This window comes from Echeneis naucrates, chromosome 20 (genome assembly GCF_900963305.1).
Source record: "Echeneis naucrates chromosome 20, fEcheNa1.1, whole genome shotgun sequence".
Classification (NCBI taxonomy): Eukaryota; Metazoa; Chordata; class Actinopteri; order Carangiformes; family Echeneidae; genus Echeneis; species Echeneis naucrates.
In genome coordinates, this window is record NC_042530.1 from 3,096,122 (window position 1) to 3,324,066 (window position 227,945).

Consider the following 227,945-nt stretch of genomic DNA (forward strand, 5'->3'; position numbering starts at 1 on the left):
AGTCATATTTGAATCGATCTGTCTGGTGGTGATTTGGATGGGATCCATTCAACCTCTGCAGCTTGTGTAGCACCAAATGCTGTATGAAAAAAAAAACACCCATGATTCAAAAGGCTCAAAATGCAAAGTAGAGAGGATGGAATGAGTCAGGATGGAAGCATGGCAGCAGGGAAGGAATAAAAGGACAGGAGTCATTATGAGAGGACAGACAAAGATGATGGCAGGTGAAAGGAGCAAAAGAAAGAAAATGTCAGAATGTCAGCAGGAGAGGGCGAAGAAACCAGGAACAGATGGCAGGAAAAGCAAATTTGGGGATTGATGGAGGAGGGATGTGTAAAGGAAAAAGCAGAAATCGAGTAAAAGTGGTAACGACTGAAGAAAAAAAAAAAAAAAAGCACAGACAGATGAAAGACGGGCAGGAAAAAGAAAGGGGACTGATGGGAGGACGGAATTAGTTTTTTTTTTTTTTTTTGAATCTACAAAAGCTAAAGTAGCTTTGATTTTGATTATCATGTGATGCTGCTATCAGGGAGCGGCACTCTGTGGCAGTGACCTTTCCTTCTTCTCTCAAATATTCACACTCTCTTTTTATCTGTTTCCACCTCCGTCTGTCTCCTGGGTCTTTTTTTTTTTTTTTTTTTTTTTTGGACTGGATGTCTGTCACTTTTGAGCTTGTGAGACATTTAATTCACTTTGATGGCTGACTTGTTCCGACAGCAGTGCGTCTTGTAGGTTTTTCAGGGGCTTGCATGTGTGTGTGTGATGATTAAGCGGCTAAATGAACTTTCAGGGCCGCCAGATAAACGCCCCGGAGGCCATGCTGTGTGGCGCTTTCAGTCTTCAGTTCCTCCCAGCCCATAACTACTGAAGCAGTGTGTTGAGGCGAGTTGAAGACTTCAAGCGCTGTGCAGATTCACGCCCTGGACTTTCCTGCATTAGACCTCAAATGGTTTGTAAAAGTAAAATATTGCATCATTGAATTGTTCGATCATTTAACTACTTTGTGACTATGTTCATGAGGGTGTGACAGAAATCAGGAAACATTAAATAACTACACATACTTAAGTGGAGTTAAAGAACTACTTCCATTTCATGCTACCTGATATTTCAGTTACTTTCCTTCAGTAAAATCTTCCAAATGAAATTTGCCCCTCTCTGACTGCAGCCTTTAGTTTATTTGAAGAATTTTCAAAAACGTCTTGGAAAAAAAAGACAAAAAAAACAAAAACAAAGAGCAAAGCATTTCAAGCACTTCTTCTTTTACTTGGCTTCATGAAGCTCAAATTTAAATGCGCTGAGTAAACATCCCACTTGTTTCTGCTGTTATCTCCCTTTTTTTTAATAAATCAGCCTCCCTTGTTTCTGAGGAAGTATTGACAAGAATGATTTTTCTGCACCTGAACCAGGGTTATTGCTCCCCTGACACCTCTGCTCCTCCTGTTCTTTATTGTTTGGGCTTTGTGGCTGAGACAAAGCCTGTATAATAACACACAGTCAGTGTGACATGAACACTTTGTCTTCAGTAAACAGAAGCAACGGTGTGCATTCACAGCCGCATTTGGAATATCTGTTACAGCAGCTATTATTACATCTTCCCTTTTCCAATATACCAATTTTTCTCCTTCAGCTGAGACAAAAAGCTTTTTTTTCCCCTTTTCTAAAGAATTCCTAAAGTTTGTGTGAGATTAAAAAATTTATTATGTATGCACATATTATTACACACAGGCACACGCAGGTGACGGTTTGTGCACTCCTGAAACTCAAAGATCCAATCTGTGCTTGATTTTATCTGTAATCCCTCATGACGCCAGCTCGCCATTTTTTCCTCCATCCCTCCATTTGTTTGTTTTTTGTTAACGTCAGACATCTTTCTCCTTCACACCTCCCAGCCCCTCGGCTTCCTTTGGGCTTTTGCTCTTAAACTAACATCTTTCAGCCCTCCCACAGATCATTACATTTGGATGTAAGACACCGGAAGAGAGCTACTTTTGAAAGCTGCACAATCTCCACGGGGTAACAAAATTAATTGGCTCCTATATGAAGAATTGTCAGTCTGCTGCTGAAATATCTTGGTCAAAAAAAAAACACCACACACTGCTCTCATTAGTCGGCTAATTGGCTGGTTGGCTCTGACTCACTGTGATGATGTAACAAGTCGTACGGAGGCGCCATGTTTCGTGCAGCGGCCCTGTTGGCTTTGCGGCGCCCTGGGGAAATGTAGTAGACTTTAAGTATACGTGTGGAACTGGAGAGTATACTAAGTACACTACGTTTATCCAGGGGAGCGGCTGAACTCCTGACCACAGAGGACCGAGACACCTGCACGGCTCAACTGGGTCCAAATGTGTATTTCTGTATTTGTCAAAATAAACTTTACCATCACAAGAACTGTATATGTAACATTTTCATACATTACAGCTACTGTTATTATAATATACATTTTTCAGGGGGGCCTCTGTCTTAGCTGACGGATGTTTGGAGTCATCATTCAGAACTCGAGGCTACATCTCCCACACAGATCTCTCGTTGGCTGTCTTAATGGAAGATACTCTTAAGTGAATCCAATTAATGATCATCATCTCTGTTCACTTGTTGTGACTCTCCTGGTTCGTTTTTGGTATTGTCAGTATTACTACAGTGCTAATAATTATAAATTCTGTGTGCAGTTCTACAGGTGTTTCAGGGCATTTGTCAGCTGCTCCACCCCCCAACGAGGATCTACCTTAAAGACATTTTCACGGCCAACCAAGACGCTCCGCACCGTCCGCCAGGAGAAGGACCTTCCCGTATCCGTTCTGGCCCCCTCCTCGGCCTTGCCCACGCCAAACTCCATCAATGCATCCTCACAGGGAGCCAATCACACACCTCCGTCGCTATCAAATCAAGGCCGCCCTGCTCCCCACCAGTCCCCCACTGCCAAACCTAAACTGATCCTGGTGGCTCACTACAGGGAATAAGAACAGAAGAGCCGAGACAACAGGAGCTGGGACACCAAGGCCTCCAATTAAAGAGGCAAATCCTCTTAATAGTAGAAAAAAAAAAGAGTGAGCACAAAGTGAGCCCAGTGGGAGTCTTAAATACAAGCTGGAACTTTTTTTAAATTTCAGAGCATGTTATCGTTGTTCTGAGCAGTCGGCCACATGGATACGCACAAAATGCCAGACTCATCCTGACTACCAGCACCACTGTATACAAAGCAGAAGGAAGATACGAAGACGAGCGGCGAAGAAAAGTGTAATGCTTCGTGCTAGCATGACAGATTCCTGCTTTCCGAATGCGATTTGTAACCACTTCCACTGTGTTCAAAGGGCACAAATGTTGAATTAAAGCTCAACTGACCTCTGCCCAAAGTTTTTTGGAAAAAAAAAATAAAATAAAAAAAGTGGCCACTTGGGATGCATCCGAATTCAGAAAGTCAACTCAGCCTTTCCTTCCTCGGTTCAGGGAAGGAAGAGTCTGTTTCTTCTATTTACTGCAGGGTGATTAATTCTGCTTTGTTTTCTGGAAAAGGGTCAGGGCTTCGGGGTCACAGCACTGCCCACCTAGAGCAGACATGAAGAAGCTGATTAAAAGCTGACCTCTGTTTTGAAAAATGGATCTGCAAAAAAAAAAAAAAGCTAGGAAGTAAGTGGTACTGACGTAAATTGGAAATTACTCATGCTGAGAGAGCTATGCTTGCAAAACAGTAAAATAGGACATGATGATTGAAGAAGAAAAGACATTTAATATAGTTTTTTTGGAAAGTTGTTGGATCGGACAAATAATCAAATGTGTGGATTTGGATTTGTAAATTCAACGTGCAGTGTGAAAGGGGAGGGGGATGTTTATCAGGACGGTATTAGCATTTTAGGACATTAGCACGATCGCACTTTACTGATTCAGATGGCCCCAGTAATTATAAAGATTATAGAAAATGGAAATCTACATAAATAGCGATTTGTGTGATTCCTTAAATCAGAGGAAACATTTTGGAGCAGCACGGGGATCTTTGGAGATTTCAACTACTCTCTCACTGATTTTTTTATTATAATGTTATTTATGAAATTTATTTATTTCGTAAACAGGATAATGTGATATTTTGTCAGCTCAAGTGTGTAGCTGCCTTTAGTAGGATTACTCTCTCTATAATTGGGTTGAAGAAAGCAGCAAGCATATTTTTTTTTTTCCCCCTGACCCCATTTCCATGCCTGAAAACGGCGGATTTGATACAGAGTGTTCAAGATTTCTTGAAAAAATAAATAAATAAATAAATAAATAATAATAATAAAAAATTGAAATTTAGAACTAAGAAGGATTTTGTTATGCCTTTATTTAATCTTTGCTGCATAGAGGACTTCTGTGATCAATGCTGGGACTATTATGAAGCCATTACGGGCAGATTGCAACATTTCATGAGAGATGTGTAAAAGAGAAAGTTGATTTAACGTTTCTGTAGCTGCTGTTTCCCTTCGTTTAGTGGAAAAGTGGTTTTGTGTTGTCTGTTTAATTTCCTTTGCTTAAGTAACATAAATGAAATTATGTCACCAACAGATTTTGACGCCTCAATATTTATTTATTTTTTATTTACTTTTGAGTCTTTACTCAGAAACTGGGGCTCTGTGTCACTTTCTATCACCATCGTTCCTCTCAGTCATATTCACAAGTGTGTATTAATCTATGAATTATTAACAGAGGCATTATTTACGGGGAGGGAGGCAGATTAACGTTTTAAATTACAGCCTTCTTCTCGGGGAGAGGCAAACAGCAATTGGAGCACTGGAGTAGAACATTACTGTCAGTCATAAATGAATAATGAACTCGTAGCTGCGAACACACACACACACACACACACACACACACAGTCAATAATACATGTCTCACTGCACATATGGGCAGCAGCTTTCAGTGAATAAACTTTAAGAGTTTGTGCTGAGTACTAATTGCTGTTATCATTTGGGTGTTCAAGTATTTGTAGGATTTGCAGCAGAATAAAGTATAAAAATGACTCCTGCTGCTTAACGTGCCCTCTCCATCCATCTCTATGCTCAGTGTGTTGCAAGCTTTTAAAATACAGATTGATTTCCTCTCAAATATTATTAAAGACCTGGTCGGGCACCAGCAGCCGGGTTCGTTGGGGCTGCTCCCAGTTCCTTAATTGGCTGGAACACACTGACAGTGATTTATTTGGTGTTCAGCATTTTTAATTAGCCATTTTACATTTTTACATTTTGTTCTCCACCTTGGTCAGTAATCAGAGGAATGAAGTGTGCAGACTACAGCTTACTCCACCAGTCCTGTGTGCATTTTATACAATTTCCCATCAGGACTGTGTTGATTTTCAGAAAAAGCTGAGCCGGGTTAAAATGCTTCTTTCATCAGAATCAACAAAACTGTGCCAACACTAAGAAATGACAGTGAAGCAGCCCTTTTAATTTGTCTTATCATATTAACAAATGATGATTATGACTCTCCTGAGGCTGTTTTATCTTATTCCTTCATGTCATAGAGCTCCATTTGTCCGACAGCTATTAAAACCATATCAGTGGGCCACAGTGTGATATGCTGCTTTTTCTCTGTTACAATAAGTTATTTTCACTAAATCTGATATGCAGACGGGACTTTGCCTTTCGCAAGAAGGAAGAAAAATAGTTTATTTCTGGGCAGCAGAAATAAACTATTTAAAAGGAAAAATTTAAATCCAAGTTTCAAAAACTTTGTCAGAAAATGGGTTCAGAAATACTTCCAGGTGGCAGACTCTGATGAAATAGGAGTTTATTGGTCACATGTGTGACTCTAAACCTTATATTAGCATCAGAAGTCACAATCTGGGTTTCTGTGTCATGGGGGGCGCCGGAGCCGACCCCAGCCAACACACACAGACAAACAGAGACGAACAACCACTCACACTCAGACCTACGGACGATTTACAGTCGCCAATTAATCTCAACCTTAACCTCTGGACGGTGGGGGGAAACCCACACAGACACAGAAAGGCTGTGGGGCAACAGTGCTAACCACGACGCCGCTGTGCTGCCATCTTAATGTGTCACTAAAGTTAATACTTCAGAATTGCAATTAAACCATCCATGTTGACACAGAGCAAAATCAGACCAACAACTCACACAAAGCTTCACAGCATGTATGTGTGTCTGTCCCCGGTTGTACTTTGCATGTTATCACTAAGGTGTTTTATCATCATTCCTCTTATCACTTGCATAGACTGTGCAAAGATTATGTAATCAAGCAGATTAAATAAGAATAATCAGTTCCAGACATGCGAAACCAACTGCAGTGCCCTTTATATCACACTGTATAATGAAATGTCACTATTGTGATGGAACGTCGGGATGCAGCATTCAAATTTTAATCAAAAGATAACTGAACAGTTACAAACTGGTGTAGCAGGCGTAGTGCTGCTCAGCTACAGCAAGTTATATGATGTTTTGAATTTCAGGTGTAGATTTGTAGCTCATCAGCTCGCAGTTTCCTCACTGAATTTGGGACCTAGCTTTCTTCACTGATGGCTTAAATCTCTTTCCATCTACGCAGACTTGTTTTGAACTCTGTGGACATCCCTGGTCCACATAAACACTCTGAAGATCTCCTTTCTAACATCCTCTTATTGAGAGCACTTTGCAAACGTCCAGATTACAGGAAAGCACCTCCATTATTAACATTAGCCTGACACGTCTCCCTGCCGACTTAGTTCGAAATTAGATTGATCACATCTCTGCTAAATTGTTACATGCATCCTCATTAGGAGCTCGATGAAAAGAGCAGAGAGATCCAACAGCCCCTTGGATGAGAAGCAAAACGTCTTCAAGGATATGGAACCAAGTCCAGTTTGGATAGCTACAGTATGGCTTCTTCAGACTTTCTCTCATTACGCTGATTGTATGCTAACATTTCAGACCTTGTGGCTTTGACAGGCTCACATGAAGGAAAGTCTAGAGTGTTTAGTTGGAAAGTCTAAAGTGTTTAGTTGAAAACTTATAACAGAGATAAGATCAGCTCATTACCACTTTTGACCCTGCTGACCTTCAATGGGACGCAACTGACTCGGGCAGAATAATCCCTCTTGATAAAGAAAAACTGTACATATACATCAATGGAGGCAATTGATTCATTTAAAGAAAGGGAGCGTTTGTTGTTAGTCTTATGAGCAGACCACCAGCACCTTCATTAACAAATAATTTGAACTAAATCAAATACATTTGGGTATTATTGAGTTACAGCCGTGAATAAAGAACTCTACATGATGTATCAAAGCCAAACACTCACACAGAAGTGCTTTTTAATTGAACAGTTTATGTTGGCAGGATAAAAAGAAAAAAAAAATTATTTAAAGTGCTTTAATTCGTGTAAAGGAGGCCGAGGAATGCTTCAGATCTCATGAATTTAGTTATGCCTTTATAACAATCCAAAGACAAACTATGGAATCAATAACAGATTTTACATGCATCCAAATAACGGGGAGAGAAAGGGAACTGTTGTTTAGAAGAGGGGGGAAGATAAAGATAAAGCCAGACAAACCAAAATCGATTGAACTGTTCACATAAATGCAGCTCATTTATCCAACGGGACCTCGAAACAAATTGCATTAATTCCAGCAGCCATTATCAGATAGTTTTTGACACCACGAGGAATGTGATCTGGTGATTTAAAGGGAGGCACAATAACTGCATAACTGCAACTCAGCACGGATATTAGTGTTTAAATATTCTTTTTGTTGCTCAAAATGCTGTTTTGATTTGTCGGAAAAATATTGGCTATCAAAGTCCAAGTGTTGATGACGACTGACTGCACTAATCAGATTCACGCTGCAGGTATGTGTTCATCATAACCACATCATAATTTAAAGTCAGAGGAAATTCATACATTTAATGTTTTATTTTAAGCCTGGGGCGAAATTTCAATGCTGGGCAAGTTTGTGTTCCCAAAGGCAGAGAATAACAAAAGACGGCATCTTCAACGTAAAACGTTTTAGTGAAAAACTAAATTAAAGAAAAATTAAATATGGGCTTTTTATTTGTATTTGTGAAGCTTTTTTAATTAACGCTTTGGGGGGAAAAATTTTTTTAAATGTGATTAGCCAGTTTTTGGGAAAACATTCAAACTATCAAAGTTGAATTGAGGGACGATGGAAAATTTTTAATTTGCAGTCAGAGCTGAGCTCCGTCTCCTTTGATATCATATCATTGTACCATTTGTGTATTTTTTCTATATCTCCCAGTTACAGTCGCAGTGTGGTTGTAACATACGGGCCTCTATGACTAATCCTCTGCAAGAACATCGTCCAACATATCCAATGTGGACCATCTCTAATGACGCAAATAGCAGCGTTTGACGGGAACAAGAAGCCTGATGCCGCTCTAAACAAACCCTTTTTCTCTCAAGTCAGTTGACTCAGTTCAAAAGCAAACCCACAACAACCGTGTCAATTCTCTAATATTCATGAATGTAAATTGCCATTTCATACATTTTCCTGACTATTGCTGGCGCCGGTCTTAGATCCGCAGTTATGTCTACATTAAATCCTCAGTTGTGCTGACAAATACAAATTCCATTTTCAGAAAGCTCAGCCGCATTCAGACAGAGGAAACTCTCAGGGCTCCAGGCTTTCAGATGATTTGATAATCTAACAGGCTCTACTTTTGAAACACAACGCCAACATCTGATAAGTTAAAGGCCACAGAATCAAAAGACGCCATGTCTCTTAAATAACATCAAATTCCCACTTTTATTCTTAAAGAGCATTCATCTGCTGCTGAGACCAATTTGATGGAAGCGCAATCTTATAATTACAAAGTTGTTGGACAACATAATGTGACTTTAATGGCACATACACATTAGAAGTTAAAAGGAAAAATTTTGTCTTTATTGGTCCTAAATTTATGACCCTGAACAGTCAGAAGAACAGCCCCTTAGTGAGGATGACTTATTTATATTATATATTAAGTCATTTGGTACTCTTTTTTTCATGCACATTAAACTTTTTGTGGTTTTCTTTCCTTCTCTGGAGTTCTGAAGTGTCAAAGGTCATCATGAGTAATAAGGATTCATCACAGCGAATGACTCATCAACACCTCCACACCCAAACACACACACACACACACACACACACACACACACACACACCAAGATCTACACTCGTTCATTGTCCTGCCATCCACTTCCATCCATCATCTCCCCACCTTTGTACTCTTCGCTCTATTCTTCAGCTGATTATAACAATCGAGACAGATGCTGCCGCTCATCTTCGCCTTCCAGAAACGCATTCGCCAATATTCTCTGAGGCATCAGCCTGAAAGCAGTCCTGGCTTCTCTCTTTCGTATTTGTGCCGACTCTCTATTATTGTTTTTTTATCCCTGTGTAAGAGAGCATACTGGTCTGGATTCAAAGAAATGAAGCGGTAACAAAAGCTGAATCCAGTAATGCGAAAAAATAAGAGGGACAATAAGGTATACAGTCCTGATGAACAGTGAACCTGTTTCCAGAAATGAAAAGCTGTAATTATTTATTAGCTTCCTGGAAACCTGCGTGGCCTCTTACAGCTCAGTGACTTATTTGTCTTTTTTTTTTTAACTCATTTTATGTAAAACAGGCTCAATAATGAGAAAATTGTTGATTTGATGCTCACCAGCCAGGAACACTGAACAAAACCAAGCAAGTCCGCCTCAGCTGGACTGTGATGGTTCCTGTGGGGAAAATTGTCAGGAAGCCATTTCTCCAATTTTCTCTCTTTTTTCTTTTTTTAAATCCTTCTCAAACTAGGATGTGGTTTTGAAGGTGTTCAGGTTGTTAAAGGATGCCGTCTAATTTCTCTTGTTGCTTGGACTGTGAACGGGGATGCTCTCAGCATGCTGGACTTTATGTGGAACAACTGCCAACTGTGACGGCTCAGCGCGTTTCCTAACATTTCCTGACCTGAAGGTGAAAATCAAAACAGCGGCTGGCTCAAATCTGTTTGACATATTCGGCAGTTGTGATAATCCAATTTTAGATTCACTGTCCGACAGATCAAATCAAATTTATATCATAATGGAGTTGCATCTAGGCATGGAAAATGAAAATAGGGCTTTTAGCAGAGGAAGTGGCTATGGAAATGATTAATAGTGTTTAATGATAACTAATAATAGGAACACGGAGCAGAAATGATTCATCACCTGGAAGATGATGGCAGGAAGAGAGAGAGGAGGGAGAAACGGAGACAATGGGAAGAAACAGTGAGTGAAATGTAACGATGTGATATACGTACATGGGCCCAATGCACCCCCCCCCAGCAGTCGAGGCCAAAACAGCATAACCCAAGAGTAATTAAATTTCAACTAACTGTTTAAATAGTCAAGCTGTGTGATTACTTCATCTGCAATTGAAGTGAGAGTCATTCTCATCTGTGTCAGACCTATTTCCAGACTTTTGTGGAGCAAGAAGATCTGAGAGACTCTGAGAGAGCCATAAAACGTTTTATAGAAAGTTCACCATTTCTATTTCACATTGCTCTATAATCTGTGCGCAATGAAAGGAGGCCAGAGCTCATGACGGATTGCCCTCCTATATCCAGGCTGATGCATAGCCGTGTTTTTGTCCTTCTGTTCCAGGTCACTGACATGCTGAAATGTAAATCCAAACATCTTCTCTGAGCGCAGCAGAAACTTTTCTTTCCAGTCCCCTCATGCACCAACCCAGCAGCAGCTACAAGCATCGGCTCATTCAGGAAATGAGTTGGGTCTGTTTTTTTATCACTCAGGACAAGCAATATTCAATAATTATCCTTCACTCACATCAGAATCTTTTGGGTCAAGCTCTGCAGAAAGCCTCAGATGAGCTGTCATTACCATTTAAACAGAAGGGCAACAGACTTGCTTGGCATCACTGTAGAGGGTGTACAAAATTCAGTTAAGCCTTTTCAGCTTTTTTTTCTTTAATTAGAAATGTGCCAGCAATTCAGTCGTCAGACAAAAACCACTCTCAGATAAAATTCATATTGACAAACGCATCTCCGATGGGGCTTGATCTAGTTCTGTGGTGCATCCCGCACAGTTTGAATTGAAGTAGTCACAATAAAAGCACCAGCACATCTGGAGAGCCGCAACCAGATCCCAGGTCGTCATAGACCACTTCAGAAGGGTATTTACAGATTTCAACATAAAGTGAAGCACAAGGCCAAACAAAGCAGACATCCGCTTGAATATACGAGGGCAATTTGTCATGCTCTGTATATTCAATCAAAACACGGCTGATTCAGTGAAACACACATCAGATAAACGAATGCTGAACAATGTCACCAACGTGTGAGACACAAAGGTGAACTTTAAAGCATCAGGAAATTGCATAAAGTCTCCTGTCTGGATCTGGAGACTCATTTCTTTACCCTGGATACTGTTTGGATCTTATGAATCACATCATGTCACGATTAAAACGAGCAATATTAAAAAAAAAAAATTAACTCCACACCTGTCAGTTTGAGCTCTGCCGCAGAAATAACCTGTAAATGTATCACACCTTTCACTTACAGTTTATACCCGTGTGAAGTGGAAACTGATTGTCTGCTCCCAAAAATACTTCTGATAACTAACAGCATTAATGAACGCAGATAATGAGTGCGAGGCGTCAAACCTGACCCGGGGAACACAGACTGGGATCATAATGTCGATGTTGCCGAGGATAAAATACTCCTTCAATAAAAGTCTAATGCTACAAGCATTTAAAAAAAAATGGTGTAATGATCCACAGTGTAAAAGTTTGTGAACCCCCCCGGCCCCATAAAAAAAAGCGTAAACATCCCAAAAAGCACAACAATATGATTATTTCTGTGCAAATATCAAACAGAGGGCTTCATAAAGAGCCAGCACTTAATGTAAAGATGCCCTGATTGTCATTCTCACATAAATGTTTAAATAAAGGTCTTGCCTCTCACGCCATCAAGGGTTAAATGAGAAGGCCCTCAGGAGAGAGGAGGAACCATCTGTTGCTGTTTTAAACAGCTGCTCTCCACTTCCCTGCTTCGTGAGCACGCAGACACACAAACGCCATCACACACTGACACACAGATGCACACAAACCTGAGGCATTGTGGCTCCAGATGGCACAGCTCCATGGTCAAACATGGAAAGTTTGGCAAATTCACACAGAAAGAGACACGCACAACGAATCCAGATCCAGGTTCAGATAAATTTTCCATCAGAATGGGAGCTGCAGCTTCTTGTTCATGACCCTTCAGGTTTTCCTTTTCAGAGCACTCTGACTCTTCTGTAATGAAGTGCAGACAAGGAGAAACAGAAAGGAAAGAGTTCTCTGATATCACCAAGTTTAATGGACAGATGCAACACAAACACACACTTTTGTATGTGAACGCACAAACACACCTGGCAGTGTTTTAAAAGGTGATTAATATTTAATCAGAGGGATGCGCCCCCTGAGAGTGGTAGGGTGATGAATGAGTGCTCACAGTGAAGGATAGCAAGATAAACACCAGAGCAATGCCGAGACGACGGCGGGGAGGTGGAGGCATCCATCACACCGAGGTTGCCATGACGACTTGTCGCCGGTTGTCGCCTGGCGACCGCTCCTCAATGCTTTGCCTCTGAGAGATGTGGCCCTCAAGCAACACAAGACGCAGGATCCAACTAATCACCAAGTTATACAACGACAAGAGGATGAAACAAAAGAGTGTGTGAGAGACATCTGGCCCTGGAAAAACTCTCAAACTCTTCTTTCTTGATTTGTTTTTTTGGGCCTCAGCAGCCAGATGAGTCATGTGTGTAAGTGTGTGTGCCTCACAGTGGGAAACAGACACAAAATTGCATTTACATAATAATGACTGAATGTGGATTGCATAATTGGTTCCAACATAGTAAATATCTTCAAAGTAATTAATCGTAATTTTCATGTAAATTTGGTATGAAATTATTTCATGAGGGCTTTTTGTCTGAGCGACCCCGTTTCATATTGATAAGGCCCTCTCTCCCGTTTTCTCTTCTTTCGTTCGAATAAGTAGAGTTTCTGTTTCCTCGGGGAACAAGTCAGAGGGACGTCAATGACTGCACTCGAAAGAGAAAAGATGTGATGGCTTCAGTAAGAAAAGGCCAAACTGCATAAAAAAAAAACAACTATTAAAGCATTACATTTGTGGAGAGAGACAAATTTAGGTTGAACAACCTTTAAGACTTCAAGACAACCTTTAAATCAGCCATCTGAGAAACAACGCCGTCACTTATTTCTGAAACCTCACAATAACAAGCTGTTGTCACTGTGGGAGGCCACATGAACAGGAAGGACACATTCAGTCCTTCTAAGTGTCACCATCATCTGCTTCAGCACAGACAACCAAGAGCAAGACATGTACAAGTTTAAAAAAAAAAACAACAACAACAAAAAAACACGTCTCATCACATATGGAGATCACAAATGACTTTGGACTAAGAGCAAAGCCGAGCAGCTGGAAAAGTTTCCAAGAGAAAGGCGACAAAAGTGAATAGAGAATATTGAATTATAGGGACAGAAGAAGTTTCCCACAAATCCCCTCGTGTTGATTTTGTGGATTCTTCTTCATTCTAATCCTGCAGATAGAGCCTGTGCAAATCTGCCTCTGGAAAAAAAAAAAAAAAGAATCGCTGACTCTGCGTCATCCTCTGACCTCCTCTACGCAGCGTACAGTGATGATGTGTCTCTCACAGAGAGTTATAGCGAAGCACCATCTACCCTAATACCTGGATTATTGTTGGAAAGTGTCTTTCTTTTGCCCGACATATGAATCTCTGTCAATATAGCTTTTTGTCAGCTCAAGTTCAATTATTATTATTATTTTTTTTTTTATCCAAACAAGAAAGTAGCTTGAATCAATTTCACAGCTGTGGATGTTTTTCACTGGTTTGCAGAAAATTACATTAGAGGTCTTTAACAAGATGTTATACTGAGAGTAAAAAACAACTAACAGTGTCAAGTCATGTTTTTAAAGCAGGATGTGGGGGATCTGAGTTTGGATGAAAAAGCTGGATGCCACTGACCTGGAGCTGGTGCTGACAGGGGAACCAGGCGAGGTCGGGATTTTCCAGAGGTCAGTAACGGTGAAGAGGTCTGAGAACAATCTGGCAAAGAGTGAGCGAGTGAGCAGGAAAGGCTGATGTACCGGCTGATTGGTGATCAGGACCAGCTGGGAGCAGCAGGTGGGGGGAGGAGTCCAGGTGAGGAGGGGGCGTGGCTGTGAGTTCAGGTGAGCAGAAACCAACGGGGACTGTGACACAGGTGAAAGGGCTCGACAACTGCAAAAAAAAAAAAAAAAAAAGAATATTAATCCCAATGAGTTCGATTTCAACTTGTTCATTGTTTGTTTGTTTGTTTATGTTACATCCTTTCATGCGTAACATTTAGCAGGCATAAGACTAATGTATCTGTGAGCCTCTTCACAGAATACGGAGGACTCTAATGTTGACAACACTAATGAAACTTTCTGCTTCATGTTTCAGCCCTTTGTCACCATTAACAGATAGAGATCATACAGTACAGAGCGTGTGTGTTTAAGTCAAATATATCTCTGTGACGCAGACAAGGGGAGAAGAAAGAGCAACAGCTCGGTACCGACTCGTTTCTCCTTCACATCATGTGGTTTTTATGACGAGTGGCGTAAGCAGTGTTTCCTTTCTGAGCTCAGTCTTTTCAGTGAAGACACCTGCTGTGTCTCTGTGCCTCATCATCAGCTATTTTTTACTTCCTTGCTTCTATTTTCCCTCCAAAGCTTCCTCTCTGTGTCATTCACCTGCTCTTGATCTTCTGCATTCGCTCCCTTATTTAGGACCGGGGAGCAGAGGTCAAGACCGCCCAAGCCTTCCTACCAGCTCTTATGACACATCACAACCTGTGAGTGTTATCAAGTGTCCATTGGAAAGACGGTCTGGTTCGTAAGTGCTGGCTCAAAATAAACCAACAAATCTTCTCTGCTGATATGTTTGTGAGTCATACAAATTGAACTCATGCTGTTTTAATGCTCATGGCCTTGTTGAGTGTCCAACTCTAGCTTTTGACTCTGTCTGCCTGCTGAGCTTTTATGTCACCAAGCTAACTGCGGGCTGTATAAACGAGAGCGGTACGGTAGTTTTTGAAAAGTTTCAGATTCAGGCTGTGCAGCTGGTGACTCGACTGCCTGCATTATTAACGGTCAAACAGATGTGCTCTCCTCTCCTTTCACTGTACCGGTCGCAGCGCACACTGCATGTATGGGATCATGTGCAACTGCAACTGTAGCTGATTCAGTGATAAATGACTTGGAAATAATTCATCTGCACACAAGCTGAGGACACAACCAGGCGCACAAGAATTACAGTCAATAGTACAACAGAGGAATCTGTTGTTAGTGTTCAACGAGCCATGTCAGTTTAGATTTGTAGTGACAGCATCGGGAGAGACTGACGTGCACATCGTCCTGCACATCAGCAACCACAAGGGGGAGGCCCAGCTGTGCGGTGTGTGTGTGTGTGTGTGTGTGTGTGAGGCAGAAGGAGCATCTCAATCCTAATTATATCTGAATCAGCAGTTTGCCTCCAGCTGCTGACAAAGTCATACGCCCTTCACTGTCTCACACTTCCCCCCCTTCCACACACACACAGATGAGACACATACCACAACCCACTTCCTCATTTCCTCGGACGGAGGTTGGAGTCTGATCACAGAGGTTAAGATGATCCTCTTCCCACAGCTCTGTCACTTAATCCAGAAACGTTTGTCAGATTCAGTCCTTTTTTTTCAGTCACATGATTATTTTTGCATGACATTTAAGTTTTCCCAAGGTGATCACAGGTGCCATTAATCTATTTCCCTCCATGATTTAATCCTATTGAATGGACACAAAATGTTGTGTTACCTCCAGTTTGGGTTCATGTAAACAAACAAAATACTGCCTCAGTTTTATTAGTATTTGTTTTGATATGTTTGAATGGGTAATGAAATATTGTTTAGTGAGGATTAATCTGTTGAATAAATGTGTTGAAGGATAATTTCTTGTGGGAAGTGGGGAGTCCTTAGTTTGTGGATTTTATGTGTATAGATATAAGAGGTGCCTACTTCTCAAACTCAGTCAGATTTTTTTTCATGGTGTACACAGTGTCACGTAATAGCAGAACAAGTCAATTCAGTTCAAAGACGTGGAAAGCCAGACACACAATACTTTCATTCAAACCCATTTTAAGTGTCGTTAACTTTCTTTGCAGAGGTTTAAAATTGCATATTAATTGCTTGTTGCTTGTTGGGAACATTTCCACAGTGTATGTGTGATATCTGCTGTTGGAAGGTTAATGAGCTTATCAGCTAATCTGATGAAAAGCAGACTTGTCGCCTGAAGCTCAAGGAAATGTGACTTTAAGATAATTTTTTTTGAACCAGTCAATCTGGCAGCTGCGGTGAGGACAGCACAAGGTCCGATCCAGAAGTCCTCAGTGAGGGAGAACAACAGTTCTTGGCTGCTTTCATTTTCCGTTGCAGATAAACATCAGGCAATGATATGCTGTCAGATCTTATCAGCAGACCAATTTTCATATAAGCACAATACCCTTTGGAGAGAAAATCAGAGAGTCATGAAAGAAACAAGACACACAGCTCTGTGAACGGACAGGAGACGAATCAATAACTTGAAATTGTCAGTGCTAATATATCAGAACGCGTCAGGGGTTTTCCTTTACATAACCAAAGGACAAATAAATCAGGCAAAGAGTTTAAAAATGCAATAATTATTATTATTATTATGGCACTGTGGGTGCACTCGTCTGAAGGAGGGGGGATCTCTACTATGACTCCAAAACCTTTGGGCTTCCCGGAACAATAACTAAAGCTGAAATCCTACAAAAATCTGTGTGTAATCAAAAATTCAACATTTGAATTAAAGAGTGTTATATTATTGTACAGCACTTCTTCCTAAAAAGTAAGAAAGAAGTAAGGTGAATATAAAAGCATACCTGTATGGAAAAAGTTGGACAGATCACACGATTTCACTGCTAGAGTAAAAGTGCAGAATAGTCAAAATATTACTCAAGTAAAAGTTCTTTTTTTTTTTTTTTATAGGAAATAGAGGAAAGGAAAGTAGCTTTATTGTCATTATACAACACACTGATGCAATTCTGCTCCAGTAATTTTTATAGCTCAAAAATACCTTCAGTTAAAGAGGCCCTACAAGAACTGGTCTCTGGAGGGGTCCGGTCTAGTCTCTGATCTCTGGAGGGGTCCGGTCTAGTCTCTGATCTCTGGAGGGGTCTGGTCTAGTCTCTGATCCCGTCTGCAAAATAATCAAGTAAATTTACTTTGTTACTGTCCACCCAGATTAAAACGGGGTTTTCAGTCACATCAGCTGCTAAATGTGGCCATCAAATGTGAAATCCTATTAAATGACAAGTTATCAGTAACATTAGCTGCTAAATGGGGCAGTGAAATGTGAATTCCTACTTAGTTTTCAGTAACATTACCTCTAGAGATAATTTATTGATATGCAGCTTTTAGAGTTATGTTAAATGATAATTAATTGAATATCACTGAAATCAGCTGTCCTTCTTTGTTTAGGTAATATTTTCAGGCCTTTTTCATTCTTTCTATCGTGGATTTATTCTTTCATTCAGTTTACGCCTACAGCTTCATTTTTCCACATCAACTCATACATTTTCTCATAGTTATCCAGCAGTAGAGTTAAATTTGGGTTATTTTTTTTACTCTTCATATCAAAGTTTGTGTTATTATGGAAGGTTTTTCCCCTCCAAAGAGAATATCTGTTAAGAAGAAACCAGAGTCTGACAGCTGTGAAGATTTGTATTTTTATAAGTGGCTAAAGGCAGAAATCTTTCCCTCTGGGCTCCCGGACAGAAGATGCTTTAAATGTGTTTGAAAGCTCTCCGATCAATAAAGTCCAACCTTTGCTTTCTCTGACGCTCGTCGCACTAAGTGTAGTTAGAGCTGGCTGAGAGAGCCCATCTGGCAAAAGATGCCAGAGGAATGCAGAATGGATGAAGCGGGTCAAAGAAAATCCTTTCAAGATCGAGATGTGGACTCATCAGAGGACTACGGACTAACCATTTCACTTTTAAAGTTTAATTAGGAGGAAGTCAAGGATAGAAAGTTAAATTTGTAGAGTCAGAATGTTATTCCTAATGCTCCTAACATCGTTTTTTGTTTTACAGGACAGGCGTATGAAAGAGGAGGCCATTTAGCAAAGAGGGTCGAATGAAAATATGCTGTCAGCTCAGGTCTTTTATCAGATTAGTCTGGCATCAAGTTGATGGATTGACTGATGGAAAAAATAAAGAAAAAAAAAACATTTTTACACCTCAAATTAGTTCTTTTCTGATTGTGAGTCTCATGTTGCATCAGTGTGCCATTATGGTCAAGACACTGTGAATGAAATGCAAAAAACAGCTTTTAAGGGCTTTTTATTAGAACATTCAAAGTGAAAAAAAAAAAACTTTACATGAATCATCAGTGAAAAAAAACAACAAATGTAAAAATGAGATGCATAGATACAGAAGCAAAGCTGATTGTTGAGAGGTCATAACACATTCGAGTGAGTTGTTGAGATTCGAGGTGGAAGCTGGGAAGCGACAGGCAAATCAGATCTGAAGCAGCTAGAGAGATGAAAACATTGTTGGAGCACCCTCAGATGTCTGAGCCTGCTCCAGCAGCTGGAAGCTATGTGTTGATGTTTGTCCATGCACTAGCTCGCTGGGTCCATAGATGTCTTATGTGTCCCATATCTGGTCCAGTTTGGTCTGGTTGTGCACTTCACGAGGCGGTCATGGGCTATGCTACAAGAGCACACGGGACTGTATTCATGTCCATCTGCATGCATGAGAGTGTCTGCTTGTTTATTTCTTGCGGTAGTCATCTGTGTAAGCTCTGTGATCATCCTGCTCGGGGAACTGGTCCCCGTAGCGCCTCAGTATGTCCTGCAGGCTGGGCATACCCTGTGAGAGCGGCTGGTAGGACATGTGAGGCTCCTCCTGCCCGCTCTGGTAGGGCTCTGTCTCGTACGGATCCTGCTCCTGCTGCTCTGGGTGATGGTCGCTGTCTGCAGCTCCCTGGCGGTTGTCCTCCTCGGTGTGCTCGGGCTGGGCCTCACCGTGGCTCTGCTCAGGCTCAAAGCGGCGCAGGCGGCAGTCCCTGTCGTACTCGGGGTCACAATGAGGGTTGGCAGGCTCTAAGACTCCTTTTCTCGTCCCGTCAGCATTCACGTGTGGCTCGTAGGCCTCGTGAGGGTACGGGATGCGACGATGGACTCCAGCACGAGGCTCAGTGGGCTTCACGGGGAAGCAGTCGCGGTCATAGCCAATGAAGCAGTCGTAGCCCTCCTTGGTCTTACCTGGGGGACCCAGGGGGTGGCGCTCCTCTTGGGCAGGCTCCTCAAAAGTGGGGTCTGAAAAAGGGTACTGCTGCCTGGCAGAAGGGGGGGCACGACGATGCATGGCGGCCATTGCCTCGTGGATCGCTGAGTAAGGGTCATTGGGGTTGGACTCGGGGGCAGCCTCCATACGTGGAGCACTAGGGTCGGCCTGAGCTTGAGCCATGTATCGACGGAGAAGAGCGTACGGGTCGCTGGCTGGTGGAGGAGCTGAAGCGCTGGCCTGGCGGAACATAGCGTAAGGATCATTAACTCTGTTAGCATGAGCATAAGCATCCCTAAACATGGCATAGGGATCGTTGTTCTCCTCGGCAGCAGGAGGGGCAGCACGGATGGCAGCAGCCTCATCCATCTCCTCGTTTTTGTACGCCTCTGGGGGACTGGAAAATCTGGTGGCTGTGAGTGGGTTGCAGCCTTCTTCATAAAGAGGGTTGCAGGATCCAGGGCCAGCCGGGGCAGGGGGGTTGGGGGCACGGGGCGCCTGGATGGACGGAGAAAACAATTTACATCATGATAAGATGGAAATAAAATAAGCAGACATTAAAAAAACAAGCAGAGATGAAAATCTGTAGGAATGGATTAAAAAACGGATCATGGTAAAAAAATAAAGCATACTATGAGGGAAGCAGCGTAGGCACATAAGGGGTCCTTGAGCGGGTCACAGTTTGGGTACTGCATGTACAGACCAGAGGGGGCTTTCTGCACCAGTTTGGGTTTGCAGTTAGGGTCTTTCTTGGGATCGCAGCCAAGGTGGGCGTAGGAAGGCAGAGGCCCAGCGGAGGGCGCGTGCCCATAGGCAGCTCTCAGGTGATACTGCAGACACTCGACGTCATCAGCAGAGCAGATGCGCAGCAGCTCTGACTTCTGCTCCTAAAGCAGCAGACATAGAAGCAGATATACTAACATGATTTCATAAAGGCTGGATGATATTATATGTTTTAGAGTAAAGCAACTAGATTTCGATCTCATGTCAGCTTATATTGATGGAGGCAGTCCTGATATTTTTTCGAGTAAAAGTTGGGTTTTGTTGGTTCTCACAGCCAAATGTATGAAATATTGTACCTAACAAATCACTTAGCTGAGTAAACTGCAGGAATGCACTGTGAGCAGTGCTGCCTGATAGTATACCTTGGAAAGGAAAGGCGTTGTGGATGGAGCGTAGTAGTAATACCCAGACTGTGGGTCCTTTGCTGGGGCAGCAGAGCGGACATACAGAGGTGCTGGAGCCTTGACTGGTGCCTGGACAGGGGTGGCAGCTGGCAGGACCAGGGGCAGGTAGGGGCTTTTGCCCTGGACCAAAGCAGCATACAGGCAGTAAGGGTCTTTGGTGGGGTCACAGGTCTTTACTGGTGCAGGCTTTGGGGGTTCAGGTTTTGGTTTGGGCCTGCTGGTGTACGAAGCCACACAGGTGGGATCATCAGAGTCAGCGCAGGACTTGTAGATCTCCCCGAGGTGGCGCAGGTAGGCTTTGTAGGAGCGACGTCCTTCTGCACGGTTCTTGTTCTGAAGGTAGGCCAAGTAGATGCGGTCCATCTCTGCCACCTGAGAGCGAACGAGAAGAGAGCTTCAGGCTCAGAACAAATTCTATTCAGCATCAAATAAACTAAAACAAATCTCTCAACTCTCGTCAAAACGGAGCCAACAAAATCGGCCTAAAGATACTAAGATGCTCAAAACTGGGTTTATTACTTATTTTTTATTACTTACTTCTGAGGGTGTTACTCACCGCCTCCTGGTTGCCATTGTCGGTGAAGAACTTGTACCAGCTCCAGAAGTCAGAGTGCTGTTTGTACCAGCTGATGTTCCTGCGGTTGCGGATCAGCCTCCTGTGAGACGCCGCAGCCGCCGCCTTCTCCTGGATGCTCTCTCCCGCTGCGGGCAGGAAAGGAAAGGGCAGGAGCTGCTGATCTTAAGGCTTGTTAAACTCACTTGGTGGCCAAATTCAAGGACATTCCAGTGACTTTTAAAGTCGATAACAAGATATTTCATTTCTTGGTCAAATGTGCAAATTGCTAATGTGTCCTGTAAGTATGATACAGTAAAAAAAAAAAAACAACAGATATTTACCATCTCCTTTGGCCTTTTGTCCAATTGGTCCAGCAGACAAGAAGGCTGTACATCAGAGAAAAGCATAAATAGATATCAATGACGTCTTTTGAAATTGCTTACTCTGCCTGATCTGACTTTAAATGTGTCTTTAATACATATGTGATAATATGACATTAAACCTCAAACACTTAGACAGGGCAGCGGTAATTGGCTCTGCCTGAAGCGCCGGCAACTGCAGCTCTTTTGTAGATTTTATAGGTGAGCCTGTAACATCAAACCCCATGCTGTGTTGCTGCGCGTGCACGTCGGTGTGGGCACCAACATGTGTACAGCACGTGCACTGTTTGACCTCCATGCAACTGAGCGAAGAGCGGATTCAGCTCTGCTCCAGGTTTGCTTTCATCTCCACAGGGAAAAGGTGTTAATGCCTTACAGAAGGAGAGGAAGAGGAGGAGAGGCTGGATGGGGAAGAGGTTGGGGGGGTGTTCAGATGACAGATTTAGAAGACAGAGCCACAGGAGATAATTCAGGGTTACGTGGCAAATGTCAGAAGTGGAAAAAGACATCAATCTTCTAATTAAAAAAAAGAGTTTTGATAATCTTTGCTGGAGGAGTTTGATCTGCAGCGCTGGGAGTTAAGTCAGACAGTAAGAGCAGCAAAGGTTTATTCTATAGAAACACAGGAAATAGAAACGAAGGTGACCCAAAGTGATGGAGCGATGAAGAGGCGGAGGAGGAGGAGGGTGGGCTAAATGATATGGCCTCAGTGTATCCGCTGTACTTCTTCTTTTTTTTTTACGAGCCTGTAAAAAGTGGCCAGCACATCTGGAAACAGCAGAGCTTTAAGAGGCCTGAAGATGAGGCGATGCTGACAGGTACTCATTTTTTACGAGGCCGGGAATGATGAAAGGCAAGCTCCCTTTATTAGAAAACTGCCCCCTCTCTCACTTTTTTTTAACCGTCAGACAGTACAATTATAAAAACCATTCGTGCAGAGAAGAATTTGCCTTGCCCCTTTTGTAAATATAGAGGAAAGTGGAAAACAGGTGTGGAGGAGCAACGGCCATATAGATGATATATGAAGACCACAGACTATGTTAGAGAGACAGATCATGACATGGAGGAGGAACAGAGTATTAAGAGATGAGCGAGTCGATGTACCGGTGAAGGGCAGAAAGCCGCAGCCTCAACAAACAAGACCTTGACATAAATATTGTGCTTAAAGTTAAGTAAAATGCACTTCTAAAGAGATTTAAAGACGCAGACTGACAATGAGACTTGAGAGCAAACAGAAACACTGCACTGTACTTTTTATTTCAGAGCTGCATCACAGATATTACAGTTATATTATACAAAATACATTTTTTTAACCTTCCAATTTGAAATAATTAAAACTACCTGTACCTTTACCAAAGCAGCCAACCATTTTATGTGCTTTTAATTTAGCTCTTAGTCCTTTCATTTCACTGCTGACATATGATGATATTTGGGATATGTGACCTTCACTGAGTACTCACCAGGCAGCAGCATCACAGCCAGCGCGGCGGTGATAAACACGCCGGAGAACGTGCTTCTCCTTCGTCCAGCCATGACTTCTCACGCCTCCTCCTCTCCTGCAAACACACAAATACTGTTCAAAATCACGTTGAAAGGTACCCCCAAGATTCCACTACGTACACTGATTATTGCTATAAAAACTACATTAAAAGGTCAATAAAACAGGGAGTAAAATTTCAGAAAAGGAGCTTCAAAAAACTCATCTGATTACATGAAAGAGTGGACGATGGAATCAAACCTGTTCCAAACCAGTCCCTGTTGGAAAAGTGATGAAAACGAGCTGAGCTGAGCTAGTTCTCAGCTGGAGAGCTGCTGAAGTGAGAGTGGAAGTGCACTTTAAATGCAGAAGCTCTAAACAAACACGCTGCCACACGCCTCCTGTCCTGTTTACCACTGTAAACCAGGACCAGGTGGTGGTGAGCAGCCAAACTTGACTTCAACCTGAACTTGGATCTCAGGGGTAAGCACCTAAATCTACCCAGTTAAACGCAGGAGCACAGAGCTTACTGTTTTGGTTTGGCGTCTTACCTGTGGTTGTCTTATCTGCAGATCCAGATGTGAACGCCTAACAAGTGAACACGCCAGATGGCTGCAGCCAGCCGGGTTCAAACACTAAGTGTGTGTGTTTGTATGTATGTGTGTGTGTGTGTGTGATTTGGAGATTCCTGGTGCACCCTCTCCCTGCGGCCCTTCTGACAGACTGCCCTGATGGAGGGACGCCGCACAGTTTTAAACCAAGTCCGTCATCACTGACTCACACAAACACACACACAACAAGTATTCATTAACACTTAGACAGGAAAAAGCACACAGGGATCACCTGAGGGGGGTCAAGGGCCACCTCACCAAGATGCCTGATTGGCTGCAACTTTCCGAGATTTTGGACCAATCACAGGCCCCGTAATTAAAGAGAGGAAACGAGAACGGGTGGGAGGGTTCGAAGGTGTCGAGATTGAGACGTGGAGAAATCATGTGAGACACATTGCCTGAAGTCATATTTGCTTGCTCTTTTTTTTTTTTTTTTTAATTCATCTAATAAATGTGGTTTTCAACTGGAGTCACATTTAAAGTCAGAAACCAGACTCTGGATCTGGTCTGAGGATGCCATCCAGACTGAGAAACAAGTCAAACAAAGACGGAAAGAAAACATGAGGAAGCAATGAGGGAGAGCTGAAGTGCCACATAGGCACTTCTCAGAGAGCTAAATGAGGGCCAAACCACGGCTTCTGTTTAAACCTGAACACTCGCTCGGGGACAGCTGGTCCACACATGAGGAATTTGATAATCTACACTTTCCTTCTCACTTTAACTGTGTTCCGACATGCCAGCCTTGTAAGATGCACTTCTACACATTGGCAGCGGGGTTTTAGTGCATCTCTGAAAAAATAAAATAAAAAAGCCATATATCTGTGATGCATGAAGCAACATCACTAAATCTGACAGGATGTTCCTGTAATTCAGTTAAGACCCTCAGTAGTCTTCTGAGGTTTATGTCCTGCCCATTTTATGAGGTGTTATTAGTTTAGGAAGAAATTGAGATCTTCACTAGAAAAAAATGTACGCAATCTGTGGACAAAATTAGGTTTTAAACATGATTTTATTGCAGTTTGGAGAAAGGGCACATTTCCTTTTATTTAGGGACTTTTGGAAATATCTGCCATCTTACCAGTTGCTGTAATGCCAGTATTTATTTAAGCATAACCATAAACCTTTTTCAACTCAGAAGACTGTGTAGTTTGTCCATTAGTTCTTAAAAGGATCTTTGAATCATTTGCACGTTTGTTTGGCTGTTTCCTCCTGATTGAAGGCGTTATGCTTAGTGGTACTATTTAAATTCAGAAATATTCCTTTAAATTCACTGACAGTGTTTAAACGGTTTTAACGTGTTATTGGGCACAACCAAAACTGTTGTTTACTGCATCTCATTTTGTGTCCATGCGGGACCTTTTTTCAATAGTATTAAGTGCCTGACCTGAGAAGAGCTGACCTCAGCCCCATCCAACACCTCTGGGATGAACAGGAACGCCGACTGTGAGCCAGGTTTTATCACCCAACACCAACACCTCACTTTACTAATGCTCTCGTAGCTGAACCGGTGCAAATCCCTGCAGCCAAGATCCCACATAAAGCCTGAAACCAAAAGGGACCATTTAGAGCAGCATGTCTACAGATCTTTTTCAACAGTTTACAACAAATGATTGGTGTAAATACACCACTGCACATTTTTTTATTCTGATTTCCTCTGTCTTATATCTTTTACACCTACAGCAGTTTTTTTATGCAACATCAGAAATGGTGAATTAAAAACTGCTAAACTCATCTGACAGTCAGAATAAGTTTTTAAAGACAAGTGAGGCATATAAGACGTGACTCTATTTAGACAGAGAAAATCAAATCGCTGCTTTTCCATTCTACCTTCATCTATTTATTACACCTGACTGAATCAAAACATTGACTTTTACTGCCAACAAACCTTTTTACTGGTCCTGCCTGCACCTGAATTTGCTATTTTTTTTTTTTTTTTTTTTAGCATTTCCACATTTTTTGCAGCCCCTTTCCTGTCCCATCGTGTCCAAAGGGAACATTTAGTGGTCATGTTAACACTGTATCTTGTATGTAATTACGTTTGCCAACAGGTGTTTCGCAGAGGCCGCAAACCTACAATCCAGCCGGGGGAGCAGATTGGAACACGACGACACCAAAACCATACTCATAATTTTCTCCACAGCTGGAATGTAAGAGATTCTCAGAATTCACAGACACCTGGTTCACCATGACAGCTAAAAAGGGCTTTATTTCAGTATGGTTGTGAGAGACATGGGGGTGAGGGGGGGCTGTACAAACAAAAGAAAAGTAGGCCCATTTTCACAATTTCATTATGTACACAATCACATTGGTGTTGTCGTCACTGCAGGTCGTCGTCATCGAAAAGATCCTCAAAGTCTGCAGATGGAAAGGAAACAATAAGAGCAGGGTTAGAATTAATCCAGCTGTTTCCCTAAACTCCTTCATTCTCAGCTAATTATGCTTTTATATCTTGACTTTTCGACTCCAGCTGGTGAGTTTGGACCGACTGCTCTCACAACTTATGCTGCGGGATGGGCACTTTTGCCCAGCTTTGAGTTCTGTGTCTGTTTGTGCTTTATAATAGGTCAAATGAGGAAATCCTACACCTCGATAAAAAAATGAAGTTTATAATGTTATCTCTACATCTGAGCAATATCTTTGAGTTTGGGGCAAAGCATCTACAACCAGTGAAATAACACATGCTGACATTTTCACTGTGCACAAGCATTTTATAAGCCAAAGGACTGAGCCATTCCTGGACAAAATAATGGACAGATTAATGAATCAAGACAACAGTGATTAGCTGTCTGGTTGTACAGTAGATTGATCACCATGTCGATGGGAACCAGTTTCCAGTTTTCCTTACTAACTACAGAAAAACAACAGCTACACATGATTTTATTAATGTTTTGATTTTATTACCCAGACAATAAAATCTGGCGATCTGTCTGGCCAGGACAGATCAACTTCCATTCATTTGCCTCATAACTGCAATATTGTTTGTGAGTTATATATTTGTGATGACCAGTTAAATAAACCACTGGACTCTAGACTCTTTCTCCATGCACATACTATTTTAAGCATTGTCACCCCTCTATCAAATAAAATGGCAAACTGACCTTTTGGAGCTGTCTGCTGAAAGTTTTGTGGACACATTCATAATGAATTAATTAATGTAAAATATGCTGAGATCTTCTTTGACGATTTTGCTGACAGATTTAAAGATGAGAAGTTGCTTACAGCCATTTCCATAGGCGACATAGCCATTATTCATGTATACCATTATCATAGAGTCATAAATTTCATCCAAGAGTGTTTAGCGACAGAAACTAGAATTTGAAATTGCTCTCATGTTTGTGGTTTCCGGGAACAGGACATGCCTACTTTTGTCCCATAAAGGGCAGACTGTAAGTCAAAGAGCCCTTGCCCTTTGGCTACTCATAATTCATTGCAAGTTTTATCACAGTACACAAGCTGGTCTCCCATATGGGAAAGAGAGTCTTGCTTAGTCCAAAAAAGTTTGCATGTTTAATACTGACAAAATGACCTTTAAACATTACATCATATTATCATATCCCTTTGTCTTGCCTTCAGGAGCCGCAATGAGAGTCAAATGCCTTTGAAAATCAAACAGTGAATCAAGACATGCAGGCGAAGCCTAATCCTGATTTCTCTTCTCTTTTATGAGACAGACCCCAAAAGGCAAAAACTGCCTCATCTGCATGGTTCTGGCTTGGATATAATTATAATTTTCTGGAAATCACTTTTGATATTGTTTGGGGCATCTGACATTGAGGGATTATAAAAATCCATGCTTGTCCATGGAAGTTGTAAATATGAATTTAAGCATTATGAAAAGAAAGGCCTCAAACATGAGGAATCTTCATCTTTTATATTAATGCTTTACAACTAATCTTTCCCAAAACGGGGAGTGTCTGTTTATGAGCAAAATCAGATGCTTTTTTATGGTAACATTTTCAGTGTGAAGACACAAAGACCATGAATTTTGTCTCCAATAACTGTGGAAAGTAAAAAATAAATATGGTTTCTGATGGACTGCTTTAGATATTCTTCCTATTCACTATCTTTCATTAGCAAAGATCTAAGAAAATATAGGTTTTTCAGCTTTACATAAGGTGTTGGTTCAATGACAGGTATCACTTAGTGTTGTTAAATTATTATTCATTTTCCTTTTACGATGCCTTATTAATGTGCTCTCTGTGGATGAAGTCTGTATACAGTCAGAGGCTGTTAAAGAAAAAGATCACTCTAAATGGAGTGTCTCTCTTTAGTAGAAGGAGGATCTAGTTTAACGTTCACGGCTCACTCGTGAGTTTTAGTTTTTCCAAACTTTTGCAAAAATCATAAGATTTGATCTGGACCAGGACATGCCACACATGTGAATTCACTGAAGTCAGTTTTAGAAGTGTTAACAGACCAAGTGATTTAAAGTTGTGTGGTGTGTTTTAAAGCAGCTGACTGGCAAGGTGTCCTGCTGAGTTTCAGTCTTACAGCAGCTATAAAACTGGCTTTACCAGCCTCCCCTTTTTCTCCTTTCATTCCCCTCTTTTTAACAATCAGCTCTTTTTTTTTTCTAGGTCATGTGCTGCTGAGCCAAAATTGTTTTGCCTGCAGCCAACGCTGCAAGACGGAAAACAGATTAGCTCTGTGTTTTTGTGTCTCCTCTCTGTGTGTGTTTACGTGTTCTTGCACATAAACCAGTGTTTACAGGGGAACGACCAAATTTTTGAGGGTTAATTTGAAAAGACAATGTGGTCAAAGCCAGAAACTCCATAGTGCGCTTACACTAAAGCTCCAGGTTCCATGCAGTTTTTTAGTGTTCTGGTTTGCCCCTACTACCTTTTAGTGAGCGTATATACATTTAAATGCTTAGTAGAAACCTTAGTAGTGGTATGACGATGCCGCTTTGAGCAATTTTTTTAATTTCCATCCATTTTCAAGATTCCACTTTACATTTTAACCCTCTGTTCAGTTTAAGTTTAAAAGAGCTTTCTTGGTGAAGATGACATAAATACATGTAAACGCAAACACTGCCATCTAAAATGCCAAGTGTTTAGTTGAAAGTGGACAAATGGAAGCAAACCATGATGCTTTAATTGGTTGTCTGCTGTTGAAAGTCGATTCTTGGGGACTTACTCAATCACTTCACATTCATTTAGTATATTACAACCATTAAAAGAGACAAAGGAGGATTTTCTTGCTACCGTTTTTGTGTCATGCTGTGTTGCTTTGATAATTTTCAGTTTCAGCTTCGAGGCAAATCGTCAAAATTACACTCATGAACTGGATCAAAGCAGATTACATAATGACTTATGTTTAAATAAAAGAGTAATGATTACCTCCTGCTGAACTCTCTGCTCTCTCTATACAAAGTCGTGCTGGTATAACAAAAGAACAAGTGTCTCAAGAACAAAAACAGAAAGAGCCATGCTGTGGAAAAGATGTCTCGGGATATCAGATATCAACTCACCATTAAAGAAATCAGAGTGAACAGCTTTTTCATTGGCTGCCAGGTCCATGAGCAGACCGCTGCTGCCTCCTGCCTGTGAAAACACAACAATACAACAAGCTGTATGACAGCAGCAAAGCACATTCACACTCTGCCTTAATAATGTTATCTGTAAACAGAGCTGCAATAATTGATCAAACAAAGAAAATCAAATGGCAACTACTTTGATAATCAATCAGCTGATTCAGCTAATGATGTGAGAGTTTGTGTTGCTTTTCTTTTATTAGAGTAAACTGAGTTTTTAATGGAAATCTTTGCCTTACTGGGAAATAGGTGGGAGGTTTATTCACGATTCTTTTACAACATTTTCTTATTGAATGATTTGATCAATTCATGTACAACAATAAATAATCACAGTATTTGTTATTTAAGAAAATCCAGACATGAAACAGTCCAGATAAGTGAAAGTTGACACGACAGCTCATCTGCATCCGGCACAAGAACCAACAATCACTTCTAACTATGAAAAGGGAAGATAAGAGGAAGTCTGAGCACTTCGAAATATTAAAATCTAAATTGTTTAAGCACCACCTGAAGTTGTCAGTCCATGTTTTATCTTTTATTAATCTATATTTCAGAGTAAAATAATGAAAAGCCGTGTTTTTAAGGGGGGAAGCAAATAACGAAGGCAACGTTTCGTTTATAAGGAAAAACAAACATTAAATAGCGTTCAACAAAAAACTAAACTAAATCTAAATGTCTATGTCTGCTTCAGGAGTCTACTTTGTTTGTTATTTTTGCTGCTTTTTTGTCATTTAACGGCTCATGATACTGAGTTTTGATGTTAGCGAGTTAGCTAGCATTAGCCGGCTCTTGAATGGAGGACTTGGTGAAAGCGGACTCACCTCGTCCAGATCCACGTAGGGACCGGCTCCTTCCGGGAACATCTCGTCCACTGCCGGTTTCATTTTATTTCTGAGATAATCCAGCAGCTAAATGTTTTGGGTTTTTTTTTTTTAAATATGTTTATATGTGTTTCGTAGCTTCGAGTTAGCCGCTAGCTGTGCTTCCTTCCCGGCCTGCGTAAACAAACACAAACGCGTGTCACATTAAAATGTGTCCGGCGGAAAACCAGCGCGTTGTAACGTTCCCGCTCTTATATCTTCTGCATGACAGCAATAATGTGGATTATTAGTCATATGTTTTGTTTAACTTCTTGTTTATTAGGTGCATCTGCTAATATTTTTTTCCCCCAGTGGAATGTTTCAGAGGCCTCATAGAGTCCAAGAAACTTTTTTTTTTTTAAGAAAAAGCTCATGAAAAGAAAAAGTTTTATATCTGAGACATGTTTATTCAAGGCCTGTTACAAAGATGTATATTCAGTCTACAGAAGATCTACTTTCTCTACCTGTGCATTCTACATGTAGCGCACACATACTGAAAAAAGGTGCTACCTAAATGATTCCTTTATTCTTTCTATTAGACTGTAATATCGCTTTCTTCATTGCTCCCTGCAGCGCTCTCAATGTTCGTGCCCCGCGTTGGTCTCATATCCCAGGGTGTCTCCGATGGGCTGGTGAGCAAAGAAAGCCCGGGCCATCTCATTGATGTGGTTGTAGGCGCCGATAGATTTGAAGTATTCAATGTAGTTCCAGAAGTCAGAGGTGGAGTAAGGCCAGTAGGGAACAGCTGGTGGTTCATCATATGGTACTGAAACACACACCAAGTGGAACAGAAAAGGACAGCAGAGAGGATGAAGAAGAAAACCACACTCAGACATAAGTGCACTCACTGTTATATAATCTTTCACATTTTCCACAATTTAATGAGGATGTGTTGAAATTAATTCAGACAGGTCCTGGATTCTCTGAAGCGGCTTAATCTTCAGGCTCAATTAGTGCAGTTGGCCTGTTGTACTTTCTTCAGAGTGTGTTTACACAACCTTTGGAGAATTGCTGTGAAGAAAGTGCAGAGACAGCTTTTCTTCTCAGCAATTCAAAGTATGCTGTGTTGTGAATGCACAGCACTGTTATCTTCTTCCTCTGTAAAAATGTATGTGAAACATTTTGTTTTCGTTGTGAATAAATCTCTGTATATAATGCATATTTATACACACTACCTCCTTCTGGGATGACTCTGGCATCTGTGATGAAGACAGAGAAAAAGCAAGTTAACATTCTCAAGCATTCCTCGGCCTTCCATTTACAAAGAGAGGATTCAGGTCCGGAAAAGTGAAAACTGAGCTTTTTCCCAGAGGACTGCAGGATACCTGCTCCCTCCTCAAATATTATTGCTGACCCTTTCCAGGGCATGCACACATTGCTGAAGCAGGAGGAATTCATCATCACACAGAGTCCTCTTTGTGCACCAAAAACTAATGCAGCACTGTCACATCTGGGAGAAACCTACATGATTCAGACCCATTTTGATAAACTTCTGTTTGCATATTAAATATACACATCAAACTTCATTTTGTCTTAAACCAAAGTTGTTTTTGTTGAATAAATAAACCCATCAAGACAATATTAAAAACTGCATCAAAATTAAAAGACTTTGAAAGGGTAAACTTACCTATGAAATGACAGGCAAAGAGGCAGAAGAAAATACTGAGCCAGACCAACAGCTTCATCTTGTCCTGTTGAGAGAGGAGAGAAAAAATGCCCCTCATGCTCTATTTTTTTGTCATGAATCTCTGGGAATATAATCGAATGCAGATGCATACTACCTGTGAACAGTCGGTGGAGCCGTGCAGAGAGGAGCTGCTGTTCATCGGCCGGTTCGTTGTGGTCTGGGTGGGGTTCAGCAGAGCCAGGGGAGCCTCCACACACACTCACACATACATGCAAACACAAACACAGTGTAGCCAAGCCTTCCCCCAATTATAGAGCAGGATATCCGATTCCCAGTGTAGTGACGGCCTCGTGTTGTTTTGTCTCAGGTGTTGCAGATTTGATGACATCTAGCTTTAATATAAAGACATCTTGACTGACAAATGTCAGACTGAAAACTGCTTTTTAATCATGAACATATTACAGTAATATGCTCTCTTTATCCAGCTCAGGTGAAACGGTCCCACAGAGGGAGGGATTTTCTGCAGAAATCCTCAAATTCAAATATATTCATATAATTAAATATATATTATAAATATTATATTCATTTATAGGTCTGATCCACTGTTCAATGCAAAAAGATAAATTGATATTACTATTTTATTAATGTAAAACTTTGCTGTGAAATGAAGCGCTGTGAATCAGGATCTGACGCTGAATCTTGTGACATGACTATAAGGAACTGAATAAATTCCTCATTACAGTTCCAGCACTTTGATGTGCAGCACTCACTGTAATGGAGTAAAGGCAAAAGGATAATATCTAGCTGGAGAAAAATGACTCGCTGCCTCGCTGTGTGTCTGTTGATCGGGAACTTTCTGTCTCCTGCCGTGGGAAGTGAGTGCCATGATTTGTCACAGTTTTTAATTATGTGAAATATAACCTTTTACACAGTGTTTGTAACTTTTTTGGAAGGGGTTGTGATGATGAGAAGAAAAGGAATATCATACTTATCGACATCAAATTACATGGAGCCCAAGAGATATTTTATTATCTGTGAAATTAACAATCTGTGACACCTTCAGTTTAAAATAAGTGCAGTAGTTTTAATGGGAGAAGGAGAAGTGATGATTTGTCTTTCTGTTTCACGTCCTTTTGTATGACCTTATCACATGATAATGCAACAAACTTCTTCAAAAAAAATGTCATATAAAAATAAAATTAACTGAGGGCTGTCAGCATTTTCACTCCCTCTCCTAAATTTGGGCCACTTGTTTTATCTGGATTGTTGTATCAAAAAGAATAGGAGGGATTATTGAAACAAACTTTCTGATAATTCTTCTGACTTCTGAGTACAGTTGTGTTCTTTGTACCTGATGTGTTTCAGACACTGAGGTCTCCTGTGTTTTCATGGAGAGCTGCATCTTACCCTGCAGCTTCCAGGGCAGCACTGATGCTGTCGTCCACTGGACTCTGGTTACACCTGGAGACGTGCTGATCCACTCCTACTACCACAACACAGACCAGCTCGCTCACCAGGACCAGCACTTTAAAGGCAGGACGTCAATGTTCAAGGACCAGATCTCCAGAGGAAACGCCTCACTGCAACTGGCAGAGGTGAAGATTCAGGACCAGGGCAGATACAAATGTTACACCAGCACCATCAGAGGAAACAAGGAGTCATATATCAAGCTGAAAATAAACGGTATCACAGATAAAGCAAATACAGAAATCCAATTGCATTTTTTGTGTATTTATAAAAAGCAAACATTTGATCAAATTAAAAACGATCTTTGTGGCAGCTCCAGTTGAACAAGTCAAACTTGAGCCGGTAGAAAACAAGATCACCTGCATCTCAGAGATGATCTACCCAGAACCTGAGCTCACCTGGTCCACCAGCCCTCCATCCAATATGAACTTTGATATGAAGACTGAAGTCCAGAGGACTGAAGAGCTGCTCTACAACATCAGTAGTTCTCTGATCCTGTCAGATCCTGATGTGAACTACACCTGCACCGTCAGCACTGGCAGCAGCAGGAAGAGAGCCAGCTGGTTCAAACCTAGTACGTGTTTTTAAAAAGACATACAGACAATTTAATCTTTGACCAAATTATCACACATTTTTATTAATTTGGAAACAGGTGTGCACAAAGAATTTTTAAACTTGTGTTTGTTTTTGTTTTTCAGTTTCTCTCGTTGGGTCATTCACTGAAACAACGATCCAGTGCTCTGATTCAAACACGAACATAACGGATCTGATCTGGAGATTTAACCACACTGAGATCATCCTGATCCAGACCAGACCTGATGTCCCCTGTACAGTCTCAGAGAGGTGGAAGCAGCAGGTGAAGGGTGTGTCAGAGTCAGGCAGCCTCCTGCTACAGAACTTATCTTCACATCATGAAGGAATATACAGCTGTGAACTGAGTGATGCTGGGGAGACTCTGATCAGCAACAACTTTCTGAGGATCAAAGAAAGTCCAGGTGAGGCAGCACTGATGAACTGTTCATATCTATAATGTCCATATGACCTGTGTGAGTCAAAACATCATCATGAGACCGCTCAACTGACTCTTTTTCTATTTTAGGGAAATTAACCGCTGGTGGAGGGTTCATAGTTTCCCTTCTTGCAGCAGGAGCAGCAGCTGTAGCAATAGCAGTAACAGCAGCAGTAGTATTTATTCAGGTACTGAGCAGTAAAAGGAAAAGAAAAGTGAAATAATATCCTGTGTTATATATTTTGTTGCTTGTTGTTCATATTGTTGGTGTTTCGGTTTTTGTTTTGATTCTCAGCACAGAAAGATAATTCAATTCAAAGATGAAAGAGAAAAGTAAGTAATCCTCCTGTCTAAGAGAAATTGAGAATGTTATAGTTTATTAACTTATACGTTCATATCAACCTTTGCCCTTTATGATGACTTGTTGTCAGAGCCAAAATCAAATCCAAGCGTAAATGTCAGACAAAACCATTAATTCTTTAATCACTTTGATCAGTCAGAGTTTATTTGGTTCTGCTGAGCTTTATATACTAATTAAAAATGTTATAATAATATTTTCATTTGCCTTTCATATATTTTGGATGCTTAATTCTATGTAATATAATTTGCAGGGGAAGGAATTAAGCCCATGTATGAAGAAATATCTCGAAGGGAATCACACATCACAGAGGCAGCCTGGATTATTGATGCATGCAATTCAGAATCTGTGAAGGATTCAGGATTTTCCGAACAAGAAGCATGAGCCAAATCCAACCAAACAGCCCAATCTAAAAAAAGAAGAAAAAGAAGAAGAGGACGAAAAAAAAAAACAAACCCAAACCCAAACTACCTCTGAACAAAAATTTATAATGGAAATCTGCCTGCCAGCCGAGAACACCAGGACTGGAAGCTCCCCCCTGCTGGGTTTCTTGCACTAACATGAAATGAATGATGAAGAACCGGACTAAGCACACTTCAACAGTACAATTGGAGGGAATTCCAATTTCAGTGATTTGTGCAAATACATTGAATTGAAAACATTCATGCCTGTCATTTTGTACAGCACATTGTTTGTGCACATTTGTTTTGTTCATTTTGTTCTCGCTTTTGATGAGCGAGAACAAAAGTGAGATGTCTCAATTTTTGTTTATTAGTAGAAAACAGGAAGCAACATGCACATTACTCAATGTGCATGATGTTGACTTTTCTTTTTATTTTAACTTCATCTGTTAGTACTGTGTTTTTGGTGTCCAGCAGAGAGTGCTGCAACTTCCTCATTAGGTCAGTAAACACAGATGTGTCAAAATTGTGTGAGTGCTGGGGTGAGGATCCAACAGCAGAAGCAAGCAGATTGAATGTTGTGGCAAATATTTTAATGAGAAAACTGAAAATTAAGAACTGAAATTAAACTGCAAACTACCAGGACAACAAGACGAAGGATCCAACAAGGACTGGACGGAAACAAAAACTGAACTTAACGAAACAACAAGTGGCAGGTACAAGAGGAGGGAGACACCGAGACACAGGTGAAACACGTGAGGGCAGGGAAGGCAATAAACAGGTGTGAACGTGATAGAAAGAGGGAAGAGACAAGGACTTCAAAATAAAACAGTAAGTGACAAATCAAAATCAAAATAGAAACTAACAATTGACTGACCCTGAAAAGATTTGACTGTTGTCTCTGCCAGTGGTTTCCTCCTCTGTCTTTTTAAAAACAAATATTTTTACAGTTAAATCTACATGTATTGTTAACTAAATACGTATCTTTTGTCTTTTTAATGAACCAACAGATGAATAATTCATAGTATACGTACAAAAATACACAAGAAAAAGTTTATGTGCGGCAGAGTAGCTGAGTCTAATTCACACTGTAACACTTCAGTTTATAATCGCTGCAGTAAGTCTTCACACCTTGTTGGCCCAAGAATAACGCAAAGTAATGATTTGGGGTCAAACCAGCAAATTTTGTGGTGTCAGCACTTTGTTTTTTTGCTTTTATTCATTCTGTTTAAACGATCAGGGTGTTTCCATGTTTTTTCTCTGAAAACACCAAAAACGGGTTTTCTGCTGTCAGTGTCTCTAATGAAAGACTAAAATAATAAATTTTTTGACAAAATATAATGAATCAAGCATGTGTTGTAAGACCTGAATAAAAATAACATCCACTAAACATCTTGTCTGGAGGAGGAAATGAACCTGCAGGAACACGAGTGGAGGCACGTTGAGAGCCAGCTCAAAGAAGAGCTTTGTCAAAAAGACGAGTGGTTGACAAAGAGCATCAGCAGGAGACGAGCTGGCTCAGAGGCCCACACTGACGTCCTGTTTCTGCTCACTGGAAAAGAGGGAGGACATGTGGATCGCTGGAGGCAGGTCTGCAGGAGCTGGACCAGAGAGAGAAAGGCTGGAAAGATTGATGTGGCCGACTGAAAAACCTCTAACCATGAAACTCTGGTTTCAGTGGGACTGTTTGCCTACTGAGTCCAGCCTCATGGGTTTTATTGACAGCCACTGAAGGTAACAGACGGACAGCAGCGTTTATTAAAAGCTGACTCATCAAAAGTGAATCCTCCCAAAACCGAAAGTGAAAAGATATCAGAAGATCAGGCCCTACTCTCAGGTCTCAGGTAATAATCAGATACCAAATAGACTGACAGACGTGATTGTACTTTTAACAGATGGACAGACATGATACTCCTCCTGTGCAGGTTTGTAGGTCTTTTAGAGACAGCAAACAGTTCATATTATTTTGATGTAACTTTGTGATGATGGATGTCAAAGACACATCCAAGTATGTAAAATATGTTGGGTGTGTCTTGGGTGTATGTTAAGTATGTAAAATATGTTTGTTTCCTTCAGTCTAATTACGTTACAGCAGCATAGTAAGTCCATGCCTTGTAGGCGTATTTAGTTTGTTGCTTTAAAGATTGTGTTCCACTTGTGTGTTGTTGCTCACATGGAGAGTTCAACTCCAGGATGGCTGAGATCAGATGTTTGTTTGTCCTGATTTTTCTATGCTCCTCTACCGGAGCAGGTGAGTGAGACATTCAGTTTTTCTGAACATAATTTACTATAAAAGGTTAACCATTCAGTATATTGAAGTTATTGTTTGTTATTGAATCAAAAAGACAACAAAACCAGGAATTATTGAGACAAACCAAATGTAACACCTAAAGGTCAGTTCATCAAATATTAGAGAAAATAGCAAGCAATGTTCAACTTTGGTGTTTTTAATGCATGAAATCTGAATCAGATAAATTAAATGAAGTAACTTTCTTTGACTGAATTGAGCAGAGTGAACTTTCATTCTTTGGAGCAGCTGTCTGAAACATCATTGACTGGTTTATCAACCATCACATAACACCTGTGACATATTGGCTATATAGGTGCATATCAATATGAAGACAAATGTGGAGACGTGTTTCTTTACATCATTTCTGGCATTCCCCAAAATTCATATTGCGTATTTGATGGAAAAATCATAATTTCTACTCCTGTAAAAAATAAAGCTGTGTTGGTTAGAACCACATTTGGCCAAAGAGGCTGCACAGATTTGTAGACCCACTGGTTATGATTTCTCAGATTGCTGATATGTAAATACTTTTCTGAGCTTTATGAGGGTTGACACGTTATTTTTTATATCTGCACAAAGGTATAAAATTAAGTTGTATTATGACGGACACATGACTTTGGAACACTGTAGTGAAACCTGAGCCACACTCTCATTACGTAGACACTTCTTATGATGATGAACCGGTATGACAAGTTGTAGATTAAAATGTTTGGTATTTGATTCCTGGTGATGATGCCTTCTTGTTCTGAAAACAAAACAAAGCATCAACTAATCACTTTTTACAGAATATTCTGGTTGTTGAACATTTAAAACAATAAAATTCAAGTAACAACAATTAATCTGGATTCAACTGCAGTTTGAACTGAATATTGACACTTTATCTTTACTTGATTAAAGGTAACTATTTTTCCGGTTGAGCCAGATACTCAACTTTTTGAAGATTTGGATCTTTCCCTTTCACTTTCTTTGTTGACCTTGAAAGATCATTATAGGTCAGAAAATTTATTTAAAAACATTTACATTACATGAAAATAAAATTAACTGAGGGCTGTCAGCATTTTCACTCCCTCTCCTAAATTTGGGCCACTTGTTCTATCTGGCGTGTTTTATCAAAAAGAATAGGAGGGATTATTGAAACAAACTTTCTGATAATTCTTCTGACTTCTGAGTACAGTTGTGTTCTTTGTACCTGATGTGTTTCAGACACTGAGGTCTCCTGTGTTTTCATGGAGAGCTGCATCTTACCCTGCAGCTTCCAGGGCGGCACTGATGTGGTCATCCACTGGATTCATGTTACAGCTGGGGATGTGCAAATCCACTCCTACTACTACAACACAGACCAGCTCGCTCACCAGGACCAGCACTTTAAAGGCAGGACGTCAATGTTCAAGGACCAGATCTCCAGAGGAAACGCCTCACTGCAACTGGCAGAGGTGAAGATTCAGGACCAGGGCAGATACAAATGTTACACCAGCACCATCAGAGGAAACAAGGAGTCATACATCAACCTGAAAATAAACGGTAAAACAAACAACCAATAAATATACCAACCATTAGGAAAAGCTAAATAAAGTAAATCCTTCCATCCTTTCATCATCATTTTGTATGAAACTTTTCATGTGATGTTGCAGTTGGTGATCTGGTTCAGTGGTTTAGTCCAACCTCAATAACAAATAGAAACTTCCATTGTTCCATTTACAGCTCCAGTTGAACGAGTCAAACTTGAGCCGGTAGAAAACAAGATCACCTGCAGCTCAGAGATGATCTACCCAGAACCTGAGCTCACCTGGTCCACCAGCCCTCCATCCAATATGAACTTTGATATGAAGCCTGAAGTCCAGAGGACTGAAGAGCTGCTCTACAACATCAGTAGTTCTCTGATCCTGTCAGATCCTGATGTGAACTACACCTGCACCGTCAGCACTGGCAGCAGCAGGAAGAGAGCCAGCTGGTTTAAACCTAGTATGTGTTTTTAAAAAGACATACAGACAATTTAATCTTTGACCAAATTATCACACATTTTCATTAATTTGGAAACAGGTGTCCATAAAGAATTTTTTAAATTGTGTTTGTTTTTTGTTTTTTTTTTATATGATTTCAGTTTCTCTCGTCGGGTCATTCGCTGAAACAGTGATCCAATGCTCTGATTCAAACACTAAAATAACGGATCTGATCTGGAGATTTAACCACACTGAGATCATCCTGATCCAGACCAGACCTGATGTCCCCTGTACAGTCTCAGAGAGGTGGAAGCAGCAGGTGAAGGGTGTATCAGAGTCAGCCAGCCTCCTGCTACAGAACTTATCTTCACATCATGAAGGAATATACAGCTGTGAACTGAGTGATGCTGGGGAGACTCTGATCAGCAACAACTTTCTGAGGATCAAAGAAAGTCCAGGTGAGGCAGCACTGATAAACTGTTCATATCTATAATGTCCGTATGACCTATGTGAGTCAAAACATCAGAAAACATCATCATGAGGCATCATGGGAAAGCTGGAGTAACTCATATGTTCTGTTTTTTAGAGACTTCAGAGAATAAGGGAGTAACTAAAGGTTTGGTGCTTGGAGCAGTTCTCGTTGCAGTCGCAGCAGTAATAGTTTTCCTGGTAAAACGCTGCAGAAGTCAGAATAATGGTAGCTAGAATAATGTTCTATTTACACCTTTTTAATGAATTTCTTGTTTGTTGTTTGTATTTATGGGGTTTTTTCTTCTTTTTTGACTAAAACATCAGACCAACAAGGAAACACCAACCAAATGTAAGTAAAACCTCTGTTCAGAAAAACCTTTTTAACTGTATGAGCTAATGTTACATGTAATCTAAATTTCCCACAACCATTTTACAGCATTTGTCTCAACTAGAAACGTGATTTTAATTAAAACATGAATTTTAGCCAACTCACATCAGTTTGACACTATTTTACAATAAATTATTATTCTGGATGCTTTAATGTATGTAACATGGTTTGATAAGTCAACATTGCTTTATGAAATGAGAATAAAATATGAAATAAAATGAAGTGATGATGATGATCACCATGATGGTTTATTTTTCTCTGAAGGAGTAGATTTTTGTTCTGAGGAATAATAAGTAAGCGATTGTACTGACTTTCACTGATATATTTCTGAAACAAATTTTATTTCATTTGTTTGCAGTTGTTGCGACCAGCTCCTTTGGGGAAACGGAAGTAACATAAAAACCCCATGGTAAGGGGTAAAATAAAAAGGCATTTATTAATAAAGGTATGCAGTTAACAAAAGAAGGTGTCCAACGGAGAACACAAAAGGGCCACAATCAAAACAGCACAAAATGAAAAGACGAAACCAACTAACAGCACCTAACAAAATGTCTACGAAGGTAATTCCTAGTTAACACACGAAACCCCGAAACGGGGATGAGGGGTTCGGGACAACAGCTAATGTTCACAACAAGTCAGAGTATGGGGAAACCCAGCTCAAAGGGCTGACAGTTCTTTTATAATCGGGGTGGACACAACAGGCGGGCCCAGCTGATCAGCTGTTAGCTACAGCTGGCGCAGCGAAGGTGCGAGGTGGGCGGAGCCGCTTCCGGGGAATCCCTGCTGACGTTGGTATCCCCCCACTTCTCGCAGGATCCGCCAGGTGATCTCAAAACAACCACCGAGAGAGAGAGAGAGAGAGAAATCCCCAATAATACGGCGACGGCCGGAACACCCCTCCCCTTAAGAAACAGCTCTGTTTTGTCGTATAAAAAAAACAAAAAAAACAAACTCAAATTCTCTCTGTCGCCCCCCATTATCATTATCTGACATTATCTGACCCCTTTTTATGCCTTATCTCCAAGTGATGATCCTGGATGATCAGTGCCCGCCGCACTTCTCTGCAGGAGTAGATTTCAGAGGAAGAATATGTAAAAGATTGTCCTGATTTTCTCTGATATATTCCTGAAACTGATTGTATTTCATTTGTTTGCAGGGAAATCAAACCTCTGAATACACCAGGATCAGGATAAATGTGATTTCAGTTTCTTCGTCAGCTACATGTTTTACTTTGCTCAGCTCATGGGTTCTCACTCTACCTTATTTTATAATGTTTAAATTAAGGTAAACGATGATGATGTTGAAGAAAAAATAAATCATAACCACATAACTCAGAGACTAAAGAGCAAAAACAGAAGCAGCTCTGGTTTTCCTGAAACAACATAAGTCAGTCACATGTTTTACAATCAAGCTGCATGTCAAACATCTGTTTTCATTGTGAGGTTGCCAGGTTTATTTTTTTTAGTTGTATTTAATATGTATTGGAGATTTTACAGGTTTTTTTGTGTTTTTTTTTTTTTGTTAAGGTAAAAAGTAAATAAATGTACTTTCTTTTTCTTTTTACTTTTTGTGGTCCGTTGTCCTGAAAGTTCATGATGTCAGGAAAAGAAGTAAACAGACATTTTTTTTTGTCACCGAAGTTTTAATTGTTTTTAGAGCTCAACATATTCTATCTCCAATGAGAGATTTTACATGAAAAGAATCTCATAAAACGTTATGAATGAAGGATTAAATTTGAAATGACCACTGTATCTGAATATTTTTGTCTCTTGTCTTTTCAATTTACACTTTACTGCGCAAACAAAATCATGATTGAACTACATGGGAACCAGAGACAACAGTGTTCCTTCAAACTATAGCATCCTTGATAGTGCTTACTTACGGGAAGTGCAGGTTATTTATTTTTATTATTTATTTGAGCTATTTTAGATATTTTAGTTCAGTGATTAAAAATAGTACAAGATTGTGTGTCTCACACTGTCAAGGGGTAAAATTGCTGGATGATGTTTTGTGTGTATCATAGAGGTTTGCATGTGAACATTTTTTTTTTAATATAAAATCCTGTGCAAGCTATTGCCTTAGTTTATATGGACATAATGCACTGGAGCTTTAAGCCTTTCAGTACCAATGATGTAGATTTGGTGATGAGGAAATTCTGCTTTTGACTCCTGTGCACAAAAATATAAAGCACTGAAATGGGCTGAGAATTAGGAAAATGTTCAGCAAAACATGGCAAGACCAAACCAACATGTTAACGATTTATAATTTTTTTATACAACAAAAATTTGTTTCGTTTCTGTTTTCTTTTTGGTTGTTTTTTATTGCGCCTTTTCGATTTGCGTCGCAGCTTTCTCGGCCACCGTAGTGTATGGATATACTACTTTTAACACTTTTAATAGGAAATAAATGTAAAAATGTACTTACATTGGCATTAAACTGTGTTGTTGTTGTAACTAAACTGATTATTAATAACTTGCTTATCCTTAGTTTCTTTATAAAGAGTTGAGTTACTTCAGTTACCCATCAAACTGAAGACTTTTATTTTGAAATACTAATTAGCCATGCATCGCAGGGTAAAATTTCCATGTTTGTTTTTTTAAAACAGACTTCCAAGGCTACAAAAGAAATGTCTGTGAGTATGTTTTTATCCCTCATTTAATTTAATGATGTATAAATAACCTTGAGTGAGTTTGAATGAGCTGCGTTTTATTTAGAAATCAGCTTTATCGACCGTTTGCTAGTAACGGTGTTAGCTTAGCATCATCCTGCGTTAGCCCAGCTCGTCAGCAGGAGACGAGCTGGCTCAGAGGCCCACACTGACGTCCTGTTTCTGCTCACTGGAAAAGAGGGAGGACATGTGGATCGCTGGAGGCAGGTCTGCAGGAGCTGGACCAGAGAGAGAAAGGCTGGAAAGATTGATGTGGCCGACTGAAAAACCTCTAACCATGAAACTCTGGTTTCAGTGGGACTGTTTGCCTACTGAGTCCAGCCTCATGGGTTTTATTGACAGCCACAGAAGGTAACAGACGGACAGCAGAGTTTATTAAAAGCTGACTCATCAAAAGTGAATCCTCCCAAAACCGAAAGTGAAAAGATATCAGAAGATCAGGCCCTACTCTCAGGTCTCAGGTAATAATCAGATACCAAATAGACTGACAGACATGATTGTACTTTTAACAGATGGACAGACATGATACTCCTCCTGTGCAGGTTTGTAGGTCTTTTAGAGACAGCAAACAGTTCATATTATTTTGATGTAACTTTGTGATGATGGATGTCAAAGACACATCCAAGTATGTAAAATATGTTGGGTGTGTCTTGGGTGTATGTTAAGTATGTAAAATATGTTTGTTTCCTTCAGTCTAATTACGTTACAGCAGCATAGTAAGTCCATGCCTTGTAGGCGTATTTAGTTTGTTGCTTTAAAGATTGTGTTCCACTTGTGTGTTGTTGCTCACATGGAGAGTTCAACTCCAGGATGGCTGAGATCAGATGTTTGTTTGTCCTGATTTTTCTATGCTCCTCTACCGGAGCAGGTGAGTGAGACATTCAGTTTATCTGAACATAATTTACTATAAAAGGTTAACCATTCAGTATATTGAAGTTATTGTTTGTTATTGAATCAAAAAGACAACAAAACCAGGAATTATTGAGACAAACCAAATGTAACACCTAAAGGTCAGTTCATCAAATATTAAAGAAAATAGCAAGCAATGTTCAACTTTGGTGTTTTTAATGCATGAAATCTGAATCAGATAAATTAAATGAAGTAACTTTCTTTGACTGAATTGAGCAGAGTGAACTTTCATTCTTTGGAACAGCTGTCTGAAACATCATTGACTGGTTTATCAACCATCCCATAACACCTGTGACATATCGGCTATATAGGTGCATATCAATATGAAGACAAATGTGGAGACGTGTTTCTTTACATAATTTCTGGCATTCCCCAAAATTCAGATTGCGTATTTGATGGAAAATCATAATTTCTACTCCTGTAAAAAATAAAGCTGTATTGGTTAGAACCACATTTGGCCAAAGAGGCTGCACAGATTTGTAGACCCACTGGTTATGATTTCTCAGATTGCTGATATGTAAATACTTTTCTGAGCTTTATGAGGGTTGACACATTATTTTTTATTTCTGCACAAAGGTATAAAATTAAGTTGTATTATGACGGACACATGACTTTGGAATGCTGTAGTGAAACCTGAGCCACACTCTCATTACGTAGACACTTCTTATGATGATGAACCGGTATGACAAGTTGTAGATTAAAATGTTTGGTATTTGATTCCTGGTGATGATGCCTTCTTGTTCTGAAAACAAAACAAAGCATCAACTAATCACTTTTTACAGAATATTCTGGTTGTTGAACATTTAAAACAATAAAATTCAAGCGTTTAACAACAATTAATCTGGATTCAACTGCAGTTTGAACTGAATATTGACACTTTATCTTTACTTGATTAAAGGTAACTATTTTTCGGGTTGAGCCAGATACTCAACTTTTTGAAGATTTGGATCTTTCCCTTTCACATCTTTGCTGACCTTGAAAGATCCCTATCGGTCTGAAAATTTATTTAAAAAAAAATGTACATTACATGAAAATAAAATTAACTGAGGGGTGTAAGCATTTTCACTCCCTCTCCCAAATTTGGGCCACTTGTTCTATCTGGTGTGTTGTATCAAAAAGAATAGGAGGGATTATTGAAACAAACTTTCTGATATTTCTTCTGACTTCTGAGTACAGTTGTGTTCTTTGTACCTGATGTGTTTCAGACACTGAGGTCTCCTGTGTTTTCATGGAGAGCTGCATCTTACCCTGCAGCTTCCAGGTCGGCACTGATGTGCTCATCCACTGGATTCATGTTACAGCTGAGGATGTGCAAACCCACTCCTACTACTACAACACAGACCAGCTCGCTCACCAGCACCAGCACTTTAAAGGCAGGACGTCAATGTTCAAGGACCAGATCTCCAGAGGAAACGCCTCACTGCAACTGGCAGAGGTGAAGATTCAGGACCAGGGCAGATACAAATGTTACACCAGCACCATCAGAGGAAACAAGGAGTCATATATCAAGCTGAAAATAAACGGTAAAACAAACAACTAGTGAACTAACTAAACTATGTACTAACTTCCTTTGGTTTAGTCCAACCTCAATAACAAATAGAAACTTCCATTGTTCCATTTACAGCTCCAGTTGAACGAGTCAAACTTGAGCCGGTAGAAAACAAGATCACCTGCAGCTCAGAGATGATCTACCCAGAACCTGAGCTCACCTGGTCCACCAGCCCTCCATCCAATATGACCGCTGATATGAAGACTGAAGTCCAGAGGACTGAAGAGCTGCTCTACAACATCAGTAGTTCTCTGATCCTGTCAGATCCTAATGTGAACTACACCTGCACCGTCAGCACTGGCAGCAGCAGGAAGAGAGCCAGCTGGTTTAAACCTAGTACGTGTTTTTAAAAGGACATACAGACAATTTAATCTTTGACCAAATTATCACACATTTTTATTAATTTGGAAACAGGTGTGCACAAAGAATTTTTAAACTTGTTTGTTTTTGTTTTTCAGTTTCTCTCGTTGGGTCATTCGCTGAAACAACGATCCAGTGCTCTGATTCAAACACTAACATAACGCATCTGATCTGGAGATTTAACCACACTGAGATGATCCTGATCCAGACCAGACCTGATGTCCCCTGTACAGTCTCAGAGAGGTGGAGGCAGCAGGTGAAGGGTGTGTCAGAGTCAGGCAGCCTCCTGCTACAGAACTTGTCTCCACATCATGAAGGAATATACAGCTGTGAACTGAGTGATGCTGGGGAGACTCTGATCAGCAACAACTTTCTGAGGATCAAAGAAAGTCCAGGTGAGGCAGCACTGATGAACTGTTCATATCTATAATGTCCATATGACCTGTGTGAGTCAAAACATCAGAAAACATCATCATGAGGCATCATGGGAAAGCTGGAGTAACTCATATGTTCTGTTTTTTAGAGACTTCAGAGAATAAGGGAGTAACTAAAGGTTTGGTGCTTGGAGCAGTTCTCGTTGCAGTCGCAGCAGTAATAGTTTTCCTGGTAAAACGCTGCAGAAGTCAGAATAATGGTAGGTAGAATAATGTTCTATTTACACCTTTTTAATGAATTTCTTGTTTGTTGTTTGTATTAATGGGGTTTTTTCTTCTTTTTTGACTAAAACATCAGACCAACAAGGAAACACCAACCAAATGCAAGTAAAACTTCTGTTCAGAAAAACCTTTTTAACTGTATGAACTAATGTTACATGTAATCTAAATTTCCCACAAACATTTTACAGCATTTGTCTCAACTAGAAACGTGATTTTAATTAAAACATGAATTTCAGCCAACTCACAACAGTTTGACACTATTTTACAATAAATTATTATTCTGGATGCTTTAATGTATGTAACATGGTTTGATAAGTCAACATTGCTTTATGAAATGAGAATAAAATATGAAATAAAATGAAGGGATGATGATCACCATGATGGTTTAGTTTTCTCTATAGGAGTTGATTTTTATTCTGAGGAAGAATAAGTAAGCGATTGTCCTGATTTTCTCTGATATATTTCTGAAACTGATTGTATTTCATTTGTTTGCAGGGAAATCAAACCTCTGAATACACCAGGATCAGGATAAATGTGATTTCAGTTTCTTCGTCAGCTACATATTTTACTTTGCTCAGCTCATGGGTTCTCACTCTACCTTATTTTATAATGTTTAAATTAAGGTAAACGATGATGATGTTGAAGAAAAATTTAATCATAACCACATAACTCAGAGACTAAAGAACAAAACCAGAAGCAGCTCTGGTTTTCCTGAAACAACATAAGTCAGTCACATGTTTTACAATCAAGCTGCATGTCAAACATCTGTTTTCTGCGTTGACTGAAGCGACATCACCAAAACTAAAGAAACCATCCGCTGAATGGACCTGGCAACACTTGCTGCAGCTCCAGATGTTGTGTAGAGGTGCTGGGATGGACTGTGTTTTGCTGTGAAATTATTTGGGGGTTTGGTTGGTTTTGTTTAGTTGTATTGACATGTATTGGAGATTTTGCTGGTTTTTTTGTGTTTTTGTTTATTATTTTTTTTGTTAAGGTAAAAAGTAAATAAATTTACTTTCTTTTTCTTTTTACTTTTTGTGGTCTGTTGTCCTGAAAGTTCATGATGTCAGGAAAAGAAGTAAACAGACATTTTTTTTTGTCACTGAAGTTTCAATTGTTTTTAGAGCTCAACATATTCTATCTCCAATGAGAGATTTTACATGAAAAGAATCTCATAAAACGTTATGAATGAAGGCTTAAATTAGAAATGATCACTGTATCTGAATATTTTTGTCTCTTGTCTTTTCAATTTACACTTTACTGCACAATCAAAATCATGACTGAACTACATGGGAACCAGAGACAACAGTGTTCCTTCAAACTATTGCATCCTTGATAGTGCTTACTTACGGGAAGTGCAGGTTATTTATTTTTATTATTTATTTGAGCTATTTTAGATATTTTAGTTCAGTGATTAAAAATAGTACAAGATTGTGTGTCTCACACTGTCAAGGAGTAAAATTGCTGGATGATATTTTGTGTGCATCATAGACGTTTGCATGTGATTTTTTTTTTTTTTTTTAATATAAAATCCTGTGCAAGCTATTGCCTTTGTTTATAGGGACATAATGCACTGGAGCTTTTAGCCTTTCAGTACCAATGATGTAGATTTGGTGATGAGGAAATGCTTTTGACTCCTGTTCACAAAAATACAAAGCACTGAAATGGGCTGAGAATTAGGAAATTGTTAAGCAAAACATGGAAAGACCAAACCAACATGTTAATGATTTCTAATTTTTTTTATACAACAAATATTAGATTCGTTTTTCTTTTCCTGTTTGTTTATTTTCTATTGCGCCTTTTCGATTTGCATGCAACCTTCTCGGCCACCGTAGTGTATGGATATACTACTTTTAACACTTTTAATAGGAAATAAATGCACATTTTACTTACATTGGCATTAAACTGTGTTGTTGTTGTATCTAAACTAATTATTACTAACTTGCTTATCCTTAGTTTCTTTATAAAGAGTTGAGTTACTTCAGTTACCCATCAAACTAAAGACTTTTATTTTGAAATACTAACTAGCCCTGCATCGCAGGGTAAAATTTCCGTGTTTGCTTGTTTTTTTTAAACAATTTTTCAAGGCTACAAAAGAAATGTCTGTGAGTGTGTTTTTATCCCTCATTTAATTCAATGATGTATAAATAACCTTGAGTGAGTTTGAATGAGCTGCGTTTTATTTAGAAATCAGCTTTATCGACCGTTTGCTAGTAACGGTGTTAGCTTAGCATCATCCTGCGTTAGCCCGGGATTTAACGGTCCCTTCATCAACTGAGCTCCACTCTGTTGTAATTATTTAGCCTGGAAAAGTTTGGAGACTGCTTTTGTTCCCTCAGTAATTTCAGTTTTGCTTTTAGTTTTCCAGCTGTCGGCTGAACTTGAGTTTGGTTTGTCGTTTATCTGCCTCGACACACAGTTAGCTGTGAACAACGTGATGATGATTTATGTGTATTGATGGAAACATGTCTTCATCTTCTCTTTGTGTCTTGGACTGTCCATTTTTTAGAAACTGGGATTTATTTGAACTCCACATTAGAGGGAATGAAATACTTTGAAGGAATGATGGTCCTGATCAGGTTGTTGGTTTGGTTTCAGTTTCCCTGAGATGGTTGTGGAGCTCCAGAAGAGCCCCACACCGGCCACCTTCCCCACCTTGTGTGACCCCCCCTGTGGTCACTGTGGAGCGCCATCAGCTCCCTCATCCAGGAGGCTCAGCAGAGGATGGACATCTGAAGTAATCCAAACTACAGCAGACCACAGTGTACTATTCATTCTGCTGAGATGGTGAGTGCTAAAGATTTCTGATCCCTCAGATTGGTGCGGTTCCCCCCTTCTCATCAACCAGAGACACCTCTGACCCCCCTCCCCACCACCACCAACACCTAGACTACATATTATATTGTACCTATATTTGTATTGTACTTAGGTGTATTTTTCTGTTATATTTTTACTTGTATTGTGGTTGTTGTTTTGTATTCATATTTTGGAAATACACTCAATACTTTCTTACCTTCTTGCTATGTTTAATATTTACTGTTGCAGCAAAACATATTCCTTCAGAGACAATGAAACAGATTCTGATTCTGATCAGTTTGTGTCTGTGATTATAGAAATGAAAGAATTCAATAAGGCCAAGAGGAGGTTCATGAATGCATTCACAATAGTGAACTTTATTCATGCAGCACACAAAAAAAAACATTACAGCAAAGTTTTTCAAAATGACATAAATACATCAATGAAACAAAACAAGAGACAACATAAGACTACGATATGCTTAGCTGAAATGTTGAAAAAGGAGAAACTGTTCTTGTGGCAAGTTGCATAATGCGTCTAATCACACAGTAGCAACTATCGTTCAGGTAATCGTGGCTGTGCCTGCCTTAGGTCGTCCCCAGGATTTACAGGGGGGATCTTACCCGTCATAGGCGAACCAGTCTTCCATACCTGCCTGACTTTCTGTCCCATCATGCACACTGTCTCTACAGTGTGCAAAAACACAAGTCAGTGTCTTCTCCGAACTCTGAAATAAGGTTTTGTGTTCTTGCGGCAAGTTGCATAATGCGTCTAATCACACAAAAGCAACTATCGGTCAGGTAATCGTGGCTGTGCCTGCCTTAGGTCGTCCCCAGGATTTACAGGGGGGATCTTACCCGTCATAGGCGAACCAGTCTTCCATACCTGCCTTGTTTTTTCTGTCACATCATGCACACTGTCTCTACAGTGTGCAAAAACACAAGTCTGTTACTTCTCCGAACTCTGAAATAAGGTTTTGTGTTCTTGCGGCAAGTCACACAATGTGTCTCATCACACAAAAGCAACTATCGGTCAGGTAATCGTGGCTGTGCCTGCCTTAGGTCGTCCCCAGGATTTACAGGGGGGATCTAACCCGTCATAGGCGAACCAGTCTTCCATACCTGCCTTGTTTTTTCTTTCACTTCATGCAAACTTTCTCCAAAGTGTGCAAAAACACAAGTGACAGTGTTTTCTCCGCTGCTCTGTGCCTGCTCACAGTCGCGGTTAGGTCAGGTAATCGTGGCTGTGCCTGCCTTAGGTCGTCCCCAGGATTTACAGGGGGGATCTTACCCGTCATAGGCGAACCAGTCTTCCATACCTGCCTGACTTTCTGTCACATCGTGCACACTGTCTCTACAGTGTGCAAAAACACAAGTCACAGTGTTTTCTCTGTGCTCGGAAATAAGGTTTTGTGTTCTTGCGACAAGTTGCATAGTGCGTCTAATCACACAATAGCAACTATCGATCAGGTAATCGTGGCTGTGCCTGCCTTAGGTCGTCCCCAGGATTTACAGGGGGGATCTAACCCGTCATAGGCGAACCAGTCTTCCATACCTGCCTTGTTTTTTCTGTCACATCATGCACACTGTCTCTACAGTGTGCAAAAACACAAGTCACAGTGTTTTCTCTGTGCTCGGAAATAAGGTTTTGTGTTCTTGCGGCAAGTTGCATAATGCGTCTAATCACACAATAGCAACTATCGGTCAGGTAATCGTGGCTGTGCCTGCCTTAGGTCGTCCCCAGGATTTACAGGGGGGATCTTACCCGTCATAGGCGAACCAGTCTTCCATACCTGCCTGACTTTCTTTCACTTCATGCAAACTTTCTCCAAAGTGTGCAAAAACACAAGTGACAGTGTTTTCTCCGCTGCTCTGTGCCTGCTCACAGTCGCGGTTAGGTCAGGTAATCGTGGCTGTGCCTGCCTTAGGTCGTCCCCAGGATTTACAGGGGGGATCTTACCCGTCATAGGCGAACCAGTCTTCCATACCTGCCTGACTTTCTGTCACATCGTGCACACTGTCTCTACAGTGTGCAAAAACACAAGTCACAGTGTTTTCTCTGTGCTCGGAAATAAGGTTTTGTGTTCTTGTGACAAGTTGCATAGTGCGTCTAATCACACAATAGCAACTATCGATCAGGTAATCGTGGCTGTGCCTGCCTTAGGTCGTCCCCAGGATTTACAGGGGGGATCTTACCCGTCATAGGCGAACCAGTCTTCCATACCTGCCTCATTTTTTCTGTCACATCATGCACGCTGTCTCTACAGTGTGCAAAAACACAAGTCTGTGTCTTCTCCGAACTCGGAAATAAGGTTTTGTGTTCTTGCGGCAAGTCGCACAATGTGTCTCATCACACAAAAGCAACTATCGGTCAGGTAATCGTGGCTGTGCCTGCCTTAGGTCGTCCCCAGGATTTACAGGGGGGATCTTACCCGTCATAGGCGAACCAGTCTTCCATACCTGCCTTGTTTTTTCTTTCACTTCATGCAAACTTTCTCCAAAGTGTGCAAAAACACAAGTGACAATGTTTTCTCCGCTGCTCTGTGCCTGCTCACAGTCGCGGTTAGGTCAGGTAATCGTGGCTGTGCCTGCCTTAGGTCGTCCCCAGGATTTACAGGGGGGATCTTACCCGTCATAGGCGAACCAGTCTTCCATACCTGCCTGACTTTCTGTCACATCATGCACACTGTCTCTACAGTGTGCAAAAACACAAGTCTGTGTCTTCTCCGAACTCTGAATTAAGGTTTTGTGTTCTTGCGGCAAGTCGCACAATGTGTCTCATCACACAAAAGCAACTATCGGTCAGGTAATCGTGGCTGTGCCTGCCTTAGGTCGTCCCCAGGATTTACAGGGGGGATCTTACCCGTCATAGGCGAACCAGTCTTCCATACCTGCCTGACTTTCTGTCACATCATGCACACTGTCTCTACAATGTGCAAAAACACAAGTCTGTGTCTTCTCCGAACTCTGAAATAAGGTTTTGTGTTCTTGCGGCAAGTCGCACAATGTGTCTCATCACACAAAAGCAACTATCGGTCAGGTAATCGTGGCTGTGCCTGCCTTAGGTCGTCCCCAGGATTTACAGGGGGGATCTAACCCGTCATAGGCGAACCAGTCTTCCATACCTGCCTGACTTTCTGTCACATCATGCACACTGTCTCTACAGTGTGCAAAAACACAAGTCACAGTGTTTTCTCTGTGCTCGGAAATAAGGTTTTGTGTTCTTGCGGCAAGTTGCATAAGGCGTCTAATCACACAATAGCAACTATCGGTCAGGTAATCGTGGCTGTGCCTGCCTTAGGTCGTCCCCAGGATTTACAGGGGGGATCTAACCCGTCATAGGCGAACCAGTCTTCCATACCTGCCTTGTTTTTTCTTTCACTTCATGCAAACTTTCTCCAAAGTGTGCAAAAACACAAGTGACAGTGTTTTCTCCGCTGCTCTGTGCCTGCTCACAGTCGCGGTTAGGTCAGGTAATCGTGGCTGTGCCTGCCTTAGGTCGTCCCCAGGATTTACAGGGGGGATCTTACCCGTCATAGGCGAACCAGTCTTCCATACCTGCCTGACTTTCTGTCACATCATGCACACTGTCTCTACAGTGTGCAAAAACACAAGTCTGTGTCTTCTCCGAACTCTGAAATAAGGTTTTGTGTTCTTGCGGCAAGTCGCACAATGTGTCTCATCACACAAAAGCAACTATCGGTCAGGTAATCGTGGCTGTGCCTGCCTTAGGTCGTCCCCAGGATTTACAGGGGGGATCTAACCCGTCATAGGCGAACCAGTCTTCCATACCTGCCTGACTTTCTGTCACATCATGCACACTGTCTCTACAGTGTGCAAAAACACAAGTCACAGTGTTTTCTCTGTGCTCGGAAATAAGGTTTTGTGTTCTTGTGACAAGTTGCATAGTGCGTCTAATCACACAATAGCAACTATCGATCAGGTAATCGTGGCTGTGCCTGCCTTAGGTCGTCCCCAGGATTTACAGGGGGGATCTTACCCGTCATAGGCGAACCAGTCTTCCATACCTGCCTCATTTTTTCTGTCACATCATGCACGCTGTCTCTACAGTGTGCAAAAACACAAGTCTGTGTCTTCTCCGAACTCGGAAATAAGGTTTGGTGTTCTTGCGGCAAGTCGCACAATGTGTCTCATCACACAAAAGCAACTATCGGTCAGGTAATCGTGGCTGTGCCTGCCTTAGGTCGTCCCCAGGATTTACAGGGGGGATCTTACCCGTCATAGGCGAACCAGTCTTCCATACCTGCCTTGTTTTTTCTTTCACTTCATGCAAACTTTCTCCAAAGTGTGCAAAAACACAAGTGACAATGTTTTCTCCGCTGCTCTGTGCCTGCTCACAGTCGCGGTTAGGTCAGGTAATCGTGGCTGTGCCTGCCTTAGGTCGTCCCCAGGATTTACAGGGGGGATCTTACCCGTCATAGGCGAACCAGTCTTCCATACCTGCCTGACTTTCTGTCACATCATGCACACTGTCTCTACAGTGTGCAAAAACACAAGTCACAGTGTTTTCTCTGTGCTCGGAAATAAGGTTTTGTGTTCTTGCGGCAAGTTGCATAATGAGTCTAATCACACAAAAGCAACTATCGGTCAGGTAATCGTGGCTGTGCCTGCCTTAGGTCGTCCCCAGGATTTACAGGGGGGATCTAACCCGTCATAGGCGAACCAGTCTTCCATACCTGCCTGACTTTCTGTCACATCATGCACACTGTCTCTACAGTGTGCAAAAACACAAGTCACAGTGTTTTCTCTGTGCTCGGAAATAAGGTTTTGTGTTCTTGCGGCAAGTTGCATAAGGCGTCTAATCACACAATAGCAACTATCGGTCAGGTAATCGTGGCTGTGCCTGCCTTAGGTCGTCCCCAGGATTTACAGGGGGGATCTAACCCGTCATAGGCGAACCAGTCTTCCATACCTGCCTTGTTTTTTCTTTCACTTCATGCAAACTTTCTCCAAAGTGTGCAAAAACACAAGTGACAGTGTTTTCTCCGCTGCTCTGTGCCTGCTCACAGTCGCGGTTAGGTCAGGTAATCGTGGCTGTGCCTGCCTTAGGTCGTCCCCAGGATTTACAGGGGGGATCTTACCCGTCATAGGCGAACCAGTCTTCCATACCTGCCTGACTTTCTGTCACATCATGCACACTGTCTCTACAGTGTGCAAAAACACAAGTCTGTGTCTTCTCCGAACTCTGAATTAAGGTTTTGTGTTCTTGCGGCAAGTCGCACAATGTGTCTCATCACACAAAAGCAACTATCGGTCAGGTAATCGTGGCTGTGCCTGCCTTAGGTCGTCCCCAGGATTTACAGGGGGGATCTAACCCGTCATAGGCGAACCAGTCTTCCATACCTGCCTGACTTTCTGTCACATCATGCACACTGTCTCTACAGTGTGCAAAAACACAAGTCACAGTGTTTTCTCTGTGCTCGGAAATAAGGTTTTGTGTTCTTGCGGCAAGTTGCATAAGGCGTCTAATCACACAATAGCAACTATCGGTCAGGTAATCGTGGCTGTGCCTGCCTTAGGTCGTCCCCAGGATTTACAGGGGGGATCTAACCCGTCATAGGCGAACCAGTCTTCCATACCTGCCTTGTTTTTTCTTTCACTTCATGCAAACTTTCTCCAAAGTGTGCAAAAACACAAGTGACAGTGTTTTCTCCGCTGCTCTGTGCCTGCTCACAGTCGCGGTTAGGTCAGGTAATCGTGGCTGTGCCTGCCTTAGGTCGTCCCCAGGATTTACAGGGGGGATCTTACCCGTCATAGGCGAACCAGTCTTCCATACCTGCCTGACTTTCTGTCACATCATGCACACTGTCTCTACAGTGTGCAAAAACACAAGTCTGTTACTTCTCCGAACTCGGAAATAAGGTTTGGTGTTCTTGCGGCAAGTCGCATAATGCGTCTAATCACACAAAAGCAACTATCGGTCAGGTAATCGTGGCTGTGCCTGCCTTAGGTCGTCCCCAGGATTTACAGGGGGGATCTTACCCGTCATAGGCGAACCAGTCTTCCATACCTGCCTGACTTTCTGTCACATCATGCACACTGTCTCTACAGTGTGCAAAAACACAAGTCTGTTACTTCTCCGAACTCGGAAATAAGGTTTGGTGTTCTTGCGGCAAGTCGCATAATGCGTCTAATCACACAAAAGCAACTATCGGTCAGGTAATCGTGGCTGTGCCTGCCTTAGGTCGTCCCCAGGATTTACAGGGGGGATCTTACCCGTCATAGGCGAACCAGTCTTCCATACCTGCCTTGTTTTTTCTTTCACTTCATGCACGCTGTCTCTACAATGTGCAAAAACACAAGTCACAGTGTTTTCTCTGTGCTCGGAAATAAGGTTTTGTGTTCTTGCGGCAAGTTGCATAATGCGTCTAATCACACAATAGCAACTATCGGTCAGGTAATCGTGGCTGTGCCTGCCTTAGGTCGTCCCCAGGATTTACAGGGGGGATCTTACCCGTCATAGGCGAACCAGTCTTCCATAACTAAAATCAGCAGTAACAGGTGATGAAGTTTGCAGAGGTTAGGAAGAATTTATCAAGTTTAAAAAAATCTATTTTCAGAGATTTAAATTTACTGTATTCATATTTAGTTAACAAAGTGTGATTTACATTTCTGACCCAGGAGAAAAATGACCATGGTGTTCCTGTGTTGCTGCTTACCTCTTAACTCTCCTTTCTTTCCCTCTCCATCACCAGCATCTGATCTTGTTTTATTACTCCTTTTATCCTCCACAGTCGAATCCTTTTAGACATCTTCAATATACACTTAAACTTCCTCATCATGACTTTTGAAACTAAAATGAAAGATGGGTTGTGAGTTTAATGAAGCTGCAGCAATAAATAAATAGAGAGGTTACAAGATTAAGTCTCGAAATTCGTTAGCATGTTAGCAATTCCTGTTTCCTCTCCTAGAAGTCTCTGAGTTTGTATATTTTTATACTTTGTATAATTTTGTGATCAACGTATGTATGTGTATGTTCTTACTTTTCAGGTTGATGAACCACTACACTTAGGACATGTTAAGGCTGGGACCACATTCCTCTCCTGGGCATCATACAGCCATAGGCAGGTCTGGATCGCTTGCAACAAAAATGGTAATGAAAAATAATGATGGTGATGATTATTGTTGTTGTTTTGATAAGAAATCCTGGATTAAAAACACACTTTTCAAGGAGAATAGAATTTCTCTCAACAACACACAGAAAAATAAAGTATAATGAATTTTATATATATGTATACTGAAATAAACAATAGGTGATCGTCATGTTTCATGTTATTTGTCAGAGAACCTGCATAATGAACAACTTAACTATCACATATTAGATGTCCAGTTAAAGTAAAATTAGCTCTTTTCAAAACAGCTTCATTTGGATGAAATATAACTTGAACAAGTGAAACTGAGTTTAAAGGTTTACACCCTCTTGATTACAGTATACCATCAAACATCATGTGCACCTACAGAGTTTTTCACAGTGTAAACAATGAAAAAATGTCTTTTATTTGACTGTAAAATAAGTTCTTCAATACTAGCTCAACATTAAACAGAAGTTATCAAGTAAAATGAACAAAGTTAGGACTCACGCAGCAGTGCGTCTTACCTCTCCAAAGGTTGGTGTGGGAAGAAGCGAAGAACTGAATCCTCCTGCAGGTTGGCTCTTCTTCCATTGTGATGTCACAAACAAAAGAACAGCAGGAGTTCTGGTTCTGGTGTTCTGCTCTCAACAGTTCTACAGCAGGAAACACACATTCCTGTGCACAGAGGTTGCAACACTGTCAGCTACTCCGTTCAGCTGATCCTCCCTGCTCTGACCTAATAAAGGTAATTTATATTTTTCATTAAATGCAAATGCAGTTTCTTTTCATCAGGTTTGATACTCTAGTTTTCATAATTAAACCTGTTGTCTGATTTTTCACTTTCCATGTTTGTTAGTTTTTTTGTTTTTTTTTTTGTTTAAAACACTATCGGAGCTCTGTTCACATACAGAGAGATGCCAAATAATGGATCAGGGCATATAATGAAGAAAATGATGTAAACTATTATATCCCATGTCGTAACAGAATAGAAGTATAAAACAGTATAAAATAATAAATTGTGAGAACAACACTGTTGTTTTCAGCTAAAATAATTTGAATGAATTATGATAAGTGAAAATGACAAACACGCCCCTTGTATGAATGAAAACCAGTTTAACCAGCCTTCAGGTGTAACTGTCAGACTAAGTTTATCTTTCAGTTTTGTTGTATCAGAACAACATTTAATACACATGGTGTTTAACAGGACAATGTCCAGCAGTTGGTCCACTGTGGTGTTGGTGATCGTGACCTTCCTGTGGATGTTAACTCTTTCCAGAGGAGGTGAGTGAGACATTCACTGTCACATCTAAAAATGATCTTGGACAAAGGACCTTGTCATTTGAACTGGTTGCCTTGTTCCGTGAAATGAAAATAACCGATAGGTTTCCTTTCTGAGATAAATATGATCTACTTTTAATGCTTCCGTGTTTGTTTCAAAGGGCAAATTAGCAAATATATGTCGTCTTTTATCAGTATATTTCCTACATGCATCTTGATGAGAAAGTTCAATAATAACAATGGCAGTGACAAGCTATTCATGATCATATTCCTCCAATTCACATAGATGTGTGAATGATTGTGAATGAATACATTGACATAGAAAGTTGGCAAGGCCTTCATGCTGGGTGATGTGGTCTATTTACTTTACTATTTCATCCAGATGAGCAAAAGTCTTTTTGTAGCTCAGACTTTTGCAGAGCTTCTTCATGAAATCATGATCATGAAAAGATAAAAAAAAAACTGTAATGTACAAATACCTACTCACAACTAAAGGAAATTACATGATCGTCTGATTCTTGATATAAAAGATTCAGCAGTAATACAAGCAAAATATTTGGTGAAAGGAGGAATTTAAATGCTAAATATGCATTCAGTTTGTGAAGTGAAAAATATGTCTCATTCTCTTTTTGTATTGTTTAAGTTTATCCTTATTTTCTAAACAAAACCCTGAAATGTTTCTGTTCTGTTGGATTTTATTTCCTCGTAATTCAGTTACTTCTCCTTTTTTTGGGGTGGTCTTGTTTCCTGTTTAATAAATTTATGTTGTTCCCCACTTTGACAGAAATGAACTGAACATATTCATTATGTCTTATGATGGATTCACCTGCTGTGTTATCTGAATTAAACTTGAATGTGTTTCATCACTGGATGTTTCAGACACTGAGGTCTCCTGTGTTTTCTTGGAGAGCTGCATCTTACCCTGCAGCTTCCAGGGCGGCACTGATGCTGTCGTCCACTGGATTCATGTTACAGCTGAGGATGTGCAAATCCACTCCTACTACCACAACACAGACCAGCTCGCTCACCAGGACCAGCACTTTAGAGGCAGGACGTCAATGTTCAAGGACCAGATCTCCAGAGGAAACGCCTCACTGCAACTGGCAGAGGTGAAGATTCAGGACCAGGGCAGATACAAATGTTACACCAGCACCAACAGAGGAAACAAGGAGTCATATATCAACCTGAAAATAAACGGTATCACAGATAAAGCAAATACAGAAATCCAATTGCATTTTTTGTGTATTTATAAAAAGCAAACATTTGATCAAATTAAAAACGATCTTTGTGGCAGCTCCAGTTGAACAAGTCAAACTTGAGCAGATAGAAAACAAGATCACCTGCAGCTCAGAGATGATCTACCCAGAACCTGAGCTCACCTGGTCCACCAGCCCTCCATCCAATATGAACTTTGATATGAAGCCTGAAGTCCAGAGGACTGAAGAGCTGCTCTACAACATCAGTAGTTCTCTGATCCTGTCAGATCCTGATGTGAACTACACCTGCACCGTCAGCACTGGCAGCAGCAGGAAGAAAGCCAGCTGGTTTAAACTAAGTATGTGTTTTTAAAGACATACAGGAAATTTAACCTTTGACCAAATTATCACACATTTTTATTAATTTGGAAACAGGTGTCCATAAAGAATTTTTGACTGTTTGCTTTTGTTTTATATTATTTCAGTTTCTCTCGTTGGGTCATTCACTGAAACAACGATCCAGTGCTCTGATTCAAACACTAACATAACGCATCTGATCTGGAGATTTAACCACACTGAGATCATCCTGATCCAGACCAGACCTGATGTCCCCTGTACAGTCTCAGAGAGGTGGAAGCAGCAGGTGAAGGGTGTGTCAGAGTCAGGCAGCCTCCTGCTACAGAACTTATCTTCACATCATGAAGGAATATACAGCTGTGAACTGAGTGATGCTGGGGAGACTCTGATCAGCAACAACTTTCTGAGGATCAAAGAAAGTCCAGGTGAGGCTGCACTGATGAACTGTTAGTCTATATGAACATGAACTGTGTGAGTCAAAACATCATCATGAGGTATCATGATCATGCCTCATTAATGCAAGTTCACCCGACTCTTTTCTTTCACCAAAATCAGCCATTAGCAGCAGGTTGTTTCGAGCCTCTGTCATAGCAGCAACAGCAGCATCAGTATTACTATTTGTCCTGGCACTATACTGGACAAATAAAAAAGGTAAATAATATTCACCACTTTTTAATTGAGTCCCTGTTTGTTTGTCTTAATTAAGTTTTTTGGAACATTTGTCAGGTCAACAAGAAAACAACAGAATGTCACTCAGTGCTGAAACACAAATGTAAGTGAATTGACTGTATCGGGAAAACACAAAATCCATGACCCACATCACAGTCGCTGAATATAAAACCAAATTAATCACAAATTCTTTTACGTGCTCTGCAGAAGTTTATCTTTATAATAATAAAGAATAAATAAGGGAACATATTTATTTTTACCTTTTATGTTTGTGATACTTATTGTTTTCTCTTTTGTTTTTTGCAGGAATACAGTCCCAAAGTCTACTGATGAAGCACCATCTCCTCAGAGCAATTAAATTATCATCTGTCTCCCATCTGTCGGAATAAATGAAGACTATCCTAGAGGAGTCCTGAGGTGGGACTGGGTGTGTGTTAATGATTTTAAATATGTTGACAAATGGGCAAATGGCCCTGTTTGAATTTAAGTAGACAGATCATATTGTTGGAGCTGGATGAAAACCTGACATGTCCACACGCTACTCTGAGTATTTGCCTTGGCTAAAATAACATTAAGGGGTTGGTCAATATGCCCATAACTGAACTCAAACCTTCAGAGGGATGATTAGGAGTGTTGCACAATAATGACTCTAAAGTTGAAGCCAGCATACAGTTTTGTTAGTTTTTTGTGTGTGTGTGTGTGTGTGTGTGGTTTTTTTGTTTTTGGTTTTTACACTAAATGTCACGATCTGATCTGTTCCGAGAGGCACACACGCTCAGCTAAAATTGAATTGAATTGATAGAATAGAATAGATTAGATTAGAATAGAATTGAATTCAATCATGATGTGACTTCAACACATGCATCTTTGCTAGTTTTGTTTTAAAATATGTATTTAAAACCACAACATTACTCTTTATTAATAAAGCGTGACTATAATGTGAAACTTTTACTGTCATGCCTTGCAATTATTTATTATTTTAGGTTTCTGACTTCAAAATAAAGTTGAGGTTGAAGCTGGCATGTTCAGGCTACATACAGATGCTTCATTTATTTTTACTCTTCTACAGTTTTTGTTGTCGTCTTTATCTTTCCTGCCATCTACCAGAATAAACCACATCTGAGACAGAAGGCTGAGCTAAGGAGGAGTGACAGATCGTCCGTTGGAGTCGCCCCATGATGGTGTGCAGGTAGAAGTTCAAATATTTTGAATCTTCAGCTTTTGCTTCACAGTATTAACCCAGAACGGCCATATACAGACAAACCCTCCACCTTTTACTCCATCACCTGTAAAACCAAGGGCCAGCCAGAATTCTTTCCTGCTCCGCCTCCACAGATCAGATAACCATAACCTCCACCGTCTACCTCTGCAGTTTCCTTACAGCATGTGATATGAGAACAGTATAGATAACAATCATGCAAATGTGTTTACTGTTACAACTACTTTGTTGAAAATTATCAAAATGATCCAGAATCATCCTTAAATGTGGAAACTATGAATGCAGAAACATTCACTTAAAACTTCTAATTTCTGTCGACAACAAATAGGAAATGACAAAATACATTTTTGTAGCTTTACTGGATGTATTTATTGTTCACCGGAAGCTGATCGTTCATACTCTGAATGGACAGAGGTGACATCCTGTGTACAGACAGGGAACTACAGCATTTCATTGGTTAAACAAAGTAAGGCATGTTGGTGACTGTAGCTGTGAAAATGAATTAATAACGGGTATAATAAAAACTATGAAATACCAACAACCATAATATAACAGTTCAAATTTTGCTTCCCCGTCTTTAAAAATCTGCAGTGCTTTCATGAAGCACATTTTGGATAAACTCTGCAGGTCAGGTGTTTTTTAGACATACCTGAAAGTAATAAAGGCAATTTTGGCTGAATACAAAACCAGTTGTATTAAGTATTAAGACATTTTAAATTTTCATCATTAGATTAAAAGTTTCCCCATAATTGTAGCCAAAGCATCATAAACATCTCATTAGACTGGACGAATTTGGTCTTTTCTTGCAGCAGGGACACAATGACATATTACACTGCACCCCCCCACATATGCTGTGGTAACTTGGCACATTCCTATCAGTTCCTAGTTGTCCTTGCAGCCCGTCTGATCTGTGGCCGTCATTCTGACCAGGTCAATGCCCTCACTGGTCAGCAGGTTTTTGGCGTAACGCACCGTCTCTGGAGGCAGAAACCGCGACCGGCCAAGGATCCAAGCGAACTCAATGTGGAACAGGCGCAGGACGTCAGTGCAGGAGTACACAACAGACAGACTGGTGTAGTTTGTGGTCAGAACCCAGTATGGGCTGTAAGGAGTAACTGGGAGCAAAGGTCAAAGGGAGAAAAAGGATGATTTACTGTTTACATTTCTAAAGCCAAGTCTAAATCAGGACAACTGAGTCATGAACAAAAAAAAACAAGGTTGTTGTAAACAGAAAACACAATTACAATGTTGTAATAAAACACAAGTATCATCTTCAGAGAACAGCATGTAGATTAAATTAAATTTAGTCCAAGTACTCAGTCCTGATAGAAAACTATAACTTTTTAATCTCCATTCACAGTGAGATTTGAACCTCATCATCTTGAGACGGGTCCCAGCGATGAAATTCTCAGCTTGGCCTAAAAGGAAAGACTGTCCTCAAATACTGACGCGAAGCTTTTACAGACAGACGAGCTGATTGTTATCACGAAACAGCCATCATTCATGAGGTATGTGAACCATTTAACCAGATAATGTCGGTGATGTATGGAAGGTCTGCAGCCTGCGATGCAGATGAGCGTCCTCAAAACTGTCTCTGTGTTCAGTTTTACAAGAAACTATTAAATAAGTCTCGGACCTAATTATTCAAGATTCTCTTCTTGTGACTCTTAATAATGATGTAACGGAAAATGGATGAAGTCAGACCAAAAAAAGATGACAAACCACAACAACAAACAGGATTAAGGTAAATTACTTACAATAAGAGAAGCTGACTCCAAGTTTGGCAGGTTCTCTCGGGTCCTGAACTACTGCTGTCCCTTCTACTTCCATTACTTTGTCTTTACTGAGACAAATGGAGAAAGAGACAGAGAGATTATTGAATTTTCACACACAAAAATGATAAAATAGTCAATAAAAAGTTTAATAACAATAAACATCTTTCATGCTGACTGCTGGGCCTTAAAGCATCGATGTAGTGCTGTTATAGTCAAAGTGTACCGCTGATCGATACTCACTAGAACTGAGAGTTGAGCACCCGGATGGTGCCGTCTGACCTCATGGCATAGTTCGCCTCGATGCACTTTCCTTTTTCAAAAGAAGCAGGGAGCTTCTCAATCTCATACCACCTGCCCAGGTACTGTTCCAGAGACAAGTTATCAGATCTGTGCACTCCATGGTGTGAAATAATGTGTTTAAATGTGTGTGTTACCTGTTGGACGTTAAAGTTGGGCTGCACGTTGGGTGTTGGACAGGGACCCCAGCGGTAGGTCTGAGCTGACACCAGAGGGAGCAGCAGAAGGAGAAGATACACAGGAGACATGATCCCTGCAGGAGGTTTGATCATAACACACAAACACAGACGCTGCAGCATAACAAGAGGACTCATATTGACATTATTGTGAGACCAATAAATTGTAATTCACTCAGCCAAGTGTCAGAAAAAATGTTGTACAACAGAAGGGATTGCTTGTAAAATTAAAATATAACTACAGTAAAAATGTTTAATCAGATGGATCGTATGAATCATCCATAACAAGAAGCTGGTGTATAAACAAATCAAGAAGATGAATGACAGTTTAAAATGTGCTGAGACCTTCATTATAGTGTTTGTAAAATAAAAGGGATTCAAGTAAACTGTTGAAGGGATGTTTTACAGAAGAAAGAATAACAATCTGGATGAACAACCTTTTTCCAAAATGGATCTCAAAATCATTTATTTTTAAAGGCTCCCATTTCACAATTTCTGGTGATAGTTAAATTATAATGTAAGTGAATATAGTTGCATTGTTATGAATTTGTTTTTCAGCCATCATATTTAATTAAATGTTGCAGTCATATCCAAAAACCATCATCAATCTGGTCTAAATTTAAAGCCATGCAGGGCGTGAAGCCGCAGCATTTGTACAGGAATTATTTACATTCTTGTTCCCAATAGACACTGTTATGGAAAGTCATCCCGTCTCGTTACAAAAAAGGGTGGTGGCAGACTGGTTCTTCTGCTTTAACACAAGGATTATATCTTTGTCTAGAACGTTCAGCATTTTCTTTATGTGGTTTCACAACAACACAAAGATTTAATAGATTCAAGTCTTTGATTTTCGAGTGCTAGTTATAGTTGAAATATTTCAATAAAACACTATTTCAGGAACGTAAAAGAAAAAAGTGCAAAACAAGACAAAAGTCTGGTATGATGCAGAAAACAAAGTGCTTGAGCAGAAAATCAGTTAAGACCATCACCATATCCCACATATAGCTGGACCGCAAAGTTATCCCAATTTTTCTACATTTTGCTGTTTAGTGAGAAGAGGAGTTTTCTTACCTCGGCTGTCGGTGCAGGTCTGACTGTCTGAAGAGCTCAACACTCAGGCTGTTTATCTGCAGCTGGACTGAACACACAGGGAGTGTGTTCACGTTGTGTCAGCAAGAGGCAGCTCATTAGGTAATTGTTATCATGTGCACACGCCCACACAGACAGTGTGTGAAGGGTTAGGTATTTCATCTGTGGAGGTCCTGCAGTATTAAAACTGGGTGACTCTTTGAGCATTTATTTACTTCTCTACCGTCATTATTAGAAATTAGTTACTGAATTTGTTTAGAATATTGAATACCTGCAGATGAATCAGGACAACAGCTGTATGTGCTTTTATGTTTTCTCACCATGTAATTAAGAATTATGAATGTTTTCTTTTTCCTGCGTCACAGTGGAGTTCCTGTTCTTAACACTAGGCAGCGCCAAAGTGAAACAGAACAGTTACACAAACTCACCAAAGCAGCTGTCTCCAGTGAAGCGCATCATGCTTTTGTAAGTAGATTTAACATATTTAAATTAATGCATGTTTTCTTAATTTAATCAATTTTCACAAACACTTCCAGCATAAGACATTAAAGGTTCCAGCTGTAGTTTTATTGAAAATAATTATGCAAGAGCTTCCACAAATTAATTTGTCGTACTGTCAGAAAAAATGATCCCAGACATGAGAGTCTAATAAAGATTATTTATTTCCAGTGTTTGTTGAGGGAGAGCATTGCACCAATGTTCAGCTGTACACAGGCGAGATGTTCAGGAAAACATTGTCTCATGCAGTTTCAAAGTTACGGTTGTTGTCTTTTGTCGTTTCTTTTTTCTCCCAGGTCGAAGCGCCCATGCAGTTTACTGCATTTAAAAAAAAAAACAAAAACAAACAAACAAATAACAGAGGGACGACATGAAGTGAAGCCATAACGAAACAAACACTGACATTAACTTGAATTGAGTTCAGCTAAACAAGAAAAAGAATTCTGTGGAATGCCTGTGAAATGATTCTCCCCTAAAAATGTTTCTTAAACTCTCGTCTTGACAACCGTTGGTAGAAACAGACAGCAAAACAAAAACAAACAAACAAACAAAACCAGGCACTTTTTCTTTGAGATAAAAACACATGTAAAAACTTACTTTTTGGACTATAACTTGACAGAGTTTGGAAATAAAAACTACTGTACCAAGCATTACATACTGTAGTAACAGCATTTCATTACTGTTTTTCAGTCTTTATTTGATAAAACTATAATAACCCTCCAGTCCCTCAAGCTATTATCTGGCTGTTGTGAATGCACTGTGAAAAATTGAACTTCCCCACAGCACCCAGCTCAGAAAGCAGCCCTCCTTTAAACCCACAAACTTCAAGTACGGGCAAAAAAACAAAACAAAAAATACATATTGTTTTGAAAATGACAATATTGTCACAAGCAACTAGTGTTAGTCCAAAAAAAAAAAAAAGGAGCGAGTGATACATTCTTCATACCGTTAATAACAGGAAGAACTGAACCATAATTCCTTCTTCATTCTTCAGTAAGAGTCAAGTTGACTGCTTTGTTTCATTAGTGCTGTTTAACAAACCTCAGTCCATTTCTGTCCTATAAACATCACATGTCAACAGCAAAGGTCACATTCTAACATTAGTAGGATTCAGTCTTGAAAGAGGAAGTCCGTGTTTTTGTTTTTGTTTGTTTTTTTTTCCATGTCTTTTCCAGTATGGCCAACAAGTCAGTGGAATTCAGCATTATTCCAGGAAGCCTATAGACAGTATGTACAGTAGATACATAAAGTATACTTTGTAGAAAAAATATTGTGCAGTAAACTTAGCTAAAATACCCAACATTCATACATTTCTGCATTCATTCTGTTTGTGTTTTTCCTCGCAGACACACAAGACAAGAGCACCCTTGCCGTTTCACAGATACTGGTAGAACCGTGAGCGGACGACTTGTGCTCCGGAGAGTTTGTGTGGGTGAGCGTCTGCCCCGAGAGAGGCTTTGTTCTTGCCCTGCAGCCCGCCGCCGTTAACGTGCTCCCCCGATCGCTGGAACGGCGCGCCTGGGGAAGCAGAAGCTGGAGGTCTCTCAGGAGCGACATCCTGAGCTTCTGCATGATCATCCTCAGGAACGGCCTTAGGAGCCACCTCGACGCCTGCCTCAGAGCCTCTGCAGCGCTCCCTGGCGATCCAGTCCCGGAAGGAGAAATCTTCTGAGGAGCATCTGGGCTTGAGGCGGTCCACAGCAGACAGATCAGCCGCCTGGTCCACCCCGCCCTGCTCCTTCCAGTCGTTGATGACCGCCAGCTCTGCAAAGTCTCTCTGCCCGCCCATGGTGTGCCTCCGCCGGATATTCTTCTTCTTACTACGTGCGTCTGGAGCTCGGTTCTTCTGGGTGAACATGTCGTCGGCGGATGTTCGTAACCTGAACTTTAGCCGCTCGGTGATCTTAAGGTGCCAGGCTGGTTCAGGACGCTCCGACTCGCTGCGTGAAGACGAGCTGAGGCTGCTTGTAGATCGGCCTTTCTTCATCACCTCCAGGACTCGAGATAAACGTGTGGAAGACTCCGCCCTGCCTTCGCTGCGCTCGCCGCTCCCAGCTGTGCCCTCCACTGATGATTCACTGTCTGTCTTCTGTCTCAGGGACCACCTTCTGGAGAGCGTGTCACACTCAATCATCCTGTGTGATGGAAAAAGGCGCCGTGCCTCCAGTTTTGGTGTGGTGCCCCCCTCCCTTGTTGCACCGCCGCCTCTTGCCTCAGTCTTTTCTTGACTCTGCCCTGGACAGGGTGTGGACTGGCTGTTGCCACCACCTGGGGCAAAAACCGGAAAGTCACTTTCACTGTCTGTCTCCATGGGTCGTCCCTCGCTGATGAGCTCGCTGCGTTCGTCGTCTGCCTCCTCCCCACCCTGAAGCTCTGGACTGAGTGCACTGGACTCCGCTCCGGTCAAGAACGTGATGGAAGAAGTGGTGGAGTAGTCTGACGTGATGGAGCTCACCTCTGCTCCGGCAGATGCACCTGCTCCCGGTGCAGCGCAGGCTCCTGCAGGCAGGTCGAGGGAGGCTCCTGCAGGCCACTTTTTTGGTCTTGACCGAGGCACAGATGCTCCGGAGCTCATGGTCCCGAGGTCTGAGGTGTTCTCATCCAGCTGAGACGGAGGATCGGACAGGGAGGACTTCCCTTGCGGAGCTGTTTGGTAGCTGATGTTTGGGGACGGTGAGGGGGAAGGGGATGAATGCCTCGGTGGAGTCTTCTCCTTCATGAATAAGGAGTTTCTGTGCTCTCTCTTGGTTTTAGGCGTCAGCTCCACACTCCTCCCGTTCTCCTTCCTCTCCTCTACCCGTACTTGTTGCTTTGCGTTGGGTTTTGCATTGGGGCTTGGACGAGCCTCGCTCTGCGCCTCAGCCTGGAGGTGGTGATTTGGCTTCTGGCCAAGGATTTCCTTTCTGGCGAACACAGCATCCAGGTCGTCATCCGAGCTGCTTGGCTGTGGCTTCTCCTTTGACTTCTTTCTTTTGCGGCTGGCTGCAGCAAAGATGGAGGAGACCAGTAGCTCTCTGTCCTTCCCGGAGCCCCAGGAACCCTTGAAATAAAAAAAAAGGGGAAGATGGAGCAGAAAGTAGCCAAAATGAGAATTTCTGCCGCTGGGAATCATGAGGGAGCATTACAAAGAAAACCAAAACCCTCCACCCCTGCCTGGAAACTTAAATCTGTACTCCACCTGCTCCCATGAAGCAACACAGACCAGAGAAGTGGACAGAGAGAGGAACATTAAAAGGCGTCATTAACAGGGAGCACATTACTGTTTCCATGCCGGCCTTAAAGCAGAAGCAGCAGCAGCAGCACAGGATGAACCGAAGCATCCCTGCACAGCGTCGCAATAAAGCTGAGGAGAAGCAGCCACTTGAACAGCAGGGCAATGATGAACGGCAGCTGCTCTTGCTAATGAGAAAATTTTAATTTTTTTTTTATTTTTATTTTTTTGGTCAAATCCCGATTTAATCCTGAGCCTCTCAGACAAACATTAAGTGTGAAGTGGCTCAGGAGTAAATTTAGACGGAAATGGAAGTGTGGCTCACTGGGAATGGATTTCTTTCAACCGAATCACAGAGAGCCTTTCTTCTTACTTAGCCCTGGTAATATCTAGTCATGCAGAAGACAAGTTTTAAAGCTTAAAATGGAGGTGAGTGTGAATGAATGAATGAAAGAGTGAAAAAATAAAGATCATCCATCTCCAGAAACAATGTCTTTCTGTTACTCTGCGTCATGTGTGGTTGGCCAATTTCATTTGAACTTGAACTGAGCATGTCCTGGCTCATTTCGCACCAGCTGGAACTATCTATGAAACTCGAGCTGCGACATGTTCAACCACCTGCATGATCCGACGCCAATGAACAAAAAAAATGTTCTGCTACTGACTGAAACCGGCTTTAATGGCTTTCTCTGTTACGTTTATCTGATGCCCATCTTGACTGGAGGTCAGACGGTCTTTCCTGCTCATCACCTACCTCCCTCCCTCCCTCCATCCTACACTAGCAGAGGCCAGAGAAGGCTTATCACCGGACACACACACTCACCTTTGATTTAGCTGAGTCACTAGTCGGTGAATCTGTAGGCAGAGAAGAGAAATGAGGGACATGTTAGATGGTTTCACAACACAGATGAACACATGAGGTGCGACAGGTAGAAATGATTCAGGGAGGGAAAAAAAAAAAAAAAAAAAAGAAGAGAGCCATGTTGATGAGATATGAAGCCTGAAAATGCACAACAGAGGAGACTGATGACGACAAGGGGGCACACACATGAGCAGACAACAGGCCATGCTGCACACAGGGACAGATGAGCTCTACGTTACACTCAGGTCCACGTGGCAGGTGACGTTCTTTCCCAACACACACCTGAACATCCAGTCCAGTCTTTCCTCACATTTCTGAGTGATACTGAGTGCAACTTTAGCAATGAACAGGTACACCGAGCAGTGGAGCAGATAATGTGCCATGCAACACAAAGATGTACAGACACAGAGCCTGTCGTAGCGCTGACTGATGAGAACATCTGAAACCACAGACAGATATCTTAACACTGGTGCTGCTCCCTGAGGATTTTTAAACATTAAATGTGGTATAAACCAGTGGTTCCTGATATTTCTGCCTTTAATATATATAATCTACCACATCTGGATGTCATCATTTCTCAGATCATCCAGTTAGTCAAAATTGGATGTTTTAAATTCAGTTTTTTGTGTAAATCCAAATGATAATTGTGATGAATACTCTGAGAGGTGAGACTGTAACTTTGTGTTGAAACCACCCTGACAATTGGGGCTGCACAAGTTAATCAAAACAGAAGTGAAATCCAAAGACGAAAAGAATATTGTTGGCACTGTAAATGTGTTGTACTCAACACAGTTCATATTCTCTTGACTTTCGGGAACTTTAGGGAAAGTCCCAACAAAAATAACCTGATCACCTTTAAATTGTTTTTCATTATGGAATTTTTTTTTTTTTTTTTTTTTTTTTTGGTTTCCTAAAGATCTAATAACCTGCCTGCTTCCTCCAGGTTGGAAACCACTGGTTTAAACAACAGCAGCTATAAGAAACTAAAACTGTGATTCAAATCAGGAACTGTCTGTCAAAGAATAAAGTAAACATGGTCAAATATTTGCCTGGATTTTCAACGCCAGCATACCAAATCCTAGATAGACAGCACAATCCTTCATTCTCATCTTTTTAGCCAAACTGAAGAAGCAATATGTGGTGGTGACATGAGTTGCCATGACAACAGTGATGACAGAGACAGCTATGGAAGAAACCGAAAAGAATTATAGAGAAGTGACAGGGGGGGGTCACAGAGGGGCTAGCTATATGAAAACAGTGGACACTACATGAGCGAGAGAGTGTCAAGGAAAACCTATAATCAGTCCTCACCTGCTCTGCAATCGTATCTGCTAAACTAAAATTTGTTCTTTGTTTGTGACATAGCCAAGCCCCCCTATACACCCCTCACAGTACACATGATGGCACAATACGCAGGTGCACACTGACTTGTGACGTAGAAACCATACCATGCTATCTCTCCTGATGGCAAGCTTGCAGGACAGTGAGGAGAGACAGCGGAGAGCCTTTCAGACAGTAGCACCGGCCCGTGTTAGGTATACTCTGATAGAAAACCCAAGACCGGACACTGTACCGTACCGTGTAGCCGCTTCGCCTCCCATTTCGTCACCGTTTTGAGTTTTTGTTTTCTTTTTTTTTTTTTTCCTTTCTTTACCGCTTTGTATTGTTTTTCTGTCTTTGGTATTTCTTGCACTTAGAGGAACTGCGGGTTCCTGCAGACTAGGCAGCTACACTGGGGACAACAATCCTCCTTCTTCCTACAGTTCCAGCTGTCCATCACGGACATTATAGAGTCCATCAGTGACATCACGGTGTGATAGACTCCTCCCACTTGGCCTGTGTCAAGATCAGTATGTGTGAATGCTGGGAAAGCCTTTAGGACACCCGACAGAGCCTCACTAGAGACAGAGGAATCAGAGGTCGCCTTTCACTGTAAAAACATCTATTTGATTTGATGTGGGAAAGAACATGCCATATTAGTGCAACAGCAGGCAAGATAAGGGAAGAGGGTGGGGGGGGGGGGGGCAGAGCCCAGTAGTGGAGTTTGAAAATAAAAAGGTATTCAGAAGGAAGAGGATGTCTAAGTCTAACAATTGTTTAAACAGGAACGAGGGTGGATATTTTAAAGCAAATGAAAAACATAACAATTTATTGCATCTTTTGATGGACGCAAATAAATTGTCCACTGGGCCCCGCTCAGGCATTTGGACTCATGGTTAGCCATAGACATTTCTATCTAGTGGCAACAGCCAAAGAAGCAGAGGGGGGAAAGCCCGGCCTAGGAAAGAAGCAACGTTATATCATCAACATCTGTCGCTAGTTTAAACACCACCGGTCTCACTCTGACCGCAGCGTACGAGCAGAGAAAGAGCAGAGAGAGAGAGATCAACCCACCACACGGCTGGTCTGCCAAAAGCAGCACGTTACCTGATACTTCACCCTGCGACGTAGCCGTGCGACCGATGTTGGTGAGGAGGTGGTCGATGTTGGGGACGGGCTGAGACTCCACCGCACTCTCCTCCTGGGACATCGTCTGCAGGGAGCGAAAGGACCAGACTGATCAGGACGAAGAGAACTCTGGAGCCGCGGTGCAACAGATGTTGAGTTTACTTTGTATGAATTATGAACTTTTGTTCATGGGGGGATCGTTTCAATGGATTGTTTGTCTATTTACCAATTCTCATGTCTAAACTTGCACTTCAAGAGATGAATTCAATATTCTCAGTTGAACTCAAGCAGAGTCAAACTTAAGACAAAGCAGGAGGGAAAGTATTTTAAGGCGGCGATGCCTGTACCCACCACTGGATCTCCATTTCCATCTTCAGTGAAAAACCAATCATACTATGAGAGAGAAAAAGTACGGTCGAGTAAGATATTGTTTATTTCAGGCTCGGGATCAGTGAGGAGAAAAGTCAATGCTCTGATTCTCACATTTTGAATGAGGGTCTCCACAATCTTGTACTGGTCCGGCATGTGTGTAACCATGTGCGTCATGTTGTCCTCGGTGGTGCGCACCAGAGTGGGGCCGAACACGATGGCCAGGTTCCTGGGCTCCATCTGAAACACAAAAACAAAGTTTAGTATAAATCTGTCAGCCAAAGTTGATGTTTAGGAAAAGAAATGACATAACACTGTTCACCTTATTCTTCTCTGAATTTTCAGCCACGGTTTTCAGATGAGCTGAGAGGAACTTCAGGGTTTCGTAATGATGATCTGGCAACTCATGAAGCTGAAAAAAAAAAAAAAAAGCTAAATGAAACAACAGTCCAAAAAAATGGAAGAGATTCCTGGTCAAAGCTACTCACCAGCCTCTTGAGTACTTTCAGTCTTTCCACTGGATCCTCTATTCGGTTGGCCTCGATGAAGTCTGTGTATCTGTCTGTTGGCAGAAAACACCATTTTTATTTCTCCAAAGCTGTTGTTATTTTGTCGTAGTTACAAATTCTGGACAGCAGGTGGCAGACCAAGCTTTTGAAACACAACTTACCATTTGTGAATAACGGCTCAGGAAGTTTGCGAAAGAACGACTTGAGTAAACTGCTGATCACATTGAGGTCTCTCCATTTCTATAAAACAGGAGGAGGAGGGAGGGACGCTGAATTAAAAATCAATAAAGCTCTTTGTTGGAGAGGAATAATTTGCCGCGTCCACCGTCAGAGAGCGGACTACTCAACTCCATTAAGCTGTTTTATCAGAACATATGCTTTGGCATTCAGTAAGCGCCCTGACTGATACACGGATACAGGTGCATATCTTTAAATACTGTTACCTCACTGCTCGAAATAGCGTATTGTGTGGAAAGACATATCGCTTACTCTTCCATTTATAAAAAAAAAAAAAAGCTTTCATACAGTTACATCTGTGGCAAAGACATTCAGGGTGGCCCTGACTCCAAGGAGAGTTTAATTAAAGCAGCAGCGGATCGATTAAGTGCTACTCACGTCGTCCTGGATATCGATGTCATTCATGCCCTTGTTATTGAGCTCCTCCTGCATGTTGGAGATGGCAGCGTTGTTTCCAGGGACTCTGTAGATGCCCGTGTACTCCAACCCCCTCTCCTCCACCAGCTTACAACAGACCTCCACAATCAGAGGCACAAACTTGAAACGCAAAGATAAAAAAAAAAAAAAAAAACCTTTAGGCTGTTGGACACAGTGTGTTATTATTGTTACCTCAATGTAGTGAAAGGAACAAGTCCATCCATCCATTAGTTCTTATTGTGTTTCTGTTGCAAATACAAATCAGCACAGACCTTGTTGGTCTGTGCAGGAGGGCAGTCGTCCAGTCTCACTCCAAACGTCACTCCAGGAGACGGTTTCTTCTCAAAAGGTTTCCTCATCAGGCCCGGGATGCCCTTCCTCCATGTCCCTTTATCCTTAGGAGGGCTGGTGTCATCTGCGGGAACAGTGCAAAAGTTTGATTTATTAGTAACGCTGAAGCAACACAAGATATCGCCTGCGGATGAATAAAGTATTTTGGCCTTTTGATTCGGATAAACGCTCACAGAAAGCCACAGAGGATGTTTTTCTTCTCCTACCTTTGTGCATGTTCTTCCTCTCCTGCTCAGGTTTGGGTGAGTGTGGACTTGTTGCTTTGGTCTCTCCTTTGCCTCCCAGCAGTGTCTGTCTGATGCTCAGCGACTGACGGGAAGGTTTGGGCGAGGGCTCGGTCTTGCTGCCTGTCGGACTGCGTGAGACGAGGACAACAAACGTTACCGGCGCTTTAACTGCACGGCGCCGTGCGGAGGTTCGTTGGGAGCGCGAGGACCTCCCTCCTCTTGGCCTTACCTCATCAAGGTGTTGTACTCCTTGATCTTCCTGCTGATGAGGTCATGGCTGGTGAAGGCTGCGTTCTAAAAAAAGAAAGAAGAGGAAGGAAGGAGGGAAAGGAGAGCAGAGCAGACAAAAGATGGTGGTTCAGGCATCAGGTGCAGCAGTCCCCTTCAGCCCTCTAACAGGCCTGCTGCTATCAGGTGACACAGGTAAGACTGTTGGAATGCCACAGTATGGACCGTGACATTAGACCCTCAAAAGAGGGAAAAGGCTGAGGTTTCTGATGGGGGGGGGCCTATTTTAGACACAGTGGAGTTAATATCCAGCCATGCATTTTTCAGTATATCCTTCGTGATGTAGCATTTGGGATGTGTGTGAACTTCCTGCAAACTAAGATCGACAATTAAAGTTTAATTTTATGCAAATTAAATATTAACATAATGACAATGACCCTGACTGCTATATAGGGCTGCTTGTTCTGCTCCATTTGTGGGCAGCCATTTAAATGAACAATGGATTATTGTGCAGTATTGTAGGCAATGTCCCAACATGTACAGCTCTGATACTCACCTAATTAACTGTAGAGCACATCATGCCAAAGGACAGAATAAAAACATTCCACATCACGCTGAACCACCTCATCCAACAGGTCTGGGCCACACTTTAATTGTGTTCGTAGGTACTTGGGCTCTTAAATTACTCGTTCATTTCACTGACATAGCTGTTGGTGCCGGTGGTTTTGGCACGAGGTTCCTTTCGTCATACCAATGTTTTGCACAGCAGTTTGAATGCACGAGTCCTACCTACCTCCTCATCCAGGTTGCTGTTCTCCTGTATGACTCTGATCCAGGCCAGCATGTCCTCGCGGTCCTCGGCCTGAAACAGGTACTCGCAGTCCGATGTGGTCAGCCGCAGCACGTTCTTGCGCTTGGTGTCGCTGTAGGAGATGTCAATCAGACAGGCCTTCAGGCTGATTGGCAGCGGCTCGTCAACCGCTTGGCAATTGGCATGAGCCTGTCCCTCTTTTTTGTCTTTATATAGGCACAGGTAGTTGCCTCTCAACACGGCGTACATCTGTTTCCAAGGACGAATACCCCCGCCAACACGCTGCAACGCAAAAATAAGGAGAATTCAACTTTTTTTTTCTCCCCACCTACGTCAAAAATGCTGCTATTGAAGGTGCAGTAACACAAAAGCAGTGCCTTAAGGACAAAGTGACACTTAATGCAATGAGGCCACAGCCAGCAGACAAAAAGTCAGACAGTAGATACAAGTAGATACAGTGAAACAAGGCCAGAGCAGTAACTGTTTATACACCATGTCACATGGACCTACAGGAGGATACTATGATTTCTGTGCCACGTTACGTCACATGAAGCCGACATTGAGAGTCCGTGCACACCTTGCCCTTGTCTGTGCTTAGCTGCTTGAAATGCAGCAAACCCTCCTTAGTGGCGTCACAGAAGACATCGGAAGAAGAATCCCTCCTGGATCCTGAATCTTCAGAAGATCTGTCCACTGCCTGTGAGGATCAATAATGTCAGGAAGCTTCCCAAAAACAAACAAACATCCTCTGCATCACTTATTTTCCAATTATTGAGCTTGATGTTGTTTTTATAGCCATCACAATTTTACAAACGTCTTATTTCAGTGAAGGTGGTTTTATCTTCTGGGTGTGAGCTAATGAGCTGATAACCCAGTCATGAAACAGGTGCACGCAGCTGATAAAAATGCAGACAGGACTCACCTTTCTAAGTCCTTTCAGACCAGGTATTAATGACCTCCTGAATGGAAGAGATAAAAAATGTTATTACATATCCATTGAGCAAAAAGAGATGAATAATTTAAAGTAATTTTTGGAGCAGTGTGGACCAACGTGAGAAATAAGGGTGCTCTTAACACCTGAACCTGTTTGGTTCAGTTCATTTGCAAAAATTCAAAGCAAACTCCGGGACAGGTCAGGAAGACAAACTGGCCACATAAATTCAAAAGATCAGTAAATAAAAAAATAATCAGTCTGCTGGTTTTGGGTAATCGAAGAAAAACTCATGAAGTATCAAAGTTATGCCAGATGTTTTTGGTAAAAGTGAGTGAAACACACTAACAATTCCGTTTATTATGTATTCCAAAATATGTGCCTTTATGGTTTTGTTTGGATGTTCGTACTGTATTATTCATTAGCAGTGGCCAGAATGAGGCTGGTGAAGCAGGATTAAAGGCACCAAAACTGTCCCGGACCAGGACAAACACAAAAATGTCTATTTATTTCCAGGATCCAGTCGATAAACAAAATTGCAAGCGACTGTAATTGTTTGTTGTTCAATTTCAACAAATAAATCCTTCAGTCTTTTGTGTGCTGACACTGCAGTGGGGAAAACTCACCCTCTGCTTTCTTCCCGGTAGTTATCCAGGCCTTCGTCGTATGACTTGGATCGCTCTGTTTTTGAACCCGAATCTGACTCGATAATTGTGAGACGGAGAGAATCTATTAAGAGAGGGTCAAACGATAATTTTTAAAGTGAGCTGAACTGTCAAATTCAGTGACTGTCACAGGCCTGTTCTGCCGCTCGGGCACTGAATTAATATGAAATATAAAAAAACACCTTGGTCATGAGACAGCTGTCGTCGAATGAGAGGGGATGGGGAGGGGGGGCTGGGCGGGATGGTGGTGATGATGGGAGCTCCAGCTATCACAGCACAGGCAGGAATGTGGGAGCTGTCCTGGTCAATACTGGGACTGGATGGTTCATCTAAGGACAGAAAAAAGGGGGAATTAAGGAACACGGCGTGGCAGCACTCAGCTAAACTCCTCCCAAAACTGCTACTGCCAATCATAACAGATTCTTCTAAACACACTGAAGAAACCAATTACAGTACTGATTGCTAAACATTTCCTATGTTGCAGCTGTTTCTGGATGAAAGGATGGAAACACACTATAAAATACGAGAAAGAGCGATTAGAGGTTTTTCCAACCAGTGAGCATCTTTATGGACATCTGTGATATGAAGCTGTGACAACATCAGACCTCCTTCAGAGCACCAAGCACATTTATCTCTGGGTGCTGACAGTTTAATTAGCTAGCTGACCAACTGTTAAAGGTGATACAATCATCCAGCAGCCTGAAATCAAGGACCAAGAAATAAATAAGTAATTTGACGTGCTGAATCTTACATTTTCACGTGCCATCTGGGGAGGAACACCATTCAAGCCTTCTTACCCATATACAGACTGAGTACAGAGTCAGATGTAAAATAGGAAATTCATTCTATGTTTAAGTTTTATTCATCGCCGTGACTTGAGCATAAATAAACATTTCACCAGACAGCTATAAAACGCTGTGATAAGGACTCATGGCTGAAGCAAACTGACACAGACAGTGACGCAGCCAACCTGAGCCACGACTTCCAGCTCAGATAACCTGCACTTTCCCTTTTCAATACACACATGTAAAGCAGTCAGCAGTGTGTCATAAAATCTGATATGCAATATCTACAGCATGGCAAGCCCTAAAAACAAATGAAGACACATGCACAATGAACAAACACTTAAACTGAATCATATCGGTGACTGAAGAGCCAAAGAGGTGCGACTGAAAAGTCATTTCACTTTGTTTGCCTGTTTAGATCCTAAAAGTTGAGAAATGATCTCGAAACACCAGAATGAAACTGTGTCTGTTCTTTCACTTTGTGGAAATCCCACAGCCTCTACTGCAAATATACCATCACGAGTCAAAAAGAACTGGAGCAAAACAGGTCTAAATGATTCAATTCTTCTAGATGCCAGAGCACTGATGCAAAGACTTTTGACTTCCAATGGCACAATTTAATGCGAAACATCTGATCTGGCTTGTTAGTTGTATACAGATCACCGCTGTGAAATCTCTCTCTCCCCACAAACCTCAAAGACATCTCCCATGGCACCACAGCCCTCATTTCTTCCAAGTGAGGCAGATGCCTATTTCATTTAATCACTTGTTTGTATACCTCTAATTCTGTTTCTGGGAAGACAGCGGCTGCAAGTGATGTCGGACACGTACCGTGTCAGTTTCAGATATCGAGATAAAGACGTAGTTTTCAACAGAGCAGTACAGAGCCGACGACCTTTAAAGGAATAGTTGCACATTTTCAGAAACATTTTTGCTTTGAAATGCAAAAAAGAAAAAACCAACGGCATTTTATTTTTCCAGTAAATGTGAAGTTGCAGTCAGTTGCTCTTTCTGTTCAAAATATCTTGTACTGTTACTGATGTGGGTTTTCATACCATAAACAAATATCATACTAATTAGTTATATTCAGAAGTGGATTTTTTTTAAGCTAAGCTAACAGACTCCAGGCTCCAGCTAATGAGAGGGGGCAATGACTTATCTCTAGACAATAACTATATTTCCCAAAATGACAAATTACAACCATTGCATGTGATTAGGGGAAGAAAAAATTATAAAAAAATAAAAAACAAAACATGCTTTGATGTTTTCCCAAAAAATGGTATCAAATGGTATTAAAAAAACAAAACGAGGAAGTGTGATGATGAAATCTAACCTACATCCAAATGCACCAAGCTGAGATGCATTTGTGGGAAATAGAATGAAACTGTGCAGGTTCTGGGAGACAAAGATAGAAGAGCGACTCCAATCGGCTGATTGTGACTCATCGCTGAAGACTGGAGATGCAAGGTTGAGTTCAAGCTTATTAGTTTCTGTCCGCCAGTAAGTTGGCGCAGATGTGAGATGAATCAGAAGAAGCCACTTCAAAGAAGACTGATGAACTTCATTTTAAACACCATAACAAATAAAGAGCAGCACTAAGCTCCACTGTGATCTATTTGCTTTTCAGTTTCTGAAACAAAACACAAAGAAACAGATTCCTAAACGTCATAAACAACAGGGGGCCTAAAGTGACGGCACAAACAGAAGTTTGGAGCTGTACAACGAAACCATACTGCTGTTATGTCACACTCCATTAGGATGATGGTCTTGAGTTTCTCTTGCTGTACTGGACTGAGTAAAAATATGGGGCGTTTCAGGGAGTGGTTGGAGTGTACATGTGACGGTGAGTGTGAGTGTGTGTGTGTGTGTGTGCTGCTCTGCACATAAGCTTTGAGTTAGTTTTAATACGTCATGGTCGCCTGCAGCACAGTGTCACACTGACACAATATCAATCTGAAGAACTCTGACCATCCAAACATCCAACTAAGGTGTTCTGCTGTTACTGAAACTTAAATATGCACTGTGTGTGTTTTTTGTTCAACACAACACAACTCCGGTCAAAGCAAATACTTCAAGGAAATTGATTTCCTTGAAGTATTTGCTTTCTTCTCATATTTACTTCTACAACTCAAGGAGACATACATACAATCCTGGACTGAAATACCAGTCAAGTGTGGGTTTTAAATGTGGCTCATACCAGCAGAGCTCTTTGACCTCAACAGCTGAGTCCCAACAGGATGATTCCACCTTAAATGTGGAAAATGACACTCTGGATGACATTTTAACTGCCTGCGATGTACTACAGACAGAGATACACACCCTCTCTTTTGCAACTGCAGTCTAGACTTTCCCTCATGTGAATGAGTTCTAACTACAATCCCTGATTGAAGTTCAGTCTATCCTCTGAAAAGTATTTCCCATTTGGAACGTACAGCAGATCGATCTCATTCACAGAAGGCAGGTGTTTCCATATATACATAACATTTTTATGTCATAATGGCTCAAGACTGATGGCGGTCTTAACAAAAGCAGCAGTAAGCGGGAATTCCCCTCATTAAAAGACTAAAATTAGGAGCATTTCCTGATTTAGATAAGGAAATGTCAAATAAATTCATAAACAAGATAAGGAATTGTTATAATAGTTGATTAACTTCTGCTCTTCGCTGGAGTATCAAGGTTCAAAGTGTCAGCTGTCTGAAAAATGATTACAGTTCTGGATTTCATATTGAAAATATTTAAACAATGAGTGAGTAATAATAAAATTTTTTCACTGCTGCTAACATCACGTGACATTTTACAGGTCTGCTGTTGCGAGGTCCAACTGAAGCTGGCTTTTAAAATTGCAGTCTTACCTATGAAAGGGATTGAATCCAGGGAGTCGTCCAGGTTATTGGAGCCAGACTTCAGCCGCGTGTCTCCCAGCCTCCTCAGGTGCATCTCCCTACAGCCGTCATTAGACATCCAGCACACGGCGCCATCTTCGGAGCCTGCCTTCACCAAGGGTGGTGACTTATGAGTCCCTCCTCCATGGTTGTCATTGACAGCTAGTACGTAGGACGGAGGACGAATGTGAGGGGGGCCGGAGTTTTTGTCCCTTCTTAGGACTACGACTGTTGCATCGGGTCCTTCTACACCCTCTGCAAGTCCGCCATTAGTCCGTGCAGGTATGCTGCCGAAGCTGGAGGTTTCTCTGACCTTTGGTTTTTGTGTCACAGCTCCATTTGTGGTGGCACTACCAGAGGTTGCGGGTACAACTCCGCTTTGTTGTTGTTTCTGCATGGGCAGTTTAGAAGATGGACCAGAGCAAGAGGAGGACCTGGCTGCCAACCCAGCCTCCAACCTGCTCTCCATTTTTAGACTGTCAGCCCTGCCCCTGAGCTGCAGGTGCAGAGGGGAGGGGTATCCCAGATGGTTCCCTATGGTGGCAGCTCTTTGGTCTGTGGTTTTATTGGAGGATAAGGCAGGCGAAGGGTCTGAGATGGCGTTTTTGACCGGCAGACGTGAAGGTCTCATTATGAGACCATCTGTCCTTGGTGGCAGTGCAGAATCTGTCGTACCTTTAGTAAACACAGGAGCAGCTAAAGGTGAGTTAGATAGTCCACTTCCTCGCGTGTCATCCTCCTGTCCAGCGAGACTCCTGTTTAGATGAGGTAAAGTCTTCAGGCCTGATGCCTGCCTGCCAGCCCTGTCTTCCTCTCGCCGGCACATCAGCAGCCTGTCCTCAAACTCCACCCTGTCAACCCCACTTGACTCCGCCGGCCGCTGGATCAGATAGTCACAAGACCGCGCCCGAGGTTTCGTAACTCCTGATGAGGTGGAGAAGGGGAGAGCATCCTGGGAAGCACTCCGAGGCCAGTTCCTAGTTGGTGTTTTCCTGTCCGTCCCACCTCCAAGCCTCTCTTGGGAGACGCTTCGTAATGGAGTTGTCACCGCAGTACCCTGGTTACTTGCATCCATCCCACGGTCATTGGATGTGCTCCTCTGTCTGACCTGGGAGCCCAGCATTCCTTTCTGACTGCTGTTTGGAGGTGGTGCTGTATGTTGCTGGGCGTAGGCAGAACTAGAATTGGCGGCCGCACGTAAACTATCCAAGCGCTCCTGGATGGTGCGACAGCCATAGGTGTGCAGCCTCTTGGCGTCAATATAGTCCTTGTAGGTGGTGTAGTTTCTCCAGTCAATGTTCTGGTGTGGGGAGGTGGTAGGCGCTGTGGGAGAGGGGGAGTAGTGGTTGGCACTGGGTGAGACGGCAGTAGAGAACGTGTCCGGTGAGGCGGCAGTGAGAGGTGCCCGTACAGATGGAGACAATTGGTCAGGATAAATCGCACCAGGTCGAGAACTTGAGGAAGGGGAGTAGACTGGGGCTTCTACAGGACGAGAAGAGGGGTACTGCAACTGTGCACCCCCAGGTACTGAGGGAATAAGGGGTCTGGGCCTCGCTGGGCTGGAATCTGCTATTGGACCATACCGGTTTTCCTCTGTCCTGTGGCTGGGGCCAGCCCGAGCCACCCGGGACCCCCTGTCAACTGGATCAGGAGTCATGGCTATTGTCCTCACATTGTCGTTACAGACACACACTACAGACTGAGGCTTTGAAGTCTGCTGTGGGGGAGGCGGAACAGGGATTTCCACTCGATAGCTCTTTTCAGCGGTCCCTCCTCGTCTTCCTGGTCCCTGAGCTGGCCCTCGGGGGGTCTCGCTGACCGCAACAGGCTCTGAAGACTGGGCCATGCCCGCCGCCTTAACTTCTATCCGAGGGTAGCATATCGGAGGAGGCTCGGGGATGTTCTGGGCATTTCCGCTGTATGCTTCATTTCCTTTGAGGTATGCATCCTGGGAATACGCCTGCAAGAGATTATAGGACATTTTGTCACTCTGGATGCTGAGAGGTTTGAGTGCTAATACAGATCACATTTAACCCCCAGGAGGACATCACACCCACCCAGGGATGGGCAGCTTCAGCCTTTCTTTAAAGGCTTACAGGAAATATACAGAACAGGGAGAGCTGCTTGTGGGGCAATCAGACTTATGCAATAAAAACAACTGCTGCACACTCAAATCCAAAAATAGCCACAAGTACAAAGACCATTCTATTTCTTTCTCGTACAGAAATGTCATCCCTTCTCTTTCCTTTTCAGAAACTATAACTCAACCAATTCTCCCCTATAAATTCTTCAGTGACAGCCATGTAAAGTACCTCAGCTCCACCACAGCAATGTGGTTCCTCACATTTTGGGAGAAGTGACAGAATGATAATCCAGGAGTCACTTACTGACAGGTCTTTGTTCAAAATGATGAGATTATCAGCAAAACAAACAGTGTCACTACATTCCCTCAGAGAAACAGACAGATATACAATTGGATTGTGCTGCTCTACATAATAAAACAACAGCATCCCAGCACTATTTATCCAAAGCAAACAACTGCTGATTTTAACAGCTGCTCTTTTTTTTCCTACACGAAGGTAAACAAATGTTACAATATGCCATTACACAAATTAACTCCTGTGAAAAGAAACAGATGTGGAGAAAAAGGGATAGCCAGAACAGCAAATAAGAAAAGAAAGAAGTCTGGGAAGTCAGAATGAAACCTTGAGCCAGGAGTTAGGATTAAGCTGGCAGGGTTTTACCCACCTTTGGTACTGAAGAGCGAACCCTGAGGCATGAGGAGAGGGTGAACAGGGGACGCCTCTGCCTGCTGCTGGCAGCTAAACCTACTTCTGTCAGCATGGCTCTACAACTCCTCTGTGACTATGGAAACTAAGGCACTTTTCTTGATTAAAATGTGGAGAGAAAAAAAATACTTTGACTGTTCCTGTAATAATCCTGCTCACTCGTCAGTGAAGTATCATCATGGAGTTCTTCAGAAAAAAGAAACATCATAATCCCTCATCCTTTCAGCACAACAGCTCTTGAGAAAATGAAAGGGAGAGAGTTATTGTACTGGACTTTAATCGATGGCACTCTACCTAAGGTGTCAAGTTACGACTGCACCAACAGCAGCAGCAGTAAGCCTGCAGCCTGGTGCCTCCCTCAGGATTTGCATAAACCATACAATGGAATTGAAGCCAATTTCCTGGACGAGGAAAGTACAGCGCAAACTGCTGACATATGATGTCAGGATATTTCTTTCTCAGTGCACACAACTTTCACTCAACCTGCCACTCAGATGTAGACAAAAAAAAAAAAAAAAACACATCCCCATCTACATACACAGCAAACACATTGTTAAGGATGGGTTTGCCACCTTCTATGTGCATAAGTGCAAACTCCCTGAGTGGTTTAAAAGTAATAAAAGCTGTCAATCATTTGAGAAGAAACACTTAAAGGAAAGTGATTAGTTAGTGCAGGCTCCCTTCTTACCAAAGCTGTGATATCCCTGGAAAACTGCAGTCCACAGGTTAGAGAAGGGCAAGCAGAGAGGAAAAAAGGGAATAAAGAGAAGTAAACAGGTGAGCAGAGAAAAACGAGATACAGGTAACTCCTCTGACTTCAGTCCAGGCTAAAAATACATCCCGCTGTGGGAACGCTGAGCAGCAAAGTAGAAGTGGACTTCATCTGCGTTTGATGTCCTTCACAGACCTGAATACCTTCTGAGTTCCTGTACATCCCCATTGCTCTCTCGACCCACAATGCTTTTTCCTCCGCCCACAACGCAACTGCTGTCAGGATTCAGTGGCAAATGTATTCTGCTGGCTTTCCCGCTCCCACCGGTGCTCAGCATTTCTTTCCTTTGGTCTGTCACTCTCACCTGCTCACGGCGGTCGCTCCCCACTCCCTCTCGCTCTTCACTTCCCTTTCTGTCAGCTCCTCTATCATATGTTCACTTTGAATTGGCCATAATCTCACGCTTGCCTGATCTAGCTCGCTCGCCCCTGTAAACAGTGTACTGAGAGCGGTCAGCTGACTGCAGCTGTGATCCCTCTGGTAGTGAGTGGGCCCAATGTTTCCCAAAACACAGAAAAACACATTCAAAAGCAGACATGGAAACATTGACATGTCTCCAATAACTTCACCAAACCAATATCAGTGGAATGAAATTAAAACTGGCACATCCAGCTCTAAATTTAACTTCTAACTCGTTTGTTCTTCAGTGGGTAGAAATGGGTAATTGCTTCTTTTAGAAAGCCCCAGCCTTGAGAGCGTGCAGTCGTCGCAAAATGCCAAAAGCAAGTTTTTGTGGCTTCTGCTAAGCTGCGGCCGAGCTAACAAGCTATGTGAGGAATTTAGCAACACAGTGGGATCTGATTCAGCTCTCTGCTCCAAGAGAGAAATTCCCAAACGGAGGTGAATAACGTGTGGCAACTGGTTTGACGTGGCCTGGCGCTTTTTTATCATCTGCTGGGCCATGGACCCTGACTGATGCTGTGGGCTGGCTGTTTGCACCAGTGAGCTCATCCCGGTGATGGGAAGCGGATCTGGCTCTAGGCTCCTGTTATTAGCTTTTTTTTTTTAACTGAACAGGGAAGTTAAACACAAAAAAACCCCTACACCCACATCCAACTGATGAGAGACAATCCGAAGCCCTTTACGAGGAACTGCAGCATCAGTCAGAGTTTAGAAACACTGACCCCGTCTTCTTATGGGAATAATTGTTGCAAAACTCGACTGACTCAGACCGGACATGTTATGGCATGGAGCAGTCCTGTGATCTAAACCACTGACCCACATTTCGGTGTTTTTCCTTATCTTAATAATGACATCGTTGCTTAATCAATCTTGTCAGGACAGTTCAATGAGGATAATACAAGTATTCAAACGTTCAACCAGAAGATCAAGATAGAGAATATTTTTTGGGGCAAACAGCCGCTGTAGAGTAGTGACTGTAGGCAGAAGGCTTTAGTTTCATTAATGAACAGAATTTAAAACCCATGCTTACTTTCTTTGAAATGTATTTTCCATTTATGATTTTAATGTCTGTAAAGCACTTTGAATTGTCTGGTGATGAATTGTGCTCCACAAATAAATTTGCCTTGCCTTACTAATTATATCCAGCGATATTTCTTTCTTCAGCAGCATCTGCCAGCAATCTTTAGAGGTTAAATCATTTCCATCAGCAGCTCACCACTGTTGCATTTACACATTACTCCGACAGTAAATAGTGCATTTATAGGCTATTACTCTCAGCTGTGGATCAATACGCATTTGGTGCTTTAGTAAGTATTCAAGCAGCCAGGCGGTGAATATCGGATCAACTAAAAATAAATGATCATAACAGACACATATCACCAAATGCAACAGCATGGCTCACTAATGTGTTTGTTGGTATTTGGACAATGACGGCGCTCAGTGGCACTCAATACATCAGGCTGTGTTCACATAATAGCTGTTAGTTGAATTAAATTAATTGTTTAGCTTGATGTTTCATGGGATTTATCACCAATCAGCCAAATATACCATATCACTGCAATTTTACCTCCTCCTTCGGCCATAAAGTGACATTTTTAGCCAGATTGTAAACAAGAGACGAGCGACAAAGGGCACAAAAATAAACATCAAAACTTTCTGTTTATGTATGTTTATAGATGATAAAGAGTAAAATGAATCCACACTTACCAGCTGCAAAATGTCCTCATCTTTTGGCATCACACAGAGTTCCAGGGAGGCATCGCTGATAGACATAAAGGTGTGGGAGGTGAGAGAGTGAAAGGGAGAGAAAATGGAAGATAAAGGGGGGCTGTTAAAATGCATGAAAGTCCATGATGCCTCAGAGAAGAAAGACTTCTCAGGAGGAAGTATTAAGTCAAATATGAACTTCAACACTTGCAGCATGTGATACATGCCAGTGATAATTTCTTAAATAAGAAACTCACTAAATACTACAGAAACATTTTGTTGTGTATTGGTAAGTAATTTGAATCAGGGCAAGATTTCGCTCTTATTCACTCCCACCATGTGTTATTATTACCCCAAATACCAAGAAAATATTTGTTTATCCCCTGGGAACAATTTGGAGAACTACTTTATCAGTTGAGTCTATTTTTAAGCAGTTTGTCAGATAAAAGCTATTTAAAAATGTTATGTTGGGTTAGGGTTAGCATATTCTTCACTATTTTAGACAATGATCAACTTGATATTGTCGGAATATCTGTCACAAGGTTGAGTTAGAGGGTGGAGAGGAAGTCACAGATGACATGCTGTAAATTTTTTATTTATGCACTTGTGTGTAAATGATGTGGGGCCCATTGCTGCTCGCCGGTTTTACCTGGGTGGTGATCCAGCCTTGCTTCAAATGAAGCATGAAATGAAGCAGAGATGGCGATCTTACCTGTTCTGGATCAAGGCTATGACTTGTGAGTAGGTCTTTCCAATGATGCTCTCTCCATTCACCTTCACAATACGATCCCCTGGACAGACATGGAGAATAAATTACAAGTCTGCCATTTACTGCAACAACAACATAACAGTCTCTGCGCTGCTGGATCTGTGAACTCAACAGTTTGGAACAATTATCTGGAGTCCAGTCAATGTGATTATTGACCAAGAAAACCACTCTGCAGTTCCCTTTTCCAGCACAAACACAAATCTATTTTGGATCAAAGCAGAATACCCATAAATGTTTATTTAAAGGGCCCCATGTTAGGATCCATTCAAGTTTTCTGAAGATGGCCATCTTACAAGACGAGAGGCAAGGTGAGCTGCGGGGAGAAACTGAATGATTGTGGGAAAATATCCCAGCCCCAATCCCAGGAGAGGATAAGAGAGGAGATAAGAGCATAAAGCTTGCAGGGTTTGTCTGGGCCTCTTGACATTTCCTGTAATACAGAGTGCTAACCTGCCAGTAATGCTTTAAGTATATTGTGCTGAGCTTAATCTGTCACTACCATTTCAGAGAAATTAAAAGGAGAGGTTTCATTTTCTTCCACTCGAGGAGAGTTTATTCATCTATTTTTATCCTTCAGAATTTGAAATTATTTGCAGACTAATAAGGAAAATATAGTGGGAGGTGGAGAAAAACAGAATCAAGGGAAGGTTGGAAAAACAGTGTGCATATTACACTTTGTTCAACCTCCCACGATGGAGCCATCTGTTATTTTGTAACCCATCTCTGTTTTCTTTGGCAGGTTACAAGGAAGTGGAATTACCTACAAAAGAAATGTGAAGAAAATCTTGGCATCAAGCAGCATTTCGAGGTCAGATGTGAGACAGTCGGAGTTAGTCATAAGATCTGCCAGTTCATCAGAGGAACCAAACTGATCTCCACGGGGACTGTGTGTGTGTTTGTTTTTTGTGTGTGTACCTGTACAGAGTCCAGCTCCGTGGGCGGGGCCTCCCTCCTTCACTTGCTTGACGAAAATGGTGTCCATTGGCTCCAGGCGGTTTCGCTGTCTCCCTGGTAACCAGAGAGAGAGAGAGAGAGAGAGAGAGAGAGAAAGAGCAGATGCACCGAGGCGACTGGTCACACAGCGAGGAAGAGGAGCATCGGCAGAGGCAGAACTAGGACACATCACACTGAAACCGAAAATGCAACCGCAACACATTTTCTTTACTTTTACTATTGCTTTACTTTGAACTTTTTCCTTCTGGGGTTTACCCATCATCATTTGAAAAGCACCCATACAATATGGTCATAAAATGCCTATGTTTGGATTTTGGGCAAAAGAAGAACGTGTCTGAACAACATTTCTGGTAATAAACTGTAATTCATGTGGCCGTCATTTGAACTTTGTTTTATTGTTATACTACTGCCCACATCTGAAAGTAACAGTTAATCATTAATCAATGAATTATTCAGATAATAAAAAAAGAAATAAAAATAAAAATGTGGGACTAAACATAGATAATTTTAGACAAAAGCATGAATCAAATTAATGAAGACAATGAAACACAGCTTAGTGTTGGTTTTTCTAAATAAAGCATACACAAATTTTCTTCTGTGGCATTGGCGGCCAGACCAATCAAAAACAAACTCATCCTCTGAAAATAGCAGCACCCCAAACACTGAGCATCTCTCGCTTCACTCATCCTTTGGATGACTGTGCTCTGCCGTCAGATGTGTCCTTCACAAGGGGACAGTGAGGAAGGTCGGACGATGCTGATAGAGCAACATGCAGACGGCTTTGGTGTCGTGTGACGCACAGACACAGCACGCCATGTTGTGTGAAGTGCAAGAGATAAGCTGGAGGAAATGTGGCTAATTACGTCTTTATCTTTGCTCTCTAATTTGATGCATAGTTATGTGCAAAACACACAGCAGTCGAGCAGCCGAGTATATGAGCCTGGTAAATTTGTTTTTGCCTCAATCCTCAATCGGATTTGGCCTCAGCTGCCTTTTAAAGGCAGACTTTGAAAAAATGCAACATCAGAGCAGCCCTCTGCGCTCTCCTGAGGGAAACGCCAGGCGTGTATGCTGTTTCCATGAATGCTCTGCTTCATCTACACACAGGAGCAGAGAAATTCCCGGTGCGTGCGGCCCCTGATCGACTGCACTCGAGCAGATGGGGGTTCAAAGTGGTCCTGAAGAACAACTTCAGAAGGTGAGGAGGGAAAAGTGTCTTTGAATTGTCTGTTTTTACATCAGTGTAGGAATCCCAATCTGTAATATCACAGTTTCCAGCCCCCCTTAGCTTCTCTGTAAGCATAAAACAACACCAACAGGGGTTAATAATGTTTAACACTTGGACCTTTTCAAACCACAAGAAGTAAAACAGGGAAAGTCATTCTTCAAACTAAAAGCCCTCCATAGTCAGTCTAAGCTGCGTTGAGTCCAAATTCATTTACGTACTACAGTATGAAGCCACTTGGCTGCAGACTTGCTGTTGTTGCAGGCTCATTTTACAGCCAGTAGACGGCAGTAGAGCACATAAAATGGCTGCGTGTGTTCACCTTCATGCTCGTGCTGCTCTAACTGGATGACCTGAGCGTTGATTGTTTGACAAAAACTGCAGGCAGCAGGATGAAAAAATGTGATGATGCAATTACCTGTAACATTTTTGACACAATGTCAGATGCGACTGAGCCATGCTGGAGGGTGCAGATGTCAACTAATACTCCCTGTGTGTGTGTGTGTGTGCGCTAGGCAGATTCCCAATCCAGAGCCAATCTCAATGAGCTCCGACTCTGCAGCACAAATTGGATTTTGGAAGTTTCCATGGCCTGCAGCTGGATGAACAGGATTAAATGCGGAAAACTAAAGCTTCGGACATTTTTAATGCTCCCGACTGTCTTATTGAAGCATCAACTACTCTGTGGATTAATGAAACACATCAGCCTATATTCAGCTGTTCCAAAACACAAGTTTCACGACCTCTGCTATTCTTGGGTGGTAGTTGGTACAATAAGGAAGAATAACACACGTGTATAAGCTTTTACACTTCACTGCACTGTTTCGCACAACAGTATGAGCTATTTTAAGCAGCTTTTCACCTTAAGCTTTTTTTTAGGTACTTACATGTATTTGTGTTCAAACTGGATAAAAATCTACACTGACCGGTACAGCTCACTGATAACAAAGCAGTTGATAAGAATTAGATTATAATAAGTATTTCTGGTGGTAAAAAAAAATGGCAAACAATTTTGAAACTGTCTAAACAGCAGCTGATACAACTTTGAAAATTGAACTGAATGTGAACTTAATCTGAGACGTTATTGAGACACATCCCGCCCACATTCTAATGATACATCACTGTTTCTTTTTGTTCAGCTCCTTCTGGTCCAGTCCAGCAGCGAACGGCCTTCTACTGGCATGGCTGAGTGTCAGCGCTGCTCTTTGGCCTCGACAAGCTCTGGTTTGGCTGCCGTCCCTGGCTGCACAGCTGGGCCTGGTTGTGTGGGCCGGCTCCCCGCTCCCCGCTCCCCCGTTGTTTTGGGTTAGATAATGTTATTCTACAGAGGGCTGGGCCCGCTGCCCGCTCTCTGCATTAACCCTGGTGTAATACCTCTTCATGCAACTCGCTGGTCCTGACCGGTTGTGCTGCTCGCACATTTACAAACACTGCACCCGCATACAAATGTCCTGGTACACAAAAACCCACACCAATGCAGATGCCTTGCTTGTTCCTCGCTCCGATACTGAGGAGGAGGTGTTCTTCTCCAACTTTCCCAACACTTCAAACACAGAGGAGCAGAGGAAGAAAAAGGAGGAGGACTGTGTGTGTTTAGATGGCTATCTATGTCAGGTCCCTTCCAGCAGAGAAATATGAAAATGTGAGGCACATGGTCCTGGCACACAGACATCCCCCCATCGTGTGGGAAGGTCAAAGCACAAGTACACTTCACATAAATCCATAAACTCCCAACTTCCTTCAAAAGAACTGCGTGTTTTATTGTCAAACTCTGGCCTGAAGAAACTGGACTGCTTAAAGACAGCAGATTAAGGCCATGAAAATAAATACTGTAATTCTGTCTTTGCTTCCTCTATTCCCATGAATTTTGTATACAGTTCACACACAAACTAGTCCAAACACAACTCCTCTTTGAAAGCTTAAACTCTGCTGAAACACCTGTGTAGCCAAATCCTGACCTCCTTGAAACACTTAAGAAACTCACATCCGTCCAAACTGTGTCAACAGACTTTGTCAGATGGCAAAAAGACTTTTAGGTGCCAGTCTGAGACCGACGGGTCTCATTTGACTGCACTCTGTAAACAGCCAGAGCTTTATGCCAGAAACTCAGCACACACTGGAGGAGGGTATGTCAACACGCCTTAAAGCCCCTGTCATCACTGTTAGTGTGAAGTTGGGAGTTTGTCCTTCCACATAAGTAAACAACTGAGTAAACTTTATTTATCCAGTAGATTTATAAACAGTAGTTACATATGGAAAAAAGGAGAAACAGCACTAACCCTAACGGACTGATGACTGATTTCTGATTCACAAAAACAGCTAAAGTACATTTACATGTCTGGTATGGTTCTTTAATATTTGGTGATAAAATCATCATGTCACCATGATGCACACTGAGCGTGACATTTAACATGTTAACACAAAACTCAAAGAGCAAATTCAATGGTATGAGTAATAACGTCACTGAGGAGAAAGGTAGTGTCACTAACGACTATAGTCAGATCCCAAATACAAAAAAATGAAGTAAATAAAAGAAGAGCATGTAAAAATGCTGCCAACATACATTAATGTCTCTAAATGGATGATGGGGGGGGTGCATTGTGACCCCCATGTCTGTTCAAACACAATCTGTGGTGCCAGATATGACAGGAAATTCCACCACATGATGGCAACTGACCAAACGGCATCTGCAGAGTGGAAACTGTGGTGACATTAACTTTTTTTTTTTTTTTATTGATTCGAAGCGACTTCACCCATAATTGATTATACCTGTGTCAAATTTCCTTCGACAACTGGCTGTTTGTCCAAGTATTGGTTACGTCTTTAAGTGGAAGGGTGTCCTCACCACTCACTGTCCACCTCATTTATATTAATAAGGGTTGGCTGTGTAATGCTATGAAATTATCATAATGGAGAATCTGATACAGTTTCAGCAAAGAAACTGAACATTACAGCCGTCATGAAGTGGGATTTACTGCCCGAAAAGTGTTGGCTAAGTGGACCTGATATGAGCAATCAAGTGGACATTCACATGCAGAGATAAATTCCTGGAGGGCATTTCAGAATAAGTCACTTCTCCGACTGTTACATTCCTATCCTGGGGGAGACATACCAGTGCAGTAGCCCGACACCGCTGCTACATCAGTCTGCTGTGCTGCTCTTCAACAACACGCAGATTCACACACAAGCATGAAGAGACAAACACACACACACACACACCTGGTGTTTTTTCCACCACAGACAGGAAGATGGTGGAGTACTTTCCATCACTTTTCTTTTTATTTTCCTTGAAATTCCAAATAGCAAAACCCACCCAGGGGAAAGAGGATATGTACTGACATTAGCCTGACCGCACTGCAAAAAAAAAAAAAAAAGATTCAATGTTTTGTTTTCTTTCTATAAAACAAGCCAAACTATCTATCTAACCACGGGAGTGAACAAGTGACGAACATCTGGACACAGACGTGGGGATTTTAGCCAGCGATGCTGCTTCTTGCTTCTAGAAATGTGTTTAAAGGAGCAAATTGGCTGTGATACACTTTCTGCAGAGAGCTGAGGGTGGTGTCAGTTAAATCTGAACAAAACCAATAAGACAGGAGTAAAAGTGTAAGGACTGGGTTACACTGTATGTTTATGTGCTCCAATGTCACTTTTAATCATAGCGCACTGATTGCAGCCATTGAAAAACTGAATTAAAAACAATACTGTATTGACATTTACTCGAGGAGCAGCAGATGAGTCCTCCCCATCGTTGGATTTTGGAGAGTTAGTAAATCCAGCAGCATTCCCAAAGACAGCATGATGGTTGATAAGCCTTTGATAAGCTCTTATAATCAACTCACAGGGTTTACACTGCACTACAGGAACAACAGTGTTTTCCATATGGATTGTCAACCGGTGCTGACGCTGACCTTTAGCTGGAGGGAAGCAGCTTTTTGACCTTTAGCACATGATGTAACTAATCACTGAGTGCATATTATGAAAAACCTCCTTTCTGTCTGTCTCTTTCAGGAAGTAAACCGGCCATCAGTCCTGCTGGGCTCGACACGGGCAGGAACGGTGCAGTAACACTGTAAGGGGAGCAAACGGCCATTTATTTGGACATCTGCCAATGAAAATTTATATGACTTGACTGTTGATGATCGGACTTCCAAATGTGTGGGTCTATATCATACTGAACAAACAAGCTGTCATATTTACAGTGACTCACTCAACCTAAAAACATCTGAGTGTAAACACTGGTCTCTACTCTGAACTCTGCATGCAGGCCGAATTAACAGAAAAACATTGTGACAAAAAAACTGCTGGATCTCAGGAGAGTAAGGGAAAAAAACAAAAAACTGGCACTTAAAGGACCAGTTCAACATTTTTTAGGAAGCCGGCTTATTCGCTCTCCTGTCGACTATCCATATTAAATAATACCTTAAGTCTGTACAAAGGCTGAAACTGTAGTTCTGACTGGGACCTGTAACAACCTGCAGGACGGCTATGTCAACCTTTTTCCAGCTCTGCGCTACGCAAAGCTCAACTAAAAAACACTCCTGTGGTATCAACATTTCATCTAACTTGAGGAAAGACAAAATTTCTGCTTGAAGAAGTCATTCTCCGCAGTGAGAAGGGAGACAGAGAAAGAGGAGAGTGGGAGAGAACGATACGAGCAAGGGCAGATTGAGGAGCACAGAGAGGGGGAAGAGAAGAGAAAGACAAAACTTTGGACACAGCTTTGTTAAAGAAGGTGGGGCATTAAAAAGCCCGCTGGAGAATACTGGGGAATTCTGTTTGCTTGTGCTGCACTACGTTCCCTCTGCAGACATTATGAGAGCGAACCAAAACCTGAACCAGGAAAAAAAACGGTGGGGGAAATAAAACTGGTGTCTGCGGAGCAAAGTGTTTCACGTTGAATGAAAAACAAATATTTGAACAGATGGTGAAATTTTTATGTTTATTCTCTCGCTGCGCCGAGGTACAGCGGCTTCACAAGCAAAGCACAAAATGCCTCATTTGGATTTTGCCCTTCCAACAACTTGCTAAAACACAGCTGAGCAGAAAGAGATACAGGAAAGGGAGAGACAGACAGAAGAGGAGGGGAAGTGAGATAGAGAGGAAGATTTGAGATAACAACCGTTTGGTATGTACACAACCACTGCGAAAGGAAATAAACACATCCATACTTAAACACACACACAAAAGTAAGCCAAATCTTTCCTGCCGTCCACTACGGACCTTCATACTGTATGTCAAGGTTTACATTTATTTATGTGTGTCTGTGTGTGGACATGCCTGTGTGTGTGTGTGTGTGTGCACGAGTGCGTTTTCTGTTGGCTTGAAGCGTTTCCAGCGCCAACACCCAGCTAGTCAACATGCGGTCAGCAGGCCCCCCTTCTCTCCAAACACCAACAGCCTCATCACACACTGGCCCGGAGTCAAGCAAATAAACGGCGCTGCAGCACGCCGGGGAGGCTGACCAGGCTGCAGCGAACATCACAGACCTGACTCAGGCAGAATGCAACTTTTTATAATCAACATTAAAATAACCAAACACATGGGATGGATTATCTGTCTGGGCTATGTTTGTTTTTGATGATGTGTTTTTGGGTGTTATGGGGCGTATCCCATATGCTGGTGATTGCGACCAGCAGTGTGCTTAGTTGTCACATAACAACAGCAACAATGTGTAGACATCAGTTTAAAAAAAAAAAAAAAGACACCAGAGCCAAATACCACTTATTTCAGAAGAGAAATCCTTAAAGAAGTTGGAAAAATGAAAATTCTAAGTCGACAGTTCAACTATAGCAACAAGCTGAGTCCTGTTCTGCTAGAAAGACTGCAAATTTTTCTCAATTCAGGGTTCAGGGCACACAACTTTCCAAGTATACATTTGAAGACAGCAGCTTTACAAGTCTGTCCCTCTTAAAAGGCTTCGAATGTGTCCATCTGTTTTCTGTGCAATGGGGAATCTGTCTTTGTGGCCAGAACTACCCAAAGATCGACTGTGTGATGTCGCCCCTGAATTGAGACACAGCTTGTTTAATGAAATCTTATCAGAAGCTCCAGAACAGATACTTATTGGATCTGGTTATTAGACTTATAATTACCTTAATCAAAGTTCTTCTGAATATAAATCCTTCAGAAGTCTGTCTTCAGTACGTTTAGTTCAGTTAAAGTGACTTAACTGAACAGCTGACCTACACCTAAATGACAAAACTGCTCCACTTCCTAAACCGCAGCAGCCCAGAATAATGGAAATCTACCACAGAGAGACAACTGAGCAGAACATGAAGTCGTCACGTTGAGGGTATGTTTTCTGGACCTGAAGCTGGATCTGAGTATCTATCTTCTTACTGTGGTTTGGTCTGTCAACACGATGCAGGCGCAAACACTTTGAATGGTTTGTTCTGCCTTCAGCATGGCGGGAAAACTAAAGTGCTTTCAATGCTACTACATTTCTAATCATGAACTAATGTAGCTGGGTACTGATTCTTGTTTTCTGCCTCTGTTTGCATTCCTGTCCTTCCTGACATCCATTACTGATGCCCTGTTACCTGTCAGCATCATCACCCCTGCTGAGAGGCAAAGGAGGATTTATGAGACTGGAAGCGGGCCAAGCCAGGCGACTTCCTGTGGCAACCATAAGACGGGTGGGGGGGGGGCTCTACAGGAGGCTCTGCCATGTCCTGCTCTTTGCAATGGATGGAGATTTAACTACATAAGCACACAAACACACACAATGTCACAGTAGTTGGCCGGGGGACTCCTTTCTGAAATCAAAGTTCATAAAATGCAACAATGCTTCGCTGTGTTTATTCCGTGAAGGATTTCCTCCCGCCACAGCAGCCCCCCATGTGTTTGTCAGTTGTTAAATGTTCTGAGGCCTGTGTTGAATGAAGTGGGTAGATGGTGAGGGGTTAAAATGGGACGGAAGGGAGGGGAGGGTGGCTGTGAGGAATGTGACACAGAGAGCCAAGAGAGATGATGAGTGACACTTAGAGGAATCTCTCAATTTCCTGTTCAGATGTGTTTAAGAGTCAGCTTTATCACAACAGGACTCCGTTCACTCTCCTTTAACCCTGAATTCTTCACTTTCACTGTCCACTCATGACATAACAACTCACTGAATCACACCTGGTGGGAGTCTGGATGCTTCACAGGCTAGACAAACAGCTCGTAGGGAGGGGGTCCCTCTCCCTTTTTTCCCTATTTATTTGAGACAAACCAAAAGTAAAAAAAACAATTGTGCTTTTCCCAGAAATGAACCGTGTTGTTTTCAACAGTCAGTTTAGTTTATTAAAAAAATCTATATGAAGTGAGTCAGAGGAAAGAATCCAACTGCGTTAAATCACTTAAAACAACAAAAGTGATTTTGTTTGAGATTGTTAGAGATTATTTTTATTGTGTTTGCAACGTGAGTGCCATTGCACATATGTTTTGGGTTCGTTTCTGCTACACTGACATAAAAACGTGTTAGAGGGCTGTTTGAAAGGGACTTCTAATGAAGTGCAGCAGAGCCATCCTCCTGCATTCACACTGTGCCGCAGACGTGAGCAGAGTACTGAAGGACTGGACTGACTAGCCGGATGCTCTGAGGAATGCCGAGGCCTTGCCAAGCTCACAGCTCAGCTCTGACTGCCGCGCTGAACAGCAACGACTAAAGACTCAAACAACAACGTGCAGCATGACACCACCCGTGTGACAGCTTCACCTGCAGCACACTGTGTACACTGGATTTAGGAGCACTTCCTGACCCAAAGCCGTCAGCGGGGGGGGGGGGGGGGGGGGTGAATTCCCCCGGTGCTGACGATGAGACGTTAGCGAAAGACACAAAACTCGAAATTCATTTATTGAGTTGAGGAGAGAGAGTGGATCAGATTATTGGTCTGTCTGTCCTGATTAGGAAAAGCTGGGACTGAACGTTTTTTGTGCTGTTCTCACTGCAGCACCTGAGGCCCCACCTCCCAATGCAGCAGTTTAAAATAAAAAGTGCAGGTTCACACACTCACCTCGGCTGCCATTCTCTTCATCCTGGAAGAAAAGAGAGACACGTTAGATTAACATGTAGATATGTTTATGATGGATTAATGTAAATACAATAAGCCATCATAGTTTGTCATTTATTTACTCATGCATCCATTAATGAGTTGATCAGCAGAATTGAGCTGGAGTCATTCAACAAGCAAAAGTGTCTTAATATTTACTGCTTCAAATGTTTCTGTTTGCACTGGAAATCGAAAATATTCAGGATTTCCACTGCTCTTCAGACAAAAAAAGGGAAGTTAAGATGTGACCTTGGAATAATTTCCCCTGCCACATTAGACTATTTGGTCTATGAAACCAAACCAAACCACCAAAGAAATAACTGAATAAGAGCTTAAGCAGTATTAAGAAACAAGAATCAACCTCAAGGGTTTCCAAATTCAAGCCTACAACTTAGTGCGGTCGAGTGAACACTTGTGACGGTGCAGAGCATCTGTGTCAGAAAATAAGCCACCTGATAGTTACGTTTGTGTGTTTGGATGTTTTTTCTTCATTTCCTCACCACATGAAATCTTAATTTCCCTCAGAGCTCCAGATAAAATCCAACCACTCCTGCTTTAATCCACCTCCCCTCAGTGACACACATGCTGTCCATGGATCCTTGAAGACTCCCTGCTCTCCCAAGGCTTTCTTTAAAACCACCAGAACCTCCTCGGTCCAACACCAATATCCTCAAATCATGATTAGTCAAGAGCTCTGATCCAAGATCCTTAAAGTAATTATAATGAAATGCAATGAATGTACAAGGATGAAGATTTATTTTTTTTTCTTTTCATCCTCCTGTCAGTTGGGGTTATGTAACGGGAGAACTGGTTAGGAGTTACAGTGAGTGTGTCCTGACGGATTGAAATTTAAAAGGTTCCAGTTTAAACATTTCCCAGAATCCCATCTTATGATAAGAAGACTAAAAGACAGCTGGCTGAGGGTCAGACAGCCTCTTTCATGCTAAACTCTTGTTTCTTGGCAGAATTTTTTTTAAGATACATTTACTGCCTTTATGTTATATTGTATGCATCTTTTATCAGCTCAGTGCAAATCCAAAACGTTTGAATTAGACAAAAGAAGCACTGAACAACTCTGTGAACCCAAAGAAGGCCACTGAGAGAGAGGCTAACTGTTGTGCCATAGTGTCTCCTTCAACATGCACCTCCACAGCCAAGAGCTATAAACTCAACATACTACACTAACTTCGAAGGAAATCCTTCTGTGCAAACAGAGGACGTTGTCAAAATACACTTCAGAGAAAAGTAAACCCAACTTATCCTGAATTATCACTTAAAAAAACTAATACGAGGCAGGCAGCGATAAGCTGACCTGAAACACCAGCGTGTTTTCCCATTAGAGGAGCCCTGTCGTATTTACCCAAAGCCCTTTAGTCTGTGTCAGCCTATGCCCATTAGGAGCCGGAAGTGCTGTCACGTCAGGATTAATACCAAAGGGCAGATTGGTTCTGATGTTATCCAGAGGACGGCTGGCAGAGTTCCCAGGTGGGATGATACAAGTCAGAAAAACCCCGCTGTACAAGCACCACTAACATTACAAAACACCGCAGTCTGGCCAGCGATGCCGAGACACATCTGAACGGCAATATGAAAATGGAAACGACCCAAGTGGTGTGTCTGAACAACGTCCACTTAAAACATTAGCTAATCCTTTAATTGTTCAGTCCAAAAATATACAAAAATAAAGCAAATTTCCTTCACAGAGTCTGAAAACTTAAAGTGACATCTTCGAGTCAAAAAAAAAAAACAAAACAACAACAACAAAACGTTACTTCCACTTTCCCATCAAATCAAAACAAACGGCACCATCAACAACTGAGAAGCAACAATCAGTGAGTTTTTATGATTCCTTATTAAAAAGAAAAAGGTGACTTTGACTGTTTCCAATCAAAACAGCTGCAGACTAATGTTCAGTGAGGGTTGTGTGTCATTGATGGAAACTATTCTCCCCAAGACCCACAAAGCTGCTCACGGCCCGAGAAAATGGCCTCAAAGGCACTTAACAAAAGAATAAAACCACAACAATGCATGAACGGATCTTCGTTATGACAAGTTAGCATATATTATGACAAGTATGAGATTACTATGTAGTATTGAACTTGGACGCAACTCTACTAACCCAATAGTGCTGGTGTTGTTTCGGGGCCGTGCTCAAACAGCAGCTGACAGTCATAATATCCGTTCGTGTCTCACACATCTGCTGTTTTCTAATCAACACAGACACTGAAAAGCTAAACGAACACCAGTTTCGTGATTATAATCTGGAACTGTGACCTGTAGTTATAACTTTCAGGCTTTTGACAGGGAGGCCAGAGTTAGCACAGAGGACAAGAAGCAGCAAGGTTTTTGGAGAGAAGCTTCGGTTCAGTCAAAAAATTCAAGCCCAGTACAAGTTCACCCCAGCTCTCTGCTGATCAGTTTCAGTTCAAAACAAGTCACTGCTATCTAAAACTACACATGAAATCAAATTCAATTTCCTAAAACAACTGAAAAACCTGCCAGTGATCTGAGATCAGTTCATCTGTTTCTAATGTAATGTCCCTTTGCGCTCAGACGTGTGACAGTGTTTGAATGGAGTCAGATCTGACTACTCACTGAGCTTACATCACTTGATTCAACATTAGTTTGTTTACCCTGAAAACACCAGCAAGTTTTGTTTTTTTTTTCTTCAACCCGTCAGAATCTTTTGGCTCTGAAGTACGTCAGATGCTGTGAAGGTCCCAGTGTGAGACAATGTGGTGTCACCTTCAGAGAGTTGTGGACGGCAGACTCAGGTGGGTAGACGATGAAGTGCCGCAGCGTGAAGCCGAAGCCCTGGGAGGTTCTGCGCAGGTGAAGCGTCTTCGGCCCCGGCCAGGAGAAAGGCTCCTCCTCTCCCCCCGGAGAGGCGGCGGCCGAAGCCTCGCTCTGATCACGCCCATCCTTCTGCTTGGCCTGAAAGGATGACGAGCACACGGGAAAATAAATAAATAAATAAATAAAAGTCAGTGTTAGTCCCCAGACATATTTGTGAAATACGTTCATTTGCTTTCTCGTGACGAAGAGAAACATTATTCTCTCCTTTTCTCCTCAAATCTTCATCACTGCCCCCTAAATATTTATTTTGGGATCCCTCGCATGGGAAACACTGCCGTAGATGAGACACTGAAATCAAATGTGGTTGTGAAAATAATGACACACTGATTGTAAAACTGCTAGTTCTCCGTGTTCACCGTGGAGAGCAAACTCACAGCCACATGAAAGAACAATCCCTCCTCTGACTTCACCCCTGGTAACTGTGGAAAGCAAAGTAATTCTGCTAAAACAAATCAAAGTGTGTTGTCACAGATGAAGCAGCCTGTGGTTGAGCACAGATCCAATTCATCATATTGATTTAAAAATACAAGAAATCCCCTGTTGGCGTCTCCTCACAGCTATCAGAGGAAGGTTGGCTGTTGAACTTTCTGCTGAACAACAAGGTGTCACTTTGTGGTTGAGGTTTGTGTTTTCGGGAGGCGACACAAGTGCTCATTGTGAAAGTATTAGTTACAGGTTGTTTCTGCATAAATAACCCATAAAACTATAATCAAAAAAAAAGGCTGCTTTTGCATGTGGGATGTGTTGTCTTGTCTGTCACTACAAATGTTACCACTAATTGATGCACACTTTCAGCACACCAGCCAAAAATATGTTGGCTCAGGCTCCACGAATGTTGGTGATCTCAGTATCACAACATGGTTAGTTCATCGTGGGATTATTCTGCTGATTAACTGCGTCATTTCCTGACTCTTAGCTGCCACAAAATCGTCTCAAATCCCAGCACATTGCATGAAGCTCCGCTTACAGTGTGCTGTTGTATGCGTTTATAAAACCTGTCAGCAAATTAAGAGGGAAAAAAAATACTCTGCACACCTGATATTCTTAGGAAACTGTTACACTGCAGCTGATGGAGGCCAAAAATATTGTCAAATTATTTGGTTCTTACATTTTGGTTAACATCAGTGATGCCAATATCTGTCAAAATAATCAGGATTGTTATTTAAGCCACTTTTATACCGCCCTCAGAGACACATATGGCTCCAGTTAATGCACATTCAGAGCTATTTTGGCACGTTTGCTTGAGGACAGCCGAATCTTCCCCATTCCTACATTCTTACTATGACTAATACACACAGCCCTTGAAAGCGGGCTGCTCTCGGCTTGCGTAACATTACGTTTGTGCCTACATAACACAACACATGGTCCACTTGAGCCACACAACTCAGATGTTAAATGTTATAGAAAAAAAAAAGGTGGGGATAAAGTGTTCACAACTGGAGAAAATACAGTGAGTCACAATGAGTCAACCCACAATTCCTGACCCCGATGTTACCAAAACTATGATACACACACACACACACAGCACAGGTGGTCACATTTAAGAGCTAAATGGGTTAAATACCACACAAAATTGTAGTTTGACAGTCAGACAGTCAGATTCCTCATAATATCTTTCAATTATAACCAAAGATGACATCCAAGGATTGGAATTTGGGCGCATCTTGCTTTTTTAAAAATTTTCCCATTTAAACTCAATATTTATGTTGAACTTAAACAAAAAAACAGGAGTCTGTGACTCTCAATCACCGCTGTATCACACCATCTCTGATCTTTCCTGCCGCTGTGAACTGTCAGAGCAGTGAGACTTCTGTCACATCCATCATCAAAATAACGACGGAGCTGAACCACTGCACCGCAGGGCGTGCATTAGCGGTTATTGCTAACACTACCACAGTGACTCCGGGCTACGCCAGCCTGCCAAGAGTTCCAGCCTCAGCCCAGATCGCTCCACAAGCTCTTTTCCTACCAAAATACATCTTCGGTATGGATCCAAAACAAAGACATTTTCCCAACGCCCCTCTGGCTCACTCCTTCCACACCTCTCCACTGCCTGCCTGCCTGCCTGCCTGCCTGGGAGCAGCAGATGTAGAGGCCTCCAGAGAGACGGATGGGTGTGGGCTTAATGGTTTGACTGGTGAAATCACCACCAATACCCCAGCGGTGTGGAGCTGGAAGTGAGCCACCGTCCATAATGTAACCGAGAGAGGAAAGAGGAGACAAGTGGAGAGGAGGGGGAAGGAGCACAGTCAAACTCTGCTGTTTGTTTTCTTTTCATGCTGAAAAATTAATATCTTATTATGCAATAGCTAAGCCATTTGGCTTAAATGCCCCATGGTGGTGGTGCATGTGTGTGAGCGAGAGAGAGAGAGAGAGAGAGAGAGAGAGAGAGAGAGAGGGGTTCCATCTCTTTCTTTCTATGTGTTCAACATGTTGAATTATACAGCAGGAGAAGCATCAGAAGGGAAACTTACAGCTGCTTTGGACTGCTGTAGGTCCCGACAACGGGGAAAAAAAGGGCAGAACTGTAAGTCTGACTTCAACAAGCTCACACAATTCCCTGATAAATACTCCTCAATTATGTATGCAATCTCTTCATTAAAACAGTCGCTGCTCAGGGTTTGATGTGTGTGCTGCCATATGGTGCCTTAGCCTGCAGGACGGTGCATTTGCATGTTTCTTTATGTACAGGAGTGAATCTGAATGCAATTACTTGTGGACTCAGCTTTTCTTAAGGCACGTCTTTTTTAATCTGTGAGTCACCCCGGATCGTCTGACATCATAGATCCAGCGCTTTCACTCCCTCTCATTCTTGCGTTTTCTTTCCAAACATCGCTCCCTGTCTGACCACATTAGTCATCTTCATTCAATGTGACATAGGAAAATGAGCCTTCAGTTCTCCACTTTCACCTTCACCGACCAATAAGTTGGTCCACACCACAGGGAGGGCAGTTTGCATCGTTATCATTTGAGTATCTCTGACAGCAAACAGCGTCACTTTGAGTCCACCGTAGAAACCCATTAAACTTAATGAAACCAAAAAACTACACAAAAACTACACTGCTTTTTTAGAGCAGGATGACGCACACGAAATTCCTTAGATGGCACAACAATATACAGCCACCCCACACCGCTCAAATCCTTCCATGTGAACCTATAAACCTCTGATAGCCCTTAAACTCATATTCTAAGTGAGTAAGGTTCTTCCTAAATGCACCAAAACTCATTATATGAAATCCAAAGGTTTCTGTTTCCCATAACATGACTGTCCTTACCCGAGATCGGACGCAGTTCTTCCTGGAGGCTTCTCGTAGCCGAGCCCAGGATATACTGCGGTTGGGACTCGTGAGACCCAGTTCAACTTCACCCCAGTAGGCTCTGGCCAAAAGCTGGAACCAAAGGCAGTACGGCTCCGACAGGCAGCCATCCACCCCAGCCAGCCGAGCCCAGGGACAACCTCCAGATGATGGGGAGGGAGAGAGGGAGCAGCACCCTTCGGCATTCACATCCACGTCCCGCAGGTCTGGGTGATCCTTCAGTGGAACCGCCTTACAGCCCGGAGGAAGCCCGTTCCTCTGGGCCAGCATGGCATAGCCAGGTCTGAGGATGGTAGGACCACAGCTTAGAACGGATGAAAACCAGATCCTCAAAAAAGCTCTGTGTCCTTTACTTCCACCTTTCCTCTGGTTAGCCTACTCCAAGTTCGTAGTTGCGTTCATTTTGCTACTCCTCTCTCTTCTGGACTCAGCTTGGAGAAACAGGGCTGGTCCTCACGACGTCCCACAGACACATGATGTTTCCACTCAGCCGAGAGAAGAACACAGTGGCTGAGTGCACTCCAGAGAGCCGAGGCCGACTGAATGACGCACCCACCCACTCACCACACAAACCTCTCTCTGAAGTATGCACACACACACACGCACACACACACCAGGCAGCCTGAAGTCAATTCTCTTCCTTTCCTGCCTCCTTCATCTCACTCGCTTGCTCTCTCCCCCACTACCTCACATCTTCCGCTGCCAGCCTTTAAAAGTTTTAGCTGTTGTGCTTTGGCCAACACACGTGCACAACTGACAGACTCACATGTCGAGTCTCATCATTAAATCATACGACACACACAACAGGTCGGAGGTGGGTTATGTAAAAAGAACATTCAGAAGGTCTTTATTAGTGGGAAACATGGGCTCTACAACATTCGTCTCGCCAGGAGACAGGAATGACTTGGATTGTTTTCACAGCTAGCAGAAGAAGTCAAGTGGGGCTAATACAGATAAGGAAGCATTTGGGTCCTGTGAAATCCAGAAGGCACAAAAATGCACAGCCAAAAGCCCCCAACAGCATATTTGGTGTTTAGTTATTGATCTCGCTATCTATAAAGACCATACAGATAACATTGGTTCATAAACAAAGCCCGGCATGTAGTTAAACTACTCCGCAGCCCCAGTTTTTAAGTTATGAGCTACCTTAATTATTTATTGCACAACGTAGCAGAGACATGCTGAGTGAAAATATTTTGCAATTCAGTTGATTTAATGTATGATTTTCAAGGAATACTTCAGGGTCCAATTTAAAAGAGATGTATGACTCTGATGTTGTGATACGATTTGTGCAGACGTATGTATCCCTTCAACGTTTAAAGATATTTCATCTATTATAAAGGTGATTTATTGTTTCATCATGAAGCTCATCTTAAAAAAAAAAAAAAAAACACAGGAACAATAGAAACGTTGCAATAATAAACTCCAAATGAGTGTTTGTATTTCTGCTGAAAAGGTGTGGTGTCGTAATCACAAACAAACAGCATCCACCTAAACCTTACAACCACTGATTGTCCCTTCACATTTCACCTTGTAGTATTACATAAGAGCGCAGCAATGTACGCAAGGGAATAAATCCTCAATCCTTCAAGCTAAACAAACACCCTACTGAGGCTTGGCAACCGCCGTTATTTAGGGAGCTGTTGGATGGTTGGGAGTCGGCTCTGATACCTTTTAGTCAAACTTTCTCCAGCAGAGAGTAGGGCCAAAACATCAATTTAATATTTAATCACATTTTCATCTTAGGGCTCTCAGGAGCATTTGAAGCGCTCCTATAGCAACATCAGGCCTGTTACTAAATGCTTAATTCCCCAACACATATCCAGGTTTAGTACATGTTGCATTTCAACACCTCCTTGTTTCTCCAGGGGCGAGTTTTTATTTAGACATATTGTCCCATTACTTTCAACAGCTAATGCACATCAGTCAGCAGTCGGCGTGGTTTGTAACATCGCTGTAGATGAGAGCTTCCTCCTAAATGGCTAAAACGTAAATGCCAGGCTAATTTTAATTCTGAGGAATATTTGCCGTCCGCGACTGCAGCGACCATGAAAACAACATCAGGAACCCGACGGTGGAATGTTCCCTCTCAGCATTTGGTTATGAGCATCTTGTTACCACATTCAGTCGGCTCGATATAGCATGTGGCATTCTGTACGGAAAAGACGGCAGAAATAGAAGCCGCCAAACACCAACCGCCAGTCGAGACACTTGACTTGTGGGAGTCTAACAAGAATAGCCATATATGAAAACAATACAGCCATTTTTCAAACCGCTGCAAGACTTCTTACCTCCACTAATGCACTTCAGACTGTTGTATGGTTTCAACCCACGTCATATATGTCTGTGCATTCCTGTAAATCTAAAACACATGATAAGGGAAAAAAAACCTTCAATGGAATTCCTGCTGGCTAAGAGACAGATTCGATGCCATGCAGACACAAAAACTAGACATGTCGCCCAGAAATATTATGCTGTTGCCGGGGCAACAAACCAGACCACAACAATGTCGTCCACCGGACTGTGGGCCGCTTTTGTGATTTCAAGGGTTGTGTCTGTGTTTATGTATAGATCAGAGTGTCTACGGGTGTTGTGAGGAATCTGCAAATAGAGTGGAGGTGATCTGAGGCTGAAAACTGGTGATCCATCTCACTTCTCCTGACTTCGTTTGAAGTGACTGAACACCAGAGTTGTCAATTTATCCTGCAGGACTTGCAGACAGACATGCTTGCTACGGCTTGATGTGCAAATACAGAGCAAAATTTGAAAGGGAGGATTTTTGTGTGTGTGTGTGTGTGTGTTTTGGGTTTGGCTGGGCAAAGTTTGTTTTACTAGTGAGGAAACTGGGTCACAGTTTATCATCTGAGCTGAGTTGATGCAGCTATTAGGACAATGCAGATAACCTTCTGCGAGTAAATGTAGTAAAGGTTCCGATTTACCAAACAGGGCTCTTGCTCAGTGTTTAAATGCTGAAATCGCTCCTCTTTCCTCCGGACATACACATATCATCATTTCTCTTCCTCTAACTACTGTGCAGGCTAAACAGCCACTTACAAGGTCTGTCCCTGCGCTGATAGCAGATGAAGTTGCACTGAAATTAAAGTTTGCTGGAGCAGCTCCAAGTAGTTTAAACACATGGCGATACAGAAGCATTTATCTGATCTGCCATTAAGTTAAAAACTGAATGATATGTGGGAGTGAGTGAGACTGATGTGATTAGATGAAACCTCTGAATAGATTGTTGGCTGCAGTGTTTCTTCAGCAAAAATCAGGCTTCGCTCTGCAGCTCTAATAGTGACTGCTTCCTCGGTAATCAAATAAGTAGAGCGGGTACATTTCTGACTTGACTCTGGGCTGCTTTGTTGTCACATCACAAAGTTACAGAAGTCCTGATGACTCATTTATGACTTTCTGTATATAGTATGTGTCCACTTGTCTGTGAACGGAGTCTCTCTCTTAAGTTGTTAAACAATACTGACAATCGGTCCACACAACTTTGCACAACTAAAATGTTCTGAATAGTTGTTGTTGTTGTTTTTTTTCCCTGTACCAGATATAAACACAGAAACAGGTGACGTGTTCACACATGCGATAAACTAGCTGCGGCTCTTTTAACACCAGCCAGGAAAATGCTTTGAAGAACTTTATTAGATTACACAGAGGTGTAAAGTTTGGACATTGCTGTCTGTGCAAGAGAAGCAGCAATAACAAATAATAACAGTGCAGTCCTGTTGATAAAATCAACTTAAGCGTGGCCACAGACACTTGTGAAATTCTAACAACGGGTGTGGAGGGTGTTGTAGGATTAAGGGTTGGGGCATTTGTCGCTCCCCCTTGTTGTAGCTCCGTCAGCACTCGCCCACTGCGCCCAGCATAGTGCAGTTCGGTCTTGTAGTCCCTCTGCTGATATTTCTCCAAATGGCCTTGTGGCTTCACACAACGTCACATGAAAAGCCAAAGACAACATCCAGACTGCGGCTGTGGTGAAATGAAGATAAACTGACAAGCTTTTTCATGAAATGGTGTGAGGGTTTTTTTAAGACCACTCATCAGTCTCTAAAACATAAACACATTTATGATGTGCTGAAACACCAAAAGACACAGGTCCAGTTTTCGGGATGTGGAAAAAAGCTAAACTGGTGAGGGGAAAAGTTGCTGTCCTGTCTTTTACTTTTAAAAGAGCGAGCAGCGGCTTTGTGCACCCACATTCACCACAGAAACATCTTCAAAATCCAAACACTTGCAACCATAATTGTGTTCTCCAAGTTGTGGAACTTCTTTCAGATGTTTACATTTATGGCACAACACACTGGAAACCAGGCTGTTTCATGATGCCATTTCATTTTAATCTACTCAAATCTTTCGAGTCGAGGATTTATTAGATGATTATCTGCAGCTCTGATTTGTGTGACAAAAGAAAAAAAAGAGCCCGTCGTTGGTAAGCAGCTGACGGGACCTCTGGATGGGGATTAAAGACACAAGCACCGAAGGGGCTCTGAAAACTACAATGAGTAATTTTGAAGTCTTCAATTGGTCCTTGTGTGCGACCAACTTCATGTATCTGCTGCTCTGTGTGTGTGTGGTACAGGGAGCCAGAAGAAAGGAGAAAGTCTTGCAGGGGGATTAGGCTCGATTCGGGGGTGGCTTTTCAGGACTCCTGGAGGGTGTAAGATCTAATCTGGATATGCTGCATCTGGGCTCCGCGAGGTATGGCTTACTGTAACAAAGGACTAGCTAATGAGGGCCAGGGAACAGACTGCTCCGACTATGTGCCCACACCACTGCACACCCATAAAGCCCTTCTTCATACAGCCCTCGGGGGGTACTGAGGGGTATGAACCCCACGATCTACTACCCCGAAGAGCCAGCACACTGCTAGAAGAGCTGATCAGGCAGATTTCTGGAGCAGACAGATTTAGTTTCAGGCTGATGACGCAACCGTAAGAGACAATAGTGGAGTCAGATCTTTCAATTAGGGACATAAAAGATCATTTTACTGTAGTCTCACCTGCCAGTTCACCAAGAGGAAGGAGAGAAGCTGTACACATACAAAGACTGACGTGAAAGTGAGAGAGGGAAGCTGTTCATTATAAACTGTTTTGTTTGTTTGTTTGTTTTTTTCTCAGAATCAGAAACAGGCAGTTTCGATTTTGGTTGGTTTTTAAAAGCAGATTTCACAAATCATAACCTCATAAGGTCTCACAGGGTTTGCTTTATAGATTCATCAGTTAGTTGTCTGACAGAAAATCATTAAAGGGCCATTTGATGTACCAAACAAATGTAGAGGTTTACAGATTTTCTCCATTTGTTTTCACTGTGATTTATAAAAACAGATATATCAGATTTGGTGTTAACATTGGCTGCCAGAAATGCCTCAATTCAAACTGTGTCCACTGGTCTATTATATATTATATATATATATATATATATATATATATATATATATATATATATATTCTATCAGGCTGATTGTCACTTTAATTATTTTATTATGCTTCTTAGTGCCAAAGTAGAACTAATGTTTTCCTTGCTAATAAAAGAATAGGTCATATTACAAAAAATGCCAAAGCTCACATCAAGTCCTGAAAGTTAAAATCCATTAACGATACAATAACAGTTTTTTTTTCATGCATGCTGAGATTGTAAGGAGGAAGTTGGCAGTTTTTCTTTTCATTTTTTAAAAGCGTCCAAATCAAATACAAGTAATGACGCAACAACTCCAAAGCTTCTCAGTTAAGCCCCCTGTGAGTCATGCCCACGACGTATTTATGAGCCAGTGAATAACTTCTATCCACTGGCAAAAACAACAAATCAAAATTCACAGTTTGCTATGGAGACCATCTGTGTAGCATAACAGCTTCAAATGTCCAGGAGAGAAAGAGAGAAAATAAAAATTCGGGGGATTTCCTCCAAGGCGAAGCTGAGGCTGAGACGGCAGCAAGCGTTGGACAATCTCCCAAAAAACTAACGAGGGAAAACAAAAGCCCTGGGCCCAGGAGAGGAGAAGGGGGGGGGGTCATGAGCATGGTGTATTAGAAAGCTCTGCGGTGAAGGAGCGCTGCGTGATCGGGACAATTGTCTCCAGAGGTCCCTAGACACTTTCAGACAAATGCCTCTGCCAATCAGGCATTCAGTAGCCTGCTCATTCACTCCTCAGCAGCTGCTCTCAGACAGCCAGAATAGGAGCAAATATGTTTCTGATGACAGCCCAGCCCCACCCCATCTCACACACCTCGAATCTGGGAAAAAAAAAAAAAAATAAAAAATAAAACACACAAACTGTCTGTCGATGTTTAATTATTGCATCTCTTCTCCTCCTCCCTCAGGGAGAGGTGAGGCGAGGGAACAGCCTCAGACCATCAGGGAGCGCTAATAAAGACGCAGCTCCACTCCTGTCGGACTGACAGGGACGTGTGATAAACAGTCTGAGGTAAATCTGTCGGTACCTCGCCTGGCTTTGCAACCCTGCTTGCACGCAATGCTAACCTTGCCTGGCTTAGAGATGAAGAGTGAACAAGCATGCAACTAGGCTGTTGTAATTGTGGATCAGAATACTTGCTTGTTGTTGTATCTGGACCATATAAAGGATTAACTGACAATGGCACTGGCACTTACTAGTAGTCTGACTGCAAGTACAAACACGATGAAAGAAGACTGAGGATAATTACCTTTCAGTATAATGCCAAAATGATTAAATTCATCCACCCTGTGAGCATGTTGTGTCTCCAGTGTAAACACAACAGCTACTAGTTTTCATAGGTTTGAAGTTGTTGGGAAAATCTACTGTTTATAATCAAGGCTGGCTGAAGTGGTCTGAACTACAGTCGCAGTAGCAGGTGTTGTGTGACTGAGCAGGGATTAACCTGTGAATGAATGGGTCAGTTTTAACACGTCAGACAGGATTTGAGAGTCAACGTGGCTCTGCGGGGTCGGTTGACGCAGGATTCACCCTTTAAAAAAAAAAAAAAAACACCACTGTTCTCTCTCAAAAGCCACGAATTCCACACAGCCGCGTCTGGAAGCTTCACACAGACGTCATTAATCAGACACTCGGACAATCACCTGATTCAAGAAGCAAAGCGGTGAATGCTTGAGAATGGGACATACAGACTAACCTGTCCGCCCTGAATGTAAACGAAGTCACTCAGCCGTTCCAGCCGCCTGAAAGGTTTCTTTAAAAGATTTCTGCCGTTAGCACACCGCAGCATGCTTCATAAAGAGCCCATATAGCAGCGGTGTAAGCTGATCTTAGAAGTGCCTGTTCTGAGGTCTGAGGTTGGACTGCTGTAGACGAGGAGGAAGGCTGACGGTGGAGGGTCCATTCATTCCAGACACCCGCCTGACGGACGCATAATTACAGCGTAATTGGTGACAACACGCGTGGAGGGAGAGCAGGGCCAAATCAGATGAATACACACAGCTTAATAAAATCTCATTCATTATGATGTTCATTCATTCAAATAGGGATAAAACAGCCCAGGTCAGCTCTACAGCTGAACTGGTGGAGCGCCATTAACGTAGTTAAAGCAGACAGGGTGGTTTAATGATGGGCTACATTAAGAAAGGCCCTCATCTGTGAGATATTATATACACCTTCAATCAAATGTACACGATTCACAGCACTCAAACCAAATTACCAGATATCCTTCCTTCTTGTTCAAAATTCTATGAAACAGTCTCTGGAAATTATTAATCTGACAATGATGCACCACTGCAACATCACACTTCCTATACATCCATTAGAAGCGCCATATTATCCATTAGAAGCAGTTCAAAAAATGAGAAAGATTATACTTCAAACATAAGAAGATAATTCAGCCTGGACGCTCAACATTAAAACTCTCAACCTTGGCCTATCATCATAAACTGAATAACTTTGATCATGTTTCCTAAATAAACAGGAAAACAATAAAGAAGTCAATAACCTATGACAGCATCCATGCTGGATGTGTTTGCATCCAGCCTCGCTATTCTGGTCGACTGGTGAAATATTCACAGCTGCCATTTAAAATTCATAAGCGGCTGCAGAGATGCTCCCAAACTCTAAAAATAGTCGTTACAACACGACGGAATATGAAATATTCACGTTGATATGAGCCCTTTGGCCATGACTGGTAATCTCATGTTTACTTTACTCTCACGTGCAGTGGCAGAAAGCATGTGTTCTGGTTACAGCAAGCTGCAGCCGAAACAGCAGCTCCGGCTCCCGTGATTGTAATTATCACCGCTGGGAGTCATCCCAGTGATGGAGTTGGGCAGAAGAAGGGCGAGTCTGCAAGAAGTTCCTCAACAAAAGTTCTTTAGAGTGACTATTTCCTGTGGATTCCCCAATTAGCTCATTAGAAGCATCAGATAATTACACTCAAACTAGAAGAGTAGGAGGTGACCTTCTCTCTCTTTTATATCTCAAACTTAATACACAGTTTTGGGGGTTTTGAGTTTAGGTTGGATAAAACAGACAATGACTATTGGGTCTTTGGAAATGCTAACTTTTTTTTGTTTATTTCTGTTTATTAATAGTTCAGTTTAAATAACGAATGGGGTTTTGATGCTCTAGCTATAATTTGGCTTTGTCTAACATTAACACGCCAAAAGACATTTTTATTTACTACACTAATGCCATTGCGTTATTGTGAAGGTATTCAGTGGACTGTAAGAGATTTGGTGTGGGACAATAGAGGCACTCTGCACTGGAGCCAACACTGATGAGGGCTGTAGGACACGCCCTTTAAGCACACATAACCACACACACACAGCCCCAGGCTGACCAAGAGCTGTAAATTACACTGCTATTATGATCCAGCAAGCAAGGGAGAGAGTAAGGGAAAACAGCAAGAGGGAAAATGAGAGAAACAGACAGAAAAAAGCAATGAAGAGTTCAACAAAATGCGCACTGAGTCACTGTGGATGTCTGTAGTGTCTGAGGGAGGACTGAGGGTCTGTGGAAAACACCACGGTGCTTTCCCCTGAGTAAACATGGCCTGACTTGGAGCACATACAGTACTGCAGATCAGCCCTCCCGTCCTCCTTGATCCATTTCCTTTCATCCTTCACTCTCCTGCCAATGGGTGTGTCTTCTGTAACCCCCCCCCCCCCCCCCCCCCCAGGCGTCCTTAAGTGTATTTCAGACCTCCGTGTTTAGCTGCAGCAGCTTCATCCAATAAGACGTTGACATGCACGCCCTCAGAATGACTCAGTGACATCATGTTGCATCTCATCCTGAGGAACCATGCTGGTGTTTGGATCCAAGGCCTCCAAAATCTCTGCACAGCCGCAGTCTTTTTATGGTTAAGATCCTCACTCACCCCACAACTCAATGTGTCACCAAAACAGCCAGCTTTGATGTGGCAAGGTAAAGACCCGACAAGATTCCCGAAAATTTTCGACATGTCGGTCTGCTGCCTTTGTGGCGCTGCAGGCAAAGGCGTTCCTCCTGAGTGCTTTTGGCAGCATCTCGGAAAGGATGCAGGTCTGATTTACAGTCTGAGTAATTCTGAGGATCAGCCCGTCTGTAATCAGAGATTTTTTCAGCGTCACGTCTGAGCTGCTGTCTAGTGTCAGCTGGTGCTTTTCACTCCGGTGCAGAGCTAGGGCTTGGGGTTACAGGTTCAGGTCTATAAAGACGGGGATAAAAACATGACACGGGCATCTGGGAGCAGAAGGTACAAATTCGGAAGAAATCAGATGCTCAGGGTCAGGAATGAGATAAAGTCATGAATTCACGATGGAGTAAGGGAATGCAGATAAACTGAGAGCCCCAAGAGATGATAGATACTAACGTCAGGCAGGACTGCTGTTCAGAGTCGGGTTCAAGAGAGTTCATGTGACCTGCTGCAGGCGCACAGACAGACATGGGATTTATGCAGGGCGGGGCAGGTGTGACCGAACAGTAATGTCCTATATTAGCTGAGGAGAAAAGAATGTCGCCTTTCAGCTGAGAGCTAACGTCACTTGGCGGAGAACGGTACTGAGAACTGGTGCCGTTTGATGTCTGTCTGTGTGTTAACAAGAAGCCGGGCACCTGCAATGTATTGACAGACATCCCACGTTCTCCTGAATGAAAAGTCCATCCAGTTGTACACAAAAGAGCCCGTCGCACTTGTATCACAGTGGATTAAAGCATACTTTCAGCCTCAGCTGTTTACCCAGGTGGCATCTCCTTTAACGGCTGAAGGTACGACAGTTGCTGCTTTTCTTAGGCCTGTTCCACTCTGTACTCTATGTCTGTCCAACAAAACCCAGTTATGTAATGAGGGGCAAGGCCAGACGAGCTGGAGAAAAGACTCTTTAGCTCTCCACCTCACCTCAAAGTGTGGATCAGCTCAGCCATTCCTCACTGGAATGTTTTCCTCCCATGTTTGTCCAGAGGCACTGAAACCCCTGAATCCACAGCGCTGTGTCTGTCTGTATTTCTGAGAGGTCAAAGGTGACTGATGAGGAACCTTACAGAGGGATCGCTTAACAATGCGTGCTCTTATGTATTCTTAACTTTCCCGTCGCACACACCCATTACGCAACTTCAAAAGTGCATGACGAGTGCCTTGTTTGTTATTAGCAGACACGCAGATGTAACTGTTTTCATCGACATAAAAATCTTTTTTTTTTCCATCACAAGTGTAAAAACGCCACAAACATGGCCATTTATCATGAAACACGCCACAAAAACAAAAGAAGCAAGCACAAACAACTCCTTAAAGGAGCCGCAGCTCAAAATCATTTCTTCCAATCAGAGCATCCATGAAATGTTGTGTTTTGTCATCACCATGACACTTAACTCAGTTCTTTCATATTAACAAAAATAAATGTCATTGCAAAGTCTTAAATTGCATCATAGGCTCCCCAAAAGACTCAGGCTAACACCGGCAACTGGTGAGCAAAATAATCTGTGTTGTTAAGATGCACTTTCCTGGCCCTTTGTTGGCCCCTGCAGCCGTTTGCGTGGTGTATCTCCACTCAGCTGTCACTGGCGTCTCCTGGTTGATGTTGCTCTGACGCCTGGTGCAACTCTCCCACAACTCATTTGAAATGATTGAGTACTTGTCGTTTTCCACCACGTCGTCATGCTAGTGTGAACACATGTTAAATGTGAATCCGAAGCTCAAGCGGGGAAAAGCCTTTATGATGATTTTCAAACCTGATGTTGGCTTAATCAGATCAGTTTAAGATGAACACTGTCACTTCTATTCGTAGACTTCCAGTGATATGGACGCTGACTGAGCTAAGCTCCTTCTTGCAAATATGCTGTTAAACATGCACCAGACAGTCGTCATACCTTTGGCACATCTTTTGGAAACCACCATCTGAAGCCCATTAAATGCACTGATGCACAAGTGTATCCAAAGAGAGACATGGACGTGCTTTTACGACCATTATTATCACCATTACATTCGTAAATATTCTGAATACCTTCACTGACTGCAGACACCAAAGGGGAATTCTCAATGCAAATTCATTGTATCACTATATTTTTCTTGTCCTTCAGAGAAAAGCTTTACTTGCAGCAGCCTTTAAAAATGCAAGAGAACAGATGTAGTAGACAAATATGTGCAAAAGCAAATAAACATCACCTGCCTTCTAAAGGAACAGCCACTATCAAACAAAAGCAATCCAACCTAGAGGCAGCAAAACATTTAAATCAAAACTATTCACAGATTAAGTGTTGATTTCTAAAAATACAGGCTTATTACACTGATCCTGATGAAAGTCCAAAGTTGTGACTCAGCAGCCATTGTTTGTACTAGGATCTAGTGTGCGACTGTGAGACGAGGGAGAGCGAGGGCTGCTGGTGGTACTGCAAGCCCAGATTGAAGGCCAGATGGCTTCACCAGCAAACCACACTGACTGTCACTTGGCTCGTGTGGGAGGAGGGGCAGGAGTGTGCGCATATGAGCCTGTTTGTGTGTGTATGTGTGCGTCATGTTGAAGAAGTCATTGATGATGGTAGGCCTGAGCTGGAGCTACTGATTAAGCACTAAATTGGTTTCTAATCTGCTGGATAGAGGGGATGATTTCTACTGAGGACAGAAAGGACTTTTGTATGGCACCCACACACAATAAAGCTTAACAAGTTGTAGTATATACATACACACACACAGCTTTCACTGGAAAGTAAAATGAAATTGGGTTTCAAGGTTAGAGGTTGAGGGTTACACGCGGGTACCACCAGAGAAGTCAGTTAGCCACATGTCATTAATTAACAGGACACTCAAAACAGTAATGTGTTTGTTTTTTTTACTGCTTTCTGCAACTGTAAAGACTCATTTCATCTCTCCTGACATCAAACAACTAAGGCTTTTATTCTTCCTAGCAATAAATGTATCCTCCCATAAAGCGGCGTGTTACATCAGAGTGAAGAGCTTCCTGCCTTTAACCTGTCTTACTCTCCAGTCAAGTAAAGGGGAAAGCAGCTGGATGAATCTATCAATGGCATGTGGACCGTCTTTGAACCTGCCAAGTGGCACCAGTGAGAGGGCTGAGGACTGTTTACAGCGCAACAAGTCATGATTAAATGGCTAGTGTGGAGAAAGTGGAAGGAGACGGACAGGAAACGTAGCAGGGGGTTAACTAAATCCAAAGCTCAGTGGACAAATTCAGTACGTGGACAAAAGTGCAGGTGAGTCCAAGACGTCTTGGCAGACATACAGTCAACTGTCAAGGGATGCCCACTGTCTACCCTGTAGGTACAACCACTCTAATCCTTTTAGGAGAGCAGAGATCAGCTGCTAAACTGGGCGAACTTCACTCAGTCAATCTCATTGACAGGAATGTTCTGCCATGGCGTCAGGAATAGTGGCAGGAGTCACATTATATCCACGCTCTGCTGCCTGAGGCTTTTACTGCAGTGTGCTGGCAGCAAAACACAGTGTCTGTGACTAGTTTGCAACAAAAAGGCACAACAAATATGTTCTCTCTCTGTAATAAAGGAAAGGAAGGAGCGCGGATGGCGTTTTAAACAGTGGTAACTCGTGGTTGGAAAGCAGAAACAAATAATGGTCTTGTATGTTAAAATCTGATTTTTGCTCACCAATCCCTCTATCCTCCTAAAGCACTCTGTGTGGACTTTGCTGCTGTAGTATCCCCTCTCATAATGAATTCCTGTGCTGTAATTGCTGAGTCTTAGGAGGAAAACCCCTGACAGACACATGCATGAACCTCCGAGTTCACCTAACTTTGCTCTTCTCACGTAAACCCACCAAGTCTCTCCCTTGTTCTTGTTCTTCTTTCTATCCTACATTGACTTTCATGGCGGCATCATGGGGCAGCTGCTGAGCTCCAGATCTTGCCAAGTTCATGAAATCTAAGCCGCATCTCGGTAAGAGGACAGGAACCTCTCTGCTGGGGATGAACTCTGAAGAACAACCCCGCGACTGCATTAGATCTCATTCTGCTCCAGCTATGTGGGACTGTCCCAGACGTTTCCTGCAGCGTAGTTGTGTTGTGACCTTCACCCAAGGCATGCGTCCTGCGGGTATTAACCCAACAGGCCTGTGCTGAAAGTGAGGTGACGTCAGCCCCCGTAACACGAGATCTCAGCAGTGCGGGGGAGATGTGACGAGGGGAGAAAGGAAAGGAGAGATTAGTGCTGCAGTATCCAGGTAACGGTTGTAAATATTGTCAAAGCAAATCTAAGCCTGAGACAGCATAATGACAAGCTGACAAGGACCAGAAATTACTCTGCAAAACAGTGTGTATACTGTTTGTTGTTTTGGCTGCTTTGCAAGAAAGAAAGTAAATATTACACCGGCCACAAAGATCCTCGCCGTCATATCTTGGTATTAGACTGCTGACCTCTTGAACTGGTTGCACGTGTGCATTCTGGTCCCCATGTTCACGAAATAGGACGCGTTGAAGCTTTACAGAAATGATGCCGGTACATCCCTGAGGTCTCATTCCTACTCTCGTTAGACAAATGCTTCCTGTGCTAAGAGATTCAATACACATTCCGAACATATTTTGTTATATGGTCCACGTCTCCATCAAGACATTATGTACTCAATGAACTCAATATTACAGACATCTGTGGGGGGGTGTCACTAAATTGCTACGTACACTTACAGCTTTTCTCAGACTATAAAAGCACATCCTGCAATGACGCTCTCCAAAAGCACACAGTGCTCTTTTCAAAACACTCGGAGCATGCACATGATGATGGAAAATGTTAGCTAGTAAAATGCTGGAAAAGTGGGAGCCTCAGAGATGCATGCACAGAAGACGGTGGGGCCAGGGCAGCGCACGCTGTCCAGCACAGGTCTCTGAGGAGGGTGACGCAATACGAGACGGGAGGGGATGCAGAGGAGAGGGGGCACAAATATGTTGACTATTACGAGCTCAAGTCCCCCTCCTCCTCCTCAACCACGTCCCCGGCAGTCCCACCCAACACTGAGGCCCATCTGGAGCGCCTCGTGACCCAACTGATTAAAAGCAGTTGGGGCCTTCGGTGAGATACGGCCAGTGGAATGCAGGGACTGTGGAAAGGCCCAGAATAAGAGCGTCTGAGAGGTGTGTGAATTTATGCAATGTGTACGTGATACTGCTCTATGATGGCGTGCTTGTGTGTTGTGTCACATGTGCGTCCGTGTGCAGCCACTTAAGAGCAATCAATCAAATCAGACCCGTGAGCTGCGCTGATGGATGCTCCCAGTGGGACGAATGGGAGCATCACAGTTTGAGGCGCCACTGCTTCTTGGCCCCATTGGCCTCGACACAAACATACACACACACTCAAAGGCGAATGCGGCTTGAGTGCTCTGGATGTTACAGTCAGCAGCCTCTGCAGAAACAACAGCTAGTAGAAACCAAACGTCCCCTCTGCTTAGGATTTCTTCCTTTTCAATCCATTTGCACCTCATCCACCGCAGACCTGGAAAACTCAGCCTCTGCAGTCATACCATACAAACCAAAAGGTATTTACTAGGGGCACCCGTCGAGCGGCATCACCCTCATCGACTCGGGCCTTTATGTGGAAACCAGGCTGAGAGTCTCATCTCTTCTGATGAAGCATGATATTAGAGCCCAAGGTTGATCTTTACTGCTCTCGTCCCGACGGGGGATCCTCAATGTGGTTAACGTTAAGCTTAACATGTGTTTTACTGCTTAATTGAATAATGAAGCGATGAGAGAGGAGGGAAAACCACACGACCGAGGACTGGACCAAAAGCCTGCCAGAGGAGGATTGTGCGGCGAGCGTTGCATACTTTGGTTTAAAAGCTGCGTTTTTATAAGCGCTGTGGCGACATGCCTGTCAGTGACACTTTCATTATCTTTCATATATGCCAAAACCAAGTCATGCACAGAGAAACAAAACTGACCACCCCACATCCCTTCGTCAGACTCCATCCATCAAAGCGATCACAAAAGTTACTGTTTGCAGTGTAGCATCATGTTATGTAATTGAATCCATGCTTTGTAATTTAGTTTGGCTAATACAAGCCAATTCAAGTCATGTAAACTGGCATTTTCACTAATGGAGCCGTTTCACAGTCCATCTGGCTGCCTGTTTTCTTCCCGTAACTATGTGGATGTTTGGCTGTTTTGGATGTCTTCATTGCTTTTTCCATCCTATTTGTACGCTGTTGAATTATTTTCAAAAATGTGGTGCAACACAGTAACAGGGTGGCAGCACGGCGGCATAGCGGTTAGCGCTGTCGCCCCACAATACGAAGGTCGCAGGCTGGGGCCTTACTCTGCAGAGTTTGCAGAACAGATACGCAGTAGAAGATGAATGAATGAATGAATAGTAACAGGGAAAGTTCTCCAACAGCTATTCATTTATTTTCAGGTGCTTAGAAAACCGTTTTTTTGTCATGTGAGGAACGTTTTCAACTTTTATGCAGATGGTGCAAGACTACCAGACAAAGTGAGACAGCACTGATGACAATGTGGATATACGCACAGAAAGTGCTGACAAAGATGCCATCAGTCTACCTCAGCTGACCTTCAACAAGCAATAAAACATGTCAAAAACTGCTGGTAGTCACAGCAAACAATAAAAAAAACCCAGGAAGTGTCCCATTTGATTTCCAGCCTGGAAATGCACATTCCATTTTTAGTGTAGTTTGAGTGAAAATATTTCAATATTTCATCCTGTAATGGTTTGAGTCCCATAGCAGCTGATGCGTATCCTGAAGATAACTGCGCATAATCTGCACGCAAATCCCAAAATGAAACTATTTAACTGTGAATTTAACAAAATGACACAACTCAGTCAAAGCTCCATTAAGACAGACTTGTGCTAGACTGCATGCTGAAACACAACAACGCACACAGAGACCACTTGGCAGACGGGTTAGAGAAGGAAGGACTCAGTGCAGAACTGAGCCCAGCGGGTCTCGAGGCCATGATGGCCACACCCGGGCCCAGCTGGAAACAATAAAAACCTCATAGTCATCATCTCTTCCTCTTTCCTCCATCCCGTCCCTTACTGTTGCCTCTTCACACTGCACCTCACAGAATTTCAGGCCCTTAGCTTCAGGATCTGGATCTTTTCCTCTGTTATTGCTTTCACACGCCATCTTCCCTTTGTCTGCCTCTATCAGACTGTTTTCTAATCATCCTTGGGCCCCATATAACTTAGAGGGAGTGTCCACTGCATTCTCCATCACCACAGTAAACACTCGGTCGACTGGTGAGCCACTCTCTCTGGCATGCACGCACAGGCCCTTTTAAAAAATAAAAGCCAAAGGGAGAAGCAGATGGATTTCATTTGTGTTGTATAGACTGACAATGGTAGTGAAATGGATTTCCAGGGGTGTGCACAGAGCTATACAGTTTTGCAAAATGGCAAATTTGGCACCATGACCTCTCCTGCGACACTGTCAGATTGGTTTTGCTTGCAATTCATCACTGTTGATTAGCAAATGAGGGCTCAGCCCATCTCTGTCACACAGAACATTGGTGTGGAGGTGCACTGAATGCTAATGCAGTTCAGTTTCTTCAATATCGGGACAAAGAGACAGAACACACACACGCACGCACACACTGACTGATACAGGACAGACGGCATCATTATCACCGTCTGTATCGCTATACAGCCTGTACTGCCCAGCCAATCCCGTCCTCTGGCACTGAACAGGGCAGCCAATTATCAGCCCTTTTACAGCGATGCCTCCTGTGGCGGGTGAGGAAAACATGAAAATGTGCCAGGCCCACGATATTATGGAGAAGCTGGAAGGACAGAGGATGAAGGGCATGATGGGGATTAAGTTTTCAGACTTCAGATTGTTACAACCTTAGTGAATCGATCCATCCATCTCAGCTAAATGAGAAAGGAGGAAGTGAAGGATGAGTGTTTTATTGTGATAACTGTGAGTAGAGAGTGAAAGAGTATAGACGGTGTGACCGACACACACCAGTGATCTATGGATTTGCTATTACAGCTCTGCGGAGGGATTCTCCCTCCCCCACTGCACCCTCTGACAGCCTTCACATGACGTAACTGCTCTTAGCAGGTTGATGGACTTTAGATGCACAGTGGCCATTTTGGCATTCAAACAATGAGGAAACCCATTCAAAAAAAAAAACAAAAAAAAACCACTTTCTCCTCCAGAGTGCCAGTGATATTTACAACCTTGCATCAAGAGGGGGGTTGGGCAAAAGATCCAGTGTGTAAACACTTATAGAGCAAAACACAACACCACCTCACTCCCTCTTCATGCACACACATGCATTGCACACAACTCCACCCCGCTTGCGAAGCTCCTCCCAGTCCTGTCTGCATTGCACCAAAGAGAGCTGCATCTTTTCCAAGCCAGTTTTTCCTGAAGCTGGCCAAAGAGGCTCAGCAGCATCCAACTACTTCATATTCACATCCTCCGCTGTCGTCTCTCTCACGCTCTCTCTTTCTCTCTGGCTAGGAGGAATGACATAGTTGAAAAATTACAGCTGAAAAGATATTTTTTTGTGTGAATTCCATCTCAGTGCAATCAAGGTTGGCTCCAAGGACAAGGTGTCTGTTGCTTATGTTGGATGCAAGCCTCCTGAGACAAGTTGTTTTCCGCAGGTTTGCTCTACGCAGAGTAACCTCAGCATCAGTCCATGTTTACCGCCGCACTGTGCACATATGTCGGAGGGATTATGTCTGTGTGTGGACAGTTGGGGAGGGGGAGCGAGGGGTTACTGTGGCAAGCGTGAGGTGAATCAGCATTCTGTTCACGCTGCTTTTCACTACAAACTGCTGAGGACAACAGTACGGCTAAAATTTACAGCCACGGGCCGATGTGTCCTGAGTGTACGTGAAGATAAAAAACAAACGCCCCAGTTTGCAGCTGCATGCAGTGACCACGGCAGGATATCTTATATTTATTGGTGTATCAAATGTGACCCATTTTTTTGCGTGATTAAAAACTACAAGCTGATTAATAAAACTGATCTGTGCAATCTTTTGCTGCGTGCCAATTTTAGGGCTTTTGATGCAAAAACGTCACGACTGATTTAGTTTAGTTTTTTTTTTTTTTTTAACAGCTCAACATTCTTATAAAAGTATAAATAAGCCAAACCAAAACTTGTGCCTCTAGTGCTGCTGCTAACAAGATGTTTGAATGAGCAAGTCAGAGGTTCCCATATCTTAAGAGAACATATGTCACGGATGTTGAAGCAGCTCTTTGTGTGTAAACATTAACCTGTCCCAGTGGGAGGGATTGCTCTGCAGGTTAATGCCTCAGTACCCCCGAACTCACAAAGACGTCCAACAGGAAGGTGAAATGTTCACTACTGCAGAAAAAACTATGACAGCACTGTGGTCTATGGTGTGTGTCTTTATTTATAAAACAGGTTTTCCCATTCAACGAATTCTGTTTAATGTCACATAAAATGTGTGTAACCTTTAAAAGAGAAAGATGCTGCTGAATCACAGCGCTAAGCTGCCGGCTCCGCCACAGTTAAAGTATAACAGTGATTATGCAAAACAGCAGGAGGGACCAGAGGTTTAAACTAAGACTCAGCAAAATATCCAGGTCAGTCTCACTTCCTATCAAATAATAAAGGCAATAAGAGGGAATGAGATACGAGCTCAGTCAGAACCACATTAAGTTATCAAGACAGTGAAGCAAATCATTCAGATTAATCGATTTCACGCCTCAGACAGCAATGGCGTTTCGTCTTCCAGGTTTGGACATCTTGAGTTGAAGACAACCCGTGAATGGGAAAGATAACCTTGTCAGTTTTCACAGACAGGTTGAAACTGTCAGGCACAACAGTTCAACCGACAGCAGTGACCATGAATAAAGCAGAGGCCAAACAGAAAGAGAGCATAAAAGACTTATGCGACACATAGGCCTACGAGCAGGCGTGAGGCTGATTAAAGTTTCGATGTCTGCTTGGGACTGATGTGGAAGTTTTATGACTCTCTCCTTCCCTCCCTTTTTCCCGCCTCACTTTGCTGCCCTTCGGCTGCTTTCATATGCTAATGGGCAGCCAATTGTGTGGGCCAACAGCCGGGAATTCCTCCCCACAAAGGAGAAATGGAGATGGAAGGAGAGGAGAGAAAAGGGACAAACAGAAAGAGAGAGAGAAAGGCCAGACGATGCACATCAGAGGACAAAACCACTGTCCAAAGAAGGGATCGCAGTAAGAAAGCCCAAGCGTGGCTTTCTACTGTAGTGTATGCTAATGCTTTCTGTCAGTCAGTCTTAAATCCAATTCCCAAACATAATCAGGATAAAAAAAGAGCTAGTTTTTCGCATTTCCAATGGCTCAGTTGAATTGATCAGCCAAGAGATAATCTGAAACAGAAGAGTTTGGTCCTTTCACTCACTTTTCAAGCAAACTTTTATACAATCTTATTTTTAATGTCATAATTCAGTGTAGACTGAGTATCTTTGGATTTTGGAATTAACTCTGGAAGATGCAACAGATGTTTTTCCACTGAACTGTACGTTGGAAAGAGGTTCTGCAGATGAATAGATCATGCAACTCTTTATTGATTTATTGTATTAATTCAATATATAGGTAGTAAAAATATTTTTTTTTGGTATTTCATAGATCTATACTGCAAATAATCATTTGTTGTGCAATTTTCTCACTCAACTGGATCATTTTCATTTCTTGCTTGTTCTGTAATCGTCTATCAATCCAACAAAGCATTGAAGGGGCACATGGGAGTCCTCCCCCTGCTGAGTTGGGTGCGGTTCATCAAATGCAGCGACATCAGTGGATGTGGTTTCCAGAGCAGCGGAGAGGAAGCCATCCCCCACATTCAACGCTCAGAGCCAGAAGCGTCCGAACAAAGACAGCAGAAAGACACACAACCTCTCCATCCAGTGAGCCACCTCAGCCAACCCCCCCCCACCACCCAGAAATAGAGAGCAGGTGGGCCAATTAGTGTCCCAAGGGCACCCCCCACCACCACCACCACCACCTTACCCAGATGCAAGCAAGGCCCTGTATAATTGGTTTCCTCATCTATGAATTATTAATCCTGGTTGCTCTTTGAGGTTTTTGACAGGACAGCGTGCACTCTGACATGGAGACTCTCCTGCTTAACCCCCGAGTGTCATGTTAAAACAACACTTCAGAAGAAAGCGGAGAGTCAGACGCATCCAAGAGGGCACAACAACAACCAGATCTGTTGATATTTTTTTTTTCATCTTTTGATGAAATCATTACTATTGTTCATGAGAATGCTAATATTTATGAAAGGTCAACATTTTATAGAGTTGGGCCTTGTAGTTATTGGTGGCAGCCTTGTTGATACCCTGGCTCCTCTCTCTCTGCCTCACACCAGGTGCTGGCCTGTAAATATTTCATGAGGCCTCCGCGCTGTGCCACTGGCACACAAAGGGCCGCTCTGAGCTCCTTGGACAGCAGAGGCTCTCTGGATAACAGAGGCCTATCAGTTCAGCTTGGGACTCAAACAATTTTCAGCACTGCTAAAATTAAATTAGGGGAAGGGGCAGGCCAGAGAGCAGCGCGGCTGCATTGCTCGACATGGCAAGACTACTTTACTCCTCACATCAGGAATTCCGTGGCAAAATGAAAAGGGGGCAAGAGGGAGGGAGCACACATACAAAACAAAGATCTGTCTGTTTCAGTATCCAGTGAAAAAAGCAAAAAGACATGTCAGAGATATGAAGTGTTAGTCAGGGTGCCAAGTTGATTTCTGTGCATGTAGAGACAAATGGATACAGCACCACAAAGAGTACTGTCTAATAGAGAGACCATATTCATATGCTCAGATGTTAGCGCACATAGGTCAACGCTGACCTTTGACCTTTTAACCCTTGCACTTAACATATCATCCCATTAAAAGTGCTCAGATTCCGCTGTATTTTTACCAACCAGCCTTAGATCTTAATCTGAAAAACAATATGCATGAAAGTTCTCACTAGTTTCTCATACAGTGACATTTACTGACGATATCTCAGTGACTTCAAGGCACATAATTTGTACTGGACCCAACAGAAAGAGTTTTCAGTCCAAGAAGCATTCGTTGCGATTCGTTTTTCGAAAATCAAGTTTGGTGTCGAGCCACCTGAGGCTCCATGAGGGACCCATGTGCGCAAGAACAGGGACACTCAGAGGTCGGCGTGCCAAGCAATCCACAGTCTCCAGTTCCACCACTGCACGACTGAATGAGCACTGGCTATTAATACCCGAGATTTCAGGGATGCCTTTCCTACAGAACTGCAGGGAGTAACAGTAACAGACAGTGTGGGGCGAGATGACCAAGATCCAGAGACAGTTACACATGGTGACTTGGTCTTTGGAGAAGCAGGAAACTTTGGTCTGTGCTACCTTGATTGGTCTGACCAAAGTAAAGCCATGCTACTAGTGCTATCCACAATGCTATATTAAAAAAAAAAAAAAATCTACAGAAAACTGACCTGATTGTTCCAGGCGCAGTACAGGTTGCAGATCAGGCCCCAGTTGTTGTTAATCATGCAATCGAGGACTTTAAGATGAGCCATTTCACGTTTCACCAAAGAAGTCCAAGCTGCCCAGACTCGTGCCCCTCAGCTGTGTGTACCCAACCCTGCTGTGCCCTATGGCACCCTGCTGTCAGTGGCGATCCTCAATGCCACCTTGATGGAGAGGCTGGTACAAGGAAGCGAGGGGGAAATCATCAGCAGAAGGCAAAAGGTGCATTTCTGCGCCCATCTGGGCACCCAGCAGGCATCCTGTCAGCTGTGGCTGCTGCCCCAGCCGCACCTCATTAACGGTGTGTTAATGATTCATGCTGCACAAAAACTCAGCATATTATCTTTGATAATCCTGAAAAAGGAGAGCAGCAGAAAAGAGTTATCAGCAATACGACGCAAAACAGTCCACAAGGGTGAAGACGGGCAGAAGTTGCATCGGCATGGTTACGCAGCAAATTCAGGCAGGCCAGCAGCAGAGAAGCCTGAAAGACAACTACTTTGTCTTCTTATCGGGGACCCATCCCTTCTCTGTGTCTCTTCCTGTGATGGTGTCTCGTCCCAGCTGCCTGTGCCTGCCTGTGCTCGTCTCTGCAGCGGTACCAGGCAGAGGCAGTCTGAGCGTCAGAGCAAATACTCCCTCTAAATCAACATGCACCAGGCCACAGGACATAACCAGGGACAGACTGCATCCCCTCATCCCTCTCCGGCTCTTCGGGACACAGCCCAGGACAGGCAGCTACTGCCACTGACTCAAAGCGCATTGTCCACCGCTGTCTCACATCAAAGCTATAACACAGCAAAACCTTATCACACTAGAGGTTTAAAGTTGTTCACGGTGTCCTGTGAAAAGCTGCAGAGGAGGACCGTGCAGACTGCATCAAACTCAAACTCAGGCTCATGCAGGATGCTCTGCAGGGCAAATTATTTATTTCATTACTCTGCAAGAAAAAAAAAGCTGATGCAGAAGGAAGACTGCCTCACATAAGGCAAGAGGAGTGCCGCAGCCCCCACCACCATGGAGCAAAATCCCACGTCAGAAGTCAGGTCTCTTAAGTGCACGAACATCCAGTTAAAGACTTCCTGTCACGGTGGGATGTCAAAGAAATCAAGCTTTTGAGAGAGGAAAATATGCCGGAAATGTGCTAAGAGACAATTAGGAAAACTACTGGATGCCAGTAAATTGTTGTCTGGGATTGTTTATGTTCCTTCCAACCTTTGATGCCATGTGACATCCAGATGGTTGTGATTGTGACATTAGCTGCAAGGCGGCTTCATCAGCGAGATGCTCCGAGCTCACTTCATATGAGAAATGCCATAACCAATTAGCTGCAAAGAGAAGCCTGAGGTGGGATTTAAGATATTCATAAATCTTGAATAAGTAGTCTTTGCTTCTTCCTTTTTTTTTTTTCTTTCTCACAACAAACCATGGGATGTGAAATGATGATAAAACCTAAATATCCAACCGCTCTGACAGCCCTGATCGCTGCACAGGTGCATCAGTGCACAGATTCGCTTTGAAACTGTCACAAACAGCTTTCATATGACAGGACTGGATTCCAGAGAGGTACATATATCACAAATAAAAGGGTAAAGACAGGCTGAGTAATCTTACAGACAGAAGACGTGGTGTTAGGTCAGGAGGCTACACACACAGTCTGGTCAGTAAGGTCACTGTAGTCCCGCAGGCCACACTTAGTGACCAGTCATGGCAACCCTGGGCCCCACAGTTGGGGAGGTGATGACTGGCTGGACTCCTCTGCTCGCTCCCCCCATGACTCTTAAAACTGCCAGCTCCCAGCGGGTGTGATTTACTGGAAAATTTTCCTCCTTTTCATACCAGAGTTTTAAAAAAATAATAATAACTCAAATGTCAGGAGGACAAAGAACTTGCTTTGGTGTTGCAAAAAACATGTACGATCCGTGTGAGTGAAGATGTGATTTCACTGCAAATAGCCTGGTTGTCTTTCTTAGTGAAATGAGGAACATCTAAACAAATTTTTTCAACATCCAACATCCACAACAAATCTAGACAAACGCTTAAGAAGAATAAGCAAACAGTTTAAAACAAACAAATAAAACAAGTAAATCATCTTCAGATCTGTAACGGTTATGTTCTGTTCCCAGGCTGGTCTGATAAATTGAAATATACAGACCAATGGTCCAAATGAGATAAAGAGACTTGACTAAATGTTATTACTTATTCTATAAAATATTCATGAATCAATGTCTGAATGAGGCCTTACATCACTTGCTGCTCCTTAAAAAGCACTCCTAATTTTTAATAATAGGCATCACTTCAGTCCAAAGTGTCTCACTTAGGAATCATTTAAAAACATAAAAATGTTGAATTAATAGGATACAAAAGTCTGAATAATATATAAGCAGAAAAAGAAACAAGCACTGTGACATCATCATGCAGCAACATGTGTATGAGCAGCAGCTAGAAAAAGGCGTGCGCCCTGCCTCCGCCCCTGAAGCCAATATAACCCAATCAATCCTGAGTTATGGATCTCGTGGCGCCCTCGGAACACACACACACACACAGTCAGTGCCACAACAACAATTCTACTGTGCTCCAAATAATTGAGAGTGCATGCTTGTTTCACTGACGTTATGAAGTTACCTTACTACATTGACTGAGAAAATATGACGAAATCAGGCGGCAACAAATAACCTGAAATTTAATAAGATGGTTGGCAGCGTTACTAAAGACAGCAAAGAAGGCAGGAAATCATATCCTGATTCACTGAAGTTTAACCAGCATCATCATTATTTATTCATCTGCTGATGACGCTCCTTTTTATGAAAATCTAAAAATGACCAACCAACAGGCCAAAAAAAGCAAACAAGTTGTTGCATCTTGACTGTGCAGAGTTGTGAAAGTTTGGTATTTCTATTTGACAAATTATTGGTCAATTCAAAGAAATGGTCTGGCTAATTTCTACAAGCATGACACAAACCACATAGGCCCCATGCCAAAGCTACTGCTGTTGCTTTGATTCATTTCTTTACATGTGTTAACTCATTTTTGGCTTTCTTGTTGGAGAACTATCTCACATCTGTGTTGTTCTTTGATCAAAATAACCCTAAATTCAGCCTTTTAAACTGGCAGCATGCTGTGGCTTTTTCATAGATGTCATGTATCCAGTGGCGGTTCAAGCAGTAACTGTCGGGGTACAATTAAGCGGTTGTGGTCAACTTAGAGAAACTGTATTTACTGCGAGAGTCGACTTGCTGTAACTTCAGTGTTGAACTTGACGAGCTTCCACAGCCGGTCAGAGAAAAGTGACAGTCAGCGACTTCTCTGTGATCCATTCATGAAATCATTCCTTCATCAGTGTGCCCTTGTTCATTTCCACTGCTGATGCTAACAGGAAATAATGAGGTTTCCTGCCAAGACCTCAAAGCCCACACTAACGCTGAGGGTTAAGATATGTCCTGATAACACCCTGTTACATAAGACACGCCTAAAAACAAATGCTTATGTGCTCATGTACAGTTTTATTTGCAGAATAAAAACAGTTACATTCATGGGAAGGACTTCCTGTCTGTAAACTATGAGGTGAAACTGTACATATTCATGACCTACCAGCCACATCACGGTGTATTACATAATCTGTGGCTTACAGTATAAAGCCTGTAGGAGGTATAACACGACAGGATGAAGGAGAAGTGTGAATATTGCCTAAAGAAAGGTGTTATTACAGACGCTTATACTCGTACTCGCACTTACATACACACCCCTGACAAGTGTATGTCTTGTCTTGGAACCAAAGATAGAGCCAGATAGGGGGCAAGTGTTGACGGAGACGCCTTGGGCATATGTAATGGATAGTGTCTCAGCCTCACTGAGCATTAGACTGGTTCTGTTCTGCCTGTCTGCCTGCATCTACAACCCCCATCTCCCCCCACAAACACCGACATCTTTCTGTCCCACACTTCTCTGGAAGGCAAAGGGGGCATCCAGGCAGAAGAGGCTGTGACACTGAGCCAATTGGCAAAAACACACAAACAAAAAATGAAAGATAAAATGTGGCATTTTTTCCCTGTCCCTGCTCCCTCCCTTCCTTCCTCCACGCATCTACCCTTCAACCCTCCATCCATCTGCTCAGATGGTTTGAGCTTTTGGTTAACTGACCGTCATGAACGTCACCTCACCCCTCCCCTCACCAAATAAGAGGAAAAGATATGATTGCTTCACTTCTCACTACATATTTTAGGAGACCTTGAATCTGACGCAGTATGATTACCAATTTCCTTTTTTGTCCTTTCCAGGAAAAAAAACTGCAACAATACCTGGGATGTTTGATTCCGATAAGGGATGCCAAACCTCACAGTCCGGTTTCAATTTGACAGTAATAACAATACACTCGTGTTTCCAAACCAGGGAAATCCTGTGGATACTCACTATCGCCCTCTCCCTCTCTCTCTCTGTGAGTGTATGAGCTGAAACAGAAGCCAGGTCACGTCCAGGTCAGTGTCTTGTTTGCTGAATATGAAAGAACCCTGATGTGCTGCACAAGACACATTTGCCTTTCAAATGTATGCAAATGTAAATCATCTTGTCACTGGTCTGATTGATGAACTGCCACAGATCTAAAACTGATATACGTGTCGGCCCGTTCTTTTTCAAGACACTGTAGTGCGTTTTGTAGAGATTTTTTTTCCTTGCAATGACTAAAATTAACCATTAGACTGGAATCTTAAATAGCGCTGGGAGGTGTAGCTGGAAATTTCAGGATTTGTGTTTTCTTTTTACAGTCTTTCTAGTTTCCATTGAACACATAAGCTCTCATAGGACACAAACTGGCCACTCTCACATTCCCCGACCCTTTTAATGATACTGTCCTGACCAACATCTCCATCCAGGGTTTTCAAGAGGAAACAAATAACGAGTCCAGTACAGTGATTCTTTTTTTCCCTTTTCCAATGCACACAGCATTCATCTTTCCATGGGTTAAATATAGCATCACTAAAAACGCGGGGGAATAAAGGACGGGCGAAAGACAGGCATGTTGCTCAGTGGTGGTGATGGTGGTGGGGTGGGGGAGCTATATTTAGTGAAAAGCAGAGAGCACCAATGGTCTCATCCTCCCCAACAACATGAATGAGGCCAGTGATCAATACAGGCTGCAGAGTTTCAGCATTGTGCTTGTTGTTTTGTCTGTATCCCTCCCATTTCTCTTATCCACGCTTTTCCACAGGATTTGGCAACAGAAACTTAAAATAACCACAGTGGGAGTAGTATCAAGGGCTTACAAAGGCAGAAACTGACTCCCATTTAGGGCATCATTCTTTCTGCCAAATTTGTTTTGTTTTTTTGTTTTTTTATTGAATGATCACTTGTTTGGACCACATGGCTCTTTTGTCTGACCAACTGCCAACACAAAAAAAAATTGGTTTCCAATGATATAGCAAACAAATAACAACGAATCATCATATCAGATAAGCTGGAAAGGAGACAATTTCTGGTCTTTTTGCTTTAAAATTATTGACATATAATCATGTATCCAACTAGCTGCCAATTCTGCTAATTGAAGTGAGAGACCAACTGTCTTAGCTGTACGGTAGAAATAGATAACATCCCAATCTAATAGTAGAAAAACTCCAGCAGCTGTGGATCACAGACAAAGAGCAGGTGTTTCATGAAATTAGAAAACTAATTATTCACCACTAAGGCAGAGACAAAGACTGCTCTGCTAACTCAAGCTGAAATGATGAGACAACTAATCATTTGCTTTGCAATTATTTTCACAAACACATAATTTCAATTAAAAATGCCAAAATATGCCCAATTTTAGCTTTCAGCATTTGCAGATTTGTTTGTTGACTGAACTTCTATGAACTTGGATAAAACTTGGATAAAATTAATTTCAGATGAATCAATAATGGAAAATGATCGGTCCTGCCCACCTGATTGCTACAAGAAGGAAGAAAGTTCATCAGTAAATTTGTGAAGTCTTTCTCCAACATGTAGAACTGAGAGCTTCAGCTGTTAGAATCAGCATGGCAGCAGGTCGAGTGAGGCAGGGAAAGTGAATAACGGTGGGGAGAGAGTGAGAGGCAGACATTATACACGTGGGGTGTTTTTCTATTAATGACTGGGGCAGCTGTGCCTAAATTACCCCATCGTTGCTACCATGGCATCTGTGAATGTGTGCATGTGTCGGGGGGAGACATCTTTGAGAAGGCACTCCTTGCAATCTCCCTCATTAGCTGCCGGGGGGTGATGCAGAGAGAATTTTGGGGGGGGGGGCTTCACCCGCCTGGGGTCTCATTTCCCATTACACCCCAGGGGGGACAGCAGTTCATGAGCAGTGAAGCTTAAAAGTTGAGCAAGATTTGTGCTTGCGTTGTAGGAGGCATCAGGTAGATAAAAAAAAAAAAAAAAAAAAACAACATGCCTCCCTCCTGCATGGAGCCTGAGGCTACAACCTATCAGGCTAAACCTCAGCACTGACTCACAGCTGACTCACAAGCTAGTTTTGGTCCTCCGATAACACTCAAACAACATGAAATATGAATTTTATCAGGGAATTAAGGAGATTCATTCTGCAACAGCACACCTGCAGACATAGCCTATAAAAAAAAATCTGATTTTGGGCCATTTTGGCCCAACTAACACTTCAGCATATCCAACTGAGAGGTTAGTTCAGTAGCAGCTGGGAGTTAATCAAACTGTGACGGCTGCAGTTTTAATCAGTTAAGTGACATTATGATACATTTTTATAAGCAGGAACAGATAGAAAAGCTGCACCGCAGTGACACTCACTGCACAGCAAAGACAGGAAAAGGGTTTTATCATTTCGTGACCCGACTCCTGTATCTTAGAGATTGCGTCTATTTGGTCAGAAGGTACACAGAACGGAAGCCAGGCACAACCACTAAACGAAATGACATGGCCTCCACGCTGAAAAAAACCTCGATCATGTTTTAAATTCCAATTATGAACTATTTTTAACAACTGACATGAGCAAGCACCTGTGCTCTGAGCTTCTCCGTGCTCCCATCAAGCATTTAACAGATTCCAGCACTCCCTTACCCCGTTCCCAAAGATTTATGTCGTCCATCCTCAGCTGGTTCTGACATTGTAAGAGGATTACAGACGCTACTGTTGCCATTTTCTGATGATGGATTAATCCAAAACATGCCAGAGCTGCAGTGCTGTTATGACATGCATCAAGCCTTACTGGATGATGATGATGATTAGGATGATGTAACAGTTGAAAATACTGCACATATGAGGAAAAAGGATGAGCTCTACAATGTACCATTTATGAGAGTTTGGCATGCAGACCTGCAAAACACCCAGTAAGATCAGCTCCGCAAGTACAAAACTGCCTTTGTGCACTTAAACAGTTGTCAGAGTGGGGAAAAAATGAACCCTATCACCCCAATACTGGCAGCTCGCGGCAACACTTAGCTCACACACTGTTCTTCCCTCCGCCTGTATGACACAGTTTGGAACTCATGCAGCATGTCACGAGTTTTATAGAAGTGAGGATACCTTTAATTCAGCTGATGAAGTTATAGCTGCTAAGCAGTCCGATGGGACTCACTAACATCTGTCCAGGAAACAGTTATAGATACTGAATCCGCATGCAAGCGTTTTAAAGTAGCACAAAGCTGACACTGTTTCTGAAATAGATGTTCCAATCTGGCAAAAAAATGAGTAAACGCACACATAATGAATCAACAGATAACTGTGCAACTATGTTAGGAAAAGACTTACAATCCACCATGCCAGAGCTGAAAAAGCATGCCCAAGCATAAAAAGCACAGTAAGAGACTGTACCATGACCTGTTACAGCCTGTGGTCCAGACACATCTCTATCCAAAGTCTTACCTCGCAAGATGGAGTTACGGCTCTGTGTTTACGCTCTTCATTGTCCAGTAGTGAATCACTCCAACGTGCTGCCATCATTTCATTTCGAACCGCAGTGGAGGAAGAAGTCCTTTAGAGCCCACATTGAGGTGAGGAGGGTAAAGCCCAAAAAAAAAAAAAAAAAAAAAAAAAATGGATCCTAATCCACGCCGTCTTCCTTCTTCATGTCTGTCAGTGATTGAAATCTGGACACAAAGTAAACAAGTCAGCCAAATAAAAGCAAGTCTACAAAGAGAGAAGATTGTTGTAGGCAGTCACTGTCCCACACAGAGTTGAGCTGTGCACCCAACACAACCTCATATATATTAAAAAAAACTAAAACTGCTAAAAGATGACACCCTAAATTACAAGTGTGAAAATTTTCAGTTGAGCCCAGTCATCCAAGGACAGCGAAATCTCTCAACACATGAAGAGCACCATTCAGAAAACACTGCAAAAACCAAACACCTGGAAAGGCTCCTATAAATATTAACCACAGCACACTGGGATTAGTAAAATATAACACATTTTAGTCACTGACGTTTGAGAGCCCTAAATGTAATTAATCCCAAACAGCAGCTCCAGCTCCATTAATGCATCACATGTGTGGCTGGAGGAGACTAATGGCAGGTGTATTTCCTCTTATTTTATAAAACTTGATTGTAATGAATATTAATTGTTCACATCAAATAAAAGCAGAATTCATGACTCTGCATGGAGGAGAAAGTGCAGAAAGACATGAAGGGCTGCGGTGTACAAGAAAAAAAACGCCATCATGAATGAAGCCTGAAGCTGAATATAAACAGCCTGGATGCAGTAGCTGCTAAATACCTCCTGTTTTTATTTGTTCCCAGCAACAATAACAACAAACAAAAAAAAACCTTATGGCTGCTGCTACGGGTTTCTGTTGACAAATACAGGACGACAGGTTGTTGCACACACACAAAATAAATAAATAAAAACCTACCTGTTACAAATTCACTAAATCTCTCCCAAAGCATAGACATCGTCCATATTCCTGTCTGGAGTCAGAGGCCTCTCCAGGGGTGGTGTTTTTGCTCTGAAGGAGAAAGATAACAGAGAAGCTGTCAGGAAATTACAGAGCTGGATATCGAGGCTGCTCTCGGAGCTCCGCTGACTACCTGTTAGGAAAAACACTCCGCGAAAACGTGGAAAACGCCCTCCGGGCTGCCGTCGTTCGTCAGGGACACCCGACACAAACTACACCTCCGCCGTTCATTCATCCCTCCGCGTTCCCCAGCTGCTGGTGCACGTTAAAAAAAATAATGATAACTGTCGAAATAAAAACAAAAACAAAAACAAACAAAAATGAAAAAGTAGTGGGAGCGTGCTCGTTGTGCGCGCTCCAGTCGGCGGCGCGATTATCTGGACGGAGACTGACGACTCCGCCGACTCTGCACAGGCCCCGCCCCTCCTCCTCGTGGGGCCCCGCCCCCCTTCCCCCCATCGGCGGGCGACGTCCAATCAGAAGGCCGGTTTAAATTTGGATTTTTGAAGCGGGCCAATCGGAGGCGTTGTTACATAACAACTCCGGTGAAGTGGGGAAGCTGGTCCAGACCAGTCAAAGTCAGGACAGAGAAGAAATCTGGGCTTTTTTGGCATTTTGTTCTATTTAATCAAGTTTGTTTGGTTAAATATTAAAGGAATGATAGTATAACTGTGGGATTATGTTTTTATTTAGCCCGTTATATGAATATTTGAATATTTAATATATACCCCCTGAATATTTGTACTGCAGTCTTATAGTTACAACTTTAGACAGTTTTTATGCTAAATTTATCATCCTCTTATGAAATATAAAAGAAAGATAGACCCAAGACAATGGACTACAGCAGTACAAGCTGTATAGAGTCATACACATACACACATATCTCATACAGTCGAAAGTAGAAATTCCACAAAGGCACAATACTGCATAATTAACATTTTTACTCTTTATAAGTGTATACCTGACTGCTGCACTTACCTGGGTGCAATTTTGAATTCAGCATCTTCAAATTGTGACATTTCCGTCATAACTAAAATTTAAGATCTTTCAACTTTTTCTCACAGTGTTGAATGTTTATGCAACATTAAAGTTAATGTTTTTTAAAACTTCAAAACATTTGACAGCATGTCACTGTACATGTTACTATTGTATTTATATTACGAAACATTTGAATTTATATTTGTGATATCAAAATCTATGATTGATATTCATAAAAACTCATTAAGCAGCACTATACACTACACTAGACACAATAAACAGCTGGCCATTAGGTGAAAAGCACCTTATTCCCACACTTTGTCATGAAGCCACTCAGACCTTTAAAGTGAGCAACTGCAATCACAGGAGATCATTGTTAGCAGCAAGGAAAAACCCTGAGGCCCACACATATGCTTAGCTCTCCAATTTCCTAATGGTGAACTGGTGAAACATATTTGTCTATCTATTATCAACTGTAACAGCAGTGTTTTCAACTTTATTATGGTGACATGTAGGGCATGGCAGCCACATGGGACTCCACAAAGCATGAAAAAAAGCATTGCACAGCTGATGTAGACAAAGACAAAGGGAGACACTGTTCTGTTTGCAGGCTACTCCAGCGGCACAATAGCAGATAGGACAATAGGACTCTTTTGACCCATAATGTGGCGAGGTTTCCCTGGTTTCGGAGAAGACCTATTGTCTAAAGATCTGGTGCACTCTCACCCAGACAATGGACATCTTAAACTGACATAAGTGAGACTCTGCACTATGTGATGGTAAACAAGAGCTTCATATTCCTCATTTAATGCAACTGGTATATGAAACTGAGACCACGTTATTAATTTGAGAAAGAACTGTATTGATTTGGCGTTAAGTACAACTGTGCCTCAGGGCATCAGAAGTGAAGGCAATGAAGTGTTTGTCTTCTTAGAACAACAACAACCAGTTTGTATCACTGTGGACTAAATGTCTGCACCAAAATTAACAAGAAAACTATCAGAAAGGAAAGTTTCAGTTTCTGTGGTACTCTTCCAAAGTGAAGACTCCAGCATCGGTGCGTTCTTTGTGCATAGCACTGGTAGAGCTTTAGGCGTGCGTGCAGAGCATTGTTTTTTTGTTTTGTTTTTTTTATGAATGACGAAGAGGAATTTAGATCAATGAACAGTGAACACAGATCCCTGAGGGGTTGTAGTGAGTTTGTAGTCTACTGTAATGACTATATGTTTTTGTATTGTGTTACGGTCTCTTCTTGTCTGGTTTATTGTTAACTAAAAGCACAATTCCAGCTTCTCCTCATAGTTACTCTTAAAAGTTTTGTTAATGCTTTTGTGTGAACGCTGGCTGCTAATTCCTTTGACTCAAAAATTCAGCAGAGGAGAGATTACGAACACACTTGTGGCAGCAAAATGTTTGGCTGGATTAGGGCATCACATGAAGCTCAGGTTCAAAGCCCAGCAGTGTTACAGTCAGGACAGCTTCGCAAAAGGGTTTTGCAGCACCAGAATCTGAATCAGCACTCATCAGGTAACTCAACATATATGATTTCATTGATTGAGGATTTTAAGCATTCAAAAGGATGAAGATCACTCCCTACTCCAGGTTGTGAAAGTGGATCTGGCACTGAGTTTGATGACTGGATGAAACCCAGCAGCAGGCAATTTATCAGGTCCTCTGGCCAGCCAGTCCCTAATTGGAACACAATGAACGCTGGAGAGGATGTTCTATTTGTGAACCAGGATGCATCAGTGAACGTCCACACTGCAAATGAAAACTGACATATTTTTTTTTAGTTTCAGCAAAATTTAGATCAAATAAACAGTCTAAATTCGAAATTCAGGTTGATTTATGCAGCACACGCTCATTGAAAATTATTTTTATTTTTTATTTTTTTTAAATACATAGCTTTCACACTCAAATTGCTAACTTAAATGTAATTGATTGAGATTGTGGAACATCCAAGCTCGAGCCAGGAGAAGGTTAGTATAGCCTAACATAAGCACTGGAAACAAGAGGAAACGGCTTTCCTGGCTGTCTAATGGTGGAAAATCTGACCTATCATCACCTCCACAGCTCACTTCTCAACACCTCACACATGTTTTTTGCTTCTTTAATTCATGGATACAAAAGCTAATATTTTAGGTTACTGCTCCTAGCCAAGAAATAGTCTCTGCACATAACCCCTGCAAAAACCACAATATATTGTTTTCATAGTTTGGTTTTTGTACAAATTAAACTAATAAGACATTTATGGTAATTAATGAGCCCCAGAGGTGATGGTAGGCTGATTATTTTAGCTTACAGCCAGACTAGTTATTTCACAGTTTCCAGCCCTCGCGCCAAGCTAAGCTAACCAGTTTCTGGCTCCGGCACTTTGCAGTGAGTGGTATTGATCTTTAATTTTAAGAGACAAAAAAGAAATTCCCTTAAAATGTCTAACCGTTTTTCGAAGTTAGGAAAACAAAGTAATTGGTTAGAATAAATGTTTTCTATCTGCTGAGCTGATGACGTGAAATCAAATCCTCCTGGTCCGTCTCTAACCGCAGGCTTCATATGTCAAATGTATGGATGTGTGGCCATTCACATGTACAATTCCCGTTTTGTTCCTTTTGTGCCGAGCGCAGTTTACCTGTAGTCTACTTTCCACGGTCAGCCCTGTCCTCTGTTCCCTTGACAGGGCATTACAAAGCCGCAGCATGTGAAACCTGCAAGCCTTTTTGTCCCCTCTTGCTTTCAACAAACCCAACATCAAGGTGAAAGACAATGGCCTCCAGGTTCCCAGGGCAGTGCGGGGGGCATTAGCACTGAGATAAGTTAACCACTGCAGCCAAGTGCTGATTTTTTATGATAAGGACACATGGGATTGCAACCAGAGGTACAATGGGGGTCTTTGTGCCTCCAAATGCGGGGATAGCACACAACCAAAAAGCTGTGTAATTAGTTAAGCTTCCTTTCGCCCTTCTTATCTCATTCCTCTGCACCTTAGGGGTCAAGGACAAGTGATAAACCCTGACTACAATTAGGGCTCCTCTGGATTCATTAGCAAAGGTGTTGTTTACCACTCCGGACGAGAAACCTGAGAGCATTTTGAAAGTTCAACATAGAAACGTGCTCCATACCTCCCAGAGTGCTCTTTTGTTTGCAGTCGCTCGTATTATCCACATAGCAACTCATTTATCAGGTCATTAAACCCGGGGAACTGGAGCTGGACCATTACTTTTGGCTTCGAAACTTGTTTGTAAAAAGTGAGGAGAAAAAGCTCCACAGTATTTCAAATCAAACAAAAATGTCTGGAACGACCAGGGTGATTTTATGTGATCTTTAACATAGCCCTCAGTGTCTGCGCACCACGGTAATCTTTACAAGTGAAAAGGTGTACAGTTCAGTGATGAATAAGTCCAGAGTAAACACACAAGACTCTTAATTATTTCACCATATTTTAGTGGTGATGTTTTAGCTCTTGGTAAATTCTCTGCACTGTTAGAATAATACCTCATGTGTACATGAAAGTCTGCTATGCGATGTGACGCTGTTTGGTTTTTCAGGTGATTAAGACTAAAGAGTGCATGGCCGCATGATAACACTCCCTGAGTGCATGCCGTGTGAAGTGAAGTATGTTCTGGTCTGTCTGTCCACATGCACAATTGACTCTATTAGTCAACCCAACAATGGCAAGAGAACATAGCAAATACCTCAGAGTGTGTGTCTGTGTATGTGTCTCACATATATGTTTGCGGTTCAGAGAAATGAGTGTGCAGGTATTTTGATTTCAAGCCGTTACACCCGAGCTCTCTCCCCCTGAGATCAAGGGCCCAGAGTTTAATTGGAGGACTATAAACTTTTTAAAAACACAACAGGCCTAATGTTTGTTTATCTGTAACTTGGTAAAACGAAGATTAATTATTAGAAAATAGTCAGAAATAAATTTGACTGAAATTCGATTGGAATGTATTCCTTTCACCTAATGAAAATTCCCAAATCCAGGATTCACTCTCAGTGTATGTCGATTTCAGGATTCAGGTTTCACCCTCATACATGTACACATTGCATTTTGGCCCATGATTTGTGCCAATTCATCATCAAAGAGAAACATTCCTCTTTCAGCAGATGAATGTAAAATTTGTTGTTTTTGTCAAACTCTCTGCGTACACATTTCTGCAATCCAAGTCAAGTGAAAATAAGCAAAATAGAAAAATGTAAACATGTCCGTTTCAGTGACTGAATGTTGTATGAACAATGAGATTGGATATCAGTATAAATACAGTAACATATAACAGATAGTTGGTTGGCCGTATTAACAGGTGAATTCTCCATTATTTCTCCAGTGAGGGCTGAGTACGGAAGGAAACAAACTTACAGTGTGGTTCAGAGACTCTGTTCAGCCAGCCTGCTGCACCCACTGTGTGTTTTCCATGAGTCAGAGTGGGCGCCATCCAGGCACGAGGATGCCAACATCCATAAGCTCTCTCCATCTGTCACCAACGTCCTCTTCTTGTGGGCAGCACTGCTTTCTCTCATTTATCTAATTCCTTGGTTGTGTGCATTTCACACACATACAAAAAGATCTAATGAGGCAACGACGACACAACTTTAAATATATCTAGTTTTTAGTAAAGACATTTCAATAATCGTTTCTAAAAATATACATTCCTCACTAAATGTACAGATCAGATACACAATAAAAAAGTTTCACAAAGATATTTCAACAAATTCACGTTTCAAGACTGATTTTTACATAAAGGGGAGAGCAAAGTGGCAAAGTGAACCTTTCCTTGATGCTGAAGATGGCAGAGAGACAGTTTCATGCCGTCAGTGTAAAGCTGGACATAAAATTATTGTTTTAATACCTCTTGCACCTTGTACTTCATTTTTCCTGTCTTGCTGATAACACAGATATGCTAGAAGAAAAAGAGGTGGGAGAAAGAAAAATTAGCTCATGTTATCTAACGTTAAATCTATATTACAGTATGCATCAATCTTCCCTAAAAATGTAGCTTGTGATGATGGCAAATATATATGCTTAGGGTGACCCAGTCCAGAGAGAAATCCTGGTGTGAAAGCTTTAAGATGCCATATACATCCAGTATGAAAAGATGAATCTTGGAATAATAAAGCAGGGAGGCTAATCAACAAAGATATGACACACTCATTAATCTAGTTTTGGGTGTACCAGGGGTTCAACCCATATTTCTTGTGTAGAATAAGGGCAGATAAGAGGGGAAGCATTAACTCTGCCAGATAATGAGATCCTAACCTTTACATTCCACAGCTCACGCACATGCACCCACACAAATGCACAAAGCTATGGGAGTCAGTGTAGGATTAGGGTTTCACGTGAGTCAGAGGTAGATTTGAGGTCAGGTCTTCGCAGAAATGAAAGCGAGAGTTCAGAATTTCAATGGAAATATGACTTGAAATAAATTGTTCGGGATGTGACGAGGAAAACAGAGCAAAGTGAGAATATTTAAAGGATCATTGGAGCTGTCAGAAGAAAATAACAGAAAATGAAGTCTGACGTGGTCTTCAGATGAAAAAGGTGGAAAAAGAAGTCTTTGCATATTAAAAAATTACTTTAACAAGTTACATGGAGTCTGTAATGACTTTGTTAATGCTGGACATCAGATTCCAAACATTCCTGAAGTAACTTTGCCAAGAAAGATTTTTGAAAGCTGACAACGCCTTGAACCCTGACATTCATACCTTGCAGTTTTTCCACAGCCAAATTAATGTGCAAAAGTGATCAGGAGATAACAGCTGGGGTGAGATAAGTGACAACACTCCATCACAAGAGCTGTGGATTGCGTAGTAGGTGTCTAACACAAACCAAATGAAGCAGGAGGCAAAACAAGACTGGAGTCCTCCTCCGTGTTAGTGGCTGTGTTATACCGCACTTCAGAATAGAAGTGCTTTCAGCCACTTGTAAACATACGCGTGCTTACATGTTCACAATAAAATGGTAGCATCAAGAGAGCCCTTATGAATATCTTGGGTGCCAATATGAGTTGTCTTCCATTATGACACATTAAATGGAGCAAAATGACAAAGTGGCACGCCCCGTGGAGGTCAATGAGTGATTACTGGGAAGATATTGTGCAGTCTGATGTGTCAACACAACACAGAGTACAGCTGGTACTGACGTGGTTTTGAGTAAGCACTTCACAGACAGAGAGAAATTAGCAGCACAGATCTGAGCTGCTGTGCCTACACGTAAAATCCCTTCAGGCAGAGAGGACACACTTTTGGTGAGTTTAGGTTTCAGGGCAGAGGACTGCGGTGCTTTGATTTGCTGTGTTTACTCTAGACTGCTGTCTCTTTCATCTGTGTCTCTTAACTTTTCAAAAGGTCATGGGTGGTGTGTGTCAGCACACTCACTCACTTACATTCAGGTCGCGGAAGTATTCGTTGTAGTCCAGGGCATAACCAACAACAAAGCGGTTGGGGATTTCAAATCCAACATCTATCAGAACAAGAATTTGAATCAGTAACAAGATAAATATTCAGTATACATTCTGTCCCATATAGATAAATCTCTTGTATGGGTTGCCTGTGTTTTGGCAACCAGTAACTACTTCACATCAATAATACAGCTGCTTTGGAAATGTGGAACCTATGGTAGTTACACTGATGGGACTAACTTTGTATTTTTTCTCCAGCTTCAGTAAAGGTTCACAAATGTATCCAGTTTCTAGACTTTCCTAATGGACCATGTAGCTGCAGGGCAAAAAGGAAACCCAGGCCTCTTATTCTCGCAATTTCCTCACAAACAACGTGGAACATCCAACAATCATAGTACATTTTATTGTGAAACTGCTTAAAACATAGATGTGGTGTCTGTGGATTCCCCCATACAATAAATTACCTATGGAAAATCATGAATGATCCCCTGTTACTGAAGGAGTCAGCACAGTGAAAGCCATCCACACTCATTAGAGAATCCAGGGTATTAAAATCAGGGGGACTCACAGTCAAGCAGATTTTCAGCCATGTTGGGGATCCTCTTCACCAGCAGACTGAAACATATGTTCAATGAAACGTTCATTTCCACAGAGCAATGGTTAACAGTCACTTATCTCTAGTATCTTTCTGTTTTTATTTGGATTCAGTAAGCTAACACTTAAACAGTGTCACATATACAGTTAAAGGGGAAATAACTTTCATCACACTCAATGTGTGAGGGAAGATGTTTGTCTTGTGTCTGTGATCTCAGGAGAACATGGGAACTGCCCATGGATGCTAGATAGTGTATGTGGACCAGTGATATCTTCTTCTCGTGTTCGTCACATCCTTGGCATTTCCACTGGTGGGGAAAACAGAGATGATTGAATGACTGGCTCACCCTGCGACCTTGACCATCTTGGGTTCAACGCTCTCCACATGCTCCAGAAGGGCCTTCATGGTCTTTCCTGTGTCAACAATGGCCTTAGGGGAGGGAAGAGCAAAGGAAGATTGGGTAGATGGAGATGAGAGAGGAACGTGAGACATTTGAGTGCAGAAAGTTCGCAAAGAAGAGAAAATAGACATTGAGAATATTTAGATCTTATTTCTAAAAGCTTTTCACCCTGCAGGAAATACTTTTATTGCATCAATGAGAAATTAATGATTAATGCTTCTACATGCTGTTACACTTCTGACAGCTCATTTTTGTTTTGTGTTGCTTTTCTGTAAACAGAAGAAATTTGGACTTTTCATAACATTAATTGTACTGAAAACTTTCCACGGCATCAAGGTTAGAGTTATTTGTTTGCTTACATTGAAGTGGTTGTTCTAAACTAGCAATAAATTTTGTTGTTGAAGATTTTACATGGTCTCAGAATAAACGGTCCTTGTGAAATGTGTTTGTGTGTTAAATTTTTACAACTGAAACATGATCTCAAAGAAAAAACACTTTGCTCTTTTGTCAACCAGAAGAACAAGAGACCTGGCTCTTAACTGCACAATGGCTTCTTTAATTACTCAAAACTAAAAGAAGTTCAAACAAAACATGTCAAAGGCTTCAAACAAGGTGGAAATTTGAAGTACATGCTTGAAAGAATTAATTTATTCCAAAAAAGGAAACTACTTAAAGTGAGAGAAGACTGGAGGCAGATTGTTTGCACGTGACACTTACCTCAACAATGAGCACACACTTGGTAACATGTGAAAAGAAAAACAGAAACACACTAGTTAAACATCACCTTTGAATTTCTTAGATATGGCACATATAGCAACAGTGTTGGCTGCATCTTCAATACTTTAACAAAAACCCCAGACATCCTCTCATTCTTTTTCTCCACAGTAACGAAAACATCTGTGTCTACAGTGAAAAAAGTTGCTCAAAGTGTCCGGGTGTTGCACACTCTCCCTGCTGCACGGTTTCAAATAGCTCCTTGTTCCTGTTGGCTGGTGTATGGAGCTCTTTGTGAGACCAGTGGAGGGTATCTATGGTTTGGGGAGAGCGATCGCAGAGAATGTAGGCTGCCGGCCAATGCTCCCGGTCTACACCTGTACACTGTTACGTAACATTCAGAGAAAGTAGACAGAGGAAAACATAACCAACCTGTCTTGCTACATGCCACAAACTGTAAACACTCTGATCATCCAACTGCATAGCAACTGTGCATTATTTTGGTATTTATATGAATCTATTTATAATATCATCATAGCATCATAGTTTGGGATTTTGTAGTTCTCCCCGGATGTTTCCATCTTCTGTGAGATTTCTGTGCCATGATCATCAAACTTAATATATATATATATATATATATATACACACACACATACACACACACGTTGTCTAACATTCTCACAATCACAATGAAAACATCAACAATTTTACCATGTTCACCATCTTTGCTCTATGTGCTAATTGGTACTAAATTCATAGTACAAATGAGGTTGATTGGTTATGCAAATATGTATTCATAGTCAAAGCGTTGGACAAATTAAAATCAGGATCACCAGAGAAATTGCACTTCATCCTCAGTAGAACATGACAGTCCCAAATTCCATAATAATCCATCCACGAGTCATGAACTCTCAAATAAAGCCAAAAATGTCAAACTCATGGCAGCACTACATGAAAGGGCCGGCCATCAAAGTTGAGACCATGGAGACCATGAACATCTGTTCAATCCGTCCAAAAGTTGTTGGACATGGCTGACCTACATTGCTAACCCTTCAGCTAAACTGCTAGAAGGGCTAAACATATCTTAAAGTGAAACAAAGACCAAAAGGTTTAATTTCTTTGTGGATGTAAAGGGGTATATTTCTGGTTTCTCAAACATTTGCCTGTCTCTAATTCCTTCTTCAGTTCACACACGACCTTACATTTATGGCTGTGCTGATTAAAACCTACTCGGGTTACCATAATAACCCCTGAAATACCGCAGAGCCTGCTCATGCTGCCTCAGTTTTCAACTTAACATTTACTCTTTCTATTCTGTCACTGTGGTGCCATTATCATGGTGCAGACTAAAAACTAAGTATTAAGTATCAATAACCCCAGACTTATAATTTACTAGCTGTGACTCAACAATGATTCTTGATCAAGTTTAAAGAGACTGATGACTAGAAAGACTTTGTGGCCGGAGTGCTTCCTTCAAAGTGAGTGATTGTAACAGGAGCAGACAAAGTGGACTGATTCATGTTTTCTGTGCAATGTGCCCGCTATCCCTTGTTTTTTTTTTTTTCCTCTGACCTTTACACCCACAAAGAGAATGCATCTCAGTTAACAGCATATACTGACAGCTCAGTTCAGACAGTTCAACATCAGCTTTTTTCTTTTTTATGCAAACGTGTGCGGGCATATTAGATGAGTAAGTGAAATATCTGTCTCTTGCCTATCTCAGAGAATAATGTGGTGAGAAGGAATAACTCTTCATGATGTCACAAACCCGTGTCCTCTGTAGACTCTCCAGTCCCCCCTGTCAGAGCTCAACAAGGATGAACAGTCAGTAAATCAGCCTTATGGGAACATTTGTTTGCCTGAAATGTTTGATTCATGGTCTGGCTGGTGAAGGGCAAACCACTTTAACAAAGTGATGCTCATAAGATGTGCACAAAAAGGTGATTATAAGGAGAAAGCTTCATCAGCTGTGTTCTTCTCTGGGGGCTAGTTCGGGTCAGTAAAAACATATTTGTAACAGTTATATATTATATAAAAACAAAAAAATATTTTCTTTGCTTCTTTTACCAAGAAACTCTCAATTAAGGTGTATCCTCTTTTCTGCTCATTTAACCTAGTGACAGTTGAGCTGATAGCACCCTCTTGAGGTCAAGGTAACATGTCTTCACTAAACCTGACAAAAAATAAACTCTACCCTGGAGATAAAAGGTAAAAGACACACACCTTTCCATGCAGAAAAGACAGATCACTGCTTCCTACGATGTGAAGGTCCTCTGTTGAATGGTCGTTCTGGGTTGAAGAAAAGAGGGATGGAAATATAAGTCATCTGCTGCAATTATTCTGAGTAAAATGGGGATGTTGTAAACTCTACAGCCACCATGAGTTACAATAAAAGGTCTGTCAGTTTTCTGAAAAACATACTGTATCTGACTCTAGGGTATTTCCCTAATTCTGCTTTAATATTCAAGACAGAACAATCTGCAGCATTAAGGCAAGACAGATGCACAAAGGGACACTTATACTGCACTAGGAATGTAAAATATTATCCTTAACATAAGCAGAGCCAGGCCCACTCTGTCGCTGTAGGAAGCTTTTGAAGAGCAACAGCTTTGAAGCTGGATTCAGTTGGCTACAGATGCATCACTTGGATAAGAGGACATGAAGACAAGATCCCGGCCCTGTAGGCAGGTCACATGAATCCAACATGACCTGTGAAATTGACTAACAGTGTCATCACTCAGACTCTCTCGTCCATTGTAGTAAGAGTGACTGCCTCATGCTGCCAGTTAGTTTGTTTATAAATTGTTGTTAATGTGTGTGCAAACAAGTTATGAAAATGATTTGGTGAATCCTCCGCTGAGCTGTAAGAGGAGAACAGAAATGTGATCACATGCAAAGAAGTATAGATCAGACACCTTTGGATTTGCCACTGCCTATGAAGTGATGGCAGTAACAATTGCAAAATAATGTAAGTGTCACCTTTTTACAAGCTAATGCCTTAGTTTATAAATTAGCCGTTAGAGAACCTGTTATTTTTCACAGAAACATAGCAGCAGTTATCCATTTGGTGTTTCATAGTTTGAGCTCTGCATTGACTCCACAGTCAGCTATCCTTGGTGTCCTGCCTGTGTGCTACTTCCTCATTAAACAAACAGAATAGTGACATCTGGTGGCCAGGTCAAAGGGCTAAATTACATAAGGAACATTGGTGTTTGCTGTAAAGTTTGTGAAGACACATGAGAAAAGTTTGGGATTTGGTCAGTAAACCTGCCACTTACTAGGTAGCTCTTCAGACGGATAAACTCCACCCGGGTCTGTAGGTACTTGTTGGAGTTGCGTCCAAGAATCTTGATGAACTCCACTAAGTCTGCACAGAACTTGTAGCCTCCCTTCAGGACGCACAGCACCATTATATTGTTGTCCCCAAAGTCGTCCATGATGTAGTGTGCCAGACGCTCTATCCTGTTACAGGGGGGCAAAATACAATACTAATTACAAGGAAATTATTAAAAAAACAAAAAAAGCTGTAATCTCTCTTCTGTGTGCTCTTACACGTGCTTTTACCTGTTCATGATCACCCCGTGTGGAATGTAAACACTCTCTATGTCTTCATGGTAATGCTCTGGGTAGGTGAACAAATCCAGACAGTGACCAGGCCAGTCATCTTTTATCTAGGACACATAATACACATGCAGGTGCTGTATGTCAAAATACTCCATTATGTCATAACTGACAGCAAACAGCCAAATATAAAGAAGTCCTTCTCAAGTGGCAAAAACAGCTTGTGAACTTCTAAAGTCTGATAGAAAGATAATCATGGCTGCTGCTAACATTTCCCTGCATTACAGAAATGTATTTAGTTTGCAAATGTGTAAAAAGTTTCAAAGATGCGCTCTAATGTAATAATCCCTAAAATGTGGAAATGTTGAAATGTAATGCAGCTGAAACTGAGCTTAGCAACACGCATTAACTTAAAATAAGAAATTGCTGAAACTTATAAGATGACAACTGTATTTCTGATACCAGCAAAAAAACAAACAAACAAACAAAAAACCCAGTATAGCAGCAATAAACTGATGAGCAAAAGATTACAAAACAGTCATTTTCTGTTGATAATGGACCAGGGGACAAAAAGATGTGTGCTAAAGTTCTGGTTTTCTGGGAGTTATGTTGGACATACCACAATTCCTCTTTTCATCACAGTTGTGTCCATCTGTGCTGACAAGATAAAAATAATGGTTATCATCGGAGTAAATGACGTTACAAAACTGGATGGAATAATACAGGTTTTTCAACTTCCTCCTCCAAAGGGCAGGAGAAAAAAAGGAAGCCTCATTGGGTTATAAATTGGTAGAAATACAATTGCCTGTTAACTACAGCAGCCTGCTGTACAAACTATCAAATAATTTCTTACCGTTTTGTTGCTGTTTTTTCAGGAACCATTTACCAAACAAAATAGGAAAAAACAGAGAGTCATCCAGATAAGTCCTGGTCAGCCACGAGGCCTGCGGGATCACGTTTGAGTCATTTGTGTAAAAGAACAGGGTTGTTTTAGTCGTAGAGAATTACGGCGCTAATCAGCTTCATGTGATGCTACGCTGGCATGTGGCTGCATCACAAGCCGCTGGGGGAGAATGAAACAAATCAACAACAAATATTTTGTTCGGTTTCTATGCTGTGAATTTTATTTGGGCAGAATGGAATTGACTCTCAAGATTTCAAATCTTTACTGCCAATTTTTTGAAGAGCTCTCTAACACAACACATCTGCAAGGAAAGAAAGCAGAATGCAAAAAAAAAAAAAGAATAATAGTCTTGTTTGGCCTATTGTGAAGCTAAAATTTCAAAGTTAACCTCGAAGCGTTCTTCACGTCACTATTTATTGGGTATGTAGATGGTTTGGAACCTCTCAAAGAACTTGATGTCATTCTCTATCTGCTTCATCCCCGTTTCCAGCCGCTCCTTGTGGGCTTTCTTTGACAGGGTATCAGTGACAAGCGAGAGGCCCTGGTACTCGTGGTGCAGCTCATCCCAGGTCTTCTTCAGCCCCTGGATAGTGAATCCAGACAGTGAAGTCAATCAGTGTGAGAATAATGTTGGCTTGATAGTGTATATATCAGGGTTTGCATTTTCCAGCAGCCCAAAAACACTGTACTTTCCTGAAAACTTCATATTATGAACTCATCAGATTAATTTGCTGTGCTCCCCACCAGCTACTCCAGATGTCTGCATGACCCCCTGCTGCTTTTAGGACAGAATTGCCACCATGCAGTCATTTGTTCAGCTACCTCCAGGACAGCTTGGCGCTCCTCATCAGACAGGTGTTTCATAGCTCCCTGGTCCTTCTGTTCTTTCACAAAATTGTCATACTCCTCTTTAGCCCTCCGCTCTTCTTCACTGCGCTGAAGAAGGTACTCAGGTACTACTCCATAATCCTGCAACTCAAAACAGGCAATTTAGTGAAGTATGCAGATGGAACATTTCATCTCTGAAGAGAGGAATTTAATTCAGGCTTTTCTAGAGACATCTTATCATATTTTCCTGACATTAAAGCCTTTGTTGTTGAATATTTACATGACCTAAACAATGTCTCTAAAATGGTGTTGCAAAGGTGTTTCTTATACTCTTTTGTGTGTTGTGTTGTAGGAAAATACCTTTTTCCTGATGTATTTCGGGACAAGTCCTGAATTTTCAAGGAGCTGTTTGTGCCCCTTGTTGGTGTCCACACAGGTTGGCTGCAGCTTCATCGGAACAACAGCAGTTGGCTTTATCAAGTGTCTCTCAGTGTGAACGGCCATCGGTTGGTTGTCTGTCCTTGCAGGAACAGCTGGCTTCTTCACAGTGCAGATGTGACGTTCCTCCTTTGAGCACTGTGCTTCTGAGAAAACATTCAGATGTGTAGATGACATTAATGCAAAAACTGGTCACTTTGCCCGTGATAAATACTCACTTTCAGGCAGTTTGGGCTCCTTTGAATGCTTCTTGAGGTATTTGTCTGGGGACGGCCTCTCTACTTTTGCTGGTCCCATCGTCCTCATTGCATCCTTGGCCAACTTTTCCTCAAGAACAACTGCCGGACGAAACCTTGACATATACCTTCAGAGGCAGCAGAAGTTTCAAAATCACTTCAGACATTTATAAACATGATGTTTACTGATGTGTAATCGATTACTGGTATAATATCTCATTGGTCTCAATTTGTTTTTTCTACTAGTTTGACCATTTTTACAACAGCTTTGATGCCATTTAACTAGTTAACAGGGCAGCTAACTAGCTTCTAATGAAAAAGGATGACTTTGACTCATAGGCCAACATACCTCGGAGGTTTTTCACAGCGAACCTCTTCCCTTGGTATTAGATTGTAGACGCTTTCTTGTGGATGTACAACTTCGGACATATTGAACAACTTCGAGCAGGAAGCAAAAAAGATAAATAGTTCAAGCTGACAAAACTTTAAATTATTGGCTAAGTCAGCGAGCTAACGTTAGCTTCGGCTCTTCGGGACGCCGTGAATTGTTTGACGAGACGCCGCCAGTCGTTGCTAGGCAACTGCAGGGGGCAAAAAAGTCGCATTCCTGAAAAATACTAAATCGGAGCTTTAAAAAACACTATAAATAAACTTGAATAAATATTCATATTTCAATAATATTGTTGGTGAAGGTTTTTCAAAAAAACACACACGTATGGCTATTCACTACGTTACGGGTTTTGTTTGTTTGTCTAAAGGTTATTTTGCACTTTCAAATTACGAGGTTCTAATGGGTACCTGAAGGCAGCATTGGGTAACTCGTACTAAATGTTTCTCGAGAAATAATAAAGAAAAGTTTTTATAAACGTGTTGTTTTTCTTTTTTTTTTTTTGGAAATGTATTGTGCTGTCAAGTTAAAGCACTCGGAATATTTTATGTAATAAAAAATTTAAAAATATGAAAATTCAGCCGCATTCCGAGTGGAGAATATCCCTTTTGTCCCTTCCGGCAGACCGTACTTGTTTCTTCGGACTGCAGAGCGTTGTTTATTTCAACATGGTGGAGGCTTGCTCGTCTAAATAAACCAATGGGGCTTACGACAAACTCCAAAACATCCACCTTCTGGTAAAGTGCGGAAGGTCACCTCTTCCTGTGAGTGTTTTGATGATTGGAGCTGTTATTTACGATGAATGGCAGGTCGAACTTGTGCTTCTGTCCTGCCTGCAAAACACGTGCAAAGTTTCTGCAGGCACTGAGATCAAATACGAGAAAAAGTGTATCTGCCGTGTAAACCTCCTCTTTAACTGTGTTTTCTTTTCATAAATAGGGGCAGTGACATTTCTTCTAAATGGGTTTACTAATTGTTGGTGAGCTTGCACTAAGAGCTGCCAGATGTCACCTTTTAGCATCAAAATCGTGGATTTGCACCAGAGCCAGCCCTCTGGGGGGCAAGAACATCGTCCTCATGGGTCCTCCTGGAGCAGGGAAGACCACAGTGGGGAGAATAGTGGCCCACAGACTGGGGCTGCCTGTCATTGATGTTGATGATAATATCCTGGAGAAGACATGGAAGATGCCTGTGGCTGCCAAGCTTGCATCGGTTGGCGGAGAGCGTTTCCTTGAGGAGGAAGGCCAGGCTTTGTGCAACTTCTCTGCCTCCGGCTGTGTTGTTTCCCTCACAGGTTCGAACCCTCTTCATGCTCAGGCAATGCAGCACATCAAACAGACCGGGCTGGTCATCTACCTGGACGTTCTCAGTGAGGACATATTACAGAGACTTGCTAGGATGAAGGTGAACAGGATAGTGGGCCAGGAGGCAGGAGTATCCATGTCGGAGATTCTGCAGTACAGGAAACAGTTCTATGAGAAATGGCTTGATGTGCGTGTGCTGTGTGGAACAGGAGACACGGTGGAGGAAGTAGCTGAGAAGGTGTTGAATGCTGTGGAGAGATATCAAAAACATGCTGCAGAAAACTATGTTTCAACCAGATGTGACAACACAGAATCATCCAGTCAGAAAACATACTTTAGTGATGTGGTTGTTGAGGGTCTGGCCACTGATGGAGGCCTCTATGTTCCCAAAAATGGCTTCCCAAAGATTGATGATCGTGAATGGCTAAGATTGGCTGAGATGTCATACCCAGAACGAGCATTAGTTTTACTGGAAAAATGCATCCACCCATTGGATGTTTGTGCTCTGGATCTCAGAAACATGGTGTTCAAGGCGTATAGTTCAAATTTCTCTAGTGAGGCAGTTGCTCCTGTAAAACATCTCAGCCACAATCAGTATGTTCAGGAGCTTTTCCATGGCCCCACTGCCTCATTTAAAGACCTTGCTTTGCAGCTGATGCCCCAGCTCTTTGCTTACTGCCTCCCACCCATGTGCAACTACCTCATCCTGGTGGCCACATCTGGAGACACCGGGAGTGCAGTGCTCAATGGCTTCGGCAGGCTCACTGGAGCAGAGAGACACAGAACCGGTGTGCTGGTGTTTTTCCCAGAGGAGGGAGTAAGTGAGATTCAGAAGCTCCAAATGATCAGCTACAGGGAGGGAAACGCTCGGGCTGTGAGTGTCCTGTCAGACTTTGACTTCTGTCAGAAAACCATCAAGAGGATGTTTGGAGAGTCCGGCCTGATCGGGCACCTCGCAGTGGAGTACGGCACAGTCCTGAGCACCGCCAACTCCATCAACTGGGCACGGCTGTTGCCACAGGTGAGTCCCTGAGTAGGATGCAAAGAGAAAATTATACTTTACTACAGTAGTTTTTTACAGCAGATATTTTAAGTTAATAGCAAGTAAACTATCAGGTTTTCACTCAGCAGCAACAAAATAATTACCCTAAACGTTAATTAGTTTATGTATTATGTCATGTTTATTGAATTCTACTTTTTTTTTCTTTTTTATGCTTTTTCCAGACAAATTTTTCTAATTTGAGAGTTGGATCAACTTTTGTACCAGTGTGATTTCTTGTGTCTGGAAGCAAAGTGTTTGCTGCAGCAACACAGTTTCTAACTTCTCTTCTTGTTGTAGGTGGTCTACCACTCCTCAGCCTATCTGGATCTCTGCAGAGATGGTGTTATCAGGTTTGGGGAGCCAATTGATGTTTGCATCCCTACTGGTAACTTTGGCAACGCCATGTCAGCAGTATATGCCAAGCAAATGGGCATCCCAATAAGAAAAGTCATCTGTGCATCCAACCAAAACTGCATCATCACAGACTTTATCACCACAGGTGAGTATGATCTCCGGGGACGGCTACTGTTGCCCTCTCACTCCCCGGCTATAGATATCCTGAAATCCTCCAACCTGGAGAGATTCATCTACTACCTCTCAGACAGAGACAGCCACCTTGTGAAGGACCTGTTTTCAAAGTTAGATAGACAGCAGCACTTTAAGGTTCCTGAGCCTCTTTTCGGCCGCATCCAGCAGGAAGTGCAGGCCGGCTGGTGCTCGGAGGACGACTGCCTGGCTGCCATCCAGAGCATTCACACGCAGACAGGCTACGTCATGGACACACACACTGCCGTGGCTAAGGTCGTGGCTGATAGACTGCAGGATGGTTCATGCCCCGTGGTGCTGTCTTCCACGGCTCACTATGGGAAATTTGCTCCCGCTGTGCTCAAAGCTTTAAAAATACCAACGGTTCCCCAGGATCCTGTTGAGCAGCTGAAGAAGCTCAGCTCGACTGCATCCAGACCTGAAATGCACAGAGACATGATGAAATGCCTGAAGGAGAGCAGCAAGAGAGGGCACACGGTCTGTCAGGCAGAGTACAGTGTGTTGGTGGAGGAGGTGGAGAGCATGATACACGACTCCTTCTTGAAAGTTATGTAGAATCATTTCACTTTCTGTTATTAACATGAATTAAATAGCATTGATCGTATTTATAAACTGCACACCACTGATATGTCACTTCTCTTTATTCTTCTGATGTATGGAACAAGAGAAATTCAAGCAGAAAAAAAAAAAATAATTGGTGAACACCAGGTATAAGCAGCTTGTGGTGATAAAATTTAGATCATTTAAAAGGCTTTAGCCTGTAGGTACTGTAATAGGGCTATAAACACTTTTCTAGCTCAATTTGAAGTTGATTGAATATGCAGCATTTCTTTACATCATTATCCGGAGTGCTGGCCCACTAGATGGGGTTGTCGGCTCAGCCACTGCTGTGTGGGAACACTGGTGCCAATATTTCAGCACAACAGTTAATGTGTTTTGCTTTAAGGGCAGCCAGAAGAGCAAATAAACCAGCAACGTGTGATTTTAAAATCAATATCCGCAGTCAGGGAGATAATTATGTTCTCAAAGTTAATTGTACACTCGAGTGGTGAACTATTGCAGCGTAGAGTTTGACTTTATCTCCGCTGAATCTGTAACTCCAGCGTGTCCTTGATCAAGGTATATTTTATCCATTTGATTTGAAATTAGGTTCTCTTGTTGTCTGTTTGGCTTTGGATTCCTCCCACGGCCATTATAGGTCAGGTCAACTGATGACTCTAAAATGCCCATAAGTGTTATATGCGAGTGTGTCTGGTTGTTTGTCTCTCTCCGTCAGCTCTGTGATAGACTTGCCCGATGTCAGCTTGGATTAGCCCCAAGCCCCACTGGGACCCTGTAAGGATGAGCAGTATGGATGGATAGACTTAATACTTTTTTATGCTGGTGTAAGAGAAAGCTGGGGAGCAGTAACTTTGAGCATGCCAGTTGATCACTCATATTCAGGATTCAGATATTTCAAGCGAATGCATAATCACATTTTATAAAGTGGACATTAATTCCTTCCTTTGGTCTCTAATGATTTTAATGTCTCCATGCCGGGTTTTGAAACTTTCCCAGACTTTCTTTGTGTCACAATCATGATATTATTTTTGAGTAATAATTAAAAGATTCTTCAATTATTTACTTTCTAAATGTTTCTGTGCTATCATTTTCCTCAGTAATAGCAGCTTTATTATGATTACAACTGCGGATGCCATTTTACCTCCAGCAAGTCCCAAACTGCCTGTGACCTTGGAATATCTTGAGGTGGTAAGTGTAAATTGGGAAATTGAAATTGGTAAATTTTGAGACAGAAACACAGACTCCCATGCACTCTGCACAGAGCTTTCTTTTTTTTTTCTGCAGACATCTGTTAGAGCGAAGGTCATACACAGTAATACAGCGGAACCTGAAGGCAATATTTCACCCTTCAACGTCATGCTATTATTAACAGAAGGGTCCAGAGTCTGCTGCCGTCAGTCGAGTCATTTGAATGGAGGTTCTGCCTCAGCAGCTGTGAGGATATGAAGGAGGAAGCTAAGTTTCATAGATCTCCAGGATTGCTTATGACTGCAGTTGTGAAAATAGATGGAAAGTCAGGTCTGATTTGACAAAGCACTTCGGTAGGATGCCCTGTGATCTGGATCGCTGTCTTTCTGTGGCTTTGCCAGAGCTGAGGAGGAATATGGCATCTCATTCTAATGCCATGTGGAGCACTGTGCTGAAATAACAACTCAAACTCCTCTGTGAGGTCTTGCCGCACAAGATCTGATTCTGTTTTATCCACCTCCGTGGCTTAAACTGCAAATTTGTGAATTCACTATAAAATAGAGCGGTCAAGACTCCCACAAGAAGTTCAGCTTAAGGGGTGAACCGGTATTGGTCTAAAATATTAATGTACTGCAGGAGTCGTTTCTGTTGTCTTTTATCTCTTATCTCTCACTTGCTCATTTCTTCTAATTTCTTCTTTCACAAACAATCCAGATCAACCACCTACATTTACAGCTTTAACTCCAAGGTCCCAGATAATTTTGGGATATTTGGCGACATCAAGATAAACTAACTTATGCTGCTTTTTCTTTCTTTCTTTCTTTCTTTTTTTTTTTTTTCCTTGATTACTACAATATTTTACAGTCACCACTTTGACTATTCTTTTAATTTGTTTGTGCACATTTTTTCCTTTCTGGCAGAATAACTGATGATTTTTTTTATTTATTTATTTATTTTTTGCGATGCATGAATATATTACACAGTGCATGGCCACATATATTGACTTCTTTGTTCTTTCCTTTTCTCCCTTCCTCCGCTCTGTGTCTGTGGTTTGCTTCGCTGTGAGTGCTGGCCTTATTAATCAAGCTCCTTGGCAGGTGAATGTGAGGAATGGGTGGGTAAGTGTCTAAGGGTGGAGGAGGACAACCTACAGGTGTGTGTATGTGTGAGGACAGAGAGAGAGAGAGAGCCAGCTGTTTCTCAGCACCTCTCAGCCCACAACTGGCTGATCAAAGATAATTGCAGGTACCAGCCTGTTCCCGTCCCTTTAATGTGAACCTGTGGCTTAATTGAAACTGCTCTGTCACAGAGGAGGACATTTAAGCATTGGAGGAGTTTGGAAAGAAGATCCGGAGAGCTGATTGATTTGAGGTTCTGCTCCCGAGAACACTGATTCTCGATTCTTTTTTTTCATTACGCAAACACAGCCTTGTCAGGGTTCGGCAGTGAGATGGAAAACTTGAAATGGGATAACTGAACTCCATCCCATTTAAATTTACTAATCCATCTTCACTAAATTTCAGCACATCTCAAAGTTATTTGCACACACTTGTTTCAAATTCTTGATTTCCCAACATTTGATAAAACTTTAGCCTTCAGTGTTTTCTACATTGGCTGGGATGTAAATAGTGGCTTGGTGGATGCAGTGCAGCATTTAGCAGCTAATGCATCAGATTTTTACTTCAGCAGTTGGTGGAGCCACAATAAGAAGGTCCTGGGTTCGGTTCCCAGCCTGTGTGTTCTGTTTGCATGTTCTCCCCGTGCCTCCGTGGGTTTCCTCCCACTATCCAAAAACATTATGTTTGGGTTCATTGGTGATTCTAAATTGTCTGTAGGTCTGACTGGTTGTTGGTCTCTGTTGTTGTGTTGTGTTGGCCCTGTGATGGACTGCTGACCTGCCCAGGCTGACCCCGCCCTCACCCAGAGTGAGCTGGGATTGGCTCCATCACCCTCTGTGACCCGGAAACAGGTAAGCGGCTGATGATGAAGGAATGAATGAATGAATGAATGAAATACTGTCACCGGCTATAAGACATGAATGAGCTCAGTGCCATGCAAAATAGCTAGAGGCCTGAATGGGCCAAAACAAACCAAAAATTCCTCTGCTGATATGACAAAGGGACGCACTTTGTTTGTGTTACCTATGTAAAATCTGCATTAACGTTTTGTACAGTATATTTATTATTTTCTGGCACAATAATTTCTTTTGTGAGTGACTTTTCTAAATGGCTCCATTGAGTAAGTCAATTGGATCAGCCAGATTCCTTTATCATTATTTACTCATAATTGTGCGTATCATTAAAGAAATCCATTGGATTAGTTTCTGTGTAATTTCAATGTTACTTGGTTGAAGCTAAATGCTATTTCTGAGGCTATTCTGTCCTGCCAAGTATAAAACTCACAGGAGGAACACAGAATCCTTGCCCATCTTGGCACAAACAGAAATAATCACATTTAGAAATGTTAAAAACGTTGGCAGGAAATACTAGCACTAAATATTGGTCCTGAAGTCGAGGTAAAACACTCCCCCACCACCGCAAAGACCTGAGTTAAATTGTTGGTAGTTGGCAGCAGTGCTTCTGTTTGGCCGGGTATCCTGACGAACACAATTGCCAGTGTTCAGGTGGGACGCCAGTGAAGAATCATTTTGTGGTTCAGCTCACACGACTGCACCCTCACAAGGTCGCCTGGAGGGGGCGCCATGGCAGGGGCTGTGGCTCACTGGGGAACTGGCAGTAACTTCTATGAGTATATGAATACACAAAGTAAACAAGCCTGACACTGTAGGTATTTATTGCTGTGTTAAGATGAGCTCATTATATTGTTTGGCCATAAATGCAGTCCAGGTTTACTGATTTATGTGTCTATTTTCATTGCCATGACAATTAGATATAATCACTTAAATTGTCTGTAGTCAAAATAATAAGGTACAAAGAAAGGCCTGGAGAGCCAACGAGCCAGGCAGTAATTAAACCACAAAGAGCGTTCTGTTCAGTTTCCTCCTTCCTTTCTTTCTTTCTTTTTTATTTAAGAAAAGTTCTTCTCCGTCTTGTCAATCTTAATTTTCCAAACTCCATACTCATTTTTGTCTGATTATATACTTGTCGAAAAAGAAAAGAAGATAAAAAAAATAATAACAGTGAAGAGTAAAATTTTAGAACTTGACAACACGGATGTGACACCACAATGTAAAGATTGTGTGTGTGTGTGCACATTTGAGTAAATTTTTTTAATTTTATTATTATTATTATTTTTTTTTAGACCGCTGTTTCATCAAGATTATTATTGCACAGAGAAGTGTTTTCCTTCATGATCAATGGTTTCTGTCTGGAAGCGAGTGCACAACAATGAGCCAACACATCGCAACATCATGTTCACCTGAGGCTTCCAAGCTAATTACCTAAGACATTGATTTGCACCCCACCATATCCCTGCAAAGTGTGAAGAGGGCCAGAAACGAAAAAGGAGAGCTAATGAAGGTGTCAACTGGGGCTCGCCACCACAACGTGATCATTATTGGAGCACAGATTGAACTCATTTACATTTTGATGCAAGCTCGGAGAAGAACAATGTGCATCTGTACCTATCTGCTTTTTACACTCTTTGATAAGCTCTCAGACAAAAAGCAATGGCTCAAATCAAGGTGAACAAAATATCCCAAGGGCCTTGAAACCGATTACATTTAACTGACGCCTCCATCAGGCTTCTGGCGACCGTCTGCCGGGATCTTCTCCTCTCTGTGATGAAGGAAAGAGAATTCATTTTTTACACAGAGAATGAGAAATCAATGGCTGCGATATGGATCTGCTTGAAATGAGATATGAGCTTGTCTCCGAGCTCTGAGGCAGGGCGCAGGTTGACAGCTGACTGACAGGCTGGCTGGCATGATGGTGTAAAAACTGACCCCAATAGCACTTTCACCCAAATATAATAGTGGGACTAAAGGTTAAAATGGTGCGTGCCGAGGGCTGGGTTGATACACAAAAGGCCCATTGTTGCCAGATTTTTCAGATATTGCTGTAATTGCAGACACATTATTGTCATGACATCTGACAAGCCTTTTGCCCTCCTTGGCTCCATTTAAAGGCAGGAAGGTGGCAAATTTCACAATGTACTTTTAGTGCAGTGTTGGATCCCTGTCAAAATTAGACAAAAGCAGCTAAAATGACAACTCTTGCTACAAGAATTGTCCAGCTTTTGATACCTAGCTTCAAGCCAATTTCAGCTCAGTTATCTGTTTATTTTGGTTGACTTTTAATGTTTCCAGCTGAATAATTTTCAATCTGAGTCATTTTAAAATAATAATTTAATTTATTTAATTATTTAATATTTAATTTGTTTTTTAAGTGTAATATTTGCAATTAAAAAAAGCACAGTAGCTGACCTTTACTCCAGATTCTCATGTGATGCAACTTGGGAACAATATCTTTCAACATACATAGTCTGTTGTCTTTATGCACAAACACCAATAAAATGACAAGCAACAAACTGAAGTTACTCAGTTATGACACGTACGTGAATCCTTTAAAGTAATAAAACAATAACAGGAATTTTCCGTAACTAAGTCACATTTGTTTTTTTATCAGCAATGAGGCATCATATCTCTGTTTGAGAGTTTGAATGATATCCTACATTTGATTACATACATTTTATCATTTTACAGCCGCAGAAACATGAGATCTCCTCTCGACACAACAGTAATCACAGACACTAAAGATACTTCAAAAAGGACCTTTGTAATTGCACCTTCTCATAAAATGTTCTGCCAAGAGGAATGTAATCTTCATCGCCTTTAAGAGGATGCAGTTCCTCCATGTGCTGCACTTTCTGTCTGGCAGGTCTAAAGATGGGCTGTAGACGCACAGACTGTCTTGCCACGCCTTTGTCAGGTCTTTTTGAAAAGCTCGGGTCACTTGTAGGCTCCTGTCCTCTTTATTTTTTCATAATTCCTGTTCTCCTCTCAGCCGCACTCAGTGGAGGCTTCCTTTTTCTCAAGGATAGAGAGGACAATGACCTTGAACGGCAATTCACACCGAAGAATGGACCGTCTAAGGTCACAAGAGCTTTTGTCGGGGAAAACTTCCCTTACAACGACACCATGTTTTCAGAAGAGAGGCAGTACAACCAAAGCAATTTTGCGTCCATTATTGCTGTGTCAACTGACAATTCAAATATACTAGCAAAGCCTGCCTTTGAGGACATCCTCAGACTCAACAATAAGATCCTTAACATCACTGTGGACAGCGGGAGACTGGGATTCAATGATTTGTGTGCAAGAACCAATGGAGAATGTGTCTCAAATGACATTCTGAAAATTGTTTCTGATAAAGTCGCCATAACCTACCCAGGATCCAGCCCAGACTTTTTTGGTTCTGTGCTTGGTGGAGTAATCACAGATCCAGGCGGCTCAGTCATAAGTGCTCAAGCTGTAAAACTCTTCTACTACTTAGGGAATCAGGAAAGCTCGGCTGACGGCTCCAAATCATGGCTGAGAGGATTTAAAGCACTCTTGTCAGATGAGATGGGCAGCGAACACACTGACGTACGTTTCAAACTGTTACTAATGTGCTGTTTTTTCTCATGTTCTAATTTTGTGTATTGGGTCCAAATTCTAAGCTAAAAGTCTGCCTATTATTAGTGATGTGTTTTTTGTGGGTTTTTTTGTCCTCCCTATGTGTGACCTTTAGCTTTAGTTGAAGCTGCAGAAAACAACGCATGAGGCTTAAATGTTGTTCCAAGACACTCTTCCTGCCTGTTAGGATAAATATGCCACTGGAGAACACAACTTTAAGCCTCAGGTGTAAAATCTCTGCACAGTTAACAGATGACGGTGCGTCATGTTGGAAACTTGGCCTGTCATAGAAAAATCCACCTTGAGATAAATCCAAAGCAGTTTTGTCCTATTGTTTTGTTTTTTGTTTTTTTTTTACAGCATGACCTGGTTTTGAATTGAAATCAATCCAAAACAGTTTGTAGTTTCCCCCCATGCAGGAATGTGTAAGGATGTATATCAAAATGGAAAAAAAGTGCTGCTCTGTTTTATGTCTCTCGTCTGTTTCTGTTTTACGTCCTGTGCTTTTTAAAGGATTCAACCAGCACCATGTTGTCATTGAGAAGTTTATGTCTTCTGAATTTGAAAGTCTTGCCAATTGAAGTGGATGAGGGATAAATTGTAACATGTTGTGGAAAAAAAGAGACAAGTTTAGACCACAAAATTGACAACACAAGTGCCATCTCTAAAATGACTACAGCTAATGTGTGGCAAAATGATGGAAATGCCTTTTCTAAACATATTAGTCACAGCCTGACTGCTCCCACTGGATCCTTTTACTTCCTTTTGAGGTAATGGGGCTGGCAAGGTTGCAGGCACGTTGCTTTGTCCTGAAATCCAAGCTCTGCTGTCACGCTAGTTTTATTGCGGTCATGACATCCATGTGTAAACACTGTTCGCTGACTTCAGTGCTCATGTTGTTCTCTTTCTTTCTTCATCTTCTATTGTAGGTGTCTTACTACACCTCTAAATCCAAGCAGGAAGAGATTGACAGTCACACCACAGATGGATTTCCTTTATTCTTCTTCACTTTCGTCTGTGCTGTCACCTTCTCTGTGATATCCTGCCTCAGGTAAGAAGTGATCAGGCAAGTCCAGGACTCAGCACAGTTGGTGTTCATCAGGAAAGCCACATACGTGTAATGATAAATCAATTTTATCATTGTAATGTCTAAAGCCCAGTAGCACTAACAAAATCTTTATTTTCAATAAAATTTATCTTAATTGAGGTCATTTTGTTGTTGATTTAATGGTCTTAGTTTTAGTTTCTGTTTGGTTTTCCGTAAGCTGTAGATTAGTGTCTTTTCATAAACAATATGACTGTGAATGCGTCATGAACTGTAAGCTGTACAGTAACCAAACAATGCTTCAAATGTGAGAGGTAGGTTTTTATTGCACAATTAAACTGGATTACAGGTCTTACTACTGTTTTCTTCCCAGAAGTCTTCTTTTTATGGCCATAAAATAAAAAAAATGATGGTGTGTTTTAGTAAAAGTAGTACAACAACAGTCTTGATCCATAGAACACTCAAAAAATGAGCAATATAATTTTTGAGGCTCTGCTTCAGGCTAAAACTGGCGAAATAGTCCGTACCATTCCTGTTATTTTGTGTGTGTTACAGCTGTGTTTACCACTACCATCCCATCTTTTCCTCCTTGACAGATTGGACAATGTGAGGAACAAGGTGTGGGTGGCAGTTTTCGGTGTCCTCTCCTCTGCGCTGGCTGCTCTTTCCTCCTTGGGCTTGCTGCTTTACATCGGAGTGCCACTTGTTATTACGGTCGCTAACTCGATTTTCCTAATACTTGGTGAGAGAAAAAACAAAACAAAACAAAACAACCTTGGCCTTTTTTTTGTGTCTTACTGTAGCTTTAGGTTTTAGTTTGGACAGCAACATCCATCAAGAATTTGAAGTGAGTGACGTTTTCTTTGGAGAGATTTAAATGATTGACCGGTTGTTCATTTTACCAGGCATTGGCCTCAACAACATGTTCATAATGGTGTCCGACTGGCAGCACACCAATGTCGCGGACCCTGTGCCGAAGCGGATGGCTCACACTTACAAAGAAGCTGTCATGTCCATCACCATCACAGCCTTGACTGACGTCCTCAAGTTCTTCATTGGCATCAAGTCAGACTTCCCATCAGTGCAGTCGTTTTGCCTGTACACCAGCATCTCCATTATCTTCTGTTACATTTATACAATCACCTTCTTTGGGGCCTTCCTGGCTCTAAACGGGAGGCGGGAAGCCAGCAACCGGCACTGGCTGACCTGCATGAAAATACCATCAGACAATCCTGATCATTCTTCTAAGATATACAACATCTGCTGCGTGGGAGGCGACTATGATAAGAACACTGGAGCGGAAAAAAAACAACCAGCGAGTAATTTCTTCAAGGATTACTATGGCCCATTTTTGATCAAACCTTGGGTCAAGGGAGCTGTAATCTTCCTTTATTTGGCATATTTAGCTCTAAGTATTCTTGGATGTTTCAACATACAGCAGGGGACTGAGCTTTATGATCTGGCAGCTGATGAATCCCATGTTACAAGATTCAATCAGAAGGACAGGCAGTATTTTTCTGATTATGGTCCATCTGTGATGGTCATCGTAAATGAGATGTTTCCATACTGGAATAAGACAAAGAGGGACCAACTCCAGGGCTGCTTAGAGGAGTTCAAACAGCTCCACTTTGTAGAAGAGAAGGTCTACACATCCTGGCTGGACTCTTACTTGACATATGGCCAGCAAAGACATTTAAACCTTGATGATAAAGATGTTTTCTTGAAAAATCTAAAAGATTTTTTCAATGTATTTCCCTTTTTAAAGCAAGACCTGAACCTCACTGGAGATGCAATCTATGCAACTCGGTTCTTCATCCAGACTGTAAATATTTCCAGTGCCAACATGGAAATCAAAATGCTTCATGATCTTAAAACTGCTGCAGGCAGATGCAGCGTAGCGCCTCTGTCGGTCTATAACCGAGAATTCATCTTCATGGACCAGTATGACATAGTGGTGAGTAGCACCATTAAAAATGTCGGCGTGATCACAACAGTGATGCTGGTTGTGTCTCTGCTGCTGATTCCCAACCCAGTCTGCTCACTGTGGGTGACTGCTTCGATTGGTTCAGTGACTGTGGGGGTGACTGGTTTTATGTCGGCGTGGGATGTCAGTCTCGACTCCATATCGATGATCATTTTTACCATCTGTATCGGCTTCACCGTCGACTTCTCAGCTCACATGTCCTACGCCTTTGTCTCCAGCAAAAGACAGAGTCCTGATGACAAGGCTGTGGATGCTCTCTCCAATCTGGGCTATCCTATACTTCAAGGCGCCTTGTCCACCATTTTAGGGGTGTCAGTGTTGGCTTCATCTAACTTCCACACATTCAGAACATTTTTTAAGCTCTTCTTTCTTGTCATGTTTTTTGGGATGGTCCATGGCCTTGTTTTCATCCCCGTATTTCTGACAATCACATTCTGCTCAGATAAAGACAAAAGCAAATCAGACCAAAAAGACAGGGATGTGCAAATAAGAAACTATAACAATGATGTTTTTGTAGTTTCTAGTTGTGATTTTTGAAGGTGAAGTTACTCCATTAAGATCCAAAAATAAAACGCATTCCATATTTCAACACTTAGTATGAAAGTCTTCAGTTTTATATTGAATTGTGTGGCAGCTATGTGTACTCTTGTTAAGCTTCCAGTGCGAAAACTGGCAAACGGTAGTTATGAATACAATCAATAAGCCAATGACACTAAATGAAAACAAATCCCACTTACATCCCTCAGTAACAGCAAAATTTACTAAAAGCTTTTAAAATGTTTTTCAGCCCTCAAAAAATTGTCATTTTTATTGACACAAATGGACAATGATGATAAAAGAAAAATGGTTCACGATTAGAGAAGCAGAGCCATGTTTTCACACTATATACTTCATTTACAATATTTAAATGTTTTATTGTTCAACATGTACCTGTGATCGATGAGTGCAATTTTAGTAGACTGGGATGAGTTTCGGATGGTTAAGATCAGATTTACAACAATGATCAGAGATCAATTCGTTTATGTAAAATTCTGGCAATAAACAAGTAAATAAATAAAATCCTGTATGTGGTACATAAAGCGGCATTATAATTTCTCAGTTTCAGGAAACAAACATGATTACATATTCATTGTAGACTCTGTTTGGCAGCGTTTTATCAATAAGAACCCACTGTCCCTGCAGATGGTTCACACCTCAGAGGAAGGCGCTATGTTCACCTTCCTCACTGTCATCATCCTCAGTGATTATTTAGGATTTCACAGGGGTTCAATTTTATTCTGAGCCATTTTGACAGAAATGATCTGGATATTTTTTTCACTATATTTGAAGCTTTTCTTGATAGAGCGTTGGTCAATAAATGGCTCCCACCACATATAACCTTAGGACACAGAGGCATGACAACAAGAGAGAAGAATATGAATGCGGTGGTAAAGTGGCAAAATAGCAAGAGAAAGAGTCACTTAAAATTCACACATGCATATTTAAATATTAATAAGCTCATATTTGGCAAGTCTGCCAACATACACATAAGAAGTTTGATGTTTCTGATGTTGAGCTCTGCACTGACTGGCCAAAATTAAAAGCACTTTTTTTTTTTTTTACGCCTTTTCAGTACCATGAAAAATCGGACTTATTAATACCATCAGACACAGACAGAAGGGAAAAGTCACCATTGAAAGTTTCCCCAATTATTTTCTTCACTCTGGTGCAAGCAGAGCGACTCTTGCGTCTCCTGTCTCGGGCTGTTTTTAGCAGATATCAAGATTTCAGAATAGGACAAGCAAGCAGCTGTACGTACTGTGTGTAGTTTATTCCAAAAAAATTCCGGGAGGTCTTCAAGTTCCAACTTTTTAGCATCCCCTGACAGCCCATGCAGCACACAGGCCAACTCTCAGCTCTGTCACCCTTCGTCACGCCTGTCTTCCCTCACCCTGCTTCCAGGACGAGATGCCTGAAGCCCACACAGTGTGACGTGACATGCCCCTACACCCAGGAGGGGGGGGCGAGAACAGCCCGAGAAGCTTGATCTAACAAGAACCAAAGAGACTGATACCTTGGTGATGGAGTACAGACGTAGAAAATATCATTTCCATCACAACTAGGTTTGGCTAATTATTTTCCCACTTCTCTGAAGACCACTTTGCTAAAAAGACTACTGTACACATTACCATAGTTAAAGATTGGTATGCTTCACTTCTCTCGGTGCATTGCATCTGTGAAACTTGCTGCATAACTGTTTTGACCTGACAGAAAATGTATCAGGAACCCCACAGACAACTGAATATCACAATTGTGAAAGGCCTCCATTCTTCTGGGATCCTTCAGCTGCATTTTGGACACCATCACTGCAGGAGTTTGCTCCCATTCTGCCACAAAAGGATCAGTGAGTTTTGCTACTGATCTTAGGAGATAAGGCCCGCCTCACATTTGTTGTCTCAGTTCATCCTCAAGGTTTTTCCAAATGTCTCTTAGAAAAGGATGTGCGCTGAAAGTGTATATTCACATCAGCTTCCTTCTATAAATTATGGGACGCCCCCCCCAACGCTCTTTCAGGCTCAGTTGGAAAAAGGTGATGTCATGTACTTCTGTGCTGCAGAGTGGATTTAGCAACATTTGATTCAGAACCTGATTTTTGTTGGCATGTTGTTTGGTCACTGTCAATCAAATGTGATCAAACCAACACCCACACGGTTGTGATGAATCAGAGAGATACTTAAGCTTCGCAGCCAAGTCTTCAGCTTCAACTCTTCAGCCCAAGAAAACAAACTCAAACAAAAACCACGTGGACAGGAGCAGTCCGTAATCGCCCTGTGAGTGAAAGCTGAATAAGTCAAATTCATCCAATTTTTTCATGCTTTATTCTTGCATTTATTTCCTGGCCGTTCAACGTTGGTGTCCAAGCACCATCAGCCTGGTAATGTACCATATTTTAATTATTAGAGAATACATGCTCAAGCACCTATAGATTTCAGAAACGATGGTTGTATCAAGATGTGTTTTCACAGTAATTCATACAGGGAAAACGACTTTTGACCAAAGTAGACTTTGATCTTTTCATCTAAGTTCATTTCCAGGTCGGGGGGGGTGCTGGAGCCACCCTGGACAGGTCGTCAGTCCCCAACACACAGAGACAGGCAGAGACCAATAACCACTAATGCTCACCGATTCACCCAAACATGATGTCTTTGTACGGGAGGAGGTGGTGGTGGTGTTGGTGGTGTGTGTGCGTGTGTGTGTGTGTGTGTGTGTGTGTGTGTGTGGGGGGGGGGGGGGGGGGGGGGGGGTTAACAGATCTAACCACCACGATCTAAATGAACCCGTTTAATTCTGACCCCATCAGCTTCAGCACCGGACAGCTCCTTGATCTCCTGATCAGCTTCAGCACCGGACAGCGGCAGCAGCATGACTGACAGCTGAAGCCGCCAAACGCGGATCGAAACGGCGGGAAACGCGGAGCACGGCTCCTCGTGCGTCTCCTCGGAGCTCCCACGTCCTTCCTTAATGCCTGCTGTGGTCGGAAGAGGGCGGAGTGCGTTTGTAATCCAAGTGAGAAGCTCCCTGACACACACACATATAAATATAATAACGGGCTGCTCCCTCACCCCTCCCTTCAGTCCGTTTAGCCAGGAGGAGCCGTCTCATCTCCGGTGAGAGAGGAGGAGGAGGAGGAGGAGGAGGACCCAGCAGCCAGCGGAGACTCAACATCAACAAGCTGCATGAGGCGTCGTTAAGGAAGGAGAAGGAGGACAGCCAAAAAACCAAAACGGAGGGGTTTTCTCACGTTTTCCTTCCTGCTTTGCTTTTTGATTTTGAGGCGTGGAGCTTGCGAAAACATCCTCCAAGTGGTGAGACGATGGTTTAGTGGAGCAGTTTGGTAGATTTTATTTTTTATTTAGTTTTTGTTGTTGTTGTTCTTTTCTTTTTCTTTTTTTTTTTTTTTTTAAACAGCACGCCAATCCGACGACACTGTAATTCCGGGCAGCCACCCCACCACCCCTCTTTCCCCCCCTCCCCTCCTCCTCCTCTTCTCCCCCCCCAAAAAAAAAAAAAAAAAAAACCAAAAACATCTGTAGAGATGGCTGTTTTCCGGCTGTCGCTGCTGCTGCAGGTGGGATTTGTGATCGGATCCAGCCATAAATTCGCTGAATGGTCCGGAGACGCCGGAGCACCGGAGACGATTTACGGCGCCGAGACGCACCGTCGGCAGCTGGCGCATCTCCGTGCGCCTCACGATCCTCCGGCGGAGACGGCGGAGCTGGCGCAGAAAATAGGGCAGCACCTCCCCAGGGTGGTCACCGCTTTCCTGCACACCGGGGACTCGACCACCTTGAAGCACGCCAACTGCTCACGCAGGTACGAGCTCACCTCTCTGCGGGGAAGGTCACACGCCACCCCGCATTACTCCATGGGCAGCGTGCTGGATACGGTGCTGCACGCCACAAACTTCCTCAACATGATCTTGCAAGCCAACAGGTCCAGAGAGCAGAGCCTGCGGCGAGACATTGAGTGGTACCATGCCTTAGTCCGGAGCATACTGGAGGGGGACGCCAAGATTCACCGGGCAGTTGTCACTTTCAGCGCGGATCCGTCCGTGGCGGGGCCCTCGGTGCTCCTCCAAGCCACCAGGGCCGGTGGAGAGATAGTCCTCCAAGACCTCTCCGGCACGGCCCACCACGATCTGCACAACCGCACAGCAGACACCGAGTGGTACCACGAAGTTAGAGACAGGAAGAAGCCCGGTTTCCATAAGAGGGTGCTGAGCCAAGACTTCACATCGGTGGACAATTCTTTAAAAAGAGGCGAGAGTTTCATCCCGGACAAGACTCATGTCAAATGGTCTGCGCCCTACCTGGAGTGTGACAACGGGCATTTCGTTCCCAGGTGGCTGCTGACCTTATCAGCTGCTTTCTACGGCCTGAAGTCCAACCTGGTCCCCCAATTCAGGTAGGAGCAAATCATGTGAACCAATCCCAGATTTTTATTTATTTTTTTTTTTAAATCATCTTTGTCCTGAAAAACACCTGCGATGCTTTCAGTTGTGTTTAAGATTCAGATTAGAGAGATTAATGTCAGCCTACAGATGAGTTCAGGCGGGGGTTAGCCTCAGCTGTGTGCCAGTGCTTATACATGAACCTCAAGGTCTCTTCACTCCCCAAACATGCTGCAGCCTCCCACTGGCCTCCTCTTGTTCATGGAGGATGAGGAGGGTGTGTGTGTGTGTGTGTGTGTGTGTGTGTGTGTGGGGGGGGGGGGGGTTCTTCTTTCCTCCAGTCTGACAAGGCGGCGGGATGCTAAAAATAACCCTGGATGGTACTTGATGTAGCAGCGGTGGAAACCTCTGGCTGCAGGCCCTGATTCATTTTTCAAACTCACCCGGCCGCGTGCTTTACTACTCAAGAAATGTCGTGTGTCCTTCCCCCCCCCCCCCCCTTTTTATTTATTTCTTTTTTTTTTTTTTTTTTTATGAGAGGTTGCCAAATCTGTGATGAGTCAGAACCTTCCCATGATGAAAGCAAAAGCAGCCAGGATGCTGAGATGTGTGTGATGTTTGGATGTTTGGATGTTAGTCCATGTCCTAAAGCCACCCCTGCTGCAGCCTGCCGGTGTAATCTGCCGTGTTTATGCCAGCAGCTCTGATATGCACCGGGATAGTCAAGAGTTAATGCTCCATAGGATCCTGACCAACATCTTCGCGATGAATATTTCATCCAGATCGCTGGTTGTGTGTGTACTGCCTCCGATGAATCTTTAATTGATACACTCAAGTTGCTCACAGGCAGGCAGGGATTGCAAATGAGTCAAAACCTGCAGTGATTATACTGTAACATGCTATCAGCTACCTGGTGTTATCCCCGACTAAAGCCTCTCAGAGCAGCTTCACACACTCTCAGTCTCCCAGCGAGGCGATCTAATATCACATTAACCCATACACTCATCTGTCGTTCGGTTAAACGCTTGCAGATTTTTTTCCAAAGGAAAAGTGCTTTAGAGGCATTCATGCCATCGCCAGAGGAGCCGTTTCAATGCCCATTTTTTAACCCACCCCCCCCCCTTCCTCCTCCTTTCCACCGAGCCTCCCTCCCCCTAAAGATTGAATATGTGACATGTATGAGCTTTTTGTATTGTTTCACGTCCCCGGAGAGCAACCTATTCATTGGCACTAAAAGAAAAATCACCTGGTGCCTAAAGGAGCAACATCTCTTCAGGAATTACTTTCCTTACACCAGGGAACAGCCCAGTGGTTCTGCATTGAAAAACAGACTTTTGACATTATCACACTCTTCCATCGCCTTACTGTAAATTATGCAGTGTCTTATGGATTGCTTGTGGATTCATTACTCACGAAACATAGAGGAAATAACACAAATGCAAAGTAAGAGCAGTGACATACATATTTAACACAAAAGTTCAACATTTATTTAACATAGTTGCTGTCTTGCTCAGAGTTATAAAAGAAGGTTAGAACAAATATTGGAAACAAGAAAAAGCAGCTGAAGTCGTTTGTTTTTGAAACAGATCTAAGATATGAAGTGATCTTTAGAGTTGCTGGTAGATAACTTAGGAAAGAGTGAGGCTAAATTCCTTTATTTTAGTCGTTATAGTATGCTAAGCTAACCAGAAATACAGCATCATCAATACATCATATCAGAAAAGTGGAGGATAACTGAAACACCAAAAAGTGAAAATGGAAACCACAAATTTCTGTTTCAGTGAGTAGAAATGATTGCACAGACAACGGAGTAGCTGTGGTAGAGTATCTTAAGGATGGCGATGAAAGAAAAACTGCTCCTTGAAAAACTTGACTCTCGTGTTCCTGTTAACACGCTGTGGAGCATCGAACAAAACCTGCTTATCAGAGGAAACAACTGTTCTGTGCATGCAGCCATGAGAGTGGTTTCCATTTTTCGGCGAATTTATGGCAGCAAAGGGAACGAATAGGCTTCCCAAAATGATTGAACATCAAACATTTTTTCCGTATTCATGGTCTTTATTGCAAAGTCGCCTTTTTTTAAACACATTTTGATCAACAACATGATATTGTTTTTAAGGAAATATATCAAATTAGGTTGCCATCCAGTGTTGTTTCCATATCATTCACAAAATGCCTTGATAGTCGCTGTGTGATTTACCAGTTTTTAGATATAAATACACTAAACTGAACTGTTCAAATGAAAGTCTTTATAGGGTTAATCTGAGTATTAATGGGAACATAAAACATCCATTCCACCTTCTTGTGTCCTTTTGGCCATGCCTCATCTCTCAGCCATGTTTCAGACGCTCATATCAAAGTGGAAGGCAGCTCATCTTGCGTCCTCACAGTGCCCCGGCAGACTGTCAGATAAGAAACAGGAGAGGAGGAGCAGCGCTGGCTAATACAGCTGCCTCACACATCAGCTCTCCTCCGTTTCCCTTCCAGATGAATACACAATCAATACAACAATGAATTAATAATGAAAGATGTAGAACAACAACCCTGCACGGGCCATTTTGATTTCAACCTTTTAACGCTTCAGCCATTTCCTGTTTGCTATGACAATGCTACAAGATGCAAGGTGACTTGTTTTGTGTCCTTATGCATCACATATATGGAAATGTATACAAATAAGGTTTTTTTTTTGTTGTTGTTGTTGTTGAACATGCAGGCGCTAAACAACTAATGTGACTTGTTAGAGCAGGAGTGTGTGGACGTGTTGATAATAGATCGACCTGTTGTTTCTGTGAAGGTGTAAGAAATCGCGCCTCTCACACTTCATCTCTTCTCTTCCCGTCTGTCTCTTCAGCTGCACTCGAGGCTCAGGAGAGGCAGCTCAGACCACACAAAGAGGACTGGCTTTTTTTTTTAAGCATGCAGTGTGTGTATCTGTGTGTCTGTTGGAGCCTTTGTTGGAGGCTGAGACATTCTTCAGGATGATACTGTACGTTCCTAATTGGCAGATCACTCTAAGTCCAGACACAAGCTCTTGCTTCCATGGACGCAGAAAACCAAAAGCCAGTTTGAGTGTCTAAAAAAATGGAGGAATGTGAAGTGGTGTATTTGTTAGGTGAGCAAACACCTTTCCCAACACAGACCTTAATTGCTTTGAAGCTGAAGCTTGAGAGGTGGCAGAATAACAAGGCAAGCTAATTGAAACTATCTAAAAAGGGACAGCCAAACTGTAAAGGACTACATGTATTTTTCAGTATGTCTCTCCAAAGGTTGTAATTAGATGGCAGACTCCTCTTCATTTACGCTTGGCTCCGCTTCCTGTTTTGCTGTACAAGCAGCCAGAGTCGGGACAGCCTGACTGCTGTGGGACGCCCAGCCGTCTAACAGAGCAGGAGGCCTCGAGCTCCATGAAGAGCCAGCAGCATCTGCTTCAATGGACGCCATCCAGAAATAAATAGGAAGGAAACCCCACTATACCCACGGCGATGAGTGATACTATATGACACAGAAAAAAGATGAAGATGAAAAAGAGGGCAGCAGGGCAAATAAAAAAAGCAAGAAAAAAATAACCAAAAGGAGTTAAAGCAGCCAGTACGCTGACTTCAGATTAGAAAGATGTGGTAGATTTCCACTGAGTGCAACCTTGAAGCAAACAAGGGTTAAAGATCCCCAGGGTGCTTCTTCACTTACTGCTGACGTCACTGGGACTCCTCCGCTCAGTTAGGTGACCTGCCAATATGAAGCCTTTAGCCAGTAAATGTCAGCATTACAGAAAACCCGACTATCGTGGCATTCTAGGCAGTTTCTAATAACACAGCTAATGATGGGAATAATCCCTCCTGTTTGGTCAAAATACACAGATGTAATTCATTTCCCCCTCAGATTATAAATCTGTAATATTATTACTGTCGGTTTATTCTTTAGTAATCTGCTGTGAGAGAAACAGAGCTGTCACATGATAGTCAATAAAAAAAAAAAACCTCAAAAACCATCAATCATCTAACGTTTGCCATAAAACTGTCAGGTTTTCTTTGTCAGCAGAGCTCAAATCAACGAATAGTGCTTTTAATGACAAGAGTGTCAAGAGTCCATAACTGTGACAGAAAGAGCCAGCTCTCTTGAAAAAAAAAGAAGAAAAGGCTTTATTCACTTTTTGTGACAGCTGCTCCGCTACAGGCGCTGTGTCTTCTTTGATGACCAGCGACAGAACTCAATAAAATGACCCAGGTTCCACTGAAACGCTGGTAGACAAGCAGCATCCTGCCCGGCGGCTAGACTCACATTAGCTTCTGCTCGTCCTGTCAGCTTAATGCATTTCCATCAAATAAGAGACATTTTCCTTGGAAGTGCTGCACGGTGCTTCCATTGTGATTGTTCTATGACATAATATGTGAACTGTGCCCTTCTGAAAGGACAGCAATGTGTTCTTGTCGAGACGCTTAGGCAGGAGAAATGTGCATGCAAGTTCATCTGGGCGTGCAGGTCTTCTGGTTACATGGATAAGCTGGAGGATAACGTTTAAGCTTTGCGCCAGTCGTCCATGTTCACCTCTCCTTTACATTGTTCTTGGTTTATGTGCACACAGCCAGTGTAACCGGAGATGTCAGAGCTGATTCCTTTTGCTTCAGGAGAAACCACTGGATGCTCATGTGTTCTCGCGCAAATTCGCACTCTATAAATTTACTCATGAACACGGGAAGTATCGTGAATCAACATTCCGCTCCAGTTAATGTCAATCTTATAGAGAAACCGAAAAAAAAAAAAAAAAATGTGACAGTTTCAAATATGCAGGTTTAGCTGTTTCCAAAATCTGCAAAACAAAATAATCCCAAACCGGCTGCAACCATAATGTGGTCACACTGCAGAAGTGACCAAATATTAACGCCATATTAAATACTTCACACTGAAATAGCTTTTGATTTGACTGACGTCAACTATTTTCACGTTGACATGGAAGAAAATAGAGAAAGTAGCCACAGATAGTCGTACTGAATAAATAAATGGAGGACGTTATATAAGATTAAACAAATAAGGATCACAACATTGTTGTATTATGTGTTAGGAGGTTGTAGGCAGAGTAAGAGTTTTACATTATTACCAGTGTTGGTACTAATGCACTTATGTATTAGTACCATTATAAATGATATGGAGTTAATGGATCAGAGCAGCTCTGGTGTTGTTTCCTGTGTATTAATTATATGTAGAAATAGAACATGATTAAGGAGGTTTCAAAGGATTTAACAGATCTTAATAATTAGTTTGGCTTAGACCGATTTACTGCACTCAGATGTCTTTTACTGTGAAGAAGCGGATAAAAAATTTCAGCTAATTCTTGAATGAAAGCCTAAATGCCCACATTAACAGAGGCACAAGTTAACCCAGCTCTGTAGTTACTCAGATATGTATTTTCTCTTATTTTAGTGTCAGCTAGCAGTATGAGCCTGCCTCCACCCTTTGAGCTAAGCCGGCATGTCTCCGATCTGCCTCTCCAGACTGATAATATACAACCTTCCAGAAGAAAGAAATGTCAACAACCCATCAAAATACTTAAGTTACACATATAAGTCGCTTTAATAACTGAATGCCAAATTGCTACCCTCAAAATAGTTGTTGTGTCTTTTTGTTAACAAAGTTTTAGGAACCAATCGTACAACAACAACCAACAACTCATATCATCCTCACACTATAATCTTCCAATGGCTGTTAGTAGAATAAACTCTTATTCTGTGTTTATCTGGTATTAGTCTTAATCCATCCAGTGTTTCAACACGCAACTGTGCCAGAGCAACGGATTAGCTATGAAATGAACACTGACACAGAATTTTTACGTGTCTCTTTGTTGCCCAGCTTACTTGAAAATTCTGACATTAGCAGAGCTCCCTGTGCTGTGCCAGCAGGCTAAATGGGCTAATCAATCTCAGAGTCCAATTTCTGGGCCTGCCCTGAATAGAGGCGTACAGCTCACTGTTCATTCAAGAATACATGACAGAGTGACTTGTGACAAAGAGGGCGCGGGGTGGCCTTCAACCTAGACGTGTTTCGATGAATATCCCCCTTAGTAGTAGCCTCTAAGAAATTAGCCAGATACATCTACAGTCAACTTCATAATGCAACTAAGATTAGCACGGTCTGACAGTTCTGTCAGAGAAAGCAGAGCCCCTGCTGGTGGGATGCTCCTCTTTTTTCTGCTCTGGCCTTTAGACCCACAAAGAATGGAGGATGAAAGGAGAGAGCACTCTGTTTCCTTGGGCATCACTATCTCCTGCTCTCTGTGATAGTCCTGTCTTTATGTCCTGGGGCCGGGATGGCCACCATGATGCCTCTTCTTTGTTGTTTCAAATTACGATCCGGTCTTTGTGCTGTATGCATATTCAATCGCCACCTTTGTTTGAAACTGAGCGCACTTGTTAGCTTGTTTGTTTGATTTTTTTTTTTTTCCCCCCGCAAGCTAGTTTATAACGCCATATGTCCACTTTGGATGGGATGCTACAGATTGCCTGCAGAGTTGGACGCAGATGAGAAAAGAGAAGGCGATTTTGGAGAAAGAAGGAAGTGCCAGAATGTTTCTTCTTTCTATAAGCTCTCACTTCTGCAACCAAAGCCCAAACAAATGTAAATATTTGAGCTTCCATTGTAACTGCCCCCCTCCCCTCCCCCATCCTGAACAAAGGGTCACATTATTCATGCTTCTTTTTATTTTATTTTATTTATTTATTTTTTGCGATGAAGTGTTCCCTGGCCTTATTACGTAACAGAATTGAAACCGAAGTAATTTCTCAGCAGCGGAAAACAGCAAGGTCAGTTTGCCCCAAGGCAGGACTGAAGCAGAGTTATTAATAACATAAGTACAGCCAAAGAGAGCGTTGCACTTGGCCGGCGTCCACAGGGAGCCGGGTACAGTAAACCAGCTCCTGTACACCTGCAGAAAACGCCACACCAGCATAACTGTAGATGTGAATGTTAAAGGAAGTGAGAAATGGATCAATATTGGCCGCTAAATGGTGTCAATGGTGGTGCTTTATATCACATTTCAAACAATTGCAAGCATTGAAATGTTGTCGGTATTGAAAAGAATTTAAGATGTTTCTTTGGATATAACAGTCAGCTGCGGTGGATGCATTTCTTTTGCATGTACAATTATGAGTCTGATTCAAACAGATACACGATTTTCATTTATATGCTCACAATTCACAGTTGCGTTGTTATGCCTTGTTATACTTCTTCACACATCATTTTATGGTAAAGTATCATTGTGAGCATAAGGCTGGAGAGATTATATATTAAAAAAAAAAAATTAGCAAAAAATAAAAAGCGTTTTCCGGCTCCTGCTGCAGGTTTGACGCAGGTGACGTCACCACGTCATCTTACGCAAGCCGTTCGTTTTTAAGGAAAATATATATCTATATATATATATATATATATATATATATACACGTATGCAGGCCAGTACCGGTTATTGGTACCGTGGATCCCAGATGTAACCAACGCAACTGTTGCTATGGTTACCTGGATCTTAATGCGTTAAACTCTGAAAGTGGAAGTCCTGTCATGTCATTTTGACTGACAAACTGCAGTTTTATTAAGAAATATGACAGCGTGAGACAGTTTACTGGATATTTTATTTTCTGCAGCAGACGGATGGACGGTGAGGTAAAAACTAATAACACCAATCATGTGTCCTTTTTTTACTTCAGTGTCCCTGTCAGCCATGACAGTCAGTAGACTGTGGCAGGCTCACTCATGGCCTTCTGATTAATGGTGTTATTTACACCCATGCTTTTCCTGCTATGACATATCAAAATGTCTGGCATTAAAAATGAGCCATGCAGAAATCAGCGGTACACTTATTTAATTTTTTTTGGTCACAATCTGCTTCTGTCCTCTCGCAGTTTTGTCACATTCACACATTTTGTTTTTCTGTCATCTCTCTTCTTCTAATTGCAGTAAGAACCAAACTCGCTCTTCTTCCTCCTTTCCCAAATTGATAACACAACACTGACAGCATCCTCTGCCACTTTCAGCCTTAGTCAGCGCAAGGGATGCTTTGACTATGGCGTAACCATGGAAACCACACTCTCTCAGTTCACAAAATCCAGCAGAGGATGGGATAAGGTGTTTGCATGACTTGGTGTCGTAGCTGGGATGAATTCCTGGTATTTGCACGTTTTGTGGTTTTCTGTCGATAAAACTGCCCATCCTCCATGTTGTTCGCTGTCTGATGCCCTTGGATCTGAAATTTGATTTTGTGTTGCTGATGCAATTTTATCTGTCTTTTCGCTGCCGTTGATTATTGCTGTTCATGTTTACTACGGCAGCGAGCGGCTTCTTCCAATAACATATTTTGCTCCTTCTGTTTAAAATCATGTGGAAATGTATTAAAAACAGGAATCATTAGCTGGACAGGAGGGCTTCCTCCGAAACTGTAATTTTTCTCTCCCATAGACTTGCACTGACGCACAGAAACATTCAACACCAAACTAGCTGCTTTCTAAATGGCACGATAGGAATGTTAACCATTATAAGTGATCAGTACAGATCTACAGGTGGAAAATAATCAAATTTGAGTGACCCGTAGAGTGAAGTGTGAACAGATTAATTCATTTTAGGATTATTTCCCAGGTAATAATGGTCTGTGTTCATTTCTTGGTGAGACCACTAAGCGCCCTTTAACAAAACCGCACTGGGGCAAAATGCATTAGTAACACAAATCATTGCACCCTAATTGAAGCCTTATTCGACAATGATGGATGGTAGAAACTTGTGGAGCTTACAAATGAAATGAACCTCAAAGAAACGTGGCATATATCCTGACTATACTTCGGGGGAGATGTCTAAATAAGCCTCTTTCTTTGCTTTTAATTAGGGCACAAATCCCAGATTTTGGAAGAGTGGCTTCATCGGTGGCTGGTTTCTGCTTTTCTCTTTGTTATCTGTTAATCCTAAAACAAAATAAAATCCATGTGAATGTCAATGTTCAAACAAGCATCACAAGAGATAAATGTCATGACAAGGTCACTCACTGATTCATTTTAAGTGATGCAGCTGCAGCTTTCTGCTTGATTAAACCCATGAAAGCGCTGATTCAGTCACCTGCTTTGAGTGTGGACTTGCACTGATTCGCATATATTTGGTGACCTCAGTTGAAAGTATCCTAAAAACATGCAGTCCGAGTTTCTAAAAACATTGTGTGTCTGTATGAATGCCTGATCACAGAAGCGTTTTCTTTTTTTAAATCACAGCACATTATCTGGGTGTCCTGACACTTGTCCTCCTGAGCTGTCACTCTGGAGAGTCATGCAGCACGTCTTCCACCAAGTTTAAAGACGCTATAGATTTTCCAGCAAAACGTTGCCTCTGGCTGTGCTACATTTTTAAGTCTTCCAGGAGGGAAAGCCTGAACGTGGGCCGAGGTTGCTGAGAGGCGGCGCAGGGGTTCTCGTTGAGCTGCACGTGTCTGAAATTCATTGTCTTGCAAAAAGCAAACATGTTTAAACATAATTTGTTTATTTTTCTTTTCTGTGCATATAGAGAATTCTGCATTTGGCTGTTGGTTTGTCCAGTGTGCCGCAGCTGTCAGTTAGAAAAGGCATTTGCCACCCCGGCGAAAAAGTCTCTGAACCAGAGAGGGCGACCTTCACAATCACAGATCCTGACCTTTCTCTCCATAGACCTTTAGGCAGCTAAGTAAGTGTAAATCCTCGGCAGCGCTGTTTGAAGTTCCTGCCTGGCTCAGCTGGCTGAAATGGAGCAAAGACGCCAGCCTTCCTGCACTTCCGCTGCTCAGTGTTTTGTAGTGTTAAGTAATATATTGGCAGTTTATCTTCTGTCTGACGTTGAGCTGAGTGGGAAGTGAGAGGAGTTAGTTGTGGAAGTATTTATTTCTTTTTTCCCAAAAGGACATTTGTTCTACAGTTTATTTTTACAGTTGCCCATCCATCCATAATTTCATTACAGCTTTTAATGTACATACATTTCCGGGGATGTCAGCAGAAGGAGACAGTTTTTGTGTGTAAGGTTAAAAATGATTGTTGTGTGGTTTAGTTTATATTTTGTTTGCATTATTCTTTATTGAAATGAAACCATTGAACGTCTTGCTTAATTGCCCTTTCACCTCAGCGGTTTTCTAGCCACATAGCTCACTTTCAACTCTCCAAGTCTAAAAATCTGCAGACAGAAGATCCTCTGTATCTCTTTCGTTCCAGCATAAATAGAAACATGGGATTTTTTATTTTTGTCAATACTTCAGTGAAACTAGATACTTATCTCTACATGGTATCTGGCCTCATTTCACTGCTCTACAGCAGCACTTCTATTAGAAGATGTAAAATAGGGATGTTATATATTATGTTGTCTTCATTTGTCTCTCTTTGATTTACAAAAATCTAATTTTTCCCTGACATTCCTAATCCTTCAGCAGCCATCTTCACAATGTCCTCCTGTCTTGCAGGGGTGTGGTGCGAGTGGACATTAATCTGCAGGATGTTGATATTGACCAGTGTTCCACTGATGGCTGGTTTGCAGGAACGCATCGATGCAACCTGACCACGATGGAGGTGAGTGTGCCGAACATGCGGATTAGACAGGAGATTGATTCGCTCTGGAAAACTGAACTGTAATGTACACACACTCAGCCGCACGAGGCATTAAATGGAAAAGCACTAAATCTGTATGTTTTGTGATGAATAGGTGATGATCTGATTTTATTTTCATGACGCTATCATGAAATTCTACCACTTAGCTAAACACAAAAGGCTTTTCTATTCATATACATGAAATTCCCTTTTAAACAACTTTGTTGAAAATGAAACCACCGCGTTTCTGTGGAAGAATGTGGACAAATTGGTTCAATCAATCCAGTTCACTTGACAAATTTTTCGGTTACTGGGCTTCTTTTAGTTATTAGGCAGATTACAGAGATGCAATGCAACGACTTCTTTCCAAATCTTAAAGATCTGGGCCATTTGTAAATGATGGCAATGTCAGAGAGTCGGTCCAACATGTGCTCAGTACTGTTAAGAGAAACTAGATCTGGCCATTTTCATATGGATGAAAAATAGCCCCGTCTCATGTGGACTGAGCTTGTGGAAACTCTCAGCATGTTCCTATTTTTAAGGCGATGCCCACATCCTTTATTGTAAAACGGGGAACCTCGGCGGCACCGAAAACGACACATGCTAAAACTGCTTCTTAGTTGTGACAGTTCTCCCTGTCTTTGTCAGGGTGAGTTCCCTGTTTCATCTACAAGTCATTGCTTGTCATTATCAGCATATAAATATTAATTATCTTTCTTTTAATGCACATTCTCTCTTCCACTTCCATCAACAGTTAGTGTGTAGAACTAACTATATATTCCCATATTACATGAGAATTAGCAGCAAACTCAACTCAAACTTTATTTCTTGCTCTTTTTCTTTTTTCAAGCACAAATTATTAATACCATTGTAACCTTTCTGCTGTATAGCTACGGTAGCAACTAGGTTGCTGGTCGATGCTTCTTACCTGCTGTTTCAGTGCCATCGTTAACAGTGATAGATTCTGAAGAGGTGCTGTAGATCAGACTGCTTCATAATGCATGTGATGTAATGGATTGCACTGAGCCTCTTTGAATAATTAATCACTCTCTTTGTCTGAGTACTTCCACCTCTCAATGGACAGTTGATGACAGAGACATTTGACATAGTGTGTGTGTGTGTGTGTGTGTGTGTGTGTGTGTGTGTGTGTGTGTGTGTGTGTTGCGTGGCTACAAAGAGACAAACACATTGTTACTGGTATAGATTTTAGCTTGGTTTGCAAAATAATGGTCTCCCTGTGCTTCCAGGGCAGGAGTGTGTTAGGAGGATGCTTGCTCACAGATAAATGATGAAAGCTGTTGTGGCCGTGGCGTGCTGAACGATATGTGTTGGCTTGCGTGACAGCCTTGCCATGCATTAGTGCTCATTATCATCATATGTGAGGGAAAGGACTTGAAGAGGAAGAAGTAGAAAGGGAGGGATGTTTGTGTGGAGGGACAACGAACAAGAGCAGCACTGGTTTCAAACCAAGTTTTGATGTCCTGTGAATGTGTGTTTACATCATAATTCACAAATAACACATGATCCTATCACATGATAACAGTCTTGAACAAATAGGAGTTACAGCATGCCTTCTTGGTATCTGTTACAGCTAACAACCTACCTTCCTGGCCTCAGAGTGCACAGCCAGGTAAATCAGAGGTGACGTGGGAGGCTGTTGTTTCTCCAGCTATGAATAGAAAGCCGAACAGCAGTGTAATCAAGTCTTGTTGAGCTGTATGTGTGTGGTAATGTGATTTAAAAAAGAAAAAAAAAACAGCAAATGTTGTGAGGGATGCCCTGCATTTGCAAAGAGGGATTCATTTACTCTTATTGTTTTATTTATTTTTTCCCGGTCAGGTATCCCCCTCAGCGTATGCACAAATCTGCTGGTTAATGGGTTTCTTCAGGGCCATGGGAATAAAAAAGACAATCATTTCAAGCTGCTATAGATCCACGTTAAGAGTCCTGTCTTTGTTTTATTGGAAACAAAGCAGTTGTTTTAGTTGGTGCTGTAGCAGTTTATTTACTGAAGTGTTTCATTGACGCATTCACATTTCCATTCCACCCTCGGATGTTCTTTACAGCAGCTTTCGCATCAACACCGCACCTCCGCTGTGGTTCCACATTATGGTTAGCATGCACAGCTCCTTCAGGATTTACCTGACATAGAGGAATTCGTTCCATCCCACATCGACTGCTGTTGTTCTTTGTCTTAGCAGCGTGTTTAAGTGCTGCCATTCCAGCAATTGAATCTGACAAAATGCAGTCGTTCCAGCCAGCGAAGCCAGCCGGAGTCGGTTCCCTGGCCTCCCCTTACATCCTGCCTCTCAAGCTGCTGTTTGCCCAGCCAAGCATGCAGGCAGCCCAAACTTAGATGGAGGCAGATTCTATGGATCACTGACTTACCAGGCAAGCAAAAGAAGGCAAAAACCAAGTGACGTCCGGACTGTTGACAAGAAAAATACTATATCCAAACAGCCAGAAACCTATTTGGCTATTTGACTAGCAGTGTGGTTTTTTTTTTTTTAACATCTGTTGTACAGTTTCATATCGTTTTTTTTTTTTAATCTGTTAATTATATTTAAAAAACTCTTTATTTGGAATTTGTGTGAAACTTAACTGCCTCTCAGAATGGAGCTTTCCCTACTGTCGTAAATCAGTTGTGCTGCACATTTAGCATCAAATTGCAATAACTTGTATGCAAAACCAACCAGCACGCTGCTGCCCAGGACAATATGCAGTAATCAATGTTACACTCAGTGCTGACTAGGGACCGATCGGTGCTTGAATGAAGCTTTTGTCTGCATTTGTCCTCATAGTTTAACAGCACAATGTGTGTCAACTTTTTATGAAATTGGCGCACTTTTAGTCTTGCAGCTAAATGTTTTATTATTTCAGTGCGTGTATGTGACCATCACCGGCTATCCCTGGAAGCTGGTTTGTTGATCTTTATTGAGCGAAATGACTTTGTGTGGCAGGGAGGGCAGTGTTACACTTCAGTGAAAATAGGGGGGAACATTTAGCAGGATGGACAGGGGAAGGGAAGCAGGTGGTGCTGGTAGAAACTAGCGGAGTGAAGGATGTTGTGCTTTTCCTGTTTCCTCACTTAGGATTATGAGAGCCAAGAGGATTTCTGTGTAGATATTTGGAGAGATGGGAGTCCAGATAGTTGGAGTTGTCCCAGCAGAGGAACTGAGTGAAAGATAAGTTAGATAGGGATGGAATGAAAGAACAGCTCAGCCTGTTTTCAGCAGGAATCATCAATTCTTCATGAAGTGACTGAGCACGAGCTGGCAAGTGAAACCACGCATGCATGTGGTTTCATATTCCCTAAATACGAGTGAGACCAGCGTCAGCGGCTCCGGCTCCCCAGGCCTGCCAACCAGCACAAGAGGCGTCAACCCCAGAGAGCCACCGCAGCTCGCAGAGAACCAGGGGGGCAACGGCCAGCACCACTGAACCTCCCAGGCCAGCAAACGCAGGAGCGGGACAGTATTTGTATTTCTTTGATTGAGCACACAGCTCTGACTTACACCAATCCTATATGAATCATCATATAGCCAAGCAGGAACGTCACGAGTGATCATGCCCAATCTTGACTTAATTTCCTGGTGAAAAGGTGCTCACATGCTGCTTAAAGTTTTTTTTTTCTCCCCCCCTCCTCCACCTCTCATCTCGCACTAATGGTACTTCCATTAGTGGGTTCCACCGTTCTTCAAAAGTGGAGGACTTTGCTGCCCTGGGGACACCTTTCATACGAGAATGTGGCTGTGGATGATGATGAATGTTTCAATCAATTAGCTTATTGCTCAGAACAAGTGGTGGGGCCTTGGGGGACTGTAGCCTGTGAGACGCAGTGACACATAACCTGAATGATTACACCAGCTGGCAACGACAAGGACTCCTGACTCTGTGCTGTTTCTTGTTGAAAGCTGCTGCGTGAGAGGAGTGAGGGCCAGTGTATAGAAATGAACTTCTGTGAAGTGAGATGAAATGATCATAATCGCAGCATACATGCTGGTATATCAGTCCGCTACGTTGGTCTATCCTGAAATACCTCAAACAATATTCAATACAAAATTGGTGTTGATCTTTACAGTACCCAAAAGATCAACCCTAATGATGCCAGGAGTTCTCCTCATGCAGCTGAAATATCATAAAAGACGGGTGTTTTGCACACTCACCTCCTTGTGTTGTGTATTTCGTCCTCACTGTGCTGCTCTCCGTGTTGCTGAAAAACTGAGGTGGATATTCCAGCTCTGTCTGATGAACCACTGTTACATCTTGACCTTGGCTTACGAGGTCGTCCTGGCCTCCTTTCATCTCAATCACACGCTGCTTTCTCTGCCGTGTACCTTGTGCTGCTGAATTAATATCGCCATCATTGTTAAACAACTGCTGTGGCCTCCCGCTGTGTCTGCTCTCACCCTCTGCTTTTCGCTTTCCCTGCCTCCCTCCAACTTTCAAACAGACAACTGTACGCTGTGCTCAGCTGTCATCTTCTCTGTTAGGTCATGATTTTGACTTACATTCAGTCCCTGCAGGCTCATCCCCACCGTGACCGTCAGTGTATCTTTTTGATTCCAACACTCCAGTAGTCTCAGTTCTACTGTAAATAATTTACCCGGTGAAGATTTGGAGCCCCCGGAGACGGTGTGAACATTTTCCTCCCCACAGTGTCTGTTTCATTGTCACAAACGTTTACCCCTAAAAAACTACATTCCCCATGGGGACCAGTATCCATCTTGCTGCACTGGCAGATTGATTTGCATGCTGATTCTTGTCCTCACAATGTCTGCTCCTAAACTGAGCTTTGCTGCGGTCATGGGGTCAGTTGATTGATTCATGCTGCACTTGAAATTATTATTTATTTATTTTTTTAAAAGAATTTCTTCTTTTATTGTATATTTGCTTTGTCTAAAACATGAGTGAAAATGCTTATTATGGTTTTCCACAACCCATTGGTGACGTTTTTGTTTGACCAGCCAAAGACATTCAGTTTCATACACATAAGCACAGGTACAACATAGTAAAAAAGAAGAAGACAAAACAGCTGATTGACATTGACCCCAGTGGCGACCAGCAGCCGCAGCCTTTCATGCCATCATGCATTGTTTCTGTGATTTACATCTCATTGTCTTTGTCCAGCAAATCTTTACTCTGCAGCTGGCTTTAGTTTAGAAAGATCAGGCAAAGGCGGTTTATAGTATCGGCGGTCACGATAACAAGTCCTTTATTTAAACGTCAGTAGGTCTGGAACAGGCATTTCCAGGATGCTGCCACCGAGAAGGTAACATATGAACGGCAGCATCTCCTCCCTTGTTTTGCTTCATTCATTTAACCCAAGAACGATATATGACGTGCTGGATTGATGGGATTCATTTTAAAAGACTTTGAGAACTGACTGCGAGTCGAAAGTCATTCATCAGTGTGTCAAAGGAAAAGATTGATTTGAGCATCAAAAATGTTGCCTCAATTTCATGCAAAGGTTTTAGGCCTCATTTGGCCCCATAATGAGTTGTCTTATGTGCTAGAAATCATTTTCTGAGAAGCTGCCTGAAAAAAAAAATGGTGAGTCCATTGAAATGCTTTGCTAGTATTCCCTTAACAAGAAGCACTCTGGGTTCAACATTAAAAGAAATAAAAAATGCTGTTATATGTAAAATTCATATTTACGTGTTATGATGGAATTGCCTTGTTAACCAATTCCTTATCTAATCATAATAATGTGTCCCAGAGCACAGTTTCATTACAGCAGGAATTTCTTGTAGTTTAGAATTTAAGAAACACACAATGATTAATGACTAATTGCTGGAAACCGAAGCTAACTGTTAATTATGGCCTTCTCTTACAACGTGGGCAATGAACTCCAGGAACTGATTTGTTAAGGTGATACTGCAAGTGTTTCATACACAAATTTCCAACAGATGTCTGAGATTCATGTCACATCCAAACGTGTCACTCTTCGCTGTAGGACTTGATTTTTTTTTACCCAACATGCCCTGCGCTCTGAAAACGCCCCAAGCGCTGCTTCGAATGGAATAGTTAAACTGAGCAACTTTTCTCAGCCTGTTCCCCTTACACCTTTCATCAAACATATTTTAGGATGTTGGATACTCCGTCTCAGTGCTGTTTGACACACTGCTTTGTAGTGGAGCAGGTATTCCCACGAGGAGCCCCTCGTATGTGTCACACCGGGCCCATGGCCCTTACAACCCACTGATCTGGTTGCAGCACATTGGGTGGAGGGAAAGAGCTTAAAGCGTCCTAATTTACTACCTTCCTTGCTATGTATGTTCAGGAGCCTATAAATAGGGTAATTGCTAATTATCTACAGCGATCGCACCAAAGCTGTGATTATGCTTCAGAGCTGATAAGGGTACTTGATAGGAAGGAAACAGAATACTGCTCTGCACCAGCAGATTTAAATTCAACCTTCAATTTTAGTAAATCTTTTTGTGCCGGGTGAATTACACAGCATTGTAGTGAGTAAGCCGTCTGTGAAGACTCTCATTCATCTAGGTCCATTCTTATCTATTGGGCGGGTGGGGGGTTGAATCAATGCTTGACTTAGTTGTAGATACATGATGATGTTTCACCTCTTGTCCACCTACAACCAAATCTAGATGCCCTCTATTCAACCTTTCCTCGATAACTGAGAGCTACTGCAGAAAACGCACGAAATATGGATTTCATTCCACTGTAGAAACAAAGATTAATGAGTTTCTCAAGGGTAGAGATGTAGATGCGCCTGAAGCTTGGCAGATGGGTGGACTGATACGTCTTGGAAACTGTTTGTAAAAGTCTTCATCGCTTGAGAAAGAAAAACAACCCATTTATTGGCCCCTTATAGTGTAGAGTGAGATCTCCATGTGTTGTTTTTTTCATAATTTTATTTTAAACTAGGTCATGTTTAGTTCATAATTAATACTTTCAAATTAGCAAAGCCTCAAGTCCACAGAGAAATGCAAACAAGCTGAAACTGAGCCTTAATATGAGTCATTAGGACTCAAATTTGTGACGTCACCCCACATCCATCATCCATCCAGATTTTTTTTTTTTTTTTTTTTTTTTAATTCTTTCATTTGAAATCTGCCATATTTTTATTGGAACACTCTGTAAGGTGAGCTAATCGGAAGAGATTGGACACAGCAAGGATGCTCCATGTCCACAATCAGCTCCATGTGTCCTCGGGGCTGACCAGGCTGAAAACATCAAGGCTTAGGGCGGTTGGCCATTTCACAGAGGGACGAGAGATCATAGGACACTTGTGGTTTTAACTTTGGCCCCCGGCCCTTGGCACCGCAGCCTTTCCTTAACCACTGTCCCGCTAATTGGCTCTGTGGATAATGGGGGAACTCTGAATTTACATGGAAACACTTTGAAGACTCGAATTCGCTCGCCTCCGGGCAAAGTCTTACATCCGCTCTGCCCAGCCGTAGCGGCGCGCCGTAAACCGAGGCAGAAAGCAAACACTTGGTCCAGAGAGGATGGGAAAAGAGAGGCGGGTAGAGGTAACATTTGTCTTGGGACCCATGAGATTGGCTGTAAAATGAGAACAGCAGCATACTTACAAAGGATGGCAATACGCAAAGAAAGAAGAGGGCTGCAGACAAAAAAAAAAAGGAAGCAAGCTACTTTTATTTTCACAGAAGTTACCCAGCTTCACTTTGCAGTCCGTCAGTGCTGTGCAAAATTTGATTTTATTGAAACATATATCCACTTCATTTATTTTAATCCAGGTCACAGTAGCAGTGACTAAAGGCAGGATGGCCCTGAGACATCCTCCAGCTTCCTGAGGGAGATCCCGCGGCCAGCCGGGATATATAATCCCTCCAGCACTTTCTGTGTCTGCCACAGCGTCTCCTCCTTGTTTAGATATCCCTCAACAACTCCAACAGGGAGGTATTGAGGAGGATCAGATAGAACAGTGATCGGTCTTCAGATGTCTCCTCACTAAGAAACTGTCCATCCCTGCTGCCTCACCTCAGGGTCAAGTAACAAAGACAAATTGGTGTTATTATTATTATAAATACTCTGAGGTCTGACTGACTGTTTTTCCATCTGTGATGTCAAACTTTTCTACATAAGTTCAAGTCTGACACCATAAGCATCCACACAGTAATGTATTTATATAGTGAGATTTGCAATTAACTTTTTAATTGATAGTCTCAGAACCAAAACCAGTCAGATCAGGCAGAGGTATCCAAAAAAGTGAGGCAAAAGGCGAAAACCGGAGCAAAACAAAAAATACCACCAAAAGACCACATGAGCAAACTATGAGACAAAAACAGTCGGGGAGCAGCTGTGCACAGAACGCAGACCTGAAAACACAAACAAGGGTGAGAAACTTTTCAAGGTTAAACAGAAAGGACAAGATGAGTGAATGTAACAACAGGTAACTAAAGAACATGGCAAATATATACAGTAGGATATTTTCTGTGATGAATAGTAATGATAATAATAATGGAAAAAAAAAATCAACTCATAGATTTAAAATAAGATAGCTGGTAACTACCTTTTGCTGCCCTTCATCATCCAGAACACTTTACTCCCTTGGAGGCTTCTGGGAGTCTTAAAACGCGAGCATGGGTATGTGAGGCCGGCCACTGCAAGTTTGGAAAGTCAGCGTTACTGTGCATTTTACTGTGAGAGCAGGGAATAAATATGTGCTTGCCCGGTTCACTTTGACACTAACATAAGCTGTGAAAGTGATTATGAAAGCAATATCCCAGCGGCGTCTGTTGTGTGCACTAAGGAGCTGTATGTGTTTGCTTGTCCCAGCTTGATGGCGATGCTAAGCTCCCTCTAGGCCTGAGTGTTTATCTCACTGGTGTTTAGGCTCCGGTCTTTGGACTGCGCCCAAAGCGAGGCCCGACTGCCCGGGCAGCTCTGCTTCGGCTAACTCCTGCTGGTTGACCCCGTTTAAAGGCCTGGCTGGCTGTCTCGCTGTCCCCCTGAGCGCAGACATGCAGCCGTCCAGCTCTCTGCAGCGTCTCTGCTGTGACCGTTTACAGGATTTGTTTGTGCGTTTGTGTGTGTCTGTACTCACTCTGTGAGCGAGAGTGAAGCACAGGACTGAAATTCTGCTCCAGAAACTATTTATTCGGCCAAGTCATTGCCCGACATCTTTAAAAAAAATGAGAATAATTCATTCTGATCCCAGCCTGGAGCGGATATTTTGACATTCAAACTCTCTTTCCATTTCTCCATTCAGCCTTACTTCACTAACTTATTGGTCCATCCATCATGAAGTATTAACTAGTGAACTAACTCGACCTTTTGTACTCTTTATATTCACAATGACGGCCAGTTTGTCAGAGGACAGGCTTAGGTTGCGTACCATTAATATACTTTATATTGTAGTTATTTCTCTCCATTACTGCTTTGTGTGGATGTCCTCTGAGCTGTTTGTTATTTATGTGTTCATATATTTGGAACGTTTTCGTGTATCCTAATGAACCAGGCATTTGATATTTTTGATCCTTTTTAACATTTGATACAATGATATCCACAGGTTTTTTCATAAACTTACATTTATAAAAGACATTTTGTTGAATCAGCTTGACAAAATAAAATTATGAATCGATTATGAAAACTAATGTTGAAAAATATGATAAAACGTAGTATAATATATATATATATTTCTTTCTTTATTATTTAATCTATATAATGTTTATATGTAAAGCTGTATAACCTTTCCCCTTGCTGGATGATACCTCCCTTCAATAATTTCATTTTAAAGGTAAAGATTCACCAGGCTTTGAGTGTTTAACATGGAGTGTTTTCATTTTACCTTTAAAACAAAACCAGCTTGTCATCTAATTTCCCTGGTGCCTTCATACAAACCCCGAGCTGGCAATTTACGTCAAATATCACACGCGCCAAGCAACAGCACTGCATGTGCAGAATAAATTGCCCTGCAGCCAAGTCTTCTCCTTCTAACCTCCTTTCTGTGCATTCTATAGCTCAATCTGTAATTAATGGATGATAAGCTTTCCTCGGGCTTCATGTTGCACTCTGTAGGATCATTACAAATATCTACAGAGCCCTGTTAGTGGTTGATTAGGCACTGTGCTGGACCGGAAGAGCATGGGCTTACTTGAGAGTCCTCGGCAGGCCCTAATTAGCCTGAAGAATTGAGCTAGCGCCTATTTTCTTGGTCAGGTGGAAGACGCACGCCCTCTGCATCAATTAGTGCTGCTTTTGGAGTTGTTTTTTTATTCCCCAGCCTCGTGTCACAGAGAGGTGATGGAGTTTGATGTTGGGAAAAGTGTGCACACCATTATATTTAGCGCTTCCTGCAGCCTCATGTAGATTAATGTAAGTAGTTAATGCCATGCACTGAAGATATGAGGAGTCGTACTTTTAAAGCTCTTCTGTTTTACCTCATGACTTCATATTATACACAACTACATCTTGAATTTAGTCCAGTTTGGCATCCATCACACCAGTAAATTTTCATTTGATTTAATTAAGAAAATGTCTTTTCCAAAAAGAATTGTAGCATGAATAAAAATTATAGTTCCAAAGCATTCAGAGTTCCAAACCACAAGAGATCAATTAGGTTTCTTTTAAATGCCTGCAGAATCCGAAGTGGTGTTTACTGACTCAATGCAGGATTACGGTGGCTGAAAGTGACACTCCAGCACCAGAATGAGTAAAACCTCTCAGGCCGCTCAAAGGTAATCCACATTCAGTCAATGTGGAGATCAGAGGTCATGCGCAGTGCCGGGAAGTGGGGTCGAGGTCAACGGTACGGCTCCCAGAATAGCCCTAAGTTATAGAGAAAAAAGGAAGCCAGTGAACTGAAATCTAGTGAACAGCCATCACTCATTCTTCGCACACCAGCATCAACAAACCACAATGTGTATTTTCCTAATATTTGGTCTGCTTTTAGTTTTCTGATGTCACTTCTGCATTTTATGAAATATAATAGCTAATGAATTGTCACCAAAAATAAAAGATTTGCTGAAATGATTAAAATGTTTAAAAGAAACATTATAAAATACAGAAGGATTTACAAAACGTTGACACCTCCCTCCTTCACCTCCCGTCATTTCTCTACCCCACCTTTCAACAGCCTGTTATTGCGGTATTATTTCCAGTTGAGGTGGTCGGGGTTGAGGTGAGGGAGTTTGTCGTGTTGAAACAGTAACAGTAAAAAAAAAATTCCACAAGTTGGAAGTAAACTAATGTGTTAAACAGCAGCTCTCAAGAGAAATGTGATGTGTTGTGAGATAATTCACAAGCAAAGGGCAAAAAATATTACCTTACGTACTTCTGCTATATCCCAGCTGTTCCTGTGAAACGCTGCATCCTGGAGTCACAAGCTGTAATATTCAAAGAGCTGACATGAATTCCCTTCACTCCACGCGCTGGAACAGGAGTGTCTATATACTTTTGATGACTTAGTATTTGCATCTATTCGATAGAAAGGCATCATTCATGATTAAAATCTGATTAATGTTACAGAAGCTTCACACAGGTCACACTCAGAGAGGGAGTGTGTCTGTTAGTGTGCGTTGTGTCTATTTCTGTTTCCAGCAGCCCGTTGTAGGTGCTCTGTTGCAGGCCTAACAGTGTGACGCACTTTGATAAAAAGGCTCTCGCTCGCGGTCACCATGGCAATTAGTATGTCATAGTGTGTGTGATTGACAGCCGCCACAGCTGTAGACAAAGACCGTACCAGCTCTGGGTGTCCAACTCACACGTCTTTAAGCATTGATAAGTTGAATTATGTTCGTTTTCCTCAACGTCCATTTATCGTTCCCAGTCATATAAAAGTAATAAATTATTAGTTGACTTAATGTGATTCCTGCTCTTTGGCAGCGCAGTTGATGCTTTCAGCTCACTATACAAAGAACAAATGGTTACCCGAGTTGCTATCAACACAGCATCATCAAAAATAATTAATAGCGTATGTCAGGAATATAAAAGTAGGTCACTGCCGATGTGGGCTTTAGTCAAACAGTATAATCACAACAGATGTGGCTGCATATAGTATGTATTTGAGCTCAATGTAGTGTATTATATCAGACCACAGAGCATTTTACGCAAGTTAATAATGATGGTGAAATTCACAGGGGCTTTTTTGATCATTTTTTAAACCCTTTCGTGCATACAAAATCAAGATGAAATCATACAAGATATTGTTTTATCATAAGACACATCAAAAGGTTGAAATTACACATACAAACTACAAACAATGCAAACAACATTTTGCTGATTAAAAAAAAACAAAACATAAATGAATAAAATCTATTCATATGACCTCACAAATCCACATCCCATCACATCTCCGGCTCCTTGTCTCCATGTGAAGACCTGGAGACAGGTCTGGACCAGATGCCTCATTTTATGGCTCATTGATAGGAGTCTGGCTCCTGGCTGGACCGCCGCCGCTGAGATCACATGTGACTGATGACAGCTAGCTGCGAGGCAGGCTGCGCCATCTTGGCTGCTGCCCAGCTCAACATACTCCATGTCCGAGTCCAAGCATCAATCACTGCAGCAGGCAGGGGTGGGGTGCACAGCCAGGGATATTCCTGGCGCTCCCTGTCACACACTGAAAAATATGCATACTCACACACACACACACACACACACCTGTGTTTGACTGTTTCTCCAGGTGACTACAGCAGCAGGCAGTAGCTGCAGCTTGCTCCACCTGTCCTGAGGAGGCAGCTGTTGGGAAATGACATCAAATCAGTTACCTGGCTCACATCGCACCACGGAGCTCATTTAACGCTGCACCAGGAAGATTTTTTTATGAATCTCAGGAGCGCACATCCCAGGAACCTAACTCTCTTTGTTACAGCTGAAAACAAACAAACAAACAAACAACAACAAAACAGAATAAGCTGAGAGATCTCTGATTGGTCAGTAAGCACTCATCAGCCGACAATTTCTTTACCTAGCATAATATAATAGTTTCCTCTTTCTTTCTTATAAAATTGGAAGCACGAATACAGTCCAGTAATGTTGCCTCTTCACACTTTGGAGAAACCTAATCATTGGTCCTGAGTGTGAAGAACAAAGTTTTATAAAATCATAGCTGAGCGGACCTTTAGGTTACCATTACAAATCAGCACATGATAATGATAATGATCATGTTTTTTCAAAAAAAAAAAAAAAACATCTGGGGATATTTAGTAATGTAAACATACTTTAAATACACCCAATGGAAAAAAAATTGTCTTGAAAGAAAATTTATAAATATTTCACTGTAAACTGTGTGTGTCAGGAATGCACAGGTTCAAACTCTAAAGGGCCCTTTTCAAGGCTGTCGCCGCTCAAACAGATTACTGTAGTGCCACTTTATATGCTCCGGTCTCCTTGGAGGAGCATGTTTGAAGAACTTGTTCGCTGAATGGTAACCTGGTAATTACCTTGTGCTTTTGAGGCTTGGCCGGCCTCTCCAAGCCTTTGGCTGAGGAGCCGGCACTCTCAGACTGAAAAATGCGTTCAAACCTCACCAAGGACCTTGAGAGATAGTCAGAAATAACTGCTCCTTAAGATGTGCAGAGTCCAGTCCGCAGCGAGGAGCATCAACAGTGACTGCTGCTTCATTTAGACACCGCCACGGGCCTCGCCTCGAGATCTCGTAGTCAGGTCACAAACACTTCATATCGTGTCAAGTGTCAGCTGAAGTACCGTTGCTATTCTGGGCCCCTCGTCGTTTCTTGGGATTCATAAGTCATTATCATCTCCGCTTAGAAAAACCTGTGAGGATAGAAAAAAAAAAAAAAAAAGAAGGCTGCTGTGTAGTTTGAGAAACAAAGAAAGAATGAGAAAAAAATGATGGGTCTGTGTCAACGATCTGAATGGGTTTGTAGAGAAAAGAGGATGGCAACTCATTCCCATCAGAAAACAAATTAATGGTTCTCCTTTAATCATTCCAAGACGTCTGTTCTTCATTTAGACATTAATTATATCTTGTAATTGGGCAAACAGCACACAGCGTGCCAAAGATGCCCCCCGACACCCCTCGTGTTTTTCTTTAGCAGCCCTCAGTCTGTTTCCTGTCAAACGTTCAGTCAAATGGACAAGGCTTGGCTAATTTAATACTGAATGGTGAAAAGTTAGACAGCGAGAGTGATTTCACATCTTAGATAATCCTTGAACCTTTGTCCCTCTCACAAAACATTTGATCCCATATTCTCAGCTACAGCCTGTACTTTCCGTTTGGACTGAATATTTTAATTGCTTTTCTGTTGGTTCTTTATCTGTAAATTCTTTCAACGTTAACTTTGGTGGCAAGTGGCCAATTTATTACCAAGGAAATAAAAGTATAAATTACCTTTTTCTTCATATATATGTATGTTTTTTCCCTTCCTCTTCACAGTGTTTGCCGAGCCATGGCCATGGATTTGTCTTAGACAAATACAAATGCCACTGCAAGAAAGGAATCTACCATCCCAGCAGGATAGCTGTCAATGGATTTACACGTGAGTCAGTGACAAATGAATCACGTTTTGTTGAATATTTATCTATTTTTTTTTCTAAAGCTAAATCAAAACTTACTGTATATCTCATTGTTTGTTTTTTTACACTCCGACCTCAGTCTCAGTTTAGTCTCAATTCATAAAATATGAACATCTCCTGGTTTTCTGTGTTTTCTGGAATAATAAATTTAAATCTTTGGGTTTTTCCAACTTTTCGATGGTCAGAGGAGCTTTTAAAACTCCAAAGTTAGCAAGTGATGATGATTTGATGTTTTGTTTTGTCTTGAACAATAAAATTGATGATTAAAACTGGATTTGGATGCCTCCACATGACCGGGACCACAAGATTGGGGATGGATCATCCATCGTAGTTTGATAATGTCCTTCATTGCTGCACATTTGTAACTAATGTGAGATTAATTAATTCAAACTCATATCAGAGTTTAATGAGATCAGATTATTTTCCATCAGGTCCTGATTCCGCTTCAAAGTTGCTCATAGACTATGGGCAACTTACAGTGACTATCAGGAGCATCAGCTGTTAGCAGAGGAGCCATATCTTCACCTCTTATATTACATTATATAACATCCTAATTTTATAACTGTGCTAATAAAAGGGACACGTGCACGTACTGCCCTGTCTGAAAATCGAAGCCGCAGTACCTGGGGAGACTAATCAGGCTCGAGATGGGAAATATCTTTTTAATGGTAGTTACTTTTCTCAGTTTATTCTGTCGGCAGTAAGTCAATTAAAAATGGTTTTTCCAGACACAGAACCCCAACGGTTTTCACCTGGCGTCCATCACTCTGTCTCTGCTGTACTTTCATTTAAATCCACTTTTCCTCCCGCGTCATCCCAGTCAGACCTCATTCAGCATGTTCCTCGGTGTCTATCTCAATTTTACCCCCTTCTTGCCCATCTCCATCTCAGTTTCTACATCATTTTCATTGCGCCCATTTTTAGCCTAAAACGTTCCGACTTCGTGGGCAGAAATGTGCTGTTTGCTGAGCTGTGATTGCCCACAAACTCACAAAGTTTGTGTGTGCTGGTTTGCGTGAAAGCTTAGCGTGTTTTTGCGATTGTGTGTATTGGAGAGCACAATAATAGTTAGGAGAGGCAAGCCTGTTAGTGAGGCGTTTGGCTGCAGTCAGGCCCACCATGGGGCCAATAACAAGCCTGTTAATCCACAAGGGGACGTCTTTGACACTCCTCTGCAGAGAAAACCAGTGCAACTCACTTCCCTTTGTCTCCCAGTGATCTTCCACTGTGGATCTTGCATTTAAATATGAGAGAGAAGTTGCTGCAGCTACGCTTCCTCATGCTGTCACTCAGATGTTGGTGCAACAAACCAGTGGGAATGAGCCAAAGGATATGACTCACAGCTATGGAGATAAGTAGTCCTTTTGAAGGGATCAATGATGTGCCGAGTCATAGCTTTGAAAAATAGGTCAGTTTCTTTTTAAAGGCAAAAATCCATGCAAATCTCTGAGACAATGGCTGTTTCCTATAAAGCCTTCGTAAAAGCTCTATATATGTCCGCCATTTGTTATCAAACCAATAAAATGTCCACTAGCTTCTTCTTGTTTCTTGAGTTTTTGTGTTTTTTTTTTTAATCTTAGTTTATCTTTTTAAAGCATTTACCCTCACATTGATAGCACTTTATTTTATGTCAGTGGGGCCCAGTGTGACCAAACTCCTCTATTCACTCCTTTAGGAGAAGCTGCTGCTTTCGTGGCCAGTTTGCTGTGGCAGCCTTGACTGCCTTAGCTTTTGTCACACAAGATCTCGCGCTGAACTTTTTTTTATTTTTTTTTTTTTGAGGACTTAAGTCAATCGGCTCTTTCTGTAGACTCCGCTTCATCCATGACCTTGTCAGGATAAAATAAACAAGTGCTGCCTGGCCTCTCTGCACCTTTTCCCGCAGTTATCAGCCTTGCATGATATGCCAGTGACCGAACAAGGTGTAGCAGTGTTGACGTTTCATGTTCACACATATAGATCCATATCCCATGTGTTGACACAATGTCGATGAATCCTTGTAAGGTCAGGGAGGGATAAGCATATGTATACCCAGCGAGCTCCAGCATGTCATAAAAGAACTTCATCTCCTTTATCTTTTAATGCTTGTCTCAACGGATTTGAAGGAAAATTCAGTCACACAGAAACACAAACCTGCATCTATTTCCCGTAAAACGTGGGAGTTGGATGTTTTGTTTTTGGTTTTTTTTTTTAAGAGAGAGAGAAGAAAGAGAACATTTTTATATAAAGCACAGGTTTTATGTTGAGCCACAGCTAAAAGGTGAGACAAAGTAGGATTCATTTATTGTTCAATCCATCAAGTGACACCATCCACCAAATATTATAATGGATGTTAAGACATAAAAAAGATATCTACTACTGTGCTACTCCACATGGAGACCTGGCAGCTAAAGAAAAATCTGCAGATGAATGAGCTTATTAATCAATAGTATGAGTTCATGAATTCATGTTCGCACCTTTCTTGTCTTGAATATTTACTCCATATTTACTTTGACAGGAATGGGCAGAGAGGGAAGAGTTTGGGACAGTGGCTCCACTGCAGATGAGAGCTCCTCCAGCGACTGCCTGCCCTGCCCGCAGGGCTGCGCCTACTGTAAGGACGACACCCCCTGCGTGCGACGAGAGGACGGGGCTCTTCGCATGGCCGTGCTGTCCTTCCAGTGCCTCTGCATGCTGATCGTCTTCATCAGTATGGTGCTCATCTACCATTTTCGGAGGAATAAGGTAGGCGACATGAGTTTGGGGTTTCTCATAATGTAACTGAGTGATTAAAGAGACCATAGACAGGACTACTCCTTTCTATGGAAACACTAAAGTTGTTTCCCTCTTTAATCACTGAATGGTGACAATACCTTCGATCCATTTTCGGCTTTTGGGGAATTGGTTTTGCCACCACAAAGAGCAGAGGTTTGCAAAGTCACCAGTGCAGACAAGATACAGTTACAACACTGTGTCGTTGTGTGTCTGATGTTTGTGGGGTGTATGTTCATCAAAGCCTTTTGGATGAATAAATCAGTGAATCCATATGTGGGCAGTCACAATGAAGCTTTGAAATCATTCCAAATTTTCTCAGATACCACACACCAAGCAGATTGTCAGATTTTCAGTCTAAAGTTCAAGATTACATTCTTACTGTTTTTACTCCTCTAAAGCTGAGTTTTCTGTGCTTTACTGAAGTAAACTTCTGGCCAAACTCAGAGAATCCAGTTGCTCCTGCCAACTAATAGGTTTAATTAGTTTATTAGTTAATTTAATTTAAGTTTTTGTCTTGAGCGTTAGACGTGTGAGAATTAGCCTGGAGATTCTGCACAATCCTGACAGGGAATCGTCGAGCTGCTCCATCACCCACACACACCTGACGCTGTAATTATATCAGAGTCACACAAAGACTTGCTTCCATTAATAAAGCAGATAAAAATTTTACATATTCCTTTGTTATAATTTAGAGAGCATTCATGAAATGTAATCAAACAAAGTTCAGGAGTTTAGTTTTAAAGCTCTTTACAGATTTTCTGGTAAAGTAGAAACAATTCCTAAACAAATACGCTAATTTTGGTTGCAACATTTTATATTTCAAACAAGGCCGACACAATTTGTTTGGTGTATGTAGCTGAAGTGAGTGGTTTGTGTTGTCAGTTGTGCGTATTTTTAAATGTGTGTGGCACAGCTGTCCCCTGCCCTTTGAAAGCCCCTAAAGCATCTTGTCAATTAGAGGACGATATGCTGTTAAATAGCTTCAACACGAGGTGCACAGATAGCACCAAAGATGGTGAACCCTGCTGCAAAAAGTCCTTCAGGCAGGAACCTTTGTTGTACTTTGTTCTTCTTCAACCAGTGAAGAAGAAATGATGCTACTTTCTAGCTTTTTAGTCCGCCGGGTATATGACGTCCTTTCGTTTTAGACTCGCTTAAACCTCCAGCAATACCTCGAGTTAGCTTTTATCATGAGAAGAAAATGTTTCATGTTAAATAGGATTTTCTATCATTAATGGAAATGAAACCAGAAGATGCTTTAATGAATATTTCGATGGCAAAAATGGACAAATGATTATTTGTATCTGACTCTGTTTTGGTGTCTAAGTGATTTTGCTTTATGACCAAATATTTAGAAGTGTCCAAAGAAAGTGACGAATGCAGGAATTAGAGGTTTAATAATTGTCTTTTATTCTTTTCGTCAGAGTATCAGAGCATCAGGTGTCATCCTGCTGGAGGCCATCCTGTGTGGTGCTCTGCTTCTCTACTTTCCTGTAAGTCATTTTCCACTTTCCACTAAGTGTGAGTGTGCGTTTATATATATATAAATGCGTATGTGTGTACATGCAGAGTCGAAGCCTTTTATTTGCTCATTTCTTGACTTATTCACTGATAATGTTTGTGCAGCGCTCTTTTCAACCGAAAACAAACAAAAACGATATTCCCTTCAACTGAAGGTTGGCATTCAGTTTGACCCTCAATTCGCACTGTTGCTCATTCATATAAAACAGAATCAGAGCTCAGAGCAAAGTTTGGTATCTGCAGCCGCGGCGCAGGAACGGGATCGTTTGCCTCGTCAGATAGCACAAACCTCAGTTCACTTCATAAATCATTTGTTTTTGTTTTCTGACAGCTGAGTGGAGCTGTGATAAGCATGGTTTTCACAGTCAAGGTGCTCGTGTGATAAAATAAGACTGGTAGAGACAAAAATCCAAGCGCTTGTTGGTGACCCCCCGCTAACTGTACGCGGAGCTGGCCAATGAACCCAGCAGCCTGTCAACACGACCATCTGTTGACCAGCCACTCAGACTGCTTCACAGGGACTGTTCATTCAGAGCCTGTGCATTAAATCCTCTGCCTTTCAGCGTTTATGATTATTATTTTACTACGGGTGCTGGAGGTGGTCAGTGTTGTTGAATGTGAGTATTGCTTTTTAGATTGAGCCTATTAGAACAGCCACCCTGCTATTCACCTTCAAACATCTTTGCAAATGCAGGAAGAAAAAAGGCAACGAAGAAACGGAAAACAACAATTATCATAATAATACAACTAGACAAAGTGATGAGCATAGCTAGTGGATGTCCAATTCTACTTTTCTATTGTTTCGTTCCTTTGCCTTTATTCCTAGTAAGGAATAAATGCCTCCAACAACGGTTATAAGCAGCTTGCTCTAATCTTAACTCAACACTGAGCTTCATCATCAATTTAATGAATCAAAACTGAATAATTATAGAGTCTAATAGAGTTTAAACATGCAGAGACAGTAAGTAAAACCAGCAAAATCAGTTTAAATTGTTTCTGTGTAATCAGTGAAATCAAAATGTGATTTTGTGAAAGTTAAATAAAAAAAGAAAAACAAAGCAGCATCATTCTTTACCAGCTTCTGCAGTGCTTAATTATTCTTGCAGATGACCAGACTCTGTGCAGGCCATTGATTCACATGAATCCACCATTACATCCTTCCTCTTGGGTGCTTTGGGGCATTTGGGTAATTGCAGTTTAGTTGTAATCATGTGGCGCTATATGCTTAGCAAAGCGATGAAGGGTACATGAAATTAAAGCCAACTGCTACAGCCAGCTAATCGATGCAATTTGCTGCAACAAGGTCCTGGAAAATAATAAGATTTGAAATCTGAGGGAGTCAGGATGTTTGTCAGTGAATGAATGAATAGTGCATCTAGCTGCTTTGGGGATGGCTGCAAATGCTAAAAATAGCATGCTTGATAAGAAAAAAAAAGGTTGCACAAAGGGAATTTAACTTTGTAGGCTACTTTATAAATCCAGCCTGGTTTAGAGGTTTACAGGTTCAGTGCCGCTGTGTGTGAATGTTGGATTATTGTGGACCTGAAACGGCCACCGTGCCCGCGGCTGATACGATTTTCTTCAGATATCTCAACGTCATCATGTGAAAACAGCATCTTCCTCCCCGCATGCCTCTGTGCAGCACACTAGATTGATCTCCACCCTGATGCATTTCCATGTCTCCCCTGCGAATGAGACGCGGCTGCGAGGGTGGGACGCATCACTCCCAATCTAAATATAGACTCAGAAATATTCCGCCGCCGCTGCTGCTTCTATTTTAAATAATTCCACTGTTATTAAGCAGCAGGAGTTACATCTCATCCTGCTCCCATGGCATCCTGCTTTTTCCCCCCTGTGTGTGTGTCACATGCAATAACTTCAGCCCCCCCACCTTCCTTGCTTTGAAATGAAAGTGGGAGGAGAGAGGAACGGGGAGTGCAGAAGGAGAGGGAGGCAAAATTATGGCCGTGCCAAAGCCGGCTATTTCCGTCTGGCTGTGGAGATGAGAGAGGGAGAGCAGACACACATTTGTGATTCACATTGTGGTTCCTGGATTAGTTTACCAGCCCTGCGTTTGTCTCTTTGCAGCCTCTTATTGATGGAGGAGTTGATTGAAATTCAGTAACTGAGTTTGGATCGCCGATGCTACCTGCTTTCTTTAATTCTTTTAGAAGCCACCTGCTCCTTCAGTCACACGGCAGTGATTAACAGTAAGCACTGTGGTGCCTCCTCAAATGAACTTGATCAAGATTTGATCAGTGCTGTGCAACAAAGAGGACAAAACGTCAAAAGGGGCGATTAATCAAACATAATGTTGTCATCTTGTCGCTGTTGAAGTCCAATAACACGTTTGCTCTTTGCATTCACAAATCATTGGTAGGAAAGTAGCATAAGGCAGTGGAAACGTTTTTATTTCACTTTCAGTTTTTTTTTTTTTTTTTCCAAAACACTGGAAACCGACTTGAGCATAAAAATGGTCAAAAAAGCAGAACTTTGGTCTAATTCACAGACCCCTTCCTCTAAATCAATTAGATGGTGCTGTAGTGAGTGAACCAGGAACAACCAGGCTATTTAAATGCATGTAAACACACCATATGAGACTTACACTCCCCTCTCTGCCTCCCACTCCATCTGTTTGTGCACCAGTGCAGGCTGTCCCGGAGACGCCACTAAGTTGTCGCTCTCTCCCTTCGTGCTCTCCCCTGGCGAGACATGTCACACCTCCTGCTCTGCTGCTTATGCATTCATAAAAGTTAACACATATGTGAAAGTGGTAAACGGCAAGTTTCTATTTTTAATATTAACGGCACCTTTCTGTGCTGTCAGGCAAACTTGCTTCAGTCTTTTTTTTTTCTTTTTTTTTTCTTGGTAGCGGTTCCCCCTTCTTTCCTTCTCTACATCTGTCTGCTCTCAGCATTGTCTTGGTGCCGAGACGGGGCCGAGGTGCCACTTCAGCCCAACTTGGGGTGTCGCTGTGCACAGCGGCCAGGCAGGAAGGCCTTCACAGCACATCGGGGGGCTAATGAGAAACAGTATGGCTGGGGGATAATGTATCCTGACCTGACAGGCCATGAAACACGGTCTGCCAACCATTGCTGCATTTCTCTCCCCTGCTCTGCTCTGCCTTCCATCCAAGCTGTTCTGACACTTTCAATCTGACTTAAGTGGATCTGGAGGGTTTCTGTGTGGCTTTTGCAGCCCCCCCCTCCTCACCCCACTACCCCCTTCCTACTCGCTCCCTCTTTTCCCTCTGCAAAGCACTGAAGAGCCTCCCAAAACATACGGTCACTTAGCCGAAGCTGAGGAAGCGTCGGTGCAGCTGGAGTGTTCCTTCTCTCTCCACGAGTGGAGAGAGTGAAACGGGAAGAAACTGGAAAGAGAGATGAAAGATGCCATCAACACATTTAGGCAGGTTATTCCCTCTCTGATATGTCCCTTAGCGTATCTCTCGGGATCTAACTGGTGATGAGGAGGGAAGGGCATTGTGGGAGGCGAGCACTGGCCTTCACTGTGCAGAGGCTGCGCTGGATGTAATTTACACTCGGCCCACCTCAGGGAGCAGCAGGAGGAGGAGATACCATTACCTCCGTCCAGAAAGCTGCCCTTCCCGTGTGGCAGTGAGTGTCAGCTTTCATATAAAAACGGATCCGTTGCTGTTACAACATACCCACCTCGCCTCTGCTCCCTCCCACTCTCTCAAACTGAAGGTGGTTGTTTCAAAAAAGAAGAAGTAGAGACCACAGGGGGAGATGAGCAGGAGATGATGACCAGAAAAAAGCAGGGCACGAGCGGATCGGATGGCTGTCACTATTTCATGTCAAAACATTAAAAGTAGCACGGGAGCTTTGTTGTGACAGATTGATTCCCGAGGCTGCACCATCCCATTCTCCACTCAGATGGAGACAGACACACTAAATGGCTGAAAGTCATTTTTTTTCCTCCCCTTTAGCTCGAAGCTGTTTCCAAAGAAACTGTGATAACAAAAGGCTGAAATTCACCATCGTCTGTTCTGCTGACTGTTACTGGCCAGCATCTTCGGCAACTCAGCTTTAGTTCATTTTCAAATGTAAAAACTGACGTGTTTACACTGCATCATTGACAGATGACTAATAAATGATATTTTATTTTGACATTTCCATTCCGGTAAGTGCTCTGTTCGTTTGAGGCTCCTCCACCAGCCGTCACAGCTGCCAACCCTGATAATAATTCAGCATTCAAAGCATAATTATGAATTTCTACCAGAGGCGCAATTTAGTGGCATCAAAACCACTTGGGTTGCAGTATCAGTTAGCTGCATTACACTCTGATCACATCTATTTATAGATGAAATTAATATGAGGTGAAGTTTCTGAAAGGACTGGCAGCGACAAATCATCAAATCATTACATTCTACCTTCAGCCATCAAGTCAGGAAATCTGTTTCGATCCACAACAGGAAATGACACAAAGCAGAAGGGTGAAGCTAGTCAAGTGAAAGGGCGAAGTGCCGTGTTTGAGTTTGAAAACTTCATGGGAGATGTGCTAATTGAAATAATCCAGAGTGTTTATGTTCATCACTTAATTACAGGATTGAATGGCCTCCCCTGTAGAAGCTCTACAGTAGTTTCCCCTGACTGTCCTCCTCAAAATCATCTCCAAGTGTATCATTTTGCAATTGAGAACCAAAGAAGTGTGAGAAACCCATCTGCTGACTGCACTAAAGTCATTTCACAGCACTGATGGACGAGTCTCGCATCCTATGTGATCGATACCTGTGAGTCCCTGACCTTCATGGGAAAGGGGATCAATCCCTAAAGCCCTCGCCCTCTTCATCGACCAACACCCCCCTTCACACATTTACATTTTTACTTCTACATATTATCAGTTCATGACACACATGAGCTTTTTGGTGCGATCCTGTTAGCGGCTTTACTCTTCTAGAAGAATCCTTTTAAACTTTAAAAACAAAAAAGAAAAAAACATTAGTTGGAATATTTTCTTTTTGCCCCGAAGCCAGAACTAATTATCTAAAGCAGTCTAGCGCAAAATGATTTGTGTGTGTTCTTTGGTCCATCTGGTTGGTTGTCGTACTTTGGTTGTGGGTGCATTATTGTCCTCACGTGAAGCCTTCTGGCACTTGGAAGCGCCGGAGTTTGTGTTTTTGTTACGTTGAAGCTCAGCACAGATACCTGATGCCAGATACCAAATTTAATCGTACTACAGTTAAGATCACATTTATGGTGAGTTAGGTTGTTCGGTGTTTTGTTGTAATCAGTAATCGAGCACGTCTTTTTACAGCTACTCCTCAAAACATGTACAACATACAACATTTAAAAAACAAACACACAACAATCACTGTTGCTGATTTTCTGGAGGAGATGGAAGTTACTGACGGAAGGAAAAGAAGCTGCTCGTCAGGAAGGCGTCAATGCTGAGTCTGAATTTCATGAGGAAGCTGACAAGCAGAGTTGAATTGTGCTCATATGAGGAAGTCTGAGGCATGCTTTTCACTTTATGATGATTTTTCCTCAATTCTCTCATGTGGGAACTTTAAAGGTGCTCTAGGGAGTTTTTTGTTTTTTTTTTTAACACGATCAAAAGTTGTTTATTTTTTATGTTTATATGCACTAAAAGACTTTTTGTGCATCCCTGAGGCCTGAGAAATGTGTTGAATCAATTCCCTCCGTCATAAAAATAATTTAGTTTTCACTATTTTCCAATACATTTCCAGGCTGCTCCTCCAGCATTCATTTTTCTCAGGCTGTTTTCACATGAAAAATGCTGCTTGTGATGTTGAACTGAGTCACTGGAAAGTTTTCTATACATTTTTGTGGATATTGTTATTTATGACCCTACTTGCATGGTACAGCCAACCGGTACAGAGAAAAATGTCACTGTGACATCGTAATATCCAACATTGTCTTTTTCTAATAGAATTGTGAATAAATTGAGTGAATAAATAAATAAATAAATAAAAAGTGGGGTGACCAACATCAGAAGAGCTCCAACGGAAAGCTGCAGCTCGCACCACAGCTGGCTGGCTGTCGTCACACTGCACCGACAGGGACGGTCTCCTGTGGGTGACCAGCCTACCGAGGCTGAGTGTGAGCAGCCAGCTGGTGAGCGCTGAAATGAGACGTGATTAGGAATGAAAGATAACTGCAAATTAAGTGGCCAAGTGTTGATTGAATGAATAAGGCAGTGACCGTGTGAATGTTGCTCTCCCTACGTTCGTCAATTTCTTTTTACTCCTCATCTCAGCAGCACCTCGATAAGTGGACCATAAGGCAGCAAACCTACCTGGTTACCTTATTTTCAGTCTTGACTGTCATTTTCATTTTCATGAGCTGAAATGAGTGACAGTTGAGTGAAGTTCAGCAAATGCTGACGTCCCTGTTAACACACACTCCACCTCCACCTGCTTAGTCAGCGTCCTGCAGGTCGCTCTCAGCAGAGCCACTAAAAAGAGTTACAACAACTGCTGTCAGAGTAAAGTTTCTTCATTTGTCTGGTGCAAAAAAGCTGCCAACTCAAAAGAAAAAATAAACGAGTCATAACGCTTCCAGAAAGAATTAGAAGAACAGTTGATTAATCTGCATGGTTGCTGACAGATGTTTCTATTATTTTGTCCACTCCTTGTGTCTCTTTGGGTTGACCACTTTGTGTAACTGCACCACGGTTGAAGGTGGGATGGATTTCTCACCTGTATTCGATAATACTAGCATTAGCTCAGTGTAACAGAGTTCATATTCTCCTTTAAAAGTGACATCTAATGATTTACTCATAAGAATCTTCTGTAGGTTGAAAACCTTTTCATCTGTCACTGAGTCCAAGTTCAAGCAAAATTACTCTGCATATCTAAGATTCAATGAGAAATACACTCGCCAGTTTTCTTTCTGAGAGTTAGCTGAGAGGCTCAGTTAGCATAGAGAGCGAGTATTGGTATTAAATTCTACCTATCAGCAGCTCTAAAGCTCAATGATGAGCACATGGTTTGTGGTTTGTCCACTTCGTCTTCACATTATTCCGACAAATCTAGCATACACCAACTTGACTAATCATCGGATTTAAATGGTGTATGTGAAGAAGGCTCACTCAGCATTTCCAGGAGCCTTTACTCATGCTGTAACTGAGATGAGACGAATCGGGGGTGCAGGCTGAAGAGTAGTAAGAGTATTGCTAATTGTCTCTGTATTGATGTCCATTAGATAGGTATGCAGCGTCCCGATCCTCTCAGTTCCTTCTCGTACACACTCCTGCAAACACTCGGATGCTCGTCAACACACACGCATACGAGAATAACACCCGATCCCTTTCCTTTCCTACAGCCTGAACCCTGGATTCCCAGCACTTAGTATCGATTATTAATGGAAGGTTTGAAAAGAGATGGGGGGGTGCTAGAAACTCATATTACTCTTTATGCACTCTGACGTTAAGAGAAAACTGTCGGAGGGTCAGGGCCAGAATTTTACCAGAAACCCTTGTGAATTTAACTCAGCAGGATGTGATGTTTCGGTCATGGAAATGTTTTGCACTAAAATATAAGTATTGGTATCAGTGAGGTCGAGGCGGGGGGGGTTTATCTGGCTGTATCAGATGGACAGGGGGAGAGCTGAGAGTCCGAGGGGAGCGCATTGTTGGCTTTGTGTTACTGGAAATATTACTACCAAATATGAGCTTCTTCATATTCTGTAATATTTTGCGTTAAGTCCCTTTTATCTTTACTCAATGTTTCACCCCCGTGGAGTTTTATTTCTTGCAGCAGTTTACAATTATCGCAGGAAACTGTCGCACAAAACTGTTTCGTTGTTGGGCGTGTGGCAGGATTTCTCAATCTTTTCTTATCCGACAATTTTAATTTCAGCACCAAAAAAAGTTATTGTAACGTTCATATAGATGATGCCAGATTGGAAACGTCCATGTTGGTTGGACTTAAGGTGCAGGACCTTGATTCCAGAGAGCTGGGTATGCATCCTGAGTGTGGAAGGATTAATGAGTGAAAGATTGTGTTTCAGTCACATTTTATTCAACACATTAAGCACACATGGAGCTTTTCAGCATTCAACCAAGATCACGGTCTTGCCTCTACTCAGCAATGAAGCTACGAAACATAACACATTTATTCCTGTATTTCCCCTGAAAACTTATTAGTTGCAACATTATCTGTATTTCATGAAGGCTCCCACACATCTGAATAAATCTGCCAGACTTAGCAGCTTTGCTGATTCACACCTCTTCTTGGTGAGCAAACATAAACCTTAAAGATCTAGATACAAAAAACTTTCCCAGTTGAATTTTGTGCACTAAAAATAGACAAATATTGATGCCTGATTGCTTTCAGAAACTTGGAAGGTGAATGAAATGAAAAAATTTAAAACAGAATACCTGCTAAACATAAAGCAGAAGTGTGAGAAACCTAAATATTTGCTTCATCTTCTTCAGCGAGGCAAAGCTGCCTGCATCCAAAAACGTTTTGTGCAGTAACCAAAGTGACGAAAGCTTCTTTTTCTACAAATGTGAACCTTCAAAAACTAAATCTGAAACTTCTCCTTTGTGGCTTTGACCACTGAAAACAACCAAAAGGTGAGATGGCGCCATAAAAGAAAAACTCAAAAACCCAAACCCACCCAGCTCTTTTGGGCCTTCAGGGAGCCACGATGCTGATAACACCTCCCTGTTTCTGTCTCTTCACAAAAAACAGCAGCCTTGAAGTGGCACGTGGTGGAGATCCAGCTGCTATTTTGTCATCAATCTAAATAGGAGCCATGAGCTGTGTTTTCCCCTGGTGTGTTTTTCCTCGTCTTCCTGTGCCCTCTTCTGTCCCCGTGGGCCCAAATGTGCGTCAGCAAGTTGCTCAGCGCCCGCCCGGCCTGCTATCTCTTTATCGGCTGCTCTGTCTTTCTTTGTAAAAAAAAAAATGCTAGTGAATACCCTGAGGAATTGTTATTTACATATTTTCCTTTGGCCTCGCTGGTTGACGTTGATTTTGTTGCTCATGCACGGCGTGATGATTAAAATTCAGGATGAAAAAACAGCCTACATGCATCTACGATGAACAGCTGAGCGCTGGTGTATTCAGTATTTGCTCTGAAACACATTCCCTTTGCAAAAGTGGAACAAGCTTTGTTTTGAGCCAGAAGTTTCTTGTGTCTGGTTGGCCAAGCGTCTTCCACTCCGGCTCCCACGGGGTCCTCCATGTCCCTTAACTGACTCAAACCTAGTGAGCAAAAATATCCACATGCCTGCGTCTTCACTGCTGCCTGAGGGAACGTATTAATGCCTCGGCTAATCCGATTAACATTAACAATCCCACAGGGGAAATCGCTGCACATCTGCAGCGGACAGATAATTATGTTGCCTCAGATGTTTGTTTCTTTCTCTTTTTTTGTGTGTGTTTGTTTTGGTGCTTTTTATGTCTTTGGAAGATGATCGGTTTGGGTTTTTGTTTTTTTTTTTGTTTATTTGGGTTGTTTTTTTTTTTTTTTTTTTAATCATGCAGTGTTGGCTTGGATAGGCACCGTTTCACCATTTTTGGGTTTCTAGGTGTTTGCAGCAAACTGTTAGCAGCCTCAGATGGTGTTGTTGTTTCATGAGTGATGCCGAGGATGCTTATAAAATGTCACTACATTTCTCTCACGTGTTGCTTCAACCCTCAGGCGTTATGGTCAATAAAATCCATCACTTTTCCCTTCAGTGTATCAGGTGTGAAGACACTCACAGCTGGGTGTCTTTCTGATGAATATTTGCTTTCCGTCTTTGACATTTAAGGATCTTTCTGTCGTCTTGCAGGTTGGGATTCTTTATTTCCAGCCGAGTGTTTTCCGCTGCATCCTGCTGCGATGGGTCCGGCTGCTTGGCTTCGCGACCGTCTATGGAACAGTGACTCTTAAGTTGTACAGGTAAAGCACATGTATGGGGGGGGGGGGCATGACTTTTATGAACACCCTTCAGGTCTGATCCTTTTTATCATACAATGATGCACATATTCCCACAGCAGGAAGCAGATGCAGGGAGATCTGTAGGCTAACTACAGTCCAGGCCAAAAGTTTGGACACACCTTCTCATTCCAATGAATAGCAAAGTGTGTCTTTTGGCCTGTACCGTACATCAAAATTAGTACAAATAACATTTACATTTCCAGTTAGCCAAATTGTTAATTTAGTAGTCCACAATACTATCCGTTTCCTGATGAGGATTTATTTTAGCATGGATCAGATTATAATGTTTGCATGGAACATGAGTTACTTGGTAATTTTATTAGATTTACTTCTTACTGTGTGTTTAGAATAATGAGAACAGCATTTTGCTTTTTCACAACTCAGTGACTGACCTGAGGAGCAAAATATTTCTTCCTCTGCATTGATGCTGCTCCATCTGGTGATGCCCTTGTTGACCAAAGCCTGAAGCTCTGCACAAACTGTGCACAGGTTGATTTGCCCCCAAATGTTATGCATACATAACACAGTAATCATGAACAGCAGGAGACAAAACAAGAGACTGCTGAAGGGTGCAGCGGGGATGACGGAAGAGGGGGCTCATCCAGCGCTGAATAGCCGATAATGAAACAGCGGCTCTGCTGTATTTAAAGTAATGAACTTGTAAATGTTCATCGGTGGGCCTTTTTGTCAGGTGAATCTGTCAAAAAGGCCTAATGAAGATGCTGATTAAGAGGATGTGGCGAATGCGAGTGAGAGCGCAGCAGACCCTTAGAGGTGCAAGTTAACATATCGCACAGATCAATTTTTGATGTGGGACTCATTAGTGGGGAGTGCAGTGGACACTTCATCAATGTATGTGAAGGGCAGAGCCTAAGAATAGCCATGACGGGTCACGTCTTTAAGCAGAATCGAACTGTTAATTCCTGTCTTTTTTTCTGTCTGTGAATCTGAGGCCTTGTCACATAAAAGAGCAAAAACTAAGACGGGTAAACTGAAAGTTTAAAACAGAAGTCATTATGTACACAACCACAAAAGCTCCTTGTCAGAAAGACACAAAGAGAGGCTTTAAATGCTCTGATACGACCGAAGCTGTTGTTTTTATGGTGAGAACGGTCACAGTTGTTTTTTTTTTTGTGTGTGTGTGTGTGTGTGTGTCTCAGAATCTCTCCATGAAAAAACAGTTCTGCTTCAACTGTTTCAACTGATGTTGTACAATCATATGGGAGCGAGCGTATGAGTACCCTTCACTGTCATCACAGTTAGTAACAGGCTTTACGGTTTGGTTAGTGATTATGGTTAATATAAACGTGGCTTAACATGATAATAAATAAAGAAACAACACAGGAAACAAACAGCGGTTCTCTGTGTGAAAGTCATGAGATCCATCCACCACCACAACCTGCATTTGGACTATGTTCCTCTCTATATGTCAGCTGATTCTCTCCTTAGCTTCTGTTTTCATGTATGAGGATTTTTAAAGGAAACTCGAGGGTGTGAAATTGGATAAAAGTTCAAATTTAATTCATAAGAACTTTTTTCTTGATGATCTGCAATGATTCAAGACAAAGCACGGGCGATAGTTCCCGATCACCAGTACTGTCTCACCAGTTCAAATTGCCGCAATATCCAATGATGACGTTGTATTTTTGTAATTTCCTGAAAGGTATATTTGCTTCTCCCTCCCACAGGGTCCTGAAGGTTTTCCTGTCCCGGACAGCCCAGAGGATCCCCTATATGACCAGCTGGAGAGTGTTGCGTCTGCTGGGCATCATCCTTCTCATCGTCTGCTGGTTCCTGGTAGCGTGGACATCTGCGGTCTGTCAGAACCGGGACAGGAAGTATGCTCTCGTTGACGTGGGCTTCACGCCCGACGGGCTTCAGTTCAGCATGTGCCTGCTGGATCGCTGGGACTACATGATGGCTGTCGGTGAGTCCCGTAACTGCCGACTGCCTCCATTACCTGCTGGGATTAAATTAATTTATGCTGCGGTCTGCGTGTGTGCGGCAGTGAGAAAACATGTGTAACTTTATGTATTCATGGCATAAAATCAAGAAGTAATCTGTCTGGCATGATACATTTGGAGTTCAAAATGAGTAAGTGAGAGGAAGGAAGAGTGAGTGATGAGGAGATTTTGGATGAATAAGACAGTTTGCCTCCATCTACATTTGGCAAAGTACTCATGTTTCCCAAAAGAGGGCATTAATCCTCTCCACCAGTGCTACACTTTTGGATGTTTTCCTGCCCTGTGCATGTGGAAGAGGGCAACCAGCAGCAGATAAAGACAGATTAGCAATCAAAGACGCTTGGAGGGGAGCTGCAACGCTGTGTTGAGGAAAGCTGCATTCTGTTTTTTTATGCCTGCTGACTCAGGCTTCATGAGAGAGGAGCACGGCCCCGATTTGACTTCTGGGAAAACAGATGGACCCCCAGCCGAGCCACCGTGCTGTGTTACTGTTTGCTGAAGTCAGATTTTTTTTGTTTGTTTGTTTTGTCTGTTTATTAGGAAATAAAAATAGGTTGCTAATGGGAATGTGTGGGTCAGTTCCGACGTCATAAATTTAACACACGCTTCACCAGGCAATAAATGTTTCAGCCTTAGTTATCCACACCTCCACACACGCTCAGTCAGCGGTGTAATTGTTTTACATTTAACTGTCAAAAAAACATGCAAAAGCTCAGTTTGAAACTAATTAAGGCCTACCAACTCGCAACCAAGCTGCAGTTTCAGCAATGAAAACATGTTCATTCAATCTACAGTATCGCATTTGATTTGATCACATTTGTGAAGGCCAAGAGTCCAGACCTGAAGAAAAGTTTCGTTTTTAAGCGTTGAAGAAAGATGGATAGATTTTCCCCATTTCTTCATTTACAGATGATGACACAACCCTAAAAAGGAATAAACATCTAATGCTGATTGTTGTTCGCATTGGGAGGAATACATGTAATTCGTTGAGATCTGGCAGCCGCAAAGTTCAAGCACACAACACAATAAATGTCAAAATAATAGCAAGAGGTTTTCACGGAAAAAGCAGTGTGTTTATTGCTGCCTGGGAAACATTGCACAGGGGTTGCCATGGTGGCATACGGGGATTCATCTATTGTCCTGAGAGTACAACCAGAGCTGTTACAAATGCTGCGATAGTATTTATGAGAGCAGGACATGTTCCTGTAAACCAGCGTTTGCCCCTGCTCGATGACAGGCAGTGCTCACGTCTTTGTCTCATTCTTGCTCTGCAGCTGAGTTCCTCTTCCTGCTGTGGGCGGTGTACCTGTGCTATGCTGTGAGGACGGTGCCGTCTGCGTTCCACGAGCCTCGCTACATGGCCATCGCTGTTCACAACGAGCTTGTCCTGTCAGCGATATTCTATGTCATCAGGTAACGCCTCCTGCCCCCCCAGTCATCTGGATTCCTGAGTGGGTGTACGCAAATTAAAAATGACTCTCATAATATCAGAGATGGATACCAATCCAATGAGACCAATCCATGCAGGATACAAAAATCGGAAATATGCACCATCCCTGACAAATAAAAATATAAAGTTGCCGTCACATTTACCGGATCACCAGATCAGCTGTCTCTTTTTGCTCTTGTCACTTTGACGTTTACGTCCCACTAGGCTGTCTCATTTGCATCACATACAGGCTCAAACATGAGGCTCAACCCCTCTGCTGATCTGGGAGCAGTTTTTTATTTTTATTTTGTACTGATATCAGCCCTCTTCCTCCTGTGTACATATCAAACAGCTGCTCCATGCAGTTTGTAAATGAGACGTTTCAGCTGACACCACCACAGGCTTTCCTAGCTGGAGTCCCCCCTAAATGAGAGCTCAGCTCCATCACATTATTTACTAATGAACCATGTCAGAATGATTTATGTTTCTTTCAAGGGAGGATAAACGGCTAAATTATTGGCAGCCATATTTCAGTTCTAAATAAACACCCATTGCCAATAAATTGTGTATCATCGACATATAGAATAATGGTTTCTTGGAATAAATCTGAGTTTTTAACAGTTTTGATGGTATTTGAACATCTGGCTCTTTGTGATTACTCTGCCAACTCCTTTAATGGGCCTCTCCGGCCTTGTTGATAGGCATTTCTCTGCAGACGAGACCCTCTAATAAATTGGACAGTTGCCTGGTGTGGTGGCTTGATTCTGACTGGCTGCCACCAGAGACCACGGCGTGCGCTGGGGCTTGTTAGAGGCATCCGGTGTCCATTTGTGTGACTCACAGAACCTGCTATTTGATCCCACGGCAGCCAGTTAAAGCTCACCCTGTATTTATTTATTTATTTATTTATTTTTTGCTGTAATAGTCGCCAGGTCTTAGCCAGGTCCAGGTGTGAATGCGATGTTAAGAGAAAATGCGTGGGTTTGTAACTTTGCACGAGTGATGGTGAGACGCTGCAGCCTGAGAGGAGACGGCCGGCCAAGGTTATTAAATCCTCATCTGTACAGAGACTCCTCACAAAACATGAAGGAGGGAAGACTTCAAAGCTTTGGGACTTTTCATATGCTGGACCTTTGCCTTCATTCATGCCTCAAAGCTATTACCACAGTAACTGTTCGTTAATTAGCCATTTGCAGACTTCAACAACATAATGAGCCTTTTAGATGGCATTTGCTTGGATAGAGGCTCTCCAGCAGTTGAATTAGCATCTGACAGGACTTGCCTTCATATCCTTCGTGCACACAAGGTCTCACTGTGCTGAAAGCCTGGAAGTTCATTTTTAAATAAAAGACCAGAGCGACTCCTCACACCACTGTTGTTTCTGCTGCCAATTATCTCATTTCCTACCAACTGCTGTGCCGCTGCCAGCCCTGCGTATCACCGTCTGATGTATAAATAGGCTGAATCTTGTGACCAGATCAAGGTCACTCCCTCTCATAGCGGATCCAACTGAAAGAATGAGGAAAAACTTCTGTCCTTGGCGGGAAGAAGATCATTCAGGTGGAGTTTTATATGAGGCAGCAGACTTGACGCGAGGACAGACAGACCGTAAATCAGGTTCAGCACATTAAGCCAGCATCTCTGTCTGTATCTCAGAAGTTTGGTGCAGACAGCAACGCGTATGAATATCACAATATAATTTAATCACACTTGTGCAGCTGGACAGTTTGCCATCAAACTGCAGGGTGGAGGGTTAAAACATGAACATCTGGATGTCCCCACTCTTGTATTTGTGCTTTGTAAACTCAGTTTCTTCTTTCCACTCTACCTGAATCCTGGCAGGTTCACTCTTGCTCCTGAGCTCCACCCGGACTGGATGCTTCTACTGTTTTTCACCCACACCCACTTAACTGTAACAGTTACACTGGGCCTGCTCCTCGTTCCCAAGGTAAAAGTCCTTCACTGTTCTTTGTTTAAATATATTTATTTATTTATTGACAGAATGCTATTAACTGCAAGTTTGCTTTTTAACAACAATGATATAATGATATTCTCACTTTTAAATAAATAGTTTTTATTGCAACAGAATTTATGTAGTTCTTTGTTTGGCCTCTTGTCTGTGTGGCTGAAGTCCGATGTGGATGTGTTGCACCAAAGGTGTTTTAAACTGAAACCAGTTTTCAAAGAGTGTTTTTTTTATGTCATTCCACCAGTTCCTGTTTGCTGGAACCCACATGAGAGATGACATAGCCTCAGAGGCCTACGAGGACGAGCTGGACATGGGTCGGTCCGGGTCGTACCTAAACAGCAGCATAACCTCTGCATGGAGCGAGCACAGTCTGGACCCGGAGGACATTCGGGTAAGGTGTATTTCCATTTATCTGTCTCGTCTCCGTTGTATAACCTGGTGATGCCTTTTTCAGTCCTCCAAAAATACTGAGCCATGGCAGTTCTTTATTGCAGACACCAGACGAAATGGGCCATCTCAGTTCTATTAATGGCTGTGGCGTAAGGTCATGTGACAGTCTTTGGGAAAAACGTACCAACGTGAGCAGAGATTTCTGTTTGTCTGTTAGAGCTGAAGAAGTCTCTCTACCAAAAGATTTGGCCACTCCTGTTTACCAGAGGGAGCAGTGTTATGACGACGTCAAGAGCATTAATTAGACCAGATGGGAATTGTGACGCTAACACAATAAATTTAAGACTCTGAGCTTAGAGGCTGTTTCAGACCTAACATAAAAATTACTCTGTTTCCTCATTTGATGCTGTCCAGGACTGTCCTGTCTGCTTTTTTTCAGCACGCATGTTGTATTCTTTAGTGCATCATTTAACAGCTGTTCGTAGTCACGTGTCATGGGTTTGTACTGCATGTTCTCCGTGCAGTCGAATGTGCGCTTTTCTGTAACAGTGTTTTAATTAGAAAACCCTTTTTTTAGTCCTGTGAAGATACAGATGTACGCTTCATCGAGAGACTGATCACTTTGCTTTTGTCTTCCCCTTCATTCTGTCACAAATGTGTAGGAGGAGCTGAAGAAACTGTACTCCCAACTGGAGATTTACAAGAGAAAGAAGATGCTGGCAAACAATCCTCATCTCCAGAAGAAGCGGAGCTCTAAGAAAGGACTGGGTCGCTCGCTAATGAGACGCATCACTGAAATACCCGAATCTGTGCACAGGCAATGCAGCCGTGAAGACAAGGAGGCCGGGGAACATGGCAGCAATCGGAACAGCATTTGCATGTTGAAAAAGAACCCTTTCGATCCGCCTCACCAAGGAAAGCCAACGAAGGACGAGACACTAAAGAAGGTTTTCTCACTGAAGAAGTCCTACAGTACCTACGACCACGTCCGCGACCAGAGTGAACACTCAAACAGCTCGGTGCCAGATAAGATGGAGGTGACCACAGCGGAAGGCTCCCTCCTGGACACACTCATGGGCAAGAAGCTGGCCAAGAAGAGATCTGGTGAGAACATAAATGTGCCGACTGAATCGACTGAATCGGTTCCTTTGGTCTGCAAATCAGCCAGTGCCCATAACCTCACAGCAGACAAGAAACCGATTCACCCCAGAGCCTCCATGCTGCAGAAGTCCCTCAGTGTCATCGCCAGTGCCAAAGAGAAAACTTTGGGCTTGACGGGAAAGACCCAGAGTGGAGAGGACAGCAATAAGAAGAGCCAGCCAAAGAGCAAAGACACAAGGGCCAGTGCAGAGGCAGACGATGATTGCCAACCTAAGATGATCATCAGCCAGTCAGTTGAGTACAAACAGAGCGCGGCAAAAGGTAGAATAATGAAACAGCCAGTGAGTGGCAGTGAGCCCACAATCTGCTGTGATCCCATTACAGGGAAGGACCTGTACGATCTCTCTGAAGTGTGCCCTTGGGAAGTGGAAGATCTCCCGATTCCATCTGAAAACAAGGTCCAAAAGCATGTATCTATAGCGCCAAAGGAAACCACAACAGTTCACGGAGGAAGCACCAAAGGAAGCAAATCTCAGCAGCAGAAGCAGAGGGCTTCCGATCCATCACAGTCAAGTGGTAGGAATTCAAAGGAGATTCAGAGGACGACTGCTGTTCGAGCGGACATTTGTCCATGGGAGGATGTAGCTGAGAGTGATGCCGGTCAAGTGGAAGGTTCAAAACCACAAATATCCAGTCAGGCTGGCCAACTTGCCAAAACCCAACATCCCCATTCTGCAGGAGACAGCTCTACAGCGCATCAGGTAGATGTTTGTCCATGGGACTTTGAAGAAGCTCCAAAGACAGCAGAGTTAGCTCGCTCACCAGATATGACAAAGCAGATAAAAGGCACCTCACCAGCAGATGGCAGAGGAAGAAACAACCTTTCAGATCCATCCAAAATACGAGGCGCTCTCCAACTACCAACATCAAAAGCTGACGTTCGTCCTTGGGACTATGACAGCGCCACAATATCTCCAAATTCTGAGAGGACACCAAGTCCATCTCAAGTTTCCAAAACCAAGGAGTCCCCTTCAAAAAAGAGAGGCACTCTGTCCACAAGAACTCTCGAGACAGAGAAATCAAAAGACGCTGATGATGAGAAAAGTAAAACAAAAGCTAAGGACAAGAGTAAGTCTTCAGAGAAACAGGTGAGCCAACAGAAAATGGCTGAGGTGTGCCCGTGGGATGTCGAGTCTCATCCAGAGGTGTCGTTGGTAGAAAAGAGGAAAAGCGCCAATGTTGGCGCGGCTAAAGCGAAACAGGCTGAAGTTTGTCCGTGGGATTTTCAGGATACGTCAGATAAGAAAGGTACAAACAAAAGTGCTTCTGTTGTGAAACAGAGCAATCCAAATCCTAAAGGCATGGCTGTAAGTGCTGCTAAAAAGGCGGACGTTTGTCCCTGGGACTTTGAGGACAGCACATCAAGCAAGAAGGCATGACACTAAACCTTAATGGACCACCGAAACTTTATTTATTGATGTATACTTTTTTTTTCCACTTTGAAATCGTTAAATATTACCTTTTACTATTATTAGTATGGTGACTTGGAAGAAAAGATGATCAAATTCCACCAGTTGCCTTCCTTTCCGAGGTTTTGTTCCTGTTTTACCTATTTTGAAAATAAGTAAGTAAAATATGTCAAAAAAAAAAAAAAAAACTAAACTAAACAAAGTCATGATGAGCATTCCAGATTATCACAGGAAAAATCCTGAGAGATAAATTGTAGACTAATTATGCAACTTTTGATTCAATCTTTTCACTTCATGAGCAACTTCAAAAATCTGCATTTATCATCTTCTGTGTTCAGGTCAACAGTTTGATGGCTCTTTTTGTGCATCGTCATCATCCTCACTTCTTTGATCGGGACATGACGTGACAGAGGAGGTTTAAGGTAGAAATGTTGCTTCGCATAAAAGAGAGGTACTAAAACAAACTACAAAAGTGAAAGCCAAAGATTAAGGGAACATTTACAAAGAACGATGTTGGTCTTTAGGCATTAAAGTTAGTTTATTAGTTTGTGTCCAAACCTTGGCTTAGAGACAAGGACACAGTGAGAACATCACTCTATAGCACTTTAGCCAACGCCATAATTCAACAGTGGAGGATGGACTCTGTTTCGTCTACATTTTCGTGCCAACTTCATGGCACGATAATCACACAGATCACACACAACAACCAAAATTAGACTTTTTTTTTTTTGTTTGTTTGTTTTTGACCTATTTAATTGTAGTTCTCGGCAGATTGAAATGCTTCCAAGTCTGCTGGGATGTTTTGTATGTGCCTAACTAACTAGCATTGTCTTGTAATCGTCTGAAGTAAAAGCAAAGTGGCTTTATCTTCGGCATTTTGTGACAGTGAATTATATAAACAGCATGCACATCCAGGTATCGAGAGTAGATGGACCCTACCAGTTTGTCAACCGAGTCAGTTTGACAAGTGAAGAATGTTGTTTCATGGATTTAAATGTTTTTATTTTTGTATTTTTTTGAATGTCAGAGTCACTCACTTTCCTGCTTTCATCTTCTCAAAAGCTCATTTAGGGTGTTAAAAGGTCATATGAGAGAAACGTTAGCATGAAATTGTGTTAATATGAAAAAAAAAAAAAAAGACAGAAGGGATACTGGGAAAATTATTTGCACCAGCTTTGTTTATGAATCCAGCATGGGTCTTTGTGTTGGCTTGCACCAAGTGTGTATGTGTGTGTGTGTGTGTGTGTGTGTGTGCGCGCCTGCCTGTGAACTAAATATCATGAATTTGAATAAAAAATTGAAACCAGTATCCGAAGAATTGAACTTCTGCAGTTTGATGCATCATCCAGTTGTTGGACTGCTTTTTGTCCACACATCCCCTCAAGCACCAAAGTAAAAGATGAGCATGCGGCCCCTTTCAGTTTGCAAAAAGCTGAAATTCCTTGTGGAAGAATTTTTTTTTTTTTTTTTTTTTTTTGGGTTCACTTTTACCTTCAGACCCAAACTTCTATTGGTGACATTGTACTCATCAAGTTTCATGCTGACAACTGATTGAAGAGTTGTTATTTCTGGAACTCGATTTTGGATCAGTCTCACCAGTGTTGGTGTCCTTGGATTTTTCAGGCTCTGGCATCTGGAAGACCACGTCCCAGTCTGACCATCTGATTATTTCTCTGTTGGAAGGAGACAATCATTCACCAGAGCTATTTGTTAAAGAAATGCTACACAATTTTATATTCAGTGAACAGACTCTCAGTTTTACGCTTTACAAAGCAGTTACTTTGGTGAGTACAATGTTCCCGTAACTAACAAAAATATATTTTATTTTATTATAGTATTTAAAGTACAGTATAAGCGTTAAGTATTATTTGGCCATCAGTCTTTTTCTGTTTGTTTGTTTTCCTTTCTGTATTCAGAGTTCACAAGTAGCATATTGCATGTTCTCCCCTGTTTAATGCAAAGTAGGCTGAAACCCAGCTGATTATGCTTTTAACTTTAGTAGACTTGGCAATGTGGTTATCAGTTACTAATTTGACTAAACCTTTTGAAGGTTTTGATTTGTTCAGTGTTTTGTATCAAAATGTCTAAATATCCAACATGCACCATCCATGGGATTGCAGCGGGGGGGTTCCCACTTATATTCAAAATCTTACCTGTTGGACAACTGACAATATTTGCAACAATGTGAAGAGAACCATATAAATATAGCATCTACAGTACTTTATGGTATCACTGAATGTCGTCACTGATTGTAATTATCTGTACTTGATGTGAAATTCCTCTTGACAAAATATACAAGCTCTGTAGGAGTCCTTACGAACTGTGATGGAAAAAAAAAAAAAAATCAGTGCTCGTCAGTGAGAATTTCATTTGATTAAACACAGTTCTTAAATTGCACAGGCTGAATGAAAACGATCCAGTGACAAATATTTGTAGCCATTCTTATCTGATTTTGTTTAAGGCGCTCTACAGCTGGACTCCATAAACCTGATTTAGTCGCTACGTCTTACGTCTGCCTTCACCGACTGAGAAATTACCTCAGCTGCCGAGCTGTGTGTGTGTGTGTGTGTGTGTGTGTCTGAGATAATTCAGATGTGGAGTGTTTGCCTTTCAGCGTAACATTTGTCATCACCTCCGCTTTATGAGCTCCTTTAGGAACAGTGTCTGAGAAGAACTGTCACCGTGCACAGATTGATTGTGATGCTTTGGTGGATCTATATGATATTTATGAACCAGATGTTCGCCATCATCCATCATATGCATTGTTGTAGCGGATGCAGGATTCCCATTATATGGGATTTCCTGACCTCTAGATATGACAACAGCTCAACACTTTTCAAAGGCTCTTTTATTTTTTTTGTGTTGTGGAAACTGACTTTGTAATCACTGCCGCGTTAAACTTGACTGCCCTCAGTGATGAATAATATGCTGTATATTTTTAAATGGAGCCTCTTTTTTTTGTCCTTGTAGGAAAAGCTATTTTAAGAGAAGCAACGTATTCATTTCATGATACTTATTTTAAAAGTCTACACATCCGACACGACCTCAGACTGAGCTCATACAGGCTCTGAAGCAGCTGTGATTTGGGTAAAACTCAATATATTCATTTGAAAAAGCGCCACTACAAGCAATATTTTATAGCATTTCCAAGCAAAGAAGGTGTGAAAACGTTTTTATTCATCGATGTTGATTTAGAACTTTTACACACTCGGCCCATGAGATTTCCAGACCAGTGATAGACGGAGCACAAAAGAAACACAATTATAGTTAAATAGTCTTTGAGCAGAAAACACTTACAGCGCAATATCCCCCCGTTATGTAGTAACAGGGATAATGTCACAGTTTTGCATTAAAATCAATCTACTCTTTTGTTTAATAGCATAACTTCAGATGGTGTGTTTGCTGTAGCGGTCGGTCCATAACTGCCTGTGGAAACATAACCAGTGTCTCACTGTCTGCCTCTCTGGAGACGATCATCGTTTGTTGGCCGTGTTCAGTGGAGACCATCGTTCTGTGTCCTGTAGCTCTTTGTCCACCGATCAGACCTTGGCCATGGTGTGTTCTGTTGGCTAGCTGCTTTCTTTTGAACCTGACTTCTCTCTTCTCTTGTGACCAAGCCAAGTCACCCGATGGCAAATACAACTACTATCGCTACTACTACTATTCAATGCTGTACCGTCGTAAATCTTGCTCTTGTGGCTTCTGCATGAATTGAAGAAATTAGTAGGACTGATGTTTCACTGCCCTTGATAGAACAAAAAAGATAAAAAAAAGTCATCTTTTATGGACTGTTACAAGTTGTATAGTGAGTGATACTGTCCCTAACCCACTGTATTACGTGCTTGTTATAACTATTGCTCTATGACAAGCTTATAGCATCAATATATGGGAATATTTGGTAGATTTATATTGTGTTATATTGTGATAGCATGTACATAAAAGATACCTCCTCTGCAATAAATATTTATATGAAAATGAATTGTGTTTACTGTTTTTTTTTTTATATATATTTTAGCATTCGACTGCGGTCCCAGATGTGTTGCTCCAACATCTCTAACCCCATGGGAGGTTGACACAAGACACTCCCATGATGCATTTCTGCTTAGTAATCATCGCTGTCTCAGGTTTGTTTGCTTATTCTTCATGTAGACATGCAGTTGGAGAAACCCTGGCCTTTAAAAGCCTCGTGCATCATAACCACTTTAGGATATGCGCGTCTTGGCGACGGTCCTGAAATGCTTTTATGGCTTGTTGTGGTCTTTTCAACAGAGATCAATGGAGGCTCTGCAGGAAGCAGGCGATAGAAGATGGTATCAAATGCTGACTCCAGACCCCTGCAGAAAAACACAGCGTTGTTACTTTCCAATTCCACAATAATTACTGGGCAAGGGGATATTATGTTTATTCTCTGATCCAAAGGGAAATTTATTTCCTGCTCGATTAATCCATCAGTTTTTAACCCCATACATTCTGCCTGATGAGCAATCCTGGTCTGCATCCACAACCCGAGTGCTTATGTCTCTGAACATGGAGGCAGTGAGGCAGCCAAGTAACATCGCAAAAGGGTATTGTGCAAAGCAAACATGTTAGCATTGATTCCTGTTTACAAGAGCACTTTTGGAGCCTGTCTAATAAATAGAAGATCAATACAGGCTGCTGCAGGGAACAAAAATAGACAAACATCAGAGAGGAAAACGAAGTACGAGAAATAACTTGTGACAGGCAGATACAGAAACTATTGATGTTACATTTGATATTCATCACAAACATTTCAAGCACTCCACAAATATTTCTTGGTCAACGATAAGGAGAGTTAAAGGAGCTTCTGGTGTGATTCTGAGGAACAGTTACGTCTTTTTTTCTTCATAGTTGAAGCTTTTTATGAAGACCGTCTCTGCTTATCTACAAAGTTAAAGCTGCAATAGTCAGTATTTTTCTATAGTAGTTCTGTATCATGGGTTATATGTTTTCACGTCTTGAAGCTGCTCAACTTTTCAGTTTTGGAACAATCTCTGTTTTCATGATAAGCTGAAAGCTGATTTCAGTATAAATATCTGATCATTGCTACCGAGGCATCAACAAACAGCACAATGAAAGTTTCGCAATTATTATTATTTATTCATTTATTTTTTGTCAGAATTCAGGGGGCTACAAACACGACTCCAAAGAAAGAAAATGCTTCATGTCTGTACTCTGTAAATACAAAATGTATATATATACATTTTCTCATTTTCCACATTGGAGAGTATCAGAATATTATAATAATAATACACTTTCTGTGTCAACCTGGAGTGTTGACACTCAAGTTCTTCCACTCAAACCACTTTTAGCTCTTGATGATACGATGAGACGATGATATGAACTGAAGACTGGCTGCAGACTGAGCATTTCTGGATCTCCCGTAGTGCGTGTGAGAATCACAGCTGGATTGTTTGTGTGCCTCTTTGTTGCCTTTGTGGGAAAGCAGGACACGTCCTGCAGTGCGACGAGACTTATTTTTAAACCTCAGATGGTGATCAGTTTGTGAATCACGGCCTTTCGGGGGGGAGGCTGGACAGGAGATGAGAGGAAGCTGATCACTTGGCACAAGCCAGCGCACTCCCTCGCTGATTCATCTGTCTGAGGAGGGGAGGTGAGATGTTAGAGGACATCTCATGTCGTGGCGACAGCATTGGGCATTTGGAAGAGTAACAATGATGTCTAATGGCTACATGAGCTGTGATTTCTTGTTTGGTGTTTGTTTGGCACTGGATGTGGTGGAATTTAGTTTCATTTTGTGTATTTCTGTCTGCAGCTTTTTCTTTGTACTCAAGGGCCAATCTCTTCAGTTTAAAGAAAGTTCTACAAAAAATAAATCTACAGCTGGAGCTTCGGGATGTTGGTTCCTGATGTTTTTAAAATGCAGCGTCCTGCAGTGGAAGTTCATTCACCTCTTTTGCATAACTGCGGGGGCAGAAATCTGTGAACCTGGAGGAGCCTGACGGAGGCTCTCTGTGAAACCATCCGCAGAAAAGAAAATCTGCTGCCTGTCAGCACCGACTTGTTTGGCCAGATAAAGACCGAGGAGGTCATTCACATGTGACCATCTCTGAACCGAGGCAGGAATCCCTGATGTAAGGGGTCATTTTGTGACCGGGCTTCACTCGGTTCATTTGATTACACCTGAATCTGCTCCGTTGGGAGGAGCTCTGAAAAGCCTTTGAGATTTGATTGACTTGCCTGTTGTGTTTTTGTTGTTACCACGGCTCTGTGGTGAATTAGCCTTTTGCTCCACAACTAGAATTGATTTAAGCTCTCATTCCTTCCTGTGATTTACTGCAGCACCTAGTTATTGTGTTTGATTTGTTCAAGACCACGGTCAGTGGGCAGAGCGCCGCCCACGTGCTCCTGTTCTTCCATCCTCTGAAGCCACACTGTGGTCTGGACTCCTACACAGCTTTCCCAGCCTCAATGGTGGCTTCGTCATTAGAGGGGCCCCTGATGATGTGAGGACCCGTGACTCACAGAGAGCTTCTTTTACGCTCCTCCACCACCGCGAAAACACCTCCACAACTGGAGGGCTGGCAGATAATCCACATTACACACATTAATACATTTACATACTTGAAAAGCAGCATCCAGGGTACACGTATGCACTCATGCATGCGTAAGATAATGAACGGGTCATCCAGTGAGTCACTTAATGCCCCCGTCAAAAAAACCCTGCTTGATTGCCGCAGAGCTGAACAACAGGAAACACAGCTCATCAAAACCTTGAAACTGACGTCGTTCTTTTGCTGTATTATGCAAAGAGACGAGTTGTTCACACCTGCTGACGCACCTTTGGAGAACATAATGTGACCTGAAATTGTCCCTAAACACACACGAGCAGCCGACTTCATCCAAGGGAGTAAAACAGTGACAATCACACCTTTTATTCACACCTCCTGGACCTTTTACTCAACACTGTGAGGCTCATTGCAGAGAATCAACGTGCTAACATCGGAGGATAAACCCCTTTTTGAACAGCAGCAACATGAGCTTTCACTTTTTCCAAACATCTTTCATTTGCAAGGGGATAATTTTACCATACAAGCTCGAAATAAAAAAAACACAAATTAGAGGTGATACTTTTTTTTACACCCCCCCAAACACACACACACACACACAAAACCCTAACCCTAACAGTTAGCCACTATATCTGCTGACTTTAATTCACCATGTTTAGATATTTCACTTTAGGTCTGGCAAAAATAAAACTAAAATCTATTTGCAGAGCACTTGGCATAGCAATTTTGGATCGAGACTCACAGCAGGACTCAGCAGACATGAGCAGCCGGATAAAAGCAGCACATAGTCGATAGGTAGAGTTGGCAGCGGGTTGGCAGAGAGTGGAAGCAAGCACACAGGCAGACTAAAGGCCAAACTATATGACGATGAACAGCCTAAAAAAAAAAAAGTAGATTTTCAGCTTGTATGGTGAATTTTTTGTTGCAATTAAATTTGACTTTGAAGATTCAAGACAGCAAATTGTGGGTACTCTGTGTTTTGTGCGGGCACGTGGAGCATCTGTTGACTTGTGAGGACGGAGATCGATGTCTGAGCTTAAACATGGCAGAAGGTTAATTCATGGATGAACAGAGTGACTGTGGACACGAAGCACTTGGCACACTTCATTCACTAATAGTTCTCTCTATTCAGTTTTGGACCTAATAATAAAATTACAGATAAACATGACAGAAGAAAAATAGAAGTCGTCACAACACACTTAATGAAAGGAAACATAGACTCCTCACGAATTCAACCTTTTATTATTCTAAAATTAGCTTCTCCTCCGTCTCCATTTGGCACCTATTCTTTTTAATATGATTGATTGCACAAAATTATCATAAACCCAAGAGGCTAATAGGCAATTTATCTCCCTGGTTGACAGGATGAGGGCAGTTTTGCTCTGATATTGAATGAGTAAATTTAAATGAGGGCTTTGGCTCAAAATCATATATTTTCCGAGATGAACTTCTCAAATATTGGCAATCATTGTTTTTATTGATGTAACTGAAACCAAAGATGTCAACACGACACAACTGGAGTCCTTCAGATATTAATGAGCCGAATAATGATAATGTATATATGACAACAGTAACACAGACACAGTCTACACTTTTCAGTGTAGACTGTGTCGAGTTTCCTCGGCCTGATGTGCAGACACTAGTGTTACACTTTGTGTGAAAAAGGAGAGTGTTTTCCAAAATGATGAGTCCTCCCAGGACTGCAATTCTCTCCTCACATTGTTGTGATTGTCTGCTGGGACCCGATGACACCTCGTCCAATTAGGGAAGCCCTTCCTCCCCCGTGCGCCGAGAGAGGCTCATTTCTCTGAGAAATCCCTCTTTTCACTCCTGTCACACAGCTTCTATGTGAGATTATACTTTTGGCCTCTGTGTTTTCACTGGGTTGTCTGTATCTCTACTTCACCGTAAGACCGTGAAATGTTTCATCTCATGGCTTCCTTTTTATTGGAACTGTTACAAATAACAGATGGAGCAAAAGAAAAAGACCAGTTTCCAGTTTCATAGCAGCACCATGTTGTCTTTGTGCAACGTCAGCCAAACCTTTTCCACTCTGAGTTTAAATTAAATGTTCCAGCACAAATATAAATTCAAATTTTAACCACATGCAGGTAAATCTGAAACCAGTCGGAACCAAATTTTTCCAGAGTAAAATAAACGCACACGATTTTCATTTATCACAGAGCAATTAAATAGATCGATTTTCATCATTCCATCAAAAAAGCAGAAACACTTTTATCTATTTCTTACTGTCATATTCATTTTTATTTAGTGATCTAACACCTGTATGTGCAGATACACATAAAATATCTGAGTCCTGATTGTCATCATGTCACACTGTGACTTTGTCAGTTTCTATTAATATATAAATCACCTCTCTTAGACCATAAAATAAGAAAAGAGAGACTCTCCTCTCCCATCATGCACCTGTTGACCTCCTGCAGACAGAAGAGTGGGCACAGCGCCCCCCAGTGGCAGCGACGTCCTACGTCATGACGTCCCGGGATGACGTAGTTGCTCCTTCGGTTTCATTCTGAAGTTTTTAAAAACAAACTTAGGTCGTCTGCTCTGCCCCACTTCCTGTTTACTTTTCTTCCTCGGCACACCAACACAAGGTAAATATGTAAAATGTGTTAAATACAGAGTCACTGATGTTTTCATGGTGATTAAGTCAAACTGCAGGTTAATTGTATCCAAACTTTAAATGTTGCCCAGTGTTTATTTTCAACTGTCCCCTCTAGCTATCTACCCATCTATCTGTTGACATGTTTATTCATTGTCTATCCAGAAAACCTATTCAAACATATGATAATGTCTAAAAATGGATGCAATACTGGAGGCATTATGGCTTGCACAGTTCTGCACACAAAAACAGAATTCATTGTGTCCTGTCCAAGATGTGTCTGATTATTTACACCACTTCAGGACTGACAGCCAGTAAAAGTTGTTTTTTTTCTCTCTCTCTTTCTCTCTCTCTCTCTCTTGAAATAATTGCTCTACCTGAATCGATCCAGGCAGGAGAAATGTGGACGTGAGAGGAAAGGTGAAATGGAGTCCAGCGACGACAGCGTTGAGTGGACTTTGTGGGTGAAAACATCCAGACCTGAAATCAGAGTCAAGCTTTTCTCGTCCGTGTGTAATGACAGTCAGCCCTGCCTGTGAGTTACAAGCTGAGTCTCTCCAACAGTGAATGAATGTTGTCATTTCTGAGCTTATCATCATTACAGCGAGGATGATTCTGACAACAATTGTGTGCCCGACACTGTCTACGCAAAAGTGGAGGCATCACAAAAGGACATCCAGCACAGAAAGGACAAAGGCAGGTCCAGTCATCTGATAATCCAATTTGTTGAGATTTTCATTAGGTGCAAAAAAAAAAAAGCCAGCCTTTTTGACTGAGCGTCATCATTCTGTCTTTCAGCAGGGACTCCAAGCACAAAGCCCAAGGCCAGGATGCTGGTGAGTCACTGTGACGATGCCGACACATGTGAATGAAAGCTAAGTGAACATGCAATCCAAAAAAATAGAAAAAAGATTTACTCCCATTTGACGTCATCTGTCTTAATGACCGAATTATAGCGACTTCCAGAAGGTAACTGCGCTTTGTCTTCACCGTTTCTGCCTCCAGGTTACGAGCAGGCAGCTGATTGATGGCAACGAGGTGGCCTCTGTCAGGGACCAATGTGAGATCATTCACACACCGTTAGTCATTCAGTCTGGAGCTTTGTGCTGGAAATTTCTGAATCATACTGTGTGTGTGCGTAATGATTCATTCATGGTGCTTCACAATGTGAATAAAGCCAGATTTTACTTTCCTGATTAAGATGCTGGAGAGTAGGAACAAGGCAAATTCACATTCAGCCGTCAAAAGTATGTGGACGCCGCTGTTTCTCTTTCTTCTCAAAATTTGGTGCATTTAGTACCCATAATGCAACTCACCTGTCACAGTCAGCTAATGTATCCTGATCACTTTATGAAATCCCTCTCCCACCTGTAACTGCCGTTACTGTGGCGTTCTGATGCTCATTTCGCTGTACAATGAACATACTGTGTGATAAAATGGGCAGGATGCTCGGCAGTCGCTGAGGAAAACATCTCTGAATGTCTTTCTGAGGAAGATCATGATGAAACAGCCACTTAATGGGCCGTTTCTGGACTGATCTATAACATCAGTAACAATAATCTCTGAAAATGGTTTCACTCATCACAATGGTTTGTACAGAAATGTGATTTTTTTTAATAACTTTTTATTCAGTTGAGAGGCAAAAGTACATACAATGAGAAATAAGGACTTTTTCTTTTTCCATATCCCACCCCCCCCCACCCACCCCCACCCGCCCAGTCCTACATAATCCTGTTACAGATCAGTAAAAATGAGAAATAACACACATCCTTCCTTCTTACCGTAAGCAGATAAACAAATAAATAATTATACAGAAGATAGCTGAATGCAGAGATGGAGCATTGTGAATGGGTTGAAATGAGTGTTTTGTTTTGTTTTTTTTTATTGTATTTGTTCTCTATTTGACCTAAAACGAGGAAGACAAGTGTGTCTGGGTAAAGAAGGCTTTAAATCAGCGTTACAGATGCAATGAACTCGTTTTATCATCACGCTGAGACTCTTGAATGTTTTTAATGACCAACCCCAAACACACCGTTCGCAGTCAGCCAGATGGGGAATGTGACTCAGCCTGATAGTACAACTTGTTATGAGTGGGCTTCACAACAGTGGGAGCTAAATGGATAACTCTGGCTCTCATAGAAAGGCCTTTTTTTTTCTTTCAGTGGAAAAGGCTGTCTGGCTTACAAAGCAGATTTATCGATTTATTTTCTGAGTGAAATTGAGCCCTCACTTACCCCACGTCGCAAAATATGTTTGAGTAGATTGGAATTTAGATTGAAGTTGTGTTTTTGATGCTGTCATTAAGAAAGAATTCAGATTTACCACATGTGGATAGATGGAAAGTGACGGAGAACATGTATGATAAAATGTAACAGATCATATGATGCAGTTTGACTGTAACTGAGAGTCAGCTTCATCATGATTACCTACAGTATTGATTATTGATTACTTTGACTGATCAGTTCATTTTTATCCTTAAAATAATAAAAAAAAAATTAAATAAATGGATGGCTGGTTTTCCACTGAGCTCGAGGTGACACCTTCAATTTGTTTAAGTTGCCTTGTCAACAATGTTTAATACAAAGATGTTCAATTTAAAATGTCACCATGACAGAAGAAGCAACAACTCATCCATTATTCTGTTCATTCTTTCATACACAACACTAAAAGTTCGGCCACGAATCACATTCTGTATTAAATCCTTTCAGGTGAATGAGGCTTTAAACATTTTTTCCCTTCCCCCAGCCCATCCTTCAATCCTAACACTGAAGGGGACTGTAAGTGTGCCAGCCTCTCACCCCAGAGGGACGCCTCCAGTTCATACATCCATCAGTGTAGGTGCTTTTATTTAACCCGTTATTATTCAGGTAAGTTTAACAGGGGTGAATTTTTATTTTAGTGCAGTGGCGCCTTCAGTGTGTTCACTTTGAGGGAACAAACAGCACGACAGTACAGCCGCACAGACAACAGTAGAGTATATGTACAATATAAGTATGTATTTATAAAAATGAATTGGTTGGTTTTAATGATTTTATATGATTTGTTGACAATGATACAAATCTCCATCACTGGGCTTAGTGTTTACTGCAAAATAATTTGACGCTGTAGGTAGAAAATATGACCCCTAGATGGAGACAGAAATTCACAAATCCAGTGATTTTAGTTGATCTGGAATACCAGCAGGTTATGGTGATTTCCATTTTTTTCAGTATCAGCTTATTTTCAAGATGCTGCCATCACATAAGCAACTTCAGGAGAGGGACCACACTTAATGTGTGTGGGTCTTCTTTCTCAGCAGAGTAAAAACATATTTTCTGCTTTGCCTCAGGAGACCAAAAAGCAATACTACAAAGAGCTTTGGAGGCAGGTAGAGGAGAGAAACCAACAGAGAGAGCAAGAAAGAAGGAGGAATATGACTGACGAACAAAAAGTTAGTCGCTTCACAGCTTGAAGCTCTTTATGGGTCATTCTTCTCTTGTTACTGTGATTTCCAAGCAATCAGTCCAAATTGCATGAGACGAAGGTACTTCCTGCTGTATCGTCACCATTCTCCTGACATCTGCAGCACAACGAGACCATGCAGTGCTCCATGTGGGGTATGCCGGGGAGCGGGGCCCCAAACCACCACCTGGGCACAATGAAAAGGACCAAGAGCCTCTACGCTGCCGGGATTTTACCCCAAGAGCAGGTACACAATACGGCGCTTATGAGCAGAGCATTGTTCATGCAACAAAGGCCCAGTGTACTCACAAGGTCTCATGATCGCTTTGGCTTTGATGGAGAGAGTCTTGAGCATTGTCTAAAGCAAATTTCTGCTGCATCATGTCACATAGTTTTCAAAAACCTCATTGGCGGATTCTGAAGTAAATTTAGGGAAGTCATTTCAAATATAAAATTAAACAAAGTTATGTTGAAGTGTAGAATTACAAAAAGTGCTCAGAGAGAGTTAACATCAGCAGATCTGAAGCTTTTCTGCTCTGTGACAACAAAACAAAAAGAGCTAAAAGTTTGCCTTTGTTTTTCTGGCTGCACAAAGAATCTTTTATTTACTTTTGCTCTAAAAATGCACACAGTGAGACCTAAGCCTCCCGCCGAACTTTGCCACCCAAAAAGAGCTGACCTCTTTCCCAAACATTGTGTTGGTCTTGCAGCAGTTGAAACTGAAACGGCTGTCTGTGGGCTGTAACAGTAGGAGCTGGTCAGACTCTAAACAAGTTTTGTTTGAGTTCATAACACAAGTCTGGGTCCAAGGCCAGCATGACTCTAAAGCCCATTTCTCCGGCTGGCGTTCCTGAAAGCTGTCTTTGTTTCCGCCACAGATCCGTGATAAAGGCTTCTGTGGGATCCCCTTCCAGTCTTTGCGACATGATCACTGCGTCGTCCCCAAGCTGAGACGACTGGGAGCTGCTGCACAGTCAGAATAATTTGTCTTCTTTTCATCAATTGATGTGTTGTTGTCATCAGGAAATCTGGGCATCTTCTGGCAGCAGCATACAGAATAAACTCAATGTGCAAAGAAAAGTGTGAAGATTATGAACAAAACCAAGAAAACACACGCACACAACAAAAACTGGAAATGCAAATGATTCTTCGTGTCTGGAAAGTGTGAGATCACATCGGCCTACTCAGGCCAGCGAAAACTTTGTGAACATATCGTT

General features: G+C 42.1%; 11 protein-coding genes across 15 annotated transcripts in view; 4 read left to right on the forward strand and 7 right to left on the reverse strand.

The window, feature by feature from the left end:
- tmtopsb (teleost multiple tissue opsin b) overlaps positions 1-2,957 on the forward strand; it is an 18,434-nt gene extending 15,477 nt beyond the window's left edge. The window contains exon 4 of the mRNA XM_029529335.1: positions 2,667-2,957. Within this exon, the coding sequence (XP_029385195.1) occupies positions 2,667-2,957 (291 nt within the window). The remainder of the gene's footprint in view (positions 1-2,666) is intronic.
- A 15,454-nt stretch (positions 2,958-18,411) lies between these two features.
- On the reverse strand, positions 18,412-25,298 carry and1 (actinodin1). The gene is made up of 6 exons (XM_029529531.1): positions 22,916-25,298; positions 21,417-21,461; positions 21,076-21,221; positions 20,478-20,891; positions 19,965-20,219; positions 18,412-19,830 (listed from the first exon to the last, which is right to left on the reverse strand). Exons 1-6 carry the CDS (start codon positions 22,986-22,988, stop codon positions 18,817-18,819), a joined length of 1,947 nt encoding a protein of 648 aa, XP_029385391.1. The 5' UTR covers positions 22,989-25,298; the 3' UTR covers positions 18,412-18,816.
- Positions 25,299-25,722: 424 nt separating this feature from the next.
- Positions 25,723-30,088, reverse strand: cops9 (COP9 signalosome subunit 9). Its single transcript, XM_029529532.1, has 3 exons — positions 29,898-30,088; positions 29,014-29,086; positions 25,723-25,898 (listed from the first exon to the last, which is right to left on the reverse strand). Exons 1-3 carry the CDS (start codon positions 29,958-29,960, stop codon positions 25,861-25,863), a joined length of 174 nt encoding a protein of 57 aa, XP_029385392.1. The 5' UTR covers positions 29,961-30,088; the 3' UTR covers positions 25,723-25,860.
- A 221-nt stretch (positions 30,089-30,309) lies between these two features.
- On the reverse strand, positions 30,310-31,840 carry otos (otospiralin). The gene is made up of 4 exons (XM_029529514.1): positions 31,718-31,840; positions 31,564-31,627; positions 31,112-31,135; positions 30,310-30,702 (listed from the first exon to the last, which is right to left on the reverse strand). The coding sequence occupies exons 1-4, from the start codon at positions 31,760-31,762 to the stop codon at positions 30,515-30,517; spliced, it is 321 nt and encodes a 106-aa protein (XP_029385374.1). The 5' UTR covers positions 31,763-31,840; the 3' UTR covers positions 30,310-30,514.
- Positions 31,841-60,970: 29,130 nt separating this feature from the next.
- Positions 60,971-64,070, reverse strand: apodb (apolipoprotein Db). Its single transcript, XM_029529005.1, has 5 exons — positions 63,957-64,070; positions 62,847-62,962; positions 62,653-62,774; positions 62,395-62,480; positions 60,971-61,752 (listed from the first exon to the last, which is right to left on the reverse strand). The coding sequence occupies exons 2-5, from the start codon at positions 62,955-62,957 to the stop codon at positions 61,520-61,522; spliced, it is 552 nt and encodes a 183-aa protein (XP_029384865.1). The 5' UTR covers positions 62,958-62,962; positions 63,957-64,070; the 3' UTR covers positions 60,971-61,519.
- A 566-nt stretch (positions 64,071-64,636) lies between these two features.
- On the reverse strand, positions 64,637-132,103 carry arhgap21a (Rho GTPase activating protein 21a). 4 transcript variants are annotated; one of them, XM_029529001.1, is made up of 24 exons: positions 131,930-132,103; positions 98,802-98,990; positions 96,021-96,042; positions 86,760-86,852; positions 85,788-85,866; positions 85,076-85,130; positions 79,376-81,365; positions 75,921-76,067; positions 75,700-75,802; positions 75,065-75,101; positions 74,720-74,839; positions 74,125-74,424; positions 73,333-73,397; positions 73,083-73,231; positions 72,798-72,940; positions 72,487-72,645; positions 72,033-72,111; positions 71,851-71,924; positions 71,685-71,774; positions 71,477-71,602; positions 71,345-71,386; positions 70,973-71,078; positions 68,507-68,538; positions 64,637-67,512 (listed from the first exon to the last, which is right to left on the reverse strand). In XM_029529001.1, the coding sequence occupies exons 1-24, from the start codon at positions 132,005-132,007 to the stop codon at positions 65,848-65,850; spliced, it is 5,943 nt and encodes a 1,980-aa protein (XP_029384861.1). In that variant the 5' UTR covers positions 132,008-132,103; the 3' UTR covers positions 64,637-65,847. The 4 variants fall into 4 exon arrangements, with proteins under 4 accessions (XP_029384861.1, XP_029384860.1, XP_029384859.1 ...); XM_029529000.1 differs by lacking the exon at positions 131,930-132,103 and adding an exon at positions 102,188-102,720 and having other exon boundaries at positions 75,700-75,772; XM_029528999.1 differs by lacking the exon at positions 131,930-132,103 and adding an exon at positions 102,188-102,720.
- A 10-nt stretch (positions 132,104-132,113) lies between these two features.
- Positions 132,114-146,264, reverse strand: LOC115060870 (hypoxanthine-guanine phosphoribosyltransferase-like). Of its 2 annotated transcripts, XR_003842300.1 has the most exons (12): positions 146,219-146,264; positions 145,603-145,709; positions 145,317-145,500; positions 144,262-144,327; positions 142,042-142,059; positions 141,271-141,353; positions 140,898-140,944; positions 140,315-140,391; positions 138,292-138,832; positions 133,090-133,208; positions 132,915-133,007; positions 132,114-132,153 (listed from the first exon to the last, which is right to left on the reverse strand). XR_003842300.1 is itself a non-coding variant. In XM_029529004.1 (9 exons), exons 1-9 carry the CDS (start codon positions 146,249-146,251, stop codon positions 138,767-138,769), a joined length of 681 nt encoding a protein of 226 aa, XP_029384864.1. In that variant the 5' UTR covers positions 146,252-146,264; the 3' UTR covers positions 137,894-138,766. The 2 variants fall into 2 exon arrangements, 1 of the variants encoding a protein (XP_029384864.1); XM_029529004.1 differs by lacking the exons at positions 132,114-132,153; positions 132,915-133,007; positions 133,090-133,208 and having other exon boundaries at positions 137,894-138,832.
- A 648-nt stretch (positions 146,265-146,912) lies between these two features.
- enkur (enkurin, TRPC channel interacting protein) lies at positions 146,913-153,499 on the reverse strand. The gene is made up of 6 exons (XM_029529006.1): positions 153,482-153,499; positions 148,355-148,443; positions 147,988-148,133; positions 147,692-147,915; positions 147,326-147,472; positions 146,913-147,086 (listed from the first exon to the last, which is right to left on the reverse strand). Exons 2-6 carry the CDS (start codon positions 148,432-148,434, stop codon positions 146,913-146,915), a joined length of 771 nt encoding a protein of 256 aa, XP_029384866.1. The 5' UTR covers positions 148,435-148,443; positions 153,482-153,499.
- Positions 149,033-152,035, forward strand: thnsl1 (threonine synthase like 1). The gene is made up of 3 exons (XM_029529003.1): positions 149,033-149,157; positions 149,333-150,718; positions 151,037-152,035. Exons 2-3 carry the CDS (start codon positions 149,354-149,356, stop codon positions 151,838-151,840), a joined length of 2,169 nt encoding a protein of 722 aa, XP_029384863.1. The 5' UTR covers positions 149,033-149,157; positions 149,333-149,353; the 3' UTR covers positions 151,841-152,035.
- Positions 153,500-157,880: 4,381 nt separating the features above from the next.
- LOC115061337 (patched domain-containing protein 3-like) lies at positions 157,881-163,606 on the forward strand. Its single transcript, XM_029529648.1, has 5 exons — positions 157,881-158,576; positions 159,536-159,657; positions 160,248-160,393; positions 160,557-162,115; positions 163,577-163,606. Exons 1-5 carry the CDS (start codon positions 157,881-157,883, stop codon positions 163,604-163,606), a joined length of 2,553 nt encoding a protein of 850 aa, XP_029385508.1.
- Positions 163,607-165,710: 2,104 nt separating this feature from the next.
- Positions 165,711-214,086, forward strand: gpr158a (G protein-coupled receptor 158a). Its single transcript, XM_029529476.1, has 11 exons — positions 165,711-166,579; positions 177,010-177,115; positions 191,463-191,565; positions 194,100-194,326; positions 195,781-195,849; positions 205,646-205,755; positions 207,483-207,721; positions 209,033-209,171; positions 211,030-211,135; positions 211,401-211,547; positions 212,209-214,086. Exons 1-11 carry the CDS (start codon positions 165,711-165,713, stop codon positions 214,084-214,086), a joined length of 3,993 nt encoding a protein of 1,330 aa, XP_029385336.1.
- Positions 214,087-227,945: the final 13,859 nt, after the last annotated feature.

Bases quoted from the DNA above. Each gene is read 5' to 3' on its own strand.
- and1 (XM_029529531.1), bottom strand. From the start codon at position 22,988: ATGGCTGGACGAAGGAGAAGCACGTTCTCCGGCGTGTTTATCACCGCC. The intron at 21,462-22,915 runs GTGAGTACTCAG...TCTGATGTACAG, and splicing joins GGCTGTGATGCTGCTGCCTG to CCTTCTTGTCTGCTGGACCA. The intron at 19,831-19,964 runs GTATGCTTTATT...CCGTCCATCCAG, and splicing joins CCTACGCTGCTTCCCTCATA to GCGCCCCGTGCCCCCAACCC.
- cops9 (XM_029529532.1), bottom strand. From the start codon at position 29,960: ATGAAACCGGCAGTGGACGAGATGTTCCCGGAAGGAGCCGGTCCCTAC. The intron at 29,087-29,897 runs GTGAGTCCGCTT...GTGTTTTCACAG, and splicing joins CCTACGTGGATCTGGACGAG to GCAGGAGGCAGCAGCGGTCT. The intron at 25,899-29,013 runs GTGAGTTGATAT...TTCCATCTGCAG, and splicing joins TCACTCTGATTTCTTTAATG to ACTTTGAGGATCTTTTCGAT.
- otos (XM_029529514.1), bottom strand. From the start codon at position 31,762: ATGAACAGCAGCTCCTCTCTGCACGGCTCCACCGACTGTTCACAG. The intron at 31,628-31,717 runs GTAGTATGCATC...CTCTCTCAACAG, and splicing joins GCTCCACCGACTGTTCACAG to GACAAGATGAAGCTGTTGGT. The intron at 30,703-31,111 runs GTAGTGTGTATA...TGTGTGTTTCAG, and splicing joins CAGAGTCATCCCAGAAGGAG to TACCATATGATGAACCACCA.
- apodb (XM_029529005.1), bottom strand. From the start codon at position 62,957: ATGTCTCCTGTGTATCTTCTCCTTCTGCTGCTCCCTCTGGTGTCAGCT. The intron at 62,775-62,846 runs GTAACACACACA...TCTCTGGAACAG, and splicing joins CCAACTTTAACGTCCAACAG to TACCTGGGCAGGTGGTATGA. The intron at 62,481-62,652 runs GTGAGTATCGAT...CATTTGTCTCAG, and splicing joins GTGCTCAACTCTCAGTTCTA to TAAAGACAAAGTAATGGAAG.
- arhgap21a (XM_029528999.1), bottom strand. From the start codon at position 102,499: ATGCTGGCCCAGAGGAACGGGCTTCCTCCGGGCTGTAAGGCGGTTCCA. The intron at 74,425-74,719 runs GTGTGCACGGAC...TTTGCGTTGCAG, and splicing joins TAAGCACAGACAAGGGCAAG to CGTGTTGGCGGGGGTATTCG. The intron at 68,539-70,972 runs GTAACGTGCTGC...CTCTGCCTACAG, and splicing joins GTCGCAGGGTGAAGTATCAG to ATTCACCGACTAGTGACTCA.
- LOC115060870 (XM_029529004.1), bottom strand. From the start codon at position 146,251: ATGGACACAACTGTGATGAAAAGAGGAATTGTG. The intron at 145,501-145,602 runs GTAAAAGCACGT...CCCCTGTAACAG, and splicing joins CACGGGGTGATCATGAACAG to GATAGAGCGTCTGGCACACT. The intron at 140,392-140,897 runs GTGAGTCCCCCT...TTGTTCTGATAG, and splicing joins GGCTGAAAATCTGCTTGACT to ATGTTGGATTTGAAATCCCC.
- enkur (XM_029529006.1), bottom strand. From the start codon at position 148,434: ATGTCCGAAGTTGTACATCCACAAGAAAGCGTCTACAATCTAATACCA. The intron at 147,916-147,987 runs GTGAGTATTTAT...ATGTTTTCTCAG, and splicing joins GGAGCCCAAACTGCCTGAAA to AAGCACAGTGCTCAAAGGAG. The intron at 147,087-147,325 runs GTAGCTGAACAA...TTCACTATCCAG, and splicing joins AGCGCCAAGCTGTCCTGGAG to GGGCTGAAGAAGACCTGGGA.
- thnsl1 (XM_029529003.1), top strand. From the start codon at position 149,354: ATGGGTTTACTAATTGTTGGTGAGCTTGCACTAAGAGCTGCCAGATGT. The intron at 150,719-151,036 runs GTGAGTCCCTGA...TTCTTGTTGTAG, and splicing joins GGGCACGGCTGTTGCCACAG to GTGGTCTACCACTCCTCAGC.
- LOC115061337 (XM_029529648.1), top strand. From the start codon at position 157,881: ATGGGCTGTAGACGCACAGACTGTCTTGCCACGCCTTTGTCAGGTCTT. The intron at 158,577-159,535 runs GTACGTTTCAAA...CTTCTATTGTAG, and splicing joins TGGGCAGCGAACACACTGAC to GTGTCTTACTACACCTCTAA. The intron at 159,658-160,247 runs GTAAGAAGTGAT...CCTCCTTGACAG, and splicing joins TCTGTGATATCCTGCCTCAG to ATTGGACAATGTGAGGAACA.
- gpr158a (XM_029529476.1), top strand. From the start codon at position 165,711: ATGGCTGTTTTCCGGCTGTCGCTGCTGCTGCAGGTGGGATTTGTGATC. The intron at 177,116-191,462 runs GTGAGTGTGCCG...TCCTCTTCACAG, and splicing joins GCAACCTGACCACGATGGAG to TGTTTGCCGAGCCATGGCCA. The intron at 207,722-209,032 runs GTGAGTCCCGTA...CTTGCTCTGCAG, and splicing joins GGACTACATGATGGCTGTCG to CTGAGTTCCTCTTCCTGCTG.